At 41.5% G+C, this 232133-nt stretch overlaps 2 protein-coding genes across 3 annotated transcripts; both read right to left on the reverse strand.

The window, feature by feature from the left end:
• Positions 1–44960: 44960 nt before the first annotated feature.
• On the reverse strand, positions 44961–148691 carry MYRFL (myelin regulatory factor like). The gene is made up of 25 exons (XM_084878931.1): positions 147358–148691; positions 125790–125880; positions 110692–110759; positions 110357–110603; positions 109049–109140; positions 104017–104167; positions 99944–100139; positions 97052–97128; positions 95786–95896; positions 93791–93881; positions 86734–86934; positions 79959–80067; positions 78838–78947; positions 69698–69861; positions 69038–69098; positions 65843–65928; positions 63154–63228; positions 63016–63071; positions 62716–62895; positions 52397–52459; positions 51481–51568; positions 49004–49078; positions 45994–46114; positions 45611–45685; positions 44961–45502 (listed from the first exon to the last, which is right to left on the reverse strand). The coding sequence occupies exons 1-25, from the start codon at positions 147401–147403 to the stop codon at positions 45416–45418; spliced, it is 2721 nt and encodes a 906-aa protein (XP_084735057.1). The 5' UTR covers positions 147404–148691; the 3' UTR covers positions 44961–45415.
• A 12113-nt stretch (positions 148692–160804) lies between these two features.
• RAB3IP (RAB3A interacting protein) lies at positions 160805–211016 on the reverse strand. 2 transcript variants are annotated; one of them, XM_084878916.1, is made up of 11 exons: positions 210853–211016; positions 195838–196113; positions 194864–195122; positions 179275–179370; positions 172678–172755; positions 171216–171419; positions 167191–167319; positions 165587–165699; positions 163954–164053; positions 163804–163873; positions 160805–161157 (listed from the first exon to the last, which is right to left on the reverse strand). In XM_084878916.1, the coding sequence occupies exons 2-11, from the start codon at positions 196086–196088 to the stop codon at positions 161075–161077; spliced, it is 1383 nt and encodes a 460-aa protein (XP_084735042.1). In that variant the 5' UTR covers positions 196089–196113; positions 210853–211016; the 3' UTR covers positions 160805–161074. The 2 variants fall into 2 exon arrangements, with proteins under 2 accessions (XP_084735042.1, XP_084735043.1); XM_084878917.1 differs by lacking the exon at positions 179275–179370 and having other exon boundaries at positions 210853–211014.
• Positions 211017–232133: the final 21117 nt, after the last annotated feature.

The raw sequence follows: 232133 nt of genomic DNA on the forward strand, positions 1-232133 counted from the left end.
ACATATTTACTTCATTTATTTTTTTTTTAAATCCTATATAATAAAAGCCTAGGTAGCATTGTGTGATGTCATCACAAGATGGCCGCACCCACATTGCCACAAGATGGCTGCCCCCATGTCATTACAAGATGGCCACCACAAGATGGCCAACAGGAGAGGACAGTTGGGCCTGACCAGGCTGGCAGGGGAGGGCAATTGGGGGCAATCAGGCAGGCAGGCAGGCAAGCAGTTAGGAGCCAGCAGTCCCAGATTGTGAGAGGAGTGTCCGACTGTGGGTTTAGGTCTGATCCCATGGTGGTTGGGCCTAAACCATCAGTCAGACATCCTCCAAGGGGTCCCAGATTGGAGAGGATGCAGGCCAGGCTGAGGGACACCATTTCCCCTGCGCTAATTTCGTGCACTGGGCCTCTAATAAGGAAATAAAGATGACAGGTGGAATTATAGGCCCCTTTAAGCCTCTTGCTAATCCTGTTCCCTTGCCCCTTCTCCAGATACACTATTATTCTAAAATTGTTGTGTCTCCATCCCATTTATATCTTTTGCTACATCATTGTGCTCCAAGACATATATACAGCATTTGGTGATGTGCTTTTAGGATTTACACGAATGCCTTCATACTGTGGAGTTCATGGAATCAAGAAAAGAACTGGAATAAGCAGGCTGGAGGAAAAAAGGATCTAGCCTCTGACGATACCGTTTTTATGGGTTTGGTGGGTTTCTTCAGTCTGAGCACCTGGTCCCTTAATCATTAACCTTTCTCTACAAGGGCCGTGATTACATTCACCTCATTAAATGCCAACTCCACTCTCAGTTTTCAAACATGGCCTTTGTGCCTAAATTCAAACTGTCAAGTTATATTAAAAATGCATTAGCTTGCTTTTAATTTAAAGCCTGTAGACTTCAACTATTTAGGGGTGAAAGGGAGAAAATTCCATTACAGAACTTCAAATTCAATTGCTGTGGTTGGGGAGAAAAGGGAAGGAAGGCCTGCAGGTCCTATAAATATAATCTTTTGAGCCTTGAATGGAGCAGGACGTCTCTATGACCTCCTCCCCAGATGCTGGAGCCCCTCGTGGTAGACCAGTAGCGTTTCGTTGGAACGTACAACATTTAATTGTCTTGTCAGTGGCCTCACAGGTGTCTGTCTCCCCATGAATTACATGTGTCCCAAGGACACATACTGGGACTGATTTCCTTTTACTTCCAGTGTCTAACTTAGTGCCTGGCACGCAGAAGGTGTCCCATAAATATTCCATGAATTATTCTAAAATTTAAAATATGGCAGGTCACAGTGCATCCCTGTGTGTCTCGGTATCTATAGCTAAAAGTCAGGACCCAAGGACTCCAGAGGCACTCTCCTCAGCCCTCTGCTTTAGGTAGGGTTCTAACCAGCCCATCTGGTTTCCTGCCTACTGAGAACAAAATAGAAGGGAATGTAGACTGCCTCTAAAAGAGGACATTTATAAGTAAATATCCAACAGGGACAAGGAAGGAAAATTAGGAAAGTGTAAGAGTCTGGAGATGTTTACTGAAACTGATGTCTGTAAGGACATTGCAGAGTCACAACGTACTCCACAGACTCTGGTTCAGCAGGCAGAGAAACACATCCTGGTTTTAAAAGCTCAAAAAAAAAATGTTATGCAACATTTAAATTATTTCTTTGGACATGCCATCCTTGTCCAAAGTTTAATAGATGGGGGAACTGCTATACGCGTTTTTAATGAATTGTTTTTCCTGAACTCTCCTATGGTTCTTGCTTTTCATTTTAAAGCAGATGAATCAGAACATTTTGTATTTCTCCCTTCCAAAGAGATCCCACCAAAAATGGATTACTTTTGTGGCTGTCGGCCAAGTTCTGTCAAGAAATAAAACATGATTTTCCTCGGGCACCTTTGCAGCCTCCTGAGAAGGGACTCAGAGAGCCAGGCTAAGTCCTCACGCCCCTCCTCCCTCCCTCTCCCTTAATCCCCCCTCCGTCGTCTCTCCCCCCCCACCCCCCCCCACCCCCCATGCAAACACCGCAGCAGCCTGGTGGTGGAGGCAGGTGGGCAAACAGTGCTCTCTGCTCCTCGGTCCGGTCCTCTTCCAGTACCAAGCGCTCCCAGCTCCCGACCCCCCAGGGGCGACGTTCTGGGGACAAGCAGCCTCTGTCAGTCCCACCTTCACAGGCAATGAACGCCCGGAGTCACTGGGGCAAGAACACAGAAGCGCGGACCCGGGGCCAAGGAGATCCTCCGAATAGCCCTGCAGGCCTTGGGCCCTGGCTCCGCAGCCTCAGAAGCAGCTGTGCGGCCACCAACCGGGCCGCTTCCTCTGGCCCAAGGCCCTTCGCACAGCTCCCAGGCTCTGGGCCCCAGCTCCCAGCCTTGCAAGGATCCCATGCTCCCAGCCAGCCCAGCCACACATGCTGGCAGGTTCACAACCTCCCTCCCTCCTAGAGCCCCCACCTGAAAATTGGGGTGCGGGGGAGAGGGGAAGGGGGGTTTGCCAAGCTCCTAGGGTTCCGCCCAGATTCTCAGTGCTTGGTCTTGCTCTGCGCACTCCAGCCTCATCCTTCGCAGGGCCCTCTCTCCTTTCCCAGGGCCCTGAGCACCGTGGTGAGGCGGGTGGAGGACTTCGGCTCAGGCCCAGGGTTCAGGCTGCGTCCATGAGGACCAGGAGGGGAACAGAGAACAGAACATCATCGCGTGCCCACGCCCACGGGGGAGACGCCCCCAGAGTCCAAGCAGCCCTTTGGGGTTAGAAACACAGTAGTGGCCTGTTCGTTCCCTTCTGTGATGTTTTCGAGCACAAAGAGCTGTGTGACTGGAGACTTATGATCTAACCCTTGCCCTTTAACAACTACTTTTTTAAATGAACAATTGACCCCATTGAAGCCCCTGGCAAATCTCTACCCAGTTTTAGGCATTTTGGGGCATTTAATCTAATTTTTCATAGTGCTTCACTAAGTGGCCAAAAAGCTTCAGAGATTAGAGCAGATCTTTGGAAAATAGGTTCACCAAAGGCCCAGCATCAGTTTAACTGGGGGGAAAATTTCATTAAAAGGCAGAAGGACAGATAGGAGAAATGAGGAGAGGAAAGAAATGAGATCTGATGTTTGCTGGTGCTAGAATTTGAATTGGCAAAAAATTGCCCAATGCCTGCTAATTTCTCACCTAAATACTCTCCTTCCCTGCCCATGCTGCCAGGTGGAGCCTCTCCCTAATGCAGTCAGGCATTAGGCAGGTGGTACTGGCTGTGCGGGTGGGTCAGGGTGCGGGCCTAACACGCAGGCCGGCCTTGGGAACACTGGGCTAGCATAGCCCGCCACCAAGACCTTATATGTATGTTGACACCTACACCTTCCTGAGAGAAACGGGGAAGGGGACGTTGCCATCTGGGTCAGAACACTGATCTGATTGAAGGCCCTGACGATCTGATCTTGGGCTTCCCAGTTATGGAACCTTCTGGTTGAACTAAATTGAGTTGATTTTTCTGTCATGTACAACCAGCAAGAACTGACAGCCTTGATAGTGTTGACATTATGTGTTTCCTCAGTACAGTGTGAGAAGAACTACAGAAAGGAGAGCTCACCGCTAAAAAATATTGGAGAACAGCCCCATGGACGGCAGGGCTCAGAGGTTGAGTGTTGACCTATGAACCAGGAGGTCATGGTTTGATTCCCGATCAGGGCACATGCCGGGATTGCAGGCTCGATCCCCAATGGGGGGCCATGCGGGAAACAGCTGACCCATGATTCTCTCTCATCATTGATGTTTTTATCGCTTGCTTCCTCTCCCTTTCTCTCTGAAATTAATTAAAAAAATATTTTTAAAATGCTGGAGAATAGTAGTCTAGAGCAGTGATTCCCAAAGTGGTCTATATCGACCCCCAGGGGTCTATGACAACCTGCAAGGGGTCTACATCAGCGAAAAAAAATTTGGGGGTCCATGAAATGAAAATGGGGGTCCCACGATAGTGGATCTCAACATACACTGATAGTACCTATTTACTTACATCATATTATCTTATAATATAAAAACATATACATTATTTATAAAAGTACCTATGAAGTAAAAAATTTATTATATATGTTTATAAAATTGTGTAAGTTGTAGGATAAAAACCTGCACATAATGATATACCAGTATCATCTTGTTACAAGCATACGCGCAGTAAACATTCTTGCCAATTTTTGTCTCAAAGCTTCGCGAACTTGCACCGACTTGTTCAATTCGTCACTCTATAAATATGAATGTGAGAAAAATACGTTCATTCGTTTCCTGAATCTTGAATAGGAAAGTGCTGAGAAAATATTTAAAAATATATAAACTGGTAGTTTATCATACAAATTATAGTGAATCAGTGTCATTTTGTTTGAGAATGCCGGAGAAAAGTAGGTACATTATTTTTTATTAAATTTTAACACTAAACTTCACTACAGTTAGAAATTTACAAAAAAATCAATATCAGGTAAGTAGGGGGTCTACCCAAAACCGAAAAACATGGCAAGGGGTCTACGGCACAAACAAGTTTGGGAACCTCTGGTCTAGAGTATAGAGAGACAGAACAAAAAGACTGTGGGAGTGAGGGCATTGTTTCCATGATGAAATGCATGTTAATAATAATAATATTAGCTAATTATATCTATTATAAGCATACTATTCTTCTGAATACCTTTACATATTAATTCACTTAATCCTCCCCCAAACCAAGTGAAGTAGGTGCTAATGTTATTGTCCCCATCTTGAAGAGGAGGGAAATTGGGGCATAGAGAGGTTCAATAACTTTTCCTGATACCATACAGCTAAGAAATGGAAGACTTGAGGGTCAGACTCAAGGTAATCTGGTTCCCCAGCCTTAACCCCCAAGCACAGTAACTTCTTATCAGGAAGAATTCTGCTTTCGTAACTGATGTGTTGGAAATCCTGCTTATGAAAGCTATTATAAATGTTGTGCTTTCTTTGATCTATTGCTTTGGTCTCAATGACTGATTACCTTGGAGGAGCTAGCTGCATAAGAAAATGAAAGGCTAATGAACAGAAGCCTACTAAATTAGATTTATTTTGTCTGTGTTTTAAGATAGACTGACAAACTATACAAATTGTTTTGCTCATTCACATAAACATTTTGAAGAACAAAGTTTATAAAACTTGTCAAAAGACAAGAAAATGTAAATAGAACCTACACTTGGGTCTATGTTTTGGCCATTAATATGAAGAGAAATATGAGGAAAGGAAAGGAAGGTAACATAAGAAGAGAAAGGGACCAGGATAGATTACAAAGATATAAAAGAGATTGAGACAGCAAGGCAGAGAAGGGTAGACATTAAATAATTGAAAAAGAAAGCAATATATGCCTACAGACTAGAAACGTAGACAAGAGAAAGTCAGAGGGTGGGTGAGGAGAGGGGGGATGGAAAAACAGATAAATGATAGATAGATAGATAGATAGATAGATAGATAGATAGATAGATAGAAGAGGAGAGAAAGAACTGTCCTCAGAAATGGAGCTAGATTGTCAGTTCCCTGAGGCCAAGTACCCTGTCTGTTTTGTTTGCTGCTTTTTTTCCCCAGAGCCAAACACTGTGCCTGACATGGAAGAGATGCTCAAGAAAAAACTATTGGCTGAATAAATGAGAAAGCGAGACAAAGATACCCATAGAAGGCACCAGATAGGAAAGAAGCCTGTGCAGTTATTAAGAATATAGAATATGGAGTCAGGAAAACCTAGATTCCGATCTTGGCTTTATACCTTGAGATTTGTCTGATTTGGGGTAATGCACCTACTACTCTGGATACTTTTGTGTCTGCTTCTTCCCATGTGAAAATCGGGCTCTGTTCCAGACATTTGACTCTTTTTCTCATACCTGCAAACCACCCTCCCACACTCTGCTTTGGGCGGCTGGGGCTGCAACTCTGCAACCAGCTTTCAGCTTGGCCAACTGGCTGAGAAGGAGGCAGGGCCTGTTGCTCCCTCCTCAGAGCATCACTCCCCCAAGGCTTCTGCAGTTCCTTTCTGCAGCAGCAACTAAACCCAGTTTGCAGTTTCCCCAGCACCTGCACAGCCAGCTTCCCCGGCCCTCCTCAGAGACCCCAGCACCAGTCCAGGCCTGAGGCTCAGGGCTGGAGCCCCCCTCTTCTGCATTTTCAGGTTTTACTGTGCCCAGCTTCCTCCCCTTGTTCCCCCAGCCCATGCAGTGCTAGCTGCTTCCTGTAGCTGCTGCCTCCTCGATGCCTTAGAGCCCACTCTTTACCTGTTTACCTAACAGTTACAGCTTTGTATCTAGTTAGCAATTCTTTCTATTCCATTGCTTCTGCTTAAATAACTGATACGGTTCCTGTTTCCTGCCTATACCCTGATTGAGAAAGGATAAAAACACCTGCCCATGGAGTCGTGAGACTAGATGTGTGAAGAGCTGAGAAGGTTGCCCGACTGTCGTAAGAACTTGATAACTGCGAAATCCATGAATATAAAGACACAGCAGGACTCTTAGAGGCCATCCTGGGGAGGACACCGCTAGTGTCCATAGAACGATACCTTGACTCATGACTTTTGGAGACTTTGACGGGTGTGCTCTGCCTTTACAGCTGCAGCACAGAGATTCCAAGTCAGATATGTCATCAAGTCTAAGACACCACTGACTGTCACTAAGAAAATGAAAAATCACTACCAACCAGACTAAGGTACAAGTACAAATAGTGAGGCTCCTGAGGCTCGTTCTGGTACTAGAAATATCAAAATGTGAAAATAGATGTGTGCCTCAGAATTAATGAAATACAGTATTTACGTTGAACCATGAATTTAGGTAAGCCTTGGATGGATCTTCCGTCATTCTTTATCCCTTCCTCTAGTATACCAACAGCACACACACACACACACACACACACACACACGCACACACACGCACACACACTCACAGGAATGGTGAAGAAGACGAAAAGCTCTCCTGGCCCTCTATAGATTCTTGTTAGAGGGTCTCTGAGGAAGCCAACAATTGAAAGTTGACCCCAACAAAATAAATCTTTCATTTGGTTTAGTTGGCCTGTTTTGTGTTGTGTTTTTTTTAAAACCAAGGGCTTACTTACCTCCCTCACCCAGAAAAGCCTTCCACTTTTCTGAGCAAAACAATCCCGCACACAAACCTCGGGTAAATCAGAAGTTTGCTTTCTGATCCAACTCAGCAGGAACGGGAACCCAAAGTAGAAAGTGTCCCTGCTTGTTAGCATGACCAGTAGCCTGAACTAAAATTATCCCGTGTTCAGAACACTCTGGGCTCTCATGCGTCATGTGTCAGCTTCAATCCAAGTATGTTTCTGGAGCATGGTTGTAATCAGAAAAAACAAGCGATACAAAAATAACACCTTCTGAGTCAGTGTATTCCCTGCCCCAAATAAGGCCTTACTAGAGCTGGCCTTGCCCAGCCCCACTCGCATTGGGAGAAAGCCTGGAACTGAGCCCATGCCATACCGATCACTGGCTGAGGGAAGGAATGAGGGAGCAAGAGAGGATGAGTGTGAGACCGATTGGCAATTCATGTGAAGAAAAGAAGATGAAATAAAAACTCTTCAGACAGTTTTCTTTGACCAGGGTCATTTTCTTTAAGTTTCACACACTGGTCACGTAATGGAACTGCAGTCCATCTCTGTCCTCTGACCTGATCTGAAGGTGGAAAACCCCAGTGGAGGCTCCAGCCTCTTCTAAAGCTCTGCACGCGCTGCCGGCAGCACTTGACTGAGCCCTTTGCCGGACCTCTGTCTTAACTTTCTATTTTTTGCCTGGAGGTTTGAAGGGAAAAACTCAGCCCCAACATGTAAGAATGTTGGAAAAGGGAAGGTCTGGGCTGCATCCTAGGAGGGGAAAGGACTTAGTGGGACACTTGAAGAGTTTGCTTCATGGAAATAAGATTCTCCCTCAGAAACCCTAAACAAATTGTTGGAAAGGTCCCAGAGAGAAGGCATGCTGAGGGCGTTAGACTCGCCAGGTGTGGAGATGATGTGCCCTGTGCCTTGCACATGTACTATGTGACTAGCCTTGTGCTAAGCACTGAGGATGCAAAGACAAATAAGAGAGTTCTAGCTCCAAGCTCACAGTCTCATTCATATGCCAACAATCAACTCATTTACTTTCCAAAAGTAAGCACAGAGTTGAAGGGACAGGACTGACAGGAATAACAGAGGAGGAAGTGAGTTAAGAGACCATTACCCCAGGACCTTTGCACTTGCTGTTCTCTCGGGTTGAAAGCTGTCTCCTGAGATATCCTCATGGCTCCCTCCCTCAGCCATGCTCAGAAAGTGCCAGCATCAGAGAGACAATGGAAAGATGGGTAGGGTTTGTGCTATTCTTGAGATCCAGTCAAGACTGGAGTAAGTACCAAACATCTTACCATATTACTCTGACTTCTTCACTCACAGCACTTTCTCTCTCCACATGTGTGCCAGCTTTCCCCTAGGCTGAATCTCTCCTAGGTAATCAGTATTTCTGAATAACATGTGTTCTGAGATAAACCCCTCAGAAATGTAAGTTGAGCCCTCTACTTGGTGGCTCAATAAACTATCTATCATGCCCCCCTGTGCAGTAAAGACACGGCCCCCAGAGTTCCAGGCTGCAAAGCAGTGGTGAGGTACTCAGTGGAGGTCCAGGGCAATGCTAGCTGGCATGGCTCATGAGAACCAATGGTCCAAGTATTAAGGATTTTGCAGAGCTGTCAATGACATGTTGGTAGTTTAAAAAAAAAATCACGGTGTGAGATGCAAACCACAGAAACCAGTCAATGGCACATATCAGGGCTTCTCTCCCTTCCGTAGAGCTGGTTAAGCATTGACTAGTCCACCATTGCCAAAGGTGATCCTTCTGGTTGCAGGGGACAGTTTTGACCAAGACAAGACATGTGGATGGGGACAGAAAGCAAGCCTTCCTTGATCCTGAGCGGGAACCAAAGTCCTCACTTGCTCTACACTCCCTACCCCAGAGGCAGCAAACTTTCTCGAAAGGGCGAGCGAGTCAATATTTTCAGCTTCGCAGGCCATCTGGTCACTGCTGCTACCATTCAGCTCCGCTTCGCAGCACAAAAACAAGCGCAGACAATATGTAAACACGGGCTGTGGCTGTGTTCCAGTGGAATTTTATTTGTGAACACTGAGATTTGAATGTCATACCATTTTCACGTCACAGGATATTATTATTCTTTTGATCTCTCTACCACTTATAAATGTGAAAACGGTTCTTAGCTCACTGCTATACAGACTCAGGCAGTGGGCTGGGTTTGGCCCGTGGGCCTTTGTTTGTGTAACACTGCCTTGGAGTGTAATACATTGAATAGTGTCAAAGATGGGAAAGATGGTCCCCATGTCTCAATGAATAGTGGTAACAACTCTCATTGTTGAGTAGTTTGTGCACCAATCATTATCCCAAGGGCTGTATATACCTTCACTCATTTAATCCTTAAGGCAATCCAAAATAAATACCATTATTGAGGCTCAGAGAAGAAAAATAACATGGCCACGGTCACACAGGGGAAACAGGGCAGAGCTGGCTAGGGTTGGGTTCACATTGCCCAACTGGTACACTAATCGATGCCACCCCAGTTTTATACCCTGGGTCCGTGTTCAGGAAATAATCTCGGAGCATTTGTCACCAACCCATGCAGTTATCCTCTTCCCACCATCACGTGCAGCCAGATCCTCTTTTCCTACTTCCTCCCCATTCACAGGCCCTAGAAAATTCACAGCCCCAGGAAACTTACCTCAGAAGAATAATAAGATGTGTGGAGTCACATTTGCAACTTTATCTTTAAAAAAAAAAAAAACTCCATAAAATATGGAAGTGGGTTGAGTAGCACAGGAGTCCCTGGACAGGGCTTTGCCCTTGACTGACACAGGGGTGAGTGCCAGCTAACAAATCCCTTCTCTGCCTCGGAGCTGGCAGGGAAAAGCTATGAGTTCTGCTTCAGACCATAAAAAAAATAAGGCACAGAAATTAATTATTGGGAGCACAGTGACTCCTAGCAGGAAAATATTGCATTTGGTGTTTGTCTGTCTGTCTGTGTATGAATGAAATGATATTCAGAATAATCAGAAATGAAAAAAACACAACATAAATTATAAGGTTAAATTATTCTAGGAGATAAAATGTCATAATTCCTGTAATAATTTTACTATATACTTTAATTTAAAAAAGATGATGAAACACATGTAAACTATTAATCCTGTGTTGTTAAATCTAAGTGAGGTTTTTTTATTAGCAAATTTTAAAAAATGCCTATAACAAACAGTATGATGAAAAAAAAGATAGATTTTTTAAAGGACATAAATAACTTTGTTTAGCTTGAATTCTAAGGTTAAACCAGAGGGGTGGTGAAGGGTGTTATCCTGACAATGATTTTCCAAGTCAGGTCAGCCCTCACCGCAAGTGTTCCCTACACTCGGCCATTAATTTTACTGAGCTTTGAAATAAGCTCAATCTATCCTTGCCAGTGAGACTCAGAAATCCAGGCACACATCTAAAGGAAAGTTCAGTTTAACCTTGAAGATCAGAATACACATTGCCTGGCTGGTGGAGAAAGCTGACTTGTCACATTGGGAAGCTAGCTCTTTAAATAATCAAGTGCCAGGCCTGCTTGACCTTGAGAAAGGTCAAGCTACTGATGATAGAGCCCAGGCTTCAAAGGAAGAACCAGATGTCAGAATGGGGGGATCAAGAAGACGATGGTGTCTAGGGCTGGTGAGTCTGGGGAAGCAGGTACATGTTCATGCTCTTCTGGTGGGCGTGGAAGTTAATGTAGCCATGCTGGAGGGGAACTTGGGCACATGGAAAAAAGCCCTCTTGAAAAGTCTGTGACACAGAAGTCCCATCCCTAGAACTTTACCCAAAGTAAATAGTTGAATGAATGTGTGAGGATGAACAAATAGGATGTTAATTATGGGAGATCTTATGGTATTGAGAAATTTGAAATAACCTGGATATTTATTGGTAGGAATTTGATTAAATAATTATGGTGTAGCGACACAATGAAAACCCTGAAGCCATTAACTAGAATAATATGGATCTATATTTATAGACATAAAAACAGAGATATTTACATGTTGCTAGGTGGGAAAAAATGATGTGTTCTCTGACTCTGAGGGGGGTATGTGTGTGTGTGTGTGTCTGTGTGTGTGTCTGTGTGTCTGTGTATGTGTATTCACAAGCACACACGACAAACATATGAACAGCACAATTTCTGTAGCACTTATTTCTTTCTTTTTATTTATTTATTTACTTAAATATATTTTATTGATTTTTTTACAGAGAGGAAAGGAGAGAGATAGAGAGCTAGAAACATCAATGAGAGAGAAACATTGATCAGCTGCTTCCTGTATACCTCCCACTGGGGTTGTGCCCGCAACCAACATACATGCCCTTGACCTGGGACCCTTGAGTTCGCAGGCTGACACTCTACCCACTGAGCCAAACCAGTTAGGGCTGTAGCAGTTATTTCTAAGTCGTGTCAGCATAACTTTAATCTTTACATTTCTCTATATTCTCTGAATTTGCAGGGAGAAGTATTATTATTTTCTTAATTAGAAAAATATTTACATAAACTAAAATTCCCCAAAACTAGCCGGTGCTATCTGTTTGTCCTTCTGTTTTAGTTTTAACACTAGTTAATTCTAATACAGTTTTTTTTTTCTTTACATCTACTAGTTGGCTTACTGATATAGGGTTCTCAGAAATTGAGCTATTGAGGCCATTTTCACTTTTTTGAGGCTCTTAGCCTATATATTTTTTAAAGAAGAAATGACAAGAGGGTTACAAAATTTAGTCTATTAAAACTAGTTATGTTTAACAAATTAATGCTTTTATCATCAAGAAAACATCCTATAGCCAAAACTGGTTTGGCTCAGTGGATAGAGTGTCAGCCTGCAGACTGAAAGGTCCCAGGTTCAATTCCGGTCAAGGGCATGTACCTTGGTTGAGGGCACATCCCCATTGGGGGTCAGGGGGCTGTGCAGAGGCAGCTGATCAATGTATCTCTCTCATCGATGTTTCTAATTCTCTATTTCTTTCCCTTCCTCTCTGTAAAAAGTCAATAAAATATATTAAAAAAAGAAAAGAAAAAGAAAGCATCCTATGTAATTCTACCTAACAAATAGGATTCATGGGGTCAGCGTTGTTTGCTGGGTACTACAGATGGTGCAGTCCTACACTGGGCCACCATTTAAAGGGGTAGGATACAGTGCTTCCTCTCCAGCCCAGTCAGCGTGTCTCTAGGCCTGGCAGTATATCCTCTGGAGATAATATTGGAATAAAAATATCCACAAAAATTTGAGGCCCTTTGGGAAGTGTGTCTGGAGTCCTGTGGGCCTTCGTGCATTCCTCTAGTGGGCTCTGCCTCTGTCCCATGCTAGGCTAGCTCAGTACAATGGCATGCTTGTCTCCTCATCCTAACTTTCCTAGGCTACCCTCTGAGTCTCTGGTCTTACATCTCCCAAAATATATTGGAAGGGCTTCTCAGGCTTATTCTAACCCAATGCCCTTCCCAGTGGAGAGCCTGTCAAGCAAGCCCTGTGTGAGGAAAATGGCTGCCCAACACCACGCATGGTGTTGTGGTTTCTCTGTTGCCTGGAGAACCCAAGTTCTGAAACAGAGATTCAGGAGCTGTGGCAAGTCAGTGGTGTCAATGATGGGGAACCACAGTGCGAGGGTGGACCAAGGACTATCGGACACCTGACTGCATTCAGGAAACTGTAAGTAGAGCCCAAGACTGCAGCTGCATTGATGTGGCATCGAGCCCCAAACTAAAACCAGGTGTCATGTCAACATTTCCACATGATTGGGAGCAGGCCTGCCAGACACCACATCTGAAATACAGCAGAGAGCGAGGGATCATTCACATCGATTCCCTGGAGTGGAACCAGTTGAGCCAACGTCAATGATGCTCTTTAAAAAAAAAAAAAATTATTGACTAAGGTATTGCATAGGTGTCCTCGTCCCTCCATTAACCCCAATGATGATCTTTGCTTTGTCAAGTTTCCCTGTAAGCTGGACAAAAGCAGACATTGGGAACTCAGAGTCTTGAAGAACTACCATAGGGTATCCTGGCTTGTGCGGCTCAGTTGTTTGAGCATCTTCTCATGTACGGAGAAGTAGCTTGTTCAATTCCCGGTCAGGGAACATGCCCAGGTTTCAGATTTGATCCCCAGTGGCGGCGCATGCAGGAGGCAGCCAATCAATGTGTCTCCCTCATCAATATTTCTCTCTCTTGCCCTCTCCTCTCACTCTAAAAATCATTAAGAACATACACACACACACTTATTTATTTATTTATTTATTTATTTATTTATTTTTAAGAGCTACTATGGGGAAAACTGGGCAAGGGCAACTATCATAAAAGGAGGAAAAAATTCAAGATACTTCAAAGCAACTTGGCAAATCATCTGACCTTAAAGTGGTATCAACAACTGACCTAGCAAGCAGTACCACAAGCAGGGCAGATGCTGTGGAAAACATGTTTTGTTTGTTTGCTTTTCAACTTTCTGTTCAGCGACATCAGTAGTCCATGCAAGTCCTCTCCCTTACTTTATTTATAAATTTTCACTTAATAAATTACATTATTATGTAATTACTACATAAATTACTTTTCATTTATACCCACCCCCATGCTCCTTTCAACACAGGCAATCACTTTAATGGGCTTAGTGTGAATATTTTTATTTGCATGTGTTTTTACAAACATTATGTTTTGTGTTTATGGATTTTTAACTTACATACATAGTTATGCTAAACACCTCATGCTGTTTTCGACCTTTTCCATTAAACATGAGCATGTCTATATGTGGCTAGATTCCACATATACCAAATCCACTGTTCCTAGCTGCTGAATAATGTCTAATGGTGTGCCTTCACAACATTTCATCCATCTGTCTTCCCAAGGGTGGACAGACACTCACAAATAATACTGCACTTAGCATTAGTGTAAATGTCCTCCTTTGACCTGTCTGAGAACATCCTGGGATGTATGCCCAGGAGCTATATCATTGGAACATTGGATGTAGGTATACTTAATTTGACTAAATTCTACAGGATTGCCTATAAGAATGGCAGCACCATCCTATACTTGTATTAGTACTATGTGAAAAATTTCTGTCTTCACACCCCCTGAATAGAATCACTTACAAGCATGAGGTCCCCCTATAGAGTCCTTTGCTTTGAGACTGGGGACCTCTGTGTCTTGTGCCCAGCCTGGATGCCTGAGCTCACAGAATCTGAGGAACTCCCGGGAGTCAATACTGAGAATGCCCATGGCTAAGGCTCTCTAGAGAAGGTGGATGGATGTGCTCCACTGCTAGTCAGTCTTCCTACAAATATTTATTGAGTGCCTACTAAGTGCAAACAAAGCTCTGTGCTAACAGAGAACATTTCATATGGTCTGTGTCCTTTTTGTGCTTAGAAATTAGTGGAGGAAAATGACATTAATTCAAACTCTTGCAGAAAAAGAACCACAAGCATGCGAGGTTATGAATGAGCATTTCAGGACGCTCTGGGGAACCCCAGCTAAACATGAATGAAAGCACCACAGAGGCGGGAGTTTTCAACACTGTGCTCCAGCTTCTAGAGGAGAAACAGCTACACCGCTGGCCCCTGTTAAATAGTTGCTGAATGAATGACTAAAAGAATAGAAGGTCAGGGTTCAGGGAAGGCCTCCATAAGAACATGTTTGATCCAAGCCTTAGAAGATGAGCAAGGGTTAGTCAGGCATGGTGGGAGTCGAGGTGGGTGCTGGTGGTACCAGGCGCCCTCCCAGGTAAGGGCTTGGGGATGGTGCATAATGACAGGAACTAAACTCAGCAGCAGAAAGATTCTCACGTGTCACCTCAGGCACATGTGCCAGGGAATGCCAGTCCTTCTCAACAAATCATTGGGACTAAGTTCAAACCTGTGAGCAGGGCCACAGACAATAAGAAATCCTGTAACCACAGAGCTGGAAACAGTGTTTCTAGATCATAAATTTGTAAAAAATAATAATAATAAATAAATAAAAATGCAGCATCTTTAAAAGAGAACAAATGTGAAATCAGAAAGACCTGAATTTTAATTCCCTTTCTCTGTCTCTTAACAGCTAAGCAGCCAGGTACAAGTTACCTAACCTCCTTGAGTTTCCTCATGAGTATAAAATAGGGATGATAATATGAACTTCATAGGACTTTTGAAAAAACGGAATAAGACAGAAATCTATAAGGTATTTAATAAGATATACATAGTGTGGTAAAAGTAGGCTTACAGTTGTTCATATGGAAAACAACATAATTAATAATAATAATAATAATATAAGAATAAGCTCTATTTTGCATGCTCACAACTGTAAACCTACTTTTGCCACACTTTGTATTATTTTTTAATTTTTAAAAATATATTTTATTGATTTTTTACAAAGAGGAAGGTAGAGAGATAGAGAGTTAGAAACATCACTGAGAGAGAAATATCGATCAGCTGCCTCCTGCATGCCCCCCTCTGGGGATGTGCCTGAAACCAAGGTACATGCCTTTGACCAGAATTGAACCTGGGACCCTTGAGTCCGCAGGCCCGACGCTCTATCCACTGAACCAAACTGGTTTTGGCCACACCTTGTATTATTATAATGATGATAATAACTATTACTGGACACTTGCTTGCTAAACACTTTGCTTAAATTCTGTCTTTCCTCCCCAGCACTTACCTCCTTGGGTTTTGTGTGCACATGTACACATTTAGAACAGTGCCTGGCACAAAAAGTGCTCCAAAAATGTTAGCTACTATAGAATAAGTACTCCCATTTTACAGATGAGGAAAACGGGGCTGAGAGAAGTTAAATCACTTAGCCAGAGTCACATGTCTACTAGGTGGCAGATCCAGGATCAAGCACAACCTCAGCTCCCACACTTTATGCTGAAGAAAGTACCTGAATAAATACGTTTGCCTCTCTTCCCATCCACCTCCCATCTTCCCACCTTCCTCGCTTGAGGACTAGTTAGCAATGAGGAGCCCCGTAAAGGCCTTCAAATGTGGGTAGAACTGTCACTGATGGATGAGGGCATATAAATGGTCCTCTGAGTGCATGGTTTCTCTCTCTCTCTCTCTCTCTCTCTCTCTCTCTCTCTCTCTCTCTCTCTCTCACACACACACACACACACACACACACACACACACACACACCCCTGATGGACATATCTGTCAAATGTGGAAGGCAGGCCATAAGTATTGTAAACAGACACAGCAGAATGTGCCCACTTTATTTCTGGGCACTCTGAACCTTTAAAACAAACAGGAGTGATTTTCAGAAACCTTGTTTAAAACAGGAGGGATTTTAAATTAGGAGATACTGAATCATAATGGGAAAATTCCATTGTGGTGTCTGACAACTACTAAGAATTTAACTTCTAAAGGAATCCAAAACTAGGCAGAATCTAGGTTGCTGAATTCTGGGTAATCACTGGAATTTTATTTTAAACCAAATAAACGCAAGGCATGAAGAAGCTCAAGTATTCCTGAGAGAGGATAAATCATTTGAAATAGACATATGGGAGTCTGAAACATTCTTTTTTTCTCTCTCTGCCATTTATTTTCCAAGGAAGATTCCCCTTGGATGGAGTAATCTGTTTCCTGCGAGAGCCCAGGCATTCTCTGGGGATCTGGTTGAAGGTGCAGTGATTAAGTAACTCAGTCCCGATGAAGAGCCAAACATTCTCTATCCATTTTTCCCAGGCTTGCTTCTCTTTTTCTCCCCTTCCCCCATTTGTGTGTGTGTGTGTGTGTGTGTGTGTGTGTGTGTGTGTGTGTTTAACCCTACGATCTCTTCTTAGCACATGGGTTTTCAGGGAGTGTAGTAACCATAGATGGAAAGTATATAGTTTACAAGATAGTCTAAATACCTTGGGCTTTCCGCCAGGCACAGAAAGGACTTCTAACTATGAGGAAATGTGCAGAACAAGGGGAAAATAAGAAATCCTCACACACGGCAGGGAGGGATTCCTGACCGGATTTATGGAGACTTTCCCCATGCTCTCAGGAAGGACTACAAGTACATTGGACCTCTAGCAAAGACTGATGCTCAAGGGAAATGCTGAAATCTCTCTCTCTCTCTCTCTCTCTCTCTCTCTCTCTCTCTCTCTCTCTCTGTCTCTCTCTGTCTCTCTCTCTCTCTCTCTCTCTCTCTCTCTCTCTCTCTCTCTCTCTCTTTCAGACACACACACACTCTCTCTGTCTCTGTCTCTCTCTCTCTCTCTCTCTCTCTCTCTCTCTCTCTCTCTCTCTCACACACACACACACACACACACACACACACACACACACAGACAGGAGAGAGGGGAAAATAGAGATGATTTAGATTGGGTACAGTTCATTTTAGTGAGCTACTAGGCAGGATTAAGGGACTTGCATGACAAGTTATGAAAATAAATCTAAAATGAAATAATCAGAAAGCAAACACAGAATCTATTTTTCAGAGTAGGCATACTAAGGAGTTTGTGTTTTATCAAGAATAAAGATATATTTCCAGATGTGGAACTACTTATCAAATGAATCTGGTTAGGACACTCCCTTTTCTCCAAAATTGGAGCTCCTCAAACGATGCAAAGTATGTGTGTGTGTGTGTGTGTGTGTGTGTGTGTGTGTGTGTGTGTTGAATTAGGTAAGTGTGTACAAAGTGTCATATTGATTTTCTGGTAACTCAACACTAATTCCTGGCAAAGCATCATGGGACATTCCAGACTTATGAATGCCTTTCTGAAAGGTCACAATCAAGATGTATAGAAATCCAACTTTATTTCAAAGCGATTTCTGGATTCTTTCTAAAATCAGGAACCAGAGCTCCTGAATTGCATTGCTTTTTCTCCTTGAGTAAGAGCCTTTCATTAAATCGCTAGTATTTTAAGAATTTGACCTAATCCTCCAAATGCTTCAGTAGGAAATGTGGCAAGTGTTACCACCACACTTCTCCAGAGATTAAAGAGAATGCACTTAACAAGTCCCTGGGGGCGTGAGCATAAACGTGGAATTTCGTGACTCATAGTGTAGTGGGAAGTCCATTACACGAGATCATTTCTTTGCCTCGAGAAGTCAGAAATAAGCTGTGCTTCACTTACCTTTAAAACCTAAATCTTCTTTAATACTGATACAAGGACGCTATACTATTAGATTGTTTTTCATGCGGCACCACATCAGTCAATTCCATGAAGAAGAATAAAATACAATCGAATTCAGTTGCCTTTATATAAGTACAAATCCCTGAAGTCTGCTCTGTTAGCTGCAGTTGAATGAGGAGAGTGCTTCCTGTACTTGAATTGTCTCCTTCCCCACCCAAGTCTCCAATTCCACATATTTTATTTTTGTTCACTTAAGCTAAAACCAATGGCTATCAGAACAATCAGTACTGCTACTAAAAAATAAGAGTAGTGAACTTGAACATGTACCTGTCTAGGCTTTGCCTATAGATGTGGGTATTATTAATCCCCATTTTACAGGTGAGGGCACGGTCTTAGGGAATGTTAAGAAAATTGCCCAATGTCACGCTACTAGGAAAAGTGGAAGAGCAAGGTCCAAACCCAGGGCTGTGCAAAGTTCAAGTCTTTATTGAGGGCTCAAAAGCTGACCATTTGCTAGCCCTTTCCTATAATTACATTGTTCATTGAAGTATGACACTCCCATGTTTATCTGCCTCTCAATAGCGAGTTTATTAGAATGTAAACTCCACCGGGGTAAGGACTTGGCCTATTTTATCATAACTGTACCCCTCGTCCTGCCAGAGAGCAGAGGGTCTATAATCAAGGTCAGCTTCAAGCTCAGTGGCACAGGGCCCCCACTTTAGAAGTGGACCACACGTGGGGTTAATGCTCTGTTGTTGTCATCTTAATAATTTTTATCTCTGAATTTGTGTTTTGTAGGCAAAGTCTGATGGGATAATGGAGCATGGCAGGGTAGTTGGAGCCTTGGTCAGTCCCACTTTCCACCACTTCTGTACTTTCTGCCTCCCTGGGTTCCTGGCTGCCTACTCCTCACGCGTCCTGGCCTGAGTGGCAACTACATTGAATGGTGAAGAGGACTCTGATTCTGGCCTGGGTCTGGGCACGGATGCTGAAGGGGGGAGGCTGGGCCCGCAGAATCTCTTGGGAGGGTACGGCAGCAGCTGGGCTCTCTGGGCTGGCAGCTCCATGTGCACTCAGTAGGCGCTTCCACGTCAAGCCCCTTGTCCATACCTGATGCAGGTGCCCAGTGCATCCTGCTGTGGATGCCTTGGAAGACTTACCTGTTTCCAGTCAGGGCCAAATGTGTTGCGATACACAGAGAGCCATGAAATAGGGGAGCCCCAGTCACCTCTGAGGACCCACATTCCCAAGGAGCATCCCTGTACCCGAAGGAGTATGACATTAAATAGCAAAATGAAACTAATTAAGTTAACATAATTAAATGAATATTAAATATAAAGCAACTTGACTTATTAAGAGAAAAATCACACACAAAAGAGAAAAGTTTAATATTTCAGTACGTTTAACTGCACTTTTTCCTGCTATCTGAATGTGATTATACATTTTCATTTTGCAAAAGGACCCACAAATTAGGTAACTAGTCTTGTCAATAATTATGTATTTGGCTAAAATTTGGATTCTTAGAGATAAAAACTTTCAGGTCTAAAAGTAATAAAGCACTAAGATCCAGGAACACTAGCATCTCAGACTGGAAGGTTATCCTTAACGTGGTATTCCAAAGGGAAGATTAAAAAAACAAACAAACAAAAAAAACCAAAAACATTTATACACCCAAGATCTTCTTGGCAATCAGAGTTAAGATGAGCCACGATGGACATGTGGGTGAAATCGCCCACATGATAATTATGGCTCTGATGGACACATTTATCTGTAAACATTTATATTGAGCCAGTAAAGTTTTTAAGAGTCAGTAGGATTTTTATTTATTTATTTATTTTTTTGGCATGGACATGCCATTTTCTAGTTTGGACCCACTTCCCATGATTCCCTGTTGTCTTACATTCAACTGTTTTTCACATATTCTCATGTTTATACATGAGAAACATGGCCCCTGAAACATTTGTGTTTTACTCCTGTTTTAAGCACTCGTGTTGTGGTCTAATGGGAATTAGTTGGAGGTGATTCACTCCATACAGACATCCCAGTTTCTCCCATCCTATGATTTCCTTCCACTAGGTTCTCGGTTCTTCCACTAATTCATCAGCATTTGGTTGGCAGATGAGGGAAACTAGAGCCCATGGATGATGGTGATGGTGATGGTGATCGTGAGCCCAGGGGTTGAGCCTGGAAATTATACAGTTAATTTCCACCCATATCCTATTAGCCAGAACTCAGTCATGTGGCCTATTTAACTGCAGAGAAGCTTGTCAGTCCTCATGAACTGTAGTGTCTAGTGAAGTCTGTAGTGAAATTCAGATAGACATGGGATTTAGATACAGGGAATGGTCTGTTTTTGAACCTGTCATCTACATTTGAAGTTTTCTGTGTGATCTTGGGCAACTTATTTAACCTTTTGTTAGCCTATTTCCACCTAACTGTATCTTTAGAGAAAAAAAAAAGGATTTGGTACAACACTGGTTTATGACAATAAACATAATGACAATAAACATTTTGTAATATTATCATGATGGCTGGCACCTGGAAGTATTCAATAAACATTTCCCAAATGAAGAAAATAAATGCGGTGTGTTCATTAGAATGAGGTGGATTCCAGCAGCAAAAGGAAAGTTCTGATCTGAGTAGATTTAAAGTGAGAGGAGTGCTATTTAGAATTTAAGGAGTCAACTGAAATTATTGATTTGTGTTTGTCCTCTGACCCAGTGACTAAGTGGGTAATGCTGTATGTAAAGTCAATCTTCCCTAACCAATTTACTTTTCCTCTTTTAATAAATCACTTCTTTCCCCATTATATTCCTTTCTGTTTATATTTGTCCATTCTTCAAAGAATGTGCCAAAGATTTTCCAAATTGTGACCCTGCTCTTTTTTGTGGTGTCATCAATTGCCTTAAAAGCACTTCTACACTGCAAGTCATTAGTGGATCAACAGAGCATAATAAACTTCAGCTTGGCCTTAGGACAAACGAAATACCAAACAACATACACTTCAATGACATATTTTCCATAAAATGAGCAGTCCCCTAAATGGGAGAGCACAAATGCACTGCCCAGTATTGTAGCAGCATATATTCATCTCCATCCACAAATTCAAGTATTTTATCATTTCTTTTAAAATTAACTTCATTTTTTCTGTAAGTTCCCATCCCATCGGTTTCATTTTAGAGGTTATTGGAGCCTGAATCTGCTCCAGAGAGAAAACCAGGAAGCAGGAGAATTCATGGGACCCAGAACTGGGAGAAGGTCCTCTAATCTCTACTGTGTCCTGGCTCCTCCTCAGTCCTGTTGCCCAAACCAAAGTCCGGATGTTCTTGGCTTCCCTGTCATGCTGTGCTCAGGACATCTTTGCCTGCACTCAGTGCCTCAGTGGTTCAGCCTCCCAAACACATTCCTTGACTATCCCAGGTGAGGTCTTGCTTACTGCAGGTGTTCAGGGAGCCAAGATTTGGAGTTACTAATGATGAGGAATATAATCAATGTCTGTTGGGAAGGTGTGGTGTCAATCCCTGGTTTAGGGGAAAGGAACTGTCAGGTTTACCCAGATTGCTTTTGCAACATCAGTGCAAATGTCAACGTAGTGATGGTCTACAAGCCAACCTCAGCTAAACTGGTCTTGCTATGGGGTATTATAGGGAGACAAGCGTCATAACACCTAAGAATCTAAATTCACACCATGTTGAGGAGTCTGAGTATAAGCTCTATGATGTTAAAGTAGGGAAACCCAATGCTGATTAGGATGGTGTAAGCACAAGCCCAATGTGCAACAGCAAACCTAAAGAACCTTACTTAACCCAACATCCAACTTGGATCCCTCCAGTTCAATACTCCCACTTGCTCTTCAGTTCTTTTTCATATGAACCATAATTATGTAGCAATATACATCATTGTCACCTAATCTAGTTATAGTTGTCAGTTCTAAACATGAAAACAGTAGGAATAGATGTCAGAAACTCAGACATTGCTTTCTTTACCCACAAAATGAATGTGGTGATTTAATAAAGAATTAAACTTGAGTTTTCCAAGGATGTTGGATTTCAATTATTACCAAATGTTTCTGTGTAAAAGTCTCACTGAGAACTTAGAATCCACATTTTGGATCACTTGGTAATAGTAATACTAGCAAAAATATCTTATGTATGTAGCAAAGCAAGTACCCACCAGGCAGTTTGATCTTTAGCACTGCTCAATATAATAGAGATGAAGTACCTTGTTATTATGATAATCCCATTATGCAGAAGGGAACACTGATTCCTTATTTGACTTGCCCATGGTCATATACAGTATTTAGTAAGTGGCATAAATGGGACCATAACCCATGCCATTGTCTAAAAGCCTTTAATCTTTTCTGCTCTCTGTTTATATGCATTTTGACTCTATTAAATTATATTGTTTTTATTTTCTCATTAACTCAAGGACAGCATCATAGTAGAACATCTGGATTTAATATTCTTCCCACAAACTCTTCGAAGTCTATTTGTTTGAAGGGTTTTTGCCAACAGTTAACCCTTTGGACTGCCTCTAAGGAAGGCAAAAACAAGACAGAAAAGATTTGAAACGGACATGTTTTAGTAGTCAGGGGATAGAATTTAGTTTTATTTCTGCAGAATGAATCACTTGCAGTCAAGATAGACTATCGGAACAACCTTTATCTGTCTTTAAGCACCAGTGGTTTCCAGTTTCCAGGAAAGAGAAGGAGTCAGTCACTCCTTAACAAAGAACAGTGTTTATATCATAACCCTGATCAGGTATCAATAGAATGGAGAAGATTTAGGAGGTCGGATTCCAATATATATGAGGGCCAACCAAAGACTTGGAGTCTGAGCATACTGTGGAGGCCCAGGGAATACCAGTCTTCTGATGAGAGGGAGGGCAGAAGGGCAATGCATGGATAGGTCTACAAACAGCCCCTGCACATCAGGGATGGGACAACAAGATGGTAGCCCAACAGGAAAATGACTCAAGCCAAAATCCGTCTTGAACCCTTTATATTCTCTTAGGAAAGACATGACAGTTAGTGCATATTATAGCCAGGACTCCAACCTAGGCAATCTAGCTCCAGAGTCCCCAGCCATAATTGGTAAGGACATTAAGAGAAGGGCCAACTAAATACCATCTGGGAGCAGGAGAAGGGAGAGAAGCAGGCAGTCATTCTGCCTAGAAGGAATAAGGAAAGCCTCAGAGAACAAGGAAGGCCTCGCAGAGAGGTGCATTTAAACTGGGCTTCGATATTGGGGGACATTTTGATTTGAGGAGACTAGAATTTGAATGAGGAAAAAAACCCACCTAAAATGGTTTCTGCAAAATAGAAATGTCTGGCTTACATGTCTGAAAAATCTAGGGGTAGTTCTGACTTTGAGCTCAGCGTGATTGGGGCTCTCGAAGAGCATTGGAGGGGAGGAAAAAAACACATTTTCCTCTGCCCGTCTCAGTGCCCTAGCCAGAGCCCTACAAATTAGACTGACAAAAATAATTAATAAGCTTTTATGTACATAGAAGAAACTCAGTGATGAATAATTCAAAGGGGTGGTTGGAGCTTGGGGTTTATAATAGCATCTTAACAAAGAACAGTAAATTTATAGAGAAGTGAGAAGACAAAGGAAAAGGTTTTAGGTCTCCAAGGGGCAGCAAACTGTAGGAAACTAAATAAATATATGGGAAGAGTGCTAGCAGAAGGTCTGTGCAAGTCCATCTCGGCACCAACTCTCCGTCTTCTTCATAAAACGTCCCCAGGAGAGGGAGTTGATGGCAGTCTTCATCTCTCAAAACTTCCTGTTGTGCGTCAGAGAAGAAAAGCTCAAGAAAACTCTCTGCAACTTCCCTCCAACTCAAAATAACCCTCATGCCAAAGTGGCATACTTTGGGGGAGCATGTTTTGAGCCCCCACAGCATTTTCAGGACCTGGTTTCTCACTGTCTCTTAGCTCTGCTTTCTGCCAGGTTGGCCCCACCCTCAGGCTGGCTCTCTTCTTGTAGCAAGAGGCTGCAGCATCCAGGGCTGGGCCGACCATCTCCGGGACTGCATTCTTACCCAGGGCGCCAGACTTCCTTCTGTGTAGAGGAAGTTGGACTTTATCCTGAGGAGTGGAGTTTTTGTGTGGAAGTAACCAATATGAGATTACCTGTATTCAGTACTCTAAACTTACCTTTACATTTGCTTCAGCCTCAAGCTACTTTGGTAGGTGAGGACTGAATGTATTTGACCAGGCCTTGATCTACAAACAGTTCGCCAACCCAAAATGATTTCAGAATCCCATCCTCCAAGAAGAAACATGTTTAGATCAATTTAATGGGAAAACAAAGGACCTATCAATGAATCCTGGGGGTCCTCTGGTAGCAAGGCAAACCAAGTAAGTAAGACTTGTGATAAATTTTCACGCAAAAAAATAGAGCCAATTGCTTGAGAAATGAGTTTGATGAGGTTGACGTTAAGCTTTGAGCATTTAGATTTGTTAAATTAAAAGAAAAAAAACCCACTGTACATGGCAAGATTCTGTAACTAGTTTCTATTTGCTCATCTTGTACACACTGATTACCTAATAAAGCCAGATTAGTCCGCCTTAAAGATTTTTAATGGCCCTAATTGTTTTTTAAAAATATATTTTATTGATTTTTTTACAGAGAGAAAGAGAGAGGGATAGAGAGTTAGAAACATCAATGAGAGAGAATCATCGATAAGCTGCCTCTTGCACACCCCCTACTGGGGATGTGCCTGCAACCAAGGTACATGCCCTTGACCTGAATCGAACCCAGAACCTTTCAGTCCACAGGCTGATGATCTATCCACTGAGCCAAACCGGTTTTGGCTGGCCCTAATTGTTTTTCTCTAGTTGCACCGCAGTTTTGTCTTCTCTACAGAGAAGAGCACCAGTTTACCAAAATGTTCTCCACTTACATCCACGAGGACTCTGCCAAGTGCCAAAGACACAGGTCCTGACCTCCAACTGGGGCAAACCAAGGAGAATGGGTCATTGGTCACTATGGAACCACTGCTAAGAGTAACTTCAGAGGCTTAATTCAGAATTTCAGAGCATGCCTCCCTTCTTATTGTATTAAGAGTCTGTCATCTGGTACTATAGCATGAATTCCTTTAAATAATGACCAATTCCTGAACAAACAGTTTTCTCACTCATCTAACAGTTAGAACTGAAATTTATTTGTAATTCTGGCTGTCTTATTATCTCTGTGTCTACAGAGTGTTTCAGGGAGGAACTAGCTGAGGGCACTAGTTCTGGACTCCGGGAGACTGAGATCTGATTTCCAGCCCCACCACTTACCTGCTGTGTAAAGTTGGCAAGTATTTTACCTCTCTAAACTCAGTCTACTACCCAAATTGGTGTCCTGTAAGGATTATCAAACAATGTGAAGGGGATAAGGACATGCCACCCAAGGTGTGCCACTTTGGCATAAGAATTATTTTGAGCTGAAGGCAATTGAGAAACAACAGATGCAGAAGAAAGGTCTCTACCTTTGCCCTATTTGCTGAAAAGCAGGACTTAATTTTCCCTTTGCTCAGGAATTCCCCTGCCCCACTATCTCATATCAAGAAGAGCAGAGTGACTCTTAGTCACTGGAGACCACGCCAGGCTCCTATCAACCCAGAGGAGGCCCTGAGAGGAGCTTCATTACAAACCTTATTAAAATTAACAATCCTTAGCTTCCCTTAGTTTCCCCGACATATTTATCTTCCCACAGTTTACTGCCCCTAAGAAACTCAAATCCCTTTTCTTTTCCCTTTTCATGTCTCTGCACATTTTTCACTTTTTGTTAAAGTGGTTTATAAACCTCCAGGTATGACCCTGTCTTTGGAGGTACTACTTCATTTCTGGAAGACTTCCAATATCCATATGTATTAATGTTTTTCTCCCAGTAATCTGAATTGTATCAGCTTATGTTTCAGGGTCTCAGCCACTAAACCTAAGAAGGTAGAGGGGAAAAAATCCACCCCCACATAAACATCCCATGTTCAAAAAGTTTTGCTTATATCTTAGCATGGTGCATGCTTAACAAATGTTGGTAGTTTCTTCATGCTCGAGAAATAGAAAACAAGTTTAAACATTACCCTTGATTTTTTAGCTAATGATGCTTTTTCCTAAAGGTGGCCTATAAGCTCAACAGCCTACGAAGCAAATTATTTTTTTCACAGCATTATTCATATTTAACATTTAATGGTAGCTTAGTGTGTGCGTCCCACCAGTGTAAGCTAAGCCCTACCACTATCCCTATTTTATAGATGTGGAAACCAAGACTCAGAGATTTGAAATTACTTTCTTAAAGTTACATGGCTTGCGTAGCTAATTATTATGTTATATTTCCCCCGGTGTGATGTAGAAGAAAACAGATAAGAGAAGATAGGAAAGGACAGGAAAGAAAGGAATGCATAGAAACAGACTCTTATGTTTTGTTTTGCTAATCCTCGCCTGTGGATTTTTTCCATTGGTTTTTAGAGAGAGTGGGAAAAGGGGAGAGACAGAAAGAAACATCAATGTGAGAGAGACACATCAATTGATTGCCAGGGCCAGGGATCAAACCTGCAACCGAGGTATGTATCCTTGACCAGAATTGAACCCTTGGGGCAACCTAGGACCCTTAGATCCACAGGCAAAAGCTCTATCCACTGAGCCAAACTGGCTAGGGCAGAACCAGTCTCTTGTTGAACAATGCCTTGCATTTGGCTAGTATTTACATATTTGGCAAATGAATGTTTGAAATGAAATAAAATTGAACGAACAGCCATTCCGCCTTTTGGACACAGCTCTTTAATCATTTCAATATTATTAGAAAGGGCCAACAGTTTAATCTGCCCAGAACTTTTTAAATATTGATTTCCCATTCATTTCTCTTTATGGCATATTCTATCAGATAATGACATGAAATGTGTGTCACATTATGTTTTAAATTTTTCTCTTCCTCTTTATATATAATCTAAATGGTAGACCAGCTGGCTGAGCAGATTAAAATCCTCTCCTGCTCCAGTTTTAATGCATTTCTGTGGCTTTGTTCTATAAGCAAGACCGGATGGACTGTTTGTGAAACAGCAGTGAAATCTCTTGGAACAAAACATGATCACTTTTTTTAAACCATTCTGCCCTGAAGCACACTTACAAGCAAGTTCCACATTGTTCCTGTCAGATTCTCATGTCCTGGCCAAATGGTTCAGGATCCTTTAGAATCTAAAGTTTAGATTAAGGACTTCCATTAGCAAGCAGTTAAGTAAAGTCTCCTCTGTGTCTGACACTGTAATTAAGACAGACTAGGCTGTGACTACATTTCTACATGGGTCAGAATTAGTGCAATTGCCTAAGGAACATCTACAACTGTTACCAGAGGACCTCAAATTTTCTTGTAGGTCTCTGGAAAGCAATTTTAGACAAGATAGGCTTTGCTAATGGCTTAGGTCAGATTCCCCCTTAGACCACAATTGGGCAGATTACATCCAACTAGGTAGTATTGCCATTTTAGAAAGCTGAGATAGAAAGACCACCTCAGGAATAATATAGTCACTCCCGAATGTCCCCAGAGTGGGGAAACGATGATTATGTAGGAAGTATCACTCTTAGAACTGGGCAACTAGGTGTCTTCCCTGGGCCCCACTCTGGCCTTCCTCTGGCCAAACTCCTCTTTACACAGTGAGGAATCATAAAGCCAAGGAGTGTGTCTGCCCTAAGGTCAACCCCTTACGCCCCAACCATCTTTGCCAACAGGTCCTGATTGGGCTTTTTCCTTGGGTATGTTTTCCCCAAAACAGCCATTTCCATATAAACACACCTGGGCCTGAGAAAGTGCCAAGGAGTGGCTATAGGGTAGGCAGGGACTGGGATAGACCATGGAGGTATCCTTGTGCATGCTCACATAGCCCCCAAGGTCAGAGCCACCTATGGGAAGAAAAGCAGGCTGATGCTTGCCTTTTTTCAACAAGGGGTAAGACACAGGCTTGAGCCCTCCATTTGTACTTTTGCCCTGGGCTCTGCAAATGGAAGGAACAGGCCTGTATGGGTAAAAGGGAGTGAGTTGGTTTCCAAGTTAATTAAATCGATTTTGTTAATGCAGCATAACCTACTAGCTCCCTGGTGGAGAGGTTTCTGCAAACCCACCTCTCAAGCAAGTGGTGCGCAAACAGAAGGCCAGTTCATTTGCAATGAGAACCAAGCTGCCAGGCCTGGGATGTTCATGCCAGGTGATCAAATATTTGTTTCCCCAAAGAAATTCTATGTGGAAAGCCAATTTTAATCAGATGTGTTCTTGTTAAATATGGAGTCAGAGGAAGGGGAGTAAAGGAGCAAGGTCCATGCTTCAGGTTGATATCCTCAGATACCCATCTCCAGGTTTGGGTATGCACCTGCTAAGCAGACCTAGTGCTTTCAATGCCAGCTTATCAGTAGCTTCTCTTAAGAATAATGCTAGACACTCACTGACAATTTTCAATCGTTGGATCTTTCATAGACCACCTCCATTTGGGTTATGAATCATAATTCTATTGTCACATATATTAATTTCAATGACTAGTCAAACATTTTTTTCCCCTTTTAGATAAAATTTAAATGCACTCTAGGCTTTGTTTTCCCTCTTTGGAATTCATGTCTGTTAAAGTAAAAATTTCAGTTGATGCTATATTGTACTAGATATCAGTAACAAGCCTGGAAGAAAGTCTAGGGGTCTCCATTGCCCATGAGAAGACTGACAACTTCATTAATCTTTTGAGAGTTATTTCCATCCCTAGCAGAGACCTGGAACAGGGAAACTGAAATATAGATATTTTCAGTTCTTATTAAAATTCCTTACCAGCATTTTTTTAAAACATTCTTGGCTTATGATCTGGAGTAACTTGCTTTGGTAATGGTAAATGATGGTTTCCTATATCCTGGGCTTGAAAGCAAAAATGTAGCAGGCATGGTCTCCAAGCTTCCCATCATCCCTTCCCTGCCAATTCTTCATCCATTATTGCCTTTTCTATATCTCTAACCAAAAAAAAACAAAACAAAACAAAACAAACAAAAAAAAAACAGAGGAAGAGGCATTTTGGAGTGGTTCTCATCCTCATAGACAGGAATAAAAATAGTCTGGCAAATAATATATGTCATGGGATGTCTCCTCACACATCTCCAGCTCAAAGTTTTAAAATGTGTTCTGTTGTGTCTTAAAAGGATCAGAGAGGATGAAATAAAAATGCAGAAAAGATCAGTGTGTGTGTGTGTGTGTGTGTGTGTGTGTGTGTGTGCGCGTGCGTGTGCATGCACATGCATGCACACATTTTGATTTTCTTTGTGGTTGGCACTTCTGGGGATGTATGACAGAGGTTAGATGGCAATTGCAGGCTGATGCTTGCCTTTTTTCAACTAGTGACAAGGAAGAACAGGAGGATGTGGTCTAAAGGACCTGGTGATTAGACATTAGGTGAGTGATTCCAAATTCTGTGAGCCAAATAATATGTTTCTGAATAAATTCAATATTTATGCTGTTTAAATGGACTCAGCACATGTACAAACAGAACAGAAACCCCCACTGTGACTTCTGCTGCGGTATCCACATCCACACGTGGTGAAATTTTGTAGCACACATCTAAAGCTCTCAGAAAACTCTTCCCAGACACTTCCATGCTCCAGATTGTCTCTTGCCTTTATTTATATTGTTCTCTTCTTGCTACCTCTAAGTCTTACTTAGGACTCTTAGGCCACTCTCGGCTTCCCATTTTGCTGCTCAGTGAGGTTGGTCAGAAGCCAGAGTTTAGATAAATGTGCTGCCAGAAAAGGGCTGGTCATGGAGACATGGACCACAAGACCTTGCGATCATCAGCTTAATACAGTCAGGAGAGCATGTGGCCGATGGAAAATGTCCAACAGCTGCAGGAAACAGAGCCCAGAAAACAACAAGAAGCATTTTCAGAAAATATAATCATGCTTCTAGGTTCATCTATGAATGACATTTGCATTCAAATTAATGAAAACACAGAATATGAATTGTTAACAAAGTTTGATATAAATATATTGCAGGATAGGACAGAAGGCAAGAGAGCTAAAATCCTTATGTACTTTAATGTCTAACATTGATGAACAATAGCAGCCTGTGCATAGTATTTAGACATAGGGACCCAGCTCAAGAATAAAGAACTAAGTAGAAAGCAGTTTCCTCTGGAGAGTGGAACAGCGTGCAGGAGAGAACTATAGTTTCAGTGATAAGCTTACTAGTCCCATTCAATTTCTGAAATCACATGCATGTATTAGTCCAACAAAAAAAACATTCTAAGATATTGTCCTTTGGCCAGTTTCATAAAACCATGCATGGGAGTTCAGTATTACTAATGTCTCAGTCCCCTTGTGAAGGCAAAGGATCGCAGCTTCTCCCACCCTGCACACTCCGCAGTTTGGAGCCCTGTATCCTGTGCAATCCAAAAGCACTGTAACTGGGGCAGCACATTCCTCTGGGCTAGAGTGACTGTGAAGCTCCGTTTTCAACATTTCTGGGTTTCAGCGCACACAGACCTCACATACAGGAGATATTATTGAGTATTGTTGAAAGCAGAATTATTAGATAACATTGAAACAATTTGCAATATGAGACAAGCACTTGCAATAAGAAGCTTCGTTTTTAAGGGAACGTACTCCTTCAATTGCAACCGATGACCATAAATTTGCATTCTAATTGAAGAGGAAAACAAAGAGGTGAGACATTAAACAGCCCTTGGTTTGTGAAGATGGGTAATAGACCCTTGGAGTTCATATCATCCCACTTTTGAATTCAGTTGCACTTCTTCATTGTTTATGTGCACATACCTGGCTTCACAGACATCAGAAGAGATTTTTATTTCTCTCTGCTTATCCTTTAGGTGTACACCAGATGCCTTACCTGAAACTTGAACACTAGGGAGAGGCTGCTCCAAACAAAAGTACCCAAAGCTCAGAGCCAGAGAGTTCCCTGGAGACAAAGACTTTTTTTTTTTTTTTTGACAAAGACATTTAAGTCCCTCTTGAAAAAGAGAATTGCAGAATGTGGCAGAGAGTCAGGTACGCACCAGCACCCCACCCCCAGCCCAGAGTAACCAGATTCCTTATCGTCCTTGGGAGAGAGATGCCAAGAGCACTAACTTCAGCCAGGTAAATGATGCTGATTCTAAAGCCTACAGTCTCCGGGCGAAGATTGGACACTTACACCTGCAGAGAGCACTGGTGCTGAGAGCTCAGCTGACCTGCCTGCCAGGCGCTCCCTTCACTGGCTCTGCAGCACCTGTGGCCCAACTCAAGGCCCATTGCCTTTCAGTCCGCCTCCCAGGGTCCTCCAGGCCAGGGTGACAATGGGGAAAGAAGATTCCGTTTGGTGGCCACTGCATCAGTGCTGCCCATGGAATTGTTGGAAACATCCAAGAACTATTACAGCCCAGAGTGGCAGTGAGTAGGGTGAACATACACTCGCACTCATCCTGATAGACTAGAAATCAGAGGGTCCGTGTTCAGTTGTCAGCTCTATGACTTTCCATCTCATAATGTTGGTCTAGTTGTCAACTAGTAAATGTTGGCTACATAGCAAGAGCTCTATAATTGTTTGTTAATGAATGTTTAAATCACTTAAGCTTTTGGGGGCCTCTGTGGCTCTATATTAAACATAAGGAGGTTGGTATGATGGATAATAATGATGCTTACAATATTTACTGAGCACTCACTGCATGCTGGGCCCTGTTGTGAATTAACAAAATCTCTTAGTTGTCACAAGAACCACATTATCTCCTTTTAACATGCAAGGAAATCAGCGCACAGAGTGATTAAGTAACGGACCCAAAGTTACTTGTTAAGTAAGAGGCAGAGCCAGGGTTCAAAACTCCCAAACTTATGTGTTGACCCACTTTGTTTTGTCGACTTCTAGCTGTACTATCACTTTCCCCACTTTATTAACTGTTATTATCCATGGGAAGATATTCAATCTCTTATTCCAATGATCTGTTTTACTTCTCATAGATTGGTCCTCCATGTGTCCATCAATACTTGAGCCTCCAATCATCATGGAAAAGCCTGTGTTTATTAGCTACCTAAAAAAAGAGTAACATCTAATTGACCATACCTTCGGGACACCCACCAGCCAATCAGGAATGAGTATGCAAATTAACACATCAAAGCTGGCTTGTTAATATGCATACACAGGTGCTGCGGGCAGGGCAACAGCACAGGTGTTCCACACCACCCCAGCCACTCAGGGCCTCTGGGGAGTGTGGGAAGGCAGAAAGGCAGCTCTGGCCTGGAGTGAAGGCACTGCCAGCAGCCAAGGGAAGGAAGGCCCATTCTGGCATGAATCTTTGTGCATTGGGACTCTAGTTCAAATATAAGAAACCAGGAATTATACACCTAACTGTGGATAAAGTATTAAGTGGGAAGAAATAGCAAGTTGGATGGCCAAATCACTAACCCAGACTTGCTACAAGCAACCTGAAGGAGATCTAACGAGATCCCGGATCAGGTGGGCACTCAGAAGTGTGCTGCTCAGTCAGCTCTGAGAGCTAAAGTCCTGATATGCAATTTCCCTGAGTAGCGTCCCAGGCCCTGGGCTGATGCAGAGGAGCCTCAGTCACGTGGGAGGAAAAACACTGGACTTGCACTCTGATGGCTGAGTGTAGATCTTTCCAGCTGCATAATCCTAGGCAGGTTTGTTTCCCTCCCGGAGCCTGTCTCCTGTGAAATGGGGATGTGTCAAATACCTCATGGCTTGTCATGAGGACTGAATGGAATGACCTGGGAAAAAACAACACAGAAGACTTGGCACTCAGCGTGTGTCTTCGGACCAACAGCATCAATGTCTCTCAAGAATTTGATGGGAAGACAAATTCTCAGGCCCCATCCAGACTTGCTGAGTTAGAAGCTGCATTTCCCCACCGTTTCCAAGGTAGTGGTCTGCATGTTCAAGTCTGAGAAGCCCTGCTCAGAGGCGTGGAACAAATGCATCCTGTTGTAATTGGGGTTCTGTTTTCCTTTCATATGTTGCTAATGGCATAGAACGTAGAACTGAAAGGGCTGGGACTCCTCAGAGGCTTCCATACCCTCCTGCCCGGCATCCCCATGGTGAGCCAGGTGTGGCCAAGCAGGTTATCCCTGCAGAGGAGTTCCCTTTGCTCAGGAAAGGACCACCTGAGAGAGGCATTGCCTTCTAAAATCCTTGGTCATTTTTGTGGTAGGAGAACCAATAGTATGCAAACCCATGTATATGAAACTGTCCCAGCCTTGGGAAGGATTGGTAAAGTAAATATGAGATTTCATGTAAGTAGCCATCGAGGTGGAGTTGAATCTTTCCTGCTCGGGGCCCCTGAGGACAGCAGCTCAGAGTGGGAGGGCTTCTCTCAGAAATAGACCCCTAATTAGATCCCTACTGTGAGAGAGACATAGTAGGTGCTTCCCGCATAACTGGGCTGAATACTCTATCAGCTGCCGAATTGTTAAAATAATTTTAATACAACTGAGAACCTGTTAAAACACCAGGGGTTGGGCAGAGAGCATGGAAGGACCCTTTACATTTGGCAAGTGATAGGTTCAAGACATACCCCAAAAAAATACTTTAAGCTGCAAGGGTTTGAGAAAACAGCTGAAGAGGACCTCCCCCTGGTGGCCTACTCATCTGAACAGGTTCTGGAGCTCCCAATGAAAGATGCCCTCCTGTGCCCGCAGGAAAGGAGCGTGCTTCTCTCTGAAGACAGAGACACCGCTGAGAGGGACCTGAGTGAGCAGGCCTTTCTGACTTCCCCAGCTGGCCACACTCGCCTCCTGCACTCTGACCTGTCCCTGTTCTACACAGCTGTCCGCTCTCCACCACCCCGAGCACAAAAATGCTCAGGGCTAACTGCTTCTTCGGGTCTTCATGTCCTTAAGGCTCCCCTGTCACCTAACACTTATGCCCAATGCATTTGTATGCTCTGCTCTTGGTAATCTGTCTCTGTCAATTTCATTTCCTGCTCCTAAAAGGGTGGAGGGGAACGTTTCCTTCCTTACATGGACTTAACTCATTTTCCGAGCCCAGACACACACCATCCTTCCTTCTTATCATTTCTCCATCTTCCGTTCTCCTGGTCAAACATTAATTAAGAACCTGTCAAAGTGTTACTGGAAATAGAATGACTCCATTTGTAAATCATTATTTACCCCTCTCCCCCCCAAAATTATTTGGATTTCAAAAGTGTTTTAAATAGATGTCTTACATTTGGTTTGTTTAAGAAACAGTCTGTTCCAGAAAGTCTATGACTAACGAATGAAAAACTAAAACATATTGAGGCAGTATTAGTGCACAGACGTGAGTAATTGTGCATTGTTCTAAAACTTCAAAGGTCAGCGGTCCGAGCTGAGTGGAAGTGGGTCAGGGGAGGGAAAATCTGCCAGGGAGAATGTCTCATTGGAGACTCTCCCAGATGGGTTTCTATGCTCCTCAGAAGCAGGCTGTTCTAAATTTTCTGTTTGTCTTTGCTCCTGCCACAAAGAAAAAGGATGCCATCATTTTTGGAAAGGCCAAAAGCACCCTTTCCTTGGGAAGTGAGCTGCCAAGCACCAACCGCCTGGTACAAGGCATAGATGCCCGGGGCCCGGGAACACAGAGCTGAAGGACAGCTGTGTGTGATGGGATGCAACTGCATTTGTTTAATAAAAAATAATAAATAAATAAATAAATAAATAAATAAATAAATAAATAGTTCTATATGAGTTGGTTTTATTCTACCTCGGAGGTAGGATTATATAAAGCACTCTGACAACAGTGGAAAGTCTGTCAGAAGGTGCCCATACATTTGTATCCACCTATATACATTTTGTTCTAACATATTACATTCTCCCACGATTCAAGCGTGCCTGGCCATGGAGTGAGTCCCCAAGGTCTTTTCAAAGAGACCCAGGGGTTCACCCTGGAGGGAGCAATGAGAGGCCTCGAGGACAAAAGCAGCCTCCTGGAGATGTTTCTAATAAAGTCAAGTCCAACTTTCAGATCATCCCCTGATCCAAGAGGCATGAACTCAAACAAGGCCAACTCCTTGGCAGAGGAAGCTGCCAAAACCAGCCGCCTCCGTGGAGGACAAGCCCTGGCCTGGTTAGACCCAGCAGCGCTGGTGTCCGGGGCGCAGACGGGGCCATCCACACAGACACTGCCAGCCAGTAACAGTAGCATCCTCAGCAGCTGCTGTGGCATCCTCGCAGGTATCAATGGGTGGTCACTCAGTTGGGCAGTGGTAGTGACCGGAGAGAACTTCCCAAGGAGACACAAAAGCGAAAAGAGGAATGCAACTGTCACATCTCAGCTAAGGGTGACTGCTGTGCCCACACGACATAATACCCTTAGGAACGCTGAGAAGTATTTGAGGCAGAATTTGAGAGGGTGAGATTGATGGTAGTAGTGGTGGGGGGAGGGGGTAAGTCCTGCACAGCTGGTTATATCAGAGGCAAAGAAGTATAATTTTGCCGTTGTATGAATTAACTCTTGCTTTCCTCCCCCCACCCCAAGCCTAGTGGGATATGGGAAGGAAAGGATAGAATGGAAAAGCTTAAATATGTGGAAGCATAATATAAATCAGATTCAGCCACCCACGATGCTTATAGAAGGCCCAGATGGAGCACTTTATAACAAGACACCACTTTTTTGTTGGCAGCATTTACTACTTAAACCTATAAATTTATTTATATATTTTTTGTGGTTGGGTTCTATTTGGGGGTGGGGTTGGGGAAGGGAGGGGCAAGGTAAGGGTGTGCTCCCAGGAGGGAGAGCTCCCTATTTTATTTTTAATTCTCTTTCTCCTCCAGATATCATGGCACAGCTTACCTCAGGTATAATGTTATATGTCAACTAGAGGCCCGGTGCATAAATTCGTTCACAGGTGGGGTCCCTTGGCCTGGCCAGCCATCGGGGCTGATAGTGGAGGGGGGAGGGGCTGGCCAGCTGTGGGGGAGGGACTGCGGGAGGTTGGCTGGAGCAGGAGGTTGGCTGGGAGAGCACTGATCACCAGGGGTTAGCTCATACATTGAGCGTCTGCCCCCCTGGTGGTCATTGCATGTCATAGCAACTGGTCGACTGGTTGTTTGGTTGCTTAGGCTTTTATATAGAGACATTATACCTCAGTTCAAATAAATAAATAAGAAAATAAATTTAAAACATTTTTAAAATTGAAATAAAATATTTTTTACAAAAAAAAATCATACTACATAGTATTATCATGTGAAAGGAAAAAAAAAAATCAAACATTCAGCCACCTCGGCTATTGCCCAAACCTCTGCAGCTACAAGGAACCACATGGGTGTCCCAAGCACAGGGCCTGTCATTCTCCAACTGCATTTTCCTTTGAACTTTTCCCAACAGAATAGTCTCAGTCTCATTCGCTTCTTCATTAATGGGTAGCAGCACTTAGTTCAAGATCTATAGTTATGTGAAACGAGGATGATAATAATTCCTATCTCTCAGAAATATAGGGATCAAATGAGAGAAAGAGGCTATACTGTATATACTTATCATTTCTTTCCCTCCCACATCCCCTTCTTAAAGAATCTATCCAGCCCTGGCCTATGTGACTTGGTTGGTTGGGCATCATCCTGTGCACTAAAAGGTTGCTGGTTCAATTCAGGGCACATGTCCAGGTTACAGACTAGATCCTGGTAGGGGGTGTGTGGGATGCAGCTGATCTGTTATGCTCTCACATTGATCTCTCTCTCTCTCTCTCTCTCTCTCTCTCTCTCTCTCTCTCTCTCTCTTTCTCTCTCCTCTCCCTCTCCTTTCCCAGCTCTCTAAAAATCAATAAAATATATATTATTAAAAATAATCTATCCACCACTTCCCCAATCTATAGGGGCCGCCCTACAAACCACACAGCCCTCTTACCTAGCAACAACTGGTTAAATCGCAGGTGGACAGCTGAGCCAGGCTGGATCAGTCGGAATCTCCTCCATAGGAATTTGAAATTTGAGAGACTGAGTCCTGTGCCCTGGAGAACCAAGTTGGAAGTCGATGGAGACTTGGGGTCTAAGCCTACGTTTTGGGGGGGCCATGACTGGTGCGAGCAAATGAGTGAACAGAGAAGCTGGTCTACGGAAGGGAGAATGAAGCGGCCTTGCAAGAGAAGCAGGCAAGACACCACGCAGCACCCAAACGAGGATGTACAAAAGTTCTTGCTGAGGGCTGGTGTTCATCAGAATTCCTTTGGCTTTGGGGCAGGATCCCAATTAAATCTGGCTAAAGCAAAATGGGAACGCATTAGCACACTTAACTGCTACCAGTAAGTCCCTGGCGGGGGGCAGAGCATATCTGGCTTGGAAATCTGTCCTCCTATCTCTGCCTCCCTTGTGCCAGCTGCATTCTCAGGCAGGCGATCCAGCACAGCGGTAAGATGGCAGCCCCACGCTTACTCCCACCAGCTTAATGACTCCCACAGAGAGTCCGCGGCTGCTTATAGTTTCAGCCAGACTCCCAGGGATGGTTCTGATTGGCCTGGTTTGGATCTGATGCTTACCCCTAAACAAACCGCCCTTGCCAAGGGCACGCAAAATTTTCTTTGCTCAGGACTGGGTCACGTGTTCTCTGGAGCGAGGGAGTGTCAGTTTCACCTGATTCAGAGAGATTGAGAGCTGTGGCCAGATCATTTGCCAAAAGAAAATCGGGGGCTGATGATACCAAAAGAATGAGGAAGGCATGTTGGAAGGACTTGAAGAGCTACTCCCAGCTTTTCTCATCATGAACACCAGAGACTGAAAAATAAGAAGTAAACTTCCCCTAGAACGGAAAACCTCTTTTATCTTAAAAATGGTCAGAGTGACCCAAAAAACTTGTAGATATGTGCTCTATACAGCCACTCTCACCCTTGCACAAATATTTATCAAACCCTACCACAAAGAGACAGGTACCTGCTGATGCGTCACTCACTGTCCTGAGGCTCAGCCTCCCCACCCACACGTTCCCTGCCAGGTTCCTGAGTCATCGGGTGCCCCACCCAATGCGATTTTCTCTTCCCACAGTCTCCATGAATCTCGTGGGACAAATGGCAGGCTCTGGGAGCTGAGGGTAAGAGGTGTTTGCCAGAAACAGGAGTGCCTCTCCTGTAAGCAAAGCTAGCGGAAGAGGAAGAGCTGCCTCCAGCGGGAAGGGCGGTAATTATTCACTTTGCAGTTCCTGGGGCACTTGAGATTAAATTCTTCCTTACAAAAAAAAAAAAGCATTCATATGTCACTTTTACCTTTTTCCATTTCTCTATTTATATACATACACACACAAAGAAAAAAGACAAAAGAAAAAAAAAAAACATACTTATCAGCCTTTTAGATCCCAATAGCTCCAGTGTCTCTTCCTGCTTTGAAACCTCACCCTTTCTGCCTCCACTCTCTTTCTCATTCCCCTGGGAGCAGGACTGAGCACCCCTTCCCTGTACTTTCACAGCACGATGCCAATGCCACAGTTTCCGCGCGTCTCACACTGTGTGACGGCTAATGGCGTGTCTGTGCAGCTAGTGCACCAGCTGGTGGGTGCCTCCAAAAGGTCAGGGATGATGCCACGGACTGGCACAGAGATCGTCCTCCACCAGTGCTTAAGTGAGTGAGTGAGAATGAACAGACTACTACAGAGCTCCGGGGTTGAATGTGTGAAAGATCATCTAAATTGGAGTGTTTCCTCGGAGGCAAAGGGACCCTCCATGAAGGAACCGAGAGCCTTTTTCTTCTGAGCATAGTCTTGAGTAGCTTCTCTATCGCAGTTGATTCCAGAGGCTGCTCCTGAGAGCCTAGCAGAGCCGCACTAAAACCACACATGCCGTTTTTCAGTAGTTGTGTAGGATGACAAGGACTTATAATTCACTTCAGGGGAAAGCTACGGCAGCCTAATTACTGTCATAATGCACTCAGTGTTTGGATATAGTATGAAACGTTCATTAAGGTCTTTATAACCAATCTGCAATTAAGTTAGATCCTTACGCAGTGGAGCTGTGTACAATTCAGCAGTATGAAGATCAACAATGACTAATAGCTGCAGCTGACTCCCCGGGTCCGGAATCCTCTACTAAACAATAGGCCATTTGAGTTTCTAGTTGCTATTGGAAGTCATTTAGAGAAGAAGAGCAATATTCCAAAGAATACTAATTTAAAAAATTCACGGTGGCAGAGTGAGAAGAACTCAAATGTGTTTTAGTATGCCTTCACGCCACAGTCCCTGGGAAATAAGAGAGAAGGTTCCTGTTTACCCACCTTCCATTTCATAAATGTTGACTGAGCACCTGTTATGTGCTAGCAACTACCTTCCAGGTGAAGGCGGTGTTTGAAGATGTAAGTAACTGACCCTGAGCATAATGGACTGAAACTCATTGCAAGAAGTACGAATTTCCAACTCCTTATTACTTGTTCAAAATAATGTCTTCCCATGGACCATTCTTAAAATTCTTGTGTTCAAGCAGCACCATCCACTTTAGAGTTTCCACATAAACATCTCATATTGGCAGGATCATCGTGGACCCAATTTTGCAACCAGGAAAGTGAAGGGAAAGATCCAAGATGACACCAATGGCAAGTTATTGGGCCAGGACCCGGACCAAGTTTCCTGGCTCTGAGTCTGGTTCTTTTCCCAGTGATTCCATTTAAACAGGAGGTCAGATTAGTGCAGCTAAAAATGGCTTGGGAATTCAACTCTGGCAGAGACATGTTATCAAGAGTCTTTCTAAAACATGACCTCATTTTATATTTGTTTGGGGCCATAAAGAAATGGAAGGATTGAGACTATGATTTTTGGCCCCCATCCCTTCCTCCAATTATATGTCGTAAGCACTCACAAAGCGCCCCCATTCACAGAACACAGCCGTGCAAAGATGAGGTTGTTTGCCAAACATTGTTGGTGAGTTGGAGGTCTCCCAGGCTGTGCGCTACAAGCTTCAAACAACCACTCATCAGAAATGCACTAGATTTTGAATCTTTGGATGCTTCTTAAGAGCTCAATTGGCTCTTTAGCCTCAGACACAAAAATCAATGACACATGTCCCTGAAGAAACAAAAGCCAAAACACTTTAATCTTTGCCAAGTGAGGATTTTGCTGAAGTGTTCCTCAGAGTGAGGTTGATCTTCAGCATTCTTACATGAGCTTTTAAGCCCTGGTGCAATGGAACTTAGTGACTGGTGACAGAGAGCCCTTCATCTCTGTCCCTCAACCCACTCGCCATTCTGTATTTCGATTAAATGATCTCTAACGGATCCTATCAGTTTACAAGGCCTGGTACATGTAAATAGCACTTACCGGAGCCATTAACTCGTCAGTACCTTTTTGGTGGGTCAATATCTGAGTTGGTGGTTTCTCAAAAGTTACTAAGAGTTGTAAAGAAAGGAAAAAATTTCCAAAGGGTAAGTGATGTCATGCTAAGGACTGATTTGTCTTTTCCTCAAATTCATATGTGGAAGCCCTAGTCACCAGGGCATTTGGAAATGGGGCAGTTGGGAGGTAATTAGGTTTAGATGGGGTCAGCAGGGAGGGGGCCCTCAGGATGTGATCAGTGCCCTTAAGGAGAGACATCAAGAAACGTGATTCCTCCCTCCATCTCTCTCTCCACCTGCCTGCACTTTGAGAAGGCCGTGCAAGGACATAGTGAGAACACTGATGTCTGCAACTCAAGGATGCAGCCCTTACCAGGCACTGAGCCTGCTGACACCTTGATCTTGGACTTCCAGTCCCCAGAACACCGAGAAATAAATTCCTGTTATTTAAGCCATCAACTCTTAAATTTTGCGATGGCAGCCACAGGAAAGGAGATATGTAATACAGTGGAAAGGGATATAATTTAGCACCAGAAAACCTGGCTCACCTCTTTTCCTTGCTTAACCTCTCTGTCTTCCATTCCTTATCTGTAGAATGGGGAAATATGAATAACTCTCCTCACTCCCAATATCACAAAGCTGTTATGAGAATCCAATGAGGAGGTTTATGAAAGTGCTTTGCCAAACTGCTAAAAGAATTGCAGTTCTGCTTTTTTTCTTGAAGATCTTTAGTTTAATGATTCAAACAATGTAGTGTTGGGAACCTGCCACTGAAATGAAATCCAAAAATTGCATAGAAAAAAATAAAAGTGAAAATAAAGTAAGTTAAGAGCACCACAAAATGATTTTGTTTAAAAGTGCTGTAGGGTTGAACACACACATGCTAATAGTTTTAAGTGAATTTTTGTGGTTTGGTTGCTTTAAAAAAATTGACAGCTTTCAAAATTTTGTCTGAGATCCTCTGTTAGCACTCATGAAAAATTATTATAATTCTATTTATCTGTATTATATGATGATACATTTTATTGTATGCATATATTTCTATTTTATAATTATGTAGTATTTCCCATGGTATTTGGGAACTAATTAAATTGATATATCGAATATGACAAGTAATTGGCAAGGTAGGGAAATAAAGTGCTTTGGCCTGAAGTTAAAAATACCTATTTTCAGGCTTGAACTTATCCTATATTATCACAAATGGCTCCTGGTGACAGGAGCTGGTGCTGAAGCCCAACTCTTAAATTTTTTTTTCTGACTTTTTTCTTTTAAGTGTTTTATTTTGGAGGAGATTTGGATTTATAGGAAATTTGTGAAGCTAGTACACAGAGTTTCAACGAACCCCACACCTAGTTTCCCGTTATGAACATCTATCACAATAAATAAGCCAATAATGGTACCTTACCACTAACTGACATCCATACTTTGTTCATATTCCTTTCATTTTTACCTAATTCCCTTTTACAGTTCCAGGATACCACATCACATTTAGCTATCCTGTTTCTGTAAGCTCTTCTTGACTGTGACTTTCTCAGACTTGGCTTGTTTTTGATGACCTTGACTATCTTGAGGAGACCTGATTAGGTATTTGTAGAATGCCCTCAGTTGGAATTTGTTTGATGTTTTCCTCATGACTGGGGTTATGGAATGTTGGGAGGAAGACTCATATAGACATTTTAATTATTTGAATTTAGAAACATTCCAGTGGAGAGTCATGTAACTCTCTGACACTCAAAAAAATATTTTGGCCTGAAGTAGCATGGTCCACAGGGGACAGCTCACAATTGGAAAAATGCTACAAATATAAGAGAATCTTCCAGCAAAGTCTATTCTTCTCCTCATAGGTTTAACTAATTCCAGGATGCCCTGGATTGCCATAGGTCTGTCCATTCTCTTCAATCCTTTATTTCTGAAGATTTTCAACACAATCTTTTATACTAAGTTTCCTGTGGGAAAAAGACTTCCAGTTTTATAAATGGGATTTAATAAGAACACAGTATTCATTTTATAGAAATCCCCTTATAAACAACATGGCTGAACTGCATTAGATATCTGAAACCTTCATCCCATCTTGAACATAAGTGTGTAAGTAAGGGCATGGGTTTTATATGCTGAAGAGAACTCTTGCAACGGTTGCTGACAAGGATTCCTTTACCAGGAGAAGAGTCAAGTTAACGGAGTCTCTCTGGTACCAAGCACCTGGGATGCCATTATGAAATGGAGTGGCAGCTGTGGATCCAGAGCTGGGTCATTCTGGACAGGGTGATACAACGCAGGAGAAACAGTTTAATTGGAGTCTAAGAAATGGGGGGAATTCTGAAATACTCCTCCCAAAAATAACTACCTTATTTTATTTTCCACAAAGATTACGCTGGTTATTAAAAGAGAAAACAATTCTTCAAATATAGAAAAACATATAAACATTATCTAATACACATTATATGTTCTGTCTGTTGGTTGTTTTTTTTTTTTTTGTGTGTGTGTGTGTGTGTGTATGTGTTTTACATTGATGAAAATGCTTTAATATCTGTATTTAGTTATTCAATTTCTTTATAATCCCATCATAGTTTTATGATTCAGCTTTGTGAATAATAATAATAATAGCTTATATGTGTTTTTTATGTTTTATCCCACTTATTCCTATCTGTAAATTTCTTTTTCTATAAGTGAGGAAATTAAGATCTAGAGAAGTTAAATAACTTGCCTAAAAAGGCACAGATAAAGCCAGAATTTGAATTCAAAGCAAGGACTTTTTGGCTCCAAAGTCTCAGCTCCTGCTGGGTTACACTATCTTTATGTCAATAATCTATTTCAAAATGCCATCTGGGAGAATGCCCCTCAATTGGGATTTGTTTGATGTTTTTCTCACAGAAAGTTCAGTATCCATCAAACATTACAAAGTAGACATGCAACTATTTCTCTTAAATTAATTTCATTAGCAAGCCTTTCTTCTCTTAAGCGTGGGGGCCTCACAATTAATTTCTATTCACATGACATGTGTTTAATAATACTTGAAAACAAGGAAGAGGAGGATATATTATTACTACTGATTATTATTGTCAAGGCAACACAAAATCAAACTGTCCTAATTGATCTGAAGTCCAATAGTAAGATAAGGGAAGGCCAGCCATTCAGCAGTTCTGTCACCTGGAACCAGAGCAAGAGTGGCTTGATTCTGTTCTCTATGTTATAAAATATAGTGTGTTAATAGAAAACTTTAGGTATAGGAAGACCAACAGTTCGGAAGATGTTCAGCATTGAAAAGATAATCTGGCCGAAACCGGTTTGGCTCAGTGGTAGAGCGTCGGTCTGCGGACTGAAAGGTCCCGGGTTCGATTCCGGTCAAGGGCATGTACCTTGGTTGCGGGCACATCCCAGTAGAGGGTGTGCAGGAGGCAGCTGGTCGATGTTTCTCTCTCATCGATGTTTCTAGCTCTCTATCTCTCTCCCTTCTTCTCTGTAAAAAAATCAATAAAATATATATTTTAAAAAAAAAAGAAAAGATAATCTGTTGCTCATAGTTCCCAAAAGGAAGAGACAGGACACGCCTCTGGGGGCCACACTGGGAGGTACCATGGTTGTTAGAAGAAAAGGGAAGAACTATGGGTAAGAGCCTTCACTGTAGTTTCCACAGGTGAGCAGGGTAAACAGGCTGAGGATAATTTGAATAATTTGACAAGGCTCTGGGACACAGGGGCTATGCCTAGTTATCACCTGGCCCCTGGCCCTGGGGCGATTGGCACAGGTGGATGTGATAGTGTGATAAAGAAGGTGGCTGGGGTATGGGCTCTGGATTGGTTGGTTTGTATTTAAAAAGACGCATGGGAAATTTGTTTATTGTCTCTAGGAACTGGCTAACCCTGGGAGGTGTAGTCCCTCCAGGGTCAGCAAGACCTTGAGATGTCAAAACATCAGAATACAGAAAATAAAAGACATAGTTAACACATAGAATGGCCAGAGGAGTTATGGCCATTCTAACTTTGGAAAAGCATACAAATCTACCCATAAGTCAGGTAGACATTTCCAAAGCTAATTTCGCTATAAAGAGCTGAGATGGTCTTGTCCTTTAAGGGAACCCCTCATAAGTAGAGGAAAAACAGCAATGACAATTAGATCAAATGCAAATACCTGGGCCTAGATCATCTAAGGAGACTTTATTTATTTTATTTTTTTAAAATATATTTTTATTGATTTTTGTACAGAGAGGAAGGGAGAGAGATAGAGAGTTAGAAACACCGATGAGAGAGAGTCATCAATCAGCTACCTCTTGCACACCCTTACTGGAGATATACCCGCAACTAAGGTACATGCCCTTGACCGGAATCAAACCCGGGACCTTTCAGTCCCCAAGCCGACGCTCTATCCATTGAGCCAAACCGGTTTCGGCCATCTAAGGAGACTTTAAAAACTTGTCACAAGCTGGTGCTTCCCTCTTTACAGGAGGAAAAATCTCACCACACAGAAAGTTTAGTGTCCTTCAAGCATTACAAAGTAGACGTGCAACTATTACTCTTAACTAATCCCAGTGGCTTTCATTAGCAAGCCACTCTCTGTAGTGTAGTGCATGTAGTACACACACACACACACTCTCTCTCTCTCTCACACACACACACACACAAACACACACAAGCAAACACATAGCAATGGTTTGCCTAAATATGAGCTCAGCAACAGACATCACCCACCCCTCCTGCCAACACACTCCATAGCACACATTCTCTCGAGTTTAGTGGGTCTAAGTTGACATGGCTTAATGGGTCTTTTTGTTTTTCTCCGAAGCTTTGAAATACATTCAGACAAAGCAGAGATAGACCTGCCTCTTTTGACCTCAGAGCTTCCTTAATACCAGAAGCAGTATTCTCAAGTCCAAGAGTGCTGTTTTCTTTGTAGTCATGGCAAAATCAAGCACCACATTAGCTCAAGTTTCAGCAAAGACTTTATAATCCTCATTGATGTCTCAAAACCAAAGCCTGATCAAGTCCTTTGGCAAGAAATGTGGGTGTTTGACAAAAAGAAATGGAAGAAGTTGGATATAAGGACATAAGTTTCTGTTAACCGTATTCTGAGTATTTTTCCTTGGTGAAGTCCCCAACCAAACTTGAATAAATTAGGCACAGTGTCGATAGAAGTAAAAGAAGTAATCTGTAAAGAATATTCCAGCAAAATAAGGATCCGTTGAACAGTCAGCTAAATCCTGTCAGAACAGGAGAAAAAAAAAAAAGAGAACGATTAAATGTAAGAATTGACTGTAGTTAATTCTTTCTTTTTTCTCACTGAAAAGAAAACTTAAAGAAGAGCTTACCGGTGCAGCCACACGGAAATGGTAGGCGCTATCAAAGAACGGAGCTACTGGGAGGCTCCAGATGTGCTGGTACCCCTAAATAATGAGTGAAAGAGATCCATTTCATAACCACACTTACTTGGGCTGAGAAAGCATTTCCTTGCCCACTGCAGGAGAGGTGTCTGTGACAACAGCTTTTGTTAAGGATTGTCAGAGCTGCAGCTTCCGGAGGACGCATAGAAGAGGCTTAGCAAAGCCGGGGAACCAGGGTCAGCCAGCAAGGGGAGGCCCTGGCTTGCGGCTCAAGGCCTCGCTCTCTTCGTTGGGAGCAGAGGCTCACCACAGTCCTACACACACGCCTCCTGGATCAGGGGCACGATGCTGAGGAGCCAGAAAACACTTACCTGTGTCATCTCCTGAGAGGCTTCTCCCTGGGGCTGCATCCCTTTGGCTTTCCCTTTCCTCTGGAAACATATATTTCCAAGGGTGACTTTGCACTGGAAGACTATCAATGGCTCAGTTGTGCTTCAAAAAACAAAGGAAATAAAGGGCAAATGGAAAAGCAGTTATCATCTCCTTCCAGGCGACACTTTAATAAGAAGAGGAAGCAGTGCTCGCTTGGGCAGCACCTAGTCTAAAACTGGAACAATACAGAGCAGATTACTCCCAAGGGAAAAAAAAAAGAATAAGAAGAAGGAGAAGGAGAAGGAGAAACATAATGGGAACATAATGTGGAAATCCATTCAAAGCTCAAAATAAGCATCTTATTACCCAGAGCTCACTGATGCCGGTGTGCTAGCTCACATCTCATTATTACAGGAGGAAACTCAATCTCAGGTGACTGCTGCTTTGGACTGGATGTTTGTGTTCTCCCAAATCCAGGTATTGAAATCCTATCCTCCAGGGTGATGGTGTTAGGACAGTGGTCGGCAAACTGCGGCTCTCGAACCACCTGCGACTCTTTGGTCCCTTGAGTGTGGCTCTTCCACAAAATACCAAGGCCTGGGCAAGTCTATTTTGAAGAAGTGACGTTAGAAGAAGTTTCAGTTTAAAAAAACTGGCTCTCAAAAGAAATATCAATCATTGTACTGTTGATATTTGGCTCTGTTGACTAATGAGTTTGCCGACCACTCCTAACAGTTAGGAGGTAGAGCCTTTAGTGATTAGGTCAAAGCGGGAAGTGAAATTTTTTCATGAAAAATTTCATGAAATTTTATAATGCCCTTATAAAAAAGACTCCCGAGAGCACTCTCATTCCTTCTGCCATGTGAAGACACAGCGAGGCGACCATTAATAGCCCGGCAGCAGACACTCACCAGGCACCGAATCTGCCAGTGCCTTGATGTTGGACTGCCCAACCTTCAGGACAGAGAAAAAAAATGTTTATTGTTTAGGCCACCCAGTCTATGGCATTTTTTGTCATAGCAGCCTAAATGGACTAAGACAACTACTGAAATAGTGTTTGACAGTCTCTGAAGCCTAAACCCCCGATTTAAAAATTACACCGACATTAGAATTTCTTCTCTCCGTAGATTTTAAAATAATTTGGAGCTATATTCTTTCCCTTTGCATTGAAACTAACTTGCAACTATCTGAAGTTTCCAGGATTTCAGAGTCTGCAAAAGCGTGATCTGGGTAGCTTTTGTTTGAAGCAGCAAGGCTAACACACACAGGTAGGGGTGTGGGGGTGAGACCCGCTGGACATGAACAGCCTTTAGACCTGTCAGAGTGGAAGAATGGTTCTTCCCTGGAGGCTGGCCCATTCGTCATCACCAAGACCATAAGATTCATCCGTGTTGGGAAACAATCTTTTTGCACAGACAACCTATAATCTCAGTTGAGCATCTAGGTTATTTTTAAATCACCCATATTAGAAAGATGGCCAATTTAGTTGCTCAAGATGGACCTGCTGCCACTTCAGGGGATATACCATGTAAGCTCATTTCCCTCCATGAAGCTAGGAATGAAGAAGGAAACGCCATATCGGGTTACTCGGGGAGTGCTGGAGAATAGGAGTGCATTTAACTCACAAGAATAGCGCATTTAGCTTTCGCTCTGCCTTGACTTATCGTGGGTTCTGGGCCATGAGATATTAGCTGCTTGAAACAGGTCTTTCCGAGGCAAGTGGATGGGGTGAGAGTCATTAGTTCATTATAGAAGCAAGCTGATTGAGAGGAGGCATAGGAAGCCCAAGTGAACCAGAAGAAGAACGAGACTAGGAGGAGGAGGAACAACAGAACTGGGGAAGCAGAGAAAGAAAGGGGAGACAGGGAAAGAGAGAGCAAAGGAAGGGGAGAAGAGAGGAAATGTGGAGGAAGGAGAAAAGGAGAAACTAAAGTCAAGAGATACAAAATGAAAACTATCTATCTTCGTGGTAAGAGGTAGCTTATTGCATACTTTCTGAGCAAAGTGAGTAAAAAAGTCTTAAAGTGCCATAATTAATTGAAATTGATCAGAATAGTTTTGTGATTTTGGAGGAAAGGTAGTCATAATAAGAGCTACCATGTATTGAGTGCTGGCGATGTGCCAGGGAGCGGCAATATTCTTACATATCTCATCTCATTGGGAAGGCGGGGGAAGTATGGCTTAAAAAATGGGCTGAGTTTGAAAGCCCAGCTCCAGCTCTTAGGAGCTCTGAGTTTCATGTTGGTTTTTCTGACCTCTCAAAACCTGTGTTCCCATCTGAAAAACAGATACTAGAAAAACAATACCAACCGTGGAGGATTATTGTGAGGATTATATGACCCGATACTAAAGTGGAGTGTCTAATTTATAGTTTGTGCTCTGCAAATGGTAGTTATTAATCTCACTGTTATTAACAGTGATTCCCACAGCAGCTCTCCTTGTTATGGTATAATGTCAAACTCATTTTATAGATGAGTAAACAGTAGCTCAGAGAGGATAAGTGGCTCCTCCAAGATTAGAGAAGTAGTAAGTGACAGAAACAAATTTGAGCTCTGGTCTGCCCGATTCCAAACTCCGACTCCTTTTTTAAGTCCTCTGAGGAAAGGAGGTGGTGTCTACATTAGCACTGCTACCAGGAGCTCTCAAAAATGTGCAGTCCCCCCATCCAGGGCCCTGCTATTGCTCTTGTTTCCACCCTGAGTCAGAGGGGCACAGTCAGGGGCAGTCTGCAGCTTGTGAGCGAGTATCAAACCCAAGGTCACTTCCATTTTGCAGGTGTGAGTGTACGGTTTGGAGCCTTTCCAGCCCCGTGGAGGGAGGGAGCTTGGAAGATCTTGGCCTTCATTTTGAAAACCCCTTTCTCAAACTGGTCCACCTCTCAACCCAACTGTCATTGGTCAACAGGGACTGGTAAGTTCTACCTCTTGACTTACTGATCAAATGGTAAATTCAGGCTGGCTACTCAAATAATAATAAAAATAGAACTGGTTTTTACAGTTACACACTTACTTGATTTCCAGAGAGAATTTGACATTGGTGGGTGTGTTCTTATTAACAGGAATGTTGTAGTTGTAATTTCCAGACCTAATTATAAAAAAAAAAAAAATCAAACCACAAATCAAAATATGCAGGAAATGATGCAAAAGGCTTTTTGCTGCTCATTATATACTATGTAAAGTAAAACATTCTATAGTAAATATATAAAACCAAATTTAACATGGTATAGTTTTATGTTTTTCAGATACATACCTGTCAAATTGCAAATGAATTTCTTTCAGGTCTTAATATACAAAATGTACCACAAAATGTGTAGCTTGTTAGAACACCCAGACAAAAAGTGATGGAAAGTCAAATCCCAGGCCAAATACACAAAGCTAAGCACAGAGGAAATGACTTCAGTTCCCCTAAGAGATACAGATTTCAGAAAACAAATGAGGCAAAGACCTCAAACTAACAGCCCCTCTGCAAGGAGGATTAGACATAATAAACACCAGCTTTTCTACCGTAAATCACTCCCTTTTAGGAAACATTAGCAGGAAATATTATGCACTTTCAGAACTTGAACCAACTAAAATTATTATAGTCCTAATTACCACTTAGTAATGGAGGTAATTGCCAGACAGAAATGCTTAGACAGTGTCCTCCCCTCTCCCCTGTGAGAGAGAAACTGGGGGTAAAGAGGGAGTTCCTTTGATTTCATATTGAAATGAAAACTCCAGAAGAAAAAGGCCTATCAGACCTAAGTTCGTATGACCTGACCATCTTTTAAATTATATATGGAAACAACTTAAAACCCAGTAAATAGGAAAAATAGCCAGTGGTTTTAGATTCTCTATACTGACCACTAAAATAAGTTGTCAAAAATGAGAATGCAAAAATGAGGGACATAGATCTGCACTGGAATCAGGAGAGCTCTGTCTGACTGGATGAAGCTCGGATGAATGGGATTCATTCCCTGCCCCAGGACTCCCAAGATGTGTATACTTTTCGGCAACCCTACTCAGTGGATGGGAAAGGGATATGTAGGGAGAATAAAGATCTTGTCAAAGTTCTAGAATGTAAACCTGAATTGTCTTATTCTTTTTTATTATGTCACCCTACCACGTTCATTAATGTCCGTCTCTGGCTTTTTCAAGTTCACTGAACCTCAGGTTCCTTAACAACAAAATGCAAATAAGTAACACCAGCCTTCAGGGATGTCCTGAGGACTCAATGAGATGAACATGCAGAGGTCATAAACAAGGCATAAAGCACCATGCACTTTGTTTTTAAAACTCAGGACCATCAACTTGCAGCCTAAGTTATATCAGGTTGAAAAGGAATAAGCCTGAGAGTTCAAAGGATTTGTGACTCTAGTTTAAAAATGTAGAGCCTTGCTTTCAAGCTGGCAGGCACCTGGTAAATATTCATCAAAGGGGGGAAAAAAAAACAACTCACATTCTTTTTTCCCCCCCAATAGGTTGTGTGTGTTGTTTGTTTTGGTTTTTTTTTTCAGTAGGTTTTTATTGATTTCAGAGAGAAAGGATGAGAGAGATAGACACATCAATGATGAGAGAGAATCATTGATTAGCTGCATGTGCCCTGACTGGGAATCAAACCGTGACCTCCTGATTCATAGGTCAACGTTCAACCACTGAGCCATTGTGGCCAGGCAGAGCTCCCATTCTTAACGCTATAACTTGTGTATGGTGCCACTTGCTCTCCATGCTTCTGACCCAGCATTAGCGCCACACAGATACACAACATGCACTAGAGGTGGATGCTGCTGATACTCTTTTAGTACCTGGATTTTTTCCCCCTCCTAGCTGAAAAAGCTAAGATAAGCTATATTTTTTCTCAGCAATTAAAGTAATGATATCCGCCAAAACCGGTTTGGCTCAGTGGATAGAGCATCGGCCTGTAGACTGAAGGGTCCAAGGTGCGATTCCAGTCAAGGGCATGTACATTAGTTGTGGTCACATCCCTGTTGCGGGGTGTGCAGGAGGCAGCTGGTCGGTGTTTCTCTCTTATCGATGTTTCTGGCTCTCTGTCCCTCTCCCTTCCTCTCTGTCAAAAATCAATAAAATATATTAAAAAATAAATAAAGTAATGATATCCCTACCTATTTAAATGTACAAATTTCAACTCACTCATAAATTGAAGCCATTGGTAACAATGTCTTTCTTGTCTATAAAATTAACTAGCCCCTTTGCATCCCTGGTTTGTTCCCGCAGAGAGTCGGCCACAGGGCTGCCACTAAGCTTTTTGCTTTGGTCATACCCATTAAAACCAGGAGACCGGGATCATTGGAGCCGTGGTTTATTGACATTTGCTAATACCAACCATTTTATGATTCCCTCTTCCACCGTGTAACAAATGTGTTTTCACTTAAGGAGCAATGTAAGCACACATTGATTTTACCATGTGGTGTTAGCTTTTATTCAAAACACCCAGAGCCTGGAGTAAATTCCAGAAACAACTAGGGTGTAATGGGGAGGCTTACCCACCCGCACTGGAGGCTTCTACTGCAATACCGGCGATCTATTATTTGCTGGATTTCCATAATCTGAATAGAACTGATTGTTGTATCAATCCCTGGGTTGAGAAGAAATAGAGAAAAGAAGGTAAACTCTTCTGCAGAGGAAAGGAGTACTGTATTTCAGCCCAATGTCCACATTTCAGAATGCAAAGCAAGCGTTTCCTGGATCAATGGGTGTCACTTGTGTTCAGATAGAAAAAGAGAGAAGAAGGAGGGAAGGAAAAAGGTATTTTTGTTGTTGTTATAGTAAATTTTAAGAAAATTAAATAGCCGAAACCAGTTTGGCTCAGTGAATAGGTCAGCCTGCGGACTGAAAGGTCCCGGGTTCAATTCCAGTCAAGGGCATGTACCTTGGTTGCGGGCACATGCCCAGTAGGGGTTGTGCAAGAGGCAGCTGATCGATGATTCTCTCTCATCGATGTTTCCAACTCTCTATCCCTCTCTCTTCCTCTCTGTAAAAAATCAATAAAATATATTTAAAAAAGGAAAGAAGGAAAGAAAAGGTAACTAAATAGACAGCCTCATCCTATCCAAAAAAAAAAAAAAAAAAAAAAAATTCCAGGATCCTAGAAGCCCTAATAAATTGAAATTTATTGAAAATGCTTTTTAAAAATGAAAACATAGTGATAAAAAATAGAAGATGGCAGGAAGTTCAAGTAAATTATTAAAATCCATGGAGATCAACCACACCTGCCTAGTAATGAGCCACCATTCCTAACGCTCCCCTGAATGGTTAGGCTGGCTGCCATTACACAAGCGTAATGCCATGGGGGTGTGTGGCAGGGTGCAGCCTTTGCCTGTTCCTCACTCTGGTAACCACAGCCTGTAGTCCCCCTGCCTGACCCTGCAAGTCAAAGAATCCAGTCACTTAAATTTGAACTTACAGTCACTTCCCCAGTCGGGGCTGGTTAGCACACCCCCTGCCAGGAATGATGTGCTTCTGTCTTCTGAAAAGAAAAAAGAAAAAAGTCTGTCAGTCTTTTTCTTTTTAAAATTTTTAAAAATTGATATTTAGAAAGAGAGGAAGGTGGAGAGAGGGAAACATCAATTTGATCGGCTGTCCCCTACCCAGGACTGAGTCCACAACCCAGGCATGTGCCCTGACCAGGAATCAAACCGGCAACCTTTTGGTGCACAGGACAATAGCCAACCACTGAGCCACACCAATCAGGGCAAGTTTATCAGTCTTTAAGGCCTGTTCAGGATGAGAAGAAAATCCAGTGTGTGATACAGTTTGTCTCTGTCAATTGATTGTTTCCCCACCCTTTCTCTCTCCCATCTTTCAACCCATCATACCCCTTACAGTAGATTCTCACTGTTCTTCAAGAAGTTATCTGCTTTGAGCTAAACTGTGTACCTGAAATTCTCACCTGTGAAATCCTAACCCTGCTAGTCCCTCAAAATATGACTATTTGTAGGCAGGGCCTTTAAAGATGTAATTAAGTTGAAATGAGACTGTCAGAGTGAGACCAAATCCAAATTGAGATTAGGCCAAAGAGAGTGTGCGCACAGAGGAAAGACTTTGCAAGGGCATGAGAAAAAGTGGCCCTCTGTGAGCCCAGAGAAACCAGGCCTCTTAACACCTTGATCTTGAACTGCTAGCCCCCACGGCACTGAAAAACTATACTTCTGCTGTTTCAGTTGCTTGGTCATAACAGTCCCAGCAGACTAAGACACCAGCCCCGATTAGATCACTGAAGCTCACAGCTCCCTCCTTTCTAATGCCACAGCAGTTTGTTACTGAGCCTCCTAAGTGGCGGTTCATCAGTGGTGGATCTGTCACTACACCAAAGGGCATGCTATTTCTATTATTATTTAAATGTTATGTATTTTTGTCCTTTTTCCACAGCTCCACAGGAGGGAACCTCTGTTAACATTCTTTTTTGTTGTTGTTAACTCTCATCCAAGGATTTTTTCCATTGATTTTTAGAGAGAGTGGAAGGGATGGGGAGAGAGAGAGAAATAGTGATGTTGACACATTGGATTGGTTGTCTCCCACCCACGCCCAACCAGGGTCAGGGATGTAGCCTGCAGCTGAGCTGCGTGCCCTAGATTGGAACCAAACCTGGGACACTTCAGTCCACAGGCCAGTGCTCTAACCACTGAGTAGAGTGGCTAGCACTGCATTATTCGAATCCTCTGTATCTCCTGCATAATGTGATCCACATGGGAATAAACTGAGTGTAAGGTAAGGACTGAATTGTGGCCAACTGAGGAAGGGATCAGATCTCTGGTATGCAGCCAGAAGCTGACTGTGAAAAAGGAAGCTGGAGAAGTGGTTAGGATCCATCAGAGCCAAAAAGGCATTTCACGTGCAGTTTTGAAAAGGTAACCATTCAGATGTCTGTTGTTAAGACTATAATGGAAAATATATTTTTAAAAGTGAATATTAAAAACAATCATTTATTGGGTTGTTAAATACATAAACCTAACAAAAGAATTCAAAAAACTTTGCAGCATGCATTTTTTAAAATCTGAAGATTATTTCCAAGTCTCTGTACTTTTATTGCATTCCTTCATTTGCATTAAACAACTTAATTTTATATTTTTCAAAAAATGTACAGAACACAAAGACATTGACCTCATTTAACAAGAGGTACAAGTTCATAAATTACATGCTGCTTTCCTGGGCAGAAAAAGAGGCGTGATGCAAAACAAGCTTCTGTGTGGCATTTCAGGAGAAAAAGCCAAAGTGACTGTGGGCGTTCCTTGGGAACAATCACCCCTCAGCCCCTCTGTCCAGATTAGCGCTTCCCACACCAGGTGCGTGGGCTGCTGTGCTTGTCCTTCACCTGGCTGTGAGCTTCTGGAGAACTGCATCTTGCTTGCTGTTGTATCCCTCCTAAGGCAAGCCCTGGCTCAACTGCGGGTGCTCAGAAAATATTTGTGGAAGGGTGAAGGAAGAGAGGTGGGGGAGGGGGGGGAGGAGGGAGGGGAGGGAAGATATGAGAGAATGTCAAATACCCTCTTACACATTCAAAGGGGAGAACTTCAGGGGATGCTGGAAGTGGACGTGGGATGTTGATCCCCTTCGCAGTATTAGCAATGGGAGTGAGACAAAATGATCAGAACGTCAAACCTCAGAGGGAAGCCTTGTAGGGGAGGGTGGGGGTAAGGGAGAGAGGTCAACCAAAGGTCTTATGTGCATGCATATAAGCCTAACCAATGGACACAGACACCAGGGGGGTGAGGGCATGAGTGGAGGGGATGGGGGATAAGGACACATATGTAATACCTTAATCAATAAAGAAATTAAAAAAAAAAACCTTAAAGGCAAGGCAAGTACCCTTAGCATCTACCCCAACATGATGCTTTCCATGAAGAAGAAATAAATGATCCTGATATATGAGGATTTTCTAGAAAACTGGATAGCTATTTCCCTTTAGATGTAAATATATGTGCTTTCTAAAAAGGGCTCCAGGCTGCTTGGATTTCAGCTATTGCAGTAACAATTTTTAATCACATGTCTCCTGCTGTAAGTTTTGCTTGTGATGGCTTCCACAGACGGTTGTGAATTTACAAGGCAAATGAGGCATAAGGAGAAGGGAAAACCAGAATTCTCCACCCCTCTGTCTTCTTCCCCTACCTTTTGTTCCACGCTCCTGCTGAATTTGCAGGAATGTGGCTCATTATAAACTCTATAAATAGAACTACAGTGTGGCCGCACTTCCAAGGGAAGAGTTTTCAGGTTCCTGAAGACTAGAACCCAACGCTAGGATTTACTATCTGATAACAGTATTTTTTTTTTTTAACAGTTATAAAAAGGTGAAAGTGAGGAGGGATCATCCTGCAGGTTTAGAATTACAAAGTAGCTTTTGAAAAGCAGGATTGGAAATATCAAATTTTAAGTCTCCTGTAAAACACCTCCAATTTGTCACTTCTCTGAGGCAAAACTATTCAATTCTGAAAGGCTGGTTATTGACAAACCATAAATTTTCCTGTTGTCATACAGGAGTGGCTCGCATTTTACAAATGCCTTCCAGCAATATTCACTTTAAATGTAATATACATTCCCAGTGGTTGTCATTGTAAAGTTGAAGATATATTTCACAGTTGGTGAATAAGATCTCTCAATAAGCTAAATTAGAAACTTCTGGAGAGGAGAGATTTACCTAGGCGTCTCCTGTTGTGGTAGAATGTGCGTATTGCACTACTTGTACAACTGGGCCGATGGCTGAGCTCCAGGACAACATCTTGGCTATCTCTTCCTTTCCTGATTGAACCAGACTCAGGCCAAGAAAAAGTCAATGAACCTAACCAATCAATGACTGAGTCCTTTAACACAGTGAACGATTTTCTCTGGGCAATTTGCTCTTCTTAAGAGTTCTGGTCTCCAAAACAAATAAGTATGAATTCCAGATGCCTTTTTGCCTTGTGAGATTGAAGAAAAAAAAATGTATTTACCAAATCTCTATAAATCTGTAGAATTCCATAGATTCTCCACCCTCCCCCCAGTCCCCTGCCATAGGCTCTTTGCTTTTTTTGAACATCTAACTTTGCTGTCTATTCAAATATTTGTTAGTTCCATAGAATAAAATCTAGTCCATTGGCAGTTAGACAAACGTGAGCAGAGCAAGGACCGTAGGCCAGGTACAGAAGGTCACCAGGTTGGAAAGCCCCAGGTGCCGAGCAACAAACAAAACTGGGAAAACAGGGGCCTCGCCCCGGAGTGACCTTTCCTCCCTTAGTATATCTCTGGCCAAGCTGTGTGGACCCTCCACTGACCTTTCCTTCCTGGCATGTTGCTAGTCATGCAGGTTAGATCCCCTCCTTAGGGCGGGAACCAATGAGGGGGCTGGAGAATAGCCCTTACACATTAAGCTCCCAGGACAATGAGGCTCTGACCCACATCAGCTCCATCTAGGCCTCAGTTGTGTTTCCGCTCCAGGCCCAGAAAAACAGCGGAGGCTGACATCAGGACCAGCTGCATTGACCAGTGACTCCCTGCCCTGACCAATCAGTGGAGACCGTAACCCTGAAAGGATACACCTGGAAAGCTGATGAACAATATCCTATTGAGAGTCTTTCCTGGGACTTCCCCTAAAATGCCCTCCCTAAAAGCCCTTAGGACTATGGACCCAGTGTGCTCTTTCTCCCTTTCCCCTTCCCCTTCCCCGAGGCGTGTTTTCCTTGCCTCTTCCTTCTCCTAAGCTCCAAGGGCCCTTCTTTGTTTCCGTAACTTGTTTCCTGAACCCATTTCTTCTATGCCTCACTTTTTCTACCTCTGTGACTTTCTTAGTCAAGTTTCTCTTATGGTTTAAGTCTTGGCTCTGAATTCTTTCCTAGCCAGAATCCAAGTACCGAGGTTGCTGCATCAAGGTCCTGTCTGACTCCACCAGTGTAACCCCTGTTGCTGTTCTTGTCACTGCTGGCATTATGCAGTTGTTTCCTCAGAGTAAACGTTCAAAACACCCACCTCCCACTTCCTGAGTAGTCTTACCCAAACCTTTTATTAAATGGGGGGGAAGGGGACAACCTTTCTGAAAGACATGGACACAATCAACTTAAGCTCAAAAGAAGAACCATGGCTTGGGTGCAGCATATCATAAAAACGCTGGTTTTTCGTCACTTCTTTTACTAGCAGTTTTACTTTTCCGGGAGGAAGCTCATGCATGTGTTCTAAGAGCTTGGTAACCTGTTAGATATTAATCTTCACCCTGCTGAACATTTTCGCAAGTTTTTTTTAATCTTTGAATTTCTTTCTTAACTTTTATTCCTTAATTTTTTAAGTGGTCTTCAAAGCTTCAGAAGCATCTGGTTGAAATGAATATTTACCTCTCCTTTTCCTCATTTGGATTTAGAAACCCCAGTGTTATATGGTTCCCTGAACAGAAAGAAAGAATAAATCAGCAGCAGAAGAGAGGTGCCTTTCCTCAGGCCCCCCAAAATATCCCACACCTCACACACCTCAATGGCTATAGGCAAACTTGGGAGGAGGGTTGCTGAAAGGGCTTTCTAGAACCATAGAGTGAACACTTTCGACATCTTCTAGAGTTGATCCCAGCTACATGCACACCCTGTGCTCAAATAAATAGAGGCTGAATGGGAAAGAAGCCAAGACAGGGGACCCAGATTCCAATTCTAACTTGATGGCAACTAACTGCAAAAGCTCCAGCAAGGTCCTCCTGGGCCTCTTGTTTCATCAGCTGTAAAATGAACAGGTTGGTGTAAGTCAGAGGTTCTCCTGATCTGGGGACTTTTGGAATTTCGGGTGATTTGATAAAGGGGTTGGTGATATCTGTGCACTTGAAAAGTAACATCTCTGCCATAGATGGGTACTATTTTTTTAAATGTCACTCTTAGATTAACAAAAATTAAATTTGATTAACAACTTTTCCTGAGTATCAGGGACCCTGGTAAAAGAGAACTCAACTTTCATTTTTAGCTAGAGAAGCTGATAGTTGTATCTAATAGGGCATGGCCAGGCTCCTTGGAGTAGCTCTTCTTTAGGAGTCTCTTCAATGTCTCCCATAGGAAGGAAAAGTAAGTTGAGCAGATGTTCTTTGTCCCAGAGGAGAGAGCAAAAATCTTCAGAAGAAGAGCTAGTTGCTACAGCAGTGAATTTGCTCACAAAGGTCAAGAAACTTTGAAAATGAAAGCTGAATCAATCCATGTCTTCCTGTCCAAATCCATTATCAGTACTTCTCTCATAGGTGAGATGGTCTCTTCTGAGGACCACTCTCAAAAAGGGGCCACCATCCATACTACCCAAAGCAATCTATAGATTCAATCCTCTCCACGTTAAAATACCAACAGCATATTTCACAGACCTACAACGAACTCTCCAAAAATTCACCTGGAATAAAAAAAGACACCAAATGCAGCAATCATGAGAAAAAAGAACAAAGTAGGAGGGATCTCATTACCAATGTCAAGCTGAATTACAAAGCCACTGTTCTCAAAACTGCCCGGTACTGGCACAAGAACAGACACATAGACCAATAAAATAGAATAGAGAATCCAGATATTGACCCAAACCACTATGCTCAATTAATATTTGACAAAGAAGGCAAGAACATACAATGGAGTCAAGATCGTCTCTTCAATAAATGGTGTTGGGAAAATTGGACAGATACATGGAAAAAAACAAAACAAAACAAAAAAAACAAAACAAAACAAAAAAAAACAACTAGACCACCAACTTACACCAAACACAAAAATAAACTCAAAATGGATAAAGGACTTAAACATAAGACAGGAAACCATAAAAATACTAGAGGAATCCACAGGCAGCAAAATCTCAAACATATGCTGAAGCAATATCTTCACCAATACAGCTCCTAGGGCAATGGAAACGAAAGAGAAAATAAACAAATGTGACTACATAAAAATAAAAAGTTTCTGTATAGCAAAAGAAACCATCTACAAAACAACAAGAAAGCCCACTGCATGGAAAAACATATTTGCCAATATTATCTGTAATAAAGGTTTAATTTCCAACATTTACAGGGAACTCATGCTACTTAACAAAAGGAAGATAAACAACCCAATCAAAAAATGGGCAAATGGCCTAAATAGGTACTTTTTGAAAGAGGACATAAGAAAGGCCAAGAGACACATGAAAACATGCTCAAAGTTACTAATCATCTGAGAGATGCAAATCAAAATGACAATGCAGTACCATCTCACACCTGTCAGAATGGCTATCATCAACAAATCAACAAACAACAAGTGCTGGCAAGGATGCAGAGAAAAAAGAACCCTCGTGAACTGCTGGTGGAATGCAGACTGGTGCAGTCACTGTGGAGATCAGTATGGTGTTTCTTCAAAAACCTAAAAATGGAACTCCCATTTGACCCAGTGATCTCACTTCTAGGAATATATCCCAAGAAACTAGAAACACGAATCAGAAAGGATTTATGCATCCCTATGTTCATAGCAGCACAATTCACCATAGCTAAGATTTGGAAACAGCCTAAATGCCCATCAGCAGATGATTGGATTAGAAAATGATGGTATATTTACACAATGGAATACTACGCTGCTGTAAAAAAGAAGGAACTCTTACCATTTGCAACAGCATGGATGGAACTGGAGAGCATTATGCTAAGCTAAGCCAGTCAGAGAAAGGTAAATATCACATTATCTCACTCATTTGTGGAATATAATGAACGACATAAACTGATGAACAAAAAAGCAGATCCAGAGACAGAGAAGCATTGATCAGACCGTCAAACCTCAGAGGGAAGGTAGGGAAGGGTGGGGGTAAGAGGAAGAGATCAACCATAGCACTTGTATGCATGCATATAAACCTAACTAATGGACACAGACAACATGGGGTGAGGGCATGAGTGGAGGGTGGGGGATAGGGGAGCAATGGGGCTCCCCCTTAATCAACACCTTAATCAACAAAGAAAAAAAAAGAAAAGAAAAGGGACACCAAATGTCCCAAAGTGGACTCTCAAGGTAAGGAAAGGATTCAGCAGCCACAGCATGTGCTTTCACAACGGAGGAAGGCTTCTTCGGGGACAGGGAGGTGGCAACATATCTTTGTGTGTTTAAAACTATTGGGAATAGGACTGAAACAAATTCTTTTCTTTATATTGAATCTTTATCCTCACCCTATAGTAATGCATGTTTCCAAGTTCAATCAGAAGCTGCTTTCATGAGACAAATGTGCAAGCATTGCCTCCGATAGGCGTGGGGGAAATTCTCTGTACATGAACTTCCTCACTGCAAGAATGGGGATAATAACAATGCCTATCTTTTAGCCTTGTGAGGATTAAATGATTTACTTATGTTGACCACTTATGACAATGCCTTATATATAGTACGTAATACTTCACTATGTGAAGATGATGATGATCTGTAAATGTTATTTATTCAAGACTATGATATGAAATATCAAAAGGAGAAAAAAGTACATTGCCACCCCAAAACTTCAACCACTGCCCATATTCTGTGTCAGTAAGTAGAGCTGCTCAAAAATATTTGGGTTCCTCATCTTCCAAATGTATGTTAGGTATGTACTTCCCCAGACTGTTTTCAAGTCAGACATGACCAATATCTCCTTTTGTTACCACAGCATCCTAATAAATTACATTAATACATATTTACTGCTATTATTAGCATCATCATTATAATTTTAGACAATACATGTGTATAAAAGATTTCTAAAAATAAATATAAATTATCATTCACTTGGATGTATTGTATTTAATCTTACAGAGATAAGTACACTTTTAGTCCTTGTTCAAGTTTCCATATTTTTTAACATAAAATTCTATTACTTAAAAAGCATCTGTGTGTGTGTGTGTGTGTGTGTGTGTGTGTGTAAGAGGAAAAAGACGTTCTGAAAGTGGAATGCTAATCTTGTGTTTTTTTTCACTAACTTGAGGATTACATTGAACTCAGAGTTCTAAAGCCTTTTACATTTGCCCTACTTGGTTTGGGCAGAGAGCCCAGATTCTACATCATTTTTAAAATTTTAAATGAGCCAAAAAATCTAACCATCCACATGTAATTGCTTCAGTTGTACAACTATTACTATCTTTGTTGTCAACAGACAAATGAGACCCTTTCCCTTGGATCAACCAAAATTTCATTCCTGGGCAGGGAGTTCAATATATTCACTCACTGCTTAGCAACAGGGATATGTTCTGAGAGATGTGTTTTTAGGTGACTTCGTTATGTGAACATCATAGTGTGCACTTGCACAAACCAGATGGTACAGCCTCCTACACACCTAGGCTATCTGGCAGAGCCTATTAGTCTGAGGCCACAAGCCTGTACAGTATGTGACTGTAAAAAACAACATGAAACTAGATCCATCACAAGAGAAAATGATGCAATCAAGTGATGTATGAGGCTGCTGCCTGTGTAACATGGCATACTGTTTTACAGAAAACATTTTTTTTTCTAAGTAGGAAGAGTACACTCTAAAAGAATGGTAAAAAGTGTAGTACATAGCCGAAACCGGTTTGGCTCAGCTGTAGAGCGTCGGTCTGTGGACTGAAAGGTCCCAAGTTCGATTCCGGTCAAGGGCATGTATGTTGGTTGCGGGCACATCCCCTGGTAGGGGGTGTGCAAGAGGCAGCTGGTCGAAGTTTCTCTCTTATCGATGTTTCTAGCTATCTCTCTCCCTTCCTCTCTGTGAAAAAATCAATAAAATATATATTTTTTTAAATTAAAAAAAAAGTGTAGTACATACATAAACCAGGAGCATAGTCATTTGTCATCATATCAAGTATTACATGCTGTACATAATTGTATGTGTTATACTTTTATACCAATAGGTTTATTTACACCAGCATCACCACAAACACACGAGCAATGAGTTGCCCTATAACATTATCCCATCATTAGGCAATAGCAATTTTTTAGCTCCATTATAATCTTAATAGAGACCCAGTGCACAAAATTTGTGAATGGGAGAGGGGGGGTTCCCCTCAGTCTGACCTGCACACTCTCCAATCTGGGACCCCTCGGGGGATGTCTGACTGCCTTTTGCAATCCAGGACTGCTGGCTCCTAACCGCTCAGACACTAAACCTGTGCCTGCCTAATCGCCCCTAACCCCTCTGCCTGCCTGCCTGATTGCTCCTAACTGATCACCCCCAACTGCCTGTGCTTTGCCCCACATCCAGGACCCAGGACTCCCTTCCTCTGGCCAACCACAGGCACCCTGGATTTGGACCAGCTTCACCCAGACCAGCCACAGCGACAGAGGACCATGGGCAGGTGGCTTTGCCAGGGCCACAGCCGCAGGAGCCTGGGACTGTGGGGAGGGTTTGCCCCGCTCTTGGGCCACAGCCGCAGGTGCTGGTGTCCAGGACCGCTGGGCGGGCGGCTTGTCTCTCTCCCAGGCTGCAGCCTGGATGGTCCCCATTTCTCTCTTGAGAGTACATTTGTGCCTGTTTGGTCCCCACTTCTATCCCCCCAGTGTTAAGTGTCTGAGCAGTTCTGGTGCAAGGGTACGAGGATGCGATGACAATTTGCATATTAGTTCTTTATTATATAGGATGGGACCACCATTGCATATGTGGTCACTTGTTGAATAGAACGCTGTTAGACAGTGCATGACTTGAAGTGACTGCAAGTTCATTTCTTTGTGTTTTTAAAGATCTCATCACCCCAAATAGAAGAGTAGAACAATTATTTTGAACTATTAAGATATTATTCATGTGAATATTGACAAGGAGATGGGACTGGGGGGAAGCCCTGAGGTTCAAAGCTCTAGCTGTTTCTCTTTGAACATCCTTTACCTGCCCATGACCTCTGATGAGGCTTCATTTTCTTGGACAGTCTTTGCACAGGACTGGAGAGGATGCTTCTTATTCCCCCGATGGGGCAGCAATAAATCTCCTGACATGGCAGGATCTCACAGAAAGTGATTTCTGGTATTTGGAACGAGGATTGTGTGGTTGCCAGAGATGTTTTAGATGCTGCACGGCATGGGCAGAGAGGAGAGAAGAGACAAGGTTAACCTGAGGGCCTACTTCTTCTGTTGACAATTCCTAGGAAACACAGGCTGGGTTTAAGGGTGAGGAATGTGAAGCTCTTACCCGAGGAGGAAGAGGCTGTGGGTGGCAGGGCTGGCTCCTGAGAGCTTGTGATATTGCTGGAAAAGGATAATGAAATGATTTATGGAAGAGGCCCTCCGGGACCCTTCTCCCCAAAGGAAAACAAGACTGGATTCTCACCTTGCAGAAAGATTTGGGGCACGTCGGTCTTGATCTTTTAAACTAAGTATGTAAAGGGAGACTATCGTCAAGGCACTGTTTAAAAAATAATAAAGAAAGTATTATGTGGCAGGTTTGATTCCAGATATATCTCACCCAACCAGCTGGCCAGAGATGTTCTCGCACAGGCCACGCAGATGGGAGGGACGGGGGAGGGCCCGCCTGGTTGACAGTGTGCATGGAAGCCAGCAGTTCTGCTTCTCTGTCCTGGTAAGAAAAGCCCAGGTCGTCCTGAGGCTCAGAGGTACCTAAGATAGTCCATGCTGAGGGGTTTTTCCTCAAGTCAGCCCCCTGGCCCTGGCAAGCTGTCTCAGAAGCATCTGTCACTGGTGGAAGGTTACAAGAGGAAGCGTGTGAAGGGCTGGAGGCAGCCCTCTGCTCCTTGCAGGAAAAAGCAGGGCAAAGATCACATCCACTAGCGGAGGGCGTCCACACTGTGGTGTGTGGTGGTGGTAGTGGCGGGGGGCATGGAAGGGGGAGGGGAGAAGGGCAGGGGGGCTTAAAGGAGACAAAGGTTTAGTCAGTTGTAGATGCCAAACCCTTTGGCCAGTGCTGACACCTTCCAGCTGCCTGGCTCTTCAGAGCACAATACACCAAATTGGACAGAGGAAGGAAAGACATTCAATAAAGCACCCATTTCCACACTTTATGGTTTCAAAAGAATGAGTATGTCTTTTCTCCCTGGTGATCAGAACTGATGCATCCAAATGGGAGCTTTCCTTAAAGGTCCTGAGCTCGGGGAAGCTACCATTTCCAACAATGCTCCCGCACCGAGCATTCTCCTCTTTGGGGGAGTCTAGAACTCTCCTGTGAAAGTCTGCTTGGTGACCTTACAATCCCCCTGGGCTGGCCCGACACAGGGTGACCAAACTTGATTTCCTGCCAGTTCAACTTGGCACCTGATTCTGCAGACTCAACTCATTGTTATGTTCCCCATCAAAGGTTTCCATCATTAAATATACACAGAGTATGTGCCACATGTCCGCATCCCACTCCTGAGGAAAGAACTCCCAGTGCATCCTCAGCGGCAGCTGGTACAGCCCAGCCGGCACGGCCCTGCCTGGGAAAGTGCTCCTGAGCCCACTGAGGCCTCAGGCCTTGCTTGTGTCCCTCTGGCAACTGCCTGCTGTGGTCCAGTCTCCCTTATTCTGTCCTCTCACAGCCCTCCTTTCCTATCTGCCTGTGACTGATCCTCACTATTCTTTCTGATTTCTTTGACGTGTGCTTCAAAGCACAATCCAGAGAGCTTCTAGAATCTCAGAGTAACATGGCTATCTGCTCCTTTCTTTGGGGGCAAACTCTGGTTTTGACCCTTCTCAATTAGACCACAGGCCAGAAATAGGATAACAAGCCTAATTCCACCCCTTTATCATCTTGGCGGTCAACAATATCGGAATGCATAAGCATGTTTCCAAAGCAGCCTCTTTGTGTCAGATTTAGAGCTCTTACAGCTTTTCCTTGGGTTTTCACGGCAATATGTAAATCTGGAGAATGCTGAGTGTGCCTGTAGTGGTGAGAGGCTCTCTCTCCTGAGCTGGGAATCTCAGCAGAAGACAAGCACACTTAGGAGACTGAGAAAGGGGGAATGGCTTCTAATGGCAATTCCGTGTCAAATATAATGGGGATGCTCCCACGATGGGCAGGATAAGGGGGAAGTTAAAATGGAAAGGGGAGGCAAGCAGATGGGGACCCCACTGTCTTCTACAGCAGGAAGCTGCTTTAGACAAAAGGAGCGCAAGTGTCCTGGCTCCATCCCTTACGATTCCTCTGAGATGACTGTTTCCCCTGGGATGAAGCCAGCAGCGGGTCCTTTCCCACACGAACAAAGCATTTTTCAAGGGGCAGATAAATGCCCCTTTCACCATGTGAATAGTTAGACTAAGAACAAGAAGCCCTGGAGGACAGAGGCAAGATGACCAGGGCTCAGTGTCTGATGGGCATCAGAGCAGCAGTGTGAGCCGGGAGGCCAGAGGTCAGAAGACTCCTGCATCCCGCGAGGGGGACTCCACGTCCCTGCAGAGGAGGGACGGAAGACAACAGGGACCCAGAGCTTGCACAGCAAAGACATCAGTCCTTACTGTACTTGCTTGCTTTAGCTACTAGTACATTTGGCTATGAATTCATCATATCGTACATCATGGGGTAATCTCACAGCCCCTTGGGGGTGAAGTCTCCACTGAAGAATCTAGAAGAATCCTAATGAAGATGACTGTCCAGGGGAGAGGGGGTTGTGCCTGATTACTTACTCACTGTCTTCTCCCACACAGGCCAAAGGATTTGAGAGTTGTGAGTTTAGGCCAAAGAATTTGAGAAAGTTCTTTGCAAGACTAAAAAAGACACACACACACACACACACACACACACACACACACATGAAAGGCACAGTAACCTGTTACAAAACATCAGTGGACTGAAAAAAAAAAAAAATCCTTCATTGTACATTAAAGTGCAGAAATCCTGTGCTGCTTTTCTTCCAAGTATGAGTCTATAAATGGCTCCCTCACCTCTAAGCTGAATCAAAGGTCAAAGCCCCGTTTAAAAGGCTCCTTGTCTTCAAAGAAAATAAAAGGCCAGGCCTCCATTCACATGTGAGAAAAGGAAGATGGGAAGAACGGGGGCTCCCAGAGCACAACATTGACGTTTTTCTTACCAAAATGTCATCACAGCAATGAGCGTTATCACCAAGGTCTGGAAAATCCAGTTGGGACACCACTGTTTTTTCCCTGAAAAATAAACCTATAAAAAGATTCAGTAATGAGCAATGACAAAGCGGTAACGCCAACTTCGGAAAGGACGCGGAAGACTCTTCGCTGCTCCCTTGGGATGGTAAGCGCGCTCCCTTCCTCCTACATCTCCCTCCTCCTCAGCCTCCCTGAAAACAAAGCTCTCTCAAAAGCCACTCCAATCCCCTCCTTCCCCTTCACGCTCCAGGCTCCAGGGAACTCGCTTTCCCCTGATGTCCTACAGATGATCACCTGTGCCATCCATTCAGAGCTTATTCTTGAAGTTTGATGAGAAAAGAGGGCCTACAACACAAGATACTATCAGAAGCCAAATGTCCACTTTTCTTAATAGGATAATTTTCAAAATCAAAAGGCTTTTAAGACATGATAGGATAAATCCCAGGGGAAGGATTTTAGGCATCATGACGAATCATGGAAAAGATTTTTGTGCCTTCTCAAATCTTACACATCGGTATCTGATTCCACCACCTATTTTTTAAGGACAGTCCTGGGCCTGTGTCTTATTTATCCATTCAACAAATATTGATAAAGTACCAATATGTACAACATGACAGGAGACATAAAAATGAATACATTATAGTCTCTAGGAAGTGATTGAGACAAAACTTTAGGACTAACACATATTGGTATGGAACTTGCATGTGGGGAATGGGCCAAGTGCTGCAGGCTAGACAGCTGTGCAATTGCTGGGAAACCTGGCCAAATAGAGAGAGGTTTGCTGTGCCCTTAAGTAAGGTGCTTCTTAAATATGAGTTTTCCTGCTAATGCAATAGGGAGCATTATGCTTTTTTTTTTTCCCTCTTCGAGAGTACAGGGTAGAATTATGCTTTTAATCAGAAGAAAATTGAATGATGGTGGTAGTTAAGAAATGGCTTAAAATTGGTCTTTGTTTGAATTCCTTGAGTCCTAATAATGGTGAGCACATCTACAGTCCTTATTAAGTGTCATAAACTCCTCTGAATGCTTTGCACATCCTATTTTTAATCTTCATAGTAATTCTCAACCATCTTCTGAGACAGGAACTGTTAACCCCATTTTAAAGAGGAGGATAGCGAGGCCGAGGAAGGCTTGGTTCCTCACCCAAGATCATACAACTGGCAAGTCACAAAGCCAGGATAGGAACCAAAAACATTTGGCTTTAGAATCTGTGCTCTTAATCACAATGCTATGCTGCCTCCCTTTCTCTGTATGTAAAAGAAGATATTCATTGTTATTATTGAAAAGGTCCGCCTGGCTTACCAAATGAACTCCTTAACCTGGTGATCCAGAAACTGAGCCTACCTTGTGTTTTCAGCCTTATCTTCTACTCTCCTTCCTAACCAACTCCTACTTAATCCTTCAATGAAGCCAGTGCCAGCTCCCAGACCTTTGCTCATAACATTCCACCTGAAACCCCTAACAGCTCCTGTTAGTCTGGTCAACACTCACTCTTCCTTGAAGATCCGGCTCCCATAATACTTCTGCAGGACTCTGAGCTCCTGCAATGTTTATCAGATTCAGTTCTTTGCCTTTACTTCTGATCTTCCCTGGCAACCTTGAAATTCTTTAGCTAAATAAGTCTTGTCTCACCTTTATCTGCTTTCCACAGGCCTAGAACATTGACTTCAGGAGGTCTCCAAGTCGAATGGTGCTCTTCAGTCCCTCTATCATTTCCTGACTGTGTTCACATCCCAAGCCACAACCCACCCACACATGCAAGACACTTAATGTTCTTAATTTAGATTGTGAGACTTCAAGGAATATTTTCAGACTGAGCTCTCTATTTATGCATTCATTTGCCAATATTATGTGCCAGAGCCTGGGGCATATCATGAAGACAGACACGGGCCTGCTTTCATGGACCATAAATCCTAGTTAATTTTCTGAGATAACTGCAAAATAAAGAGACTCTTTGGGTGTAAGATGCAAGCTATAGAGGTTGCACATGAACAAATTGCACCTATTAGAGTTGCTATGGATGTAGATACCATCCTGCCCTTCCCATTGCAAACTAGTTAGTACATAAGGCATCTTCCTTACACAATATTTTTAATGTTTTGTGTTGATTGAGTACCTGCTACATGCTGGACATTGTACTAAGGACTTTAGCTCATTTAATCCTATCAGCATTTTTTATAAGGTATCATACTATGTATCTCTATTTCCTAATACAATTAAGTAATTTGCCCAAGAACCCTTTCACATATGTATTTATCCATGTATTTACATTTACCTGTACATCAAGAAGTTTGTCAGCTACATAACATTGTAATAGTTTTTAGTTAGAATATTAAACTTTTATAGTCTTTTTTAGCATAGTTCAACGTAGCATAACATGAGGAGTAGAGAGAAAACTAGTGCAATGGCCCTCACATCAGGTCGTCCCTCACCAGGATAAGGTCATGAATCTCTTCCCCAGGGAAGGACCAGCTTTGGAACTCTGGTGGGTTGGAGGGGGCCAGCTGAGTCTCACAGCTATCTATGAACTGCAGCTAGAAAGGGAGTATTGCAGCTTCGCCCTTCCTGTCACTCCTTTTTACAGAGAGGGTGTCCTTTAAATTAATAAATGATTAGCCTTCACTTTTTACTGTAAATGCTATCCTACTAGATGAAAGATCTCTGTTCATTAATAAAGCCATCACATTTTAACCTTTGCAAGCAAGTGAATACCTACTCTCTATTTGCATATATAGTACTAAATATCAAAGGGAGAAGAGGGGCTTGAGGATTAACTGACATCCCTTGGGATCTTCTGAAATCAAAGGTAAGGCACTGTGCGGAGTGAAGGCAGCCACACTGAGATCTTACAGCCCAGGACCATATGCATGTGGAGGCCAGCAAATTCCTCCAGGCGGGGACACTAGAAATAAAATCTGGCAGAATACTATTTCTGAACTAAACATGTTCTGTACTCATTTCTCCAAACCTCTCTGAAAAAAAACACACACAAATAATATCTATTAAACAGTTAGTATTTAAATACCTAAATGCATTAAGGATGCATACTAGGGACTTCATTAACAAAGAAATGAAGGGGAAAAAATCTTGATAAATTTCTGTAAAGATTTTTTTTTTCCATAGAAAATATTATTTCTGTTAATTACAAATGTAAGTTTATTTACCTTGTTGGGTTTTTTGGGAATGGTCCTTCTTGGAGGAGTACTAACAATTCTGCTAAATTTGCTTTAAAAGGAAAGAGAAAATTAATTACCATTCAAATGCCTCTCCAGCAGTTGTAAGACAAAGAGCCAGGCTGTCCCTAACACAGCAGTATGACTTTTTTTGTAATGCAGTGGTAATGTAAAGAAGGAAAAGTCAAAGCAATTGAGAGTTCCTTTTGTGGAAAAGAACCTTAGTAAGCATAAATGAATGCATTAAACATTACATTATATTTCTCTTTTCTCCTCCTCCCCCCCTCAAAATTATATCCCAGGAATTGTGCTTTTACCTCCTTAAGTAATAAAAATTATAAAAGTTGTTTTCCTGAGAACCAAACATGGTTTTCTAAATTTAGAAATGGCCACCTCGCCTAGTTAAAGGAAAAGTGACCCTTTTACTAAAATGTAACACTTCTTGTAACATCTGCTCTTAAACAGATGGGTAATGTTTTGTCTAATCTTTAAAGCTGCACCAGAAAAAAAAAAGTAAATGATCATTTAAGGCAATTGTGTTCCAAAACGTTCTAAAAGAAGAACAGGGACTTCATGATCAGAAACAAAGGGTTGCTGGTTATGGAAGGACTCACTCCTTTCTCCAAATTCCTGTGGCAAACCTGGGCATACCTGGTGGAGCTCGCTTCACTGGCTGAGGACTTCCAACTACTAAGCCGCTTGAGCCTGGCCAGCTTCTGGTTCCATATTTCTAATTCCTCTATTCTTTCTTCAAGGTTGTTAGTTAGTTTGCAGAGCTGCTTCACTGCACCCACGTTTTCCATAAAGATCTGGTCCTAAAAAGAAAAACAATACAAGGTGCATACATTTATACATGTGAGGCCATCAGAGAACTGGCCATAGCCCATTCAAAGACATGGGAAGGCACTGCCGACTATGGTTATGCACAACCTTGAATTCATTTAAGATAAATCTGTAGAGGTTTGCCCCTTAAACAGGTTTTGTTAAACTGCTGGCTGCATAGTAAAAGTGCTTATGTTCAATTTGCAATAAAATGGAAATACGTCCTTGTAACCCAAGAGAGAGAATGGAGCTGGAGGACACTGTCAAGGGTGGACTCTGAAGAATTATTTCCAATGGTCATGTGCTATATTTAAAAGCCGTTAGAAGAATGTTGAGGTGTATGTGCATCACTAAATCATCCTAAGAAATGACTCCAGTTCTTCCTGGTCAGATGGGCATGGAACTGCTCAGGGGAAGGAGGAGGAATGAGGACCTGGGCTTTTCTCTGAGTTCTGCCACTTACTAGTTGTGAGACCCGGATAAAACACAGCCTCTCTGAACTTCAGTTTCTTCCTCTGTAAAGGAGAGGGAAATTCTTGAGGTGTTAATTTCTGCCCTAACATCCCATGAGCTATCATGTATATTTCAGCCTAACTCCCAAACAGAATTCAAAACAACAGCAATATGTAACTCTTTCTGTTCAGAGAAAGTCACTGACAGGTCAGAAAGAGCAAGAAAGGGGAAATCAACCAAAGCCAGAGTAAGAAAGCCTTCCCCTCCCCCACCCAATGCACTTCAGTTATCATAGGAATATGAGTATCTATCTCTCAGCCATAACAACAACCCTAGAAAGCTCTCATAAACTCACACCCTGATCCCATACTTCTCCTCCTTACTCACAGAACTCTTTGGGGCTCACAGTAGCTGGTCCACTATTGTAATGAGCTAGAGGCCAAACTAAAGACTGTTTTGTGGTTGGGGGAATCAAACCGAAAGGTGTGTGTCTTTGAGATTCCCATCATGCAAAACAAAGTTTTAAGGGTTTCAAAAGCTGTAAAGAAAACACTCAGAAAGGATTAAAATGCTGAGCAAAATGAAATTAAGGTTTAGTTCATGCAGTTTAAAGACATGCACACTGCTACAGAACAGACTGGGAAAGGTAAGTGTAGTCAGTTTTAGAACACTCTACTACTGAACTATGATGCTATCTAATAAAAGAGTAATAAGCAAATTGACCATCACTCCAACACACAAGATGGCTGCCTCCATGTGGTCAAAGATGATTGCCCCCTTGTGGACACAAGTGGTCACCACAAGATGGCCTGCAGGGGAGGGAAGTTGAGGGACACCAGGCCTGCAGGGAGGGCAGTTGGGGGTGACCAGGCCAGCAGGGGAGGGCAGTTAGGCGTGACCAGGCCAGCAGGGGAGAGCAGTAGGGGGGCCAGGACAGCAGGGGAGAGAAGTTAGGGACGATCAGGCCGGCAGGGGAGCAGTTAGACATCAATCAAGCTGGCAGGGGAGTGGTTAGGGGGTAATGAGGCTGGCAGGCAGAAGCAGTTAGAGCAATCAGGCAGGCAGGCAGGAGAGTGGTTAGGAGCCAGCAGTCCTGGATTGTGAGTGGGATGTCTGACTGCCCATTTAGGCTATATCCCACTGGGATTGGGCCTAAGTTGGCAGTCCAACATCCCCCCTAAGGGATCCCAGACGGAGGGGCACAGACGGAGTTTCCCACTGCTCCATGCACGAATTTTGTGCACCATGCCTCTAGTCGTATATAAATCACTTAGTTCTAGCACAAAGGTTAAAGAACAAAAGTATTAAAAATAACTATAGCTACTATTACAGAAGACTGAGAAAAACCAAGCAACACTAAGAGAAATGGAATTACACTGTTTATTATGCCAGCAGGCTCAGAGAAAGAGTTCCAATTCTGAGCAAAACATGAAGGAATTGTTTCCTCTTTATATCTTTCTAGCCCTTTGTCTCCCAAATAAGGGTTTTCCAGTCCTTGCCCCACACGCCCAAACTGTTGCACCCACTGCCACCGCTGCCTCTGCAGCCATGCACGCTACTGCTACCTCTGGAGCCTTATGTGCGTGCCATTGCTGGTGCATCGCCCCCCACCCCAACAGCCGCCCCCGCTGCCTCCTGCCACTGCCGCCTCCACTTTTCACTTTCCCTCCCTCTTCCTTCTATGCTGTCTTCAGTCTTCACTCCTCCCTCCCTCCACATATGCAAATTAACTGCCATATTTGTTGGGTTAATTTGCATACTTGCTCTGGCTGGTGGGCATGGCTGGTGGGTGTAGCAGAGTGATGGTTAATCTGCATATTACTCTATTATTGGGTAGGATAATTACTAGAGGCCCGATGCATGAAAATTTGTGCAAGAGTAGCCCTTCTTCCCCTAGCTGCCGGCACTGGCTTGCCTTCGGCACGTGACACCTGGGACCCAGGACCCAGGACGGCTTCTCTCCAGCCTCAGTTTCATCGGGAAGGACATCTGGAATGACATCCTGAAGAAGTCTGGTCTAATTAGCATATTGCCCTTTTATTATTCTAGATTTATTAATTACTTGTTTGCATTAAAACTATAAATTTATTTTCCCCAACCCTATATAAATATGCTCAAAAATTAACCTATTTTCTGAAAATGACCTTTTCTATGCAAGTAAATGATCTTTGTGAGTTCATTTTAACCACAATGTGCACCCAGATGCCTGAGAGACCCTTTCTAAATACACACACCCAGGTGCCACATAGTGGCTTGTTTGTATTCATGAGATGGACATAAGGCTGAGACATTTTAAGAAGCTTCCCCAACTGATGCCCCTTATTGTTTAAAAACTATTTTATAATTGAAGCTAATTTAATTGTTCAACTCTGTCTCCTTATTATTGATAATGTTCTTTTTTTTAAGATTTTTAAAATTGATTTTTAGAGAGAGAGAAATGGAGAGGGAGAGATAGAAACATCAATGATGAGAGAGAATCATTGATTGGCTGCTTCCTACATGTCCCCTTACCAGGGATTAAGCCCAAAACCCAAAACCTGGGCATGTGCCCTGAACCTGGAATTATATCAGCAACCTCTCGGCGCATAGGAGTACACTCAACCAACTGAGTCACACCGGCCAGGGCATCACTGACCATTTTAAATGGGACCCACTACCTCAGCAGAAATGTAACTTTCCAGCTGTGATGCAAAAACAGTGAAACTAGCTTGCCACCAAAATTGTTCATGAGACTTTGTGTGGGAAGCGGCAACTGCTTCAAATCGCACAAGAACCTTCTACCCATTGGTTACCGCCGGCTTTGGGGTGAGGGTACGTATGCACAGCGTGAGCACGTTTTCCGAAAGGACACATAGGGAGTGTGAAAAGGACTCGTGCATGGGTAGACGACAGGGAGGCCCTTGTGAAATGAGAGCTGTTCCCTCGCTTAGAGCGGGTCCCTCATCTAGGCTTCATCTTTCACCATCGCCGCCTTCTCACTCTGTGCTCCCATCATCCTGAGCTCTCTGCCCTTCAGAGAGCCCGTTCTGGTCTGTCTCGTCTCTGGAACTCACACAGGCTTCTCCCTTCCCCTGAACCACCTGCCCTCCCCCTCCTCCTCCCACCTGCCTTCCACTCAGTGTCATATTTACCTTTGCTACAAACACGCCGAGACTGGGCCCCACATCATGTCCACTGCCGACGCCCCCAGCACAGAGCAGGAACTCAATATATTTACTGACTACATAGATGAATATATTCTTACAAGGGCAGGTCATGCTATGAGGCATGGAGAGGCCGTAGCATTGCTCTCTAATGAGATTGAAGAGAGTGACCAACTTCCAGTTTATTTCTTTATCTGAGGTTTCTCTCAGACAATAAGGAGACAAAGGTCCAAACCCCCATGTTAGGAAACGCCCATGAGAATGTAGGAATTAAGCAAAGAAACACTAGTGTTTACATTTCTCAGTGCAGTGGGATAGTGGCTCATTTGTACTCAGCAAACTGGTTTCCGCTCTGGTTCGGCCCTTTCCCCTTTGGGAGGAGACCTGCTCAGGAGAGAGAGGGATGCCCCTCAGTCCCCCTTACTCGCTGGGAAGCCCTGGGACTCTGCAGGGCACAGCTGCAAGCTCCTGGGCCCCGGGTCCCGTGCGGGTCTGAGGGTAAGTGAGCCCACAACCCTGGGAGCACCCGGGCAGTGCCATCGATCGTCTGTCTTCAGGAACTACCACTTGTCCTCGGTCGACGACCCTGAGGAGGGGTGACTAAGCCTGGTGGCAGAGAACGCTGGGAGAAGTTGAAATAGGCTCTGATTTCTTCCCCAGCGAGAGCCACGGGCTGGAAAATCTCTCCTCGCGGCATCTGATGTTGCCCGGACTGGCGTTTTATAATCAGATCATGGGAATAAAACGGCCTGTAATTGAGCATTATGAAAATGATCGCCAGAGGGAGAACAACTGTCCTCCGCCAATGGGTGTGTCTGACAATTGTTTGGGCTTTGGATGAACTCGGCTTTAGATCTTTGTCCAGGAGTTTGTTTTGTGGGTAGCTCTCCAGGCCCTGACATGGCCTTAAGAAAACAGGATCTTCAAGCCAGAAGAGCAGGCTGCTGAGGCGGTATGGCCGCTCAGCCCTCCAGCGGATTGCCTGCCAGGCCCCCGGAGGAGAGGTTTGCATGTTCCTCTTCAAAGAGGACAGACGCGTCCTGGGTTCGTTTCCCTGGGTTTGTATTTTGACCTCTGCTTTCTATGGAGAGAGCACAGCTTTATAGAACTGTTTAAAATGATGCTTCATTGTTGCCTTATATGTGTGCTGTGGGATCCTTGCTTCATTTATCTGTTTGAGTGGAATTTTCTGTGGAAGGGCTTGAGCCCTCCCGCTGAGACGAGTTCCCAATGGAACTAGCACATGTCACAGTTTGTTGCAATTCTTCGATTTGTCTTCCCTGGGTGAGGCGGGAGCTCCTTTGGAGGGCAGTCACTGTGTCTTGTGGCTCCCCAGGGCCAACTAAATACCTGGCACATGTCGCTTAATATTCAATTAATGGACAGAATCAATACTCCTTTATCAAGCAGCTACGACGTGCTAACCATTTTTCTAGGTGCACGGATAAAACTATTAGATAAGGCAGAGAGGGTCTCACAGAGCACATTTTCTAGTGGGGAAACTGGCCAACGGCAAGTAAACCACAAGTAAATAATATTGTTTTGAGCTGTAATTAGCACTAGGAAGGAAGCCAACAAGGCCCTGAAATGGGAGATAATTGTCCCTATCTTAAGGCATTGCTACGGCTTTGCCCTATTAGTTTTATTTTTTAAGAGCCCTGGGAAAGAATAAAGTGGCCTCAAGTGGAAAGTTATCGTCTCATCCTGAGACTATATACAACTGGGCCCAACAATTCACTGAAGGAGAAATCTCAGCAGTCAATATACGAAAGAAATGCAGAGCTTTATTGTCAGAGAGAGGCAAATTAAAACAGTAAGATACCACTTTACCCCCATCAGATTACAAAATGTAGAGAGTCTGGTAATGTCAGGTGTTGAGTAGGTAGAGAAACAGTAAGCCTCGAGCCCGGCTGTTAGGACTTAGAACTGACCAGCTCTCTGGCATATTCTAACAGTAAGGCTATGTGTACCCTCTGCCCTACTCCTGGTCTGGGTCCCAGAGCAAACCTCCCACAGATCACACGGGGGCCTGTGTGAGAACATCCACAGCTGCATAGTTGTGGTCAAGGGATCCGCACTTGAGAAGGAGAAGGAAAAGACACAGGCCAAGGAATTCCATGCCTCAGACTATGAGCAGAAGTTCATAATTCAAAGACATTTGAAACACATTCATAAAACAACATTAATAATATTCCAGAAAGCCCAGACATCTAAGGGTATATATGAAACACGTCAGAGTGCCTCCATGGCTGTGGAGGATTGGGTGAAAGAGGAGATGAGGATAAGGGGTGGGCTGGGGGATGCAATAAAGTAAGAGCGGTAAAATGAGGATTGTCCTACGTTAGCTCTAAAGCTTCAACTATAAACACAAATCCTCTCAGGGGGAGAATGAAAGGAATTTTGCACCTTGAGAGACACCACTCCGGTAGAAAGTCTCTTTACTCTTTAGCTCTCTGCTCAGTGTGAGTTGCTGGAAGGTGCAGTGGTGCACAGAACAGCCAAGGCAGAGTCCCGTAGCCCAGGTGCTCTGTGGGCGGAGTCCAAGCAAGCTATGTCTACTCCCAGGGAGCAAGTGATGCTTCGAAAGAAGTTAGCATTGGTCAGAAAGGAACTGAATTATATTTAAAGACTTCACTCCTTTAAAGATGATTTGAAAATATTCTCTTTGGAAACTTTGGCATAAATTCAGCTATTTTGTGAAATTCCACATCCTAGGTCCACAGGCCTATCTGAATGATGAAGCATTGCCACCACCTGCTGACACCATATTTAAATTGTAGTTTTAAGTGTCTGAACAATGAATTTCTTTCCCAACATTTTATTACAAAAAAAATAAATAAATAAATAAAAAAATAGAGGCCAAGGGCACGGATTTGTTCACTGGTGGGGTCCCTCGGCCTGGCCTGCGCCCTCTCACAATCTGGGACCCCTCGGGGGATGTTGGACTGCTGTTTCGGCCCGAGCCCTGCAGGCCAGGCAGAGGGCCCCACCAGTGCACGAATCCTATGCATTGAGCATCTTCCCATTTGTGGTCAGTGTGTGTCATAACTACCAGTCGAATGGTGGAACAGTCATGTAGGCTTTTATATACATAGATTATCCAGCAAATTTTAAGAAAATGTAAGTACTCATATACCCACCAGCAGCCAGAGGGAGCACCTTTTTCTAATTACTAAAAGGACACAACAGACACACTCTCACAGTGGCCCTGAGTTTCACAAAGAGCTAACGTACGACAATCCTCATTTTACTGCTCTTTTACTTTATTGCATTTCCCAGCCCCCACCCCTTATCCTTATCTCCTCTTTCACCCAATCCTCCACAGCCATGGAGCCACCCTAACGTGTTTCATATATACCCTTAGATGTCTGGGATATTATTAGTGTTGTTTCATGAATGTGTTTCAAATGTCTTTGAATTATGAACTTCTGCTCATAGGCCCCGAGTGAGGGGGAGTCTTCAGAGAAGGTGGTCGGGGAGGTCCTGGTGCTGAGACACAGCTGACGAGTCCTCAGGACAGAGACACATATCCCCAGCTTGTTTCCGCCTGGGCATGGTTTGCTCTTCTGGTGACAAATGAGCCCGGCTGTCTGGAACAAGAATGCCTCCCCCTACTTTCCCAGGGTCTGCACTTGCCTTCTTGGGAATGAACTTGTGTTGTAGCCTCTCCTGAGGGAAGTGGAGAATGACCCTTGGAACTCCTGTTGCTAATAATCCCAACTGTCCCCATTCATCTCAACTGGGAATGGGAAGATACTGGGCCAGGGGGGAGAACGAAATATTTTGCTGAATAATGAGAGTCATAAGGCCCCGGGCAGACATTACCTACCTGGAAAACACAGAAATCTCTTTCCTGGGTGTTGTAGGGAGGGTCACAGCCAGACGGATATAGCTGCTACCAGAGGAGTAACCGAAGAACCCCCTGCCTAGGCAGCCTAGACATTCCCACAGCCGTGTCCTGAGACTGACAGCTGTGCTATGCTCATTCCTCGTAGCCCAGGAAGCTTATGAAAGTGTGAGAGTGAGGTGACTTTATGATATGAATACCACTGGATCTAGTTTATATTTTAAGTAAATATAAAAGGTTTAAGTAAATTATTTGAAAACTTCAGTACCTACAAAAAATAAATTTCTCATGACACACCTCTCAAGTGAAGTGATAGTCCAGGTTTGAGAAAGACAAAAAAAAATAAACTAAAAAAAAAAAAATATATATATATATATATATATATATATATATATATATATATATATATATATATTTTTTTTTTTTTTTTTTTTTTATTGAAGACCTGATCCCGGGAATCAGGAGGGAGGAACCCAGCTTCTGCCACTCAGCCCTCGCAGCCCAGGGCTGAGCAGGCCATCCAGAGCTAAGTATGTGCAGTCTGAGAACTTGCAGACAGAAGACGATGGAAGGGCCTACCATGAAAATGCACCTTCTACCTTGCTGCTCCAGCGCGGCGTGCTGTCCAGCAGGGCTGGTGGAAGTGCCATCACCTGGAGGCCAGGGCCTCGGGTCACATCTCATTCGTGCTGAATCAGAACCTGTGTTTTGGTAAGATCCTCCCACAGACTCTTAGGTGCTTTGAAATCGTCTCGCTCAAGCATCTCTCCCAATTACTATAAAATCCCCCGTCAGTCAGTCTCCCCTCCCTGCATCAAACATAATAATGCAACATAAAGCAAACAGGCAGCCGAGTGAACTGGCAAACTTCGCAAAAGATGCAGGATGGCACAGAATGAACAGGCGTGATCCGCCCGGGGGGAAGGAAGCCTCGGACCCCTGAACAGGGAAGAGGGGTGACTCCGCAAGCATGGCCACCGAACCTCAAAGACAACATGTGAACATCTGAGACTGAGGACAGGCTCCTGGGGAAAAGGATGAGGCTCACGAACATCTTTGTAAAAATGGCCCACAAACACATACAATTTTGTGGAAAAACTGTGCTTAAACAAACTGTGCTTCTTCCATTCTAAGGAGGAGCACATTGTTTTCATGATAACGTCAGTGAGATGTGAGATAAGTTATTTTCGGGAGTTTTAGTTCCGTTTCTCAAGACAAAGTCTAATCCAAATGTCACTCTTTCTTGTGATTTCAGACCTTGGGTAAGTGGGTTTTCCCAGGGCCAGTTGGTTATATTCCTTTTTCTTTTTGCCTATGCGACTTGGTTTGGGTGCAGATGTCCGGTGTGGGATAATTGACACCAACTTACTCCCCAGCTGGGGGAAGAATCCTTCCTGCTCTCCTGTTTCCTGGGTGGATGCTTCGCACACTGTGCTGCCACAGAAGAGGGACCCGTCTCCTCATCTCCCCTCTCCCCCCCTCCCCGGGGTTAGAGCTGTAGAGGCAGGTATCTGTTCAGTGGTTACCTTGTCAACCATGAGGAAGTTCTCCAGCGTCTCTCCGTTTTCACAGGTGACATCACCAACCTCCCTCACGGCTCCTGGCAGGACCTCTCGCACCTCCTGGGCAATCATTCCTACACACAAAGCACTCCAGCAGGTTGAGTCAGGAAAAGAGCTTTCTGGAGAAAACCCTCCCAGGCCTACATCAGAAAGGCTCACTGACAGCCACAGGCCACAGGGGAAGTCTTGGCAAATAGCTTTTGCTTTGATCTGCAAGCATTTGAAGCAAAGAAGGAATTTTGAGCCATGCACCGCTATAGGATTAAGTGGGTGTGCCGTTTTTGTTCCTTTTCTTTGAGACTCAGGGCCAAATGTTGGAAGGGGTGAGTAAATGCCTTAAAATTTCTCCACATAGAAGCAAGGGTGGGGCATTATCTTGGTTTGGGGGGGGGGGGGTTGTTTGTTTGTTTTGTTTTGTTTTGTTAGTTTGTTTTCCTGCAGAAGGACTTTGCCTCCTAATCTGTTCTTGAGGATTGGGATTGGAGTATAAACACCACTCTGGCCCTTCTCTCACCCAGACCTGTCTGCTGTGCCATTTTCTCTCTCCTTCCCAGGACTGCCCTTGAACAATTGGAGCTGCCATCTGCCCCTCAAACATCATCACATGAGCAAGAGGATGCCAGTGAAAAGAAACAATAAATCTAGTATTGAAAATACTCCACCAGTACCTTAGGGGGTACAGGAATGAGGTGGGTATTGAACAAAGACAACAGGAATTTCTTTAAGCTTTCCTGTCCTAGTAATTATGGGTTTCACAGAGGAAGAATTAGACCAACAGGATATTTTCAAATGCCATAGCACACAACCTCCAGGTAAAGAATTTGGAATTAAGCCCGGCCAGTGTGGCTAAGTGGTTGAGCGTCGACCTATGAGCCCGGAGGTCACAGGTTGACTCCTGGTCAGGTCACGTGTCCTAGTTACAGGCTAGATCCCCAGTAGGGGATGTGCAGGAGGCAGCCAATCAATGATTCACATCATTGAAGTTTCTATCTCTCTTAAATCAATAAAAATATACTTAAAATAATTTGGAATTAAAGTTTTAATGGGAGACAATACAAAGTTAGAAAGGGAACTTGTGTGAGTACCTGTTTGATGGGCAGTGTTTATTCCCATTGCAGAAGCGAACTCGGGTTTGTAGTCATATTCAACAATCCTCATCTGGGCTATTCTTCTCAGCTGTTCATTTGTGTCAACCTGGTGGAATGAAAGAAGAGCAGGCTTCACCCACTGAGATACTTGTTATTCAAATCAATGCCCAGAGTGACGCAGAGAGGTGAGACATGTTGAACATTTGATTGGTTTATCCTGTTGCTCAAATTACTTTAAGAGAAATTTATACTTTTCTCCTTAGAGAAGCCAAAGTTTCAGCTTCCATGTTAGTGACTTCTGTTCACCAATTTGTAAACTGAACCAGTTTTGCTAGTATGTCTGAATTCTAAGACAAAAGCTCCCTCATTCACTGCTCCTGCCTCTTCTTCCCTCTGAGAGGCAAAGCCTCCTTCTGAGAAGGAGGTTGCTCACTTTGGAGAGAAGCAATTGCTAAAGGATGGAGAAGTACCACTGCCAAATGAACACGCTGCGTAAATACCAAACAGGTCAACCCTGTATTTATAAATTGGAAATGCAATGTTTATTTCAAGTAACAACCTTTAAGGTATGAATCTATCCTCTATCATTTGCTTCTAACCATTTTGCTGGAGAAAATTCCTTCAGGGGGCAAATTGAAAATCCAGGTCGCCCACCAGCTGGACCCTCCGGACCCAGACTTCCCTCACGGAGATGGCTCCTCCCCAGACCTGCCTGCCAGTGCCCGTGCTTTCTGAGCTCACTGCTCTTGCAGGTTGTTAAAGGCATTCCCAACAGTCACTGCAAATTCTTCAAAAAAATTGCACTGGGCCCCAGAAAAATGATACTGATATAGACAATGGAGATCATTTTTTCCTAAAGCTAAATGTGTTTAATTCAAAGCATTCCCCTTTGGGGGTTTTTATTTAATGAATTGATGGCATAACAAGACTGTTTTTTATTGACCTTGTTCAACAAGTAAAAATTTGGAGGCCCTATGTGGGTCCCCTAAATTTTCATTTAGAATATAGCTGGATTGTGAAACCATTGGTCTCTTGACAATTAAAATTATACTGTCTCGACATTCATCCATGTGTCAGAGCAACCAAAATGCTTCGTTGTTGCCGCTACTGTTTTAAGAAAACCCTGTCATGACCTCAGCTCCTCTGGACCCACTGTGCCTCCGACCTCATTAAGGTCTCTTCCCTAGTTGGGCTGATGGAGAGCATGTGGCTCCGCACCTAACTAGCTAAATGGACAAGCTTTACTTCAGGTGTTTGTCAGGGAGTGTAATTTTGAGCTCACTGTTGTTCTTAGGAAAAACTTGATTCAATGTGTTCATTCATTGTTTTATTCAATATTTACCAATCATCTTCAACACACCATGTACTACACTAAGTGCTGGGACTTCAAAACTGATTGCCTTCTAACCTGAAACTAATCCAAATAATGTTGAATGTAAACTGTAGTAAAAAAAAAAAAAAAAAAAAAAAAATTAAAAAACTTTTGAGAGTTTGTGGTCCACACAGGAAGGCAGACTCATCAATATTACAACTGGAGGCCTGATGCACGAAATTTGTGCAAGAGCCTTGGCCCCGGCCCCCACCCTCTGCCACCTCTGCCTCGACCCCCTGCCCGCTGTGGCTTTGTCTGGAAGGATGTCCGGAAGGACGTCGGGTCTAATTATCATATTACACTTTTTTTTTAAAACCTACTTTTTTTACATAAGTTCCTAATTTTTTAAAAACATATTTTATTGATTTTTTACAGAGAGGAAGGGAGAGAGAGAGCTAGAAACGTCAATGAGAGAGAAACATTGACCAGTTGCCTCTTGCACGCCCCCTACTGGGAATGTGCCTGCAACCAATGTACATGTCCTTGACCGGAATCGAACCCGGGACCTTTCAGTCCGAAGACCGACGCTCTACCACTGAGCCAAACCGGTTTGGGCCATATTACACTTTTATTATTTTAGATGTGGCCTGCAGGGTGGTGATGGAATTGTGAATGGAGAATCATGGCCACTACAAGCAAGTATCTAAGAATTCTCAGGAGAGCTAAGGAGGGCTTCCTCCAGATGGTGAAGCCCAACCGGGCCCTTGGTTCCTTTCAGTTCTCAGCCGCGTTCTGCTCCTTTCACTTCAGGACCTTCGCTCACAGCATTTTCCATGTCTCCATAGCAACTCCTCCCCTTCCCACCTCCCTCCCCAGCGTACACTCCCTTCACCAGAGGAGCAGTTTTTGACCCTCAAGACGAGGAAGGGTCCTGCTTATGTGCTAATGGCACCTGTCCTTTCCCTTGGTAGCACTAATGGAGTTCTCACCAGACAGCTGGTTGTGGCACCCTTACTATCTGTCTCTCGCTGGGCTGTCCTCCTGAGGGTGAGGACAGATGAGGCCATGGCTTTCTGTTCATCACCAATCACCAGTTTCCAGGTAGTAGGTGCTCAACTAATACCTGTTTAATAAATTAACTTTAAGATAGGAGCTAGTTGTGGGAAAATGTAGATAGGGGCGGGGGGAGGGGGGCGGAGACTAGAAAATGTGACTAAGAAGGGTGCTGGAAGGAAGAACACCATGAGTCAAGTCCCAAGGCAGCAAATCCCCCAGTGATGTCTGCACAGCCGAGGCAGCGTTTTACATGACCATAAAGATAAGGTCAGAGCAGGGAGGGCCTTGCAGACCACGCTGGGAAGGAGTGGTCCCAATCTCACACATCTGTCCCTGGGAGCTCCTTCGTTCACTCAGCAAGTATTTCAGGAGCAGTGGCTATGTGCTAGCTGCCATTCCAGGCCCCGGGAGTTAAATGAGTGTTTCTTATCTGAAGTTCACATTTTGATAAAAGCTCTGTTCCTCAGGGTAAGGCCAACCTCTTGTTCATTTCAGGAACTGCACAGGGCCCAGCAAAGTGTCTGATGTAATCGCCACCCAGAGCTTCCTTGCAGAAAAGAAGGAATGGGAGGATAGAGGTAGTGCGATGGCAGAGCAACCCTAACACTAACAGAATTGAAGATGGGGATCAATCAGGAGCCAGCCTGGCCCGGCCCTGTGCTAGCCAGGCCCTCCCCAGTTCCCCACTCCCCACACCCTCGGGAGTCCCATCCTTGCTTTGCCCACTTTTTATTATCCCCCGAGTTTGTGCAAGAGTCCCCACTGGAGACCACCTTCCCTCAGGCTGCCCAGGCTCTGTAAAGGGGAAAGACCCCAGCTGCTGCCTAAGTTGGGTCCTGGGATGCGTTTTTCCCAGAGACATATTGCTACACATAGCTATCAGGTGTCAGACAGATTTTTGCCCAAAGAAAATGTTGAGGGTTGGCTTAGGGGATCTAAAGACCTATAGCAATGTTTCCCTAAGAAAATGCTCTTCTGGTTTCTGGCTCAGACTTGCTTTCCGAAGCTAAATATAAACTGCCTGGGCTGCATGCTCCCTGGCTGTGCACTGGCTGGGGAGAACCCCGGGGGCCAGGGCTGGGCCCTGTTGGAATCCCGCTCAGGAACCGCACACAGACCAGCACTTCACGCCACACCTTGCCCGTCACGTGTGTTGAGCAAGAAGGTAGAAACTGAATGACAGTGTCTGATTTGATCTTGCCCAAAGCAGTTTTGGAAAGTTTTGACCTCGAATGCAAATGGCCATTACGGTCATGCTGCCGCATGCCCAAGGTTTCTCTGTCGTTAAACCGGGAACCGCACCACGGAGAAGACATCTCAGCCTGTGGGAGGCCAGGGGGTTCGGGGAAAGAGATCTCACTGCAGGGCACTGGCCCCGGCCCTCAGCCAGGACGAGCAGTGGCCTCAGACATGGCTTACCCAGAGCTCAGGAACCCCTGCATTCGCCTGTGGCCTGAGGCGGGACTGCCTGTTTACCTTCCTCCAGCTCTTCACTCGGTTCTCTTTAACCAGCTAACTGCCGGTGCGGTGGAGAGAAAAACATTTTGAGCATTTCATCTTCATTGATTTATTTTCCCCCCTGGCTTTTATTTTTGGGTCTTTTGCTGCCTGTTTCCAGCCTTCACTGCAGAATTTGACAGATGTATCCAACTTTCAACTTCCTCTTTTTCTTTTTTCTTTTTGCATTGACTTTGAAGTTCTTCATGCCCCTTTGATGTTCAGCACACCCTTTCCACCCTAATTTTGTTTGGTTTCCAAGCCTCGCTTGCTTGCCCAGTCTGTAATCACATCAGTAAGCTCAAGGCCACCGTCCAGGTGAGTGAAACTGCTCCTCATACAGCAGCCTCCTTTTCCTGGGGCTTCAGTGTCTCGGGCTTCCATCACATCTGCTCCAGCTTCTCTGTGTCGTGGACTCGCATCCAGGTGAGGCCCAGAGGTCTCCTCCGCCAGACTCTGCAGAGAGTCCCTGTGCTTCACACCTGCAAGCAGCCTACGCTGCCCGGAGTGAGGGGGCCCAGGCCAAGGCAGCAGCCCATGTTCATGTTCCCTGTCTCAGGGCTCGGTAACATGTTTTGCCAGAGCTCATCCAGTTGCCATGCAACCGGAAAGAATGAAGGAAGCATGCCCCCAGTGTGCATGCAACCAGATCAACCCAGGATCCCTTCCCAGCGCATTTGGAAAAACAAAGTCCGGGAGAGGTGAAGATGAAGCCCACGCATGCGTCAGCACCATCACCATCACCAACATTACCACCCCTACTCTCGTCTGTAATAAGTAACCGATTGAACAGACAAGACTTCCAGAAACATGTATTTTGTAACTGTGGGTAGACCTATTAAGAACAAATACATTATTATGAAATCATTTAATAAATAAATGACATATAATTTGCACCTTAAAACAATTTGTTTAAAGCCCATGGGTAAAATGAAGATAAGCATTTCCTGCCAGCTGGCGTGGCTCAGTGGTTGAGCATCGATCCATGAACCTGGAGGTCACGGCTCGATCCCCAGTGTGGGGCATGCAGGAGGCAGCCGAGGATCAATGATTCCCTCTCATCGCTGATGTTTCTATCTCGCTCTTTCCCCACCCCTTCCTCTCTGAAATCAATAAAAAATATATTTAAAAGAAAAAAAAGACAAGCATTTTTTTGTTCACAGAAGAATAAGCAGAGGCATGGAACTTCTCTGGGCCACACTTCCTAGGCCAGTGGGTGCCAGGATCTGGACTAAAAGTCTCGCCTTCCCCCTCTCCCTGCCCCCCCCCCCCCCCCCCGAGACCGGGCTAGGCCCCTCTGGGTCCTGTCATGCCGCTGCCAGCAGGAAGGGGAACAGGAATGTCCCAGTTGGAGCGAGGCTGGGGCAGCATTTCAGTCTGTGGAGAAGGTTCCTGGAAGGGATTTGAGAAGCTCTAGGGAAGTTTGCTATTTTAAGACAATAAATTTTCTTCAAACCAAGGAGCGCCCTTTCAAGACGGTAGGTAACTGAAGTTCCGGGGATGTCCTGGTGGCAGCAGCAGGGGGGACTTTCCCCAACTGTCACCGTCCATTTCCATCTAGATAAGACCTGGCGGGGAATTGTATAGCCAGTTGCAAGGACAAGCGTGCGTTGGTGCGATCTGAGACACAGACAGTTTTCTCTCCCTGAAAGGCAAGGGCACACTATCTGGGGCTGGCATCTGACAACGTCTGTGAGAACTTTCTAGCCCTGGGAGTTCCCATCCGGCTAGTAGGTCACGGCTCTTCCAACAGGAGCCGCACACAGCTCCACAATCGGCACGGACGTCTACAGTTCCAGCCGCCCTCTGGAATCCCCTCGGCCAGGCGGACATTCCTGGGCTGGGTCAGAAAACCCGGCGCAGATTCGCACGGGGAAAGGAATGCAGTCTGGAAGAACGGCCAGCGATTTACAGATTAAAGTCTCCTATTCACTGAAAAAAGAGTGCGGACAGGAGACCTAACAACGCCATGCTGCCAAGGCCTCAAAACGCTTCCAGGAGAAGCAGTGCCCGTGAGAAGGTGGGGACGTGGCTGCGGCAGTGGTGGGGACACGGAATTAAACGGTGGAAGATCTGGAATCAGGAGGAACCTGGCATCTTCATCCTAATCCCTGAGATGGGAGGAGCAGCTGTGATTTCCCCCGAATCAGTGCTTCTCTCAACTGGTGAAAACATATAAGGACTCGGCGGGGCCAGGCAGAGAGGCGCCATTCCCGCCTCACAGATGGAGACACCGAGCTTCCGTGAGGCTAAGGGGTTGTCGGGGTCACGCTGCCGGCTGAGCCCAAAGTGGAGGAGCAGCCTCCTGACTTCTAGGCCTGATTCCCGATTTCCACACGGCGGCTGCCTCTCCACCGAGGCCCGGCTCTTGCACATCCCTGGCTTAGTCTTGCCCTTCCCAGTCCTCCCAGCCCCGGCACAGAGGGCGGAGCAGGAGGTGCTCCCGGCTGCCCTCGGAGAAAGCTGGGGAGTGGGGCAGACCGGCCAGCAGGCCGGTGCCCGGACTCTGGGAGGAGGAACCCGGAGAGTCATGGGCAGGAACTGGCCTGAGACAGTGCTCGGAGGACACACAGGGAGGTGGAGATCTGGAGATGGGAAGGAAAGGGCAGTTGACAATGCGTGGAAGGAAGGGCCGGGGCCTGTGGAACATCTCCCGGAGGCCTGCTGCGTGGGCAGCCAGCGCGACTCTGTCATCGCCCCCTGCTCCTGTCATCCTCCGGGGTAGGACTGCTTTGCAATTCCAGCAGGGATGCCTACCCGCTGCAGCACTCATCGTTGTTAAGCAGCCGCACGGCACAGACGGCATGCAGAGGTGCCCGCTGCGCGGCCTGTCAGAGGCCAGGAGCACCCGGCTCGCCTGACTCAGGTGTCAGAGGTGACCAAGGCCGGCCCTGGCCCCATGCTCACCTCCTGGATGTTCTGCTTGGCCCGGCTGTCAGAGGGATGCATAATTGTCCCCATCACTTTCATGTTGCCACAGACAACCAGGGCTTCATCCGGTGCATCTGTGTTTATTCCCACTCGACCATGACAGACAACAGATTCTGGAACTTGTCCTCGCTGCCATAATGCATCACTGTCATTTTCAAATTGCCCAGGGTTAGAGGCCTGGAAAACATACATAAATATGTTACCATTAAAGTCTCGGTAGCAGGAATAGACGATCAGTTTATTCCTTATAGCAAAGGAAAACAATGTGTCTAAGTCTTTCGTCTGAGACTCATTTGTTGGATGGGACATTTTGACATACCCCTATGGCTGTGGCCCCAGGAGAGCCAGGGGCCCCCTACCTGCTCTGCTCCCCATGAGCAGGAGCTCAGCTGGCCATGGTTTGGAATAACCAGTCTCTATTGCTCGCATCTGGAATTGACGATGTGTCAATTGTACTGAGAGAAAGATGAAGGAAAAAACTGGCAAAGACTGTCTTTTCAAGGATAATAATAATGATCTTAAAACCAGAACATCACATCAGAAAATATTACAAGGTTATTAAAAAATCTCAGATAAATTTAAAAAAAAAAACACCTTGAATTTAGCTAGCCCTTTTATAGTTTTAAAGCGTGTTCATATTTATGATTTCATATGCAATTGGCTAGCTAATGACAATATGAATATATTTAATACATCTCAACTATCCCCTAAACACAAATAATATAGAAGGAAGAATAATAGCTACATTTGTTGTGTAAATCCACACCCCAAGTCTTTTTTTCTTTTTAAATATATTTTATTGATTTTTCTACAGAGAGGAAGGGAGAGGGGTAGAGAATCAGAAACATCAATGAGAGAGAAACACTGATCAGCTGCCTTCCTGCACATGCCCCAGATGGGAATCAAACCTGGGACCTTTCAATCCTCAGGCCGACAATCCATCCACTGAGCCAAACCAGTTAGGGCTCCACACCCCAATTCTATGAGACATGTACCATTATCTTCATTTTACTTATATTGGGACTCTGAGAGGATAAAAAAAATTGCCTGAGGTCTGACAAAGCTAACAAGTTCCAGAGCTGGACTTATACTTCCTTTGATTGCTAAATAATGACTTTAACTCGGCCTTTTTGTGCTGTTGCCCAGAAGCAGTAGCCCTGGATGAATGTGGTCTTCAAAGAAAATCCAAGTGAAATTTTAGACAAAGTTCTGGAGATTTTACTCCTAAATAAAATTCTTCATTGAAGAATTTCCCAATGTATGGCCTCCCCCCTTGCCCAGTTCCCTGCAGCCACTGAATATATTTCCAAACATCTTTAAGTGGAGATCTCTGAATCCATCAAAATCTTCACAACGAAATTTATTTGCTTTGGAAATTATGACCTATCCTTCTAAATCTGACTTTTGTGCCTTTGAGGCACGTTGTCAGAATTTCAGACAAAACAGTAGGGACCCTGATCATCAGCACAAATGCACAGTCTTCACTTTATGCTTTTCTGGCGGTCCATGGGAGACATTGCAAAGTCAGCACTTGAGCATGCGCAGGTTATTTCTGAAGAATACCCGAGAAACCAAAAACAATGGTTTCTTCAAAGATGGGGGCTGGGGTGGAGGGAGATGTGCTGTTCACTACGTGCTTTCAGTCAGATCAGAATGCTTTCACTATATGCACGTGTTACCAACTTAAAAATAAATTATTACAAGAAACCACAAGGTGTAGTGCTTTGTTTGGGTTCAGGTAAAGAACTTTTAGGTATCTTCGACTTCCTGTTTCATCTTACCTGAGTAGCCCCTGACTCAATCGTTGACACTTGAAAGACAATAGCAGTGAAAGAATATAAAGTAGCAACCTTGAAGATGATTTTGTGTGAATTCACTCGGACAAAGAGCTTTTCTCAAAATCCCTAGAGCCCCCTTGGCTGTGAATGGCAAATTGGCTTTGACTCAAATCCTTTTAGAGCAAGCAATCGACTAAATCCAAAGGTATCCCATACAAAATGTTGATGTGTTTTTGCTCTACTCAGAGCATAATGAGCCAGCCACTTCAAGAAAACAGAAAAGAACAGTGATGGGTTTTTGTTTTCTTAATGAGTTTTGGGATAATTATTATCATGTTGGTAACTGTTACTGGACAGCAGATATGGTAGGATTAATTTTTTGGGACTATTACAACAATCTCACTTGGCATTCATTGGATGAAGACTCAAACCCCTAAAATATGTTCAGATTATTTTGGGAAGGGCCAGAGAGAACCATAAATTGAACTGGTGACCTCTTAGTTCATGAGTCAATGCTCAACCACTGAGTCACACCATCCCAACTTACATGTTTTAAATATAGAACCTTAAGGAGGAGTCCTAATCCCTCATGGAAATTATATATATATATATATATATATATATATATATATATATATATATATATATATATATATATATATATATATGGCAAAGTGTCCCCTTGGGAGTTTGACCAGGAAAATGGGAGTTTGATTGCTTGCTATGACATATGCTAACCATTAGGGGGCAGCATGGAACATGGCAGGTGATCAGTGGTGCAGGCAGGGCACAGAGGGAGTGAGGGAAGGTAGAGGCAGGGAGGCAGGGAGGCGGGAACCTGATTGGCCCTGATCAGCCTTGATTGCCAGCCAGGCTGAATTTTGTACACCAGGCCTCTAGTGTTATTATAAAGTCTGTGAACTTGTTTCCTGGCATCCAGAATCTTATTGTGTCAAAGCAAACTATAATGGAATCATAAAAAAGTGTGCTGTAATTATGAAGCTATATTCACATGTGACTTAGTAGTAGATGATTGTATCAAATACCAAAATGAATTAAAGTTTCCAAAATGCTGTCATTATTTATCCCACAGTCTCATATATTTAGGAAAGAACTGAACGTTTAGTCTGTTATGACACAAACTGGCTGTGTGGCCTTGGGACAGTCACTTAACCTCTCTGTACCAGGTTTCTCCTCTGAAGAATAAAGATAATAATGTCTTTAAATTTTTTTTTTTTTAAATCTTCACCCAGAGAGAGAAAGGATGAGAGAGGGAGAGAAGGAGAGAAATACTGATTGGTTGCCTTCCATATGCTCCCTGAGTGGGGATCAAACCTACAACTCAGGCTTATGCCCTGACCAGGAATGAAACCAGCAACCCTTTGGTACAAAGACAACGCTCAACCAACTGAGCCAACAATGTCTTCTTTAGCTACCTCACAGGGTTGTGAACATTGACTGAAATCATGTGTACACAAGCACTGTAAAAATAAGGGTAAAGAGTCTCGAATTTATCCCCAACAATTCCTCTATTCAGCATATAATTGATTAATCAGCTGTCCTCAGCCACAGGCCTGCAGAATTGCATAATTGAGGGCAAGGGAGGAAAATTCCACATACAAAGAATACCATGTAAATGGTGCCCCCTGCAGGTGCTTGGAATAGGAGACAGCAATTCATGGCAATTGGAGGCTTGCTTTAAGGTTGGAATGGAAAGTTGGAATTTCTCTGCTTTACCATTGTTTGGGCTTCTAAAGCCATAGATGAAGAGCGCTTGAGCTGAAGAGAGCAACTCATAAGAAAGCAGTATTTGTATCTTTTGAAAGGGCTGTGGAAAATGGGTCCCAAAATGCTCTCTACTCATGCTACTCCGAGTGTGGTCCCCAGGTCGGGAAGGGAAAGAAATACATATTCTTGGGCATCTCCAACCTATTGAATCAAAAACTTGGGGATGGGGCCCAGGTGTATGCCAGATCTTTGAAAGGCAGACATAAGCAAGCATCCCTCCAGCCAGCTGCACATCAGCGAAGCAGGTTGGACAATGCATTTTAGAAGAAATGTGGAACCGAAGGAAAGTCTCGTCACTCACAGGAGAACCTGCAGGAACTCCACTGGGGAATCCTCCCAGAACAGGCATCTGGGAAATAACTCTGTTCTTTGGAGCAGACCTTACTTTTCAGTAAACTGGTCAATTTACCCTCTGGGGACATAACCTATTTCTAAAGCTGTTTGGATTGACAACCCAGAATGACTGAGTCAGTATAATTTGGGTGTCATCTCACCATTCTCTCTCCAAGGAGAATTCTGACACGTTTGGTTTCCTGGACCCTCCTGGAGGCCCAAACTCTCACCTATTCCAACCCTCTTACAGCTCCCCTTACCTGAATCTCTGCTATTGGGAGGAATGAGTCTTAGGCCCCCAAATGAATCTGAATTTGCTAAATGCAATTCCCAGTTCTCCATTTAATGTGGTCAGGTCTTGTAACATCTTTATCAAATTTTTCTACCCTCATTCTGGCACTCAAATTAACAGAGCCAGGTCACAGCCTAAGAGGGCACAGTTGGCTTTTTTTGTAGAATGCAGGCTGGTCTGCTCTCTACCCAACTTGTGATGCATATGCCTGTATGGAGCCTTCCAGAATCTCTGTTACAGGACGTATGTCCTGTGGGCATTTCTAATACTCACTGATTCAGAAAATACAGACATTTCTGAAATTGTTTTTCTCTTGGTTGGCATAAACTTTACACAAATAGATACAAAAGTCTACATTCATTTTCACTTCTGCATTTTGAGGTTAGAGTGGACAAAAATATCAATAAGATATTTCTATTTTGGGATGAGGGAGGTTTTGTGTTATTACCATGATTCGTCTCATGTTTGTTGGGGTAACCCTTGTTTTATTCAGCACACTTATAGAACAGGTTGTTCTCTTTAACCAAAAATTGTGGCTAGAAGAAAACAATCAAATTTGGAGTGTAATCATATCTTTTCTTCTATTTTGTTCATATTATTTATGGCAGTCGTTTAAAAAATATTTTTATTGATTTCAGAGAGGAAGGGAGAGGCAGAGAGAGATAGAAACATCAATGATGAGAATCATTGATCAGATGCCTCCTACACACCCCCTATTGGCTACTGAGCCTCCTGCAAGCCCCTCCTGCATGCCCCCTGTGCCCTGAGCAGGAGTGGAACCATGACCTCCTGGTTCATAAGTCGATGCTCAACCACTGGGCCACCCAGGCCAGGTTAGTGCAATCATTTTTTTTTTTTAATTCAGTGAATGACATGACACCCATATACTGAGTACATATTTAATGTTTTTTAGTATTCGTACAGAATGTGAATTACAAAAAGTTTTCAACTTTTCAAAGTCATCCTTATGAGTTAACCTATCATATTGCTTTGGATATGAGGAGGCACCAGTTAGCAGGGTTTGGGTAACAGCATGATGGACAGAGGTGTTCCGTCTCGGATTGCTGCCGTGTGGACTTGCGCAGCAGCCAGAAGACAGCTTTACAGGTGCTGCCAGCAGGCAACAGAGGAGTCTCCACTCCAGGTACATTTTTCAAAGTAGGCAACTGACTAGCAGACTGCCAGATTCAAATATGAGCTATATGGCTCAGAGAAGCACTTTCATGATACCTAATCTCTGCTACCTCTCAATTTACTCCTCCCTATGAGAAATCAGAAACAATAAACAACCTGGTTTTCAGACTTTGTTTCAAATCAGATTTGTTATTGCTGCAAAGCAAGCCCAGATACATCAAGTGAGGTGTCGCGGACCACCCTGAAGGCTGCGGAGGGAGCACAGGAATCTCTGTCCTTGGCTCCTGAGCAGGGGGAGGGCCTCACCTGCCTTTCCCGGGAGGAGCCTCACCTGACGCCTCGCCTGGGGCGTACACACAGGTGGGTGCACAGCCCCGCCCTCCCCTTGGAACATCAGAACACATTAGGGTTTTACTTCATTCCCTTCATTACTCCACCTTCACGAAGACTCTGAGATTTAGTTTAAGGATTTCTACTAAAAGGTGGCTTATTATTTTTAATTGACTAAAAGGATTACACAGAGGGCCCTTTGTTTCAGGATAGCTCAAGGGGAGCAAGGAAAGACTCAGTTCCCCAAGTGGGCAGAACTTGTCCCCAGATCTAAGGCGAACAACCAACCGCTATGTGGGCGTGTCCATGGTGAACGTTTTTTCCTGATTGGAGTTCTCATGTCTTCCCTGTGTCACTTCAAAGAGCCATGACAGCACCCCTCCCAGGGCTGCTGGGCCCCTGGCTACTGCTCCCTCATGGCCCTGGCACCCTCGGCAGCGGGCAGCTTGGCCTCACAGCTGCAGCTGCAGCTGCCAGCAGCTTTCTATTCTCCTCGCTGCCAAGACTCTGTCCACAGCTGTGACCGATCAGTCATCCAGCAAACCGTACTGGACCATTCTGAGGCGCTAGGCAGGGGCCAGATGACCCTCGGTCACCCATCACGTTAGGGCATGAAACGCCTTCCTGTCACTTTCTGTGCCCTGTGGGCTTTGGGGTCAGAGAGAACTGGGTTGTTAACGGGCTCCATCATTTATAAGCTGTGTACGCTTCTGGCCCTCTTGTACCTCCATTCTTTTGGGTGCAAATGTTGTAATACAAATGGCCTGGGCCAGTGTGGCTCAGTTGGTTGGAACATCATTCCATACACCAAAAGGATTCAAGTTTGATTCCTGGTCAGGGCACATACACCCAGGTTGCAGGTTCAATCCCTGGTTGGGGTGCATGTGGGAGGCAACCACCCCAATCTCTCTCTCTCTCTCTCTCTCTCTCTCTCTCTCTCTCTCTCTCTCTCTCCCTCCCTCCCTCCCTCCCTCCCTCCCTCCCTCCCTCCCTTCTCTATCTAAGTCAATTATATCAACTTAATCCTTGGGTGAAGATTCACAAAATAAAGAATGTGATACAAATGTAAAACAATATACAATGAGGTCAGATCTAAATAACTTAGCCCAGTGTGGTTTCTCAGCTGCAGCACTCCTGGCCTTTTAGGAGGTCACTCCTTGTTGGGGGGTTGTCCTGTGCATTGTAAAGTGCTGAGCAGCCTCCCCGACTTTTACACATTAGATGCCAGCACCCCTGCCCTGTGATAACCAAGAATGTTTTCGGACATTGCCAAGTGACTCTGGATTGAGAACCGCTATGTAAAAACTGAAATAGCATCTGCTATTACTATCCTCAGGAAAGCATGTGGGATCCAGAAAAGTCAAAGAACGGAGCTTACCCTTACAATGATCCTTTCAGAGATGTGGGCAGACAACAGATAGAGCTGGTCCTGGTTAGCAGCATACAGTCCAACCACCAACATGAAGTATCTAACTCAGAAACAGCAGACCAATGCCAACACATCAGGGAACGGAGTCATAATTTGTGCAATCAAATACCACCCCACAGTTAGTCAACAGTGAACTTGCCTAAATGGGTTTATGCATTAAAGTTTGCGTGTGTAAAGATTTTGCTCCTCAGCTCTAAGATGCCCCTCCATGAGAGAGCACTGGTTTACTTGCTATTGCTCTGGGCCCCCTGTTGCCCAGTTTGAAGTATCTGGGTGCTGTGTAGCCTTCCCTGGGGAGCATCTGCTGGGGGCCTGGCTCAGCCCATGTGTGCTGACCTGGCCCAGGCTCCATTCCCAGGCCCTCAGCAAGCACTGCTCACAAACACGTGCACAATAGCAAGTCATGTTAGAGGTCTCTTTGTCCAGAGTCACCCAAGCCACATGTCCTAGGCCAGTGGTCGGCAAACTCATTAGTCAACAGAGACAATATCAACAGTACAATTGAAATTTCTTTGGAGAGCCAAATTTTTTAAACCTCAACTTCTTCTAACACCACTTCTTCAAAATAGACTCACCCAGGCTGTGGTATTTTGTGGAAGAGCCACACTCAAGGGGCCAAAGAGCCACATGTGGCTCACGAGCCAAAGTTTGCCGACCACAGTTCTAGGCCTCAATGGGGGGGGGGGGTGACTCAACAGGGTCTGCTCAGCCACAGTGGAGCCTTCCCATCCTGCGCTGGTTTTTGGCCATGTGCCCTGTACCTTCCACACCCTCCAGTCATGACTTTTGTCAAAGATCTGGACCCTCCTCTCCAATTGCTCCCAATGGCAGTTTTCATCAGTTATTTGAGTTGTTTCTTCATCTATACCACTGATGAGACATTTTTTAAGATCAGACCATTTCTTGAAAGTCAAAATGAAAACTATCCCAATCAGAGAAGCTTTTGCTTTAATAACTGCATAAAAATACTTCACTAACTTCCTCTGTAACACTCTAGAAATTCTCTAATCCCTAGAGAATGGTTCCTCCTTTATATCTAAAGTGAATCAGGAATAGTAATTTTTGTTGTTGTTATTTTTGTTGTTGTTAGCTACCATCTACTGAGTGCTCAATGAGTCATGAGTAGGCCAAGCAGTTTATCTACATTTTTTTCACTTAGATCCCCCGAACAACCCTATCAGAGAAGAATATGGTTGTTTTCCCCATTTTACAGAATAGGAAAATGAGTCTCAATGAGGTTATGTTCTCAAGGTCACCCAGCTAGTAAATAGCAGTATCACATATTCAAATGCATTTTTTACCCCAACTCTAACACCTATATTCTAAGACCAGTGATTCTCAAACTTGAGAATACATCAAAGTCCCCTGGAGGGCTTGTTAAAACACAAACTGTTGGGCCTCACCCCCAGAGTTTTTGATTCAGTCGGTCTTTGGTGACGCCTGAGAACTTGCATTTCTAATAAGTGTTAAAGTTATATTACCTCTGATAGTCCTGAGACCACACTATGAGAACCGTAGGTCTAAATTATCAGTGCAAATGTATTTTATTTTCTTAATCAAAAAAGACTACAGCGAAGCTTCAGGATTGAGAGCATCATATTAGTGACTGGCACACAGGTTTGAGAAATGCAGTCAGTCCTCGGTGCTCAGATGACAATGAGACATAAATGTATGGTCATCCCAAAGAACTATGGAGGGAACCAAGGCCAGCAGGTTTGGGCAGGGCTGGGTGGGAGAGAGGGCATTGTGGGGGTGAGGATGGCAGAAGAAAGATGGCTCACATAAAGGAGATGTGCTAATACTTGAGTCAGAGAAGGGAGGGAAATGACTGAGGGAGGTGGGTTTTCAGGCCATTAGGGCCCAGAGGGGCAGAGGGGCCCCGGAGGGCTCTGCCTGGTCACCTAAAGTACTGGCCACCATGGTATGGCACAGTGACTCTGGTACCTCTGCTCAGGGTTTGGTTTCCCCTTCTTTCTCATGTTATTTGCTGTGGTTTCACTGAAGTGTAGTCGGCCCAGCGTTACTTTGGTGACTTGGTTTGCCAGTAGGTCAATTCTAAAACAAACAGCAGAAATACCAAGAGAGAGTGAAAGAACATAGAGTCTTGGGGCATGTGTAACCATTCTGAGATTCTCATGTTCGGTCCCCATTTTCTGTCACACTGGGGAGGACAATTTATTCTAGTCGCTGATTTTTAATAAACGACCCATAGCATGACTGGGAATGGGGGCCAGGGAAGCCCACAGAATAACTCTTGAATGGAAATGCTCACTGGGCAGGAGCTCAAACTCAGAGTGTCTGACTCATGGGGCTGCATGCTACCCAGACCACATGTGGGTTCTTTTACCTCCACGGTGAGGAGAAAGACATATTTTATTCATGCCTCTGCTTCTATAGCACTCACTTCATGACTGGAGCAATTTATCTACTAGGTTCTGTGTGAATTCCATCACAGCCCCTTTATGCATCTGCCCTGTCCAGGCCTGGCTCTGGGAGGCTGCTTGCTCCTAAGGAAACCACACCCAGCCGCGAGGGAGGACCAGAGGCACCAGGCAAGTTTAGAGCTGTGTTTGTGAGGGAGGCTCCTGCTGAGCATCAGGTCTGCCCCAGCTAAGGGACCATCTTCTTCCTGCTCCAATGAGATTAACTCAGGGTCAAAACACTGAGAGTTCTCAACTCTATCCCAGCCAAGTCAGTTGAAAAGCAAATCCCACTCCAAAGTGATTCTATTGGGGACTCTCTCTTTGGACCACAGTATTGTTTTGGAGAATCCCAATCCTGAATGCTTTCTATTTTGGAACCCATTAAGCAATCTACCAACCTATCTTTAAAAAATAAGAAAAAAAAATCTATTGTAAGCACAGGATGGATCCCGAGCCTTGAAATTAATTCTATCATCATCATCATACCAATTAAAATTAAAAGATGTAACAGTAATTTATCCCAAGAAACCAAGTTTGTTAGCAAGGTTGTCAGTAGCAAATGATTATAAAAATAATAATGACATAAAAATGGAGCTTTTTATAAGAAACTGTTTGCAATTATGTCAATGCATTTTACCTACTTTGTTTTTTATAGCATATGTTCAAAACATTAGCATACTGTCATTTAGTTTTTATGGTAGGATTTACTTAAAATAAGCAAAATAAATTGGGCAATAGGTCTTTTTCGCAAAACATTCCCAGAGGAATTCAGAAAAGGAATTCTTACCTAACAGGATTGAAAATCTTTTTGCTCCTATCAGCTTGGGACTGTTCAATAGCAATTATTTGATTGGTGGCTTCCACCTGTGTAGAACAACACAAATTAATCATTTAGAAAATTAATTCATTAATAAAAATGTTCATTAGTAAATAATATTCAAGTCTTTTGAAAGTTTTCCAAGGTGTTTGTTTAGGAACTGGCTAGAAAAGACATATAAGACATGGCTCTGACCTTAAAGCAGTGTGCTTGCTATTGGTGAGGAAAAAAAATACCTGTGAAACTACACAGTGAAAACATAAGACCACAGAGCATTTCAGGTAAACAGTGAGTACAGAATGAACTAGTAGAAACATCAGTTCCAAGACACAGGAGCAACTCAGCTCAAAGGATGCATGCATTCATTCATTTATTCATTCTGTAAATACTTGTTGAGCACCTGCTATGCACCAAGGATTTCTCAAAGCATTAGAAATGCAAACTTGACCAAATTAACAGAAATCCTTGCTCTTGCAGAGCTTACATTCTTCACAAAATACATTTTATTGATTTCAGAGAGTAAGATAGGTAGAAACATCAATGATAAAAGATTGGCTGCTTTCTGCATGCCCCTTACTGGGGATGGAGCCTGCAATCTGAGGAGTGACCTGACTAGGAATTGAACAGTCATCTCCTGGTTTACATGTCAACACTCAATCACATAGCCACACCAGCCATGCACAGACCTTACATTCTAATAAGAAAAACAATGATAGTCCTGGCCAGTGTTGCCCAATGATTACAGCATCTTCCCATGTACCTAAGGGTCTCAGATTTGATTCCCAGTCAAGCACATACTAGTACCCAGGTTTCTGCCAGATCACAAATGGGAGGCAACTGATAGATGTTTCTCTTTCTCTCTCTCCCTTTTTCTTTCTCTAGAATCAATTTTTTTAAATGATGAAAATAAATATTGGAAATGACATGTATTTGTTACTGGCTACAAACTCCTATTATTATTAGTGAATATTGGCAACAGTTAATTGAGATCAGCGCTGTCATCTATGGCTTGTGGGTATTTGCACAGTAACAGTCTTTCTGAAAAGCCATTGAGCAACCTATATCAAGAGTTTCAATAATGTTCATATTTTTTATGTGTAAATTCCTCTGCTGGAATTCATTCTCATGCAAAGATGGGTATATGCATATGTTTACTGCAGTTTTATGAATAAGAACAAAAAATTAGAAGTAAAACTTACTATAAAATAGGAATTCCTATGGTACATCTATACTATAGAAATCAATATCATCTTTATAAATAATAGGTGATAAAGTCTTTAATATCATATAGTGTTAAGTTCATATAGTGTTATGAACTTAATTTTAATAATGGAAAAATTAAGCTACCAAATGGTGGGTCCAAATATGAATGAACCTTTTCTCTTCATATTTTTTGTGATAAAAAATTTTCACAATAAACTTATTACTTCCAAAATCAGAAAAGTATGCTTTTTGTTGTTGTTTGTTTTTATTTTGTACTCTTTGGTTCGGTTCGGCTAAGAGCTCAGTTTGAAGAAAGAGCCATCTAGCTCCAGTTTGGGAGGCTACGTCCAGGTTAATGATCAGAATAAAATATGTGGACAATAACTACTCCTCCCATTAAGGCTCTGGATCTGAGGTAATAATTTAATAGATGCATTGACCAATCAGAAGTCATTCTGCCTGCATTCTAAACCCAGCTCTATTGTGTATTATCTTAGATGAATTGTGTAACATACTAGGTCTCACTCTCCCCTCTCTGTAACTGGAAAAGAGAAGGTCTTGACTAGCTTAGTGGTTCCTTGTTTTAAAGTCAGAATTTCATGAAAACTTTGAATCTACTCCCTATAAAAATGAACCAGCATAAAAAACAAACAAACCACAAAATAATTAAGAATACATTTAGTACCTGGCCAATGTGGAAATGAGCTAGTAGAAAGATCAGTTCAATGCAGTTGAGCATAGACTCAGGAACCAAGAGGTCACTTGTTTGATTCCCAGTCAGGCCACATGCCCAGGTTGCAGGCTAGATCCTCTGTAGAGGGTGTGCAGGATACATTCTCTCTCATCGATGTTTCTATCGCTCTATGCCTCTCCCTTCCTCTCTCTCTACAAACCAATAAAAACATTTCTTTTTTAAAAAAGAATACATTTATGCCGAAACCGGTTTGGCTCAGTGTAGAGCGTTGGTCTGCAGACTGAAAGGTCCCAGGTTTGATTCCAGTCAAGGGCATGTACATTGTTGCGGGCACATCCCCGGTAGGGGGTGTGCAAGAGGCAGCTGGTCGATGTTTCTCTCTCATTGACATTTCTAGCTCTCTATCTCTCTCCCTTCCTCTCTATAAAAAAATCAATAAAATATATTAAATAAATAAATAAATAAATAATAAAAAAGAATACATTTAGTAGAAGAAGTGCAAGATTTATACACTGAAAAGTGCAAAACTGCAGTATCTGAGTCCAGGGTTAAGAAATTGGCAGCTTCCGCTTCCTATGTCCTGGAATATTTATTCTTAGAACCCATCCCCCATGCTGTGAGGAAGCACAAGCTGTCCTACAAAGAGGTCGCAGAGAGATGAGCCACAGCCTCCCAGCCACTGTCCCTCTGAGCTCATGGCTATGGCCAGCACAGACTTGACAGACATGTCAGGGAGCCATCTTGCAAATTGGATCCAGGCCCGTTTGAACTGTCCCAGCTGATGACTCTTAAACAGAGATGAGCTATCAGAGCAAAGCCCTAACCAGGTTTTAGATTGTGACCCACCTATGTGATTTTCAGTATTTTAAGTTGCTGAGTTTTGAGGTTCTTAATTATGCAGCAAAAGACAACTGAAACACTTAATAAATGTTCGCTGAATTAAGTGGCAGGAACTATAGACTTACCTTAACCCCAAAAGCTTTCAAGTAAAACATTTCTATTGGCTTTAGACCCATTTGGGTTTTGACAAATTTTGGACTTCCCCAAACTTGGATGTGGATGGTTATCTGAAAATGGTTCTTCTTCTGGCAAACAAAAGCTTCATCTACTGGTGAATAATTAAATCCTTTGTCTGTGACAACTCGATAGCCTATATGGGGTCTATGAGAAGAAGAACACAAGAAACCACTTTGACAAACATTTTCTACACATTTTCTTTCATTAACCATATTATTTGTGTAAACATTTCAAGAAAATATACTGCAGGGAGTTCCTTTCGCTATGTTTAATCAGTCAATTTTGTGGATTTTTACTGAGAAAATGAAAATGGTATTTCAAAACACAGCTGGCTCTCTCGCAGCTTTTCATCTTCTCACAAGGAAGGAGCCCAACTCTTGCCAACCGGAGGCATCCTTTCCTCAGCCTGCCTTTTCCATTTGCGCTTTCTAGACTTCTAATTTCACTCCACCGTGCGATACAAAGACATAGGCTAGCTGTTGGGAAGTCACCGCATTACTCAGACTTGTGAAATATGTGGGATAGAATTTTATCTTTTTTCTTCTTTAAAAAAAGAAGCCTCTAAATTTTATCAGCAACACCATTCTCAAATAGTCACTCAGGTGGATGAATATTCTGCCTGCTGGTGATCCTATGAGTAAAGCAGGTGGGTCAGCAATACCAGGGACAGCTTTCCACCAGATCAACCAGAGCCATCCTATGGAGTGTGCTCATTCCTTTTTTATCCACCCAGTCTTGTGACTGCACCGGAAACCTACTGTGCTGGTTATTTCTGCAGAAAGGCATCAATGGTGGCGGAGTTGCTAAAAGACCAGATTCTTGCTTTCCTTGTTTTGCCAAATCATTTTCAATAGAATGTCACATGTTTCATTAAATGCTTAATTAATTCAACATCTTTACATATTTAAATACTCTTCTTTTTTAATGTTTTATTTACCCTTACTGTTGAAAGTATTACAGATGTCCCTTTGCCCCTCCATTGGCCTCCTCCACCTCGAAACTGCCCCCCCCGCCCCGCCCCCAAATAAAATGTGTTAAATGTGAAACATTATCAAGTAGAGAAGATACTATAAAGGCTGAAAACTCCTTTGGTGAGTTTTTTTACAGATGTTGTAGCTACGGAACATGACTTCTCATTCATCGAGGATTCTGAATGTGGGTTTTCCTCGGAAGGACGCTCCTTCCTGGGACCCGGGCCGAAGAGGCAGTCCTTCCTGCCCCGCTGGCTCTCTGCTACTGTGGATTTTTGCATCCTGGGATCTCCGTTTGTAAGGCCGCCATTATAATGAACAACCCAGAGTTTCTAATTTGTCCTCTAATTCCAGAGACAGAAAATATCAATGGGCTTCTTGGGTAAGTAGTGCTAGTTCTTTGCAGGTAAAGCATCTTCTCAATCAATCAAGTCACCGGGTCATTGATTACCCTCAAGGAGCTGATCAGTCAAAGGCTCCACAATCACAGTGCAGGCAAGAAAATCCATTGAATGAAGAATTTGATAAAGACCACGTGTCTTATGCCATCTGGGAACTTTATATTGACTCAGGTTTCTAGAACTAATCTGCTAATTTGCTCATCTAAAGGCTATGTGGATTGAATTGTATAGATTTTCCGACAGAGGGTAATAAGAACTGTCTTGGTTAAGAAAAAAGGAAATATCTTGCTGTGATCTTCCATGTTTTACTGTCAAAAACTCTGAAGGAAGCAGGTAAGGCTGACAGCTCATATATGAGCCTGAAATTTAAGGATAGCTATAACAGAAACTGAACCAACCAATAATTATAGTGCTGAAGATGATTCTGAGTCTTAAACACCAATCTCTGGTTAAGAAATCTATTTATTTAAGCATAGAAATTCTATTTTTTATATCAAAAGTTAACTATAAAGTCACCTAAACTAGTTTTTTTTAAAGCTATTTTTAACACAGATTTTAAATATTATCCAGGAAAAAAAGAGGTCGGATAAATTTTCAACCCCCTAACCTTAGGTAATTTAAGAAAACAATATTTTTGTAACAAATTAGACATAATAATCTAAGAAGTCACAAGTGACTTTCTTTCTCAGTGATCTGAGTAGTGAAACCAAGAGGGCCAGATGAACACTGCCTTCCTTCCTGCTTAAGGAAAGCGAATCGTGGTTTCAAAATAAATCTTCCTCTTCACCTTGAGCTGATTGTGCCAGCGTCCCCCTTTTTTCTAGATCAGTCGAGAATAGATTGGCTGTTCAAATAAACTTAAGATGCAATCTATTCAAGTCAGAAGAGAAATAATAGTCACCTGGAAAACTTGATTAACTCAGATGTAGCGAGATTAAGAAGAATTAAAAGGTGTCAATTAAAATACTGTGCATGTTTTTTGTCCTCATATTTAGTCCTCATATTTAAGATAGAATACCAGACACCCCCCAAAAGATAATAAAATGAAGACTAAGACTCTAAACCAAGACTTCTGGACTCTTCCTTTCTTTTTCTAAGTGCACACAATGGCAAAGACACAAAGCTGTGACATTTCAGTGATACAATTAGCAACTTGCTTCTTTCTGCCTCCTATTAAACATACCAACTCCCAAATCTGTTTAACTCCTTAGATTTTTAAAAAATAATTTATTTTATTTTTTCCATCACCATTTATCCCTTGTATGCCCTCTTCTACCTCTACTTAACCCCTTAGGTTTTGTTTTAAGGAAAATATTTCTTCCTTCTGGTTCATCTTACGTTAAAGTCCTAGGGATAATTTTTGCTCTTAAAGAAGTTATACTTGAATTTGGAAAATGCCACAAAGGCCTTCAAGTTTGTAGGCTGACATTTCTTATTTCACATTATTTTTATTTCTTGAAAATTTCATTTTATAACCACTAACATTTTCCAGTGTTTCAAGAAGGTATTTATAATCAATGAAAATTCTAGAAGACGTAGATGGGTAAATTATATCTTAGGGAATATAGAAAAGTCTTAAAGAATGTTTAAGAGCAATAATGTAGCCAAAACTGGTTTGGCTCAGTGGATAGAGTGTCAGTCTGTGGACTGAAAGGTCCCAGGTTTAATTCTGGTCAAGGGCATGTACATTGGTTGTGGGCACATCCCCAGTGGGGGGGTGTGCAGGAGGTAGCTGGTTGATGTTTCTCTTTCATCAATGTTTCTAGCTCTCTATCCCTCTCCCTTCCTCTCTGTAAAAATCAATAAAATATACATATATATTTTTAAAAAGAACAATAATGTATAAGTCCATGTTTGTTTCTTAGAACCATAATGTCGTAAGAATAGGGTGTAACATTCCCAGTGTATGGATATTCTGTATGCTTTGATTTCCATCTCTGAGTACAAAGCCATCAGTGACTATGATTATGGCAGTGTATGTTAAAAGTGAACTTGACAATACCAATTGGTAGCATAGAAGCTGGGGGAGGAAGGTGTCACTAGCTAAAAATGTATTGTGGCCCCAAAATGCATTCTCTACATTTTTTAAATACCTGCAGGGTTACATGTTGGTAATTCGGGAAATTTCCATTTTCCAGAGTTTAGTTTAAACTGAACATGTGGCCAGTGGATAGAATGCCGGCCTTCAGACTGAAGGGCCACAGGTTCAGTTCCGGCCAAGGGTACATGCCCGGGTTGCATACTCAGTCCCCAGTGTGGGGTGTGCAGGAGGGGGTCAATCCATGATTCTCTCTCATCATTGATGTTTCTATCTCTCTCTCTTTCCCTTCCTCTCTGAAATCAATTAAAAAACAAAAACAAAACAGGGTATGTGATCTAAGAAAGATTCCCTCCTCCTGCATTGTTCAGTGGGAAAATTATAAGGAGTTAGAATTATGAGTCTGGATTCATGAAGGCCAGAAACTCATGTCCCAGTTACTCATTAGTGAGAATGCAAAGCACAGGGAGTAAGACATACCTTCTCACTGGCCCATCCCATTTGGCCAAGGTGGCACCAAACCCCAAATACGTGGGTTAGTCTTGAGAATTAGCCCTGCCTTTCTCCCCTCACCCTCCAGCCCACCGCAAGGGATTCCCAAGGCCACTTACAGTTTTTCGTAATGACCGTTTAACAAACTATGCCAAGGAACACTTTGGTACGGCTGCCACTTCAGAGCAGCGGAGCACTGGTCAGCAGGCATCATGTTCTGTCCCTCGCTGTCATGGTCTTGCATTTCGCTGCTGTAGCTCCTACTCGTCACTGCAAAGAAATAGGTGTGTGAGATCTTTCCCCCAGGGCTACTTTTCCTAGACTCACAGGCAGCTGCATGGAGCTAAAGAATAGGCCGTTCGAAGGCTGAGTGCCTGTGTGGGAAGCAACATGGTTGGGAGGCAAGAGGCACGTAGCTAGTCTTGTTCCCTCATCTATAGAAAGAGCAGCTTGAAGTCAGTGGTCTCTAAGGTGCCAGGGTGAGTACGTGTTGGAACCATTGCCCTCAGTATTTATCTACCGCACACCCTGCACCGCATCTCCTCACTTCCAATCTGTGTGATCCCAGTCCACTCCCAGTCTGAGGAGGGTGCTTGGCCAATCCAAGTACAGCATTCACTGGTGTGTCATAATTGCATCAGGGAGACACCGGGCCTAGTCCAGCCCAAGCAGAGTGGATTTCAGCACCACTGGAATGCAGGTCCAAAGATGCTACCATTTTTGCATGAGGTTTGAACCTGGGAGATATATCTCTGAGAGCTTCTGGCATCCTCCGGGGACAAGAGGGACAAGCCTGTCTGGGAAGAACACAACACAGAAGAAGGCACACTGAGAATGAAGGGCACCCCGTCCGATGGGGTGATCTGAGTTCTGGGATCCAATCTTAAACTCTTGGGTTCCAGCAGTCAATAAATCCTCTAGTTGTTTGTTTGTTTGTTTGTTTGTTTGTTGCTTAAGGCAGTTTGAGGTTTGGGTTTTTGTCTTTTGTTTGTTTTTGTTCCCTGCAAACAGTATATTCTAATTTGTTACAGGTCCCTGGTGGCACCAAGATTCTGTGGTCCAACTAGCTTTTGAACTTAGATGGGTTATTTTTTTCACACAGTGCCCTACTTCCCTCAACTGTGAAACAGAAATGAAAACAGGTGTCCTGCCCAACTTGCAACACTACATAGCAGAGAAAATACCGTGGCAGCACTTTCAGAAGCTGATACCGGGAGAGAGTGACAGCGATTTCACACGTGCAAGCTACTGTTTTTTGCATAACCTGCCCGTTGTCTTAATTTGAGTGTGCCTCCAAACCGTACGATTCAACCACAGAAGAGAGTTTTAATGTAAAGTCCACTGGTACGTTTGCTGTTCCCCTATTCTCTGAATTCCTCCACCATTACACATGCCTGACATCAGGAGTGAAAGAGAAACGGTGGTTGTTCATGAGATCAGGTGCAGGCTGTAAGAGCGATGCAGAAATATGACATTGGCTCCTACAGAGTGCACTTAGCCCACAGCTTGGAAAAATTCAGGGGGGTGTGGCTGGGTTTCCTTTCACGCACCCAACTTTCTTTCTTTATACTTTCACTAGGGGCCCAGTGCATGGGTTCATGCACATTGAAAGGAAATTAATTAGAAGGTGGCCGGCAAGATGGGACTGGCCGAGATGGCCAGGGCTCAAAGGGAGTGAGTGGGGTCCCTCCGGCAGGTGGAGCCTTTGGCCTGGCCTGTGAGGATTGGGCCAAAACTGGCAGTTCAACATCCCCTGAGGTCCCAGAGTGTGAGGGGACACTCTGCAAAGTTGCTGTCACTCCGCAGCTCCTGGGTTGAGTGTCTGCCCCCTAGTGGTCAGTGCATGTCATACCGTGTTTCCCGGAAAATAAGACATCCTCCAAAAATAAGACCTAGCGCATGGAAAAATAAGACATCCCCTGAAAATAAGATCTAGCGCATCTTTGGGAGCAAAAATTAATAAAAGACACTGTCTTATTTGCCCAAATTTATGTTTACGAGATTCACTTATTATTGTTGTAAATGGCAATTGCTTGTTCATTTTTGTTCATTTTTGTTGCTGTATAGTACTCCATTGTACAACTATACTACAATTTACTCTGCCCTTGATGGCCATTTGCGTTCTTTTCAGTTTGTGGCTGTTATGAGTAATACTGCTATGACCGTTTTTGTGCATGTCTTTCAGTGGCCTACGAACAAATTTCTGTTAGGTGTATTCTAGGTGTGGAATCACTGGGCCATAAGATGTGCTTTAGTAGATGCAACCAAACAGACATAGAAAGTGGTTATGAAGAAAGGATTCTTAATCTCACTCAACAATTGTGGAAATGGGTTCAAAGACCTGAAATACCTTGCTTAGTGTTACAGCATTTAAGTGGAAGAGACGGGATTCAGACCTTTCTCTTCCTTCATGCTACACGTAGGACTTCTTGAGGGAAATGTAACAGAAGAGAGAAGCAGAAACATGATGGAAGCAAACTGTCCAAGTCCCAGCTTTTTGGAGAAAAACTTGTAGCTTAGATTTGAATGTCTTTCATATTTTTATGCATTCTCTTTAAAATAATCTTGGAAAACGGTAAAGTAGAACTTATGACTTTTATTTGATAACCAAGAAAAACGAGGCGTTGATAGCCAGTTGCTGGAGAGATAAGACAATCTTCTGACTCTATAGTGTGAATCCAGCCATTGCACCTCTCAGTGGGGGCCAAAGGTCACACTGGAGCTGGTAAACCCTTTTGTATTTGATGTGCAAACCATATGAGACCATGGACCCTTTAATATTTGGGGTTCAGATTAGGTGGGACCAGGAACCCTCTCATATTTGGGATCCAGACCACATGGGGTCAGAGCCAGCTAACAGGAGCCTGCCTTCCAGTTGCCTTCTCTCGGAGCAAGATTTTATACATGCTCAAAGCAACCCAGTAATTCTACACTGTGAGCCATATAAATGGGGATCTTGGAAAACTCGGCCAAAGTGAACTGCTTGGAATAGGGGTGTCGAACTCAATCAGAGAAGGGGCCAAAATCTAAAATCCAGCCTAAATCGCGGGCCGAATGGTTTACTGAACAGTCATAAACTGACAATGTCATAAACTGACAGCGGAGTGCAGTGATGACAGCGCGGTGCGGGCCACATTGCAAGGCCTGGCGGGCTGGATTTGGCCCACGGGCCTTGTGTTTGACACATGTGGCTTGGAAGAAGGTCACCAGGATATTATCTCCCATCAAAACCCTGCCTGCAATACTAGCATAAACTCCCCCTTCCTCTACCCACATGCCACTGCCCCAGGACCTTGGTAAAAACCCTGGGCCTCAGCAACACCAACTCTGAGCTCTGCACTAGAACATGTTTGCTGAAAATATAAACTGTAATGAAAACATGGCACTTGCAGTCACTTGAGTTTTGCCCCCCCCCCACTTTTTTTTTTTTTTTGCCATCTGCTCATTATTATTCTAGACCCATTGTCTAGAGCCAATTATCTCCAGCCAGCTTTTCAGGGACCTTTGAATGGGTGTTCAACAAGGGATTCGAGGCTTCCTGTGTGCTGGGACATTTCAGACAGCCTTCCACGGGCTGTTCTCCGGAGTTGGTGGCAAATCAATGCCCTTTCTTTGGTCAGGCGGCAGAAACTCGTCACAGGACGGAGCTTAGCTCTGAAATGACCAGGGCGATTAGAGCAGCCTCCGGTTACACGAGGGAACCCCTGGAAGGTTTGGGGGACGCGCCTGGTACTCGCAGGGAGTGGTGCCTCTGTGGGAGAGCGAACAGATGGGCCTCTCGTCTGGCTGGGAACGCACTCAGCCTTTTGTGTGTGAGAACCATATTGCAGCTGAAGGCTGGATGCAAGGATGCCTGCAGACATTAGGGAGGCGGACGGAGAGCTCTATGTTATCTGGAAAGGAGCCCTTACTTTTTGTATTTCCAGGGATGGAATAAGAAAAAGCAAGCAACTGCTGACCACAGTGGATCTGTGCAAAATAAAAGACCCTAGGAGGTTTGGACACACACCTCCGCGCAGCACTCCCGGGAGGGGGCAGTGTGTGGGAGTCGGTTGAGAGCGTGAAGGCACCATCCACTGAAGGGCCCCGGGGCCCAGGCTGGAGCTGAGGCCAGAGGTCCCTGAAGCACCAGCTTTTGTGCAGCTGGGAAAGGCAGAAGCCGCGACCTCAGTGGGCGCTTTCACACCGCCTGCCTTTGCTTACTTACAGTGGCTAATAGAACTGATGTGTGTATTATCCGTTTCCCTAGTAAGCACCCTAGTGTTTACTCTGAAAATTCTGAAGTTCAAGGCTCCAGACTAAAAAAAAAAAAAAAAAAAAAAAAAGCAAAAAACAACTTTTCTCAACTTGATCCCATCTCTAAGCTCAATGTGTCACATGTTATATAAGACAAAGAAAAACGCAATGTCTCATCTGTTATAGAAGACAAAGAATAAAGTAGGCTGACCACTGGGGCATCAGATGCTTGTGCTAAAAGACTTCTAAAATGATGTTACGAAGTTTTGAAGAGCTACTGGGAGCCTGCTAACTTGAAATAAATGCTAGGGAAACTCAACTGTCCACCTTCCTGCTCCTCTGGAGAAGCCCTCTAGGGTCCTGCTTCTCAGAATAGCTGCCGTGAGCAGCAGCAGCATCGCTGGGAGCTTGTTGGGAAGCTGGGACCTGGGACCCCTCCTAGGCTTCCTGCGCCAGCTCTGACTGCCCCCTGCCCGTGCTACCTGTGCGCACTGCGGCGGGGGAACTGGCCCTGACAGAGCAGGGAGCCCACCGCAGGCTCCTGAAGGTGCTGCCAGTTGCACAGCTCCCCCAGGCCCGAGGTGTGGGTCCTCTGAGACACACTGTCCTCCAGTGGAGAGGACTGGGGTGCCATCTGCAGCAGAGAGAGCAGATGGCATCTCTTCCTGGGAGCTCCCGTATGACCCCATCTATGACTGCAAGAAACATTATGTTTCTTGCAGGGAAGAAATAAACTCCCAGGATCAATCACTGTCCTTATATGAGAGAGAAAAATTTTTGTAGTGCTGCTCCAAGGCTAGTTAAAAAAAAAAAAAAAAAAAGCCCTGCCTGAATAGGCTGGGCAGTGACACCCTGCCCCCTGTCCTCCCACCGCGCCTAACACCCCCCCCCCAACGCCCATCCCCACCGGCTCACTTGGTCCGGAGTCATGGGCCCACATCCCATGGTCCCTGAAGTCCTCCGGTGTCTGTGGGCACTTTCTCTTCTTTGTTGGTGGCAATGAGGCTCTAAAATCAATAAACCAAAATGAAGTTAGGCTCCTTCTTTGCTCTCCATGTCACAGTAAATAAAATTTAACGTCCCAGCCCTCTGTTCTTTGCCTTCTTAAGTCTAATTCTAAGGAACTAGTGCTCCTTGGGCCGTACTAGTCTGCAAAAGCAGGTCTATGCAGGGAGAGGACACAGCAAGCCCCTATTCCACGAGTCCTGCTGGTCTCAAACTTCGCTTTCCCTCACTCAGTGGGCCTGGTTCACCGACTCGAGAAATAAACTGACAGCCCTGGCCCGTGTGGCTCAGTTGGTTGGGTGTCCTCCCGTGCACCACAAGGTTGCCAGTTTGATTCCTGGTCAGGGCACGTGGTCAGGTTGCAGGCTCGATCCCCAGGGCATGCACCAGTTGATGTTTCTCTCTCCCTCTCCCTTACTCTCTCTCTAAAATTCAATTTAAAATCTTTAGTAAAATAAAATAAACTGACAAAGACAGAGGACTCACTGAGACAGAGAATATACCGACTTAACATACAGTATATATTTTACACCTGAAAATATTTTTCATCTGGGATTTTACCATAATTTTCTATGGCCTTTACTCCTTTTTGCCATCTTCTAGGCCCAACAGTTGGAATGAAAGGGAAAAGGGGTGAAGTGGAAGGAAAAAATGAGCAAAGAAATATTAGTGAACGTTTCATTGAGAGATGTTTTTCTGAGTGCTCAGGCACAAATTCCCTTGAGTGCTCTCCCTGAGGCTACAAAGCAAACGGATTTCTCCACCCCCGGAATCTCCCTATGATTCCTGATACGTTAGCTTTTCATCAAATGGGGACCTTGGGTTTTGTGCAGTGGTCAGCAAACTGCGGCTCACGAGCCACGTGCGGCTCTTTGGCCCCTTGAGTGTGGCTCTTCCACAAAATACCGCGGCCTGGGCGAGTCTATTTTGAAGAAGTGGCATTAGAAGAAGTTGAAGTTTAAAAAAATGTGGTTCTGAAAAGAAATTTCAATCGTCGTACTGTTGATATTTGGCTCTGTGGACTAATGAGTTTGCGGACCACTGGTTTAGTCGGGGTTTTAAATGAATAGATGGGAAAGCCAAGAGCACTGGGCCTGGCCATGTCTCATAGATGTCTCAGCACTGCCATCTCCTGGACAGGACGCCACTGTTCACCCTCTACTGGCGCTGCCTGGGGCGGGCTGCTCTGAGGTCTTGCACAACCATCTCGCTCTTTACCCAGGGCTGTGGCACAGAGGCTGCTGGTGGTAAGAACAGCTTGTCCCCAGAAGAGAGGACGCGGACGGGTCCAGGGCGGTGGCGGGAGGGCCGGCGTCTGGGCCGCAGGTGGGAAAGTCGTGGTGGGCGAGGCCGGAGTGGCTCAGCTGGGAGGAGCTCTGTGGGGGGAGCTCGGGCAGTGTTCGGGGTGCAGCAGCAGCAGAGTCGGGGAAAGCAGCCGGGGTCCTCACAGCCGGGCAGCATGCACCTGCGGGACACACAGGTGAGCAGGGCCTCTTCCCCGCCACCCAGAGCGGAAGAAGGCGCAGGTTGTGCGGGAGGCGCGGGGCACTCACCTCTGACCTGTGGAGGCGAGCAGGAGTCCGATGCAGAGTAGGGTGGGGTATCTGGGAGCTGGCCTTGCCTGAGGATAAACCAGACATGCGTTGCTGTGTTTTTTTTTGTTTTGTTTTGTTTTGTTTTTGTAGTAACTATTCCATCATTATATTTTTGTCACCAGCGGAGGCGGCCCTCAGTGTGCGGCACCTCCAGGGACGGTTGCAGGGGCCAGAGCCCACGGACCACGCCCAGGGTCCTGTATCAAATGAACGGGCTTTGAGTCAGACAGACCGGGGTTTGAGTCCCAGCTCTTCCACTTCTCAGCTGCGTACCCATCAACAAGTCCAGAGCCTTTCCAGGCCCTGGGCTCCTCGCCTACAAATGGGGAATCTTCATTACACCTTCCTCGTAGTTTCACTGTGGGAATTAAATGAGTCACTGTGTGCAAACCCATAATGCCCCAAACCTAGAGAGTGCTCAGGAAACTTGAATGAACATCATTATTGCTTTTGAACATGTTCAAAGCACTTAAACCAGAGAGATAAGGGCTAAGACAAAGCAAGCAAGAGTTTTCCAGATGTGCTTTGGGGGATCCCAAAGTTCTTGGCAGTAGCTCAGGGTTTTATAAAAGAAAAATTTTAATACTTTGGCTAGGGGAGGGGGGGAGAGGGGGGAGGAGGGCCATAATATTTATATATTGAGGTGCACGTAAAATTTTATGTAAAACAACGAGTACCACTACTAACAAAGTGTGAAAACTTCTGTTCCAAAAAACCTACCAGTCCCTAACGGCTCAGAAAGTCTGTGATCCTAACTCACACCCAAGCACCACCACCCTCCACTCGATTCCTTTGCTGGAGAGTAAGCCGACATGTTTTTCTCGGTTGGCTAAGACTTCACGCTTGTCCAATAAAGAGAAAAGTCTGCTTTTATGATTTACTAGGAAAGTTATGCCTTCTCCTCAAATTGATCCTTTACAGTTGATTCACTTCTTACTAATAAGGGGAGAGAGAACAAACATACTTTTAAAGTTCTCCCAAAAAAAAGCCCCAACCGAATGAAAGTAAAGGAATAAAGAAGCATCAACACAAAAGGGCATAGAGTGCATGAGCAGAGACCACACCAAGCCATATTTTAATGACACTGGTGCAGACAGAAGGGGTGTGGATGGGAACTGAACCACAGGGTAGAAAAAGCCAAAAGGAAACTTCCTGGGATGAGGGAGGGGACGGAGGGGGGCGGAGGCACCAACAGGAAATTATCTAATTCAAATACAAATCCAGAAAAGCCCAAGACATTGGCGTTACCAGGAGCCTCTGAATTTGGAGCTGAAGCTAAAAGGATCCTTTGAAAATGAGATGAAGGGACAGCCAGACCCTTGGATAATCTGCCCCAACCTGTACAGCCCGGCAACCAACTCCATCCGCCCAACAGAAGCTGAAAAAGCTTCCGCTCTGGAGAAATGAACCCCGGGAGACTATGGAGCTACTGGGACAAAAATGGAAAGATTAATTAAAAGTCCAAATGCTGAACTGAGACCTTTCCTTAGCTTGGCTTTGCAGGCATTCAGGCAAGTTTCTCACAGTGGAAATGAAAGGTTTCCCTAGAAAATTCTGCTGTGCTGGGGTGGGAGGTAGGACAATCATATTTTGAAGTCACCCAAAAAAATAGCCTGTTCCTGCCCGATCACTCTACAACTGTGTATCCACTAATCCAGAACTGATTCAGATACTAAAATAGCAAAAAGGAATTTTAAGCAGTGATTTTAACTAAGCTCAATGGAATAGGATAAAATGTGTTAGTAAAAAAAAAAAAAAAAAAAATCCTTTGAGAAGAATGGCTTGCACACAGAATATCTTAAACAACAACCAACAAGAAGGAGCAGACATTTTGTGAAAGGACAGAGAAAAAACAGCTGGATAAATAAGGAGTGCAAAAGAAACACAAAAGGCTCTTCTGCTTCTGATTGACTGGTGAGCTCCTAGCAGACCTGACCCTCCCACGGATAAAAGCTATCTGGAGGGAAAAACTGTAATCTACCCCAAAACAATGAAAAGTGGACAAAGGCAAGAAGATTCTTATTAAAATAAAACTTGGACAAAGAAAATGGCATAAGATGAGTTACTTGTTTACAGCTCTTGGCTTTAGAGCCGGTTGAAGTCAGATCCACAAAACAGCTAAAATGCCCATAGAAACCTACAACCTTTCGGGCCTAAGGAACCAGAGAACAGAGTGTGAGGCAAACACAGCTGCTGAAGGTGAAAGAGGAATCTTGGAAAAGAGAGATCTAGAGAGAAGAAACCCCAGATTCTGCAGGTAAACGCTGCCCAGTGTCTGGCTCACTCCTGAGCTGTCCGTGTGGGGCTGAATTCACACAGCCCAGCTAAAGAAAAAAGGACTACATTGAATTTGAGCTACTGCCCAAGAGATAGACTTTACAAATTGAGAAATTGAGTCTAGGCAAAGTAATTACCTGGTAAAACAAAAAAATGTACAGGGTGTCTCAAAAAACTTAGACACACTTTAACAGCTGATAGCTCGTTTGATGGTTTGTTGTTGTTGGGGTGGTTTTTAGATTTAACCCATTGGAATTGATAAATATTCAAAGTGTGTATACGTTTTGAGGACACCCTGTATATTCTCTTCAGAGGAATATAAAGTAATCCAGAGAATCGCCATGTCCAGGATACAATTAAGAATTCCTCAATGACTTAGTAGGAATACCTATCTTTTGGTTACCAACTCTAAGTTGACAAATAAACAGAGAAAAATACTCCTAAAAGAATGTTGTCCATAAATATACAATTAATTATTCCAACAACAGCATACAGAGAACTACTCAATAAAGAAACAGAAAAATGTAGTCCACCCTCAAGGGAAAGAACAGTCCATGGACACTAATCCAGAACTGATTCAGATACTAAATTAGCAAAAAGGAATTTTAAGCAGTGATTGTAACTAAGCTTAATGGAATAGAAGAAAATGTGTTTGTAAAAGAAAAAAAATTAAATATAAAATCTCAGCAAAGATATGGACATTATTAAAAAAAAAAAACAACTAAATGGAAATTCTAGAATTGAAGACAATTTTAGATATAAAACTTTAAAATTTTAAAAAATTACTGGGTGACATAACAGAACTTGAAGATACACCAATAGATACCATCCAATCTAAAGAACAGAAAAAAACGAATTAAAAGAGAATCGGGAACTTATGGAGAGGGTGGAGCAGAAAAATAATAATATAATGGTCCAAAACTTGCCAAACTTGGTAAAAAAAGAAAAAAAGAAAAAGAAAACCATAAATGTATAGGTTCAAGAAGCTCAGCAATCTTAATCAAGGTAGATAATGAGAAAACCATACCTAGGTCATCAAAGTCACATAGCCATAAACCAAAAATAAAAGTAGCTTCAAAGGTAACCAAGGAAAAACAAGAGTTACATGTACGATAACAGTGATTAAATGACCTGTGACTTCTAATCAAAATCTCCAGGGGCAATAAGTCAGTTCAATATCTCTAAAGTGCTAGAAAAAATAAAAATGACAATCTAGAACTTTATATCCAATGAAACTCTCTCTCCAGAATGAAAGCAAAATAAAGACATTTTTAGATAAAAACAATTTTTAAGTGAATCCATGAATAGATGTGTACAATAAGAAATGATTCAGGCTAAAGGGAAAGACAGATGAAAACTTGAAAGTTTAGGAAGAAATGCAGAGAATGAAAAATGGTCTATATCTGAATGCAAATTACTTTTTCTCTTAATAAAAAAAATACATAGGACTGTAGCAAGCAAAAGTTATGACGTTATCTTGTAGAGTTTATAATGTGTGCAGTTATAATACTTAGGACAACTATAGTATAGAGGATGGGGATGGGTGATAAATGGAATTATACAGTTGAAGGTTCCACATTTCTGAGCTAACATTAAATTATTAAAATATATAAAGTAAGGAGACCAATAAAAGAGGAAGGGGGGAGTGGAAAGAGATTAACCAAATAATTTATATGCATATATGCATAACCCATGGACACAGACAATAGTTCATTGAAGGCCTGGGTGAGGGGTGGGGAGAGCATGAGAGCGGAGTGGAGAAGGTCAATGGGGGAGAAGAGGGGGACATCTGTAATACTTTCAACAATAAAGATAAATTAAAAAAAAAACATCATTTAAATAAAAGTTGGTAGAAATATCTAAAAGGGTTAAAAAGCACTTGCCTCTGGGAGAGCCAAATTCAGGGACATGGGAGTAGGGCAGAAGATTGCTGATTTTCATTATAAGCTATGTATAGGACACCATCCGACTTCTTAAATTCTGCACATGGGTCACTCTGATAAATCTACTAATTAAATTTGGTGATTGACTGTATGATCTTAAATGTCACATTCATTCAAGATTCTAGGCAGTTAAGTTACCTTTACATTAGCAGCGCCACTAAATTCAATGACATGAATAAAAACTAACAATCACTGGTAAATTATGAGTTTACTCGGGGAAATAGGGCATGGCATATTAGAAGCAGGAAGGCATGCCCCATTCCTTTGTGGAGAACCAAAGGTCCCTGTGTTCAGTAGCAGCAATGTGTGTTGGTGGTTTTAAAATGAAAAATTTAAAATTTTAAATGCATTCCTTAAAACGTAATGTCCCTTCCAAAAGGCATCACAACTATTCCTTTATTTCATTGCATCCCATGCTTGATGCATTCTAACATATTAAAATTTGGCAGTTCTTTTCAGAGAATTTGAGCAAAGAATGAATGATAGCTACTTTCATAGGAAAATAGGAAAGTTATTTAAAATAAGTAAGCAAATTGTTAGAACAGGGGCAATGATTAACTCCAAGGGAAACACTCTTATCTGGAACTGTTTCTAAAGTGCCAACTCTTCTCTAATCAGGGGCACCATGGCAGGAATCCCAGGAATGCTCCTGAGACTGGCTTTGGGCTTCCTGCTCTGGGTTTACCTCGGAAGCCAAAGAGATTTGGTGAAGTGGGCCCAGGAAGCAACAGGCACCAGGGGCCACTCCTTGAGGGGCCAACTCTGTCTCTAGCTTCTGTAGGAGAGAGCTGTGAAAATAAGAAGAATTTTAGCTGCTGATAAAAAATAGAGTAATTTCCCTTCTCAACCCTTTCATCTGAGACACACAACGTGTTTTGAAGGGTGAGTGGAGATCCAGTCTTTTGGAAGTTGAATGTCACCCAAATCCAAAGAGAGGGTGCAAACTAGACTTGACCCTGCTGCTGATGGAGGTTACACGTATATCCGTGACCTCTGCATATTGCCCCCGAAGCAGCCAGTATTTCTTCCAGAATGCAGCCAGGCTTGAGCAAGTATTGAGCACCTACTGTGTGCTTATGGCTCCACTAGGCACCATGCAGGGTACATTGAATTAAGATAAGGACTCATGTGAACACCCAGTTGGGACTACTGGCAACCCAGCAGTCCGATCCCCAGCTTTCTTCAGTGACTGCCCACCAACTGCCTCTTCTTTCAAGTTCTGTCACACAGTGAGCTCAGCTTGGCACAGGGCCTGGCACAAAGTTAAATGCCTGGTACTTAACACATGTGAGTTACTGCTTTTTTACATTACGTGGAGTCATATCACGAGAAGACTCTCCTGACCACCCCCCGTAATGGTAGCCTTCCCCCAGCCTTCACTCTCTACCCCCTTACCTTATGCTTACTTTTCTTATCTTACTGAATGGCTTGATCCTCTGTGCTAGTGGTTCTCAACCTTTCTAATGCTTCGACCCTTTAATATAGTTCCTCATCTTGTGGTGACTCCCAATCATAAAATTATTTTTGTTGCTACTTCATAACTATAATTTTGCTACTGTTATGAATCGTAATATAAATATTTGTGTTTTCCGATGGCCTTATGCAACCCTGATAGCGGTTCTCAACCTGTGGGTTGTGACATTAGGAAGGTTGAGAACCGCTGCTGTAGAGCCTAAGACAATAGGAAAACACAGACATTTACATTACGATTCATAACAGTAGCAAAATTATAGTTATGAAGTAGCAACGAAAATAATGTTATGGTTGGGGGTCACCACAACATGAGGAACTGTATTAAAGGGTCGAGGCATCAGAAAGATTGAGAACCACTGCCCTATGCCATTGTCTTTCTCTTCCCACTAGAGTGGTGCACGGGCAATGAGGAACCAACAGGGAAGGAATGGGAAGAGGAGGTAATAAGGATTTATTAATAAGAATTTACTTTTAAATTCTGTAGAGAATTTAAAAAATAATCTTTAAACTTACCCCCCAAAATATTCCTGCTTTATCACCACATACCACTAACTCAGAGAAAAATGCCTCGGTGCCCTACCAAAGCAGACGGCTTCCCACCACACTGCCCTTACCAGAGGTCTCACCTGTTTTGTTCGCTGTTGTATCCCATTACCCAAATGTAAAAATTGTTACTGAAAGTATTTTCTTCAGTTTTTCATGTGTCTGATTTGTCCTCCCACATGGACATTCACATAAAGAGCATATCTTAATGTTCTGTGTGTGTGTGTGTGACTTGCATAGTGCCGAGTTGTGAGCACGTGGTAGACACTCAATCAATACTTGACCAGCTTCTTTAGGTTTGTTCCCACCTCCCAGAACTCGGGTGAGGAAAGGGTCCTCGCAGAAGTGGCCTCAATGGATAAGGGAGCCTAAGAAAATCGTGACGGGGCAGCGAGAGGCAAAGAACATGTGATGCCATTCCTCCCTCCTGCCCCGTGTTAGCAAATGGCAAGGACCCTGACCCCATCACCACCCTCCTCTGCCTACTTTAGAAACAGAGAGCCTGGGCCACACACAGAGCTAGCTCTCTGCATGTGTTGATTCATCTGATCTCTACTACCACCACATGGGAGGTACTGTTACTGCGCCTGTTCCACAGGCAGTGACACTGAGGCTTCAGGAGGTTATTCGTCTGGCCACGAATCAAGCTGGAGTCAAGTGGTCTCTCCCCAGAGTTCATGCTCTAAGAACACGGTGTTCTCAATACAGACACTCCTAATCAAATGTAAAACCAGAGGCCCTGGCCTGTGTTGCCAAGTAGTTAGAGTGTCAGCCCGCATGCCTAAGGGTTATGAGTTCCATTCCCAGTCAAGGACACATATCTGAGTTGTAGGTTTCATCCCTGCCCTAGGCAGGGCACATGAAGGAAGCAACCCATTGGTGTGTCTCTCTCACATCGATGTTTCTCTCCCCCTCTTTCTTTAAAAAAAATCAAAGGAAAGAATATCCTTGGGTACGGAATAAGTAAATAAATAACATAGGTAAGTCAGTTTTTAAAACCCACAAAACTGTAAGTTATTTCATTTCCCACAAATATCTTTAGAATCGAGAAATCAGAAGCAATGATTTAGCCCAAGATTCAGCTTAGTCCTTCTCCCACGGAATCAGTTTGAACCGGAAGGCAGACAGGTCAATGAACTCCAACAGCCTTTAACAAGCTCTTCTCACAGAACTGTGTGAACTACCTCACCTCGCTGCCTTTCGCAACACCACAGGGAAGAGCTTATCAGCCCCACGCTGCGGCCACAGAATCCAACACGCAGCTGGTTGTTGACTCCTACCTCATTCTGCCATCCAAGCCAAGTCCTAGGTGAACCCCAGATAGGAGGCGCTTACGCTCAACTATTGGAGTGAAATTAAATGAAATCTGGAGTTGATGCTTCATGGACCTGATGTGTCTCTAAGGCCCCTCCTATGAAGTCACTGTGAATAGGAGTCACCTCACGTGATCTTGAAGGAAACGAAATCTGATTTGAAGATGCACTAGTCTCTTTTCCAGGGTCTTCCTTCTGCTATACACACACACACACACACACACACACACACACACACACACCCCTCATCTCTTTCACGGTACCCTCTAACGTTGTATGCAATCCTCTCCATATCCAGCCTCCCTCCCTCCAAGCAGCTCTCCACCCGGACATTCCCCACCCCCACCCCTACCCAGTGTGTCCAGCTAGCACAGCTCCCCTTGTCTCTAGCAGGCAATGGGCTGGCGAACCCAGGGACTCGGAGAGGACTTCGGCCTGCTCCTGCTGCGCACACAGCTGCCCTGAACTCTGCCACACAGGAAATAAAGGCTTAAGGATAATTTTCAGAAACCTTCACCAACAGGACTGCCCCAGCCCAACACACCCGTCAGATTCACACAGACACCTGGGGAAGCCCTGAGCAGCGTATCCCAGTGCTCACCCATGGGTGCGTGCCTCCCAGGAGGAGCTCCCAGCCAAAGAAACTTAAAGAGCACTACCTTCGCCTTCCTAGTTGCACGTTAGCACAGCCAGGGTCCTGGAAAGCGCTGCAGCAAGGAAGATCCTTGGATTGTAATCCAGTGGGTCATAAGCTCATTTATGGGTCATGGGACTTTTATCCTCCACCCTCACCCCCCAGCATTTCCTGGGACCAGTTTTCCACAGAGCATGTGGGGGCATCTACCTTACAGAGCCCTTCGCCCCATTTTTAAATAGGTTTGAGATTTGAAGAACTACCTAGGTCTAGGACGTTCCAACTGGCTCTCGTAACATTTTCAGCCTAACGGACTCTTGGGTCCCTTAAAGAATTGTCACAGGCATTTTTTTAAAAGCACAATTTACAGGCAATATAATAGAGGAGAAGTAACCAGGATTTGTAGAAAAGCTGGTGTGGAGACCAGCTTTGCTACTTACTAGCTATGAGCCGAGGCAAGAAAACCTACATCCCAGAGCTCTTGGGAGGAATGAAACCTGGTGCTTAGAAATACTCCTCCCCACGTGGCCGTTGGAATAGGCTGTACAGATGCAATGCTCATTGGACCAGCCCAACCACACTGTGGTCTTGAACTGGGCCTGTGTCCACTTGTTCTCACTCACATTTTTATCGCAGTGCCACTTAACTGCATGCACCTGAGCACTTTTTATTAAGCAATGACAGGTTATCTGATCATAGGCCTTTTCTCTGATGGGTGTGAACGCTGACGATCATGGCAAACTATGTATGGCTCAGAACCGTCCTGAGTCACACCTTTTGGCAGGTTACTTTAGATACATTTAGGATATTCACTGCCCTCCAAAATATCACTTAAAATATCAATTAATCTAAAAGCTGCCTGGAGAAGAAAGGACACGTAGTCTAGAGCCAGACACATTTTAATCCAAGCTCTGCCACTTGTTTACCTATAGAACCTCAGCCTCCTCGTCTGTAAAATATGGACAATAGCGTGCCTATTTGGCAGCGCTTGTTAAAAGAGTGAGAGGCGTAAAATCAAATGTGTAATTAAATAAGTGAGTGTGTCAAGTGCAAAGAACACTCCGCAACGTTTGTAAGTGCTCAGCAATATGAACTCCCTCCTTTAGTTCACTTACACACCCCACCCCCCCCCAAAGGTAGAGCGTGAAGCTGGTTGGCAAACTCATGGCGAAAGCCTATAGGGAGATATCACTGGTCCTGGGCGAAGGATGTTATTATCTTGGGAACAAATGGTATATGGCAGATTTCAGAACTCCCAGGTAAAGTGACAAATTTTCAAATAAGATTTTTGTTCACTTCCCCCCCCCCCAAAAAAAAAACACCTCAAGTTCTTTCTACTAGTTATAAAAGTGATTGAGATGATTAAACAGAGCCCTGGTGGACTCAGCTGCACCTTCTCTTAAGAAGTCACCTAGGAGAGAGAGTGACTAGAAAACTTCTAGCAAATTGTTTGCAGGCCAGTGATGGTAAGGTTATATCCACTGCCCACCCTCCTCACAGGAATTCACGCCTGCTGCTTGAGTGGCGTGAGAGGAATGTGAGGGCAGCCACAGGGCAGCTAGTGTCTGAGTGCAGCCCACGCAGTGCCTGGAGCGGAACAGAGAACAGCAGGCTCAAAGTGTGGGCTCAGACACTTGGCAACTTACGGTGTGTGTGTGTGTGTGTGTGTGTGTGTGTGTGTGTGTGTAAATAGCTTGCAAAATGTTGAGCTTCCCTTCTTCCCACGGTAATTTCGTAAGGATGTTTTTATTGGCAAAGAACAACACCACCCAGGTACTAGAAATATCTGAAAACAGGTTTCCCCATTACTATTGATGTTCAGGTCTGGTTTCACTATCTATCTTTCATGGGGGAGGGAAAGGAGGGAATTTACAAGGGTGTTAATAACAAAATGGAGATGACTCAGGTGGGTCAGTAAGCTTGAAGACAGATCAATAGGAGTTATCCAGTATAAACTACAGAGAGAAAAAAAGATTGAAAAAATCAAATGAGATTCAGGGGCCTGTGTATAGTACTGAAGGCCTAACATTAGTATCTTTGCAGTCCTAGGAAGAAGAAAGAAAGATGTTGGTACAGAAAAATAAGTGTAAAGAAATAATAGCTGAAAACTTCTCAGATGTAATGAAAACAAATTTACAGATTCAAAAAGTTGAGCAAACCTTAATCAATGTAATCTCCAATAATATCATGCCCATACCCAGCCATATCATAACAAAAACTGCTGGAAACCAAAGGTAAAGAAAATATTTGTAGCTGGAGAAAAATTATATATTATATACAAGGGAGCAACGATTCAAATAACTATTTATCATCAGAAACCATGAAGGTAGTAAGACAGTAGGTCAAAAAAATTTAAGTGCTTGGAAAAAAGAACTTGGAACCAAAATTTCTAAATACACAATCATTCTTCAATACTTTGCCATTCCTCATACATTGGTAGATAAAAGTGAACAAAAATTAGCAAGAACATAGAAGACTTGAACAATAATGTCAATCAATTTGACCTAATTAGCATTTATAAACACTTTACTCAATAACTGAATGCACTATCTTGATGAATGGAGCACTCACAAGGTAAACCTTAATAAACGTAAAAGAATTAGCATCATACAAAGCATGTTCTCTGTCTATAATGGAATTAAACTAGAAATCAGTAGCAGAAAAATATATGAAAAATTCCAAAATATTTGGAAATTAAACAATGAACCTCCAGCAACCCATGATTCAAAAGAGGATGTCTCAAGGAAAACTAGAAAGCCTCTTGAACTGAAAGAAAATTAAAATATACCATACCAAAAACTGAGGGAGGCAGCTAAAAAACATACAGAGAGGGAAATGTACCACACTACATATTAAATCAGGAAACAAACAATTGTCTCAAATCAAGAACTCAAATCAAGCTTCTGCCTTTATAAACTACAAAAAAAAAAAAAAAAAAAAAAAAAAAAAAAAAAGAGCAAACTAAACCCAAGCAAGCAGAAGAAAATAATAAAAATAAGAAGTAAAAATCAGTGAAATGGAAAACAAGCCAAATTAAGAAAATCAATGAAACCAAAAGCTGCTTATTTGAAAAGATCAATAAAATTGGTAAATATCTAATGAGATTGATCAAAAAAAAAAAAAAGAAACAAATTACCTATATGAGGAACTGAAGAGAGGATATCACTATGGACTCCTCAGAGTCTTCAAACGCTAATAAATATTATGAACAACTCTATGCCCATAAATTTGAAATGGACTGATTTCTGGGGTGGGGAGTTGGGGGGGGGGGAACTACCAAAACTCACTTAAGGAGAAAGAGATAACATGTATGTATTGGATAAATTTAACTTGTGGTTAAGACTTTCCAACAAAGCAAACTACAAGCACAGATCATTTCACTGGTTAATTCTATCGAATTTTAAAGTAAGAAATAAATCCAAATGCCACAAAAATCTCACCTAGAGAATTTAAGAGGAGGGAACACTTTCCAACTAATTTTAAGAGCCTATATTTACCCTAATCCTAAAGCCGGGGCGGGGGGGGGGGGGGGGGGAGAGAAAGGCATATAAGAAAATTCTGAAAACTAATATTCTCATGAACATAGATGCAAAATCTTCAACTTAATTTTAGCAAATTGAATCCAGAAATTGATAAAAAGATAATACATCACAACGGTTTAGGCTGTCCTAGAAATACAAATCTGGTAAATATTCAAAAATTAAGTGAAGTAATCCACTATATTAACAAACAGGAGAAAAAAACTATGTGATCATAATATATACTGAAATAACATCTGACAAAATTCGACATCCATTCATGATAACAATTCTTATCAAACTAGGAATAGAAGAGAATATCCTTAAGCTGATAAAGGATATGGCAAAAAACAAAACAAAAAAACAACAAAAAAACTTACAGCTAACATCACACCTAATGATTAAAAAACTGAATTCTTACCCTTTAATATCAAGGACAAGGCAAGAATGTCTGCTCTCACTACTTCCTTATTCTCTGTTATATCCAAAGTCCTACCCAGTTCAATATGCAAGAAAAAAATTCCAGAAAGTATACAGTTTGGAAAGAAAGATACACAAGTGTTTCAATTTGCAAATGACATGACTATCAACACAGAACATTCTAAGTAATCTACAAAAAAAGTTCTTAAAGCTAATAAATGACTTCGGTAAGATTACAAGACCCAAACCCAATATATAAAAATCAGTAATATTTCCACTGGTTCTGAATAATTGGAACCTAAAATTGGGGGAAAGAGGGAGTATTAGTTATAATAGCTCAAAAAGAAATATGAAACATATAGGTATAAATATTAAAAATATTTGAAGACAGATCAATAGAAATTATCCAATATAAACAACAGAGAGAATGATTTTTCCAATCGTTTTTCTCTCTGTTGTTTATATTGGATAATTTCTATTGATCTGTCTTCAAATATTTTTTAATATTATACCTATATGTTTCATATTTCTCTTTGAAGGAAAACTAGCATCTTAGCAAAATTGAGTTTTCCAATCCATGAACATAGTATATCTCTCCATTTATTTAGATCTTCTTTGATTTCTTTCATCAGTGTTTTATAGATTTCAGCATACAAATCTTTTCTTGCAGATTACATCAGTTGAGGTTTGCTCAACTTTTTGAATCTGTAAATTTGTTCTCATTACATCTGGGAAGTTTTCAGCTATTATTTCTTTACATTTATTTTTTTTGTGTCAATGTCTTTCTTTCCTTTTCTTAGGACTGCAAAGATAGGGCTTCAATAATGTACACATCGCCCCCACCCCCTAACCATGGATGAATTTCACACACTGGACCTCTAGTTCATAAATAAGAAAACAGATCTCAACCTCTATCTCAAATCTTATACAAAATTAATTCAAAATGTATCACAGATCTAAATAAAATTTTTGTAAGAAAACAGTAGAAAAATGTTGAGAACTTAAATTAGGCAATATCTATATTTCTTAGATATAAAGTACAAACCACATAAGAAAATATGATAAATTGGACATCACTAAAATTTAAAACTTGGATATCACCAAAATTTTAAACTTTTGCTCTGGGAAAAACACCATGAAGAGTACATAAGCTATGAGCTGGAAGAAAATATTCACAAATCACATAACCAACAAAGCTCCTATATCCATAATATTTAAAGAATTCTATAAACTCAAATATAAGAACAACCCCATTTAAAAAAAACAAACAATTTTATTGATTTCATAGAGGAAGGGAGAGAGAGAGAGAGAAACATCAATGATCAGAGAGAATCATTGATCAGCTGCCTTCTGCATGCTCCACAACCTGGGCATGTGCCCTGACCAGGAATCAAACCATGACCTCCTGGTTCATAAGTAGATGCTGAACCACTGAGCCATGCTGGTCAGGCCCCGATTTTTTTAAATGGGCAAAAATTTAAAGAGATACTTCACCAAAGAAAATGTATGAATAGCAAACATGTACATGAAATAATACTCAACATCATTAGCCCTTAGGAAAATACAAATTAAAACATGATGAGACATATTAGACATAATATAAACATATTAGAATGGCCATGATAAAAAAAATTTTAACTGATAATACCAAGAACTGGTGATAAAGAAAAGCAATTAGATGTTTTATGCATTGCTAGTAGTAATGCAAAGTGAATGGCCACTCTAGAAATTTGGGCAATTTTTATAAAGTTAAATTTACACTTACAATATGTCTTGGCGGTCTTTAAGTATTAACCTAGAGAAATTAAAACTCTTAATTACACAAACACCTATTCATAAATATTTATAGAATCTCTTTATAATTGCCAAAAACTATTCTGTGTTATAAACATGCAACAGTCTTTCTCAGCAACAAAAAGAAATGAATTATTGATCAAAGACTTATGCTTAATGAAAGAAGCCACACTCAAAATGTTAAATACAATTGTCTCATTTATGTGACAATTCAAAAAAAGCAAAACTAGCTGGTGAGGCTCAACCAGCTGGTGCACTGAAAGATTGCTGGTTTAGTTCCTGGTCAGGTCACATGCCTGGGTTGCAGGCTCGATCCCTGGATCCCTGGATCATGCAGGAGGCAAGTGATTGATGTTTTTCTCCCTTCTCCTTCCTCCCTCTCTAAAAATTAATAAAACTATTTGGGGAGAAAAAAAACAGAACCATAGAAACAGGGCTCAGGGTGGGTGAGAGGTTTTAACACAAAGGGGAAGCATAAGAGAATGTTTCAGGGTGAGGATACTTTGTGTGCTGATCCTGGTAGTAATTAAACAACCATCCATTTGCCAAAACTATAAACAAGAAAAATAATTGAATTTTTCTGCTTATAAATTAATAATAAAAAAGAAAGCTGGAGTGACCATATTAATATCAGAAAATAGGACAAAAATCAATGAAAAACAAACAAGAATATAAATTTAATCAAAAGCTATTTCTTTAAAAGGTTAAAACTCTTGCCAGATTAATCAAGAAAAAAAAAGATACAAATTATTAACATCAAAAGGATCATCACTCTAGATGTTACAGACATTAAAAGTATAACAAGGAAATACAATGAACAACTTTAGGCCAGTGAATTGGATAACTTAGATAAAATGGACAAATTCATTGAAAGACATAAGCTGCCTCAGCCAATAACTACTGTAGATAACCTGAAAAGCCCCAAATCTACTAAAGAAATTAAACTGGAAGGGCGGATCTTCCTCTAAGAAAACTCCAGGCTTACCTGGCTGCACTGGTGAAACCTGCCAAAGATTTACAGAATAATACCAACTCTGCCCAAGCTCCTCTACCAAACAGAACGGAGGGAGCACTTCCCAGACCATTTAGTTAGTTCATACTTTTTAAAACATCAATGGAGAGCGGTGCTCTCTTCACTTACAAGGCCCCCAAATCGAAATCACTGCCCAGGAACTCCTCCAGCAGACCTGTATCCAGAGCCAGGTTTCCCAGGGTGTCGCTGGCCCCCTGAGCTGCAAAGACCAAGGGAAAATGTTGAGATTCATGAAGATTTCATAATGGCTAACAGCTAAAAACACTGATATGCTTGCACCCAAGAATTTCAAAGCAACTAAATGGCATAATGCACTAATTTTTCATTCAAATGTGTTCTTCAGAAATCTCTTTAGATGCCACCTTTTCCAGCAGCCTTCCCTGACTGCCCAAGGCTGGTTCGGTGCCCCCTTTATGCGTTTCCTTTCACACTATGTGCTCTGCCTCAGACACTATTACAATCATTTGCTTTTGTATTTGTTCATTTATCTAAAGCTTTTAAATGTAGGGACTGTGTCTTTCTTACTATAGTCGCAAGAATCTATAGTGTAAACTTTTTTATTGGATAGATGGATGGATGGTTGGACAAATTTTTCCAGTTGAGACCAATAAGTTCCATATCTTGCTTCACACTTTGTTAGACTTTTCAAAATGTAACACATTATTTCTGTCCTTTTTCTCAGTTCAAATAAATGAAAATAAACTCATCAGTTTATTCTGTTTATAATAAAAATGTTAGAATTGTAAAAGAATATAAAGTATAGGAATATACTATAGAGAAGACAAAACAATCTTTATTTGCAGATAACATGACTCCATACCAAACAAACTCAAGACAATTAGAAAGAATCAGGAAATTTAAGAATGATTGGCTAAAATTAAATATAAAAACTAACTATCAATACTTTCTTATACATAAAAAATACCAGTCAAGCACTTAAATACCACAAAAAAGAAAAGAAAATTCCATTCAAAATAATAAAAGCACAATTTATCTAAATGTGTATTTGGGGACTTTTTTTTTTTTTTTTAAATGTAAGGAAACTCTATGAAGGGTCATAAGAGATTTGAGCAAGTGGAAAGACATACCTTATTCTTTGACTAAATGACTCAAAATTGCAAAACTTCCCCTGTATATTATTTAGGACAACTACCAAACCTCTACATTCATTTTCTGAGAACTTTCCCCTTCTATTTGTATCATGTAACTTCTACAGGCACCTGAATCAGGGAGAACCAGTCCGTTGGTTGGCCAGGGGCCAATTCAATGATTTCTCCCAAGAATTTGAATTGATAGACTTTAAAGCTGATGGTTGGGATTAAATCATAGCTAAGGCAGAGGACTAGAGGGTAGTCTCAGTATTTCTGCCACATGTACCTAGTTCCTTCTTGATTTTTAACCCTTACTGGGACTGCTTGTTCCACTTTTGCTTTAATTTCATGACAAACTCTTTATATACCCAACTAGAGGCCCGGTGCATGAAATTCATGGGTCTGTGTGTGTGTGTGTGTGGGGGGGGGGGGGGGGGTAATCCATCAGCCCAGCCTGCACCCTCTCCAATCTGGGACCCCTGTGGGATAGGGCCTAAACCGGCAGTTGAACATCTCTCTCACAATCTGGAATTGTGTCTCCCAACCACTCGTCTGTCTGCCTGACTGCCCCTAACCACTTCTGCCTGCCTGCCTGATCACCCCCTAACCACCTCCCTGTCAGCCTGACTGATGCCTAACTGCTCCCCTGCTGGCCTGATCTCCCCTAACTGCCCTCCCCTGCCAGCCCAGTTGCCCCAACTCCCCTCCCTTGCTGGCCTGGTTGCCCCCAACTGCCCTCCCCTGCAAGCCTGATCACCCCTAACTGCCCTCCCCTGCAAGCCTGGTTGCCCATAACTGCCCTCCACTGCAGGCCTGTTTCCCCCCACCCCCAACTTCCCTCCTCTGCAGGCACAGTCGCCCCCAACTGCCCTCCCCAAGGGCATGATAGTCAATTGCATATTACCTCTTTATTATATAGAATATACTCTTTTGAATTGTTGTTATGTTACCTGAAATCAAATAATCCCCAAGTTAAAGTGTTCTGAAATTCTTCTGAAAAAAATAAATACCCAAGAATTGCCAGAAAAAAATTGTGGAAAGGAATGGGGATAAACGAGAACTGAGAAACACACAAATGGACACATCAAAGGAACACAAACAAGTCCAGGGCATTTCAAGAAACATTACACAAATATATAAGGACTTTTAACACATGATAAACATTTCCTTTCATCCCAGTGAGAAAAGACTGATTATTCAATAGAAGTTGTGTAGAAAATTTGTTAGATTTGGGAGAGAAAAGAAAGAAAAAATACCGGAACATTTTCCTGCTTCAACACCAAAATTCAGGGTAGATCAAATATTTCAACATGAATAAAGGAAACCATAGAAAGAAACCGTGAGTGAATATTCTTATGACCTGGAGATAAAGAAGGCTTTTCCTGGCATGGCATGAAAACCACAACTATAAAGAAAGAGATTGATAAATTTCACCTTATACAATTTTTAAGGGGGGAAAGGACTTTTAAAATTTTATTTTAAAATAATGTTTAACTTAAAGAGAAGTCACAAGAGGACTTATCCCCTTCACTCAAATTCGCCAATTATTAACATTATTGGGGGAATTTTCAGGTGCAGTTAAATATGTAATTCTTCAATTCTCTATCCCCCACACCAAAATCCCTCCCATAGTCCAATGCCTTGTGTTCCCAGGGGCAAGGTACCTTCCCATTCTGCTCACTGCCCTAGTCACAGGAAGGCCATTTTATGCTTACCTTTTGGCTTGCTATCTCATCCACGGTCATTAAAATAAAAATGTTTAAATCCTGAACACCTCCCAAATGGGAAATTCTTATGGGTACCAGAGACAGGTAGAAGGAAGGAAGGAAAAAAAAAAAGGAGGGAAGGAAAAGAGAAGAGAGATCATCAATTCCATTCTGTGGCATGTACCAAGAGGGAAATAAAAGATATTCCTAAAAGCTGGGATGGTCAAAAACGACCTTATAGTGGAGTATAGTTTTTGAGCTAGACTTGGAAGAAAGGATAGGATGGAGATGGACAGGCCAAGACTCTTTCATTGATTCAGCCAACATTTATTAGGCATCTACCATGTGCCGAGCACCGTACAAGATTCTGAGGACACAGAAGAGAGATGGGGGGGAGAGGGGGAAACAAGATCCCTTAGGGGGCCTGAATTATAAGGGAGGAAAAGATGGCAACAGCGGGGTCCGGGGCGGATATTCATGGCTATGAAAACAATAAAGAAACGGGATTTATCCAACAGTGATGAAAATAAAATGGAGTGGTATGAGGGAGTGGGGGCCGAGCTCTTTTGGATGTGGAGGCCTTGCTCAGAAAGCAGTCAGCCATGTAACTACGGGGCAATGGCAAGGGCAAGAGCCTGGGGCTGGACCGTGCAGGCCAAGCTCAGCATGTTTGAGAAGCAATCATTCCAGCTTGGCCAGAGCACATGAGCGCAGGGAGGTGGGAGGAGAGGGTCAGAGCAAGGGAAAGCCTTTGGAAGGTGACGTGATGTGCTTTCCGTTGTTAAAATGTTACTCTGGTGGCTCTGTGGGAAAGGACTGTACAGGGACAAGAGCAGAAGAAAGGAGATGAAGTCGAGCACAATCGCTGCTGTCCAGGGGCATTCAGTAATGAGTGCGCACTCTGAGCCGAGCAAAAGGATGAGCACTTCCCCTGTATTTCCTCATACTCCTCCCAGCAGCCCTCGGAGGTGGGCCTCGATAGCATTCTCAGTCTACAGAGAAGGTAGTTACACAGGGTCGCACAGCTGGTCACTGACACCCAGGGAAGCCAACCAGGCCTGCCTTGATCCCTGAGCCTACCCGCAGCACAGCCTCCATCACCACCACCCGCCCCCAACGATGCCAACCTCCCCGCCCCCAACAATGCCAACCAACCGCAGAGAAGCAACTGCTTCTAGCACTTCACTGGGCTTTGGTCAAGCTGATTGCTAAGAGAAGCAGATGGAGGGAAGGATCTGTTTAGTTTCCCACTGAAATCCCTGCTGGTGTCCCATCTGTTTTATGCAGCACCCTTCCCCAACACACACACACACACACACACACACACACACACACACATGCACACAATTTTCCATGAACAAACAGGAGGTTGTCCATAGATGAGTGATGTGCTACTTGCTTTACATCACCACCTTCCCCCACCCCCACCTCCAGGCAGAAATAGGAGATGGCCCACAGCTCCCCGGACCTGCCCTGGGTGGCTTGTCCAAACCCCTTAATGAACAAGGAAAGATGATCCCTGTGGTAGCCAGCGTTTACCAGGACTCCAGCAGCACATCTGTGCTTTCCAGACCCAAAGGAAATTACTCAACAAGATAAATCCACAGTGTCAAATGAAATTGTTTCCAGGAGGCTTTTACACACCCCAGGCCACTCTCTAATGGCTCTGAAAACAAATCCCTTGCTTTTAACAATAATCACTTTGCTCTAAATGTCTTAAACCCTGGCTTAGGACACCAAAGCTGCAAAGAGGGGGTCATGGGGCACCCCATCCCGCCAGGAGGCTCTGTTTCAAACCTGGATTGTTCTCTTTTCCACATTATGCTTGTGCCTGGGGAGGGCTACCACAGTCCTGCTCACAAAGGCCTCCGGGGAGAACCAGAGAACTGACACTTTATTGCTCTCGGAAAACAAAGCCCCTCCTTGCCCTAGCTCTCTGCCTCCCCTTCCAGACACAGGGACAGCGGCAGGAGGGTGGTCCGCCCTGCTGCCCTTGGCCTTGGAACCACAAGAGAAAAGCACATGGTGATGAGAATCAATCCACAGGGGGTGAGTGCCACCCACAAAGCCATGCTGCACGCAGAGGACTGACTAACAGACCAGCATATGCCTTTGGGGAAACTGCACAGCCTTTCATTGCTCCCTGCCTCCCCGACACCCGCCCGCCCATCCACACACCCCGGTCCCATGTGAAGTCCCTTCTTGTTAACAACTGATGGGGCCCCTTCCCACATCACTGTCCCCAACCTGAATGCTCCTGCTCCTTCTATATCTGCTCTTCCAGCCTCTGTCCCACAACAATGCTGTCCAGAGCATTCAGACAACAGAGACAAAGTTAGGCAACCATGAGGATCGCCATAATGGCTGCCCTTTGGATTTAAACATAAAGGTAGTTCCTCTCTGATATGCCGGTGTTCATGAAAAATTGGAGCAGAAATGCTAATGGATACTCCAAAGGAGAAGGAGGATGGGTGGGAAAGAGGAGAAGGGGAGAGGAAAGCTAATGGTGGTGTTTAGAGCCATAGCCAGTTCAGCGTTGAATGACACTAAAGATGACGTTTCCCCAGAGACATTTCCAATCATTAATTGTTTCATTCGTTTATTCAACATTTACTTGGCATCCACTGTGTGTCAAGAAATAAAATCAGTGATGAACCGAAACCGGTTTGGCTCGATGGATAGAGCATCGGTCTGTGGACTGAAGAGTCCCAGGTTCGATTCCGGTCAAAGGCATGCACATTGCTTGCGGGCACATCCCTGGTGGGAGTTGTGCAGGAGGCAGCTGGTGGATATTTCTCTCTCACTGATGTTTCTAGCTCTCTAACCCTCTCCTTTCCTCTCTGTAAAAAATCAATAAAATATATATATATTTTTTTATAAAATCAGGGATGAGCTCACAGTCCAGAGAAAAGGATGAGCAAATCAGCTCACAGCGCAGGGTGTTCGGTGTGAGGGTGAATGTAGACATGGGTACCAATTAGGATGGCTGGTGTGAGTCAAGGATTTCTTGCAGATGATATTTGAGAGGACTTTTTAAGAATAAGTAGCTGACACCGGTTTGGCTCAGTGGTAGAGCATCGGTCTGCGGACTGAAAGGTCCCGGGTTCGATTCCGGTCAGGTGCATGTACGTTGGTTGCGGGCACATTCCTGGTAGGGGGTGTGCAGGAGGCAGCTGGTCGATGTTTCTCTCTCACTGACGTTTCTAGCTCTCTATCTCTCTCCCTTCCTCTCTGTAAAAAATCAATAAAAATATATTTAAAAAAAAAAAAAAGAATAAGTAGAGGGTGGGAACATTCTAGGAACAGAAAGGAAATTGTTCAAATGCACTTAACTGCTCAGCGGCAGGATTCCTGTGGAAATGTGCCAGCGGTTGAGCCAGCGCTGGAGGCAGGTGAAGAGCATGGCGGACTGAGAGCAGCCCCTGCATGGATCCCTGTGCGCTGCATGTACTTTTAGTTCCACCACTGCAGCAGTTATGTGGTGTGTGCCTGTCTCTCTACTGAGCTCTAAGCCTCTCTAGGGGAGAAATTGTCTCTTTTTGTACAGACCCTACACGCCTAGAAGAAGGCATATAACATGCTGATTATTCAATAAATGTTGAATTTGTTGCGTGAGTAATAATATTTAAATGAATAAATGTGAATGGTGGTACATGTGGCTAGAGAAACTGGCAGATAACAGATCATGAAGATTCATAGGTATCAAGGTAAAGAATTTATTTTAAAATTTACTAAGACATTGGAAATTCTTCATCAAAGGAGTGACACTATCCTATATTTTATTGATTTATTTGGAGAAATATTTGTTGCTCTACCTACTTATGCACTCACTGGTTGATTCTTGTATGTGCCCTGACCAGAATCAAATCCACAACCTTGGCCTATAGGGAGACACTCTAAACTAGGGGTGTCGAACTCAATCAGAGAAGGGGCCAAAATCTAAAATCCAGCCTAAATCGCGGGCTGAATGGTTTACTGAACAGTCATAAACTGACAGCGGAGTGCAGTGATGACAGCGCGGTGCGGGCCACATTGCAAGGCCTGGCGGGCTGGATTTGGCCCGCGGGCCTTGTGTTTGACACATGTGCTCTAAACCAATGAGTTGGCTGGCCAGGGCCAGGTGTATATCTTTGAAAGGTCCTTCTGCTGCTGTTAGGAGTGAAACTGGGCAAGACTAGAGAAAAGAGACTAGTCAGGAACACTGCCAACAGTAGCCTTCCTTCATTAGATCACCCAACACACGATCAGAGGCACCTGCTATGGACCACGCACAGTGCTAGAGATACAAAGACAAGGGAGCCTTAGTAGGTAAGGGTCCTGGTTCTGTAATCAGCCCTGGGGTCAAAACTGGCTGCACCATAGGGTCAGTTACCTAGTTTCTCTGAGTCTCTGCGTCCTTGTCTATGAAATGCAGACAATAAGAGCATCTCCCTCACAGCGTGGAAGGATTAAATAGAGGATGCTATAAGGTGCTTACATACTTCCCAGCTCAATGAAGACTACATTTTGTCATTACCATCAGTGGCTGTGCTCCAAAAATCATAGCTCGGTGAGAAAACAGATATAAAGACATACCATGGCAATTCTATGTGAGAACAGAGCTGTCCACAGGACATTATGGGACACCTAAATGACTCAGCAGGAGCAAAGGGTTATCAGTAAAAGCTTCTAGGAACAAGGGTCTACGAGGCTGGACCCATTAGCAGGAGCAGATCCTGAGGCCCGGAAAGCCAAGGACCCAATCTGGTGCAGCGGAGGTGGGGTCAGGAGAGCGGCACCAGATCGGGTGCTGGGCATGCTGGGGTCAGCGTGGACACGCTTGTGCACGTCTCTTCCCAACTCCACGTTTAGTGTCTTCTTGTTGGCAGTTTGGCATTAGCCATTCTAGGAGCCTTACAGCCTGGAAGCTGGCAAACACTACGAATTGGGGAATCTTCCCCTGCCCTAAGAGCTGGTGGTTAAACATTCACTGGAGGTGAGCAGTGTTTGAGAGGAGCGCCCACTGGACTTGGTGATTGATGAGAAGGCATCCAAGCTGCTCCTCAGCCCTGTGCTGGTGGCTGGTCATGCTGGACATGGGAGATGGGAGCTACGTTGGTCCAGAGCCTATGAAGGAGCTGAAGGGGTTCACTTGGTCAGGCTCATGCCATGTCAGTCTTGCTTCCGCACTCATGGAGACAGAAGTGAGTAGCAGGCACTGCCCTCAAGGAGCACTCCAGCCGAAACAGGTTTGGCTCACTGGATAGAGCGTCGGCCTGAGGACTGAAAGGTCCCAGGTTCGATTCCAGTCAAGGGCATGGACTTTGGTTGCGGGCACATCTCCAGTAGGGGGTGTACAGGAGGCAGCTGGTGGATGATTCTCTCTCAATGATGTTTCTCACTCTCTATTCTTCTTCCTTCCTCTCTGTAAAAACTCAATAAAATATATTAATAATTAAAAATAAAAATAAAAAAGGAGCACCCTGGGCGGCTCCCAGCCCTCCCTGCGCAGGCTGTCTCCCTCCATGGACCCAGGAAGAGCCTACTCAGTTCTTTCAAGCAGAGCTAACATGATTCATTGTTGGAAACAGTGACTAAATGAAAAGATTGTCTCTGGACTCTAAGGTGATATGAATCACTTGAAATTAATGTGCCCGATAATCAGAAGATAAAATGGAAATTAGCCTTTATTTCACTTGAGCAAATAAAGAGTTCAGGCACGTTGTATAACAGAATGGCAACACCCACATGGGGTTTCTATAACTGTTGCAGATGTAGGATTCTAGAGAGGATTGCTGAAAGCCTGACTGCTGGCCTCTACACACATCAGAAGGCAGTTGAGGAGCCTGCACATGCCCACAAAGAGCTGGCCCTGTGGGTGGACTTCACGTCCTGTTCAGCTGCCTGCCTGGCAGGTTAGGACACTCTGCACGGAAATGTGTGCCTTCCCTTCAGCTGCATACTGAACAAGATTGTTAATCCATTCGTGAAAGTCACTAAATACCCAATGAAGTGTGTGTGAGAGGCTCTCTGGATACAACTGTGAGCAGCACTCAGTCTTCCCCTCAAGATGGGGAGGAGCACAGAAAGGATGGCAGCACCCACATGATGTGATATGTCAAGGGGGCTTCCAGCCCTATTTGGAGGGGAGGAGCAGGCAGGTAAGGGCTGCTGTGTTTGTTGCTAAGATGGAAAAAGGTGGAGAAAATTACAGTAGAATTAGATGAATTTACTCCTGGGCGAACAACTGTACCTCAAAATGTTAACTTGGAGAAAATCCTAAAATTCAGTATAAAATGACTCTGTTGTCATCCTTCCCAATAAGGTTATTTGTGGTTGGGACAAGTGTAAAGAAAGCAGACTGGCCAAGTATGCAGATGGCCCGGAGGTGGGCAAGGTGTAATATAATATGCCAGAATCAGGTCTCATCGGGGCTGGCGAGATTGATGGCTGACTGGCAAGATGAAATTTAGTGACTTAAGCATTCAGCTTTACATCACCTTTTAAACTTAAGTATGAGATAGGGTAACTTGGCTTATTAGTGAATAGGTGATAAGGAAGAATAAGGAAGAAAATAAATTACTGCAGGGTTATAATAATAAAATCACTGAGTACAGAACTAGGATGTTGAGGCCCCTGTTCCTCTATGCACAGGACCAGGCTTGGTGACATGGGCCCCACATTTTCAGAAGAATGATGACAAATACTAGGGTATCCAGAGGAGAACAAACAGAGTGAGAAAGAATCACAGACAAGCCACGTGAGAGATGGCCAATGGAGAATAATAATAATATTTGGTAAATTTGTTGAGCCCTTTGTATATGCTGATACTGTGCTAAGACTTTTATAGTCACCTTCCCGTTTAGTCTTCACAATAATTTTATTCTATCAGAAAGGAACCCCATTTCATAATCCCCATGTTTCAGAAGAGCAAATCGTCTTAGCAAGCTTAAATGCCAACACAGTTATTACTGTAGGGGCTCAGGTGTTTTCTACTATAACATATCTTTTACTGAACAACCTTGCTTTCTGCAAAATCATGTGAAGTAATAAAAGAAAGTTTTGGGCAAACCATTTAAAAACTAATGAAAACAATAACACACTTAATAAAAATGTAAAAGGCATCAAATTATTATTAATATCATTAAGTACTTCAGAAAATATAGGAATTTGCTTTATAAAAGGATGTTGGAAAGGGTTGTAAAGAAGAGTTACAGCTGCTGAAATGTAAGGGAAAGAGAGTGGAGGAAACTGAGATTATGATAACTGGCTTAAAACAATTACATGAGCTGAAACTGGTTTGGCTCAGTGGATAGAGCGTCGGTCTGCGGACTGAAAGGTCCCGGGTTTGATTCCGGTCAAGGGCATGTGCATTGGTTGCGGGCACATCCCCAGTGAGGGGTGTGCAAGAGGCAGCTGGTCTATGTTTCTCTCTCATCGACGTTTCTAGCTATCTATCCCTCTCCCTTCCTCCCTGTGGAAAATCAATAAAATATATTTAAAAAAAAAAAAAAAAAAAAAAAAAGGAAAGAAAAGAAAAGAAAAGAAAAGAAAAGAAAAGAAAAGAAAAGAAAAGAAAAGAAAAGAAAAGAAAAGAAAAAATGTCTTGGTTGTCTACCAGAACTTCAGTTCTGGACCTGACAGCCCTTTAAAAACAAAAACAAAAACAAAAACAAAAACAAAAAACAAAACACTCAAGGACTCTCCTCTCTCTGAACACATTAAGTCCATTTTCTCCTCAATAATGTATCCTCGCCCAGCCAGAGTGGCTCAGTAGTTGAGCATCAACCTAGGAACCAGGAGGTCAAGGTTCAATTCCTGGTCAGGTTTTGGGCTCGATCCCCAGTAAAGGGCATGCAGAAGGCAGCCAATCAAGATTCTCTCTCATCATTGATGTTTCTATCTCTCTCTCCCTCTCCCTTCCTCTCTGATATCAATAAAATTTAAAAACACACACATACTGCCGAAACCGGTTTGGCTCAGTGGTAGAGCGTCGGTCTGCGGATGTTTCTAGCTCTCTATCTCTCCCTTCCTCTGTGTAAAAAGATCAATAAAATATATTTAAACACACACACACACACACACACACACACACACACACACACATACACACACACACATACTAATGCTAATATAGGAAAAAAGAAAACACTAGTATAGAAATAAAACACAAATGCATGTTAACCATAGAAGATAAATTTGGGAAAGAAGCTGACAAAAAGAAATTTAATTGTAACACATCAAGAAATCTTATTGATTTATGTTCAGGAGTTTGAAGAAGTATTGTTCTGGTTTTGTCTATTAGAAAGTCTAATTTTCCCAAAGGCCAAAAAGGAGTAGGAAGAAGAAAAAGGAGGAGAGGAGAAGGAGAAAGAGGAGGAGGAAAAGGAGGAGGAGGAGGAAAAAGAGGAGGAGAAGGAAAAGAAAGAAGAGGATCGTCCCAAAGGAAGAATAGCTAAAGAGGGGGATCCCACTACAGGCTTTACAGGGGGTTGGGCTCATCTGAAACATGCAGTGCTGGATATTAAATCAAGGCCCTCATGGACAGAGCCTGCATGGCACAACTTCAGAAAAAAATGTAACAAAGAAGCTGCCCACCCTGCATCTTTCAGGGGTGCCCGTCCTGCCTCAGCAATGCTTCCTGTCCTGCGAAGCCAGGCAGAGAGGGAGGGCACAGCCCAGTGGGACACCAGCTGAGGGCTGAGTCTTCAGCCAAGTGTGAGACAAAGACTCTCGTCCTCTTAGATGCAAGAAATAAAAGAGGAAAACCCGGAATACTTGGAATCCTGGAAAGAGACCAGGCTTGGAGTTCTATATTTGCTGATTTGACAAATTTGTTTGAGTCCCTACTGTGTGCTGGTTCCTACCTACTGAGGTGCAAGAATGAATGAGACATAGTTCCTTCCTTCCAGCTGTCCATAGGAGACAGACATGCCTGGAAAGGTGAAATGCAAAGAGCTACAAAGTTCACGGGAACGAGGAGGGAACTGAACCAAAGCCTAAGGTGAATGGCGGTGAGCCAGGTGAACAAGGGCCAGAAAGTATTCCAGAAGGAAGGAGCCCATGTGACTCGGAGGCAGAAGTGTAAGAATTTGGGGAACTGCAAGGCAGGCAGAACTGGATTGAATTCCAGTTCTCCGGAACCTCTCGGCCTGTTTCCTTATCTTGAAAGAGGAAATGGTTTTTACCACCGGAGAGCTTGCAGACTATCATAAATGTGATAACATATATAACTCCACAGGTTCTCTCCTTGACCAAACTGTACTTCAACTCCCTTGAACTTTTCAGTGAGGCCGACTTCCTGTTTCTCTTGGCCGTTTTTAACTGTAACAAGAATTCTAACACTGTCAGTTTAACCAGCATCCGCCCTCTCGGTATCTGATCACCTTCAATATTTAAATCAGGTTCCCATCCTCCCCCTACCCCAGGTGATGTCTGGTCACCCCAGCCTGCATTCAGCAAGGATCTCGTTAGGTCAGTTTATCCAGAATCCCCTTCCCCTGCTCCTTGGTTAAACATTTAGCCCACTCACTCACCCTGTATTCAAAGTGGAGCCCAATCTCTCCTCTCTACTGCAAAATGCCATCACGCTGGTCATTATACCTATTGTAATGGCCTGCTTCTCCAAGGGGGAGAGAAGGGGAGAAAGATTTTTGTGTTTGTTTTATGTTCATGAAGATAAAAAGAGAATATTATAGTTCTTCAAATGCTTTAGGCACACTTCCTGAGATGTGTGAATTGAAGACGTTAAAGTGCCTTTCTTCTGATCAGTTGAAATTAGCCTAGTCATGCTAACAGCTATTTCTTATTCTTTTATATTCATGCACAAAAATTGTCCCAAAGGACATTTGCTCTCAGCAGAAGAGTCTTTGACTAGTTGTTACTATGTAGAATTTAAAAGAAATTAGAGGCTCGGTGCACAAAATCTGTGCATGGGTAAGGTCCCTAGGCCTGGCTGGCGATCAGGGCCATTTGGGGCCTTCTTTCCCCAGCTGCTGGCTGTTGGCTTGGGCCTTCCTTCATTCCACACTGTCAGCACAGGTCATAGCAAACAGACGAACTCCTGATTGGTCAAACTCTGGAGGGGACAATTTGTATATTAGCCTTTTATTAAGTAGGATCATTTGTCAGTGTCCTTTTTGCCTCTTCCTGTACTTAAAACATGTTATGTGACTTCTTAGATTTGTTTCAAAGCTTCCCTAACTCAACAAGGGGAGAAAAAAAAGGATCATTGTCTTCACTGTTTCCATCTATAGAGTCCTACTGCACAGGCAGAACGGATATGAGGAGCAGGGGAGTCAAATTTCAATCAAGAAACTCTCTGACCTCAGAAAGGTGCCTCACAACCTTTTCCAGAAATCTGCCTCCAGCACTGCTGTTCTGATTTCTGTCACCATAGCTTGGTTTTACCTCTTCTTAAATCGAGCTAAATAGAATCATAAGTATATGCTCTTTAGTATATTTCAGTACACTATTTTGTAAAATTGTAAACATAAAAATTTAAAAATTCATCCATGGCATTATGCTACCAATCAGTAGTTTATTTTTTTACTGTTGAGTGTTTTATTGTATGAATATACATAATTTGTTATTCATTCTTTTCTTAATGAAAATTTGGATTGTTTTAGCTTTGGGAGCTTCTTTTTTTTTTTATTTCTCACCTGAGATTTTTTTTTCTTCCATTGTTTTTTTAGAGAGGAGGTGTTGGGGAGAGAGAGAGAAGCATCCATGTGAGTGGGATACATTGATTGTTGCCTCCTACACATGCCCCAACTAGGGCTAGGGATTGAATCTGCAACCAAGGAACATGCCCTTGATGGGGAGTTGAACTTGCAATCCTTCGGTCCCAGGGCCAATGCTCTAACCCCTGAGCAAACCAGCCAGGGCAGATTTTTTGCTATCTTGATTAAAGCTGATTAAACATTTTTTTAAAAAAAGATAATCTGCTTTTTCACTGTTTTAATATGCATGCATAGACAAAGAGCTATGAAAAAAAAAATGTTTCCATAGATGTTTTAAGAGCTTTTTAAAACTATAAGCTGTATTAGAGTACTTACCAGGATTTTAAATAATAATGTATTCATTCTATTCTTTTTTTAATTTCACCCCTTACTTACTGATTATCCAGGGACAAAAACAATAACAAAGAACAACATAGAAGTAATTGAAAGCTTTGATACTTGTGAAGAAAACATTGGGTTCTATGGAAAGGAACTTCACAGGGTGATCTGGACAGGTCCTGGTGGGTAGTCATGCCCCAGGGATACAACTTCTTAACTATTGTAAAAGGCTTCTCTGTGCCTTAAACAAGACCTGTTTTTTGTTTCTGTGCACCTTGGTTAACACTTACCCCTCCTCCCCGCCAAATAAGTCATAACCACCCACAGGAGGGCAAATAATCTTGTTAACTATTCTGTAATCCAACCCAATTTTGCTTTCTCCAGCCTCCCCATAATCTTCCTTACTTCCTCCTTAATTTCAAATGCACAAAAGAAGCAGTGAAACTTCACCTCTGGGACATTAGAGCTCTGGCTCCCCAGAGTCTGTCATCAGTTTGGCTCAAATAAACTCATAAACATTCTCTGCAGTTTTGGATGTTCTAACGTCAACATGCCTTTCAAAGAAGTGAAGAATTTAGTTCAATTATGTGTGGCAAAACCAGTTCCCCAGCCCTGCCAGTGCATGGCTGAATGGCCTGTTTGCGGCCAGTGGTTACCAAGATCCTCACGTAATAGTTCTCATCTGTATGTTACATCACCCAAGCCTTTCCCAAAAGACCATGAAGAGATCAAAGGACCAATTCTCTTACAGTGAGAGCAGCACAAAATATAAGCCCTGTTCCTGAATAGCCTAGAGCCATAATAACAACGTACCCCTTTCAGCTTTGATTCTACCCCCAAACGAGGAATGCGTCAACCCTGGAAACATGGTATTAAGTTTCCTTGTCTGTCTTTTCTGAAAAATTTTGATTTCAAGACTAACATGGAAAAGCTGAGCCTTTTTCCCCCTGCAATAAAAGAAATGCTCAGTACTTTGTCCTTTGTTGCTTGGCAACTAAAGGCTATAAATGGATTTTATGATTATAAAGTCTCTGGAATGACTGTGAACTTGTAGAAGTTGTAATAACTCCCTCTGAGAGAGAAATGTTGCCGGGACCGGTTTGGCTCAATGGATAGAGCGTCGGCTTGGGGACTGAAGGGTACCGGGTTCGATTCCAGTCAAGAGCATGTACCTTGGTTGCGGGCAGATCCCCAGTAGGGGGTGTGCAAGAGGCAGCTGACCGAAGACTCTCTCATCGATGTTTCTAACTCTCCATCTCTCTCCCTTCCTCTCTGTACAAAATCAATAAAATATATATTAAAAAAAAAGAAAAAGAAATGTGTTGAGATATATGGTGTCCCCCAAAATATATACAACTTTGGCTTTTGGCTGCCATTATTAATTCCAACGGGTAAAATCTAGAAAAAAACAAAAACAAACAAACAAACAAACAAAACACCAGTTGAGCTCTCAGCTGTTAAAGTGAGTGCTGTACACATTATTTTGGGACACCCTGTATATGCAGCTTGTACGCTTTCTTGTTCCAGAATAAAGCCAACAATTTGGTTCCTTCACACTTGCAAATGTTATTCTAAAGATCAATAACTATCATTTACTTCATCATGTCTGCATTTTACCATTAATCCTCACACACCTAAGAGGTAGGTATTATTATCCCTACTTTACACATGAAGAATACTGAAGCTTTTATAATTGGCCCAATGTTGAAAATAAACAGAAAAACCAGATTCAAACCCTTATTAATTATCCTGTAATCCAACCCGACCTTGCTTTCTCCCACCTCCTCGTAATCTTCCTTACTGCTCTCCTTAATTTCTTTTTTGAATTTCAGCCCTTACTTACAGATGCAAACGGGAAAAAGGTTCAGCTGTTTTCCATAAACAGCAATGACAATGACCCTTTCTTTCTCCCCTTGTTGGGTTAGGGAAGCTTTGTAACAAATCTAAGAAGTCACATAACATGTTTTAAATGCAGGAAGAGGTCTGCCTGAATCCAGGCCTAAGCCATCAAACACACACCATAGAGATTCCTAGGAACCATATTTCTTGGCTCCTAATATTTGAGGATATTGATCAGTTTAATCCTATGGGAGTGACAGTATTTCCAACTATCAAATCATATGATGTTCTTCTTAAAACACACTACTTTCCATTGCTGTGTATGACAACTGTTTTTTATACTGCTAATCAGATCTCAGGGTACAATTGCTGGGCTTTTTGTCCTGAATCTGGTTACCAAAAAGGACAAGATTGAGAGTTATTTTCTACTACTCTTCCCAGTAAACCCAGCTGCCTCAGTTCCCTCTATGGATTTGTGTTATGCACCAAGCCGATCTTTGTATTCTTATTAGTAGCCTTATCTTTTGAGTTTCTGTAGCTGCTTGCTCCATGAACATAAGCCATTGTTGTTAAACCACGAACACCTCATCTTAGGTGCTAGAGCTGGGCTTTGCCAAAAAAATGCCAGATGGTACCAACTGCTAACAGTCCAGAATAATTTCATCTACAGAATGGAATTGCATGCAAATTGTCACACACACACACACACACACACACACACACACACACAGCCCTGGTTATTTTACAGGAGCCCTAAGTTCCACAGTTACTCACAGATGTTCCCTTGCCACCTGTTTTGAAGGCCCTTCTCAGTGCCTAGGAGCACAGGCCTTCAGAGAAAGAGACTTTTGTCCAACTCCAAGCTCAGAAGCACAATAGCTGTGCTACCTCGGGCAAGGTACAAACCTCTGAATTTCCGTTTCCTCATCTCTAAAATGGTAATAACATTAACTGCCTGTTCATTTTGTTGTGCAAATTAAGAATTAATATAGCTAAAGGGCCTAATACAACGTCCTACATGAAATCATGTGCTCATTAAGTGGTAGTGGTTTTCTTACTGATGGGAGCTCCTTTAAAAGAATAAACATTTGTCTTTACAGAGCAATGACAATATTGCTTCTTTGGGCAAATAATTGTATGTTAGGCACTATGCAAAGTATTTCACATACATCATCTTAATTCTTATTCTTTTCCTATTAAGTTTACCTACTTCATTTGATAGACAGGAAACAGTCTCAGAGGGGCAAGTCATTTACCAAAGCAGAATCTTAAATCCTCAGGAGAGATGGAATTTGACCCCAGAGTAATTTGCACTACTGTTGAGAGTTAATATTGTTGACTGCACTTGTGAGCACACCTAGCTGCCTCCATTCCCTCTAAAGACTTTTGCTTTGCACCACGCAGTGCTCTGACAAAGCCTGTGCCCAACACCATGTCGGTCATCACCACCCGTGCAGGCTGGAGTCAGGAGCTCAGGGTTAAGGTGTGTGATTTGTAATAGAGCCCAATTTCCAGAACTGAGGTGGGTGTCCTATCAAATACAGCCTCAGCTGAGAAAGACGCTGTGGTCAGACAATCTCCATGGTCATTTCTACAACCTTGACTGGTGTCCTGGTGTTTAGACCTCTGCTTCTGCTCAGGACTATGGCTTCCATCCTCTGTTTGAATCCCAACATCTCCTGGTGACTCACAAGTTTTGATGCTGATTCTCAGGTCATGATGGGTTTGAGTTGCAGCCTGAACCTCTCAATTATGGACTTGGATTTTGAATTCCTCCACCCTCAGTAAGCATCTCTGCCATGTATCCTACCGCGCACCACACCACCTCCATTCTTTATTCCTTTCTTGCTAATAAAGAAACAGACATACCACTCCTAGGGCAAGATCATGGCTATGGGTCCCAGATCCAAACGTAATCCACATAAAAAAAAACATTGCTGAGGAGCTGACTTGCTCCCGAGTTGGTTCTGATAAAAAAATATCTATAAGAGAAGGAGCACAAATCTTTGTATAATGTAATTAAGGCCACTGCTTTGTGGTCAAGAATCGTATTCATTTAACATGTATTCAAGTTAGTTAGTTAGTTAGTTAGTAATTCAAAACTCTAACTAAGCCTGCAAAGATGATGAAAGCGAGGTACTTGCCTAGCTGCAATCATTGTCTTCTGTGGGAGACAGATATGTAAACACATAAATTAAACTTCAATGTGAAGGGTGCACATCAAAGGTATGGACGAAGTGTTACAGAAGCATGGAGAATTTTGCTTCTAACTTTGCCCAGGGAAGCTTGCTAGATGAAGTAGGAAAGTGCATTCTGGGCAAAAGGCACAAAGACCCAGTGTTATGAAAGGGCAGGGTATATTCAAGGAACCATGAAAAGTGCACCTGGGGGATAGATAACAATAATAATAATATCTATGATGATAATAACAGACACATAGTAATTAAGGTATTGTCCTGAACCTTACGCATATTGAATAATTTAACCTTCACCTTACCCCATTAGATAGATACTGGTATTAACCCACTTTTATAGATAAAGAACTGAGGTACAGAGAGATTAAGTAACTTGCCCAAGATCACAGCTAGCAAGGGGCAGAGTCAAGGTTATAACTCTGGCCCTGGAGCATGCTGTTAACCAGTCACATCAGACTGCCTCTGACAGAGTCAGTACGGGGCAGTCCCCCGGAGAGGATGCTGGGATGTTGCTAGGGACCATTATGCTAAGCTCAGGCAATGCAGATTCAACAGGAATGTTTAAACAATGGCATCCTTCTGAGCCAAGAGTGAAATGGAAGGTGATTAGCACAGGAGAGAACTTAGGAGGCTCTAGCAAGAGATGACCTTTCGAATAAAGGGCAGGTTACGACTGAAAGACATTTCTGAGGTGGAAGCAACAGACTTCAGCAACGATTAGCTATGAGTATAAGAGGAGCTGTCCAGAGTGACACCCTCCTTTCTAATCTGGGACTTTGTTGGAGACTGAAGAGAATTCAGGAGGAAGTGAAGAATAAAGGGGAGGAGGCAAAGGATAATGAGTTCCACTTTGAATCTATTGATTTGGGACAGTGGTCAGCAAACTCATTAGTCAACAGAGCCAAATATCAACAGTACAATGACTGAAATTTCTTTTGAGAGCCAAATTTTTTAAACTTAAACTTCTAATGCCATTACTATGTCTCAACAGCCTCTTTTTGTTCTATTCACTGGACCTTTCTTTCTGCTACTGCACAAGTTTTCCTCTTCCTATATTTGAACTTGCCCGGTTCTCTGCATCTAGAGTTTAATAGCTGTTTGTAGCATAGAATAATCTTTTGCACAATTCTTTCATTCACTTATTCTATAAATATTACTGAGGGTGTACTATACACAGACCCCACATAGGCACTTTTCCAAGCTGCATCTCTCTTCTACTCAACAATTCCGCTTTCCTCCCTGAAGCCTCACTAAGTAGTTCTTCCCACTCCTCTCAGTCAGGGCAGGAATCTCCTTTTTTGCTTTCACGATCAGTCAAGAAACATTTGAAAACCTACTTCAGGACATTACAAAGAGAATGAGCTAAAGAGCTTCTCAACAATTCAGAAATTTCCTCTTTTAAGATTAAATATAATGAATAACAAAAGACTCTTCTCAAGGCAGTTTTTAATCTGTTCTAAAAAGTATGGGAATAAAAGATGAGTCCTCTGATACAAAGCAGTCCAAAAGAAATACCCATAAGAAAGCAAATTGAGAATGTAAGGTCATATTTAAAACTTTAAAGTGAAAACTAAGATCTCAATGGCTTTGACAATTATGACCATTAATTTAAGATGGTATTGTCAATCCAGGTATTTTTTAAAAATTTTATTGATTGATTGATTTTAGAGAGAGGAAGGTGAGAAAGAGAGAGAGAGAGAGAGAGAGAGAGAGAGAGAGAGAGAGAGATTGAGAGACAGAGAGAGAGATTGAGAGAGAGATATATCAACTTGTTGTTCCACTTATTTATGCATTCATTGGTTGATTCTTGTATGTGCTCTGACCAGGGATCAAACCTGCAACTTTGGCATCTGTCAAGGCAATTCAGATAGTTTTAAAAGCAAAAGTGTTCCTAAGGAAAACTACATTATATAGAACTTAGTTTCTTAGTACAAAGATCCTGAGGAAATGAAGAAAAACAGCTTTCAAGTGGGTAACAAATTGCCAAAATTTTTCTTGATTTTCAGATCCTGATTCTTCATACAAGATCGCAATTATTTAGAAACTGACATATCTACAGGAACACACCATGCAAACTGGCCCTTCTCGTTAGAATGTCATTCTAGTTTTGCTGTTCTCATTCTAAGAAATACTTGAGAAAGAAAACCATTATAATCTAAGAAAAAAGCTCCAAAGAGGTGATTATTGGACTTGGCACACAGTAAGTGATCAATAGTTGCTGAAGTAGGAAATAAAAATTGACAATTAGTTGTGTAATTTTCAGGTGGTGAGGATCACATCGTCTATTGCCTCCATTTTTATTGCTAAAGTCTACCATTTTCTCTATCTGTTCACTCAAATATAATACAAGGAAAACGCTGACCATTTTATTCTCTTTCCATGGAAAAAGATTCCCCTGCCTCTCAAAAAAGGCTTCATGGAGCAACAGAGTTTGGTTTGGTTAAGAAAGATACTGTTATAATAATCAGACATTGTAATAAGCTACACAGGGAACTTACGGAAACTATATCCCCAGAAACTTCTGAAAATAGTACAAGCAAGCACAGTATAAGATCCTAGGTATGACAGCACTTTCATCAAAAGGAAGGTAGACCAGATAAACTTTTTCAGGTCTTTTTCCAGATCAAGAAAGAACTCAAGTAGACTCTGCATTTGTAAAATGAATTAGTGGTTTCTCTAAAATAAAGCAGATGTCGCTGTAGCCTGGAGCTTGCTGTCTACTGCTGGAATGAAAGTTACATAGGATGTAAAATCAGGCCATAACAATCCAGCAACATTAGGGTGCCCACTGTGCGCCCAGCGCGACCCAGGTGGGCACCCTGAGTTGGACACTGTCAGAGACAGGACATTTGATGGGTTGGATCACAAGGTTGAGATAACGCAAGAATCTCTTGGTCTTCCATTTCTTCCCACCACTCTGGCAACAGCCAAGCCACTACCAAGAAACTACCGTATTGTGTTGACTCCTTCTGTTAGTGGCCGAGAATCTCACTATTTCTTTGGTCTGACTGCTCTTCAGGGGTCATCGCTGTTCAGCCTTGGGTCAGTTCAATTCAACCTTTAAACATCTAGCATCTGTCAGACACTTCACTAATCACAAGAAATCCCAAAAGCACTTCCTCAGAACGCTGCTAACTGCCCCCTGGCTTCTGTGAATGGGCAGGTCAGCCCTCAGTTCTTCACTCCTGCCTGGGAATCGCCCTCGAGTGTGTAAAAGCTGTGGCCGCATCGCCCTTCACCGGTGAGAAACCAAAGCCGCTCTGACGTGGAGTCCGTCCTTGCTGACATCAGACTCGCCATCAGAATATCACCCCAACGAAAGGTGAGAAGCTGCTGCTGTTTTTAGGTTTGGGGAGGAATGAAATCTGTCTAACCTTGTCCTACAAGGCGCCTCTCCCTGGGAGAAGAAGGTATTTCATTCAAAAGCCAATCATTATTCGGTTACACATTTTTAAACTGCTGTGAAAAAATAGAGATGGGAATGAGGGAAGAGTGTTCCTCTGCTCTTTCAGGCTGTTTAAAGTTTCAAGGAATCAGAAGGAATAAGATCTAGCACAGGATGCGGACAAATACTAGTAACAGATAAGCTGCCCCTTGATTTTTTTATAACTAGGCTATGAAAAGGAAGTCCTGGTTTTGTTTTTAAATCACTACCTCTACTATTGATTTTTACAGCAAACACAGCAAATAAACCTTCCCTTTCATTCTAGGACAGTCAACACGGCAGCATTTCTTCCCAGGCCAGGCGTGAGTGAGTCGCAGAAGGGCGCGTCCGTGGCCGTGAACTCCGTGCGGGAATCTCTTACCTTCGAAAAACTGCTGCAGGGCCTCGCTCTCGCCCTCCACCTCCATGGTGCTGCGGGGTGCTTCCTCCCGGACGGGGCTGTCCGGAGGTGAAGCCCCGCTGTCCCCACCAGTCCCCGGCTAGGAGTGCTCTCGGAAAGTCTTCATTTTCTTTTTGTTGGAGTGAAGTGTGTCTTCAGCATCTCTTGTGCCCAGAGACCCAGGGAGATGGTGAAGTCATCAAAATGATTATAAAACCAGAAGGACATTCAACCACGCAGGGAAAGCAATGTCCGGAGCGGGACGTGGTAGCCAGTCCATGGATCTTCCTGCGGGGAGGCGCTTCTCCTCTGCCTCTCGCCTTCGTTTTAAGGACCTTTGTCCTCAGGGACACACGTCGTTACATAAGTGGGCAATAAAGGCAGCCTTATCTCCTGCCCATCCTGTTGCACCAATGTGCCTGTATCACCCCCTCTATCTACCTGATTGGTTTCGACAAGGCCAAGCAAAGATACAGGGTAGGTTTTTCCGCCTAGAAAAAGGGGCCAATCAGGTAATCATTTTGACAGAGACCCAGAAGAGCAGGCCTGTAACAACAAAAAATTGGGATTTGTTTAATATTTTTAAATTAACTCACAGCTAAAACTTATGTTGCTTGATACACATGTAGTTTATATCCCTCAGAGTTTATTCTCTCTGAAAAGTTTAAACCATCAAGTAAAAGAAGTCCCTCTTATGAGCAATAAAACTGCATTTCTGATTTGATAATTTTTACAAACAAGTTTATGTTGCATTACCAGTTGGTTTCACTCTTAAACATAAAGCCAGACCCAAATAAATGTTTGATTTTCACAGCTTAACTATTCATTTGTTTAATGATATCCTAAAAATACAATTAGCAAATTAAAACAGTTCTCTCAGCCAGCCCCCTTTCTTTTTTCTTTTTCCAAAACTTTTTATTTTGAAAAAGTTTTTAACCTATAGAAAACTGAAAGAATAGTTCCATGAAATGACGAATACTCTTCATCTATTATAGATTTACTATTTACTAGTATTTTCTCACTCTTGCATTTTCTTTCTGGATATATCAACCTGTTGGCTGAGCCGTTTGAAAATAAGTTGCTGACATCTTGGCATTTCACTCAGAAATAATTCTGTATATAAATCTCCTCACAAATAAGGACATCCTCCCACATAGTCACAATATAATGATTATCATACCCAAAACTGCAACATTAATTTAATATTGATAGTTTATATATAATTTCCACCACTTTCCAAAAATATCTTATTCTTTTATGATTTTTTTATTTTGCTTTATTTTTGTTATTGTTGTTCATACTCACCCAAGGATATTTTTCCCATTGATTTTTTTTTTAGAGAGTGGAAGGGAGAGAAGGAGAGAGAGAGAGAGAGAAAGAGAGAGAGAGAGAGAGAGAGAGAGAGAGAGAGAGAGAGAGAGGGAGGGAGAGAGAGAAATATCAATGTGAAAGAGACACAACCCAGGTACATGTCCTTGACTGGGAATCCAACCCAAAATCCTTAGGTGTGCAGGACAATGCTCTATCTACTGAGCCATATCAGCCAGGGCTGATTTTTCTTTTTCTTCTTTTTTTTTTCTGATTAAAGATCCAATTAATGTTCATGTAATGTCTCTGGTTCTATATTTTTAAAAATATAGAACACTCTTCTTGTCATTTTGGTTGGTTAGTTGGCTTTTTATAATAACGCCCCTTTTTTTACAGTCCAAGTCCATTGTCTGATAGAATGTTCCACATTCTGAATATCTCTGGTTGTTTCGTTATTATTAGGATTAGTATAGGTAATTTAGTATACTTCTTAATAAGTATTTTTTAAACTTCATACCCATAAATTGTTCCTTTAAAATGAGCAAACTAATTTTGTGTGGGGGTGGGGGGCAAAGAGAGGCTCAGAATTCTACTTTGAAGGTCACATTGAGTCCCAGATCTTTAAGGACAAGCCATCAAGTTGTTTGAAGAAATGAATTTTCTACGTGTTCCAATTAAACTTGAACTGAACTCTCTGCTGGGCACAGGAAATAAAAAGGTGAGCGAATAACAGTCCCTGCCCACCATGGGCTCAAACCCAGGGCGTGAGAAGAACACCAGCAACGCCGCTGAAGGCGGCCTCTGATAAGGGCTGGGGAGAGCACCCAAGAGAACAGAGGAAGGCACGGTTCGCTCATCCACATGTATGTGTGAGCGCTGTTGCAGGTGTTGGAGATAAGTGCCGTAGAGTGAACACAAGTGAATGACCACTGGAGTCCAGATCGAATTAAAATTTAGGGAGCCTTTATTAGCCGGCCGGCGACTGCTCTGCCTTTCTCCACACAGGCGTCCAGAGAGCAGCCCTGACCATTTGTGCAGGACCACTTTTAAGCATATTAATCACATCCTGTTTTTGCAGAACAAGTAACCCAAGACAAAACAGTTTTTCCCAAGCAACGTCGGAGGATTATCCTGTTCTTTAGAAAGCTGACAGTTTTCTATAAAAGAAGGCCTATATGCTGGAAAGGGGCCATGAGACCATATCTCAAGGCCTGGCCTGATGTCAGCACTGACAACTCTATCTGGGGCATATTCCACAGCCTCAGTAGTGCTCAAAAATTCCCACCCTCCAACAATAAACAATGATCAAGACAATAAGGTCCCGGTTCTCATGGAGCCCTCAGTCTAGTGAGACATGGACAAAAAGACACATGCCACTGGATAAGAGTTCTATATATACTTAAATGGGGAAATGGGTTAGAGAGGGTGGTCCAGAGGGACATGCTTAGGAGGTGACATTTTATAGCTGAGCTCTGATCACACTCACCTGGGAGGATCTGGAAAGGTGTCACAGAGAGCTGGGATGTGAGGAGACAAACACAGATGGGTCTTTGAACACCTGAGCAATGGCTTGGAAGGGAGAGAGCCCAGGTGCAGAGACTGGTATGATAGTGCGTGCTTGGTCCGGTGAGAGAGAAGATGGGGAATAGGCTACGAAGGGTTTGAGTAGGTATTGGATGTTAAGCTAAATCTAAATTTGATTCTATGCATATTCATTGTAAGTATATCTAAGTATATGATTTCTATTTGGGTAGTTGTGGTGCATGATATCATTACATCTAACTCAGAGAGATAGCTGTGTTCGAACGTGTTGGTTAGGGCGGTGACTACAGTTAGACCAGTTCAGAAGCATCTGCAAGAATCCGGGTAGGTAGTCATAGCGTCCGAAGATGATATAGAACCAAGAAGAATTGGCTCCTGGTTTGACATGGGGAGCCGGGAAGAAGTCAAATGTTATTTTGAAAAGGATTTCTAAGCCTTTAGCTGCAATATGAATGAATATAAAGCATGTCGCCTCCGGCTAAATCCAGACTCAGAAGCTCCCAGCCAAGTTTTCTGGAGGCCAGGGAGCAAGCATCACACTCTATCTCTGCCAAAAAGATGGTTTGGGATCCTATTCAACAGTTCGCCCAGGCACTTCACACTCTCAGCAGCAGGGAATGAGTGACAGGAAGCATCTCAGAGAAAGAAACTAGAATCCAGAATCCAGGAAATGAGCTGAGAAGCAAAGCTTAGAATTGGGAGTCCCAAGCTCCAACAGTTACAGGGGCCGGCAGGTAAATGAGTAGAATGGGTCAAAATAAGAGAAACCAACCACGCAAGCATGTTGATCACTGACGGCTGACCCTGGGTCCTGGTGTCAGGGAGACAGTCAAGGGTGGTGGGCATAGAGCAAGCTGGAGTACAGCCCTGATACAGGGTGGAGCCCCCAGCAGAGGGAGCCACTAAACTTCCTCCAACAATGTGGGCTCCGTGTTGTCAAAACCGCCAATTTTTAAAGAGAAGATGGAAATGCAGATTTTAATTTTAAATTAAGTTACAACTAATTTGTTTAAAAGAAAAACAAACAGAAAAGCAAACGCAAACCTTATCAAGGTGAAATAGCATACATGTGAACGCACAGTTCAGCCTGCAGGCTAAGTCACAAGGTCTAGGTTATAATAACCAACAGGGCTTGAGGGAAATCAAGAGAATTCACAAGGAAGTTGTTGGACAAATATTAATGAATTAATATTTATGAATATTAATGAATCCAGAACACACAGGTGAGAGCACAATCCAGTTGGCGGCATTTCATTTTGGATTTAAGTGGAAATTTCTCCCTCTCAGACAACTAACACTCCCCATCTTTCCTAGATGAGAGACTTCTAACATTTTCTGATTCTATTGGGCAGACTCGGTGGCAATCCATTCTCTTTAAATAGTTGAATATCTAATGCATATTCCTTTTTTTATTATTATTATTATCACTGATTTTTCAGAGAGAGAGGAAGGGAGCAAGAGAAACATCGATGTGAGAGTGAAACATCGATTGGCTACCTCCTGCATGCCCCTCACTGAGGATTGAGCCTGCAACCTGAGGAAATGAACCAGCAACCTTTCCATGCATGGGGTGACGCCCAACCAACTGAGCCACACTGGCCAGAGCTAATGTATACTCTTGGCTATCTAATGTAGCCATGGTTTGGATTTGGTTTGGTATTGAATTTCCTGGAGAACTCCAATAGGTAAACAGATAAAAACTGAGCTGCTGTGGTTAAACCAGGGATGGGGTTAAAGCTGGGGATGTAAGGGAAACCTTGTCTCCCTTGCGACTGTTCCTGAGGCTGCAGGCCCAGGATTTTAGTGCTCAGACCTCAGGTATGTGAACTTGTACTTCCTTGAGAGGAGCTTTAGGAAAGCTCACACATACAAGATTCAAATACATGTGGATGAATGAGGAGGACATCTCTGTTTCTAGAAGCTCTACAAAAAAAAAAAAAAAAAAAAAAAAAAAAAAAAAAAAATTACAGAAGTTCCTGGGTCTTTATTTGTCTACATATCAAAAACAGGAAACTTGGTTGTCTATTGAGATTGTAATTGCACTGTATTCCATGGGGGAAAAAAAAAGAAAAATTTTTTTTAGCATAAAAGTTAAACACAAATTCATACTGCTTTGAACGTTCTTTATTTTAAACATTGTGTCTTATAGGAAAAAAATATTTACCTGGGGAAAAACACAACAAAGAAGATCTTTTAAAATTTTTTCTGAATAAGAGCAGACCTGTTTTAGACTCTTTGGAAGCACAAAACAAAAACTCACAGGATTTACACAGTGGGGTGGTATGTGGATGGCTGCAAGTTCTTTCAAGGACCAAGGCCTAATGCTCAGAAACCAAATTCTTTGTTCTTTCAGTGCAGAAGGTAGATGCTCAGTCAAAGGCTATAGTTGTCTTAGAGCTGAGAGACCACAAGGACACCTGGCTTGGCCTTCACTGAGGCCAGGGAGGAGCAGCAACCTCCTAGTTTTAGGGGATCTGCTCAGGAGTCCACTGAGGGCTCCTGATCCAGAGTTCTCTCCATTAGGCCAGGCTTTCTCTTCACCTCAACTGTTTATAGAAATTTATCAAAAAGTCTTTTTCTCCTTTTTAGAATTGGTAATCTGAGAAGTTAAATTCTGTCCAGAAATATTATTCTGAACCCAAATTAATCAGCACACTCATTCGCCCTCCTCTGCCTTGCCATCCTGCTAGCTCCTCTGTGGTAGTCCTCTCAACCCTTTTCTTTTCCATAGTAACTCAGGGTTCAAGGCTTTACTTGTCTGACCCACACACCCCAAAGCTCCCTCCGGATCCAAAACTGATCTCTGAATTTACACTTGTAAATGATCTGATCTGATCATTGAATTTACACTTGTAAATGTCATAGATACCTAACATCTCCACTTTGGTACTTGATGGGCATCTCAAACAATGTGTTGACCACCAAATTCTTGTCTCTATTCCACACATATGTAATTTGCCCCTATCCCAGATTTTCCCATCTCAATAAATTGCTCAAGCAATAGCTCAGGCCAAAAGCCTAGGATTCAGATCTGATTTCTCTCCTTTCCTCTCTTCCAAATCCATGTAATCATCAGGTCCTGTAATCACGTTTACTTTGTGGTTCGGTACACAAGTGCATGTAATTGGACGAATCATAATTCTTGATTCATAACATACCATTAATGGCTTGTTCATGATTCTCTTAATTCATCTATTCATGTATTTACTTTTTGAAAATATGTTTTTATTAATTTCAGAAGAAGGGAAAGGAAGAGATAGAAATATAAAGGATGAGAGAGAATCATTGATTGGCTGCCACCTACTGGGCATATGCCCTGACCAGGAGTCGAACTGTGACCTCTTGGTTCATGGATCAATGCTCAACCACTGAGCCACACTGTGTATTTACCTTTTTTTGTTGTTAATCCTCACCTGAGGATATTTTTTTCATTGATTTTTTATAGAGAGTGGAAGGGACGGGGAAAGAAACATCAATGTGAGAGAAACACATCGATTGGATGCCTTCTACACACCCCTGACCAGGGCCAAGGATGGAGCCTACATCCCAAGTATGTGCCCTTGACTGGAATCCAATCTGCAACCCTTCAGCCTGTGGGCTGACGCTCTAACTACAGAGCCAACCAGCTAGGGCCATGTACTTACTTTTAACAACCAATTAGCCCATCATCCAACTGAGGTGGGAGAGAACGGTAACAATGACTTACTCTTATATTTGTTCCTCCCAGTTCTTTTCTTTTACCGCCCTCACACCCAAAGTAACACTATCCTAAACTTTGTGTTTGTCACTACCTTGTTCTTTTAAGTTTTGTCTCATATATATGCATGCCTAAGTAATTGTTCTGTTTGATTTTGTGCTTTATGAGAAAAGTATTGTCATATGTAGTCTTCTGAGTTTGCTTGTTCACTCAATCTGTTACTGTCCTGCATGCATGTAGCCAATGTTTCATTTTGTCTGCCCAAACAGAGCCAATTTTATATTTTCCCTTTGTCAGACCCATTTACTAGTAATTAATAGTTCACTGATCTACCATGCCATGAATCTACAGAACACTGATCTACCAGACCCACACATACATGTAAATTTTATGGTGATGTACATGTATGTGTGAATCATTTGGGAGCTCTCTATTCTGCTCTATTGGCCATTTGGTCAGTTTCTGCACTGATGTCACACTCTCTTCAATACTTTAGCCTCATCAGTCCTTCTGGTAAGATAAGTTCTCCCTCTCTTTTCTTCAGAAGTCCCCCCTGATCATTCTTCATCCTTTACTCCAGCACACGAACATTTCAAATCAGTGTGTCAACTCCCGGAGAAATGTTGAAATTTAGTTTGAAGATACATTAAATCTATATATCAATTTGGGAGAGAATTGACTTTTTTTTATTGTCTTCCTACTCATTAATATAGAAACACTCTAGTCTTCTTTAATGCCTTTTAGTAAAAATTTACAACTTTCTGTATACAGATCTGGCACCTATTTGGTCAGTCTTGTTGCTACACATATTAGAACTGTTTTGTAATTGATATTTTCTTTAATTGTTTCTCATTGTTTGTGGCTGGAGTATACAGATACAATCCACAATTATATATTATTATTGACTTAACTCTCTGTGACTATTTTGTTAACTAATAATGTGTACTTTTTGTTGTTGTTCTTAATTTCTACACTAGGAAATTTTTTCCATTGGTTTTTTAGAGAGGAGGGAAGGAGGGGGAAGAGACAGAAGAGAGAAACATGATGCAAGAGCAATACATCGACTGGTTGCCTCCTGCATGCACCCTGACGTGGGCCCAGGAACGAGCATGCAACTCTTCAGTCTGCAGGCTGAAGCTGTAATCATTGAGCAAATCAGCTAGGGTCCAATTTGTACTTCTTAATCCCTTAACCTTTTCATTCTCCTGGATGTCTTTTTTTCTCTATATTTTCTTTTAAATATTTTCATGTCCTTCTGCTTTGTCTATAAGTATATCTTAACCAATTTAACTATCTTTTTCACTGGCGAGTTTATCTCACCATCTTAGAGCATATTTTTAAAACTGTTTTTAAACAGCTTTGAGATGTAATTCGCATGCCATATAGATCACCCCTTTTAGCTGTACAATCCAGTAGTTAAATCTTTTCATTTCCACATCAACTTTTCCTTTTTCTCTCTTTTTTCATTGATATCCATCTTCTTCTAACAAGACAAGAACTTTGTCTTCATGCTTTCTGGTTCCTTGCACTCCCATGTGTTGAAATTAGAAAGAATTTTAGTTCTAGATTGCTACTGATATACTTTATTTTCTTTAGTCGTACTTTTAAAAAAAAAAATTGGTTTGAGATAGGGGAGGGAGAGAGAGGGGGAGGGAGAGAAGGAGGAAGGGAGGGAGGGAGGGAGGGAGGGAAGGAGAAAAAGAGGAAGAGAAGAAGAGAGGGAGGAAGGGAGGGAGGGAGGGAGGGAGGGAGGGAGGGAGGGAGGGAGGGAGGGAGACATTACATCTATTGGTTGCCTCCTGCATACACCTCAACTGCGCATTGAACCTGAAACCTAGGTATGTGCCCTGACCAGGAATCAAACCCACCACCTTTTAGTGTACACTGTACAGGATGACACTCCAACTAATCAAGCCACCCAGCAGGGATTCCTACTTTTTATTTATACTTTTTAAAGTTATCAACAAACTTTCTCTAAATATCTGATCACTTTTCTTCCTAGATCTCTCGTAGCATCTCCTGGATTGATTTCTCTTTATATTTAAGTGATTTCTCCAAAGGTGTTTTTTAATTTCCATCTTTGTGTGGAAAATCTTCTAAAGCTCTGAAACTCTGAGAACATTTTTATTATGCCCTTACATTAGAATACCTATTTATCAGGACATAAAATTCTAGATTCAAAGTTCTTTTCATGTTCACTTTCAGAGTCTTGAGCTGGCATGGTAACTATTGCTTCTTCTATATCATTCTCAAATGTCCTTTTGTCTGTGGACTCCAGTCCATCCTGGTGACCAAGACTTCTACAGCGTAAAGTTGACTAAGACTTTGAGACAGGACTGAATACCAGCTCTCATACAGTGCTGCTGTGAATATAAGTTGATTCAAATTTTCTAGAGGGAAATTGGGCAATACAGATAAAATATTTTAAAATATTCATATACCTTGCTAGACCCAACACTTTTACTTCTAGGCATCTACAAGAAGGAAATTAACCCAACAACATACTCATCACAGCATTTTGATATAAAAAAATTAAATAATCTAATCTACAAACACAATTAAATTATACTAACATCCTATAATCAAAACCTTAACATGGTTAAATGTGTAGAAAAATACTTAAAATTTTAAAGTAAGAAAGTCTACTACTAGTTTCAGAACTATGTATATATAGGTAAGAAATATTTGAAAGCTGAAATTATTCTTCAAAAATATTAGCAGTATCTTTCTCTAGATGAGATTGATTTGTCATTTCTTCTTTTTGCTTTTCTATACTTACTATATGTCTACCCTGAAACACTTTCCTTTTATAATTTTAATAAATAATTTCTCCATATGATGTCAGTATTACAGTTTGAAACTTAGAGATCAAGTGATTCTATGACTAATGTATACTCTGCATAGATACAGTATATACTCTATAACCCACACTCCCTTTCAAAGCCCCTGGTGCTACACACATCAAACTCCTTATTTATCTTTCTATCCTTTCAACAACTACTCTGTTTCCCCAAAAATAAGACAGTGTCTTATATTAATTTTTGCTCCCAAAGATGCGCTAGGTCTTATTTTCAGGGGATGTCTTATTTTTCCATGAAGAAGAATACGGTACACATTTATTGTTAAATGAAAATAAAGGAAATTTATTACCTGTATACGGTACGGTAGTACGGTAGTTGTCAACACAAACCAGACAAACTGTGAATCCTACAGTATCAAGAATTTACTCATTTATTCAATGACAATCATGTCATCATCATCTTCTGGAACATCATCATAACAATCCAATTTCTGAATTTCCTGGTGAATTTCTTGTGACTCCATTTCTTTCAGAATCAGTGGACCAAATCTCTCATGTTTAGCAATAGCTCTGTCTTTAAATGAGTACTTCTTGTCAAGGTAGCCTGCTTGCAGTGCATTTGCAATGCAACTGTCAGTGACTTTCTCCCATGAATTCTTCACCCAAGTCACAACTTCTTGCAGTTTAAGTTTCACAAAGTTTCCATGCTGATTTCTCTTCATTCTATTTTCAATGTAGTCATTAATTTCCATGTGCAAATTGTCTTTGAATGGCTTGTTTATTGCAATATCAAGAATCTAGAGATAGGCCGTCATTCCTGCAGGAATCATTATCTTATCTATTTCTCTTCGTGAAGAAATGTCTTCATGTCTTTAGCGTGGTGAGTGCTGGCTGCATCCCAGACTAGCAGACCTCTTTGGCTCCCTCGCATAAAAAGCGGCAGCATTAAATTGACCCACTTCCTTATACCTGCTTGTGTGGCCCAGGCTTTTTCAGTTTCGAGAATAAAAACGCCCAAAACACGTTCAATCTTTTCCTTCTTGCCCTTAGAAATGATTATAGGTGGGGTTTTAGTGCCATCCAGACGAATTGCCAAAAAACAGGAAACACGTGCACTTTTGTAAGCAGTGGAAGGAATGTACATCAAGGAGGCATCCTGCTGTTCAATTGTTGTTTGAGATGATTGGCCCATAAACACTGCAGTTTCATCCATAGCAATCATGTTGGAAAGACTGTATTTAGAGAAGTCAGCATCATCAATAAAGAACTTGAATGCAAGTGCTCACTTAATAACTTGAGTATCTTCCAACCTAAACAATGTTGTACATCTTCTTAAAGACAGTTCACTTTGCTGAAGGAAATTATCCAGCCAGTGTTATGATGCTTTGAAGTCTTCGGGGGCTATATCAAACTGTGGTGCCATTGCAAGGACAAATTCTTGAATCTGAGCCCTAATCACAACCAAAGCCTTTGCTCTCCTGTCAACAATCCATTCACAGATCAGGTCTTCCAGCTCGGGAAAATAATGGTTGCTACTTGATCCACACTTGTGCTTTTTAGCATTTCCTTTGTCCACTTGTTCAATGAGGTTACCATACTCTGCTTGCCATTTTCAGACCAATCGGATACTCAACATCTTCTCTTTGCAGAAAGCAGTAAGATTTTGGCCCCAAGAGTCTTCCATGATTCCTTTCTTGTACTCCACGGAGTAGCTTTTTCTTTTTGCACTCATTTCTAGGGGTAAAAAAAAGGAATTGGGGTATCAAGATGGGGGGAGGGAGGTCACTTAAAATGACACAGGAGGGATCAGAGGGAGGAATCAAAATGGCACAGGAGAATCAGAGGAGGGATTACCATTTTAGTAATCCCTTTTGATCCTCATGTGTCATTTTGATTGCCCCCTCTGATCCTCCTGTGTCATTTTAAGTGATTCCTCTCCCCCCATCCCTGTGCCACTGAACACCTTCACAGACATTCCCCTAACCCTTTATCAGACATTTACTCCCTGGGGCCTGCCTGGGGACTGTCACTGGGCTTGCTGGGGCCTGGATCTGTGCTGGAGCAGGGTCTGCCACTGACTGAGAACCTTCAGTCATCATGAGGGCGGCCTCAAGCATCAGGTAGTGTCACCAGAGACAGACCAGCACTCACCACCTTCGTTGCATCCCGTCTGCTCTAATCCTCCTGTTCTTCTACACGTGTCTGTGAAAGTCTCCTCCTCTCTCCCACCCCGCGCTCATCGCTCACTCTGACCTCCGCTCCACCTCCATACAGCAGTGATGTCTGGACTCCGCGTAACGTCACTGGTTGCTAGACACCGGTCGGGGTGGCCCTAGTGACCAGTTTACGGTAAATTAATTTTCATTCTGAGACAGAGCCTGGTGGGGCCTTATTTTCAGGGGGATGCCTTATATTTCACTCAGAAGGAAACCTATAAGTAGGTCTTATTTTCAGAGGATGTTTTATTTTCGGGGAAACATGGTATTACCGTGCTCAACATACACAAAGTAGAAATATATTACATCAAGATGTTCAAGAATGCATTTCTGGGATAAAAATGTGACTGTCCTCTATTATATTAACTAGAGGTCCAGTGCCCAAAATTCATGCACTCATTGGGAGGTAGGAGGCGTCCCTCAGACTGGCCTGTACCCTCTCGCAGTCCGGGAGCCCTTAAGGCAGTGGTTCTAACCTTTCAATGCCACGACCCTTTAATACAGTTCCTCATGTTGTGGTGACCCCCAACCATAAAATTATTTTTGTTGCTACTTCATAACTATAATTTTACTAATGTTAAGAATAGTAATGTAAGTATCTGTATTTTCTGATGATCTTAGGCGACCTTGCTAGCGGTTTTCAACCTGTGGGTTGCAACTTTCCTTTTATAAATAATTTTAATAAATAATTTCTCCATATGATGTCAGTTTTAGTTTGGAACTTAGAGACCCACAGGTTGAGAACCACTGCTGTAGAGCCTAAGACCATCGGAAAACACATATATTTACATTACGATTCATAACAGTAGCAAAATTATAGTTATGAAGTAGCAATGAAAATAATTTTATGGTTGGAGGTCACCACAACATGAGGAACTGTATTAAAGGGTAGCGGCATTAGAAAGGTTGAGAACCACTACCTTAGGAGATATCCAACTAAGCCAGAAGTCAGACATCCTTAGCACTGCCACAACGGCAGGAGAGACTCTCACCACCACCACTGTACTTGCCAGCCATCAGCCTGACTTCTGGCTGAGCAGTGCTTCCCTGTGGGAGTGCACTGACTATCAGGGATCAGCTCCTGCATTCAGCATCTGCCCCCTGGTGGTCAGTGCACATCATACCCACTGGTTGTTCCGTTGTCTCTCTGTTATCCCCTTAGGGGTCCTGGATTGCAAGAGGGTGCAGGTCAGGCCGAGGAACCCCACTGGTGCATGATCGGGGCTGGGGAGGAATGCGGGAGGTTGGCCAACTGGGGAGAAACTGCAGAAAGGCTCCAGGGTGTTTCCGGCTCATCTAACTCAGTCCCAATCAGCTGGACCCCAGCAGCAAGCTAACCTACCAGTTGGAGCATCATAGGACTGGTCGACCAGTCTACTGTCTTTCCCCTGGTGGTCAGTGCACATCACAGCAAGCAGTTGAGCAGCCTTAACGTATCATTAGCATATTACACTTTGATTGGTTGAACGACCGACCAGACACTTAGTATAGTAGGCTTTTATTATATAAGATTAATACGTTAAGCACCATGTTAATCACTGGTGACTGATACTATACGTTCAGTCCAGAAGACAAAACAGGCTAGGCACTTAACGTGTTAATCACCACAATAAAGGAATTCTTTAAATTACAAAGTACAGAATGAATAAAACAGTGACTTTCAAACAGAAGTCTCTTTAAATAAAATATTTTTTTGAATCCCAATATGTAAAAATAGAGTCATCTTAGTAAAGACAGAAGCTAATCCTGTCCACTCAGCCCTCTTCTTTGCTTCCCACAGATTGCTGGAAGTTTGAAAATTATAATTCAATCCACTCAACTGGCCCCACGTGCTGTGTCAGAGCTAGAAGAGAAAACAAAAACACATTTGATCTAGTATTTATTTATTTAGGTTTTTTTTTGGTGACTATAAATTACAATCACTAGGACACTTGTAATTCATTATAGTGTGTTCAACTAAAGAACGAGCAAACATAGCACAGGCCGGTTTAAAAGAAATCACAGTACTTCTTGGTGTAATTTGAAAAGGGGGGAAAGTCCTGGGCCCACACCGGGGAATAAATATCACGTAACCATGGAAATGTTCAGCCATTTTCCAGGCGTCAGGGAGGTTCGTGCATGGTCCCAGGCAGAGGATCAGAGCTCCTCTTTGAAATATCCCAGCTTTGCCAGTGACATCTCTTTTCTCAACTGCATAACCTCCCAAAACATGTGGTCAACTATACAAACAAAAGAGAGAGACATAAATTATAAAATACCATCTTAATTATTTTTAATTTGTTTCAATGAAAATTTAAGATTAACTCAAATGCCAGTTGGCATGTCCTAATGACATACCTAATTGCCTAGACATTCCATCACTGTTTCACACTAACTTCTTCACATACTTGTGAGCATCCCAATTTTATTAATAAATAAGCAGTACTCACCAGTTTATTATCACTTTTTATTAAATATATCAGTGACTGTCACACTTTAGCCCAACAGAAGGTATGCATTTCACTGTCCTGAATAAATGGCAATGCTGTTGCCTTCATAAGTAATTACACTCAGTGCTCAGTTATGCAAGAGTTATCTAACTTCTAGATCTTCTTATTCTAGTTTGCTACATCTTGGTCATTTCACTTTTCATTAATACTAACAGAGAGTGAAAAAGAAAACAAGAGACAGTCCAGAGAATTCAGTAACATTCTTTGTGACTAATAGGGAAAAATTTTATATATGGCTCAAATTAGAAATAAAAACAAATGTAGAGGATGATCTATAAATTTCCATTAGCTCTACTTGTGTGAGCCCCTCTGTAAGTAGAAAAAAAGATGGCTCTATATTTCAGACTATAAAATCTGACAAATGATCAGATTAGACTGATTTAGAGCAGTGGTTCTCAACCAGGGGAGATTTAGTCTCCAGGGGTTCATTTGGCAATGTCTGGAGACACTTTTCATTGATGATGTCTAGTGAGCCAAGCCGAGGGACACTGTTAAAACATCCTACAATGTACAAGATCATCTCCCACAAGGACTTACCCAGTTCAAAATGTTAACAGTGCAAGGGCTGAGAAACGCTGCTTTCGCTTTAACTGCTCTAAATTCTTTCTGGCACAGGCACAGATAACAAACAGATTTTCACATTAATATTTATTTACTACAAACCCACACAGTATATGATGTGCATCCAATACTGTCAAGTAGAAGAGTGATGGGAACCAGAGAAGAAACTACTTTTATCACCATCACTCATGATTCTATTTACATAAAGTAAATTATCTTTCAGCCTTCCCTACAAAAACATTTCTCATTTTAACAAGGAGAAAAAATATGCTTGACACCTGAACATAACATAAATCCTCTGTTCTCCAGCTTAAGTCATATTATCTACCAAAGGGATTCAAAAAGACTTCAATTTTATTTAAGTCATAAAAAGTATTGCACAGCTTAAAGACTATGCTACACAGCCTTTTGAAATTTAACAGACAGGTTTCCACCTTTATTCTTTTAGGCATTAAAATCTAATTATATGGGATTCTAACTAAATATGACTGTTTGAGTATACCAGAGCTTGAGAAATGCTAAACTACTTTATTATGGGCATGACTAATTTTTCCAGAGAATTAAGATTCACTGGTTTACCTAATAAAAATAGAAGGATTCTTATTAGTTTTCAAGTGTAAAAATATTTTCAGTGTCTAAAAATATACTATATAAACAGACATTTTCCCACAACTTCATATACAAAACTGGCATGGCCTTGTCCTCGCCATGTGTGTGACTCCTGGTCTAAAACAATCATGTGTACCCATGAAGTGCTGCTTTAAAGCTGTCAGGTGCATTTGTTTTTATGCTGGTATGTAAGACATTGGACTGTAAAACCATCATTAACCATGAAAGACCCGAAAACACTTGCATGAAGGTGGCTCTCCTGGATAGATCATCTGCCTGTTTCTGCTCATTTAGAACATAGCAATCTTTATTCCATTCAGAATTATCCTCATGACTGCTTTATTAACGTGAAAATACAGGACAAAATTGCTAGCTCCTCATAGTTTTTACCAATTAAAATGAATCTGACCATGTCTAGAGCTTCCTCATTTTTCTCTCTTAAGGAGTAAATTCAATGTTGTACTCCTCTTACAGTTACTAGCTGGCTTATTATGTCTTAAAAGTTAAAACTGAGCCTGCTTTAAAGCTCAAAATTAGAGTAAAATGAAACAAATATAAGGATTAAACTCAATGTGTTTTAAAAGAGACATTTGTTCCCAAATGCTCTACACACTTTATTAGAACTATAAAAGACTCAATATAAATATAGCAATAATAAAGTTTATTTGAGCTTTATTACTGTGTCCTATACTTTTTACTGAACTGTTATATAAATATTTCATAATTAGAGGCCCAGTGCATGGGGGAAGGGAAGCACTGTCCTCAGCCCAGGCTGCACATTCTCGCAATCTGGGACTGCTGGCTCCTAACCACTCTGCCTGCCTGCCTGATCACCCCTAACCACTTGCCTGCCTGCCTGATCACCCCTAATCATTCTGCCTGGCTGCCTGATTTCCCCAATCACTCTGCCTGCCTGCCTGACACTCCCTTAACTGTTCGCCTGCCTGCCTGATTGTCCCTAACCACCTGCCTGCCTGATCACCCTTAACTACTCTGCTTGCCTGATCACCCCTAACTGCTCATCTGCCTGCCTGATCTCCCCTAACTGCTCATCTGCCTGCCTGATCTCCCCTAACCGCCTCTGCCTCAGCACTGCCATTATGGCTTTATACGGAAGGATGTCCAGAATGTCGTTCAGCTGTCCAGACTAATTAGCATATTATGCTTTTATTATTATAGATTATTATAGATGAATAAAGAACTTACCATCCTGCTGTTTCACAAGTCCCTGCTGAATATATCGAATGTATGTAAAAAAGTTACACACAGATGTGATCTAGACCAAAAGGAGAAAATGTCATAAATATAAAATGTCTCATATCAGTGAGCTTTATTAAAATTCATTACATTACTTACCCTGTATCTACAAAAAGGAGAAATATAATAATAGTTGCTTGAATCTCCTAGTTTAATTCTGTGTTTACAAGATTTACTCTGGCCAGTGAGAGCACATTTTCTATAAAAGAATGATACATTTTAGTTTTTTTAAATTAAAGGCGTTTTGCCCCTATCTCTGTACAAGCTGAAGACAACAAATATTTGAGAACCTACTATAGACCAGGCACTGTTCTAGATGCTGGGCTATCAAGATGAGAGAAATCAAGTCCCTCCCCTTTTGGGTTTAATATTCTAGTATAAGCTTAACAGCCTAAAATTAACAGTGATCTAGAAATAGAAACTAAATGTTTTAAATATATGTCCTATCCTGTTTTCATGCTTGATAAGACTTGGTCTAAATCACTGTCTTTCCAAACTAATTTTGATGGTAACCTGGGGAATAAATATTTTACACAGAAACCGAAGACATAGAACTATACATATATAGGGTGTCCTAAAAAATGTATACACATTTAAACAGTTGATAACTCAATTTTCACTCCTTTTCAGGTTTAACTGATTTGAAATAATTGGTGAAGCTTTGAATAAAGAAATTTATCCTAACTACCACTAGACTTCTTTTTTATGGGGACACATAAAAGACAAAATTTATAATACAAAACTGGCAACAGTCAATGACTTGAGGGTACACAAATCCAAACAAAATGATTCTTAATGTTTGTGATTTTTTGATGATTATGATTCCATTGCTTCACATTATTAGTAGTACTTGAACCAGAATGGTCATCAGTTTGAAAATGGGCATTGATTAAAAAAAATTATTCACTTCTATAGATTCTTTTAAATTTTGAAAATGAACTGTATGTAAATAAACACTGACTTTATAATCATTCAAAGTGTGTATCTTTTTGGGGGGACACCCTGTATGTATAACAAACAAAAATTCTACTTATAACCCACTAAAGCAGGGGTGGGGAATGTCCAACCCATGGGCCATATAAAGCCCAGGAAACATTTGGTGTGGCCATGTCAAGACAACCACAGGCAGGACTCAAAATTCAATAAATCTAGGAGCTTTTTCACAGCATCATCTATCTATCAATATCTAATCTATCTATCTATCTATCTATCTATCTATCTATCTATCTATCTATCAACCTAAGCTAGCTAGCTATCTACTATCTATCTATCTATCTATCTATCTATCTATCTATCTATCTATCTATCTATCAACCTAAGCAACCAGCCAGTAGCTATGACATGCACTGACCACCAGGGGGCAGATGCTCAACATAGGAGCTGGGGAGTGACAGCAACTTTGCAGAGTGCCCTCTTGCACTCCAGAACCCCTTGGGGGATGTCAGACTGCTGGTTTCAGCCTAATCCCTGCAGGCCAGGCCAAGGGACCCCACCAGTGCATGAATCTGTGCACCAGGCCTCTAGTACATTTTTGTAATTAAAAGGGCTCCTCAATGATTCTAATTTGAAATGCTATATCCCACACTGGAGTCTTGTGCTTGAGCTGCACAGGCCCTAAATAGAGAACTGACAAGATATTTAACCACATTTAAAACTAGAAAAGCTAAATAACTCAAGAAGTACAAATTTTAAAACTCAGTATTTTCCACAAGACAAGGTTTTGAAAACATACTTTGGTCCTCCACATTCGACTGCAGAAGCTTTCACAAATCGAATAGGTTGTAATCCCACCGGTTCAATGCTTAGAGTATTGTTTTCCACAGCCTCCAAAACAGCTGAAGCCAACTTAAAAAAAAAAAAAGTATTAGACATTATGCTGGCAGAAAATTATCAAATTTGTATTCTACAATCAACTTATTTTTAAAATCATTTCTCCAAGTTCCACTAGCTTGGCCTTAGCCAATTGGGGGGTAAGGGGAGACAAAACTACGTAACTTTGGTTTAAATTCTTTTATACAATTCAAACGTTGTTATGAAAGGCAATTCAGTTATAGCTAAATAAGTTTTCTCATTATCTGGAAGAGGATTAAAGGAATTAATTCCAATCTCTGTTCAATCTTCCTCACAATTAACATCTACTGTTAATGCAACTTCAAAATGAATATCGTAATGCTTTATTTTGCTAAATATATGCAATTTTTAATATTGATCATTCATAACACAGCAACATATACTAATAATAGTTATGTACTTTTCTGAACATGCATTTATGTGTACAAGAGTCTATAAAAGAATTAACAGAATTATCAAATATTAAATGCCCAGATGGAGATGTTAACAACTAATAAACAACAGAAGAAAAAGGCAATGAAACTCCCGGGTGGCAAAACTATTATTTCTGAATGGCCTGCCTAAAACCAGGCACAAAGCCACAATTAACAACGCGTCTACATATCAAGAGTTTTACTGCTCATCTAAACGTCTCCTTACAAGTAATGTTATCATTAAATCCTCTAAAGACTTAACATAAATAAGACTTTTAGGATTAACTATCTTAAAAACTGATTGGCATGATATTTACATATACACCTTCCCCAAACAAATTAAAATTGTGATCTTATATGTGTATAGGGCCTTATATTTTTATTTATTTATTTTTAAATATATTTTATTGATTTTTTACAGAGAGGAAGGGAGAGAGATAGAGAGCTAGAAACATCGATGAGAGAGAAACATCGACCAGCTGCCTCCTGCACACCCCCCACCGGGGATGTGCCCGCAACCAATGTACATGCCCTTGACCGGAATCGAACCCATAACCTTTCAGTCCGCAGACCGACGCTCTACCACTGAGCCAAACCGGTTTCGGCAGGGCCTTATATTTTTAAAAAGTATTTGTCTATATACCTCATTCGCTCCATTTTATCCTCTAAACAACCCTATCCTATAGACAAAGAAGGCATTTTTTCCCACTTTAAAGATGAAGAAACTAAATATAGTTTTTATCTTGTACAAATAAATTCAACGAATATCTTAGAGTATAGACGTTCCCTTACACTGAAGCCTGGACTGAGAATCAAGAATAAGCCCTACCCCAACACATATTTAATACTTCACTCCAATACAATACACACTGCAGTGTGAATGATCCTCCATCAAATAAGATGTTAAGCACTTGAATGCCAAGAAATTATGATCCTGATATGGAACAGGAAAAATGGTAAAACTTGACATTTTATAATTTATGTATATAAGAGTTATTAAAATATATAATGTGGTTTAATGAAAGGTACAGAAACAACTCTAATGCATTCCTATTAATTTTTTTTTAATTACCTCACTTTTGGAGAATGTTAAACATGGGAAGATATCTTCCTGATAGATTTTGTCTAAAAAAGGACACGTTCTGTCCATTGTGGGCTCATCCTTCCAAGATCTGAATTCATTATACAGAGACAAGTCAGCCTAGCAAATAAATAAAAAAAACACACAAAATAACTTGTTAAAAAGTATAAATATAAAATTAATTTATAAACCAAAACTTATTTAAACATTACTGAAAAAGAAATGCTCTTCATTTAAAATAATAAATTGAACCATTCTTTATTAGTTATAATACTTGGTAGCAATTTTTCTTTTTTTAAAAATCCAAACTCCCAAATGACTAATTGGCCCTTTTCAATGTACCCATTATGGTATTTAGTGATGCTATCATTATCCCTCCAAAATATTAATGTGGAGCTCCTCTTAAGATACATGTGCACACTATTCTAAATATAAAAAATGATGACAAGTCTTTTTTAAAAAGAATCAAAAATTAATTTGGACTCTAGTTAATTAAATAAATTGTTTGAATAAAGTAAGACTGACTAAATTGCAAAACCAGAAGTTTGGGGTTAAAAATTATGCTAATTGTTCTAATAATACCTGAGAGCATTTCCAAAGGAATTTCCATAGTGTTTACTGTATAAGCAGCAAGACTAAAAGAAGTAAACATATAAGCGTCCTAAATTGACTAGCTTAAAATATAACATTTATTTAGATTTCTTTTTTTTGGTATATGAATATCCAGGAACTACTAACTGAATCATCAAATCCAGATTGGCACTAGCCTTCCTATTCACTCTTCCCGATGTCCCTCTCTTTCCCTCCTCCCTTTTAACTAATTTTCTCAAAGTATTTTTTTCACTACAGATTTCCTAGTCTAGCTTAATAATACCTGTGAACACACAAAGCTGTACCTACCACCAGCCACCCAAGCAAAGTAGTGTCCCTCAGCCTCCTGCAGCTCTGAGGTGCCCTTGACCAGAAGCACTGCACACTGTAAGTGAGGCACTGACACACTTCTGACCTCTAGGATAGCTGAGTCAGAGGTGCTAGTGTCTACAGGAAAGTAACAAAAGGCTGAGCATATCCAACCTATCCTACAGACTTTCTCTAAGGTGGATAATGGCAATCTGTGAAATTTTTTCATCCCATTCCATAAATTCCTTGAGTCAAAGCTAAAGGCAAAATAATAAAAATATTAGCACATGAGTAATACTTACATTTTCAAATTAATTTTCCTTGTCAAATTTACCCTTTAAGGGAGCCGTCACCAACCTTTCGGACCTCATGGACCACTAGTGGTCCACAGACCACCGGTTGGCGACCGCTACTTTAAGGGGCATAAATGCCACAGCAGATTAGTGGTGCTCTAAGGAGAGATTATAGTTTAAAGGCAATAATTTAAACTATTTATTAAAAATGGTCTCAGTGCCAGGAACTATGGTAAGCACTCATAAACATTTAATACTCACAGCTACATGAGATAGATATTATGATCTCTGTTTAATAGAAAAGGAAACTGGGGCTTAGAGAGATAAAGTAAGTTGCATAAGATTACACAGCAAAGCACTAGTAAAAGTTCAAGTTCACATCTCAGTGACTGCCCCCAAAGCCTTGCATAGTGCACGTGAGTGCGCCTCAATCACCATGACTTAAATGACGTGATTATCATGACTGAACGCTCTCACCACATTTTCTACAGAAACGTATGTTTTAGTTCTTTTGGATTGCTATATCTTTTATTAAGATGTACACAGGCCAAATGTACACGTTTCCTTTGTCTAATGAAATTTTTTGTATTCCAATGTTTTGATATGTTTTTCACAAAACATTAGGATACATGATACTGTTGTGGGGTCGAACCCTGGGTTCAGAATAAGACCACCGGAGGCTGATGACTGATTAAAAAGCAGGCAAAGTTTTACTGAAATTAATACTGGCCAGGACAGACACAAGAGCATGCAGGTGGACTCCACAGGACTGAACTGTTTCAGGGGTAGGCAGTTCCTTTTAAAGGTTCAAACCACAAGAATTTTCCTTTGTTCTAAATTCTAAATCCTAAAGACTACATTCTAAAGACTGGGGACAGCCTGCAGGGTCGTTGCTAGTCACATCCTGCTGGACATTGGAATGTGGCCCTATCTTGCGATAGCAGAAGCAGAGCTCAGAGGTTATCTTTAGTTTCTATCTCTGAAGGATACTGAGTTAGTGGGAATTAATCTCCTGTGGTCCTGGTCCCAGGCAAGGGAAAATTGCCTTAGCCTCCAGGTCACCTGAAAGCTAAGGTAAATAGCTTCTTTTTCCCGTGTTTAATCAGGTGCAAGAGCCAAACTAGAAGGGTTAAAATTCAAACAGCAGTTTTTACCAAAGTATGGTTGCCACTATATTTCAGATACATCTAGAAAGCAAAAAGTTATTATTTTGAAGTTATATATTGCCTATTCATATTTTAAGGAATTTCATAAACTAAAAACAAAACTTTAAAATATTCCATGACGAAACATTTCAATTTTGTCAGTGTAAATGTCAGGAAAAAGGTTCAAATTACAAACACTGAGAAACTGTAGCCAAAATACAAGTTGTACCAAGCAATTAAAAATACTATTTAAATTAAAAGAAATTGAATTATGACTTTAAAAAGTTCCTTAAAGGTTTAACAGAAACCAACATGAATTTTATATTGTGTTACAGTCAGATTTGACAAGTACTGAACTACTCTCTCATAGCATCTTTTGATAACTAAACAAAATGTAATTTAATTAAAATATGTAACCACTTTGGTTATTCAGTTTAATAAAGTCCTGGCCTCCAGGTAAACATTTAACTGAATGAGCACACATAGCTTCTTAAAGATTAATGGACTTGAATTCACCAATGTTAAATACAGCTTTTAAAAAATGGTGGGGGGACAAGAAAAGGTAAGCTAAAGAACTTATATACTTACTAGACCCCCAGTGCACGAATTCATGCACAGGTAGAGTCCCTCGGCCTGGCCAGTGATTGGGACCAATAGAAGACCAACTGGGGCTGACAGGCCAGCCAGGGGGAGGAACCTCAAGAGGTTGGCCAGTCAGCCGGGGAGAGAGACTACAGGAGGTTGGTCAGCCGTAGGAGGTTGGCTGTGGGAGCACACTGACCACCAGGGGGCAGCTCCTGTGTTAAGCTTTCTGCCCCTGGTGATCAGTGCGCGTCATAGCAACTGATCAAGCGGTCGTAAAGATCGCTTAGGCTTTTATATATAGAGAGAGATAGGTGTAGCCCATAGACACAGGCAATGGAGTAGTGAAGATCTGGGGTGGAGGGGGCTGGGAAGAGGGAGGTAAATGGGGAGAAATGGGAGATATCTGTAATACTATCAACAATGAGAAATATTTTCTTTAAAAAATAAATGGAAGGGCTGCTCCATAAATTATTGATCAATCCCCTTGGAAATGCATTCTTATCACATGCAAGGATTAAGTAAAAAATATTTTACAATTATATAATTTTTACTCAAAGCAACTCAAAAATAATTCCACATTATCTCAGTTATCTACGTTTTTTTTTTGTTTTGTTTTTGTTTTTGTTTTTTTAATGATAAAGTTTCTATTAGTTCTATTTTTTGTTGCTTAATTATCTAAATTAACTATAGGATTTTAACTTCTCTCAGAATTTAAAAGCAACATACTGTTCTTCAAGAAATCACCTTATTTTCACACGTCTTACATTCCTTATTTTGTTAAAGTGCCCTAGCATTGAATTTTAGCTAGCCAGATCACAAAAGCTACCCACTCTCCTTTATGCAAAACATGACAGTTTGCTCCTTAAATGAAATATTGAGATTAAAACACTTACCAAGTTTTCAGGAGGTACTCCAAGGTCAGCCAGGTAGAGAATGGAATTGAAGAATCCCTGAAAGCAGCCAACTCTAGATTAAGCCTCCCCCATCTTAATACTGCTAGAAAATTTTGCTGGCAAAAATCATAACTGACACCTCAGTGATGAGAATAAGTAAGTATCAATAGAGTCAGAGGGAACAGTCCTTGACGAGTTACCTCTTTGCAGTCTTTTACAAATGGCTGTATCACATTGAGGTCCTGATGACTGCCACTCATAGCACTGCTTGTACTTTTATTTCTTGCATGCCCCCTTTTAAAAGGTGTCTTTCCACCTGGCAGAGGCTCCTGTGTTGGTGATGTTGGAGAACTGGACAATACAAGTGTCTTCAATGCAGCTACTTCAGCTTGAAGTACATCAATCTTGAAAAGAAATCAACATAATTTCATAACTAAATACAGTTAATGACAAAGGCAGCTAAAGGTTAGCAATTTTATTAAAACACTTTCTTTTCAAAAATGAAATATAAGTTTCACCTGTATTTCCTGGGGATTAATAAAAGGAAAGGAAAGCTAAGTGTTCTTATGTTTCCACATGGTTTGTGTTTAGCTTGCTATTCACAATATCAAGTGATCTTTAAAGATTATCAAAATGTCTAACATTTATATCCCTGAAATAGTAAACTCTAATAACATTTCAATGAATTAAGAAAACAAATATTAACTTTAAAACGTGACCATATAATCCTTTTGATAATACTTGTGATTCACAAGCCTTTGAATCTTTTGGTTCTACTATGAATGGGCACCATATGTTCATTATTAATCTACATAGTAGCTATTTTCTCCTTTACAGTTTCCTATAATTTCTCACATCCTCTAAAATGAGCACTACTTTACAATCAGAACAAAATGCAGAAACCGGTAAAGCATCTTTAAGGCAGTAATCACTAGGAATGGGAAAAAGGTCCAATGGTGGCAGCCAGGAGAGGGTCCTAAGAGTCCGAAGGCTGCAAAGGGTAACCAGAACCTGGTGCTTCTGAGTGCACAGATAGCCTCCCTCTTTACCCAGGACCGGACCTGGGGCTGTATCCCATGACCCCAGAAGAACAGTCTGCTACAGCCAAGAAATATAAGCAGCGGGTGGAATACTATGAGTAGTACCCGGATGATGGCATAGGATATGGTTTCTACCCAAAGCCCCATGACCACTCACAGCACATGAGGGATCTATGGTGTGACTGGACCACCCAGACCTGAGACTGACCTGGGGCGAGCCGACTCACTGGGACTGAAATGCGTGGATCAAACCAAGTGGACATGGCCCTTAGGCCTGTTTCTTGGAATCTCATGTGTAAGCACCTCTTCAGCTTCATGGCCTTCATGCTATTCATGTCTTGGGTGGGAGAGACTTACCCCTCCTACCAGCAAGTGGGCCTAAACAGTATTCTTATAATAATCTGTACCGAGAATGAGGTGGCAATCCCACATGGATCCTCAGCAGGTGGTTTACTATGAAATCTGGTGAAATTCATGGGCTTTGTACCGCCTAATTGACCCTTTCATTCCCAGAGATTGAATCTTAATGAAATCCCTAATAAAACAGTGCTGTAGTTAAAATAAAAAATAGTAATCACTAATTTCTTTACATTTTATTCTACTCCAAGCAGTAAAAACTTACTTTTCCTTGTGCTTCTTTTAGTTGTTTTTCTGCTGTTGCCTGCTTGACATTTGCTTCTCTCACCATCTTATGAGCTTCCTGAAAAAGTTAACATCTCAAATTTTGGAAACTAAGTATTTAGCATTTATTTTTTTAAAAAACTCTTAATAAGTGATTCAAGCAAAGATATACTACCAAAATTTAGCCTGAAAATAAGTACTAATCAATGTCAACTACTGAAATAACAGTTGTCAGAAGATAAAAAACTATTAGAAATTAGGAAGAGGTACCTTTTTAAGTACCTATTACCACTGAGGCAGCCAAGCTGAGGTCACTCCCTCTGATCCATGGTTGAATAAAGGACTGTGAATGTGATGAAGAAAATATCTGACCCATATGATAAACCCAACTTCTCTGAAGTTAGGTTTTTAAAACTTGACCACTGTGTGTGTGTGTGTGTGTGTGTGTGTGTGTTACAGCAAAAACATACAGAAGGGACAAGCAAAAATATTAAATCATCAATAGTGTTGCAGTTACAGAAATTAAGCTGAGAAGCCATAGAGATTTCAATTTAAAAAAATCCACAAATGATATGAAGTAATGACTTTGTACAGAGAAATCTAAAGAGATAAATCAGTTTAATATTTAATGAGGTCTTAATTTTATAGTGCCACAAATAGGAAACTCCAGGTATTTATCTTTTATTCATATATTTCTTCATCAAACATTTATTCTCACCACCTCTGCATGAGGTTCCATTCCAGGTGCTCATAATATACTAGGAAAAGTCAAGTTTCCTGCTCTTAAGGACCTTACATCCTGATTTTGTTCTAATATTAAAATATCTGAGCAAGAATTCTGGGTATATTCTAAGTGAGGTATGAACTTTTATAGTTTTCTAAGAAAGAGAATGATATGACTGAACTTGTATTTCTAAAAGATTACTCTGCGGTATGGAATAATCCCTATGAAGAATTAATGACAGACTGAAACAGTATATAGGGTGCTCAAGATAGTCCCCTGGGATGTAGTTTAGAACTCAGATTTGCAGTTTAGGGGAAAGAAGAGAGGGAGGAATGGGGATGGGAAGAAGGAAACTACTTTCAAGATATTTGATAAATGGTGTGACAATGACACCCTCACTAAATCTGTTTACTATCTAGTGGTGGAGTGGAAGAGGGGAAGTTCTCCACTTCAGAGTTTGACAGTGGTTCTCCTATTTGTTCATTTGCGTTTACAGTATTTTTGTTGTTTTGTCAATCCTCACCCAGAGATATTTTTCCATTGATTTTTAGAGAGAGTGGAAGAGAGAGGGAGAGAGAGAAACATCGATTGGTTGCCTCTTGCATGTGCCCTGACCAGGACTGGGGATCAAGCCTGCAACCAAGGTACATGTCCTGGACCAGAATGAGTCCAGGGCATGTACTCTATCCACTGCAGTTGCAGGCCGATGCTCTATCCACTGAACCAAGACTGACTAGGGCTCCTTTTACAGTATTATAGTGAATTGTGGTTTTACAGCATTGTAGTGATTTGCAGTGCCCATGAACATGAATTTACATATTAAATAAAAGAAGCTTTACTATAAAAGTTTTATGAGATGAAATTAACTGTGAAAATCTCCCATTAACAACTGTGCGAGTTATTTTGTGTCAAAGTCCTCAAAAGCTATCAAATTTAATAATGAAGTAAGCATTTTTCCTGTGAAAATAAACAAATGTTTCAGATTTGCTCAATTTTTCTGAAATGATAAGTAGCTGTCAAATAGAACTGATGGCAAATATTTTCAAAGTAATACACGTATCTAAGCTGACTCTTCAATAGTGACATTTTAACTATAAATGTAGAGTAACTCATGCTATAGAGAGAATGTTTAAATGTTTAAAAACAAAGAGACTCCACTTTCACTAATAGTAAACTATGCAACTTGCACAAACCTCCCATGGGGGAACTCTTAAAAGAGCTGGACAATTGTTTTAATGTGTTTGAAGGCATTAGAGAACAAATAAAACAATAGAGGACTCGGGGACCAAGATCCAACAGAAGATGTAAACCCAGAAAAGTGAGCTGGAATTAGGGGTGACTTTTCCCCTTAAGATATAAAGGACACAGTGAAAAGATACAGCACACATGTAACTGAAGTCGCAGAAGGAAAGAAAAGAGAGCTAGAATGAGGGAACACAGTCTCTAAAAAAGTACCACATAGGACAAAAAACATCTGGTTTGGCTCATTGGGTAGATTATCGGCCCACAGATTGAGGGGTCCCTGGTTTGATTCCAGTCAAGGGCACATACTTCAATTGCAGACTCCATCCCCATCCCAGTAGGGGTGAATGCAGGAGGCAACCAATCAATGTCTTTCTCTTCACCCTCCTCCTGCCTTCCCCTCTCTCTAAAAATCAATGGGAAAATATAATAGCCTCAGGTGAAAATTTAATAAATAAATAAATAAATACATTTTTAAAGTTTGAAGTTTTTCTTATCACTTCATCACTCTGTAGCTCAAAATGACAGAAGTGCCAGGAGTCAGCAAATTGTTCTGTAAGAACCAGTTAGTAAATTTGGCTTTGTGAGCCATATAGGCTGTTGCAACTTAAAAATATATGGGCACCAAAATTTGTACTTCATATAGTTTTCATATGTCACAAAATATTCTTCTTTTGATCCCCTGCAACCCTTTAAAAATGTAAAAACCACACTAACTGGTTTGGCTCAGTGGATAGAATATCAGCCTGCATACTGAAGGTCCCACGTTCAATTATGGTCAAGGGCATGTACCTTGGTTGCGGGCACATCCTCAGTAGGAGGTGTGCAGGAGGCAGCTGATCAATGTTTCTCTCTCATTGGTTTTTCTAACTCTCTAACCGTCTCCCTTCCTCTCTGTAAAAATAAATAAATAAATTAAATAAATAAATAAATAAATAAATAAATAAATAAATAAATTTTAAATAAATAAAAAAATGTAAAAACCAATCTTAGCTCAAGGCTGTACAGAAGTAGACATAAACTAGTTTTACCCTGCAGGAAGTAGTTGGCATACCTCTATTCTATGTAGACATTCAAATCTTTATACTTACAAACTTTGAAAAGAGAATTTTTAACCTAATTCTCCTCAAAGTACAAATTACTTCTAATCTTCTGATTAGTTTGCAAAAACAATTTTTTGTTATTAGAGAAGACAGAAATTCAGTCAATTCAGTAGAGACTTTTTGAAAAAACCTTCATGTAACTGACAATGGAAATGAAATTTTAGTATAATTATTTAAAACAGGGAAAGATATACTTCTTCCATTTGGATCAATGTTAGTTATCAGCAACATTAAATATAATTTTGTAAAAAAAACAAAATAAAACACAAAAAAACAACATTTAGAACAGAACTTAATTTGGATAACAAATTGTTAATACAAGATTTTCAAAAATAAGATAACATATTCAATCACACTCTTCTCACTAAATACAGGGGTGAGCAAAAGTAGGTTTGCAGTTATAGCATGCAAGTCAGTTTTTTTTCTTGTATTATCATTTAATAATTAATGCATTCTTTTCCATAAAAACAACTATAAATCTGCTTTTGCTCAATCCTGTGAGCAAATGCACACATATACACAGTATGTTTTAGTGAGAAGAAAATATATTGTACTACGGTATTATAAAAAACTCCACACATTTTTATTCTTACTCTTTTCAAAATTATTGCTTTATAATTTATGTAACACATTATTATGACGGTTAGTGTATGCATATAACTTATAAGTACATATGCTCTTAGAACAGTGCCTAGCACACAGGGACCACTCAGTAAATATCAAGTATCTTCATCATAATTAAGGTACATGCTCACTTTTTTTTTTTATAGATCAGGTTCATGAACAAAAAGTTTGGTACTATATACCGATCTAGGTAAGAAACGATGGTGGCTAGGAAGATGGTGACAGCAGATTCAAAATAGAAAGGCAGACAGGTTATTTCATGTGATCCAGGTACTGTCACAGGACCTTTTGGAGTTTCAGTGTAGGATGAAGAGGGCCTCAGTGATGACTCCTTTTCTGTGGCTTGACATAAAGGAATTGCTGATTTTCATAGTTCTCAAGGCAAGAGTCGAGGTCATGAATTTGAGTCCCAGCACTGCTCCTTATCTATGCCTCATTTTCTTCACAGATTAAAATAATAATTTGTACTCTATGCCTCATAGCATTATGGAAAGAAAACCATATATAGCACAAAAATTTACTAAAATTGGCTAACAAAATACTTTTAAAATCTTAAGATTACCTATATTAAATGTAGACTACTTTGTACAGCATTCTTTCAATAGAATTCATTTTATCTCTAAATCTGAGATACCAGAAGAAAAAAAAATATATGTAACTTTAAAGTCTTCGATTTGATACTTTTAAGACTCAACTTTGCTACATACAAAGCATAATTATATTCAAGATTATTTGTTCATAATACATTAATAAACTCCTAATTTGAATGTACATGGTAAATTTATCAAAACTGTACAAATTGATTTTATTCAGAATAATCTTTAATTCTTAAAACTATACATGTATATCATAAAATGTAAGCAAATACTCTTTTCATAAGACAATGGTATATTGAGATCACAATTAAGACCAGAGAAAAACTTAAAGCACTGTTTTCAAAATTCATAAATAATTGGTTTAAATACAACTTTCTTCATTACCAAAATCATGTTTAATCACAGTAATTTCTTTCCCAAAAAGTTTACAGTGTCAATGAAGGTTAGGGACTCCAAAACTATGTTTTTTAGATATACTTTTTCATTAATAGCACAAACTGCATTTCTGGTACTTCACATCCCATTACAGAGAGGAAGAAGTTTCTTTCTGCTAGTTTACTTCTATTTCATCTAACAGAATATATATGTCAGTACAGAAGGGTGGAGCTATGCATGGCTAAAAGTAGGGCAGGCAGGTAAGAAATCAAAATTAATATAAGTAGTATAACACACTTGCTTTCTTCTCTAGTATCCATATCATTACAAAATTTTCTTTTGCCAGACAATATTGGAAGAAAAAGTCTCATGTTTCTGTATACCCCTTGTACATGTAACAGGTCACACAGCTCCTATTTCATATCTTTAACTTTCCACTCTCCTCCACCTTAAATTTCTCTTTCTCTCATCTCCAATGACTAGTTAACTAAATAAAATAAATTAGTTTTTAAATGTTCATGAAAGAAAATAACTCCAAAAAGACAAAGACAAATTAGAGGGCAAACAAGTGTGGAACCAGAAGGCGCATGGGAAAGCTCACATGTCTGAAGATATCCACTGCAATGATAGAAACTGTGGAATATGTATTTGATAGATTATTCTTTCATTACACTAACTATGCAGTAGCATGAAAAGGGGTTTATTTGGGGGGGAACAACCTACAAAATGTATTAGAATTGCAACTATGTGAGCAAACATGCAAATCCAACACTGAAACAGATGCTGCATAAATACAAATAAAGGGTGAAGAAATTTTCCCCCTAAAATCTTGTAAAAGTTTTAAGAACTAATTTTTGAGAGAAAAAAAATACTGATAGGTGATAACACCATTAGGTATTCTCATAACATATCAATGTTTTTGATAAGGGATTTTCTGGAGGCTAACCTAAAGGAAGCATCCATGGAAGTGATTCTGAACAGTAAGGAAGTACTGTTTTCTACTCACCCCTCATGGATATTTATAAGTTGTCAAAATGATCAGGGAGTATTTCTAGCATTTTTTGGGCAAAGCCAAGTATGATGGTTAATTTTGTATGTCAAGTTGACTGGGCCACAGGGTATGCCCAGATATTTGGTCAAGCATTATTCTGGGTGTTTCTGGATGAGATGGATATTTAAATCAGATGACTAAGCAAAGCAGACTGCCCTCCATAATGTGGGTGGGCCTCAGTAGAAGACCTGAATAGAGCAAAAATCTGATCCCCACAGAATAAGAGAGAATTCTTGCCTTCAGACCTGAATTGAAATATCAGCTCTTCCTGGGTCTTGAGGCTTTGGACTTAGATTGGAACTACACCATCAGCTGTCCCAGACCTCTAGCCTGCCAAATCACCCTGCATAACTTGGGACTTACCAGCCTCTATAATTACATGAGCCAATTCCTTATATAAGCCTCTTTCTGTATATACGTATATTTCTGTATACATATATACAGAAATGGTTAAACATTTTGGTCCCAAGTGGTAGTCTAGAGACAAAAAGGTGTACCTTCTAAGAAGTATGTATTACCTAACATTCCGCAAATTATCCAATATCAGATATACATCAAAGGTTTGCCATCTTTGTTGTGGAGTCATACAGTTACTCTAAAGCAGTCCCTAAGTATTTGATGAAAATAAAAATTAAATTTACCTCCTTTCTTTCCACATATTCATATTTAAACAACCTGATACTGGTAGCCCATAGTGTTTTTTTCGTTTCACAGCATTTTAAGTTGCAATCTCTACATTTCTTAAAAATTTTATTTTTTCTTAGAAGACTTATAAATATGTATAAAGTTAAGCATATTTTTCCTTAAGATTCCCTCAAAAAACAACTCTATCAATATATAAAAATCATGACTTTGCTTTTGGCCAAGATGTAAATAGACCAACCTCAAACAGACTAGCTGTGAGTTCCTCCAATTCCTGTCCAAGTTGATCACGTACTTTAGAAAGCCTCTCACACTCTTCATCTTTTAACTTCAGTTCCTGTGAGAAATTGATCATTTTATTTTGGATTTCCATAGTTTTAAGTCAGATTCAGCAGACTATATAACCTTTACTAATATGATTACAAAATATTAATACTGTCCCCTCCTACTATATGCACACTGAAAATGTTTATTTAGCTCTTGCTATGTGGAAGACAATGAGGCAAATCTAAAATTACAAATAATTCTAACTCACATATTAAATTTTCATGTTTCATAAAACATACAAAGATTAAATAGTATATATTATGTGTGAAAATAAACAAGTGATTTCATTCTTTTTTCTTTTAATTTTTCTCTGAACATATTTATTTCCATCAAGCAAGCAATTTCTTCAACTATGCTTATTCAATAAAAGTTCAACAAGTTTTTTGCCCATTTTTGCTTTAAAAATTGTTTACTTATAATTTTATGTAATATACCGCAATTAGTCTAAATACTAATTCACTACAATAAAAGGCAAATGATGCATATTTAAAATCAAGAAGAATGTTAACAACAAAAATCACATCTTACATTTATACATACCTCCCAGTAGGTCACAAAAATTTTTAGAAAATTTCTATATTAACATGTTACAATATGCCTGTCAGATAACTACGAGATCTATCGGGATGATCAGGAAGTTATATAATATCTGACCCAGCGGTTGCCAACCTTTCAGATCTCATGGACCACCAGTGGCAACTGCTGGTCTAATCACTGGGGTCTATACATGCAACTAGTATAATACTGTATATCAACTATAATTGAAAAAATAAAATTGATGTAAATGAAAAACATTTTAAGATGTTACTAATATGCAATTTTATGTTGCCCTAAATTAATCATTCAAATTTGGATAATAAAAAAAAAAATCCAAGCTCCTTATATATTGGTCACAATTGAACTAAAAAATAAGGACTTAGTTGTGTAATTATTGTGGTGGCAGCATAGTTTTTGAATCTCCCAAGGACTCCTGAAAGCTAAATATACCACTGGGATATCAGAAAAACCCAATGGTTACATCTTTAATAAAAGTAGGTAAAAGAGAATCCCCTCAAAGCTTACTAGTAGACTATGAAGGAAGGTGGCTGCACTGCTAACAATGCAGGATCAGCAACTCTGTGAAAGGGAGCAACAGGAAGTGAGGGAATGGGAATACAGAGGCACCCTGCAAAATCCCAGAACCCAGAAAATCTTGTAATCCCCAAAAGCAGAGGATTCTACCATTGGTGGGAACTGAAAGAACAGAATGAGAACAAATGGGGAAAAGGAAAAAGTTTTCTCAGGCTCCATATTGCAGGTGAGTGCATAAATCTGTCCTGAGGCAGCCAACAGTCTTACTGTGAAGCTCTGAACTCTAAGCTCTCTCAAAGCATCCAGCAGAGAAACCCTCCCAGGACAGAGTGCCACGCTCACGCTAAGGGAAAAACTCATGTTATCTGAAACCAAACTGCAGGGCAGGAACAATGGAGATAGAGAGAAGTTTCAGATATTAGAGGAGGAAGGTGAGAGCAAAGTTCCAAAGGAAACAGATCACAGAAAACACTATGAAAATATATCTTATGATGTAATGTTAAGCCTGCAAAGCTCACAGAGACACTGGGCTAGAGGAGAAACCTTGAGTAAGGCTTACCTCTGAGAGAAGTGGCTACACACATACACCAATAACAATAGAAGGGAAAGCGCCGAGACCGGTTTGGCTCAATGGATAGAGCGTCGGCTTGGGGACTGAAGGGTCCCGGGTTCGATTCCGGTCAAGGGCATGTACCTTGGTTGCGGGCATATCCCCAGTAGGGGGTGTGCAAGAGGCAGCTGATCGATGACTCTCTCTCATCGATGTTTCTAACTCTCTATCTCTCTCCCTTCCTCTCATCAATAAAATATATATAAAATAAATAAATAAATAAATAAATAAACAAACAAACAAACAAACAAACAATAGAAGGGAAAGGGAAAGCCCTGAACGTAAAACTGAGAAAGTTATAGTGGTTTATCCTACTCCTTCACAGGAATCTCCTTCCCACATTCCAGGAAAATCCAATTCACTGAAACATGAAAAACCAACAAAAATCTGTGAAGTTCTCATAATAAAAAAAGTTAAACACAAAGCCAAGTCACCTAAATGGGAAAGAAAATTAAACATCAACAGCATTTTACTAGTATATTAGGAAACAATGCAGTAATATTTTTAAGTACTAAAAAAAAGTGAGATGAAGATTTAATTTTTAATGATTTTTTTTTTTATTTATTGATTAGAGAGAGAGAAGAAAGGAAAGGGAGAGAAAGATAGAAACATTAATGAGAGTAAAGCATTGATTGGCTGCCTCCTGCACGCCCCCTGCAACCGGGGCATGTGTCCTGACTAGAAATCGAACCAGAGACTTCCTGGTGCATGGAATGATGCTCAATCCACTGAGCCACACCACCAGGCAAGATCATTTTAAATCCAGCCAAAGTGTCCTTCAAGTGTAATGTCAGAGACAAAGAGTTATCGATGACTCTCCCAGAGCATGCCTGAGTGGTCAAGTGGAGAATGAGTTTCAGATAATCAAGAAAAAAAATGAAGAAGATTTAATGTTCAAGACTGAGGATAAGAAGCAAATATACTTAATTATAGAACTACAACTAAAAGATGAGGATGTCAAGAGAATGAAAACATCAGAAAATATCTGCAAAGGTCATATCTGATAAAGATGTTTGTCCAAAATATACAAAAAATTATTAAAACTCAATCGTAATAAACAACCTGGTTACAAAATGGCAAAAGATCTGAACAGACACCTCACCAAAAAAGACAGAGAGCAAATAAACATGAAAAAAATGTTCCAAATCATATGAAACCAGGGAAATGAAAATTAAAATGAGTACCACCAAAAACCAAAACACAGACAATGCTAAATGCTGGAAAGGATGGGGAGCAACAGGGACTCTCATTCTTTGCTGGTGGGAATGCAAAATGGAACAGCCTCTGTGGAAGACAGTTCAGGTTTTTATAAAATTATACATATTCTTTTTTAAAAATATACATAAGACTATTTATTACAACAGTGACTGGTATGGGAAAATATTAGAAATAACCTAGATACCTATTAATAAGGAAGTGTTTAAATAAATTACAGTAATCCATATAATGAAATGGGTTCAATTTCAGGATTGGGGTTATGGTTAATGTGAATGTTGAGAGAAAATAGTCAAGATAGCTTAAGTAAAAAATTCAAGATGTGAACAGTGCTTACATACCTTTACATATTTCAATAGTTTCGTGCATATAGAAAGACTTTAAGGAAATACATAAGAACTTCCTAACCAGGTTGTCTCTGGGAAGGTAACTGGCTGATGGACAGACCGAAAGCAATCTGACAAAAACTAAACAGATCTTACTATACAATCGAGCAACCATACTCCTTGATATTAAACCAAAGGAGTTGAAAAAGAATGTCTACACAAAAATCTGCACTTGAATGTTTATATATTCATAACTGCAAAAACTGGGAAGCAACCAAAATATATGTGAATGGATAAAAAAATTCAGTAAGCGAATGAATAAACTGTGGTAGTATATCCAGATAAAGGAATATTACTCAGCACTAAAAGGAAATGAGCTACCAAACCATGAAGAGGCATGGAAGAAAATAAATTATGTTACCATATTTAAAAATCCAATCTGAAAAGGCTACTTACTGTATGATTCCAACTATATAACATTCTAAAAAATGTAAAACTATGGAGACAGTCAAAAGACAAATGGTTTACAGGGTTTAGATGGTAGAGAGGAATAAATAAGTAAAGCACAGTGGATTGTTAGGGCAGTGAAACTATTCTGGATGATACTGTAATGGTAGATCCATGTCACTATACATTGGCTGAAACTCATAGATGTACAACACCAAAAATAAACCATTGGCTGAAACTCATAGATGTACAACACCAAAAGTAAACCCTAATGTAAATGCAGGACTTTGGGGAATGATGATGTGTTCATCAATTCTAACAAATGGACCACTCTGCTGCAGAATGTGGATAATAAAGGAGATTGTGTGTGTGTGTGTTGGGATGGGGTTTTATGGGAACTCTGTAATTCCTTCTCAATTTTTCTATAAACCTAAAACTGCTCTAAAAAATAGTGTTTTTGTTTTTGTTGTTTTTTTTAATGGGGATAGCTCTAGCCAGTGGTGAGAGCACTGGCCTATGCACTGAAGGGTTGCAGGTTCGATTCCTGGTTAAGGGTATGTACATGGGGGGAGGGGTGCAAGAGGCAACAAATCCCTCTCTCTCTCTCTCAATCTCTCTCTCATCGATTTTCCTCTCCCTCTCTCTCCCACTCCCTCGCTCCCTTCCACACTCTCTAAAAATCAATGGAAAAAATATCCTCAAGTGAGGATTAACAATAAATAAATTAAACTGGGGCTAAAGCTGATAAAACAGTTATATAAATTTTATAAACTTCAGGAATGTCAAGTAATATACACAAACAAAAAATAGGAGAAAGATTAAACTAAATTCAAAACATCTTAAATATTAACTGTGAGTAAAAAAATACAAATCACTTTGAGGCTCACAAATCAATTAGTATAAACCTAAACATATTTAACACCATAGAGATTAACATTATTTTAACTACAATTTAATTATACAGGAAAAAGAAACAGTAAGTAGATAATTTTAGTATTTTTCAAAGTAGGGAACGAAGGCAATAGCTAAGGAAGGGCTAGGAGATATTTATATCTTCAATTAAAGGTAACAACCACAATAGAAATCAAAACTTCTAAAATACCAAAAAGAAAAAGAGAAGGAGGAGGTCACACACACACACAAAAAAAATGGAGCACATAGTGAAAAGACATTTGAAAGCCATGTAACAGAAACATGCCCAAATGTAGCACGTTTACCAATGCAAATGGGCATAATTCAAATAAAATTATATTCAGACTAGAGGCTCGGTGCACAACATTCATGCACTAGGGGATAAGGGAGTGTCACTCAGCCTGGCCTGCACCCTTTAGCAGTCCAGGAGCCCTCGGGGGATGTCCGACTGACAGCTTAGGCCTGCTTCCTGCAGTGGGACATCTTATAGCACTGCCACAGAGGCAGGAGAGGCTCCCGCTACTACCACTGTGCTCACCAGCCATCAGCCTGGCTTGTGGCTGAGTGGCGTGCCCCTTATGGGAGCACACTGCGTTGAGCATCTGTTCCCTGGTGGTCAGTGTGCATCATAGCAACTGGTCATTCTGCCTCTTGGTCAATTTGCATATTACCCTTTTATTATATAGGATTTGCTAAAAAAGAAAAAATCTCTCTATTCTCTATACAAGAAATATAGGTAAAACAAAGTGATTCAGACAAAAATATAAGGATATAAAAAGTATATATATCATAGTAAGAATATAATACAAAATAAAAACAAAAAAGAGGGCTATCAATCTTGCTAACAGACTAAGCAGAATACAGGTCAAAATCATTAGAGATAAAGAAAATTTCATAATACTAAAGACTACAATGCAAAACAAAAACTTTAAAATACTCCCAAATAAATAAATACTACTAAATATAGAAATAGACTTAAACAACAGAAAGGATATACTACATTCTTGAACAGAAAAATATCCTAACAGTGCCAATTTTCCCTGAATTAATTTATAAATCTGTTAATGCATAAATTTAATATTAGGTTCTTTTAAAATTTAAAATTTTATTATTTTGTAAGTATATATGAAAACTAAGTCAATTCACTCAACATTTCCTACTAGGTAGGTACTATGGTACTCCTTCAGAATACAAAACCAAGTAAGATACTACCGCTTGAGAAGCTTTCAATCTATTAGAGCAATACATATGTCATCCATGAAAGCAAAACTGTTGAATCATTTCCTAGTCTACTAAAGTGGATAAATCTCACACTAATAATAAAGACCCTTTACATGTGCTCAATTTCCCTTCTCAGAGTTATTTCCCTTGGTCCACACAGTAAAGCTAGAACTAAATTGGTCTGATTCATACCTTATTATTGTTGTTGACAGCATCACAGATGTACCCCATTTGCTCCCCCTGCACTCTCATCCATCCCCAGCCCCTGCCCCATCCCAGGCCTTCACCACAGTAATGTGTGTGTCCATAGGCTATTCATATCTATGTAAAAGCCTAAGTGACCATCGCAACCAAACTGGCTGCGTGGGGCAACCAGGCTGGCAGGGGGGTTAGTGAGGGGCAACCAAATGACTGAGCAGCAGTCTGCAAGGGGCAACCAGGCTGGCAGGGGGAGCAGTGAGGGGTGATCCAACGACCAAACAGCAGGCTGCGCAGGGCAAGACGGTTGGGGGTGATCAGGTCGACAGGCAGAGGTAGTAGTTGGGGTGATCAGGCTGGCGGAGGGCAGTTACAGGCAGTCAGGCAGGCAGGGAGGTGAGCGGTTAGGAGGCAGTGGTCCAGGATTGTAAGAGGGATGTCCCGGATTGAAGAGGGTGCATGCTGGGCTGAGGAGACCCTCCCCCACCCCCATGCATAAATTTTGTGTACTGGGCCTCTAGTATACATATAAGTTCTTTAGTTAATCTCTTCATATCTCACCATACCCTTTCCCTCTGAGCTCTCTCAGTCTGTTTCATGATCCATGCCTCTGGAGCTATTTTTGTTCATCAGTTTATGTTCATTAGACTCTATATATAAGTCAGATCATGTGATATTTGTCTTTCTCTGACTGATTTATTTCACTTAGCGTATTCTCCAGGTCCATCCATGCTGTCTCAGAGGGTAAGCAATTCTTTTTTACAGCTGCATAGTATTCCACTGTGTAAATGTACCACATCTTTTTTATCTACTCATCTACTGATGAGCACCTGAGCTGTTTCCAGTTCTTAGCTATAGTAAATGGCACTGCTTTGAACATTTTTGGATGAATTCTCAGAAGTGGAATCACTGGGTCAAACAGCAGTTCCATTTTTATTTTTTTTTGAGTAAATTTCATACTATTCTCTATAGTGGCTGCACCAATCTGCATTCCCACCAGCAATGTACTAGGGTTCCAGTTTCTCCACATCCTCGCCAGCACCTGTTTGTTGATTCATTCTTGTTTCATTCCCCAAACTGATCCCATCCAGCTGGGCTAACCCTTTCCCTATAAATGTCTGCCTACCTTCTTTCTATGGTTTGGATCCAACTTAATCTACCTAATGAAGTCAAATTTGTATTGCATGTCAATATCTTTTTTAGAATTTAATTTGTATTTTTCATTATTGTAATACCGTTTTCAAAATTCATTCCTTTAACAACAAACATGAATTTTTTGTTAATTGGATGCTAATTTTTCTGTCAGCATCAGGCATTTATTTAGGTGCTGGAGACACAGAAAAGAAGTGAGACCCAGTCCATGGTTTTCACAAAGTTATAGCCTACTGGGGATAGCCAATCTTTAAACAGATTTGCAAAGCAATTTGGTAAGAGCTATAGTAGTAGTAGGTACACATTAGAAAAAGGAGTTTGCCTGGGTTGCAGGGTTGCTCCCTGCCCTAGTCATGCAGGAGACAGCCAGTAGATGTGGCTCTCTCACATCTGTCACTCCCTCTTCCTCTCCCTCCCCAATCCCATCTCAGTCTATCTCTCATTTCTCTTTCTCCCGGTTCCTCCCTCCATCTTTCTCTGAAAAACAATGCTGAGAATTAAAATAATAATAATAATGAAATGAAATAAAAATACTGTCAATTAAACTCTGATACAATGCTTTTTTGCTTAGAATTTTCATTTTATACTACAGGAAGAATTCTTTTAAACTGACGAAGACACAGATTGTTATTATATGTCATTCTTTTCTTTTGTGTATTTCTTTCTGTATTATGAAAAAATATCCTGATGTAAAGATTAAAAAACAAACAAACCACACACCTGTACCAAATCTATGCTCAGAATGGCCCTTCTAACTGTAGCTGAGGATGTTTATAAACATTTACTGTGTTCTTTATAAAGAATTATTACTTGTGTAATCAGAGTACTCATGGCATACGAGTCCTATAGAGGGTATATATATATATATATATATATATATATATATATAATTTTTTAAATTATTATTATTTTTTACGTTGTCCTTAAGGTGTTTCTAGTTGGGAAGAAAACACCAGTAGGTCTCATACTTTAGGAAATATAAGAATCAACAGGAGAGTTTAGTGAAGGCCTCCCTACAATAATTTTCTTTCAGCAGAATCTGAGAAAGCTACATTTTAATAAAGATACACTAAAGCCAACTTCTGCTTCAGAATTCCAACAAAAACTGTTCTTCAGCAATGATCTGTGGAAGGCCAAACAGGTGAGGGACTACATCATCGCCTCTGGCATCCCCGTACTTCAAGTCAGTGATCACATGGGTGTTCCCTCTATATACAGTATGGACTCTTTGCTGGGAAGGGGTTCCTAGCCAGAGACTACATTTCCTGACACCCCCCCACCACCACCACACATGTAAACATAAAACTGTTCGCCCCAAAGGAATGTGAGTAACAGCATTTGTCACTTCTAACTCAAGGCTTTTAGAAGCAGGTGTGCCTTCTCAAGCTTGCTTTTCCCTTCATCCCAATAGGTACAAATAAAAATAAAACTCCAAAAGATTACAAAGATCCAAGACAGAAGAAACACACATCTGTAAATTAATTCATTCACAAAAAACTACCTATTAACAAGGATCATCTGCTTTGGAGTGTTAAAAAGATAAAAATAAACTTCTATTAGATTAAGTCACTTACAAGCAGCTAGCATGTTCCTAACTAATGTTTTATGCATATTTGCCTATTCATACAACAGTGTAACTGAATACACACACACACACACACACACACAATCATTTAATAAACAAAATGTATTGAAAACACAGTATGTACTCAAGATATAATTATGAGCAAAATCAAATGTAATCCTTATCCTCATGAACTCAAAATTAATGGAGAACGTGTATAAGTATACGTTTCTATGTTGGAGTAAAAGAAACAGAACTTTCATTCTCAATCAAGGTAGAGACACAGGGATCACATTTATCACCTTGCCTGACATAACAAAAATACTACAAAATGTATACAAAACAATTATTTTTAAGGCAATGGACATCAGGCAACAAAACAGCAATTCTGAAGATTATTCAAAGATTAAAATAGTTGTTAAACTGAATTTTATATGTTCAAGGAGCTAGAGGAAAGACTGAACATGTTAAATAGAGCAAATAAAATATTTAAAAGACCCAAATTACACTTTCAGAAATAAAATTACAATGTCTGAGATTTTAAAAAAATAAATAGATACATCCTATAGGATTAGTAGATATTGCAGAAGAAAATAGTTACATTGAAAACATAGCAATAGGAACTATTCACAATGAAATAGAGGGGAAAGTTTTTTTTTTTAATGAGTAGAGTACCGATTAGGAATGGGACAACTTTAACCCTACCAGACCTGAGGCCCTGAACCTAACTGTCCCCTATACCTGGGCCCCTGAGCATTAAAGAGAAAAAGTCAACATGATATAGAAAAATGTTAGTCACATGCAAACAAGTGTTTAGAATAAGACGGAACTTGGAAACATTGTAGAAAATAGGTCTACCTTTCATCTAGCACCGGTATTCCATCTATGTGTGCCAATCCACACAGCAGGATGAGCCTTGTTTCACACTGAGGTACTTCTTGCAAAGTGAGCACCAGATGTTGCTCTTCACCTTCTTGCATGGATTATCTTTGTAGGACACTCCAGGATTTTGCTTGTTGTACCTGGAGTGCTTTTCCATGCACACAACACAGATATGATTAGACAATGTCCCAGGGGGATCTCTGGAAAATGATTGCTTGGATCATCCGTTGAGGGCAGGGTTCTTTTTGTGGGTGGCAGTGGGCTGATGTCCTGTATCCACCAATAAGTTGCAGGCACAATTTCTGAATATATCTGGTGAAATAATCTGGCTTTAAGCAGCTTGCTGCTTGGAAGCATACAAGATATAAGAATTATAACTGGCCCACATAAAACATTTATGAAAAGCTGCTGGGGCCAGCGGTAATGACGACGAGACTGGTGAAGGCGGATCATCTGGTTGTTTTTGTCACCCATATATTTATTATAATCCTTCACCAGCTGTAGAGTAGATATAAATACAGCTGTGGCATCTGTATTTCTTGCACACTACCATCTTTATTTCTTCAGTTTATTACTACATTTTGGGCTGGATTGTGATAGTTCCAAGTAAATGTGATGGGCTTTCTATCCTGCCAAATTAAATATGTTACACTTCCTTGACATAGATAGCGACTGTCACCCCATATATAGCAAGTTTTTTTACACTTTTCAGCGACTTAGGAAACTGCTTCCTGTTTTGCTGCAGGGTTCCCACAATTCCTGTGTGTAATTCTGACAGTGCATATTTAGCAAGGGTTACAGAGATGTAGAACCGGGCCATGACAAGCACATGAGATTTATTTTCCATTGCACATGAGGTCAGGAGACAAACGACTGTATTTCCTACTGCGCCCAAGTCTTTTATAGGCATTGGTGCAGCACCAGTGTAGATTTCTGCATTCAAAATGTAGCCAGTCTCACCTTCACAGAGAAGGAAAGACTTGGTGCCCCACTTTGTGGGCTTATCCTTGATATAATGCTTGATGGCCAAGCAGTATTTTTTGAAGGGATCATCCCCTTATCTAAGCTCAAATGTTGCTTTGGCAGATAGAAGTGAAGAAACTTGGGGAGCAAACTTTCTAAGAAAGGCCTAACTTTATATATTCTATCTGTCTTATTGATATCTGTGTCTTCCTCATCAATTATGTGTAAAAAATTCCAAAGGACCAAGAATCTGTCTCGAGTCATAACATTTCAAACTTCGGGAGTAAATCCAACAAAGTCAGAGCCCTCATTTGTCCAATAATCCCCATAGCTGGGCTTTATACATAAGTATTCCATATAGATCCTCAGTCCAAGAAAAGCCTTCATTTCTTTCACTGTGGCATCCTTGAAATTTTTGGCATTGTATGAGCTGGGCTTTGCTATATGCAATTGGTAGGCCCGGAGGTTGGTTTTCTCTGTCAAATTTTACCAGAAAGTATCATCCAAAAACAAGGATAAAAAGTCAATCGGTTCACTCTCCTCTGTGATAGATCCAGGAATGTTCACTGGGCCTTTTCCATCCTCATTGAAATTCAGATCTGTACCGGTATTTGGTGATACAAAATTCCTTATCCAACCTTCATCACCACCTAGATCTCCCCCATCAGGTGTTTGAGGGACACGCCCCCCTTCTCTTACTATCTATCTAGCTCTAGATCTGTAAGGTTCAAGATTCTCCTCACCACTCAAGCTCTGTCTGTGTCACTTGAACTGGAAATGTATTGTTAATGAAATTCTGACTCCTCTGAATCAACCAAAATGTCGATCACCTGTTGGACTGTGATAAGCCTATACCTACTTCGCTTTCCTGTTGAAATGCTTAGTTCTTCAGTCACTCGTTTCATTGTGAATTTTCAGAATTTTTTCACGTCAAACCACACAAAGTCAATTCAAACACATAGGGGCAGACATTTGCAATGGCTAACCATGAGGTTTGACCACGATTGGTTGGTTATTTTTAGTTTGTGATGCATTTTTTTCACATACTAGACAAAGAACCAAAAATTAGGTATAGCAGCAGATTCGGAAATTACCGAAAAGTCGGTACAGCGGTCTGGTAGGATTAAACAATCCAATGTTCGTGGAAAAGAAGTCCTGAGAAGAGGAGAGATTTTGAGAAAATAATGGCCAAAATCCCAAATTCTATCAAATTTAACCTATGGGTTCAAGAAGTTCAACAAGTCCCAAGCACAAGAAACCTAAAAAAAACTATACCAATATAACATACTCAAATTGCTTATCCTATATAATAAAAGGCTAATATGCAAATTAACCGAATGACAAAACGACCGGTGGCTATGATGCCCACTAACCACTAGGGGGCAGACACTCAACATAGGAGCTGCCCCCTGGTGGTCAGAATTCTGGGCACCGGGCCTCTAGTCTATATTATAAAAGGCCTGTGGTCCTAACACCATAACGACCAAAGACCAGCAGGGGTGGGCAGGGTGGCAAGACACACGTGAGTGGGTGAGGCCACGCAATTTCACACGCTGGGCTTCTAGTCTATATATATATATATATATATATATATATATATATATATATATATATATATATAAACTAACATGAAAAGTGTCCCCAAGGGAGTTCAATTGCTTGCTATGACATGTGCTGACTACTAGGGGGCGGTGCAGAATGAAGAAAGGCCCTGGCCAGCAGCCAGAAGACCCCAATCAGCCCTGATTGCCAGTCAGGCCTATGGACCCTACCAATGCATGAATTTCGTGCACCATACCGCTAGTAGCAATATAAAGAAGAGTCTCATATTTTATGCAGTGGAACAAAGATAAGGATAACAACTGACTTCTGTGAGAAAAAATACAAGTACAATATATTAGAGCAGTATCTTTAAAGTACTAAAAGAAAAGACCATCAATCTAAAATTCTTTACTGAGTAAAAATATCTTTGAAAAACAAAGGTGAAAAAAGTCCTATTCAGATATACAATAGCTAAAAATAATTATCACCAGCAAACATACGTAACAAAATTGTTAAGGATTTCCTTCAAGTAGGAAGACAATGATATAAGATGAAAATCTGGCTACATGAAGAAATGAAGAATACTGAAAATCGTACCTACATGAGTAAATATAAAAGGTTCTTACTTATTTAAATCCCCTTAAAAATAATCAACTGTTTATGCAAAAGTAACAACAATGCATCTGTGGAGTTTAAACAGTAAAAGTATGACAATCATAGCACAAAGGCTGGGAGGGGAAAAACAGAAGTACACTTTTGTAGGGACTTTATATTATACTAAGAGGCCCAGTGCACAGTGGGTCCCAGCTGGCCTGTCCCGATAAGGTGGGGGAATGGGGCTGGATGGGGACGGCCAGGGGGAGGGGCTGTGAGAGGTTGGCCAGCTGGCGGCGTACCCCCGATCAGGGCCAGGGCCAGCCAGGGGGAGGGGCCGAGGGAGGTTGGCCAGCTGCAGTGCACGTCATAATGACCAGTCATCCCAGTCGCTTGGCTTTTATATATATGTATATAGATGTAGTATAAAATTATTAGAAGGTAGACTGCAGTTAAAAATATATACAATAAACCTTAAACAACCACTAAATTAGCACAACATCTAAAGTTAATAAGCCAAAGGAGACAAGATGAAATCATAATGAACATGGAATTAATCCAAAAGAAAACATAAGAGAAGAAAAAATGGGGGGAGGAGGGGACGGAAGAATGAATAGATATGATAAAAAGTAAACAAATAGTAAGATGATAGATTTAAATCATACCATATCAATATCACATTAAATGGAAGTGGTCTAAACACACCAACTAAAAGGCTGAGATTATCAGAAAGAATAAGAAGGCAAAAAAAAACACACAACATTTTAAATAAATATGAAGACAAAAATAGATCAGAAGTAAAAAGGATGAAAAAATGGTAACTATTGGGCCTCTCTTAAAAGAACAATCAGAATAAAGAGACTTCATTTTGATTCACAGATTGCCATAATTCAATAAAGTAATTATTAGTACTATCTTGTACCCTTCATAATAAAATTCACCATTTGTATGTATTCACATGTCATTATTATTTGAATTACCTCAATAGTACTTCTAAATACAGCAAATTAAAGATTTCAAAAGGAATTACAACTTGAGCTAAAAAATTAGCAATCTGTTCTGATGAATTAGCAACCACAATGTATTCTCAAGCATGAATATATATGCTCAACAGTTTACCTTTGCATAAACTGTAATTTCACTTAAAACCGTGTATTAAGACAACAGACTCAGATGGCAAAAGCCAAGTACAATCACACCTCAACATACCCCTTTTCTTTGGAGAGAGACTTAAAAGGCTATTGATTTTTCTTTCTGATAAAATATATGTAACCAAAATGTTGTAACATATCTGTATTGCTATTTAACCATAGCCATTCATTAAAGAATTTATAAAGAAACTTATATCCCAGGCATTGCACCATATTATGCCAGGAGCTGGGGATACACAAATCTCTCTGGCTGGTGTTGCTTCGTGGTTAGAGCATAAGCCCATACACTGCAAGGCACTGAGTTCAATTCCCAGTCAAGGGTCTGGGTTACAGGTTCGATCCCCACCCCAGTTGGGGCATGTGTGGGTCGAGGCACATGCAGCAGGCAACCAAACTTCCTCTCACATGGAAGTTTCTCTCTCTCCTCCCTCCCTTCTTTCCACTCTCTCTAAAAGTCAATGGAAAAATGTCCTGAGTGAGGATTTACAACAACAACAAAATCAGTATCATGCTCTTAATAGACAAGTCTAATAGGAAAAGGATGGAAATATTTGTTTTTGAAATGTGGTAATATGCTGGAAATTATGCCTATAAAAATGTTTGTTCTATCTTCTCAATTATCTAAATGTAAAATGGTCCATTTCACCTAAGTTATCAAATTTATATAGAATTGTGCATATTATTCCTTTACTGTACTTTTGATGTCTGCAGGATCTGTTGTAATATCCTATTTTATTCCTGCAATTGAATATAATCTTTCTTCTATCTTCATTTTAATCAATCATGCTAAAAGTTTATCTATTTTATTGATTTTTTTAAAGCACTTTGTTTCATTCATTTATCTCTAGTTTTTCTATTGTCAATTTCATTGATTTTTGCTTTTTAATTATTTCCTTTCTTCTGTTTACTCTTATTTTTGCTTTTTACTCTGATTTTTGCTTTTTATTATTTCCTTTCTTCTGTTTCTTCTGTTTTGCTCTCACTTTAAGAATGTAAAAAATAGCTTATTTTTTACATTCTTAAAGTGAGAGCAAAAATTGTTGATTGAAGATTTTTTATTTTTTATTTTTTCTAATTATAAATTTTTAGTGCTATAAATTTCCCTCTGAAATTTAATTAGTTTCAGAAAAAGAATATGATATGGCTACAAGTTTGAAAATAAATAGCAGAAATTTTAAAGACAACCAAATGGAAAACAGAATTACCAAGAAAATAAAATGTTCAAGGTAAGACAGAAAAATATTCAAACCCAGTTAAAAGATGAAGGTAATATTCCTAAAACAATTCCTCAAAACAAAATGACTTGGACTGAATGACTTCAAGTAAATGACCATAAAGTCAGGCACATTTAAGAAGCGACAACCTCACCCATGGAACATAACCCACCAAATCTGCATTCCAGATAATGCAAGACAGGGAGCAGGGAGGCAGAGAACAGGAAGTTTCAGAATCTCATTTTTCCAGTGAGAACTCTCAGATGAATTGCTTTACTACACCATCAATTTCACAGATTCCTAAATGCTGCCCAACAGGAGCGTAGGCTGTGCACATGTGAAGGATAACTGTAGAACCATCATCATTTCATTTGAGTTACCCCTCCATGGAAAAATGGTAATTTTGAATATAATGTATGGAAGAATATCTTTTTTGCTTACCCTCTGAGCTTTTGCAAGTTCTTCTTTCAATCTTTCATAGCCCTTTTCTCTGACTTCCAAAACAGATGGGCTTCGTAAACGGGACAGACTATCAGTACTCAACCCGAATATATCATCACTGCTATCACAAGCTTCTGTTATAGTAGCACCCTGCAAAAACTCCCTCTCTGCACTACAGTTGTCCTTTCTTGTAGGTAATGTAGTGAACCCCGCTGTCACTCCAGAGGTAGAACAAGGTGCTGGGTCTGTAACATGGATGCTGTAAAGGAGAGTGCAGGACACATCAGCATGTGCTTAAATATATCTGGCAGAAACACAGGTCTAGAAATGCTCAGGTCATAAACACACTGGTCTATCCAATTTGGTAGCCACTATATTAATTAATAGCATGTCCTTGGTCAAAGCTAGCATATTCTAAATCCTAATACCTACATGTGGCTAATGGCTATCATATTAGCACAGAAGTAGAACATTTTCTTCATCACAGAAAGTTCTATTGGATACTGCTACTCTGAACAAGGGCTGGCAAACAAAACAGGATAAATCCAGCCTGCTGCCTGTTTTCATAAGGCACACAAGCCAAAAATTATTTTTATATTTTCAAATGGTTGAGAAAGGCAAAATATTTTGTGGCACAAGAATACTGTATGAAATTCAAAACTTGATGCCCAAATATAAAGTCTTACTGGAGCTTATTCGTTTACATACCGCCTATGGCCACTTTTGTACTTTAACAGCAGAGTTGAATAGTTACAATAGAAAATGGATAGCCCACAAAGCCTAAAATATTGACTAACTGGCTCTTTCCATAGTTTGCTGACCCCTGCAGTCGAGTATTAACAGGTATTGCTCTTCAAGACAAGCTTATATGATTCAAATTTTTGAAAACATTAAAACTTAAAATAAGGCAACCAAGCAAACTGTCCATTTGTTTAATACAATAATCCAAAATAAGCATCTTGATGATCTCCTACCTGATACCAGATATTTCCGTACAATTTAAACGTCTGGGGGACGAATATACAGGCTGTGTAGGAAGGTCGGAGACATCTAAGGCATTAGCCTGGATAGGGGCAGAGCATAAAGATGACGGGAGAGGCCGGTAGATGACACCTGGTGAGGTAGTCTGTTCTAGAGCTCCTGCTTCATACACGCCCAGAAGGTCCGGAGAAGTAGGTGAAGCAAGGTTTACTTCATGGAAGCCTTCCAAGGGGTCATTAGCCATAGTAAAAGCCTCATCATAAGATAACCTATTGTTAAAACAAAAAGGAGGTAATTATTCTGCGATAGTGTCATTTAAAATTAAATAACAATGTATAACTATAAGTATTTAATGGTCCATGTGAAGTATAAACTTACAATAGAGAAGTAGCAAAGAAAAATAATTACAATCATTTAATTAAGTGACCTGGGAGTACAAATACTACAAAAGGCAAACAATGTACTTGAAATGGATAGCTAATAGTGTTAAAGCGAGTCACAAGTAACAACGAGAAATAAGTAAAATTTTGCCTGATATTTTTAACTTTGCTATCATGTGACACTAGTTAAAATAAACAGAAGAGGCAGTGAAATGCATATATATAGGATGAGACAGACCTAAATTCAACTATCTGTTCTGTTCTGCTTCATACTAGCTATATGACTTTGAATGAGTCAGTGTTTTCTCTTGTTTTTTTATTTATTTTGAAATCATTTCCAATTTAATAAGAGCTGCAGAGCTATTATTATATGCCTTTCCCAAAGATTATGAAACTGCTAACATTTCGGAACCATTTAAGAATAGGTTTCAGCATGATGCCCATTATCCCTTCATATCACACTGTATATATCCTAAGTACAAGGACAATCTCCTCTTTAACCACAAATCCATCATCAAAATCAGAAAGTTAATGTTGATCAATATTACCATCTAATCAATAGGCCCCAATCAAATTTCACTGACTATCTCAATAATGTCCTTTGTTGTCCTAGGATCTCATCCAGGATAATGTATGACATTTCTCTAAGCCTTAAATTTCTCTTCTGATTGGATGAAAATGGGGATAACAATATTTCCTCCCTTCTCCAGGTTGCTGTGAGGATTAAGGGAGACAAGCCACATAAAATACTTACCGTACTGTGCTGGCACACAGTATGGCCTCAATAAACATTTGTCATCATAGTCAGCCACTAACAATAACATGTATGCTTCAGTTTCTCCATAAGCAAAAAATATTTCCCATGAGTACTCGATTACATCACAGAATTCACATAAAAGCTAAAAAGTATACCACTTAAAATTTCCTACCTGAAGGATCTAAAATAAGTCTTATAAATCTTTCACTGATTTCCCACTGTCTACAGAATAAAGTCCAAAACTTATTAGCTGACAAATCAAGGTCTTCTTCTATCTCAGGGGTCCTCAAACTTTTTAAAGTGGGGGCCAGATCACGGTCCCTCAGAGAGCTGGAGGGCCGGACTATATGAACTACTAATTCCTACCGTAACACCTCGGCTGCGCTCACTGCCCAAAAAACCTGGCGGGCCGGATCAGACTCCTCTGCGGGCCGCATGTGGCCCGCGGGCCGTAGTTTGAACCTTCCTACAATAGTTAATGCATATAATACAGGACAGCACTTCTGAGCGGTGCCTCTACCCACAATGTTTTCATTCTGGGGTGAAACACTGAATCATAGTTTAAATTCAAGATATATAGCTCTAAATTTCTTCATTAACTATTACAAAAAATCAATTCATTAAGCTGAAAATTTTGACTCTCTCATACTCTTAATAAAAAGTGTTCAGCCCTGGCTGGTGTATCTCAGTGAACAGGGCATTGGCCCATACACCGAAAAGGCAAGGGTTCGATTTCCTAATCAAGAGCACATACCTGGGTTGCAAGTTTGACCTGTGCAGCTCCCAGGGTACGGGAGGCAACCAATAGAAGTGTCTCTCTCTCCCTCTCTCCCTTCCACTATCTGAGCCTAACCAGTGGTCAAGGAAATAGGGGAGTGGAGGCATGAGTTGGGGGTGGGGGGGTGGAATGGGGGGTTGAGGACAAATATGTGATACCTTAATCAATAAAGAAATTTTTTAAAATCAATGGGAAAAATATCCTCGGCGAGGATTAACGAGACAGAGAGACAGAGAGAGAGAGAGAGAGAGAGAGAGAGAGAGAGAGAGAGAGAGAGAGAGAGAGGAGGAGAGGGAGGGAGGGGAAGGGGACAGACAAGAAAGCTAGACGCTGGACTTTTTCAAACTAACCTTGTCTTGCAGATTTAAATTTTAGCTTGGAACTATGTAAATAATAAAACAAAATTAAATTTTAAAAAAGAATTTCTAAAAATAAAGCAAATGAACCTAACTGTGTATTGATATGGTTGCTTAACCACATAGAAAAAAAAAAAAGCTATAGCAAATGACTTAAAACAGTAATAAAATTGTATATCCCTAGTGGAACATATTTTATAAACAAAGAAAATGAAAAAGCTCATGAACTATTTTCAGTAATCCTATTAGTAGTAATGCTGATATTGCTATTCTGAAACTATTACATCTAAGATTAAGCAAATAACTTATTATGTTAATGTCATTCAGAACTAAGATTTTTAGCATATAAGAGAGACAAACATAAAACCAAAGACATTAAAACTCTGAAGTCCTAAATTTTAATCAGAAATATCAGAAAAGAAATTCTATTAAAAAAATAATTCCAGCTGAAACCGGTTTGGCTTAATGGATAGAGCATTGGCCTGCCGACTAAAAGGTCCCAGGTTCGATTCCGGTCAAGGGCATGTGCCTTGTTTGCGGGCACATCTCCAGTGGGGGGTGTGCAGGAGGCAGCTGATAGATGTCTCTCTCTCATGAATGTTTCTAACTCTCTATCCCTCTACCTTCCACTCTGTAAAAGATCAATAAAAATATATTTAAAACAAATAAATAATTCCAAACTTTATCCACTGAAAAGGTGTAGCAATAGTAATCAACTCAGGAGCAATGAGTACCCCTTGTGCTCAGAGTAATACCATTTCCAACCATTTAAAAAAAAAAAAAGAAAGAAAAAGAAAAGAAAAAGAAAAAAAAACAAGGGCTCCTTGGAGAAATGGCTGATTCCAGGCCCAGGGCAGTAATGGACAGAAGGTCCCTGGAACATCTTGTCCTACAAGGAAACAAGGAAGCAAGAAATCTATACAACACTACTGAAGTAGTGCCTAATGGACTCCCACTAACCAAAAATGGGGTCATGTGAGCATCAGAAAGGATAATATCTGTAAAGAAGTGAAACAAAACATTTTTAAAGGCATGAGTTCATGAAATAATGTGTCTAGGCAATAACTACCAAGAGCTATTAAAATTCTAAGAGAGCTTTACTAGTATAACTGATGGATCAGAATGACAGTACATACCTGAATAACACCTTTATCTCAAAAAGGGAGAAAGTCAAACTATGAAGATTATGTGATAAAACAAGAAATTAATAACCCCACCACTCATGAAGCTTTCTTGCCCCCCTTGGGGGGGGGACCCCAATACAATCACATGTCTAAGTCTTCATCATTCATAGGAAATATAGAGGAGAGAGGAACATATTAAATAGCATCATAAGGATGTAAACAGAAAAATCTAGACTTCGGGAAACTCTACTTGACAAACAATCTGATTTTTTCAATACATATACTGGGATAAAAATATAAAGGGAATTATAAATTTAAAAAAAAAGTCTGAAGAAACAGCAATAACTACATACAATGTGTGAAACTTTTCTGAATTATTTGAATAAACCAAATATAAACACAAATATTATGAGGCAATCACAGACACCTATGCACTAGATATTACCGATATTATAAATTATCATCAATTTAGGGATAATAATGGTATTATGTTTATATAAAAACTCCTTACCTTTTAGAGAGACACACTTAAGTATTTATAGATGAAACCAGCGCACAGGTAGGGTCCCTTAGCTGGCAATCAGGACCGATCTGTGGGGGGATGGTGGGGACCCCCCGCTGGCACCTGCCTTGGTCCCGGATTGGAGAGGATGCAGGCTGGGCTCAGGGGACCCTCCCTATGCACGAGTTTTCTGTACCAGGCCTCTAGTCCTATATAGTAAAAGTGTAATATGCAAATCAACTGAATGGTGGAATGACCAGTTGCTATGACGTGCACTGACCACCAGGGGGCAGACACTCAACTCAGGAGCTGCCCCCAGGTGGTCAGAGCACTCCCAAATGAGGAGCACCACTCAGCCAGAAGCCAGGCTCACGACTAGCAAGCACAGCAGCGGTGGCAGGAGCCTCTCCCGCCTCTGCTGTAGGCAGGTGGTAAGGAGCAAGGGATCCTGGACTGTGAGAGCCCCGGACTGCAAGAAGGATGTCCGCCAAGGGATCCCCGGACTGTAAGAGGGCACAGGCCAGGCTGAGGTTCCACCACCCCCAACACCAGTGCACAAATCTCATGCACAGGGCCTCTAGTAATATAATAATAGAAATTAAATATTTCAAGGCAAATCAAAAGAAAAATGTTTAAGAATTATAACATGTATTATTATCTATTACTTTCCTCTCTCAATTTATTGACAGACTGGGGAATGAAGGGAAGGGAGAAACATCCAGATGCTTTATTTCCTAAATTAATTAAGGGTCTTCTTAATTTAGCATAAATTATGAGAGAAATAGCTTCTGTCATTAAAAATTAGACTGCGCCGAAACTGGTTTGTCTCAGTGAATAGAGCATCAGCCTGCAGACCGAAAGGTCCCAGGTTCGATTCCGGTCAAGGGCATGTACCTTGGTTGCAGGCACATCCCCAGTAGGGGGTGTACAGGTAGCAGCTGATTGATGTTTCTCTCTCATTGATGTTTCCAACTCTATCCCTCTCTCTTCCTCTCTGCAAAAAAGTCAATAAAATATATATTTTTTTAAATTAGACTGCTACTTCAATAGTATGTATAATGAATTCAAGTATTATAGTAAATTTTATCAATTAATTTGTCTCATTAAAAATCCTCAGCAACATTTCAAGTATTTATTTATATATTAAGCACATATATATGTACATGTATATGTATATGTATATATATGTGTGTGTAATATATATATATATATTTAATACTAGGGGCCCTAGTGCATAAATTCATGCCCCTTGAAAGAAACTGTGGACCACGAGGCTTTGGTGGGTATAGGGGCAGGTCTTGGCCCATCCTCCACACCTACGCCCAGCCCCTCCTGCTACGGCCCCAGGTCCTCTCTGCCAACACCCCCACTCCCACCACCTAGTTCCCTCGTGTGACAGTGTGGAGCTATTGGGGCTGGTGCTGTCAGTGGGTGCAAGTGGCAGCTGCTGCCCCGATCATCCCTCAGGAGCAGAGGGAGGTGGAGAAGCCCTGAGGGGTGATCAGGGCCGGCAGCTGCTGCTCATACCTGCTAACAGCGCTGAGAGATTGGGGCCAGTACCAGGCACCAGCAGAGGGTGCAAGTGGTGACTCTGGCACCAGCAGGAAGTGCAAGCAGGGCCAGTGCCAGCAGCAGGTGTGGGTGTTGGCAGCAAGTGAGAGTACCTAGCGGGACCACGGCGCCAGGGAGCAAAAAATTTTCAGTAATTCTGGTGAGAGGTTCGCCTTGATGACAGTGATCAGCACCCCACCTTGGTCTGGTGCCCCTGCTCATTTGCTCCACTATCCCACCACAGCCGATGCTGACCATGTTCTACTCTCTGCCATCTGCTGCTGATGCCCACCATGTTCCGTGTGCACCCCCTGGTGGTCAGCATGTCCTAGTGACTGGTTGTTCAGTTGTTCCACAGTTCGGTCTATTTGCATATTAGGGTTTTATACATACACACACACACACACACACACACACACACACACACACACACACACACATATATATATATATATATATATATATATATATATATATATATATATATAGACTAGAGGCCTGATACACAAAAGTCGTGCACAAGTGGGGTCCCGAGGCCTGGCTGGTGATCAGAGCCTCCCGTGGCCATCACATCCAGTCCTGATCGGGGTCAGGCTGGCAGGGGCTTTTGGGCTTCCAGCTGCTGGCGGGGCCTGCTGGCTGCCAGACGAGGCCTACTGGACTGGGGGAGGAACTGCAGGAGGTTTGCTGGCCAAGGGGAGGGACCAGGGGAGGTTGGCTGGCCGAGGGAGCACACTGGCCAAGGGGAAGCTCCTGCATTGAGCATCTGCCCCCTCGTGGTCAATAAATGTCATAGCAACTGGTCGACTGGATATTTCAGTTGTTAGGTTGTAAAGGTCACTTAGGTTGTAAAGGTCTAGTCTATAAAAAAATATATAGACTAGAAGCCCAGTGCACGAAATTAGTGCATGCGGGGGGGGGGGTCACTCAGCCCAGCCTGCACCCTCTTCATTCCGGGACCCCTTAGGGGATGTCCAACTGTCGGTTTAGGCCCAATCCCTAAACTGGCAGTCAGACATCCTTCTCATAATCTGAGACTGCTAGCTTCTAACCGCTCACCTATTTGCCTGCCTGGTTGCCCCTGACTGCCCTCCCCTGCCAGCATGATCGCCTCTAACTGCCCACCCCTGCTGGCCTGGTCACCTCCAACTGCCCTCCCTGGCCGGCCTGGTCACCCCTAACCACCTCTACCTTGGCCCCCACCACTGTGGCTTATTCTGGAAGGATGTCCAGAAGATGTCTGGTCTAATTAGCATATTACCCTTTTATTAGTATAAATTAGTATAAAATAAATGTATTTAATACATTTAATCAATTATATTTATTCTAGTTGGAATGGGAAGAACATTGCCAACTTCAATTCCTCAAAGCGAATCCTTGATAATAAATTCTAAGAATATAGGTATGAATATAGACTAAAGAGGTGGTGCATAGCCTCTGTGATAATTCTGAGGGCTGTGGGAGGAGTGGAGGGAGAAGAAAATGTTTTAAGAAGTAAAATATAAGTTAGATTTTAAATGCTGAAGAAGAGTCCAATAGATGAGCAAGGCAATGAAATAGGATAGGGCAGTCAGGGAGTGAGGGTTTGGCACTAATAAAACTAACAAAGGAAGAAAGACAGAAAATCAGGCTGAAGAAGCACACTGTGACAGACCGACCATTAGAAACTTTAACATGGAAAATGTTCTTATAATTTATCCTGAAGAGATGACCAGATCCACATTTCAGAAAGTGCTTATGTACTGTAATGTCACTAGAAAAACGACACCAAAGGCAATGAGGACTTTAGAGAAAAGACACTAGAGGCAATTGGTTAAGAGGTTAGTCAGTGTAACAGGTTAGGCAAGAGATTATGAAGATCTGATCTAATACCAAGGTCATGCATTGCAAATGGAGAGAATGGAGACATATACGGATGAAAAGCAGTCAGACAATAGGTTCATTTACTCACACATACACATGGCATTACACACATATACATTACATTACTACATTCTGTACGTGTGACATGCATACATCTACATTATTCTAGTTACTCCTCACAGCATTTCTTTGAAATGATTCTTATCTCTATTTTACAGACCAGAAACCAAGGCTCAGAAAGATTTATTAACTTCAACCTGCTCAGTCAATATATAAGACCTAGGATTCAAACCCTGGTGTGTTTGACTCCAAAACCAGACTCCATTACATCTAAGAATCACCTAAAAGGTAAAACTGACTAGGGTGGGAGGGGGGACTTAGATAAAGGTTAGATCAAGGCAGAGGATCTCTTAAGACAGGTCTCACCCAACCAACCATAAGAAGTGAACAAGCCAAACAGAAGAATACTGCTTAATCTCTGAACCCTTGCCTTACTTTCAGAAAGAGAAAACTAAAGTTTCTCTAAAACACTGCTCATGAAATGAGTATTTGTTATTGCCATGTTTTTTCTATTCTTTTCCCTACATTTTCCTTGGTATCATTATTTTCTCCTCTATTTTGCTGCTATGCTGGAATTTACAATACTTTTTCATACCTTAGGATTTAGGGGGGAAACTAATATATAAATAAAGGTAGGCAGAAATGACTTTACTAAAGAGGTCTTTATTTTGTATATTTAAAAAAAAACTGTGGATAATTTGACACTAAGGAGTTAATGTGAATTTTTAAAACTATATATTTTATTGATTTTAGAGAGAAAGGGAGAGGGAGAGATAGAAACATCAATGATGAGAAAGAATCATTGATTGGCTGCCTCTTGCATGCCCCCTACTGGGTATCAAGCCCACAACCCAGGCATGTGCCCTTGGCCGGAATTGAACCTGGGACCTTTCAGTCCACAGGCTGACACTCTATCCATTGAGCCAAATCAGCTAGGGCTTAATGTGAATATTTAAAAGTATATACTAATACTGTAGATAGCCCTTCTCTTTTAGAAATACATACTGAAATATTTACAGATTAAATTATATACTTCCTGGAATTTGCTAAAATAATACAGGAGGGGGAGAAGTGGATGAGGCAGAACTGACCATTGTTGATGGTTATTGGGGCTAGATGATGGGAACTTTAAGGTTCATTACACTACTGAGTCTATTTATTTTATTTAAAATTCTCCATAATTAGAAAGTTTTCAGATGTATTCAAATACTACATAAATAAGTAAAGGAGGAAAAAAACAAAACAAAAAAGTATATGTATATATAATACGTACATAAATCATTTTCTCATTAACTTTCATTGTAATTTTAAAGTTGATTTTCCAAATTAACTTTTAGGTTGTAACAAAACAAAAAAAATCACATTTACATTTTAAGAAGCATTCTACGTTTACAAGTGTGGATTTAATTAATAACTCATGGAAAAAATTAGTCAAATGGTCAATGAAGTTGCACTATCTTCGTACTCATTAATATAGACCACAAATTAATTTCCACTTACTAATTCCACAAATATATACAATCTGACATATTTAAATATGTTATTGTAAATTCTTAAATTAAGCGTTTTCAGGAAATGCTCAGTACTTACTGGTTATAATATTGTACTTAATTACAAATCCTTATAACAGAAATATTTTAAAAATAGTTTTGTTAAGTTTCTCTTTCTTAATAGTGGAAGCCTCCTTATTTTGTATATGTAAGAATATACATCAACTAAACATTCAACAGGCACTGAAGTATCTGTTAAAATAAACAACAAGAGTCCTTAGCGGATGAAGAGCAAAGCAGTGAGAAACAGAGACAGTGATTACAAGCTACCTTTCCTGAAGAAGAAGATAAAAAGACAGCTAAGAGAATACCTTCAGAGCAAGCATGTCAAACTCAAAGGCAGGCCAAATAATCAAGGCAGTGGCCTGTGGGCTGTGAGTTTGTTGAGGGTTTTTTTTGTTTTGTTTTGTTTAATTTTTTTAAATATATTTCATTGATTTTTTTACAGAGAGGAAGAGAGAGGGATAGAGAGCTAGAAACGTCGATGAGAGAGAAACATCGACCAGCTGCCTCTTACACACCCCCTACCCGGAATGTGCCCGCAACCAATGTACATGCCCTTGACCAGAATCGAATCTGGGACCTTTCAGTCCGCAGATCGACGCTCTACCACTGAACTAAACTGGTTTCGGCAGAGGTTTTTTTTTTTTAATATATATTTCATTGAGTTTTTACAGAGAGGAAGGGAGTTATAGAGAGTTAGAAACATCGATTAGCTGCCTTCTGCACACCCCCTACTGGGGATGTGCCTGCAATCAAGGTACATGCCCTTGACTGAAATCGAACCTGGGACCCCAGTTAGGGCTGGACTGTGAGTTTGACATGCTTGCTTTAGAGCAGGGGTCCTCAAACTTTTTAAAGCGGGGGCCAGATAACGGTCCCTCAGAGAGCTGGAGGGCCGGACTATATGAACTACTAATTCCTACTGTAACACCTCGGCTGCGCTCACTGCCCAAAAAACCTGGCGGGCCGGATCAGACTCCTCTGAGGGCCGCATGTGGCCCGCGGGCCGTAGTTTGAAGACCCCTGCTTTAGAGTATCAAGATTGGAGAAACTGAATTTTCAGTTTGGGGGAATTAGAGCATGTTATCAAACTAGCTTCAGAAAATGTTTCTTCCAGTTCAGGTTCTGTCATTGACTAGCTGTATGAACTTGAACATGCCACTTACTTTTTCTGAGTTCAAACATAATTCTCTTCCTACCAAGAAATTAATTAATGCACATTTACTTGTTTTCTCAAACCTACTTTGGTTGTTCATCATATTTTATCCCGATTTGTTAACCAAGTGCCTAAAATAAGTATCTAATAGTATCCTCTTCTCTAGATATTTCAAATTACAACCCACTTATTTAAACTGGTTCTAAGCTCTCATCTGTCTGCTCTTCTATGCTTCTAGGTTACTCACATTCTTAAATTCAGTTTCTTTATACTAGACTGTCAATTCATATACTTATGTCTAGAAGTTCATCAGCTTTCATTGTGTTTACATTGACAACTCTTTTGTTAATTACAAGCAACAAATCCCCCATAAATTTGAACTATTTCAATAATTTTCATTCTTTTCCCTCTGACCTAAATAATCTTAGTTTATGGCTATCATTAATTTTGTGTGATTAATATCTTAAGATAAATCAAAATTACTTTTTCATTTTTTTCTAACAATGACTATATACAATCTAGTAAGCTTCTTAAACTACCTCATTTGGTTACAAGCTGAAAAGGAAAGCAGATGGGGGAAATAAAGATGACAAGCTAATGCTACCTGTTGTAAGTATCCCTGTCTTCCTTTCCTCAGTCTCCTCAATGCTCACTCTGAGCCCTCATTTCCATTTCTACTTCTAGATCAATTTCAATCCACTCTAACATTCTTCTACTAACCATCTATCACCAAACAAAGCACAGTACCTGCGTTTGGGTTCCAGGCCCAATGCTAAAGCTATAAAATAGAGTAAGATGACTTAAACCCTACCCACAAAGCAGGCATACACTAAAGGAAAAGGTCTCCTACTCATTAACATTATAAACACAATGTAAATATCCAGATTGATATACTAAAATAGAGGCATTGTTTTTAGGATATCAAGTACATGTAAGTAATTAATTTAGTAACCAGTTTACTACCCTTTGTTTTAACTGCATCTTAACCAGGACTACAGAGGACAAAGCTTAGTTTGATAAACTGTACTCCCTCGGAATATCCTCCAAGCTTTCCCTCATTACCTCAACACACAGATATCTCTACCCCACTGCTCATCCTTTCTTTCTCCCCATTGTCCACCTATTCTAACACTTTGTCTTATTTTGCACTCATTAAAATTATCACAACAATGTATAATGTGAAGAGCGCCTTCTAAATTTGAGGCTTATAAAAGATATAGGCCCTGGCAGGTTTGGCTTAGTGGATAGAGCGTCAGCCTGGGGACTCAAGGGTCCCAGGTTCGATTCCGGTAAGGGGCATGTACCTTGGTTGCGGGCACATACCCAGTAGGGGTTGTGCAGGAGGCAGCTGACCGATATTTCTCTCTCATTGATATTTCTAACTCTCTATCCCTCTCCCTTCCTCTCTGTAAAAAAATCAATAAAATATATATATATTTTTTTAAATATGGAAATGGGTATATGGTCTATGTTCCAGACTTATTAAGAATACTTTCCTTTAACCCCATTGTGACTTGCAGAGCAGATGCTCAATGAGTGTTTGATTTAAAAATCTCTGGTGACACATGAAGAATTACTCATTACACTAAGTATCTCATAAAAGCTAAATTAAAAATAATTACAACCTGAACATAAGGAAGTAGTGGAGTGGAGAGGTTGAGAGCATGGCCATTAAAGACAAATTGCCTGACTTCTAATCTAGTCTTGTCACTTAACTAGCTTTGTGACCTTGAGCAAGCTACATGTCTGAGTTCCTCAATCTTCTCAACTACAAAATGGGATAAAAGTAGGGATTACCCAACTCCTGGGTCACTGTAGTTATAAACTGGCATAGTGCTTAGACCAGAACCTGATACATGGTAAGCCCTAGACTCAATAGTAGTAGTAGCACTGGTATCACCCTCACAGGAAAACCTAGATATATAGTCTATATTTATTGGTTTGTGTGTTTTTTGTTTTGTTTTGTTTTGTTTTGTTGGGGGGGGGGGGATGGAAAGGAGGAGGGAGAAGAGAAAGAGAGAGCATCCATTTCTTACTCCACTTATTTATGCATTCACTGGTTGCTTCTTATATATGTGCCCTGAGGGAGATCAAATCCAAAACCTTGACATACCTGGAGGATACTCTAACCAACTGAGCTACATGGCCAGGGCCCGAATATTTTTTTCAACCAGAAATACAAACAGTAACACCTTTCACCTTTCATAGTTACAAAATTCTTTTACAGAAGGTGTAGACCAGGAATGGAAAAAACAAGCATGTTAAGAGTTCTACTTTGACTTATTTGTGGAATCTAATAAACAAAATGAACTGACCAACAAAATAAGACCCAAAGCATGGAGGCGTGGAACAGACTGGCCTACACTGATGTTGGGATGGGGAGACAAGAAGAGATAAACTAAAGAACTTGCATAGTTATATGCATAGCCCATGGACAGGGGCAATAGGGTGGTGAAGACCTGGGGGGATGAGGAGGGTCCAGGAGGGGTAAGGGGTGGGGGTCGGGGGGGGGGGGTAAAAGGGGAGAAAATGGGAGACATCTGTAATACTATCAACAATAAAACATTTTTCAAAGTTCCATTTGGGGCAATCACTCAGTTTTTAATACTGGTTCTGCCATTAGTCAGCTATATACTAGTATATGACCTTCGACAAGTAAACACAGGCAAGTTAGTTCACCTCTCTGAGCCTCAATTCCCTAATCTGTAAAACTCAGTACCACCAATATTCCAGGAATGCCCCAAGAATAAGGAGTCAAGGCACCTAAAGCAACAAGAACAGGGCCTGGCACACTGTCAAGCTTATATTTTTGTTCTCCCCCCACCCCCCTAACCCCACATCTTACAGAGAGTATCTCATTTAATGCACATCCCACTACCATGAAGTTCATATTAGATTGAAGCATATGAAAAACAAATGACTTCTGGCAAATTCATATGGTTCAACCTAATACTGTATCATTCATAAATAGAGAAAATAAGCTCAGCATGCTTACATGACTTACAGTCATATAAGTCATGCTTACATGACTTACAGTCACAGTAATGGAGCTAAAACTTGAAAAAAAACAATTTACTAATTTTTCATTTGATCAGCTTAGTAATTGGTTCAACAAGTCCTACTCAGGATGGGAAAAAGGAAGATATAATAACCACAATAATACATGTTCAACTACTATAACCTACAAGTTTTTGTCTGCCCTATTAAAAAATGAAGGAGACCTAGATTTCTAAGAACCTTTAATTTTCAAATTATTTGTGCAGTATCTATGTTGAGGAGAGACAAGTTTAGGAAAAGTTAGAGGGTAAAATACTGAAGGAAGAGTATGCATAGCTACATTAATTCAAAAAGTACAATTGGATCTAATTAGAAACCCCACTAACTACAAACCCTATAAACAGCTAAACATCAAATATCCATCAATACCACAAATGAGTTGTTTGCCAAACACATAAGGAAGAGTTGTAGCAAATGTATCCATTTTGATTCAAAAAAGTATGCACTAATATGTAATTTTGCTGTAGTGAAAAAAATAAAAGGCTTTTCTTCTACCAATAACAAATGTAATATTGTAGTAAAATTGTATGTAATTGCTAAATTTATTGCTATAAATTCCACAGGGGCATTAGGATTAGATCAACTAAGCCAACACTGGGACATAATGTCTGTCTAACCATGCTGCACAGGATTACTAGTAAACAACCAGTGTTAGCAGAACAAGGCCCCATAAAACCGGTGGATTATTTAACGACATAAAACATTCACTAGGACTGATCTTCCAATCTATTCGATCTCTTTTCTCCTTGACGTGTCAGTCACCTTAAAAAACACACACACACACATACACAAAAAAAAACTGCATGAACCACAAAATAAGAATGAGGATAATGGCTAAAAAACTGGGTCTTTCAACAGATTTTACAAAAGAACAGTATTGTTTTAATCCTCTTAGCAGCCTGCCCAATTATGTAAGTATTCTATGGCAGAAGATTACAGGGCTCTTTCCTGAATCAGGTAGCGCCGGGGGCAGGCTACATTTCCTCCAAACTCAAGCGCCTCTTAGGAAGCCATACGAAGTCAGCGGTCTTCATTTACAAGACCTGACCCTTTGGCCAATACAGATTTTTATTTATTTTTTTTTAATCCCATAGCAAACTGGCAACTCTCCATGTGCTGCAGGATCCCACCCAACATCACTTCTAGAATCCATTCATCTCGCTTCTCCCCATCACCCCCCCCCCCCCCCCCTGCGGTCCGGTGAGCTGTCATCGCTGGAAGCAGCGGTGTAATCACAATTACGTCGGTGCAGCGCGTCCCAACTCCCCGAAACAAAAGTCCGGCTGCCTCCGGGCGCGACGCCGGCGGCCGCTCCTGCCCGCCAGGTCCCGCCAAACCTCCCGAGCGGGACCCTCGGGATGGGGTCGGGCAGGTGGCTCAGGAAGACCCCCGGGTGCATGCCCCCTGCTTCGCCCCGCCCCGGCTGCCGCGCAGCTCCGGACTTATCGGGGGGAACTCTCTCTGGAACCCCCGCCAGGCCCCCGGCCCGGCCCCGGCCGCGCGCCCCGCCGACAGGTAACCCGGCTCCGAGTCCCCGGCCGCGGGCGGGCGCTCGGGCGGCGCAGTTACTGAGTAACGAGCCCGCACCTGGGAGGAGGGGCGGGAGGGGGGGGCGCGGCGCCCCCGGGGGTGCCCCGATGCCGGAGCCCAGCGCCCGAGGAACTGTTCGGAGAGCCGAAGCCCGCCAGCCCGGGCGAGAGGGCGCACCCGCCGGGTCCCGGCAGCCGGCCCGACCCCGCGCACCGCGCCCTCTGCGGCGCCGCACCTGCACCTGCCGCGGCCGCCCTCAGGGCCGGCCGGGGAGGCGGGGTGCGGGCGCCCGTGGGGCGGCGCTCGGCGCCCCGGCCTCTCTCGCGCGCGGCTGCACTCACCTGAGGAACCCGCGGCGGCCGCTGCCCTGGCTCAGAAGCGCTCGCGGAGCCCCCACGGAGCGCGCCCCGAAGCCGCGAGAGGGTGAGGAGGCCGCCGGCGACGCCGCTACCCTCGGCCGCGGCGGGCGCACTGCGCTGGGGACCTCCGAGGGAGTGCGGACTGCGCCTGCGCCGGAGCGGGGCCGGAGCGGGGAGCGGCCGGGCGGCGGAGGGGGCGGGGCGGGGGGCGGGGGCTGGCGCTAGGGGCGGGGCCTTATGGGAGGGGGCGGGGCCAGAGGGACCCACGCGCACCCGGGCCCCTGGCTCCAGGCGGGGCTCTGCGCAGGTGCCGGGGCGAGGGTTAGGGGGGCCCTCCAGGTGCCTCAGCGGGCGGTTTCCCTGGGAACCGGGCGAGCCGGCCCTGGACAGCGTCTCCTTTGGCTGGGCGGGCGGTCCCGGGGTCACCGCGAGGTGATGGGCTCACAGGAGTCGGAGATGAACTGTGGGTGTGAGTTGAAGACTGCTAACCAACCTGAGACCCGGCGTCACACCTTCCCGTGTGTGTGTGTGTGTGTGTGTGTGTGTGTGTGTGTGTGTGTGTTGAGGGAGGTGGGAGGGCAGGGGGGGAGGAAGGAGGGTCCCATAGAACCCAGATCCCATCATTCCAGCAGCTGCTAGAGCATTCGAGAATGTCGTTTCTGTACCTGCCGTCTCTCATCTTTTGTGTCATCTGTTATCCAACTTCCACCCCACTTTAGGGCCTCCAAATAGGAACAGTGAAGCTGCAGAACCAAGCTCCCAAAATCTGATTTTTTTTTTTTTTAAAGGCAGTCGCTCTATGTATTTTTTATGTTTAGTAACCGGGATACGGGGATCCGTGCAGTTTATGCGATTCACATCTGGAACAGGACCGTCCTTCTGCATGTTGGTCACATCTCTCAGAGTCAGTGGAGAACGGGGCATGTGCATGTCCGTGGGAACCAGAATTCCTGGGTTGGAATGTGCCACCTCTGGCTGTGTGACCTTGGGCAAGGTGATCTCTAATAGCCCCGATGTTCTCAAGTAAAGGGGCGTAGGTAAGAGCGCCTACCTCTCTGAGTTTTTGACAGGTTAAGTGGTTTTATACATGTAACGCAGTGTGCTGCATGACACAGAGTGCCTAATGAATATTAGTTTTAACCTGATTACTATTATCATCCACCTACAGTCCAAATAGAAACTTAGAAAGATGTTATTTACTCTTTTATACCACATCTCCAATATATCAATTCCTAGCCATTTTAATTTCTAAACAATTTTTAAAACTATCTCATCTCATATTCATGCCACCAAATATGACCTTCCTTATTAATGGGACCTAACTATTCTTTCTTATATTGTGTCATTCATGTCATGTCATTCAAACATTTATTGTGCTCCATCTATGTGCCTATTGCTGGACATGGGGACAGAGACACCATTACAATCTCTAGCTCAAAGAATCAAACACAGTGCGGGAGACAAATATGTCAATAACAACTAAGTGGAATCAATAAACTCAACATACAGCAAACTAGTTGGGTTCCCCAATCTTGCCATACTCTCTCAAGCATCTTGCTTTTGTGTAGGCTGCTCCTTTTTCTTGTTACATCCTGAACCTCCACCTCTTCCTTACCTGCCTAATTCCTGCTTATCCTTTACCATTCAACCCTGGTATCAATTCCGTTGTCAACCCTTCCCCATGGCTTGTTACCCAGCCCTGTCCTATCCACACACCCGTAAGAGGTAGGTGCCCCTATCTCTGTTCCCATACCACCTTATCTCTTTTTAGCACTTATCCCATAAAATGCTAATTGTAGTTTTATCTTCCCAATTCTATAAGCTTCTTGAGAACTAGCACAAGGACTGGTTCAATAAATGCAGAATGAATGGGGAAATGCATGGAGATGTACTGTGTAGGTATATAAATGTTTAGAGGACAGGTCCTATAATATACCCTGCCAAGGATCTACTAGGTGTACTGGTTAATAATGCGGATTTTTATTCAAAAGATGGAGTTACACATATGTTGATATATGTGCAATTTGATATGTATGCCATTTTGTTGTATTGATAACAAGCTTCAAAACTTCACATGTCAAATTTTCTGAAGGTGTTAACATCATAGATATTTTATGCTTAAAAATGTTGAATTTCGTGCCAAAAAAGGAGTATTTGCGGGAAGTTTTAATTCATTATTTTATTTTGAAGAAAAGTGCTGCTGAAAGTTATCATATACCTCGGGGAGCTTATGGTGAACATGCTTCATCTCAAGATACTTGTGAATGCTGGCTTACACACTTTAAAAGTGATTATTTCTATGTGAAAGTCAAAGAACGTCCAGGTCAACCGAAAAAGTTTGAAGACCAACAATTACAAGTATTATTGGATGAAGATGCATGTTAAACAAAAAGACAACTTGCAGAAAGATTAAATATTGCTCAGCAATTTCCAATCATTTACAAGCAATAGGAAATATTTTACAGGAAGGAAAATGGGTGCCACATCAACTGGACGAAAGACAGATGGAAAACTGAAAAGTCATCAGTAAAATGTTGCTTCAACTACACAAAAGAAAGTTTTTTTTGCATTGAATTGTGACTGGTGATCAAAAGTGGGTTTATTTTGAGAATCCCAAATACACAAAATCATGGTCAACCATCAACATCAACTGCAAGCCCAAATGGCTTCAGAAAGAAGACAATGCTCTGCGTTTGGTGGGATCAGGAAGGTGTGGTGTATTAACCCATCTGCCATATTTACCAGACCTTGCTCATTCAGATTACCACTTGTTCCAATCAATGGCACACGCACTTTCTGAGCAGCACTTCAAAATGTACAAAGAAGTGAAAAATTTGGTCTCTGAATGATCTGCCTCAAAACAAGAAAAGTTCTATTGGGATGGTATTCACAAATTACCTGAAAGATGGGGGAAATGTGTAGCTAGCAATGGACATTACTTTGAATAAAGCACTTTTGATGTTTCTCTTGAAGTTATCTTTTTTGTTTATAAAATCCGAATTATTAACCAGTTAATAGTTAATCCGCGTTGTTAACCAGTTAATAGCTCATCTGCATTATTAACTAGTTAATAGTTAATCTGCATTTTAACTGGTTAATGGTTAATTATTAACCATAATAATGCAGATTTTGTAATCAAGGAGAACACTATAATTTCAAGAGAAACATCAAAAGTGCTTTATTCAAAGTAATGTCCATTGCTAGCTACACATTTCCCACAGCTTTCAAGAAATTTGCGGATACAATCCCAATAGAACTTTTCTTGTTTTGAGGCAGACCATTCAGAGACCAAATTTTCTACTTCTTCGTACGTTTTGAAGTGCTGCTCAGAAAGTGCGTGTGCCATTGATCGGAACAAGTAATAATCTGAAAGAGCAATACAACAAAATAGCATACATATCAAACCGCATAAATATCTACATATGTGTAACTCCACCTTTTGAAAAAACTCTGCATTATTAACCAGTACACCTAGTAAGACATTGTGTATCTATGGGAAATAGTAAGCAATAGCCATATACCTAAGACCTACATTGGTTTATTTTCAAGCCATCCATAAGGCTCTATGGAATATTTTTAGTGGTGTTTTCTTTCACGTATTTAACCTGCTAGCATAGTTTGAGAATGTGAAGAGCCATATGAGTAGCTACCTATAACACTTAAGTGTCCTTGCAGCAGAGACCAGAGCACATTATAAGAATGTTAGACACTCAGAATCTCAGCCTGAAAAATACATAGAACATTGCGTACTTCCTAAGTTAGATTGCCCAGCCATATGTTAAAGAGATGAACACTTCACAACTTTATAAAGATAACTAGAGTCACGGTACACAAAATTTGTGCATGGGGGTGGGAGGTGTCTCTCAGCCTGGCCTGCACCCTCTCCAATCTGGGACATCTCTCTCACAATTCAAGACCACGGACCCCTAACCACTCGCCTGCCTGCCTACCTGATGACCCCTAACCACCTCTGCCTGCCTGCCTGATCTCCCTTACTGCCTCTGTCTGCTGGCCTGATCACCACCTAACTGCTCCCCTGCCAGCCTGATGACTCCCCCAACTGCCCTCCCCTGCTGGCCTGATTGCCCCCAACTGCCCTCCTCTGATCACTCCCCTAACTGTTCTCCCCTGCCAGCCTGATTGCCCCTAACCATCTCTGCCTTGGTCCCCACTGGAAGGAAGATGTCCAGTTGACCCGGTCTAATTAGCATATTACCCTTTTATTAGTAGATGGTAGATTTTGTAATGTGTTCAAGTTTGCCTTCGTCCTCTTTCATTAAAAAAAAATAAGTTATAATATACAACTAATGTCAAATACAACATTTAAAATATTTTTTTTAAATGTTAAGATTTTCCCATCCATACCTGGGGCCAGAAAACAAAGGAGGTAAGTGGAAATATCTAGAAATTGAACAAATCATTTTAAGGTTGTTACCCTTAGTTATAACTTTTTATTGCTTATTTGCCTCTATTTTGTTTTCAAAGTTCGGAAAATGTTGTATATTTATATGGTACTTTTCAGTTTCTAACTTCACATAAATTGTCTCATGAGTCCTTTAAAAAATAATTTAACATGGTATTTGACATGGGTAGAAAGGTAGTTATTCTTCATTTTTTCTTGGGGAGCTTAGCTCACCAAAGTTTGGCTCCCATCTTCAGAGTGCTCCCATCTCACAAACAAATGAAGTTAAAACCCTTTAGAAAGCATACAGGACTTCATGTCCAGCCATATGGCAGTCTAGAGATTGTTTGGTTCTCCCACCAAAAGCAACTCAAAATGCTAGATAAAATATGTAAAACATCTTATCAAACACATGAAGAAAAACATAAGAAACTCTCAAGGGCCCAAACCAGGTAACCAGGAACCCCATCAGTAAATGATAGCTGATAGCAATGCAAAGGTATTTTTTGGTGTGTTTCTAAAAGCTGGTTTCAGGAAAGAAAAAAGAAAAAAAAAAAAAAAAAGGTACCAAGAGCAATCTATCATTTCCTTGTCTAGCAAAATAGTAATTTGTGGGCCGGTGCTCACTGCTCACATTCCCATAAAATGTTGCCTTTGCAACTCCTATACAAAAGCAGAGCCATCTCTAACATGTCTTTCATTAGATTAGTTGTGGACAACACTGCAGTTCAGGCCCTTTTTCTGAAGTTGAAGTAAATAACTGAAGAGATTTGAGGGCTGAGAGGAGCTCAGATTCTAAAAAAGTATGGTTTCCTTCAAAAGAATCATGTCAACAAGCCACATACATATATGGAAATGTTATGAAAATTGGCTTCAGATCCAGTTTATTTCTCAGACATACAAGTTGCCATCCATTAAACACATTTATTTATTGCTTCTCCATGCCAGCCACATAAATAATCTGCAGAAGGAGAAAGGAGAAAATGAGAGGACTTTCTGGCTTCCCCACAGTGTTTTAGTCCTAGTTTATTTCTGAGGCTTCCTGTCTTACTGCCCACAGATTCCATGAGGAATCCTTATACCCGTAAAATAATTCCTCCCACTTTGTGTAGATTTTGAATGGAAAGCAACATATTTTCATGGAGAGATTGGTTTTTGTAGCAATTAAGAACTCAAAATAACAGTAGCTCAAAATAAAATCTATTCCTTTCATGTAAGGGTAAGAGGTCCAGGGTTGATATGGTAGCTTTCTGATCAACACAGACAGACTCCTTCTATCATGTGTCTTCACCAAAATGAACATGTAGTTTCTACCTTATAGTCCATGCTGGCTGTTCAAGCTCCAACCATCCCATCCTTCTTTCCAGATAGTAGAAAGGAGTTGGGGGCAGAAAAGAACACATGTCTCTATTTAGAACACTTGCAGAAATAGTATATATCACTACACTTTCACTTGTTGGTCAGAAGTTAACCGTAAGTGATATTGAACATGTAGTCTCTATTAAGTGGCCATGTCCCCAGCAGAAAATCAGTGGTTCTGATATTAAAGGAGAAGGGAAGAACAAATACTGGAGACAATTAGCAGTCCCAGCTTATCATCTGAGCTCTGACTTAGGATGAGAGAAATGGCGATGGGGTAGACTATACAAATAGAGTAAAGGTATTGTAAGGAAAACATGCAGTGTGTTCAGTGATGGTGAGCAATGCAGATTGGTTAGCACATGGAACAAGTGCAGGTAGATAGATAAGATAGGAAAATATGTAGGACTCAGATTGCAGAAATTATAAATGCCAGACAGATGTCAGTGGATAGAGCACCGGTCTGTGGACTGAAAGGTCAAGGGCATGTACCTTGGTTGCGGGCACAACCCCAGTAGGGGGTGTATAGGAGGCAGTAGATTGATGTTTCTCTCTCATCAATGTTTCTAGTTCTCAATCCCTCTTCCTCTCCCTTCCTCTCTATAAAAAATCAATAAAATATATTTTAAAAAGAAGAGATTTCCTGTAAGATTTTGAGCTGAAGAGTGAAATGACGAAAATAATGCTTTAGAAAGAGTAATGTGGAGGCAGTACCTTAAATGTACTTGAGTGGGGAATGACTAGAGGCAAAGACATTCCATAGGAAGCTACCATGAAATAGAGAATGCCTATCCTACAATAAAAACAGGAAAGGAGAAACATTTCAAGGGGTGAATTTGTCTACTGCCTCTCTCCCTATCTCTCTTCCCACACCCCTGTCTCCCTCCCTCCCACTCTCTTCATGTTCAGCATCCATTATACCTTTTTTGGGATCAGCACAATGAAGTTATTTGGGGAAGTGCCTTTTCAATATGTTCCGTTCCTGTGATTCAAATATAACTGAATTTCCCCCTTCAAGGGCAAGCATGTGACTCAGGTGTAACCAATTCAGGAATTCTCCTGGTCATTATCATTTCATAACAAGCAAACGACTCAAGCAGGACCAACAATCTCAGCCATTTCGTCCATTGCCAGCAGAATGGAACTAACAGCAGAAGGCAGATCTGAGAGATAAGAAAACCAAATGTGAGCCCTAATAATATCATTTGTCTTCCGGGATCAAGCTGTGACTGAAGCTGAAGAACCTGAACTTCTTAGTTCCTAGTATATGAGCCATCAATTTTCTCTCCGCGTAAGCCAGTTTGTGTTGGGTTTCTGCTGCTTGGAAATGAATAGACAGAGATAAAGGCAAAGAAGGCATTAAGGGCCATTCCACGATTTTAACACATCATCTACCATTGTCATACATGATATTAACAGGCATGGCACTGATAAGTTTTATCTGTTCCAAAAAAATCAAATCTGCATTCAAAAAGAGGATGTTTGATATGATTGGGAATGGTCACAGATTATCTGTGAAAGCTCTGAAAGTAATTACAGAGTCATCAAATATTGGACCTGGAAGAGATCTTTGTCATCTTACCTCACCACCTCTTTTCACAAATGAGGAAACTGAGACCCTCTGTTTCCTCATTTGTGAAATGATTTATCCAGAGTCACAGAGGTGCTATGTGCTGATCTTGAACCTAGGCCTTTGGAATACTAGTCTATGCATGTCCATTATATCATTCTGACACTTCAAATCAGGACATCTAAAAATGTTTTCAAGGACATTTAAAGCACACATAATACTAATACAACTCCCTATGCAGTGATTAATTTGAAAGGACAATATTCACTTTGAAAGCATGGGTGTGCCAGCAATATTCACCACGTTTTTGTGAGGTCAGATAGATGGTCTTTCTGCTATGACTCATGCCACTGTATTTTAAGTGAAACCAACAATGCTGTGTTGACCACTAATAACTGGACCTAGATAGATACTTGAGCCAAAAGTAAGCTGTGTACTAGTTAGTTTGGGCTCTTACATTCTAGTGAAGGAGACAGTGAACATTGAGTAGATATGTAATGTAATGCTAAGTGACAATGCATACTATGAAGAAAATAAAACAGCACTCGTCACTCAGAACTTGGCAACATGGCCAGATAGGGCCATAGCGGGGGCTGGGCAATGTAAGCTCTAGACGACTGCCACAAAGAATCCTGTGATGGAAAAAGGGGATGTTACATTATATTGTAACTAACACATTCACAAATTAACGCATAATCCACCTTATAGTTAAATTGGCCCCAAGGGAGAACTCGCCTACTTAGTGTGATACACATATAGATATAGAAAGATAAACATATAGATAACTTGTATTTCTTGAGTCACTTTTGGGGAGTCTGGGACTTTTTGTCTATTAAACTTTGCCCTAATTTAATATTGCCATTTATAAACATTTATTGTGTATTCAAATGTGCTAAAAGCCACTCAATCAAATAGGTCACAGAATATTTCTGAGTTAAAAAACAAAAAAAATGTTTCTCGCAAAAAAAAATCCATCTCACTGCCTTCTCTATTGCTACATACTTGTTATGTGCAAAAACAGCATTTATTCTATTACAGATACCAAGAGTTCTCACCCAAATATGAATGCCCTTGTAAATCCATCAATTAGTGTTACTGAGTAGCTACCACCTAAAAGGTACAATTGGTGAACCATCAGCATCAGAATCACCTGAGATGATTGGGGCTAAAGGCTAAAAAATTTTAAAAACATTAGGAGGAATTATTTAATTTTTTTGTTAATCTTCACTGGAGGATATTTTTCCTATTGATTTTTAGAGAAAGTGAGGGAGGGAGAGAAGGAGGAAGAGAGAGAGAAACATATATGTGACACACATGGATTGGTTGCCTCCCACACTCACCTGGATCAGGGCCAAAGGTCAAACCTGCAACCCAGGTAGGTGCCCTTGATCTGGAATCAAACCCATGAACCTTTAGTGCACAGGCCAACGCTCTAACCATTTAGCACACTGTCCAGGGCTAGAAGCAATTCTTATGATACTAAATTTTAAGAATCAATAGTAAAGAATATAGGAAAGTAAAAGGATTCAGGGAAGTCCCCAAATTACAATCTAGATGGGGTACCATCATATATACATAAAACTGTGATTTTTAAAATATACCTCAGAAAAACTTTCAGAATTAAAATGGTAAAATAAATGTAGCATCCTCTACACCACCTCCTGTCATAAATTACCTCGCAGTAAGGATAATGACATACAAAAATACAAAATCCATTTTCACTGAAAACAAAAGAGCTCAAACCCTGAATTAAAATATATCCCAAAGTACAGTGAAGAGCAGTAAGACTGTGATAAAAGATGATGGTAGCTACAGATCTCAGAAAACATGGAACAGAGCACACTTGACACAATTAGTGACTTACCTTAGGGGCAAAATTAACAATTGTTCATTTGAAACAAGGGAGTCAAGTACTGGATTGGCAGCAGTGCCTTCCCTCAACCTGACCTATTATAAAAGAGAAGGAGGCAACCTGATTTATTATAATATCTATATGTATAAAAACCTAATATGCAAAGTGTCCCCTCGGGAGTTCGACCAACCTGGAGTTTGATGTGCGCTGACCACCAGGGGGAGGCTCAGAATGAAGAAAGGCCCCAGCCGGCAGTCGGGGAAGAGAGGCCCTGGCTGGCAGCCGGCAGCCACTAAGGACCTTAGCCATGCATGATTTCATGCACTGGGCCTCTAGTTTATTATAAAGGAGAGTTCAGTGGAAAGAGGAATGTTAGCCAACCCATGTGTGCAAGAAGCATTCTGCTGTAGAAGCTTGTGTAAAACATGGCTCTAATAGACTGCACTGTGGGCAGCCCTGAAGCAGCCAGTCCCTCTTAGAAGTAGGAACTCATCCACACAGCCTTTGTGTCCTGAGGGGAATTCCTGTTAGGCTGGAGCAAGGTCCAGGCCCCTCCTCAGCACAAACCTTCAGCAAATAGGATATCTTTGTAAATCTCTCCTCCTTCAAAGGTGGGTAATCAATCAAAAAGGAACCAGCATACAAAGATAAGATAAAAGGAAGGAGGGGAGAGGAAAAGTGGCAAATTGAATTCTCATAAAAAAATTGTTGCCATTTAAAGAAGAAAATTTTAACTATACATATAGCCATAAACTTTAAAAGGTGAGGTGTTGGCCAGCTGATATGGTTCAGTGGTAGAGCATCGACCTATGAACCACGAGGTCACGGTTCAATTCCTGGTCAGGGCACATGCCCAGGTTGAGGGATTGATCCCCAGTGTGGGGCATGCTGGAGGCAACAAATTAATGATTATTATCTTTGATGTTTCTATCTCTCTCTCCCTCTCCATTCCTCTCTGAAGTCAATAAAAACAATATTAAAAGTTAAGGGTGAACTCTGGAAGAGCGTTATCACCAGAACCCAACCAAATTGTCATCCTGACCTTGGACTTGCAGCCTCCAGAACTGTGAGACATAAATTTTTGCTGTTTATAAGCTACCCATCGGTGGTGCTTTGTTACAGCGGCCTGAAGGGACTAAGACAGTCGGGTTATTTGTGGTTGTTGGAAGTTGGAAGCACTCTGGGTATCTACCACCTGGAGAGGGAGTAGGTAAAGAGTGGTAGATGCATATCATGAAGGATTCTGCACAGTGAGAAGTGACTGATTAGAGGGCCACAGAGCAATGTGGGTGGATCTTAAACATAGTGCTGAGTGAGAAAAAATTAGATATATGATCAATAAATAACATTTAAAACCAACTGTGATCAAAAGAAATCCTATATATGCACAATCAAACCATCTTCGACTCATTATTATATTGCCAGGATTTTATAACATTGTGCATATATAGGATTTCTTTTTATCACAATTTTTTGATGGTCTTAGGCTCTATAGCAGCGGGGTCTCCTAAGACCATCGGAAAACATATATTTACCTTACGACTCATAACAATAGCAAAATTACAGTCATGAAGTAGCAACGAAAATAATTTTGTGGTTGGGGGTCACCACAATATGAGGAACTGTATTAAAGGGTCGAGGCATTAGAAAGGTTGAGAACCACTGTTTTACAGAATAAGGAGGGAAGGAACAGGAAATATACTGCTCACTGCTTTAAATAATGTTTAAAAAATAGTTATACTTATAAGGTTAGAAAAATATCCACTGGAACAAAAATACATGTCTTTCAAGTTAAAAAATAAATAAAACATGCATACATAAAGAATATCCAGGCTTCCCCGAGTACGTCTCAGTGGTTGAGTGTCAACCTTGAACCAGTCAGGGCACATGCCCAGGAGCGTGCAGGAGGCAGCCAGTGATTTTGTCTCATCATTGATGTTTCTAACTCTCTTCCTCTCCCTTCCCCTCTCTGAAATCAATAAAAAACATATTTTAAAAAAAAAAAGAATATTCAGGCTGTATAGGGAAAAAAGTTAAATGAGCAATATAAACTAAAAGCATAATACATAACTTACTAGTAAAATTTATTTTACCTTAAATTTAAGACCTAAGCCCATGTGCCAAATGTATGGAATGAAATGCTACAAAGCAGCAGTATCCAAATGACCTAAGTGACCTTGATTAGCTAGAACACAGAAACGTTTCAAGGGGTATCACTGCTAGTAAGGAATTTGAGAAATTAGGTGTATATGTATGTGTTTACCATGGTGGAATACTGCAGTCAAAAAGTGGGAAATGCTTCAACACTAATTAAAGACAAAAGAGAAGCCTGATGCTCCTTGCATCAAGCCAGCTTGGGATTTGAGCTGTGTAAGAAAGATTTTTTTTTTTTTTTTCCTGGTGTAAGAATGGGAGTTACTGTGGTTGTCAACATGTTCTGAGCCTGTGCCCTTGACCATCACCAGACTGGACAAAGACAAAGCAGTGTGTGCAGTTTGGGTTTATTTTAATGTAGTCAGAAGTCTAGATTATGGGCACTTGTTTTAGAGGTTTGTGTGTAAGAGACATTTTGAGGTCAAGGACTTTGGGGATGAAAGGCTCTCAGAGACTGAACTTAACATACAGTGATCCAGGAGATTGTCCTTTCTTGCTGGTCTGATGAAACATCTGAATATATTGAGCTTGAAAGCCCAGGGGAAAAGAAGACCTTTTATTTCAGGAAGCGAAGATCTCAGGCTCAAGTCAGACCAATGAAGTGAGCTCATGGCAACTTTTCTAAGCTTCTTGTAATTAAAGATTTTGAGGAGTTGCTGTACTGCTTTGGTAAAAATTAAGTCCAAATTTCAGATGACATATTTTTATGAATATGAAATATACTTTAAGTTTCTGCAGCTGTTTTTGGTGTGTAAACCTCAAGATGCATTTGAGTTACCAAGTAGCTCTCCTATCTGTGCAGCTTGGTTAAAGAGGAATTTCATTTCACAGACCTGAAAGAAAATTATGCTATTGAAAAAGACACAATCTAACAAGAATTGGAGAAGTGGCATATTAATCGCAAAAAATTGTCCTAAATTTCTGTCTACTTGCCTCTCTTTCATGAAACTGCTGAAATCCAGGCTGATAGCAAGTCAATAACAAAAATTTGGAGCAAAAAAATTCAGCTATAAACTGCTTGAATGCAGTCCAGATGTCTCAAGAATTGCTCAAATACATAACTGTGTTGTCATTGACAGCATCAAAATTAATCTGTGAATTTTTGCTTTAGATAGGTATCTGTCAGGATCAGAAATACTCTGACATCATCCCCATGTGCAATAAATCTTGCCACATAGGCAGACACTTTTGACTGCAAGGAATGGGTATCTGTCCCCAATGCAAAGCCAGCTCAAGGCCCAGATGATTCAGATAATGTAGAGTCTGACCTTGAGGCAAAGAACTGGAAGTAGTGTGGCAACTATCTAAATATTGCTTAGCATGATATTTTATAAGGAGTAAATGAACAATGTAAACTCTTAGTCTATCTCTTAGGGTCTTAACGTTTCTAGTATATTGTAATTATGAGGCTTCAGGCAAGGCCTAACCAAAAGAAATGAGGAATCCCTAGGTTTAGTTAGCTATATGTGCATTTTTATTAATAGTTGACTAAATAATTTTGAAGAACTTTTTATATATTATCCTTAAAAAATTCATAGTTTTGAATATCAGTAGGAGAGAGAATTTAGGCCACACACAAATGAGTTTCCAATAATCTATAAAATGTAGACATCACTATTCTAAAGAATTAGAGATGGCTTCTAGTGTGAACATGACTAGCTATATTAGTATTTTCTCTTTGTATTTAAAAATTATTTAAGAGCTACAAGTTTAAAAACACAAACTACATTTCCATTTGCCCAAATCCACACACACCCCTTTTTTTTTTCTGGTAAACTAGGACACAAGTATACTGCTCAGGTCCCAAAACATGTACAAAGGTTGCCAAAGGCAGCTTAGATTAAAGACAAATTGTGTGGAGAAAGAAGAGAGAAGAAGCAGAGACAGAACTCAATAGCAAGAAGGCCCAGCTTAGACCTTGCTAAGCAAAAGTCTGACTCCTAAAGGTAAGGAACACACTCTGAGTTACAAAAACGGTATCCTTTGTTTGCAAAAGGGGGTATGAAAACTGGGGCAAGCAAACCATGCTGGCAACAAAAGACTTTGCGCCCAGCTGGATTCAAAAAGACAGAGCAATGAGGCCACACAAAGAGTCACATAGATAGCTCATATTTGCAAGAAGCAGTCTGTGCATGCGGCGCGCGGCACAGACCTGTGCTCAGCGAAAACCAGCTCCTTCCCACTGTGCCAGCAACTCTTGCAAAGAGCAGGGCCAGTAAAACACTTCATTCGATGGTGAGATTTAAGAAAGGAAGTAGTATTGTACATCACCAATATAAAGATCTGTAACAGAAATGTTGGCAAAACTTAAGATATAAAAAACAGCCAAGACCGGTTTGGCTCAATGGATAGAGCATCGGCCTGCGGACTGAAAGGTCTCGGGTTCAATTCCAGTCAAGGGCATGTACATTGGTTGCGGGCACATCCCCGGTGGGGGGTGTGCAGGAGGCAGCTGGTCGATGATTCTCCCTTGTCGATGTTTCTAGCTCTCTATCCCTCTCTCTTCCTCTCTAAAAAATCAATAAAATAAATAAATAAATAAATAAATAATAAAAGAATCAACCATTGGGAAAAAAAAAAAAAGAATCAACCAATGAATGTACTGTATAAATAAATGGGACAACAAATGAATGTTTCTCTCTCTCTCTCTCTCTCTCTCTCTCAAAAAAAAAAAAAAATTTAAAAAAAAGATATAAAAAACACTTTACCAGTAAAATGTTGCTTTGGTAGGTAACATTTTTTGAAAAATATATTCCCCTGAATTAGTCTAAAGTTCATCTTTTAATAGTTTTCTAAAGAAAAGTTCATAGTAACAATGTTAGCTGGGTTTTGCATATTCAAACTGTCTATAGTCTTCATGCTTGAAATACAGTTTGGCTAGATATAGTATTTGTGTTCACTTTTTGTACTTGAGTATCTTGTATATGTTACTCCAGGGTCTTCTTGTTCTGAACGTTGCTGTACAGAAATCTAAGGACATCCTATTTCCCCTTTATAAGTAACTTGATAATGTGTAATGTACCCACCCCCCCTCTAATTCAGGGGAATATATTTTTCAAATGCTAAAGTACAGCATAGAAACTATAGTCAATAATACTGTAATTACTATGTATTAAAGTTAGATAGATACTAGAGTTATTGGGGTGATCACTTCATAAGGTATGTAAATGTATAATCACTATTCACACATCTGAAACTAATATAATATTGTATGTCAACTGTAATTAAAAATAAATAAAAAATTAAATGATGAGATTAATAATAATTAACAAAAATTAATACATGACATGCAGTCTTATAGACTACAGTCCCTATGCTGTACTTTAGGTCCCCATGACTGTTTTTATAACTGGCAATTTGTACTTCTCAATCTCTTTCACCCTTTTCATTCAACCTCCCCCCCACCCCCCATACCCTTCCCATCTACTATCAATTTGTTCTCTGAATCTGAGTTTGTTAGATTATAGTTTGTTTTAGTTTGTTTTTTATATTTCACATATAAGTGCAATCATATGGTATTTGTCTTTATCTTATTTCACTTAGCACAATACCTTCTAGGTCCATCCATGTTGTCGTAAATGATAAGGTTTTATTCTTTTCGTTGGCTAAGTCGTATTACATTGTGTACATATACCAATCTTGTTTACCCACGTATCTATTGGTGGACACTTAGGTTGCTTCCATGTCTTGGCTACTGTAAAGAACATTGCAATGGTTTTCAATGATATTAACTTGAGACTAATAATCTTTCTTTAGTCTTAGTTCTTGGTGATTTCAATAAATGTTTTAGGCTATCCTTCCAACACCATAGTATTTCATCTTTTTTAATTCCTCACCATACTTCAGTCACTCACCTCATAATCATGCTCTATACCTTGTCATTATCAATAATCTCAGTGCCATTATTCTATTTTCTGATATCTCAATGTCTATTTTTCCAATTTACTTCCTTTAGTGGCCCAACTCCAACAATCCTTTGATCCCTAATCAAGAGGAAAAAAGTTATTCATTTCAGCACTGTTCTCAACAGAAGAATATTGGAAACAAATCAAATGTACATCTTTAAAGGCATGGTTCAACAACTTAAGAAAGTGGGCAGTTACTTAAAGGAAATTGGACTGTGTTAAGAGGGCTGTCAGACAGGGATGCCACCCACCTCTGATGACTCAGCAAAGAAGGAACCATGGAAAAGTACCAAACCTCTCTCTTTTCATTGTCTCCTGTTTTCTAACAGTGTCTCATAAATTGAATAATTATTAAATTGCCTTTTTTAGGCCACTTTGAGAAGAGATAGGTATCCAACTTTGGCTATTATTAGGCAGGGTACAGGTTTCGTCTAAGAATCGGTGTCAGATCTTGCCTAAGGAGATGGCTCCCAATCTGAGAGCCACTGGATTCTTGAGAATCCTCAAAGGTAATTAGGGGCTCAAAGAACTATTTTCAACATTTCAAAAAGTATATCACATAGAAATTGTACATTTATCCTTGATAATACTGTGGAAGCTGACAGAAATGTATTTCCAGCTCTGAGCTGGTTGGGTATGAATTCATACTGATCAGCAGTGTGATAAGTGGTTTCATACAATGTTGATTAATAAATAAAGGGAAAACATTTTTAAAGACACAAAGGCCACAAGTGCAGATTCTAAAACAGAGAAGTTCTAGGGCCTTTTCTGATTTTAGATTCACTGAATCTAGGAGGTATAGTCTATAATTTATTAAATTATTTTATCCCGGAAAATCACAAAATTTAGTCTATTATTAGGCTAAAATAACTAAGATATAAATGTAACTTTTTCATCTGGAATTATTAATTAATTTTTTAGACTTTATATATATAAAAGCCTAAGCAACCAAATGACCAGTAGACCAATCGCTATGACGCGCATTGACCACTGATCAATACACAGGATTGGACTCCCCCCTGTCTGGATCAGGCCTATGGGTATCGAGCCAAAACTGGCTATCCAACATCCCCCGAGGGGTCCTGGATTGTGAGAGGGCACTGGGCATCTAAAGGAACCCCACCAGTACAGGAATCCATGCACCAGGCCTCTAGTATGATAATAAAGTGGCATAATATATGTGCATTAAATATATTAAATGGTATCACATAAAATAAAGGCATAATATATTACTCTGATTCTAAATTCAGTGGTCAGATGCACTTACTAAATTCTAGAAGCATTCTTTCTTTCACTCAGCATTGCTAGTCAAGCATTTTAACGGCTAAGTTACATTAATAATTTTGTCATTCCTATTTGGTCTGATCAATATTTTACATAGTTTCATGCAGAATTTGATTTTTATTTTATTGCAGGTCTATGTTATTAAGCTTCTCTGAGAAGTAAATCAACAGGACAGTAGAATAAAGAATATTTTGTGTTCTATAATAATAAAATCTACGGTCTAAGAGGTTAGTTGATGCTTAAAGTGTTGAATTTAGTAGAGTCACTGAAGTTGCAGGTTTCAGAAATGCCATAGTTAAGCAGTCTCAGGGAAGAGGAGGAAGGAAGGGTACCAGAGTGGTCTTCAGAGGCCGTGCAGTCTCTTGGAGACAGAGGGGACATCGCCTAGAAAAGAGGGGAAGCAGACGGAGTCCCTGCTGTTTCCCATAAGAGGTCATTACCTTCAAAACTGTCAAGATGTCAAAGCATTGTCAAGACAAAAGTATAAGACAAAAAAGCTTTCCTCTAAAACACGCCTGAAACCTGAGGTGATTTTTGATGTGGAAATGTACAAAACTTCCCGTGTGGTGGTGGTCTTCTTATCATTGAACACTTCACACGCCCTGCCAGCAAACGCACAGTGTCCTCCTCAAGCTCCCACCCGAGGCCAAGACCTAACTAATTACATCTGCTCAGGAGAGGGCTCCGGAAAGGCAGGCCAGGCAAAGTCAGAATGCATAGAATTTCATTTCTTTCCTTATTCGATACACTGAAAAGATCATTCACATGGAAACGCTTTGGGGCATATGCAAAAATGGAAAGCAATCTCTCTGGATTGGGAGCCTCTGAGGAGAATAGCCTGCCTTAGCGATGCTGCAGACCTCCCTCTGCAAAGCCAGCAGCTCCCGGGCAGGGGCACAGGCTCAGAACTGCCAGACCCCGGGCCAAGTGCAACAGGGCATAATTAATGCAGTCACAGGATCAGGTCAGCAAGCTCCAGACCGGCCGGCATGGAGAATGATTTTAAGTCAGATCTTCCCTTTCACATTACCTTCAGCACTTTTTAAATTTGACCTCCAGAAGGACTTCTATATACACATATTGTTGACAGATAATTTCTATAATATGGAAAACTGGAACAACCTGCATGTCCATCAATAAGGAAATGGCAAAATAAATTATGGCAGCTCCATTCTCTAGAACCTTAGACATCTGTTAATAAGAATGACTTTGATCTCAACATGCTGACAGGGGATAATGGCTATGATTTTTTTTTTGTTAACAAAACAAATATCAGGACCTCATGTATACTATTCCATTTTGCAAAGCAAGTGAGTTCAATGCAATTATTGAGCACCTTCTCAGACTATGACCACTGCCTTCGCTGAGCTCCCTGAGGTGGCTGAAGTTCAAGTTGGAACCCTGGGCCTGCCTAGCCTTTACTTCCTCCACGATGGGTCCTGTTGGCATTACATCATCATCCTAGATTGGGATGAAATGCCACACCATGGAGCATGGGAACTGGCTTACTGAATGGCTGGCTGCCAAGGGCTGAAAATATAAGGAGTTCCTCCCTCTGGGGTGAAACCTGGCTGATGGGAAATGAGAGGCAGGAGGGATCTGAGCAGAAAACCGGGCTCCCCGCTCCCTGCAGTGGGCTGCCCCGAGCGTGGTTTCTTCTTGAAGCCTTTCCCGAGGAGTCCCGCATGCCAAGTGGACACACCTGCCAAGCACCTGCCATGTCGTTGCCAATCCCTGTCACACCAAGTTGCTTTGCCTCTTTATTACCTTCCATCTATTGTTTCCTCCTCACCACCATCTGTGGCTGCACTTTAATCCTTTTTTTGTCGTGTGTGTGTGTGTGTGTGTGTGTGTGTGTGTGTGTTTAAAGCATTTTGCCTTTTTTTTTTTTTAATTGACTCTAGAAAGGGAGGGAGAGAGAGAGAGAGAGAGAGAGAGAGAGAGAGAGAGAGAGAGAGAGAGAGAGAGATCAAAGTCTGGGAGACATATCAATCTGGTGCCTCCCACATGCTTCCCCTCAGGGGATGAAACCTACGACCTAGGTACTGCACTGACCGGGAATTGAACTATGACCTTCCAGTGCACAGGAAGATGCCCCAACCAGCTGAGCCATACTGGTCAGGGCACTCACCTTAATCCTTGTGTCTGCTTCTCCTGTGTCTCGCAGTGTTTCCCAAAGTGTGGTACACGTACCCTCAGGGGTACGGGAAGAGTTTGGTGGGGGTACGCATTGCACCGGAGTTTGGTGGGGATATGCACTGCACCGTGCTTAGCTGCGCCTGATTCTACGTTCTCATGAGTACGAGGGGTACTCAGCGTTACGAAGATTATAGAAGGGGTACACATATGTCAAAAGTTTGGGAAACACTGGTCTAGAGGATCCAGGCTAGGAACACAAGCAAACTGGATATTGAGGCTGTAACTACATTTTTGTTGAATGTACACACACACATGCATACACCTATGTCTTTGTTTGGAAATGCATAGAAATGTAAATGTGAAAATGATACACATCATACCTTACCCAACGGTCTGCTTATGCTGCTTATATTTTTTAAAGAACATGTATTACTTTTGTATATTAAATAAATTATACCATAAAATCATGCCACATATTAACAAGCCTAGCATACACTTTCTTGTTTTGCCCTTTTGCAGGCTTTGGTGTACTAACAAATCAATGCATTTTTCAGGCAAAATTAGCCTATGAGATTACTAAACTTTAAAATCTGGGTGTGACGGTTGGCCACTCCCCTCAATCACGCACTCAGACCCAGTCACCGCCACCTCCGCACACACACTTCTTCCTTGCCAGCAGACCCCAGTTATGTTTGTATCTACCCTTCCAGTTGTTCCCCTGGTCATTGTTGTGGGGTCGAACCCTGGAGTCAAAAATAAGACCACCGAAGGCAGCTAATTGATTTAAAAAGCAGGCAAGGATTTATTACGCTTGCCAGCAACGGCCGCGAGAGCACCACACGCAGGTGGAGTCCACCCTCAAGACTGTGCTCTTCCGGGTGTAGGCAGTCCTCTTAAAGGTCTAAACCATCAAAATTCCCTTTGTTCTTAATTCTAAATTCTAAATGCTGGGAACAGCCTGAAGGGTCGTTCCCAGCCACATCCTGCTGGACATTGGAATGTGGACCTAAGCAGATAGTACAGAAGCAGAACTGAGCAAAGTTAATTTCTAAAGGTTATCTGCAGTTTCAACTCCTGGAGCTACTGAGTCAATGGGAATCGATCTCCTGTGGTCCTGGTCCCAGGCACAGGAAAATTGCCTTAGCTTCCAGGTCTCAGTCTGGAAGCTGAGGTAACTACCCTACTGTTTAAGCAAGCAAGTGAGTGCAGAAGCCAGAATAGCAGGGTTAAAATTCAAACAGCAGTTTTTACCTAAGTATGGTTGCTACCATACCTCAGTCATCTTGGGAGAATGAGGAACAGCCCTCTCTGTACCAAAAAAGTGCAGAGAAGCAGGTCAGAGCCATGTTGTCATCAGGACAGTGTATTAGGCAACCATGAGACTACCTCAGAATTCTTGATTTGTGAATAATAAATGGGCTCCCTGTTTGAGATTTTAAATTGAGTATTTCATTAATTGTCTTCAAAAGCCTAGTGGGCTGACTATATATCTATGTATGGGTGTGTGTATCTAATTTTATGCATAATAACATATGCATACATACACATATACATATATTCTGGTGTCACGTATCTCACTAGAGACTGAGGTAATAGCTATCTTACTGATCTTCATATTTACAGCCCCTAACGTGACTGATCATAGTGGGCACTCAGGAAACATTTCTAGAACTGAACTGATTAGATCCATTCATCTCAATCTACAGTTTGTATAGTACACATCTGCCAGTCGATTAAAGGAATAGCTGAGAAGGGAGGGTACACCAAATAAAATCTGAATCATTTCCTATTCAAAAGCTTAAGGCTATCAGTAAAGTTACTATAAAAAAAATAATCGCCAAGTTGCATTATTTAAATCCTTATATTACACTGGATATTCCAAACGATAGCAACAAATTTCAATGAGAAATAAAAGATCAGACTCCTGTTTCCATATTTATTTCCAGAAATAACCAATGAAGCACAACTTTTTAAAAAATTCTTGTAAGGTAATCCCGGTGTTTGAAGAGTATAAATCAGATATCGCAACAACTGGACCTGACAAGTCACCAACAAAGAATCAAGGTTGGTGGTGGAAGTAGCAATTACCACATGAGAGCTGTGACCTAGATCAAGGCTGGTCCTAAACCTGGCTGACAGCCTATCCCTTTAGGAGCTCCAGAACGGCAACAGCAATCCATAGCCAACTGTAAATTACAGGTGTGAGTGAGGAAAACAGTGACACGGGCAAATAACATTCACTTGTGCAATTTTTTGTTGTGCCGGTCTACGTGCCAGGATATGTTCTCAGGGCCTGGAATTCGGCAGTGAAACAAAGGGATAAAAAGCCCCGCCCACATGGGGTGTATGTGCTAGAGTCAGGGGAAGTTGGTTTGAGGGGGGAGGGGATAGGGCATTTACCAAAAATTTCAAAAATTAGTTTTAGGCTTTAGTTTTCTAGCAAGGCTAGCTCTGTTTTCAAAACAAAACAAAACAAAACAAAACAAAACAAACAAAAAAACCTTGTCAAAGCAACAAAGTTCTGTTATTTTCTTCCCCCAACACTCTCTTTCCGGTCCTGCCTGGTCCTCTTTGCATCATGGTTAGCAGCTTCCCCGC

Source organism: Pipistrellus hanaki (genome assembly GCF_964339955.1).
Source record: "Pipistrellus hanaki genome assembly, chromosome: 3".
Lineage (NCBI taxonomy): Eukaryota > Metazoa > Chordata > Mammalia > Chiroptera > Vespertilionidae > Pipistrellus > Pipistrellus hanaki.

Coding starts and splice junctions, on each gene's coding strand:
- MYRFL (XM_084878931.1), bottom strand. CDS start 147,403: ATGGAGGTGGAGGGCGAGAGCGAGGCCCTGCAGCAGTTTTTCGAAG. Junction 78,948..79,958: donor AAACACTGCCCATCAAACAG/GTACTCACACAA, acceptor CTTTGTGTGTAG/GAATGATTGCCCAGGAGGTG. Junction 45,686..45,993: donor CCTCTCAGGAGATGACACAG/GTAAGTGTTTTC, acceptor CTCATTATTTAG/GGGTACCAGCACATCTGGAG.
- RAB3IP (XM_084878916.1), bottom strand. CDS start 196,088: ATGGCTAATGACCCCTTGGAAGGCTTCCATGAAGTAAACCTTGCTTCA. Junction 163,874..163,953: donor CTCCTTTTTGTAGATACAGG/GTAAGTAATGTA, acceptor CTTTTGGTCTAG/ATCACATCTGTGTGTAACTT. Junction 161,158..163,803: donor ACTTGTGAAACAGCAGGATG/GTAAGTTCTTTA, acceptor TTGTTTGTATAG/TTGACCACATGTTTTGGGAG.